This window comes from Rhyacophila brunnea, unplaced genomic scaffold (genome assembly GCF_057557595.1).
Source record: "Rhyacophila brunnea isolate RB1 unplaced genomic scaffold, BYU_Rbru_1.0 scaffold_2, whole genome shotgun sequence".
In the NCBI taxonomy this organism is placed as follows: Eukaryota; Metazoa; Arthropoda; class Insecta; order Trichoptera; family Rhyacophilidae; genus Rhyacophila; species Rhyacophila brunnea.
Window position 1 is genome coordinate 6376331 of NW_028232859.1, and position 280211 is coordinate 6656541.

General features: G+C 33.6%; 10 protein-coding genes and 2 long non-coding RNA genes across 20 annotated transcripts; 7 read left to right on the forward strand and 5 right to left on the reverse strand.

Annotated features, from left to right (window-relative positions):
- Positions 1 to 3109: 3109 nt before the first annotated feature.
- On the reverse strand, positions 3110 to 24832 carry LOC147071762 (RNA-binding protein RO60). 3 transcript variants are annotated; one of them, XM_085947099.1, is made up of 13 exons: positions 24698 to 24832; positions 24165 to 24338; positions 23269 to 23555; positions 21573 to 21750; positions 19881 to 20039; positions 18647 to 18861; positions 18225 to 18445; positions 16465 to 16601; positions 15263 to 15406; positions 14732 to 14851; positions 8301 to 8446; positions 7268 to 7464; positions 3110 to 4835 (listed from the first exon to the last, which is right to left on the reverse strand). In XM_085947099.1, the coding sequence occupies exons 2-13, from the start codon at positions 24178 to 24180 to the stop codon at positions 4691 to 4693; spliced, it is 1965 nt and encodes a 654-aa protein (XP_085803225.1). In that variant the 5' UTR covers positions 24181 to 24338; positions 24698 to 24832; the 3' UTR covers positions 3110 to 4690. The 3 variants fall into 3 exon arrangements, with proteins under 3 accessions (XP_085803225.1, XP_085803227.1, XP_085803226.1); XM_085947101.1 differs by lacking the exon at positions 24165 to 24338; XM_085947100.1 differs by lacking the exon at positions 24165 to 24338 and having other exon boundaries at positions 24682 to 24832.
- On the forward strand, positions 9856 to 10820 carry LOC147071763 (THAP domain-containing protein 2-like). Its single transcript, XM_085947106.1, has 2 exons — positions 9856 to 10069; positions 10542 to 10820. The coding sequence occupies exons 1-2, from the start codon at positions 10008 to 10010 to the stop codon at positions 10735 to 10737; spliced, it is 258 nt and encodes an 85-aa protein (XP_085803232.1). The 5' UTR covers positions 9856 to 10007; the 3' UTR covers positions 10738 to 10820.
- Positions 24833 to 25641: 809 nt separating the features above from the next.
- On the forward strand, positions 25642 to 59138 carry Nup54 (nuclear pore complex protein Nup54). Its single transcript, XM_085947821.1, has 13 exons — positions 25642 to 25821; positions 47782 to 47922; positions 48990 to 49115; positions 49279 to 49619; positions 50925 to 51048; positions 51656 to 51812; positions 54439 to 54547; positions 55830 to 56019; positions 56116 to 56204; positions 56591 to 56758; positions 56894 to 57013; positions 58458 to 58545; positions 58799 to 59138. Exons 1-13 carry the CDS (start codon positions 25758 to 25760, stop codon positions 58936 to 58938), a joined length of 1857 nt encoding a protein of 618 aa, XP_085803947.1. The 5' UTR covers positions 25642 to 25757; the 3' UTR covers positions 58939 to 59138.
- On the reverse strand, positions 30722 to 37230 carry LOC147071765 (uncharacterized). Its single transcript, XM_085946809.1, has 3 exons — positions 37100 to 37230; positions 33209 to 33806; positions 30722 to 31604 (listed from the first exon to the last, which is right to left on the reverse strand). The coding sequence occupies exons 2-3, from the start codon at positions 33795 to 33797 to the stop codon at positions 31219 to 31221; spliced, it is 975 nt and encodes a 324-aa protein (XP_085802935.1). The 5' UTR covers positions 33798 to 33806; positions 37100 to 37230; the 3' UTR covers positions 30722 to 31218.
- Positions 59139 to 68551: 9413 nt separating the features above from the next.
- LOC147071766 (40S small subunit processome assembly factor 1) lies at positions 68552 to 74417 on the forward strand. Of its 2 annotated transcripts, none has more exons than XR_015070599.1 (3): positions 68552 to 69109; positions 71120 to 72023; positions 72486 to 72870. XR_015070599.1 is itself a non-coding variant. In XM_085946679.1 (3 exons), exons 1-3 carry the CDS (start codon positions 68845 to 68847, stop codon positions 74363 to 74365), a joined length of 537 nt encoding a protein of 178 aa, XP_085802805.1. In that variant the 5' UTR covers positions 68552 to 68844; the 3' UTR covers positions 74366 to 74417. The 2 variants fall into 2 exon arrangements, 1 of the variants encoding a protein (XP_085802805.1); XM_085946679.1 differs by lacking the exon at positions 72486 to 72870 and adding an exon at positions 74306 to 74417 and having other exon boundaries at positions 71120 to 71331.
- Positions 74418 to 75130: 713 nt separating this feature from the next.
- Positions 75131 to 107985, reverse strand: LOC147071767 (uncharacterized). 2 transcript variants are annotated; one of them, XM_085946678.1, is made up of 5 exons: positions 107573 to 107985; positions 80557 to 80692; positions 78261 to 78637; positions 77332 to 77479; positions 75131 to 76690 (listed from the first exon to the last, which is right to left on the reverse strand). In XM_085946678.1, the coding sequence occupies exons 2-5, from the start codon at positions 80689 to 80691 to the stop codon at positions 75899 to 75901; spliced, it is 1452 nt and encodes a 483-aa protein (XP_085802804.1). In that variant the 5' UTR covers position 80692; positions 107573 to 107985; the 3' UTR covers positions 75131 to 75898. The 2 variants fall into 2 exon arrangements, with proteins under 2 accessions (XP_085802804.1, XP_085802803.1); XM_085946677.1 differs by lacking the exon at positions 107573 to 107985 and having other exon boundaries at positions 80557 to 80891.
- Positions 107986 to 118852: 10867 nt separating this feature from the next.
- Positions 118853 to 139744, reverse strand: LOC147071768 (ATP-binding cassette sub-family F member 1). Its single transcript, XM_085947113.1, has 18 exons — positions 139393 to 139744; positions 137202 to 137321; positions 135060 to 135155; positions 134533 to 134622; positions 133968 to 134108; positions 133515 to 133619; positions 132008 to 132156; positions 131224 to 131572; positions 130351 to 130638; positions 130162 to 130238; positions 129014 to 129162; positions 127360 to 127443; positions 126126 to 126363; positions 125796 to 125970; positions 125253 to 125431; positions 123379 to 123612; positions 122301 to 122459; positions 118853 to 120997 (listed from the first exon to the last, which is right to left on the reverse strand). Exons 1-18 carry the CDS (start codon positions 139655 to 139657, stop codon positions 120896 to 120898), a joined length of 3000 nt encoding a protein of 999 aa, XP_085803239.1. The 5' UTR covers positions 139658 to 139744; the 3' UTR covers positions 118853 to 120895.
- A 356-nt stretch (positions 139745 to 140100) lies between these two features.
- crb (cell polarity complex component crumbs) lies at positions 140101 to 240050 on the forward strand. Of its 2 annotated transcripts, XM_085947107.1 has the most exons (41): positions 140101 to 140240; positions 188266 to 188427; positions 193019 to 193227; positions 193879 to 194068; positions 194607 to 194703; positions 194823 to 194974; positions 197161 to 197280; positions 198893 to 199018; positions 199163 to 199308; positions 199812 to 200043; positions 200700 to 200837; positions 201548 to 201678; positions 203948 to 204101; positions 205975 to 206153; positions 208435 to 208606; positions 209410 to 209514; positions 209614 to 209736; positions 209906 to 210054; positions 210828 to 211023; positions 211578 to 211773; positions 212195 to 212377; positions 213686 to 213908; positions 215794 to 216036; positions 217071 to 217283; positions 218494 to 218746; positions 218993 to 219158; positions 219391 to 219535; positions 220377 to 220469; positions 221160 to 221414; positions 221618 to 221811; positions 223230 to 223520; positions 224336 to 224535; positions 230754 to 231088; positions 231214 to 231360; positions 232519 to 232892; positions 233572 to 233759; positions 234421 to 234548; positions 235022 to 235175; positions 236169 to 236271; positions 238695 to 239043; positions 239675 to 240050. In XM_085947107.1, exons 1-41 carry the CDS (start codon positions 140207 to 140209, stop codon positions 239903 to 239905), a joined length of 7479 nt encoding a protein of 2492 aa, XP_085803233.1. In that variant the 5' UTR covers positions 140101 to 140206; the 3' UTR covers positions 239906 to 240050. The 2 variants fall into 2 exon arrangements, with proteins under 2 accessions (XP_085803233.1, XP_085803234.1); XM_085947108.1 differs by lacking the exons at positions 201548 to 201678; positions 203948 to 204101.
- On the forward strand, positions 226209 to 228685 carry LOC147071770 (uncharacterized). Its single transcript, XR_015070637.1, has 3 exons — positions 226209 to 226346; positions 226933 to 227089; positions 227371 to 228685. It is a non-coding gene; the product is annotated as an uncharacterized LOC147071770 (long non-coding RNA).
- A 13101-nt stretch (positions 240051 to 253151) lies between the features above and the next one.
- On the reverse strand, positions 253152 to 257300 carry LOC147071771 (nitric oxide-associated protein 1). The gene is made up of 2 exons (XM_085947350.1): positions 256141 to 257300; positions 253152 to 255274 (listed from the first exon to the last, which is right to left on the reverse strand). Exons 1-2 carry the CDS (start codon positions 257125 to 257127, stop codon positions 254057 to 254059), a joined length of 2205 nt encoding a protein of 734 aa, XP_085803476.1. The 5' UTR covers positions 257128 to 257300; the 3' UTR covers positions 253152 to 254056.
- Positions 257301 to 257541: 241 nt separating this feature from the next.
- Positions 257542 to 259214, forward strand: LOC147071772 (uncharacterized). Of its 2 annotated transcripts, none has more exons than XR_015070635.1 (2): positions 257542 to 257582; positions 257820 to 259214. It is a non-coding gene; the product is annotated as an uncharacterized LOC147071772 (long non-coding RNA). The 2 variants fall into 2 exon arrangements; XR_015070636.1 differs by having other exon boundaries at positions 258362 to 259214.
- An 11934-nt stretch (positions 259215 to 271148) lies between these two features.
- On the forward strand, positions 271149 to 279507 carry LOC147071773 (tRNA N(3)-cytidine methyltransferase METTL6). 3 transcript variants are annotated; one of them, XM_085947622.1, is made up of 8 exons: positions 271149 to 272003; positions 272726 to 273422; positions 273787 to 274264; positions 274717 to 274770; positions 276727 to 276775; positions 276991 to 277043; positions 279024 to 279182; positions 279398 to 279507. In XM_085947622.1, the coding sequence occupies exons 1-2, from the start codon at positions 271324 to 271326 to the stop codon at positions 272892 to 272894; spliced, it is 849 nt and encodes a 282-aa protein (XP_085803748.1). In that variant the 5' UTR covers positions 271149 to 271323; the 3' UTR covers positions 272895 to 273422; positions 273787 to 274264; positions 274717 to 274770; positions 276727 to 276775; positions 276991 to 277043; positions 279024 to 279182; positions 279398 to 279507. The 3 variants fall into 3 exon arrangements, with proteins under 3 accessions (XP_085803748.1, XP_085803746.1, XP_085803747.1); XM_085947620.1 differs by having other exon boundaries at positions 272726 to 272928; positions 274170 to 274264; XM_085947621.1 differs by lacking the exon at positions 276727 to 276775 and having other exon boundaries at positions 272726 to 272928; positions 274170 to 274264.
- The last annotated feature ends 704 nt before the right edge of the window (positions 279508 to 280211 follow it).

Here is a 280211-nt window from a genome sequence, read left to right on the forward strand (position 1 = left end):
ATTGACCGAATTCTGATTTTTTTTTATTTACCAATACCTAATATATGTGTATCTCGAAAGTACTAGGTACTTTTCATTAAAATGTCTGATAAATATTACTTTTTTATAATTGTTAGTACCGGAGTTACGACTCTACAATGTAACAAAAAACAGAATGATTTCCTAATATGTAAGTACACATGTTAGTGATATGACACATTAAAATTTTAAATTTAGATATATAGAAATGAGTTAAGTCTTAAGATATGACATTATCTAATAGAAAGATGTTCGCACCGTGACACAAGTAGCAGGGAAAATATTGTTTTAATCCAAAATACGACTTCTATAACCGTCGTGTCGTATTCCGTTCCACAGTACAGGACATCAATGGACGTCCTGTCATATCACATCTCACAAAATATGACGATTATAGACGTCATGTCTAAAAATGTGTTAATTAGTTGAAACTAGAAGAGTCAAATTAGTTAAGTCTAATAATAATAGTACAAATAAAGAATTGAAAGATTGCAACAAAGATAGTTCAGTAACATTTCTTATAAATATAATTGATATCAAGATTATTTACCCTTTAATACTCCAAAACTTAGAAACAGTGGACGAGTTTGTATATTATCTGGGATCGACCATTAGTGGAAAAGATTGCGAAAAATGCCAATATGTCTACCACTATAATATGAAAGATCGGGAAATTTCAATTGTCACAAAAATTATTCTTGTGCAAACATTAATGTTCTCCATATTTTATATGGTGTGAGTCATGGACCCTGAAGGCAAGAGAACGGAAGGCAATCGATGCCTTTGAGATGTGGTGTTAGCGCTGAATGCTTCGGTCATCACGTTTTTATGTTGTTTTTTTTCAAATACTGAAATATTTTGCAGCTCCCTTCCAGGACCCCCCCTAGAGGCCCCCCTCTGTTTGAGAAGTACTGGCTAGTGAATTCAAAATGAACACTGCTAAAAACGGAACCAAAGATTATTATAATCTCCGATCAGCTCAACTGTGCAAACAATAATTAATAAATTAAGTGACAAAATGAGACAGTTACAACGAGAATGTGACATGGTGCTTCTATTTTTGCCTTACAAATAAAATATTATTATGTGATGTGTGTCAAATCTTACATTAACGTTATAAATGCAATTTTACGGCAAAACAACAATTAATTGATTGCTCACATCTATCTGAAAATAAACAGTTTTCATGACAAGCTAAATAATGTAGATACATTTTTCAATTGACTATTTTATTATCAACTTCAGTATCAAAGATTCATATTTAGATATCTTTTCCTTTGGATTGAAAAAAATCCAAACGTATTCTAATAATTTACCTAGACTAGGTTTACAGCCAAATAATCGAAAATCCTTTCATCTGTTAATTATAGCTTTGAGAGTATATTATGCCGCTAAAGAGATATCATTGATTTATGTGCAATGATTGAAGGAACCAATGGGATGCCGGATTATGTCACTCATGTAAAATATCTGCACCACAATATACTTATTTGAGTATGTAACAGCAGAATGTGGCTGGAGATGATGAATTTAAAATTTTAGAGGAAATCAAAATGTTCCATTTTGATAAAAGAAAGTCTGACACTGAGTTTCATCTTATAAATGTATGTAGTGTAGAGTGGATAGTGACGAGAGTATCTAGTATAATATACATATTTAATTAAAAATAAGTAAAACCTCGTTAATAAGAACACGGATAATTCGAAATTTTTGCGAAACAAAGTCCCTTGAACATTATTTTTGTGTGAAACCATACCTTTAATTGGAATTTCGTAATTCGAAATTATTATAATACAACAGTCCTTGCATATAAAATATTCAATAAATCGTAATAAAGTACACTATTTCATGAGCCAGTCATTGAAAATTGAGACAGACTATTCTTAAAACATAAATTACTTATTTTAAGGTAATAATAATAATCCTGACATTTTATGACCCATTAACACACGGAACCGGAAATTTGGTAGGCTCATCTTTTGGCGTAAACGATATTAATGAAAATCAAAAAAAAAAAAATTCTAAATTTTTATATTTTCCCCCCATACATTTCATAATTCGTAATTCCAATTTTTTTTCGATTTTCGGTCCCATGGAATTCATATTAACGAGGTTTAACTATAATAATATTTAGACACGAGAGATTGAATCATTAGTTATCTGTGACACTTGTGTTCCGTGTGGCCCCTAAAAAATTAGAAAATTAATAAATTGGCCATCCTGATGAAAAGATTGTGCATCACTGGGTTAGACCCTTTAAGGCACCCGTGTCAAAGGCTCGGAATATTGTCTGTAACTACTATTCGCGGGTGCAGAACTACAAGGTTTTAAGTATTTATTTTTGGTGACACAAAAGTAACAATGAAGCAGCTTAGAATACTACTTCATTTTGAAAAAAATATATATTCACCATTTCATTGCAGTAATGGGTCCATATTGCGGCTGGATCAAAATCACATATAGGTTTTTTTATGCATTTGGATCCAGAGCATTATTAAATGGATTAAGGAAATACCCAACCAGTTCTAAAAAAATTGATATAACCCCAATTTTTTAGAAACCTATATGTCTGCTGAAGTGCAAAAACTTCACTTTTTTCCTTTCATAACATTACAGGGCACAACACATGCGAACAATAATTCAAGATTTATTATGTCAACAAGACAAGACCATTATTATACAGAAAACACGTGCATACGTACCCCTCCCACTCCACCAACTTTCGATTGGAATGAACGAAATACGCTCTACAGAGAAGACATGTCGTCATTGAAACTAGAAAATTGTGTAACTCCAAAAACACTACTTTACAGGAGAGACAAAAAAACATAATGGTTTCCTATACAAATATATGGTTTTCGAGCTAAATCATCCATGATTTAACAATGTTACCATTTTTCTGGAATTACAAAATTTGCAAGATGGATACATAATATCAACGGCCACTAGATGGCATTCAAAGTCAATTTTCGATTAAAACGGAGTTACACAATTTTCTAGTTTCAACGACGATGTGCGCTATCTATCATGCATTGTAATAATTAATTAAAACTGAAAAACATACAGGGTTATCTTAAATACTTTATAAATAAAAGTTTTATGATTTATTTTATTGTGTTAACTGTCAAGTTACTATCTGTGACACTGATGAGTCCTCGAGAAACACTTGTTTAATATAATTACATATTAGGTACATTTTATCATAATAAAGAGCCAAAAAGATTCTTTGGATACATCGAGATATAATTCGAAATTCAAGCTAAACATGTCATCAAACCTATATATTATTATATAATATGTATTGTATATGATTTCAGGTGATACATTTCACCATTTCAAATTCAGGTTTCTTTATTAAAGGCACTATTTCATTGGAACACACTGAGTGAAATTCTGGAAGTTATTTTAAATTATTGGAGACACTCTTCAGACAATCTAGTTTTTTTAAGTTTTCCACAACACTAAGAAATACCCCGCTATCACAAAATCATAATACGTTTTCAATGCAATATAAAGCATTGCATTTTTAATACAATGAATGAATTTACCAAACATGTATCAAAAATTATAAATTCACCCTTTCATGAAAGAGAAAAAAAATTAAATAATAAACATTTTTAACATTGTTATCATTATCAATAAAATTGATAAAATATGTTTTCTTTTTTAATAAAATCATAAATGTCATTAATGAGTGTCATAAATAACAATATGATTTATTTAACATGGCTCCCTCTACGACAGGAGTCGGCAAACAGCAGTCCCTCGCTAGTTTTTAATCCGGCTTACATGGAAAAATAGTGTTCATAATATGTGAAACGTATTCTATCATAAAGTCATATCCCCTCCCCATTCCCAAAAAAATTTCTGAACTTAAACTACAGTTGTAACAGCGTTTTTCAGATCTTCATACGAGTGCAAAAGACATTTCCATATTTCAAAATCCATCTGGCTGTATAATTAAAGAGTTTCCGTCAGACCTTCATGGTTGAAGCTTGATGTTTAAAGAAATGGATCTAACGCAATTCTATAAATATGTTTCGGAAGATAAATATGGTCTATTAAAATCATATGCATGGGGATTTATATCTATATTTGGGAGTACTTGCCAATGTGATAGGATATTTTTGAAGATGAATTATGTAAAATCGCAATACAGATTGTTATTAACAGATGTCCATTCGCAAACAATTTTAATGATATGAAGTACTGACTTCGAACTTCAGTATGATGAAATATTATCTAAGAAAAACAATTACATTTATCGCATTAGTAAAAAAATTTAAACAGTCCTATAATACGGTTATTGATAAATGGAAATATTTTATTTGTTTTTAAATAAACATTATGAAAAATATCACTTACTGATAAAAAAAAATTGAACCTGTTTTTTTGTTGCTCTATGATTAAAATTACCCATGAAATACCTTCGAGTTTGCTACCTGGTCCACCGAGCCTAAAAATTTTACGAAGTGGCCCTTGTCAAAAAAATTTGCCGACCCCTGCAGTCTACAAGATTGATATAATAGCAATTGTCACATTTCATTCAGGAAATTACATGACTTCACTAACTTTATTCAATAAATCCAGCAGCTGAAGGAAGTAAATTCATAAGAAAACTCTACAGTAAGTATCAAAAGCTCTCATGCAACCAATAAAAAAACTGTAAAGCCTAAATCTTGTCCTTTGCTGTAGTGGCAAACATTGTTATAAGGTCAACAATATGTTCGTCCACACCAACTATGTCTAATATTCGGCGGCCGTCTTCTAGCTGCCGTGTAGCTCCCGTATGTCCACCGAGAGACACTGTCACCAATCTGAAATAAGAGTAGATATTGCTAATTATGAATATTATTCTATAATAAATACTTAAACATAGTGCATCTCTTTAAATTAGGTTGAATAACAAACAACTAAGCAATCCTCTATTCTCAGCTGTCTTAAATTAGCTATACCTTGTCTGAACAATATATTGGGTTTGCCACATTTATTAGTCAGTGTTGTGATTATGTGCAAGCAACCGAAAAGTTCCTCGCTTCAATTCTTCGCGACCCAAGAAACGAAACTACAGTACTTATATTGGTTTAAACTCATCAAATCGTGGTATCATATCGTCACTGTACAGGCCATGTAGCGTAACCCTCAAATATCAAATTGTTCAGGAAGTGAAAAAAACTGTGGGCATTGGATTTACTTATTATTTTATATATTTATTTATTATTTTATATACAGTCGAACTCGGTTATTACGATCACGGACATAGCGAGATCTCGGATGTAATGAGTAAACATTCGTTGACATTTTAGTTTACGATTTTCTCCATACATTTATTCACTTTACGAGCTACTTATCGGATATACCGAGCAAAAATATCGTCAAAATTTTCTTAAAACTGTTAATGTGCAAAAACATTTTCGACCCTAAGCAATAAAATCCGACCGCAGACCGATGCCGCCGGGATCGGATTACGTTTATGACACTAGTTAAGTGTCTAAACCCCTAATTGGTGTTTTCGCCGACAACGTATCCACGCATATGGTTGAAATTTCATGTAAAAAATCCAAGCTGAAGTCACTAGGTACCTACCAGCATTCATTGCAGTAAACAACTTCTTTTGTAGTTTGTGAATGCCATGCTTGTTTTGGGGAAAAATTCCAATTGTGTATCTTTGTTTGAATTGTGACTTTTTGTGTTATGTGACTGCTCATTTAAAAATACCTATTCTCTGATATAACGAGTAATGCTTATAACGAGCAAATTCAGTCGGTCCCATCTTCCTCGTAATAACCAAGTTCGACTGTATATTATTTTATTACAAATTGAGTGGCTTACTCTGTACCTACCCTGTGGCTTACGTTTAGAGAGGGTTACAGCATTTGGCTGGAATATTTTTTGTCAAGTTACAAATGGCTTTAAAAATAGTTTTGAATTATTTTGATATGAAATAATTTTTTGCGATTTACGTTACTTGGCCAGTTCGTGTAAGAGTATGCAATAAATCCATTACCATCAAAATGTCACTTTGGTGAAAAGTGAGGGTTACGGCATTTGGCCTGTACAGTGACGATATTAGATGGGTTGCACCTTAGGCCATCTTCAGGTTGCAGTCTGCTTTACAATTTGTGTTGTGACAGTGTCCCACTTAGCCCAGTAGCCTACCAACGTAATGATAACAGTGTAGTCGCTTCACAATACATACGCATTTGTGAATTCTGAATACTAAGAATTTGTTACTTTCGACACGCATTGGCTCGAAAGGTTTTTAAAATACATTTTTGTACATCTATAACGTATCATATAATATGTAGTACGTATATTTTCTCAAAAATATTGTTACAAATCATTAACTCATTCATTGCGGACCTGTTAATTACCTACTATTTAACACATTTGACTGCTGACTAGATAATTTTTAATTAATTACCACCATGGTCCCCACATCCTAAAACAGGCCCCCTATCCATCGCTAAGTTTAATAGCATGTGTGATGCACAACATAAGCGTTTTCAAAATTGTGTGAGGGCCTTTAGCTGTTTTTTGTAGTTTTAATACACTTGATTTATGGAGTTGTCGAGAATCAACACAAAACAATTCTTACAGCCTCATTTTTTAAATGTTAATAACCCCTTCGTTTTTTGCTATTAGAACAAATTTGTGATCTGTGTTTATCACACATATCTGATTGACCCGCCCTGAGACCGGGCCCCTAGACTAGAGCCTTGTCAGACCCCCCTTGTGGGGGCTATGATTACCACATTTAAATAGCAAGCTAATTATATCTAATGGCCACCTAATCCATACTTGCTTAGCGCGTCTTTAGCACTGAAAACTTAATTACCACATTTAACTAACATGCTAATAGTATCTAATGGCAACTTTGCGTTGGACGCACGGAATGAGTTAATTGAACGAGCATTTTCACAGAAGAACTAACTCCATAATAATGGTTTTGAAAAACTATTGATATTAGATGGTATGCAAACAATGGGGTGTCAAGCGGTTTTTATATGGTGGCCAACCCAAACTAAACTAAACGTGGACTGTACGGTTTTTATTTGTATGGACAAAGTAAAAAAAAATATTTAAACTTTATTTTTAAGAACACTTGCCTTAAATGCTTAAATAGAGTAGCGACAATAAAAATGTCCAGAAAAAGACACTGCAAAGTAGTGCAGTCTCAGATAATTAATACTTCAGTTCATAATAATTCATGACATGGACTTTCGTTATGAGAAGAAAACATATTTACCCAGCATCTCTGGATCCAACAGTTTGATGATAAGCTTTTAATGCATTGGCTGGTTGCACCGGTGATGTTTCTGGTTTACCTTTGAACCTTTGACGGCATATGCTATATATTACTGCCACAAACAGATCATATTTCTTCTCCTTTTCTTTTGCATCCAAAATCGGAGCTGATAAAGGAAGCTTCACTGACAGAGACATCTGCAATCGGTTCAATATTTTAGTGAAAGTTACTAAGGCTATAAATATCTAGGTCTAGGACGATTTGGCACCGCCATCTGAACGCTAGGACAATTAGACAATTCCCATCTTGATAGCAGTAAACAATAATGAAATGTATACATATATTAGTGGCGAAGGGTGGCGGTAGGCTGCGGATATCAGACATAAATATTGCACTTTTGTCAGTCATATTTATTTGTTTTCATTGTACTAATAATACAAGTTACGAAAGGTATTGGTTAATTTATTAAATCCAATTAAACCATGCCTATACCAAGACATTATAGTAGTGGTATGCTGTGGAGATCTGACAAAAATAACACACACTTTATCAGTCATACTTATTTGTTCTGATTGCACTAAGAATACAATTTGCATGTAGTTTTTTTAAAATTCGATTAAAACATGCCTAATTAAACCATAATAGATAAAAAATATTCGCATGGAATATGAGCATGTATAAGACAAAGAACCTGTATAACCTAGATAATATTGTTGAATTGTCATAGCTTTTCAAGTTTATGCACAGACATTCAATTTTGCTTCCATTCAACAATCGTCCAGTTGTCCTGGAGACAAGATGGCACAGCAGCCAGATGCGAAATTGATTTAATAATATATGTACGCCAAAGTCTATACTTATGTGGGTGAATTTTTATTAATCATTACCACATTAAATATTACGTAAGCTCATAGGTTTTTTTTTTGCTCCCAATGGAGCATAATTGGTGAAGAGACTTATGTATGAAGATTAAAATTATTAATATGTGACCAAAATAAAAATATATCAATTTACTAATAAATTATTTTCTTACATATTCTTCAACTTTCGCCAGCAGCTCTGTAAATGTGAGAAGAATGCCATTCTTTTTTAGCTCCAATTCCTGCAAACCATTTGCTGTCATTATGACAACAGTCACATCTTTAACTCGGCAACTGAGCTCTTGTGCCAGAAGTAAAGCTGCAGAAAAAATATTTTTGTTTCAATAAAAAAAAATTCCATGATCTATCTTAAAATACATAATTTGTAACAGCACTTAATAATCTACAATCAAAAAGGACTTTCTCTAGCATCATCATCATTGGCTTTACAATCCGGTGTGGGTGGTCTTGGCTGTCTCCAGGATATCTCTCCAATTTCTAGCATACATAGAAAAGGTAATGTATTGACGTAAATCCAAGGTGACAAGGCCCACAATACTAAGGCTGTGATATGAAACTGTTAAATATTGGCGCGAATTCAGTGGTTACAGGTTCAAGTCCCGTTGGACATCGTATTTTTTTCAAAAAAGATTTTTTCTAGTAGGTATATTATCTGAAGTGTTTTCAAATTATGTATATTTAATAATAACCACGCCGCATGTTTTTTTCACTCACTACATAAATTAGACACATAACTCAGTGGCGATTTTCTTTGACGCAGATGTCGCAATCGATACATCAGAAGATTTAAAAGGGGGGCTCAAAACATTTCAAGCCATTCAAGTCATTCAATGATTATTAAATTATATCAGGATCTTGAAAAGATGCATATTTCTCAAACACTGGGTATAAAAGCATAACAAAATCTCTGCAACTAACATCAAAGTACCCTATAACATAAACACTCGTATGCAAATACGCACATCTTGTACATTATAAAATAAACCATTTTTTAATATTATTGTGTGTCATCACTGTCATCTTTAATAATAATATTTTTTATTTACAACTGATTATAGGCAAGAGATGCACTGATATTTTACCACGTTTTTATTAGCTCGTATTCTCATTGTCCGGTAGGTACAGATTTTTTCTTGTGTGTCCAGTACAAATTATTTCTTGTTTGTCCAAGATTTGTATTGGACGATTGAAGATTTTTAACTAACTTCCCGACTACCTAGACATTTGAAACTTTTAGAATATATCAGAACACGACGACAATGCATTCTTTTAATACTTTTGGCCATCTTTAAGCAGAATTGAATTCATTTTCAGTTAATTGTGTTTTGTATGTTTCAGAAAAAATTCGTTAAAAGTAATATTTACTACTCACTATTATCGGTTGCTAAGGGGTCCTCGCAACTAAATTATTAATATATTATATACGTGCGTTACTATGGAAATCAATATGAAATGTCAAAATGACATTTCAGTATTCTATAATATTTATTCAGTATTTCTATAAAGCACAAAAAAAGTATTTATTAATACATAGAATTGTCAAGTTTATATGATTCAACAGAAAATTTAAAAACGTGGTATATAAAAAGTTCTTTTTATCTTGTAATTATTTAGTATGTAGGTTGGGAGTTGGAATTTATGGTTTTTATTCAAAGAGATTGGAAGACTGGGGAGAGGGAACACGCCATCATTTATGTACTAAAAAATACGAATCGGAGAAAGTCAGTTGGTAATGTTGGCATTCTGGAGCTAGTACCTACTTGTTCGTGTGGTAAAACAACATGGCGGATATAATATTGTTATTCTCTCCATGTTGAAAGAAGTAAGATATTTTCGTCGACATTTTAAGTAAAAAAACCATGGCCTGTTGCAGTGCAATAGGATGCAAAGCCAAGAGGAATGCCGGCGTATCTTTTCACAGGTATTTATAATAATAATATTACATTTTTCTCTACGTTTATTGACAAATAAGTGTTGTATTACTAAACGTTATTATTCGGTAAAAAAATGTTTATTAATGGAAGAATACAAATGAGTAACAGCATTTCGGAACAATATGCATACTATTAATTATTTATACATTGATAGTTTTTCCTAAAAGATCTTTTACAATAACAATTCCACTTTTACATCAAACGTCAAATGGTTGTTTATTGCGAAAAATCCAGGGCCGTATGCATAATATTATTTTGAACCCAAAATATACGATGTGTTTTTCAAAGTAAAAACTGTTAGTGCTAGTTAATGACATTCATTATTTACATAGATTTTATATTTCATTTCAGAGTTAAATATATTTTTAAGAATACCAAACAAAAAATTGTATTTATATGAAGTATGTAATGGAGTATATGTAGCAATTTTATAATGTTATATAAATTAAATTGTTTCAGATTTCCGAAAAATGAAGTTCTTCGGAAATTGTGGATTGATGCAGTCGGGCGGGAGAGCTGGGTGCCATCCAAATATTCACTACTGTGTGGGAAGCATTTCTCGGAAAGTGATTTCATCAGAGGCGGTCACATTATCCGGCTGAAAGAGTTTTCAATACCATCGATATTTTATATTAATGTACTTCAGGTGCGGTAAACACTTTGTGCATTTTACTATAGTTTAATGAAATGATATCTCTATAACAACTTGCCTAAAGTTCCTTTTGAAAATTTTGCAAATAAAATTCATGTATTTCTTTCAGTCAATGCCGAAGGTTCACAACCCGCCAACACTGGAAAAGATGGATGTTGACGTTACCTCTGATGATACATCGAAAAATCATTTGGTTCTTCATTTGGTTCTCCCTGTACACCCCGACGGTTTATGTTAAAGCGTAAAGTTTCTTTATTAAGATCAAAAGTAAAAAATCTTCGTCAAAAAAATCGTCGACAGGCATTAAAAATCACTAGTTTAGATAATATTATTCGAGAATTAGAAAAAAAGGGAAATATTCTAGGTGAAGGCATTGAATTGTTGTCTTCGATGAACGATCCCAACAAAGATTTTTTAATAAGATACTTAACCAAGTCTCAAGAAAATCCGGTTAACAAAAAGTATTCTGCGGAACTTCGGAAATTTGCCATTACATTACATTATTATTCGCCTGCAGCTTATAGATATGTACGGCAAATTTTCAACACGTGTTTGCCGCACGAAAAAACACTTTCGAAATGGTATAGACAAGTTAATTGCGATCCAGGATTTACACAGGAGTCGATCGAAGCTGTTATGCTCAAATCTGATAATAGCACTCATCCTCTTGTTTGTTCCCTGATAATGGATGAGATGAGTGTCAGAAAACAGTTAGAACGAGTTGGTGATAAAGAAATGGGATACGTTAACTTTGGTGCTAATTTTGAAGGAGATCAAATACCCCTTGCACGTGAGATACTAACTTTTATGGTTGTTTGTGTCAACGAGTCATGGAAACTTCCACTTGGATATTTTCCAATCGATGGGATTTCCGGGGAACAGAAGGGAGTTTTAGTAAAACAATGCCTTCAAATTTTAAAGGAATGCAATGTACATGTAATATCTTTAACGTTTGATGGTGCACCTGCTAATATTACAATGGCGAAACAGTTGGGTTGTTGTTTCGATGAAGAAAATTTTGTACCATATTTTGTTTTTGATAACCAAAAAATAGTTGTTATTTTAGATCCTTGTCACATGATTAAACTTATTCGAAATGCTTTGGGGGATAGAAAACTTATAATAGATTCAAATGGGGGACTTATTAGATGGGATTTAATTGTTAATTTACAAATATTACAAAGCAGTGAGGGGCTTCATCTAGCAAATAAATTTAAAAAAACGCACGTAGAATACACTAAACAAAAAATTAAAGTTCGATTGGCTGTTCAGTTGTTCAGCGATTCTGTAGCTGATGCTATAGAATTCTGTGCTTATCAACTAGAGCTACCAGAGTTTGCTAATTGTGAACCGACAGTAAAATTCATTAGACATATGAATAAACTTTTTGATATATTTAATTCCAGAAGTAATAATAATTGTTCGGGGAAGTGGAAAAAGCCTGTATGTTCTGAGAATTACCCTGCTATTTCTTCATTTCTCTCTGAAGTATATGTCTACATTGGAGGTCTTAAATTTAGAAATGGGAAAAGGGTCATTAATAGCAACAAAAAAACAGGTTTCTTAGGATTGCAATGTTGTATAAAAAGTTTAGAATTTTTATATCGTAATACAATAACTTCACAACTTTCTAATTTAACTTATTTAACTATGTATAAGTTTTCGCAGGATCACATAGAAATATTTTTTGGACAAATACGTGCGCAAGGTGGGTATAACAACAACCCAACAGTTCGTCAATTTAGATCAGCTTATAAAAAAATATTGATTAATGCCGAACTCAAGGCTTCTTTCACCAGTAATTGCATTCCTTTAGATCACATATCAATTCTAAATTGCTCTAGCAACCCCATCAGCATAATCAACTCTTCATCATCTAGGGCTAGAATATGCGATGATGGGGACATAAATTCCAGTTCCGGAGATATTGATTTTGACGATATTCTTGATTCAATTTATATAAGCAACTATGTCGGCGAAGTCGTAACATATATTGCCGGATTCGTTGTCAGGCATTTGCGGAAAATGTTAAAGTGTGAAAAGTGTCTGTCAGCGATCACAGGTGTCAGGGAGAATCTCATGGAGTCGTTGATCGTTGCAAAAGATAGAGGTGGCTTAGTGTACCCCTCAATGGATGTAATTTCCATTTGTACACGCAGTGAAAAAATCTTTAGAGAAGCCCTGCATCAAAGCGGAGGCATTCGTATGCATCCAAAATTTAATTTAGAATATTTAAATAATAAACTTTTAAAATATTTTGTTAATAGCAACTGTATTTTTAGAGAATTAGATAATCACATGTATGATACTTCGCCATTAACAAACCATGTCACAAATTTAATGAAACTAGTTTCAAAAAAATATTTAGAAATAAGATATCATTATTTAGCGAAAAATGCAGAGCAACCAATCAACCATATTAGACAATATTTTAATAGATTAATTATACTTAGGAATCAATAGTTTTTCAAACCATTTTCGTTTTAAATAATCGATTTTTTTGTATGAATTCTTATTATATATGCAGGGCTTCTCTGATAATAATATTATGTTAAATAGATAAAATATTGTAATTAACTATATAATCAAATTTTCAACATACCTACCTGTATTTTGTGTCTAATAGGTTTATATAACCAAGTAATTTTATACACAATATGTCAAAAACGAACCCATGTTATATTTTTATTTCATAAAATATTTTCAAAATACACATGTGTAAATAGGTAGGTAATATAATATACTTTTTTTTTGTTTGTAACTGTAATTATTTGTGTTTTTTATTTAACCGTTTTATCTAAACAAAAATGCTATGTTATTTTATATAGAACAATATGTAAAAACAAGACCATATTTCTTATTCCAATATTTAACCATTTGCTATTAACTAATTTGTGTATAATTTTTCATAATATTTTTGTGTTATTAAAAATAAAATACTTACATCCATTTGCATTATTTTTTCTTACCCTGAATCCTAATAAAGTTTTTATTGCGGGAACTTTTTATAATGAAAATACGTTTATCATAAATTGGTTGTAAGCTTGTGTTGATAAAAAAAAATACTCAGTGGGGCGTTTTTATGTCCGAGTATGGCCCATTTGCAGCAAAGTGTACCTAATTTCAGAGAAGTAACACTTTCTCTCACAAAACGAGTACACACTGACATTTGTGTGCTACCTCTGGGGGAGGAGTCCAATCTCTTTGTTTTTATTTAATTTTTTATGATAGGAGGCCTCAAAATTAGTCAGTGCCTTGGGTACCCACATCCCTAAACCCGTCACTGGTCTAACTTTTGAATTTATATATAATTATGCATTATGCTCCAAGTATAAATACCCCGTTTACACGTGCTTAGATTTACCACTGACAGTACGTATTACCACGGCCGTAACAAGAAAATGCACGTGTAAATATGTATTATCCCGCAAGTTGCAAGATTGCATGCATGCATCAAAAAAGTTCAGAAGCTTCTGAATTTTCATGTGACAGTTGGGATTTGTTCGATATCTGCTGTAGAACGAAAGTGGCGAACCTGCCGCAAAAAAACCAACTACACCGCGCAGATTCATTTTGAGGTTAACTGATTTTTACTACTGTCAAATAGTACCATAAAATGACAACATCGCGTCTCGCTCACTCTTGAAGAATGAAATTGGCAAGACAGTCAGCGCTTTTACGTGTAAACAGTTGTTATCGCGATAGTTTAAAATACACACTATTGGTGCAAGTAAATCCATGCACGTGTATATATATATAATAATAACGAATTTATATACACGATAAACAAATGTAAGAGCTAATAAAACATAAATAGAAAAACAACAGTTTTGACAATAAATCTTGAAATAGGCACTAAACTTGTTTTCATGATATTTTCACGTAACACGTTAATTTATAAGATCACATTCACATGGTCTGTTTGGTACAAGATCATAATTAATATTTCGATAATCTACTATTAAACTATCGCATAACACAATCTAAATATTCTTACCAACGTGTCCTGGCACCAAGTTCTTATTGTAGAAGCATTCAGCAGCGGAGTGTTTTTCTCGGATAGTTTTCGCGCTCCCTTTGACATTTGCCAATCTGTCGACTCTGCACTGCTGGTGACCTGTTAATAAACTGAATAATTAAAAATACCTGAAAAACATGACATACTCGTATGTGACATGTTAATAAGGGTGGATTGACCGACTGAAACACTGGAAAAATTCCCAGTAATGCCAAATACAATTATTTTGCAAATCATTTTTATTTTAAATCTACAATTAAACAAATCAATGAGTATGTCAGTCATTAAGACCGCGGAATCAAGGGATAGCCGGTGCACACAGACAAATTCTAGGGTTGTCCCTTGGTTCAGCTACTCATGTGAGCCATACACATTGCAATGCAGTCATTCAAAATTTAAGGCTTCATCAACCAAAGCACTAAGCCCTATAAAAAATTAATCATTATGATGAAAGAATTTTAAAATGATTAAAAAAACTTATGCTCAGTCATATTAAGTATATTTATTTACCTTTGAACATCACATCGCTCAAATCCAGCGCTACTAGAAAATGTGCATCAATTTTGTTTTGACTTTCGAATCCTTTGGTTATCGATCTGTCCACAAAATTCTGCAGTGTTTTTATTAAACCCAAATCAGCTGGTGTAACATTACCTGGAAGATTCAAACATAAAATATTTGGTTTTCTATTTAAATAAGATCATTTGAGTCGCTTAGAATCATAACTCACATATTGCAATTTTGTCGTTTTTTAGTTAAATATGCCAAGTGATTCTAAATGAATTAATCTATATACCGAAAAATAGTTGACTCATAGTATGCTGTATGTCTGCAACGTTAGGAGTATTAGGTATATATATTTTTAAAAAAAAAGTTACTCTCTCACTCATTAATATTCTAGGGAGTTCAATACTGTTCTTCTAATTACAAAAAATAGTGCTCTGTTGGTTTTTAGCGATTATCTCAAAACTTGATTTTTGGAATATGTGAGTTATGATTCTAAGCGACTCATTTTATTCAATACAGAATTTTTTCTTTGCTTCGCTGGTAAAGCACATCACCCGAAATGCAAACGATGCTGGTTCAAAGCTTGGTACAAATATTTTTTCTGTATGTAATTTTTTTTTATACTTTATTTATTTTATTTTCTTCCGCATCATTTATTCGCCCGTGTACCTGTGAGTCACTGTTCATGGAGAGGGAGTAAATGACAGAGAACATTGTTTGTGAATATGTATAAAGTCATTTACTGTATGAATGAATAAGGAATAGATGTAACTACTTATTTCAGATACTTTTTGGGAGACATGACAGCATATGAAACAGCACACATTGGCAAAGATCACTGCGGCATGAACCATTGCCAACTGTCTCATCTATATAAATTGCTTTATTTGAAAACAACTAGTCAAAAATGGCCATCTATATTTGGTGGTCCCAACCTATGGGGCGTGACTCCCAGAGATGTCGCGGAGTGTTTTCTAGGGGGTCGCTAACTAAATATCTAGTAAACTGAAAAAATATTGACTAGGATGCAAAGTTCCACAACAAAAATTACTTTTTAATCTTTTTTAATAATTATAGATCAACTTCGGAGGGAATTTCGTATGTACATAAGTATGATTGATGTATATGCATGTGTATTTAAGTAGCTCGGAAAATCGACATCCGTTTAACCAAACCAAACAAAAACAATCAAAAAACCAAATTACCTTTATGCCTATGATATTTCCAAACTTTGGCAAGACGGCTGTCTTTTTCACTTGGTCCACTTCCTATCTCAGACAGCACGCTTAACTTCTCTATACGTCTTAGTTTCAGATATGCTTGTTTCACATGAGTTCTACACCTGATTTTTAAAAAGAAGACAAATCAGAAGACAGGATTAAAGGCATTTTTACAATATTATCTGTAGCTGTTACTTTCAAAGTTGGCAGCGTCCATATTCCACCATTTTAAGATATACACAAAAAACAGTCAAGCACATTTTGGCCAAAGAAATGTATCTCAACTTTTCGCAAATTTAAGTTACAGTACCATACATACATAAAATAACATATAACATCAATAATTGACAAAGAGAAATACAGTAGAACTCGGTTATTACGATCACGGACATAGCGAGATCTCGGATGTAATGAGGAAACATTCGTTGACATTTTAGTTTATTATTTTCTCCGTACGTTCATTCACTTTTATAACGAGCTATTTATCGGATATACCGAGTAAAAATATCATCAAAAATTTTCTTAAAACTGTGTCGATTGTTTAAAATTATTTTCCACCCTAATCTTTCCCTAACCCCTAATAACCCTTTTCCACCCACATCACTAAAAAATATCCACGCATATGGTTAAAATTTCATGTAAAAATCCAAGCTGAAGTCAGTAGGTACCTACCAGCATTCATTACAATAAACAACTTCTTTTGTAGTTTATAATGCCATGCTTGTTTCGGGGAAAAATTCTAATTGTGTATTTTTGTTTGAATTGCGACTTTTTGTGTTATGTGACTGCTCATTTAAAAATACCTATTCTCTGATATAACGAGTAATGCTTATAACGAGCAAATTCAGTCGGTCCCATCTTCCTCGTAATAATCAAGTTCGACTGTATATAAGATAAAATATCAAATTTCTGTTTATTTTTGACAAAGTCTACATTTACCACTGTCATTTTCAGACACCTACACTAAATTTACTAAACTCGTATGATTAATAAATTGTAAGAAATTTAGAGAAAAACCGATAGAAAACTATTAAACTGACATTGACTACTTCACATCGGAAGATTTGATACCAAAGTGAGTACTGATTTGCGTTTAATATTTAAATGTAGGTACATACTTAATACTTTATTATTAGAGGTGTTTAAAAAAACATAACAGACAAAAGTCTAAATTTGTACACATACACTTCAACGAATCTTAATATGTACATAAAACCTGTGAAACATGGGAACACAAAAATAAAGGGAAGTGGGTTACATTCTGGGTGTGGCTATAAGAAGGTACTATTTAGTAGTATTTTCTGAGACCATTCCTTATTTTCAGCTAAGTATTGCTTTCTTCCATGGGTATTGTGAGTTTTACTGTACTGCATATTTTATTAAATTGATTGAATGCTCGTATTCTGTAATATAATAGATCAGGAGTAGGCCATACATAATATGCATATATTTTTAGTCATGCAGGTATAACTATGATCCGGCTTGTATACTAATTGCCTTGTGGATTTCCTTAACTAAACCAGAATCCATGTCCGTGCTCTATTCGGATGGGAAGTTTTTCAATGACTGTCATACAAATTTATATGGTATGAATTGCGAAGGTGAATGATAATTAATGAATATGAATGCATAGACTGAGTGAAGTTTTAAAAATTGGAAGCAGTGCAGTGCACTTGCATATTACAGCAGCCGTCACTGCCTACAACATAACCTTATAAGTTTCAGTATGGATAACTCTAACTTACTTTCCTTCTGCACTATAGTTCATCAGAGTTCTGTACGCTAGCAACGGAGATGTGGTGGAATTATTAAGATTTTCCGTCAGCCGTTGGGTGACCGTTCTGGGTAAAAGGTCTTTGGGGACAGTCGTGTCATTGAGATTCACGACCAGCAGCGACAGGTATAGTCTCTCCACATTGTGGGCAATATCTGTCGGTGACATTTTCAGAATAAGTACATCCCACACCTAAAAAAAAACCTATATTAAAAATTTATGTTCATAGACAATGAATTATGACAGGGATGGTGTACCCTTTTCAACACGTGACATATTGTATATGCCCATAACTTTTAAGAAAAAACTGCATGTCACACGATTACACAAAATTATCATAGTGATTCGCACGTCATTGGATAAACGCCACCCCTGAAAATTATAATCATTTACCTCTGGACTGCTAATCAAGTGGACAGGAACATTATCCAGCCCCAAGAATTGATGCTCTGCGAGGAGATTGGCCGCTGTGACGCCGTCCTCGGTGTGTCGCAGCTCCTCTGAGACTCTCAGGTGCATGAGAATGTTTTCACATTCTGGCAGAGAGCTGTATTTTTCGAGTGTCAGCTTTATACCATGCCATATATAGTAAAATATTACCGCAAGTGCTAGAAAATAAACATCATTGAGAAGAACAATATCATTGAAGTGCTGAGGATTAAAAGAACACAAGTCAAGAATTAAAAAAACTAGTGGTTTACAGGAGCAGTCTACACATCACTAGATACCAACTTATGCATCAAGCAAGATTCAAAAATATAACTAATTGTATGAAAAGTTACAAGAATTTTCAAAAAAAATTATTCAATACGTATGTTAATTTAAGAATGTTAGATTCTTATTTGTGAAGTACATAATTTTAAAAAATAGGCTTAGACTCAAAATTCACATCTTTCACTGTCCGGGTGAGTGCATTATCCTTTGAGCTATCGCCCCGGCTGCGCATTGCCAAATCATACTAAATAGCCAAATCATACTAAAAGCCAAGCAGCAGCAGTTACCGCGCCTACATCGATGTATCTTCTGGTGACCAAATTTCAATATCCCCCAAACAAACTACAGCTCCAAACCCTATTTATCAGTAGTCACCAAAAGCTACATCAATTTAGGTGCGAAAACTGCCTCTGCCTTGCTTTCTGATAAGTAGAGTTTGTCAATACACAGCCAGGCCCATCTATGACATGCAAATAAATTTAATATTTTCAAACTTCGCCAAAGTAAAGCTTCTGTTTTCTGAATTAGATATTCTTTCAATTTATTTCTTTTAAACAATTTACATATTCCGTTTTTTTACATTTTTTGTCAGTCCCTTCAAAAATAGGACTTCACTGTAAAATCAACATAAAAAAGTAACAAAAAAAATTATAAAATGGCCACCCAAGCTTGGCGGATTTGTGTAGATTTTGGGAGTTGTGGGATTTGTGTTTACACTGCAGTATGTATCCCATTGCTTTTTTCAAGAATAAAATGCCACAATACGAATGAAATAATAAAAAAAGGACATTGGTCAAGATAATGTCACAGAACCACATAATGATGATGAGTTGTGATAACTACAACAAATATTATTATTATAATCGACAGTTCGAATATAAAGGATGGCTGGACATTAAATATGTGTACATACATTTATTTTTCTCCTCTTCTTTGAAATGAAGTAATTTCAAAATATCCTTATGCTTCCAACCGTAGCGTGATTTTGCCCGGCTTACTTCTATCGCTAATTTTTCTACAGGCATTTTCTTATACCAATTTATGAGACAATTTTTCCATCCATTACCAACTCCTGTGAACAAAAAGAATATAAATTTACTTAGGGCCAAATGCAAAGATGTCAATGTTATGTAAAAGTATCTATTTATGAACCATAGGCATAATTGACAGTTTAGCAAAAAAATAAATAAAATGGCAACGTTGCTTTCACCAATCCAAAGTGTTACCATTTTAAAAATTATGGTTTTCCATAAATTTTAATTATAAATAAAACCAACGCATGGCATGAGACTCTTAACCCTATCCCTGCGTATGGCATGTAAACATGCCATAGACTTTATCTCGTATTTTTGACCAAACTAGAAGAGACACTTGTGGATAATATGCTTTAAAAATTAGTTCAAACCTTTAGGTAGACATATCAGGCAACAGATCATAAAAATGTCAAGTAAAACACAAGGAAATATATTTTTGAAAAGAACACTCGTTATTCAGTCGTTTGAATCGCGCGCCATTGCGAAGACGGGTGTACTAGATGCGTCACCAGGGTTATCAAAACAAAACATTGGTCATGCATCGAAAAGTGTGCATCGATAATATTTTTATTTACCTTTTAATTAATTATTATGATTACGTTAGTGTTATGTATTTTTTCTTAGTGATCTGTGATCTCGATAGAAACATTTTGAAGATTTGTTTTTAGTATTTTTTGTCATTATAAATATATGTGAAATAATTATTTCACCCGCCAAAATGTCACTACCACATAATATTATCGAAAAAATAATGCTGGAAAATATTTTATCGATGCACAGCTCTCCAGTAAACTTGTTTGGCTTTGTTCATTGTTCCATATTTGATATTTACATTATTATAATGGGTAATAATTTTTATTTTTATGTGCCACGAAACTGTGTTAGCTCTGTTCACATGCTCATATTATGCCTGGCGATTATTCGACAGGCCCTTTGTACAATGAAAAAGCCGACGGCGCCTCATAAATTATATCATAATAGTATTTTAGCAGTGCGGTAATTATTTTTAGTGTTTTATTCTCCAAAACATCCTAATGAATAAGTGGATGACATTATTTTATGGCAACGAAAATAAATATAGGTTCAGAATTTGAAATGGTAATAAAATTTGAGTTTACGACTTACTAAATGCGATAAGCGATAACCCACTGATTATTCCACAAGTGATTTAGTAATATATCTGTCATAGACCGTAATCAACTACGGCAGCATGTACTCAACACAGCCCTGTGTATAACGAATACAAACGCGGCGAATTGCTCGGTAGTATGTGTTGAAACTGTGTATGTGAAGACTGGACAGCCGCCATTTTGAACGCGCGGTCAAAGCTTGGATATTTTTTAGCATCTTCACTTTCTTCGATTTATTTTAGTGAGAATGTAACGAATATAGTTTATTTCTTGGTGCATTTGGAATAACTGATATATAGTTCATCTAGTAATCTATTTTTTAATTTTGGAATCGATCTGTTTTAGCTGTAGTGACCGTTTTAACAGATCACTTGACTGAAAATAAATTCCCGCGAAAATGGCTCGCAGCGAAAGGGTTAATAGAATTAGTTATTTGGTTACCTGTTTTCAATTGTGCCAAAGAGCACACAAAGAATAAAATTTCATCGCTTGTTGTCAGAATCGTACTGGCCGTGTTGTACAAAAGAGTCCTAATCGGATTGGCTGTTGAAACCTTTTCTGTAGAAGCAATGCCTAGCGCTAATGCAAATACACCCGGTTCCATGCGATGATGTCCTGCCTGAAAACACAATCAACAATAGATTATTTTGAAAAACCTCAGAAACACACTTTTTATTTCAGCCACTTGCTAACACCTATTAGGTCCATGCATGGAGTCCAAACACACATTGAAAAAAAAATTTGTGAATTTTCCAGACATTATAAGCCGGGACGTTACCGTCACTGTGTGCGTATCCAACAACAATCAAATAACCATAGGAACTAACAGATTGTCTGTAACAGACCTGGGAAAACTTTTTGGATGAAGGGCCTCTTCTTCTTGACTACGCTTCTAGGCGCTGTTGTCTACTAAATGGGAGGAGCTTGTTAGTTTATAATGAAAGTGCGGTTAAAAATGGGCAGAGCATGTTAGTTCACAGTTCTAACACGTAGCCAAGAAGATGTTGCTGATGAGTACATTATTTATCATCATAAAATTTCAACATAAAAAAATAAATGATTCTCTAATATCGGTGATGCTTAATCGTAGAGTTTTTATTGATATTCATAATTGAAAATGTTTGTTCACATAATATGTAGGTTGATCCAAAAATAACCTACATTTTTTGAGCAGAATCTTTAAGTTGTTCAAATTTCACGATTGTCATTTTGTCAATTGTCGATGATGCTCATTGATGTAACTAATTGATCGTTTACAGATGCAATTGATGCGATTGTCATTTGCGACTTTCTCAATTGACGGCAAATGATAAATGATGAGAATTTTGATTGACGATTTACAATTAACATTAACAATTTTATTTAACATCTCCGGGGGGGGGGGGCGCTTTATAATGTTTGCTATCGGTTTTTTGTATATTAAATGAAGGTAGGTAATTAAATGTCACGGATCATTGCTGATAATTTAACAAACTATTGCTTTTATTCAACGAATAATTCATAAGATTTGAGAATGTAACATTCTATATATTGGATATACAATAGGCACTCGGTAATCCAGCACCCATATTTTTTCACCTATGCAGGATTATTGGATTTCTATAGGAAATAATAAATAATCTGTCAAGGTCGGGAACCGAACTGCCGAGCTAACGACTCTCCGTTCTGTAATCCGGCAGTTTAATGTGAAACCTGCCGGATTATAGAGCAGGAGAGCTGAGTTGCAAAATGCCGGACTATTGGATGTGCCAGGATGGTGAATGCCGGATTACCGAGCGCCTACTGTACCTGCATAATTTGAAAACACCCATCATTAAAAATCTTTTTTAGAACAAAAAAAGTACAACACCCGATGGGACTTGAACCTGTAACCGCTGGATTCGCACGAGTATCTTATTTTTTTATTGTACTGTCCGACAAGAAGATCTAGGCAATAGCCGAAAGTTGCTGTCGTCGACTAAATAAGAGGAGCTTGTTAGTTCACAGTTTTAACACATGGACAACTCATCGCTAACCGGACGTCGTTATAATCGAAGTGCGGTTAAAAATGGGAGGAGCTTGTTAGTTCACAGTTTTAACACTCAGCCAAGAAGATCTAGTCGTACAGTAGTTGTAACCATATTTAATAAAAATTCACCTTCACATGCTTGATAGCCTCTACCATCAATTGTGCATTCTTCAAGTCTTTAACTAGTTTAGGAACGCATGTCGCTTTATCGGAAGTCCAATTTTTCTTCTCTGTATACCTTTTTGGAAAATATTTTGGACCGTATTCTGACCCTGTGTACAAATACCAGTAAAGAAGGAGTATCGGTGGTAAGTGGTCATTTTTTGTATTTGGTGGTTTCGGAGCAGGCGTCGCTAAGCCTGATAATAATTCATTCAATATTATGATCTCCAAGTTTTGGATATGTTCCGCCATTTCTGAAAAAGATATTCATTTCTTAGATTACGTAACAAAGAATAATCTTGAAGATCAAAACTGTAAAATGTTTCAAAATAAAGTTTTTTGTGTATATGAATTAGGTTTTTTAATTATTACCACCATGTTAATTAGCAAATTCTGACATATCATTATTTATTTAATTATCTAAAATTTGATGTTCCAATTATTATTCCAGGATAATTAAAAACCAGGGCAGAGATTACGTAATCACCAAATTGTGGCACAGGACCGCCCCTAAAATGAATTTCGCACCACTCGGGTCAAATTAATACCTATTTTTCGTAATAAAAGACACCAATAACCATATAGTACCAAATTTCAGCTTGGTACCTTCGATATGATTTATTGTTATTTTCTAAATATCTTTTTTTTATCATCACAATAAACATATAATACAGCGGCAAACACATTTTGAAAATAGCCGATATACTGGATTATTTGTTAGGTTAACCTAACCAAAACTAACCCAACCTAACAAATAATCCAGTATATTGGCTATTTTCAAAATGTGTTTGCCGCTGTATTCCCCATAATCGACTTGTACCAATATTAGAATTACCAAATATCAAGGAATATAAATGACATACCTGCATTGTCCAACATGCAAAATGTGAATGTAGTGAATGTCAAGTAGGTATTAATATTTTCAAAGGTTGGTGACTGGTGATAGTGGAAAATGTATGAAAATATTTGTTTTCATCAGAAATTACATGATTTATGAAGGACTTCTTAATTGCTCCTGGTACACAGGTTGAGAAGCACTGCCATACACATTCAAAATAATATACTTTATACATGAACTAATACTAATTTACAATGTAGTCTATTTTACTAATGCACATTCTTTTGTAGAGTTTTTAGTCATTTATAAATGTAGGCCACCCATAAAAGCCGAGATATCGTATTATTACTATATTATTAGACAGATTTCTGCTACAAAATAATAAGTGAGCCAAATTATTATTCTTTAATTTAATTCATAAACTCACATCCCTTCACCATAGGATTATCATTTGAGATGAGTACAGGCGTTATACTTTTTTTATTCATTGACACCTACGTACATATTAAAAATAAGGTTGACAAAATAAAAAGATAGCGAACCTGTCATTTCACTTACCGACTCAATGCTCGTTTAGTGTGCTAACAATTACAACATTGATAATAATGAATATCTTGTATATTATTTGCGAAATACAGCCGTGCGACAATAAAATTATTTAAACGTCACTAAAAGTATATTAGTCTATGACTCGTCACTTGTCTGTTGGTTGAGGCAGTCCAGTGTTACCATCTTTTTGTCCTGCGATATCAATGTTGCCATCTTTTCAAAGTGGAATTATAGTACAAACCCTCCAAAATTATACTACTACTAACTACTATACTACAAAATTAAACTACTAATGTACTATACCTGTTTTATATCTACATAGTCTTCTTCTTCTTGGTCGTGCACTCATGGCTGAGGATCGTGACCACATTTAAATTTCGCCATCCTTTGAGCGACCAAGACTTTCCATCCTTCTCGATCTTCCGCTTCTCTCAGGGCAGAATGGATGGTGCCCCCAGTCAGCTCTTCATGTACATACAGTACGCGGACCAAATTTATAGCACAAATACTATAATTATAGTATTTGTACTATAATTTTAGCCCGCGTACTATGTACGATATAAAACAAGTATAGTACGCCCAAAATACTATAATTTTGAAAATTCGGAAAAACAGATAAAAAATGGCAAAACAGATAAAAAACGAGACGTTAATCACATTCTATTTGAATTTTTGTCTAAAAAAAAGGAGACGTTAATCACCTTACATTTCATTTTTTGTCTAAAAAAACGAGATGTTAATCACCTTACAGTAGAATTTTTGTCTAAAAAAAAGGTGACGTTTATTACTTTACGCGAAATTTTTGGAAAATGCAGAAAAGTATTCGTCATTCAACGCGTACTATATTTTTTGCCGAAATACTATAATTTTGGAGGCTCGGTACTATAATTCCACTTTGAAAATATGGCAACACTGAGCATAATAGATAATTTTACCATAGACAAAAATAAATTATTCTCTTTTTTGACAAGTTCAGTCAGTGTAGTGTATAAATTTGTATGTTATTTTGTTAAATTTTAATAATTTTAAACTAGCATATGAGTGGCTTTGTTGATTCTGTTGACACACTATGACTTTTCCCTTTTCCGATACTACTGCTAATTCATCAATGGGCTTCGGAAATACTGCTAAACGTAAGTCGTAATGACATTTAACACATGTAGGTTATGTTGCTTGGCGCGCTCGTACGCACAATCCCCTTCGTTAGAAAATACAACCCATCTTACTAGAATATATTTAATATATAACTTTGTAACCCTACATTGACATCATTGTGCTAACGTAAAAAATTACGTAACAACAATAATGGACCTCAAAAAATGTACCGTATCAGTAGTAGCCTTTCCCAAAATTGTTTACTTTGCTTTATTAGCATGCCAGAATAGGGAGATAAATATAAATTCTCCCTTGGACCGCCTCGTAAAGGGACGTCCCGTGTGGCTAGCCAAATCATATATTCCTTACGCGCCAAATACAGCAAGGACAGTAAATAATACATCTTTCGACAGGAGGTTTAGTAGAGGATTTTTTTTCGTCTGCGTCGCTAATATTACGTACCTAATCGAAACGTGTTGCATTTGTATGTTAAATACGTAAACAATAAAATACAGTAGGTAATGATAATATATTGCTTAAATTTTTCAAGGTTGATTCTTATTATATTCAATTTTCATGCTATCACTGTTTATTCTTCCTCCTTTTTTCCTGGAGTAGGTAATGAATTTATACACCTACATTTACAGACAAAAGTGAAAGGGGTTTGAATGTATGGAGGTCATTTTGCTAATGGAATGTCACTGATTAATTTGAACGCTCTGTCATAAAAAAATGTAAGAACTTATGAAAGCTTGAATATAAAAACCAACTTATGGAGATCGGAAGTTCTATTTAAGTAGTACATAATATTGTGGAAAGGTTATCATAAATCCTTAATATTAAACATAAGAAAGTATTAGGTACTACAGTCGAACTTGGTTATTACGAGGAAGATGGGACTGACTGAATTTGCATGTTATAACCGTTACTCGTTATATCAGAGAATAGGTATTTTTAAATGAGCAGTCACATAACACAAAAAGTCACAATTCAAACAAAAATACACAATTAGAATTTTTTCCCTGAAACAAGCATGGCATTCATAAACTACAAAAGAAGTTGTTTATTGTAATGAACGCTGGTAGGTACCTACTTACTTCACAAACCTTGGATTTTTTTTCAACCATATGCGTGGATACTTTTTCAATCTTGTCGGCCGGTCGGATTTTATTGCTTAGGGTCGAAACGTTTTTAAACGATCCACACATTAACAGTTTTTAAAAAAAATTTGACAATATTTTAGCTCGGTATATCCGATACGTAGCTCGTTATAAAAGTGAATAAATGTATGGAGAAAATCATAAACTAAAATGTCAACGAATTTCCTCGTTACATCCGAGATCTCGCTATATCCGTGATCGTAATAACCGAGCTCGACTGTATATATTATAATTTTTATTCTCACTCTTTTCTAGTTCTTGATGGCATATTATAATTCATGGAACGGCATATTATTATAAATAAGAAACATACTTATAGTTATAATAAATTTATTAGTAGGTATATATTCCACAATCATTATATCTGAGACTGACTTAATTCTAATGGATATTTTCAATTATTGGTAATGATTTTGTAGTTAATTATCGCATAAGTGACGATTTTCTTTTAAATAATGCAGTCAATGCAAAGAGTTTCCAATAATGAAGATTTTTTTCAACGTCTTTGAGTGAATACAAGGTAAGATAATATTACGTAGACCTTTGTTGCATCCTTGTGTACAATATTTGCCCATCTCTTGCATTCAGCCGAATACCTACTGAAGTTCCTCGTGGACTCTGAAGACCTTTGGATTTCTAAAACGAAATGGTAGAAATGGAGTTTACAATGGGAACAATTTCACCAACTTTTTAGTCACTTTATAGACATTGTTTTTTTTATATTCTTTTAAGTTTATTTTTCAACTGACTACAATCCGAAGTGGTTTCATAACAGATTTTTTTAACGAAAAACGGATGTTAGCCACTTGCTCTACCTATTTGACAGTGGCAAACACTCCATACTAGGCGATTATTCAATGACTACCTTCTAAGAAAAATAGGTTAAAGACGTTATAAAATAAAAAATAAACTGAACCATCTGTCTTCAAGTTAGTATTGAACTCATATCAAATGTATAAAATATGCCAACAGTTCAACAACCTTTCTTCAACTATTTTATTTATGATTTACATACATAGACGTCATACTGTATACAAATCGTTTAACCAATGCATGCTAACGAAGGCTTGAAGTAATTCAGATTTTTTTGTATGCAGTTTTAATTCTATTTGCCGCCATTTTCTCAGTGCTGTCTGCTCAAATGCTCCGGCTTTAAAGACAACGCCTACCTCACTTTGCACGTAATATTATTGTCTATGACTGCAGTTTTGTCAAAAATAATCAAAAACAATAATTTCTATAGCATTCAATTACTTACATATAAATATAGATTATTTTAAAAAATAAAAATGAATTTTATCTCATAATTTATATTGTACAGCATTTCATCAGGTTCCTAATTCTTTTATTTGTTTGGGAAAATACATAATTTAAACCTATCTCTTAATTTTATATTGTCGGTAATCTATTGACATTTCATCAATTTAGTATGTCATTGTCAGTAGTATCGTATTAGTAGTAATCGTATTATCTTCTTATTTCCCGTAAGTATGGCTGACAAGTTTAGTGTGTACTTGTTTCTGATCTCCACAACCTACCTCTTTCCAAAAGTCACCCATCGCACTGCTGTTTAGTCCATACTCTGTGTTTGAACACAGAGTATGGACTAATACACCCGATCCTCTTTTTGCACGGTTTCGAAATAACACGGTTTAAAAAAAGTACCGATTATTTTTTATTTACACTGATTTTTTTGCTTTAACACGGCTTAAAAAAACTAAAAAGAATAAAAATACGTATGTATGTACATATTTATCAAAAAATTGCGTTGCAATGGACCGCACGCCACTGGTGCATACATATGTTGGCATACATATGCCCAGACATATACATGGACATACATGGCGCCACTAGTCACGTCACTTCGGTTTCGATACGAGAGATGCTCTGCGTGCTTCGGCGTCACCAGCGAAAAACAGCATTAAATGGGCACGTTTATTGTCAAGTAGCGACACTGAATGAATATATTTCTCTTGCTCAATTTAATTTTAATCGAAAATTATGTATTTTTATGTATAAATAATAAATAAATTCGATTTTTTGTGGGTTCAAGAATTTCGTATTTTGAGTTGATTTTAAGTAATGGAACCTATCTACCATTTTTGTATGGGCGCCTTATCTTTTTTTACACGGTTTTGTTTTGCACGGTAGTCTTTGGAACGTATCCCCCCGGCAAAAAGAGGATCGGGTGGGTGTACATTGAAAAACAAGATGTGACCCCACGACTTACCAAGCAGATATATTAGTACCTGGCCGTCACAAGCGCCTGTTTTAGCTTTATGGTCGCGTTAAATAGAGTAGTATAGTTTTAACATTAAGCCCGTGACTTGCTTCCTACTTAACAGAATATCAATGTTTTGTTTGTATTTATCTATTTTTAAATACACAAAATCGCCAATCAGTTTATTGCCAATTCTATACAAAGCTTTTACAAAAATACTCTCCAACCGCCTAGAAACTGTGCTAGAAGATAACCAACTGAGAGAGCAAGCCGGATTCAGAAGAGGAATCGATTATATACAGACGATCAGGGAAATTATAGAACGACATCAGAATATAGACTACCTCCCTACCTAGGTTTCATTGATTATGAAAAAGCATTAGATTCTATCAAAAAATCGTCAATTATAAACGCCTTGTTCAATCAAGGAATCTCTAGGCATTATATAAACATTCTGAATATCATAATATACATTATACAATGATGCAACCACCATTGTAAAGCTTCATAAGCCGACTTACAGGTTTCCTATTAGCAAGGGGGTCCAACAAGGCGACACAATCTCACCCAAATTATTCACCGCTACTCTAGAAGATATATTCAGGCGATTTGACTGGGAGAACAGTGGAATCTACATTAACGGCGATTACCTTAGTCACCTGCGTTTTGTAGACGACATTGTTGTCTTTTGGAATGACCCAGAAAACCTTCAGAACAGGATCCAAGAGTTTGCAAATAAAAGCCACAAGGCAGATTTAAAGATAAAAGTAATGATTGACTGCTTTGCTGAACTAAAAGCGATCCTCATTAATGGCACACAAATCGAAAGGTCAACAACTACGTCTATCTTGGACAATAAATGTCAATTGACGGTGCGCAGAAACAAACTGGCATGCAGTGCATTTGGGCACCTGAATAGTGTCTTCAAAAGTGACCTCCTGTTGTGTCTTCGTTGTGTCCACTGTAAAGTGTTCAACCAATGTGTGCTATCAACGCTCACGTATGCGTGTGAAACATAGACTCTTAATGTAAGAGAAATCCAAAAATTATGAATAGCGTAACGCTGCGTTGAAAGATACACGTTGGGCATGACGCGTAAAAATTAAAAAAAAAAAAACAATGTTCATTCATAAAACACATAGCTTATGGCCCGAACACATTAGATTTCACCACACCACATGGTGTCACGCTAAGATAGAGATAGAAACGTTCATACAGAGACAGTGTATAGTGCCCATAAATGTACAGCTGCACATGGTGTCGATGCGACATTATTCGTAGAAAAGACATCTGCTTGTCGCATGTAACAAATTTCACTCGACATGGGTCACAAATTACAAAATGTTGTATCACCGCATGTGCAGAAGCTGCTTTTTCATTCGTTTCGGCTTGCCAAGTGACATCACTGTCCCGGCATGGTTTCGCCTGTGCGTGCGGAGAGCGACATTGACGACGGCTTTGATTTATGACCATATGCCAGTCGAGACATTTTTTCTATGTGCGATCTACATTCGGTACCTAATAGGTTTGTGAATAATGGACGATTAAAACAAATTAAAGATGCACTGATGTTTTTTTATATAAATAATTTAATAATCAAATACACTAAACTACATAACATAATTATTAAATAGTATCAAAAAATATTCTCAAATTACATCTGGGTAATGCATCTAAGTATCTACTGTGGGTGTTTATGGGTTAAAAAATATTTTAAGGAGTATAGTGACAGATATTAGAATTTATTATAACATTATCACTATGCTGTGGCTCTAATTTGTGGTTTTATTTATAAAGTCAATTAAACATCTTTAAAAATTGAAAAAATGTTACTCAATTGGTTTCTTTTTAAATATATAATAACATTATGATTAGAATCGCAGAAAAGGCAAGTTAGTAGGTATCATTATAATGAACGAAAGTGATGTACCTACTGCTGTGAAACATTCATTGACAATAGGTTATTATTTTATACAGAACATATTAGAATATTTACAAAGAGAGTATAGGTGCGCTTATTTTAAAATAAATAGTTAAATTGTTAAAGAATCTTATTAATCCTTCATTCCTTTTATCGGAGTGTTATCGGTGTGTTTTAAGTGTCTCTCGTCGATTTGCGTGGAGGACGCCCCTTTCGAATGTTCTGCTTGCATCTGTGCCGACTTTTTCTCACTCTCCCCGAACTTACCAGGTTCGTATGCCTTACCGACAACGTTCACACCCGTCATCTGGTTGAAGCCGGAGTTTTGTCGTTTCTTATATAAATACACTCCCAGCGCAATAAGGGCCAACACAACCATCACCGCCAAAATGATGATGAGCGTGAGGTATTTCTTCTCGTCGTCGTGGCTGGGGGGGGCGTTATTATAATGGTACTCGAACTTCGATTCGATCTCTCCGTTGTCATGGTCGAAGAAATCTTTCACCGTCGTCGCTAGATCTGTAGAAAGATGTTTTATGAGGTTTTATTTTAATATACAATTATTTACATTAAGTATAATAAATATTGGTGTCCGAGATAGTAACGGTATCCCATTATTGTCCATGCCAGTGGTGAAGGGTGGAGGTAGACTGTTAAGATCCGCCATACATTAAACTTTGTTAGTCATACGTATTTGTTTTTATTGAACCAAGACTACTACAGATGGTGTTGGTTAGTTTTTAAAAATCAATTACACCCTACCTAAACCAAAACATAATAGTTTTGCTATATTTTGGACAATCGACAAAATTGTGCACACTTTTTCATTCATACTTACTTATTGGTTTTCGTTGAATTAGAAATAGGTACATATTACACATGTTGTTAGTTTTTTTTTTAATTAAGCCCTGCCTAAACCAAACTATAATAGATAAAAAATATTATTATAGGTAAAGTATCCAAAATTATGTATAATTTAATGGCATAATTTTAAATATTTTATAGATAGGCAAGTGTTTTTTGACTGTTATCTATTATGGTTTGGTTTCGCATGGTTTAATTAAATTTAAAAAACTAACCAACACCATCTGTAAACTGTAGTCTTAGTTCAATGAAAATAAATACGTATGACTGCCCATATATAGTAATTTTACATTTGCATATAGAGGCAGTATAATACGAGACAGTCCACCCTTACCCTGAGATCTTTGTTTTACGCATATTTTAAGATCCAACTTAGTGATCTTTGTTTTTTGAACTTTCATTGTATTAGTGATGTTATGTCGTCTATTATTTAAATTCACATCTTTAGGCAGTGCCCAGTGGTTTAATGCCAAACTTGTAAGTTAATTTCAATTTCCTTCGGTCAGTTAATCGACGCAAATGTGATGTGGTTGAGTTGGGCGAAGTTGTCAAATGAAAAATCCTCATAAATTACTTCATTGTTAGTTTTATCCCATAAAAATTCACCAATTATTTCACTCTCATAACGTTACGTGCGTAATTATTGTTCATGAAATATGTATATAATATATATTAATAAACATATAGCACAAAAAACAATACATGCATACAAAGCTATGTGAAGACATCTTCACATCCGCAATAAGACGCCGCAATTTTTTAAATGCAACAAAATTTGCCTTTTGGTGACAAGGTCGGTTGGTTTGATGGGCCCAACAGCTGAGTGAATCAACTTGAGCATCTCTTCCCTTTCGGACCACATTCTCGAACATTCCCAGAGGATGTGATTTGCATCCTGTAGGTCTCCGCCACATGGACATATTGGTAGGGTGGCAAATCCGACCTCAAAGAGCTTGGCACTGAATCCACAGTGGCCTATCAAGAAATGACTGGTGTAGTGGTCACTGGTCAGGAGTCAAACCGGTTATCTCCAATCGCCGTTGAACATTTGGAAATAACAAATATATGTGTATTCCCCTGTGCCAGAGGTATACTGGTACACACAAATATACACCCACAGTCGGTACCTACTTATATACTCACGTCAAGAGGCATTTGAACAAAATATGAGACCGACTCGCGTCACGCGCCAGACTTACTCTTCCGGCTAGATTTAAAAAATATACTTAAAAAAAAAACAATTTATCGGTTTCACTTACCAAAGTTAGAGTGTCCATCTTCCGTTACGATGTCAGCGACATCAGTCACGCTTTCGGCAACATCGGTCACCCTTTCGGTAATCTCCGTCACCAGCTCCTTGACGACATCCACATCAAGTCCCGTAGCTGTCCCGGTCGCATTGCCTGAAATAGCTCCCAACGCCTCGTCGATCGCCCCGCCCAGGTCGCCCCCGATCACCCCGGTCAGGTCGTCCCCTATTGCCGCAGCGGCTTCGGTGGTTGTGACAACCGCCTCGGTGATGATGTCCTCGATGTCGGCCACATTCACAGTGGTATCGACGCCGGGAAAGAGGACCGGGATTTTCGCAGTTGTCTCGAATCCATGGTGATGTCCAATGTCGGGGTGATTCCCAAAGTTGGGGTGATTGCCAAAGTTGGGGTGATTTCCAAAGTTGGGGTGATTGCCGTAGTCGTCTCCGCCGTAACCATGCTGGCCGGGGAAACTGTGCGGACTCTTGAAGGGGTGATGATTGTTGTACGACTGTTGCTGATAGTACTGCTCGTTCTGCTGCTGCTGGTCGAAATCTTGCTGTTGAAACTGTTCCACGAATTCGTTGTGCGGTGCCATTTTGATAATCTGTAAATACAATTTATACCAAAGATGTTGAAGAAAAACCTCTTTCTGTGCGGATGATACTTAACGAAATTAGCTGCAAATAATTTCGCGTTATTGCATATTTTATTAATTGTAGCAAACAGACACTCTTGCTTTCTTAAGATTTGTTTTCCGTAGTCGAACGAAGATAAGAAAGAACATCTCATATTGTGTTATAGCCTAAAAGTTTTTTTTATTTCAATGTTAAAATCATGGACCAATTAAATCAAATTATGGACCAGTAATTATGTACCTACGTCAACATTCTAATTTTACGAAAGAGTTACATACTAATTAAGGTTATGTTGGGCTGTTGTCTTGGGTTTTGTATGCATTCAACGATATTGAAAATGTTCTGGAATTATTATCATCATCGCCAATTTGTTGGAATGTTTCTCGAATAATTAATTCTAGTATCTACACGAATGATACAATAGTTGATGTTGATGACGTTTTGATATTATCAACGTATAATTATATATATCTTATAGTGTAGGTAACTATGTTTCGTTGGTAAAAAACGCAACTTATTTAAAACACATGCACCATTTGGTACTTGATTAATACTTTGAACGCTGAAGACGCACCTGGCACGTCATGACCAGGCGGCCGATCGATGTAATTAACGTGCATTTTAAAGGTGGTAATTAAAATTCATTATCTAGTCAGCAGCGAATGAGTTACAGCTTAACAACTGATAGGTATACATACCCACCAATATTAATAGGTAGCCATAGAAATGAATAGCAAATGAAAACTTCAACAGGAACTTATTTAAGGCCACAACTGAAAAGTCGTTTTCTTCCATAATGAATGTTCTACACTTTTGCACATTCGGGACCAGAAATTAATGTTCATTCAATTTGTGATAATCGAAGTGTTGCTATAACGATAGTGTCATTCTCGTGTTTTTAAATTATGATGGTTACTATTAAATTTATTACATTTATTGATAGGTACCTACAGAACAATTCATTTATATCAAATGACAGTTTTGAAAAATATTTTCAATAGTATGATACCTACCACAGAACAGATTAATAAGATATAAATGTGGACGCCGGTCGCCATGGACCAATGCTTTGAAATCATAAAAGGCAAAGCGCGCCGAGTGTCAAATATTACCAATATTGAACGCGCGTTTCGCTTACGTATCAAACTTAAATGCATATTATTAGGATACGCAAGTCTCTATTGAACTCTATCTGCCATATTATTTAACATGTGTTTAAATGTATCGTATATTTCTCCACACTAGAGATATCTTGTTGCAGCCCCACACAGAAGGCAACCCACTCCCTATTATTTTTGTGTTCCCTGTTACTTACCTACCATTCGGTAATTCTACTATGAAAACTTGAACCAGAATGAAACTTTCTTTTCGAAATGAGAATTTCGAAGATAATTTAAGAGGAACTGAGGATTAAAATGTTACAAGTGCATACATGCTACAAGTGCAGTCACAAAGTTGAGCAAATCGATTTCAAAGTTGAATATGCGATTGTAAGTTTTACACCTGTTTTCAACAGTTTCTTCCCAAATATCCCATTATTATTCAATGAAAAAATATTGGCGTTTCATTATATCTATTAGTGTTATCGGTGTTTGAATGTCAGACACAACATTCAAATTAGATACGTTGTTATGAAAATAATAACAATTAAAAAATTGTGCACTGGAATTAGTAAAGTATAATCTAATTTTAGTAATAAAATACTTTACTTTTCATTCGAAGCAATTACCTACCTATGTGCTTCAGTCCTTTTTCATCCATAAAATGTACTTATGTGGTAATGTAAAAAATGCCATTTTTAACATATGTCACCTGTATTGTATTCCTTTAATCCTCGACCCCTCAATTATTCTTAACTCAAAATTTTATAATTTGTTGCCGCGCATTCATAATAACAATCCATATATAAACCTACTTATCCAACGCAGTATCATACAATTTTCGCTTCGTTAATGTGGGATGTTACTATTTTGGTTTAAGAATTTTAGCCCAGTATCTAGGTATATTATGTACACTTTTAATTATATAAAACATCAAACGACTTATTGGAAAGGTTTTCTAAACTAATAACTTCTCCACTCGCAATTTTCCAACACATTCTCTTGGTAGGGGATGCTAATAGGGAAGCAGAAATGTATTAAGACACATAATATTGTATGACTTGAGTACCCCCAAGACATAAGAAAATATATGTTTTAGATTTTATAGTTAAACAAGTGCGCGATATTTCATATAAATTTCTAGCTGTTTTTAAATTACTAAGCAAAAGTATTAGGTATACATGTTTGCAGTTGTTCTTATTTGCAGTTGTTATAGGTAATTAGGATATGCCCAGTAGATATTTTTGAAACCAAATCACTATTTTAATATATTTAACACCCAAATCTCTTTTATACTTAATCGAATAGTTGCCAACTGGTGGCTCACGAAACTAACATTAAGCATTTATTTTTTCTTTTAAATATTATCACAGTAGTATATTATTAAGTTTATAATTTAAACAAATATAAAACATTGAGCCATTTCTAAAATGGATTGCTTGAATAAATGAATAAAACGAGACTACATACATGTGTCCTTCAAAATATGACATATTCTAAAATTTCCTTAGCCAGACACAAGTTATCAAAAACGATCGTAATGCCAATAAGGTTGTACCGTTGTTGCAATCATTATTTTGAGTAAAATTAGACAAACACCCGATAAACACAAATGCATAGAAACATTAACTATGTACCGCAACATTTATACTGTATTGAAAAAAATACGCAAATCTTCACCTTCGAACCAACGTTTTTAAACTGTAGGTTTTAATTGCAGCTTGCTTTTATTTTAGACTTTGGTTGGATATATTATTAGTATATACAATATTAATGATTATCTGTGGTATTTGATCAATTTATGATACGTACAAAACTGATATTTGTCATTAGAAGACTTTGAAACTTAATTTCTCTCTGCAAAACGAAAAAAGCAAACTTCAGTGTTAAATCATACTATCATTATTTCAATAGTTTTGGATTGACCGAATGAAAGACGTCACAAAGCTTAGTAAAACTGTACCTATACCGATCTCTGAATTACTACTTTTTCACTTATCCTAAATTTACAAAATATTACATATGTGTATAAATTTAAATCAAACCTTATTATCTCGATTTCACACAAAAAAATCGTTTAACTATAAGTGCAGTTGAAATGATATTACAAGCAAACTTTCTCTAGAGTTGTTTAAAATTCTTTAATTATTAAAATAATTTACCTAGATTTTTGATTATCCTTTCACTGATACAACTGGTAATCCAAGTGGGTGTAGGCACTGAACTGATATTAATAAATGACTAAAACTTCTGCAAATACTTCGACTTATTGCTGCTATCTATGATCGACTGTGACCGACTGTCGTCCGGTTGTGGTTATATAGTGAGGTTCATGAGACGTGGTGTCACATCCTGTCTGGTTTGCGATAGGTCTCCCCCGGGAAATGTCTTGGAAATATTATGTATAAACTTTTTCCGGTATAAACTGCGATAATATTCGCATCCAGTCGTTCGTTGCTTTCATTAATTTGTATTAGTCATTCAATCAGGGCAATATAGATATTGTTCCAGAACGTCTGTCTAATTCTGATGAAAAAATTACACCATAATAGGAACAAATCGGAAATATTTATATACAGTTTGCATTGTGGTAAAATAATAACGAAGTAAATAGTGTAATGACATATCTATTTTTTTTAATAACTATCTACTTTAATATCCTGTACTATTAAGTATCCCTACTATAAAATCTGTTAAGAGCGTACATAAGTGAAACGGCAAATATTTTTCAACTGCATGTGGAACGAAATTTCGGCCGCGTTGCCATTCGGAGAGCGATAGTCGACGTGTTTGCACGTCAATTTGTTCTGTGATGGCGTCGGGGGAATATATTCTTAAATCGTGTAAAGATGACTAAAAAACGTTCCGCATGTACGAAAAAGAAAACATGTCAATGAATATACTATTATTATTACGAATATAATAATAAACATAACATAAAAATGACGCATGTTGAATTTTTATGACAAATTATATTTCGTTCGGCTCGCGTCGTTTGCACAATCCGCGCATCGCCTAATCATGATCTTTTTAATACCATGCCTCAGCTGAGGTATAGCCTTAATACAAAACTCCACTCTGTGGAGGCCCATATGAGTTTATTATAATCGTACATGGTCGAAAAAAAAATAATATCCCAACATCACAATAGTTTTATAATAAATTTATTTCTGTAAGTAAGTAAGTGTAAGTCCGGGTTGAATGCGGACCTTGGATTAAACGAAAACTGTGAAGAGACTGAAGTTTGATTCGAGATGTAGACTCATCGTAGAAGAAGAAGATAGTAATGTTATCATAACAATATCTACCAGAACTGGATAAATAAATATTATAAAATAATCAATCTCATAAATAAAAAAAACGTATATCCACTTCGGCTATAGGAAGTAATTTTGATATATTCTAATAAAAGCTCTGTTTAATGAGTCAGGATATCTTCTTATTCTTCCTCTCGCTACAACTCTATATGAGTTTAGCATCCGTCTCCATCCAGGTATGTCAAAAGTCACGTGTCTCCAGTTTTGGACGATGAAGGTCTCTGAATCCAACTCGTTACTATCCCACCTATAAATTATTATGGTTCACCCCATGACATAGGTCCTATGTGGAAACTTTTTCGTGATTATGTATTCCCTCGCTCCTGGTTCACTGGATCGGGAGAGTCAGGAGGAAAGTGTGACTATTACAACCAGCCTTACCTTGGATATAAATTCGCAGAGGTGATGATTTCGTATTTGACGAACACGTGACAAGATAAGCAAGTCTAAATCGTGCGGTCATGTCATGCCTGTTTTGATTTCAGATATAGGTGCGGGAAGCTGTTGGTAAAATTGGACGTGCGTTATGTTTTATATGCGAATAACGTAAAAATACGTGTTAATTTTCTTCCAGTTTTATTTTTTCTTTCTCCTTTTCGTGCCGTATCCATTATACAGGAATCATAATACAATACCACCATTGGTACGACAAAGGTGATTCGGAGTTGACCCTGCGTTTAGTATAAAGCATCAGTATTTTTTATGACTGGGAATGTCTCGAGAACAGTTGCCAAAGACTTGGGTCGCCATGCAGTCAAGTGTGCTTTGACTGAATTTACATGGCATCTAGTTAAAAGTGCCCATGGGAGAGAAGAACATGTACAGGCAAAAAATGGTAATTAGCGAAAGCTTTTACCAAACTGCTAAAGAATTTAAGTAAAGAGATCTTTACGTTGGCAGTATGACACCTCAAATTTTCTAAATGCAACAAAATTGGCCTTTGTGGCGACCAGCTCAGACAGACCCGCATCTCTTCCCTTTCCGTACACATTTTACGATATTCCCAGAGGATGTTGTTTGTACTGGTGTTGTATTTTTTAGCATATTGTGTACTATATAACTATACAGACGTTTGTGCACATTTTAATAAGATTTTCTCGTATAAATTTGAATAGAAAAGTGCCATATTTTATCCCAATTACGCCACTGCAATGGAGTACTGTATCGATTAAAAAATGTATAGGAAATGTAATGGTATCGTAATTTTTGAAATCCCGCACGATGTATGCAAGTACATATTATAATAAATAAATATGATTAATACGCAATAATTCAACCATTGTCAATCAGAAGCATTATTAATTATTATAATCATTCTGTGGTTTTAAATGTCATTTTTTCGCGTTATTACCCATCCATTGGCAGGGGGAGAAATATTGATATAATTCCTCAATATTAACACACTAATCAGTGTATCACTATCTTATGTGTAATATTACTACGATTATCATACTAAATTGGAATTTAATTAATTTGTAATTGACAAGATATTGAATTAATGGTTAAGATCGCTTAGAGAGATCGCTAAAAAAGATCGCTAAGATCGCGCGGCACGGCGCTTTATTTCATACGACCGATATGTAACGGTAGCCGAAAAGCTCCAAAATAATAATATTATATTACACCAATAATTGTCAATATTGAAATTATTATCATGCATATCAAAAAAAATATTTCATCTTCAGAATGTTTCAATACATGTTTTAGTACACGAGGATATTATCATATATTTTAATTTGTATTTCTCTGTCACTGGCAACCTTGGATCATTATTGCGTGTTTTTACAATTTGAAAAACCCGTATTGGAAAAAAAATATATATCGGTAAGGGAATACAAATTCAATTATTTTTATATACATGGACGAACATCACAAATTACAAGTTCGTTGCAACTACAATATTGGGTATAATACGTAGGTATATACAGAAAAGAAGTAACCCAACGAAAACTGTGATATGTACCTTTTAACTACAAGTGGAATATATTGAAATCCAAAGTAGAGGTTGCAATCGATAAATAATCAAATCTCTGAAGAAATCTTGAGAAATCATCAACGAAATTGTCGAAAATTCGAGAACGGAATAGCTTGTTCGCGCTTAAAAAAATATTGTCCAAGAAAAGCTAATTCGGCGGTAAAAAAATGTGACCAAGAAAATCGAAAAAAAAAATTACTAAAAATTAAACTGGAACGGAATTTTCTATATTCGCTGGTGAACATTTTCTTTGGCAAGAAAGGCTAAAAATGTTTACGAATTTGATCTCAAGAAAAAAAAAATCATGAATTCGAGAATTCTTCCAATCTTGAGAAACGAAAAAAGTCTAGAAATTACAAGCTCTAATCCGATTCAATTAGGTTCTGCACCTTATGGTAATTACTCATTTCTCCCAATTTCTTAGTTAATTATCAGGGACACTAGCATTATTGACAAAATTCTTATTTCTACTAATTTTAAGTTTAAAATATATGCAGTTGCCAAATAAAAATATCTTGTAATAATATTGTAATAAAAACCACAAATAGTGTAACAAGTAGAGCTTGTGATTTCTCGATTTTTTTCATCTCTCGAAATTCTGAAAAACCTGTGTTTGAAAATTTAGCAAACCGCTATTTCGACCATCTTTGCTTAAACAGATGACTGTACAACTATTTTCGTTAACAATAATAATTTATTACAAATCAAAAGTAAAACATAGCCTATTTATTGGTTTAACTGAAAGGTGATATTGGCTTTTGTGATGAAACATAATAATTATTATTGTCTTCAATTATTATAAACCGCTAATAAATAAATTTACATGGGATATGCGACAAATATTATCCTAAACTGTAAAAATATGTATTTTTGTGTATGAAGTGTCTAAATATTGTAAATTTACAACATACCATTGTTTGAATTATTTACCAACTCAACATTCACAAAATTTATTTATTTATTGATATAGAATTTTACTCTATTATAAATAATACTTACATAAACATAGCCTCAAATCGCAATGAATAATCATAATAATAAATTGTGTTCCATCGGCTCACGCAACTTCCATCACATGTCAAAAATACACTCGCACAAAAATATGCACAAAAAAAAAATTATTGTAAGTTTATCTTTGACTTAAAATAAAAAAAATATTTTCTTTTTAATGTTTTCAGATACATATTTATTGATTAAGACAGTTGAAATTGTAAATTATCAAAAAAAATCTCAAATTGCAAGCTTCGTATTTTTCCGTTAGGTGCCTCTGGTAGGACTTCGCCTTCCTTAAAGGATAAATTTTTGAACAAGTATTTTTTGTTTGGAAGAACCTAAAGCATTCAATCCAGTAGAAAAATCAACTTCGAAATCGGTGTTAGTTACAAAAGTAACTTATTCCAATCGGCTTTTGCCAAAAATTTGTTAAAGTGGAATAAGTTCACTTTGAAAATACACGCCTCATATATCCTAAATTCAATACTTAGAAATGGATGGCTCTGTTGGTTTTTTTTTTTTACCTTTGAAGTGTATATTTGTAGGTTATTTGTATTTTTTAAGAAGGTAGACTTTAATTAAACGCGTAGTATGGAGGCTTCGTCATTGGGTGATTTATACTTTTCTATATCTTATAATATCTTCCTTTCAAGATATTCAGCTTCCTCCCAAATTTTTGAATATTCCAAGCCCCAGCCATCTAAGAAATCTTACTTGATCGTCTGCCATTTTTATTAAGGTTACCTGAAGTCATTCGATTACACTACTGAATTAAATTAGTTTATACATTATTTTCAGTCTATTTCTTATCAAAGTGACGTTAAATGACCCACTTCTATTTGTTGTGGTCAATTTTCTGCGATTATGAGTGATGATGAATACTTTTAGTGGTTTACTAATGAGTTTTAGTATCAAGTTTTTGTTTCAAGAAGTAAACTTCATTGTTATGGTGTCCCACACTGTTGAGAATCGTGACCACTTTTAAACGTCATAGTCATGGCCCCCACAAGAGTGGGGGCAGACAGGGCTCTAGCCTAGGGGCCCAGTCTCAGAGAGGGCGTGACGGATCGACCAGATAAATGAGATAAATACACATCTTAAATTGTCTCTAATAGCAAAAAAGTCGACTGTGGCGCTATTTTACTTTGGACTTATTACCATTTTAAAATATATGGTTGTTGTACTATTATACTCGACAACTCCACAATTCGATGTGTTAAAAAATTGCTAAATTACACTGAATTTTATTTGACCTCGAACACCATTTGAAAAACGACACTGGAGAACGTCAGACAGCCTTTAACCATAGTGATAGGTAGGGGGGCCCGCCCAAGATCCTGACCTGGGGGCCCGCTTCAAGATGTGGGGGCCATGGTCGTAGTTATATCTCTTCAGCGATCCCTGCACTTCGCCGTAGCTGATCCTAAAAATTTGCGGCATCATTCACTTCATCTGACTATCGAGTAGGCGACCACCTTTTCCCAGGTCGACTTTCAATATTTCTGCTAACGATGAGGCTTTCCAAATTACCGTTTTCCCTTCTGATTATATGTGACCAAATAACTAACAAATACTCTCTGGAGATATATATTAGAGAGCTGGTTCTACACCTATAATATCTTCTGGAACTTAAACAATACATTATGAAAAATATTTTATCAAATAATCTAATTATTCAAATTGTAAAAAATTGTAGAACCTATGCCGCAATAATCATTCATTAAATTATTTTTATGATGGTATGTACCCAATTCCGTGTTGTCATTAATTGAAAATATTGTGTACAACTTTACTGTCATGTCATGATGTGTACCTACCAATATTGACTCACACCAGAAATTGCTGTGTTCTTTATTCAAACTATCTACTTTTCATTATTCAATGGATAAACAAGTACAACATTTCATTGGATTGAATGTTTTAATAATACTTTCTTATATGGTAGGTAAAAATAGTGGTCAACGATTGCTTTTTCAGAATTAATTATCGTGTAATTTAGCATTCCATAAACTTCTTTTATTTTAACCAAGAAGATAAAAACGTTGAAAACGCGGCTGCCATGGATGCGTCGTACATGTTTTAATAATAATATTATGTAGGTACTAGAAATGCATAAGTAGATAAGAATGGAGGATTAGTAATATTCAACCTGGAATGGTTTTTTTCTTTTATAATAATTCTGTGGTCAGTCGTATATCCTGTTGTGGTAGAGTCTTAATGTAATAATAACGTTTATCGACAATTTTTTTGTCACCGCGTTTTCCTATTTTACTTTTTTTATAAATTTTAATGTTGAAGAATATAGAACGGCCGTATTTCGATTATTAATATTGACACATCGGCTTACTAAACACTAATACTCAATCAGTATCAAAATAATGATAATTGATGACTATGTATCGTATACAGATTTAAATATTGGCTAATAATTAAATAATGCCTAGTATGTGTATGTACCTCAGAGTTAGAGCTACAGATTTTGACAAATTTTGAGTCTATTCATAACAGAAACCCAAAATTATGAAGACTATAAACCCGTAAGTAACGTTCATTAAATGCAAAAGAAAAATCGTTATCCCGATTTTGATCATAAGATAAACTGCCTCTCGGGTACACTATGTTCGATCCTAAGACAATCACATTGGCTAGATTTTTGTTTTTACGAGGTACAGTTACCTATTTCAATTGTAATCTTAGAACGTAACGTAATAATGTATTCAATAAGTATTATGCTATTTATGCTCAGTATTGTGATCATATCGATGCGCGATTCGTTATAAATACAAATGGTTTCAAGTTAAACACATTTTTATTTACTAGAAAGATCAAGAGTTTTTTTAAATTAAATAAATGCATTAAAACTGAAAATAATTCAAAAATCTCATTGATTCTTTTGAAAGGACCTTGACACCATTAGGATCGATGCCACAAATTACCATTTAATAATACATTGTAAGTAATAAATTAGTACAATACTGACATGGCAGCCTTATTGCAGATTTTTTAAAATTGTTTTAAAAGTTAAATTTTTTGTGTTTTTTATAATTGCAAATTATATTAAATTGCATGCTTCGAATTCTGACGCTAGATGTTGCCCTAGTATGACTATTATAATACTCCCCCTTAACGTAAAATAAATCAAAAAATTAAGTGCAACGCAACGATTGCATGGAAAGTTATATGTTAAGCATAATGCCGAAGAAACATAAAATACACAAACTGATAAGAATGCAGACAGTATGTGATGTTATAGAGGTTGCCAAGCTGATGAAATGGCAATGGGCCGGAAAGCCGCTTGCCGAGTACCCAAATGGCACTAAATTAGTACAGGAAAGCAGCGAAAGTGTCAATGAGTATCTAGGACCAAGAAGAGTGGGGGAACCTAGAAAAGGCCAGCAGTGGATCGATCGACCCCGAATGCTAATGATATACCTACCTAGTGTAATCAGCCGTGGCAGTCGAGTGACAGAGTATTTCGAATCCAGCGTCTGGCAAATTCCCATGTTTTTTGAGCATGTTTTTAATCCAGAACATGAGCATTAATGGCTAACAAAATATATTTCTCTTAACAGATTTGTTAAGAAACCTCTCGGCGGCCAAGATCCACATCGGATATAGACCCAATAATGATGTGTCTATAAACTTAACCATTATAATATATATATATATTGGCTGTGAATGTCTGTGGCAATCTGCGGTATTACCAATCCCACGTTCGTTAACGTACATATTATGGCCCCCACTTTTCATTACATAATAGCGGTTTTAATAAAAAAAGCTTACTACGAATCAGTCATTGCTGATCTATACGTATACCTACAAAGTCTCCTAGTGTGCGATTTTTAATAACAACCATTTATTATAATAACGTTACCTTTTACATTTTTTTACAATTTATACTTTTAGTTTTGGTTGATAATTTTGATTCAATTCTTGGAATTTTAAGTTTTTCGTTACTTTTTGTTGATACGGATATCCTTTACAGACATTTTCCTGCTGACATTGAAAAAAACCTGCGCATCCAGAACATAAAAATGGGGAAATTATCAGTTATGATGTGTAAAATAATATTAATACCTAATTATTCCTAATATTCAATTATGGTGTATGCCCAATACTTATAACAAATCTAAAATAGGTATTATACCAGATTTGTTTGAAAATCAACATCCTGTTCATAACACATAGTATTATCTTATAAATCTCGTATATCCAAAATGAATTTACATGCATTAATTTTATGACCTTATGATTTTATTAGTAAAATACAAAATTCTTCTTCAATCTTTGTTCTTGTGAAAACAATGTTAATTATTAATTTACTATGATATATTTTTGAAATGCTAGCTTCTAGAAACTTTGAATTTTTTATAAAATCTAGCATTTTTTCTGCCATCTAACTTTTTTTCTCATCCTATCTGACATATTTTTGTGAATGACAGTTGGCAATAATGACAGGACCTCCTCCGTACATTTGACTCGACACGAGGGCAAACCAGTTTAAATGACACACATGAGACGCGGTTAAAATGCTAAAGATTAAGTATTATATTATAATAATAATTATATTGATCGAATCCCAAAATTAATATTTCAATTCGTTTATACAAACGACTCATTCGTGGGAATAAGTTTTAAATTGATACCTACTTAATTGGTTACTGGTGTTGTGAACCGGATTTTACGTGCGTGTAAAGCTGTAATTACGCTTGCAGATTCTTATGCGCCGGTCATCTGTCCCGTCGCCCTCCCGATCATGAAATCTCTTTTTCGGTCGTTCAAAAATAGAATAATTTCTCGGTAATTTTCACTCACGATTTAATTGAAGATCAATTGGGCAGACGATTACCGTGTGTTCTTGGTAATCATCGACCCAACTGTTGTTTTTCGTCGATTAAGTAATGCGCGAAAAATAGGATTTGTTCTATTTTGGTCACGACCTTAGGGAACGATCCATGATGAAATTTTACAATCGGGGCAGTTGATCGGTGTGATTTGATACCAGTGTAATTTGGCTGTAAAGCTGTAAGCGTTTTACTTACTGATTCACGTTTGATTTCCTGATCCCGTTTAAAAACTTTCGTATCCTGGTATTAATAATTTATATTTATTTTGTAGTAAATAAGTAGGTTCTAGACATGAAATGTTGAAATCTAGAGAAAATGCAATCTATATTCTTATAAATTAATTCAAATGATGTCTGACATAAAACATTGACTTTATAATAAAAAACATTCTTTCATCATATTTCACATATGCATAACATTTCTTAAACATTGTAGATAATCTATATATATAATTTTGAAGCCTTATTATCCTTTATATTTATTTTAAACATTTGAGACTGCATAAAGTATTTTTATTACATAAAATAGTATTCTTTTAAACCCTCTTGATCTAATGTTTTGGAATATAGTCATATTTTAGTACATCCATGTGCAGTGGTGGTTTTTAGAATTTTTTTAGGTTTATTAATTTTTAAACGCATTTATAAAACCATTAGTAAAATTGTTGTTAACATTATATAGTGAATTATTTACAACAAAAAATTATATTTATAATCTCAGTGATCCCGAATTTTACACGAATTAGGCATTTTATTATTCAAAAAATGGGCACAATTAACACATCTGAAGATAATTCTAAAGATACTGATTATAAGCTATGTCTTTGACCATTCAAATGTGATAAAACATACTATGAATAATGATTGTTTTATAATAAATATTGACCTAAGAATAAGGTAGTATTTTTTTGAAATACGCCATTGCTATTGGCATTTCCCAGTGGTTAAACTACAACATACGGTGGTAGCCATAAATTGACAAACGATAACTGAAGTAGGGAGTAAGATCATGTTAACGCGCGTGTTTGAACAAGGTACATGTATAGGCAAATAACAACTTTATTCTCTCAGTTTTTAATGCAGAAATAAATTTTCTTCTATGAAATATCCATTTAATATATTTACACATATTTTTATGAAAAATTGTTATGTTTCTTCAATCTATCACACTACAATTTCGACCGATCAGTCATATTGCCGAAGATACGAGAATACGTTGCAACTTTACTGAGAATCATTCCACAATATTACTGCAGTAAACACGAATCTTGACTTATGAGAAAGAACTTCAGTAAAATCATTTGTCGGAGTTCAGTATTCTGTGTACTTACAAACACGTAACTCAAGATACGAGTTTATAATATTTATAAAAGTCTTTTATTGAGATACGATTTTTTTGTCATTGCTTAAATCTATTATGTTATAAAGTATATTTTGAAATACGTTTTAGTGGAATATGTGCGTATTCAAATTCTGAATTCATTACATCAAACAACTCAAAATTGACAAAAATTGAGATACGTGTTTGTGGAAAATTAGCGACGACATATTGTGCCACAAATAGATACCTACTGAAGAAGAAAAATCAGGTAAAATTTCATGTGTTCCAATCCCAAAATCACTGGATAGAAATTTCTTTCAGATTGTAATCACTTCTCGAACAAAGATTTTTCATTAAATTATATGTTTAACATGTATTATTTTTTTTTCCAGCAACTTTTGGCACAAACACTTTTGCTTTTGGGTCTGGGGCTGCCACAACGTCAGCAGGCGGATTCGGCGGGGGCTTCGGCTCCGCCCCTGCCACTTCAAACAGCACATTCGGCTTCGGGACTACACCAGCATCCACCACCGGTCAGTAAACCACGCTGTACTCTCTGTTCCAGGATATAATATGTGCAAGACGAAGGCACTACAAATAATGTGTCCTACATTCCTTACTTTGCAGCAATTTCCATAAAACCCCAACATTGTTATAAATCAGTGGCGAAGCGCAGTGATAGATTGTAACTTAAATAGTGCACACTAAACTTTGTCAGTCATTCTTATATGTTTTCATTAAACTAAGAATACAGATTGCAGATGGCGTTGATTAGTTTTGAAGATTCAATTAACCCCTGCCTCTGCAATTTGTGTTCTCAGTTCAACGTAAACAACTAAGTATGTCTGACAAAGCTTAGTTTGCACTCTTTTTTTCGGATCTCGACAACCTACCTCCACTCTTCACCAATTATAATATATTTTTATAGGTAGGTTATAAAATAATGAATATTTATATAATTGATTTTTTATTCAAAACAATTAATTTTGCAACACAGTATGCTGATATAACAATATTAAGTATATTAAGACAGTAACAAAAAAATATAATTTAAAAATTCATAAAATTCGAATGTTTATCGAAATAATAAAAAGCAATCTTTGGAATAAAAAAGTTAATGTGACTTCTGCTGCTGGTTATTTGCTATAATAATTGATAACCGCGGCTTCAGCGCAGTTTCAGCAAAACGAAGCGAAGCCATGCATTCACATCGATACAGTTTCTTTGTTTTGTTTTGATTAGTGTCATTCTCACTTCAAATGTTGGGTTTCTATGTAAACCACGCGATGACTATATACAATAGTGTCATTCATTCCGGAAATGACTTGTAAATTCATTGTGAACCCTGTAGGTGCACGAGTTCTGAAAGATATTTATTACTTGGAATTTAATATAAGCTTTTAAAAATGGATTGGTACTAACTATTTTTGAACTGCAGTAAATTTCTGCGGCCCTCCCAAAAATCTTCGCGGACCACCGGTTAAGAAACTATGCTCTACAATACCATGAGTCTTTATGAAAATTATCATTGACAAAAGTCTCTATAGTTTTATTTATTATTCTAGAATTTATCTATAGTTGGTAATTTATTTGTATACAGGCAATACTGGCTTTGGTGCCTTCGGAACTGCTCCCATTTCTACTTCTTCAATGTTCAGCGGTTTTGGTGCACCGGCTGCAACAAGTACAGCATTTTCAGGATTCGGCACCAACACTGGAACCACAGGTGTGTAAATGTGGTATAATATATACATCTTCCATAAAATATTAATGCTAATGATATTAACTTTTACTCCAAGTGTAAATTTATGCTATTATTAACATAATTCAAATATGCCGTTGATGGAGATTGAAAATATTCTTACAACAAACACTTTTTGTGATTGTAGGATCAGCATTTGGCACTGCTGCAGCCGCACCTTTTGGTACTGCCGGCAGTGCATTCGGTACAGCAAACACGGCATTTGGCGCCGCCCCACCTCCTTTCGGCTCAACGGCACCCGCATTTGGATCGACTGTACCAGCATTCGGATCCACTGCACCCACATTTGGACAAACTGCCCCATCTTTCGGCTCTGCGTTCGGGATGGCCGGAGCGACTGGATTCAGCACTCAAGGTTTCGGAAGCGGGTTCGGGAACAAACCTCTGGGCACCACTGGCACAGGGTTCGGAGGATTCGGCACCAATCCAGGTGGAGCCTTTGGGCAGCAGCAGCAACCATTACAGCAGGTGATTATTTTAAGACTACTTTAGATTACTTTTCTATAATTAAGACTTTTTGTGGCATCGAATATAATTAATTTTATATCAGTTGCAAGTTAAATTGAACAAAATTAAGGTTCTTTCTACTATTAATTGATTCAACAGTGAATCATTCAAGTCAACAAGGACGTAACAACTTGTTTTGACTTACATGCGATTAGTCAATTATCGTGCGTCAAAGAGTGTTTTAGTTTTTTAATTTTAAGTATGGCATCTTCATCCAAAATAGTTTTGAAGTGGTCGAAATGATGTTAATAAACTAAAAAATTCACTTGACGCCATCATGATTAGGACTATCGGTTCAACTTAAATCGATATATGTGAGGGAACATTTCTATCGATTTGTTTTTCAACATTCAATATAAAGTTGAGCAACAAAAACGACATTTGAGAATGCGGCATTAAAAAATCTGACTATTGTTTCCTGCTCAATAAAATATTCAAACTTTCTGTTCAAAGTAAGTGCCAGAACTTTCAATAATATTTGCATAATGTTATGTAACATTTTTCGTGCCACGTTCTATTTGAGCATAGAACATAAAAAATCTGGAAACCATCGTAAAAATTCCCGAAACAAGCATGGCATTCATAAACTACAAAAGAAGTTGTTTATTGTAATGAAGTTCTGAGCCGCGGGCGCTGGTAGGTACCTACTGACTTCACAAAGTTTGGATTTTTTACATGCAATTTCAACCATATGCGTGGATACTTTTTCATATTGTCAGCGAAAACACCAATTAGGTACTTAGACATTTAACTAGTAATAAACGTAATCCGATCCCGGTGCCATCGGTCTAGTTAACTGCCCGGTCGGATTTTATTGCTTAGGGTCGAAAATGTTGTTTTTAAACGATAGACACATTAACAGTTTTGCTTGGTATACCCAAGAAGTAGCTCGTTATAGTGAATAAATGTATGGAGAAAATCATAAACTAAAATTTCAACGAATGTTTCCTCATTACATCCAAGATCTCGCTCAAGTTCGACTGTACGTTGAAAACTAATTATAATAGCTATCAATTTTGGTTTTCGGTTAGTGTTGGTAAAAGAGTTGTAGGCTGCGACAACTTTAATAAGAAATATGGCTGTGGCGCTAGTGCCGCAATGTTTTTATTGCCAGAGTAATACTAGCATTTTAATTCTGCAAACCGCCAGCCTTCTAGTTGAAGTTGTCACAGTTGAGTGCTCTCTTTATGGAAACAACATGTTACACTTTTCCAAAATGCTAAATAAGTACACCTTAATAAACCTATAATGTTAATTAAACTCCAGCCGCAGGCAGCAGCAAATCCGAATGAAGCTCTCGTCAATGCGGTGTTCAATTGCAACGTATTCGGTGACGAGAGAGACCAGATCTTAGCCAAATGGAATTTCCTACAAGCCAAATGGGGTTTTGGTAAGTATTCTATAATTTTATTTTACAAGTCATATTACTATCGACCGAGGATACTTGCTGGAATTTGAATTCAAATTCTAATGGATTTAAGTTTTTTACTATTCCATTTGAGTCGTTTTTTGCAACCCGGGATTCACTTTTCGGCATCTTCAGGCACAGCGCACTCACCAAGCGACAGGGATTCTTGGAGGCGCCGTGTGGTGTCCATATACTCCAACTGAAAGGCAAATGTGATTAAGGAAGAAGAAGTAGATAAAAAATCATATCCTAAGGGGTCTAATATAATATGATAATTTGTGAAGAAGGTAATGGGTTATTGGGATTGTAGAAAATGTAAATCACAAAACCAACCAAATTGAGAATTGAGTGGATATCGATCATTTTCAATGTAGTTTTTTTTTTCTCCAAATGGGGGAAGTTCAAAAATGTTTAAAGTATTTGTGACAAAGTAAAAGTTTTTGTGACAATGGGGGGAGGGAAAATAAAAAAACACTGAAAATCCTATGATATCTCTCATGAATGACTGTTTTTATAGATTTCTTATGATTTTTAATGTACATTCAAAGTACATAATGAAATGATTTATTTATATTGTTTTTATTTTCAGGCAAAGCATATTTCGCAAATAATCAGCCTCCATTAGAGCTGACGGAACAAAACCCCCTGTGCCGTTTCAAAGCGATCGGCTACATAAAAGTCCCAACAACCGATGATAAAGAGGGACTCGTTAAACTTGTCTTCAATAAATTAGAACAAGAAGTCAAGTAAGAACAATCCATTTTTTTTAATGTAGAAAGATTTTTCCTAATTATATATAATCGTTATTCTCAGTTTGCGAACTAATTAAAAAGTAACTGTAAAGGCATCTTTATATTGTGCAATGCAAAAATATACAGTAGGTACATTTCTATGATCAGTGTGTCATAAATACTAGATAAAATAATGCTGGAACCTCAAACTTTCCAATTATACAGACGGAGTCTGACTATCTAAAGCAGTGGTTTCCAAACTTTATGCTACTACGCCTCCCTTTTAAAAAAAATCTAATCTTGGCGCCTCCCTCCCTTTATTTCATTAAATAATACAGATACAATAGTCAAACATGCACTAATACAAAAAATGAAAAAACTTAATTATAAAAATAAACAAGGTTTTACTATATTCTATTAATTTAAAATTAATTTGTTTTTCTTTTCATTTGTTGATGTGCTTGTTTATTAGCAAAAAGTGCTCTTTTTTCTACTAAACGGGAACAATATTTGGATTTCATTGCAGCTAATGCAGAAAATCCCATTTCGCATAAATATGATGTTACGAATGGTAGTAGTACTTTATTTACAACTTGCATTGCTTTTCTTGACAAAGTGTTATAAATCATTCTTCACTTCGATTCAACCACAATTGAACTAGGGTTTTTGTTTCTATAAATTATCGCGTGATAATTCTATCAATTTTTCGTTTTCAATAGTAGTCAATCCAAATTCATCATCGTTCATTGACAAATGGATTCTATATCCACGCGAACTTGTAAAATCGAAATCTTATAAATACGTATTGTGAAAAGTCCATTAGTAAACTATCGATGTGAGTAAATAGATTTTTGTTTGCTTCAATATATCTGGCACAGAAATCATGTCAGTGACAAACCTGATCAGTGCCACGGACGAGTTAACTTGCGGGTTCTTGTAAACATCATAACTTCTGAATGAACTGTTTGTGTATATTTTCTAAACAATATTTATCATTTTAGTGTGAACTAACTAGATAACTTAGGTAAACTCGAGAAACATGTAGATTTGGTAAATTTTCACAAATATTTATCATTCTGTTCCTATTTCATATTTTTTAAGGGATGTATTTTATTCCAAAAATAGCTGGCCTACAAGTGTCCTAGTATAAATTGGCTGGCAGTAATAAGGTTAAAAGTGGAAACATGACAAACTTATTTTTTGTAATTTTGATTTCCACAGCTCCAATTATAAATGCATTCACTTTGTCTTTTTAAATCAGTGATTGCATTAGTGGTCCTTGCATCGATTTATTCACTCATTCTTTTTATAGTTTCAACCAAATAGACAAGTTTAACAACAAATTTATCATTCCTAAACAAATTTGCCTCAAATTTCAATATTATGATCTGACTCTTTTAATCATTTTTTCACGAGATAACCAGCGCGCTTCACAATAGTATGTGAGTATATTTTCAGACAGGTTTGCAAACAACCTTTAATAGGACTGTCTTTTTAAGTAGTTTATAACTAGCGGCCGTTTTATAAACTATGCACTTGCAAACTGCAAACGTGTGGCTACATTTGTGTTAAACTTTTTAAAATCGCTGATCTAAAGCAATGGTACTAAGGCTAATGATAAAATTAGCTGCAAAGCATTTCGCATTACAGATTTAAGTGTAGCAAATATCACACTTGTTTACTCTAATATGCATTTGCTGCATTGAAATGAAAATACCCAGCATTATTTGTATTACAAGTGTAAAAAAGTATTTGTTATAGCAAACTATTATTGTTTGAAATATTTATGTGAGCAATACACAAAATCACAAATAATGCCATGTCATAACAAGCCTCTAAAGATGGTGATTATAAGTCTATAGTCACCATCTTTCAATGAGCCAACATACAGAATAGGTATAATTTTTTCTTTGGATACCAACTCAACTAAGTACAATAAAAAAAACCTTGTGGAATCATCATCAAATGTTGTAAAACAAAAAGTTATTATGTTCCCCTCTAGTTAAATTTCAAACTCTTTAACCAGGATACTGTCTATTTTTGTTTCATGTTGAAAATAACAATGACTTAATTTTCTGTGTTCATGAGATATGAAATTCTGTATAAGTGATATTGTATGAAAAGTATTAGTGCAAAAACATAGTGGTCGGCGGGCGGCGACGTCTTCCGCAACTCAAACGCATAACCGTGTATGAAATATTCATAGACAGTGTCTTTTTTGGGGCATATCACACACGGTTATACGTTTAAGTTTCGCAAGACGCCGTTGCCCGCCCGTCACTGTGGCCAAGCGCTTAGAATACAAAAATAATGAAAATGCGTAATTCTCAAAGTGTACAGAAATATGGGATAAACTTAAACACGTGTTAAAGAATGTGTTATTGTCAATTGATGCGTATGTATCACAATAAAGTTTATCACATAAACGAATCGCACATTCAATATTGGTAACATTTGGTGACATTCCGGAGGCTTTGCATTTCTTGCTTAACCGTTAAGTCATAAACCACATCCAACTTCAAATTATTGGTATATGGCGACTGGTTTCAAATTTTTATTTTATTATCCTTTCTGTGTTTCCAATACAATACTGAATATTATCTGCTATACTAATCATTACCCATTTTTTGTCTTTATGTAGGACTCAGCAGGCTCAACTTCAATCCTCACTCACGGCACTTTTAGGCAACAAACCGAACCTGGTCATCACCATTGACTCGATCAAGGCGATATCGGAAACTAAAACCGAGGTAATCAAATTATGCCGCTTGCGGTTCAGTCTTATCACTTGCACAATACATAAACAATTCATATCAAAAGAGATTGTATTAGATAACTAACTACATTTCATACAAAAAAGGCACAGTCTTAACCACATTTTTAAACAAAACCTCAATTCAATTTCATTGTGTTTTCTTTTAAAAAAATACTGTTATTCACAAAGATGTTGAAAATCTCCTTCTATAGAGATTTAACCTTAATGTATGAAATTCAAGCAAAAAAAGGACCATTGGTCCACATACGAAATTGGCTACAAGTCACTGCACTGCTATTGCTAGCTTATTTCCAGAGAACTTCATACTGCTGCTATGACATTTATTTGCCAATTTCCAGGGCCTATAAAAAGACAATCCATCACGATGAGTATGAGAGATGAGATAAGCAGCTAATAATAGTACACTTCAGCATTATTATTTAGTTGAAAAATCATGTAAAATTTGTGTATAGCCGTTTATAGCTACACTCGAGTAAGTAATCACAGTGAACATAAAAAATGGCTGCTGTTGTGTATGTAAGAAGATCGGAATGGCAACTAGGCGATTTTAATATTTGTGGAGTTTACGAACTAACCATACTTCATGTGCTTGCCAAATAATTTCACACGTCATAACAGAAATAACATATACGACTCGTTCTATTCATAGTCTTAATTCTTTGGTTCTTTATAATATTGAAAGATTCATTCTATATTTTTTTTAAATATAGTGAAATCTTAAATCTTAAAAAAACATGAGTTTGATAGCATTTAAGAAATTTAGTGATGTGCACTATTAATTCAACTAATCTTGATTCTAATTCACTAGTACAACTTTTTTAATCACGCCTTTTCTCTGCCTCGTCTTAAAGGCAATAATGTGATTCATACAATACTTTGGAGCTTTTTGGTGGATACCCAACAATAAAAGACTTTGTAGTCATGACAATTGAACACAAACAATACCACAAATGTAATTCTGATATGCTTTGCATTTACTTCTTGATTTTTAAGATCTTTCACCAGCAATAATTATTATTGATTGCCTTTTCCAAATGTTTACAAAAAAATAATCATTATTGAATTTAGTCTGGCATCCAATCCACTTGAGTCATTTTTTAATACTATGTATCTGTGAATGTTTTTTTCATACTTAATTGAATCTCCTATAAAAAACAGAAAACCTATTTTCACGATTGCCATCAATATACATATAAGATCTTTTTCGGTGAGTCAATTATTGATCCTATAATAAGTAATTTTCTTATTTTCTAAAGGTGATAATATTTGTAATGGAGAAATCTGCAACAGGTGGGTCAGGCTCGAAGGTAGCCGGCCCGCTGCTGGTGCAAGTGTTGAATGCCGCAATGCAGCGTCAGATGAATAACTTGGGAGCCACTAATGTGACAACACATTCCAAACCGGACCTGAAACAGAAGCAAGAGTATTTAGAGACACCTCCTCCAGGTATGTCACCCTAAAATACATGGCTTAACTAAGTCTTCTCTGTAAGCTAAGCAGCCTTGTGCCACTAATTCCTGAATAATTGTTATCTTACTTCAGGTATCGATGTAAGGCTTTGGAAACAAGCTCAGGCAGACAATCCAGACCCAGAAAAATACATTCCCATGCCAATAATTGGATTCTCAGAGGTGATTATTTTTAATATTTTTAATTAGAATTAAGTTTCATACTTTTTTGTGGTAATGGGCCTTGTCCGCCTTAAATAAACTCCTCTATTCTCCTCAGTTTTCCACTCCCCTGCAGATACTGCTTTCCAATCTTCATTTGGCTCTCTGGATACCATTAAGCCATATACATTATTATGGTCCAATAAACGTAAGGTGTTTCTTTCATGCTTGATAATCCATATATTATATGTCCAACCAGCATATTGAGCAAGTGGTTAACATCCATTTCTTGAGAAACCTCTTCATGAGCCGATCAAGAACCATATTAGATTGTGTAGATAATGACAAAAAAAAAAACTGTGAACTATGAGGGAATCGCATATTAAATATAGTGTTTTATTATTCAGGTGAAATGGAGGATGCGTTGTCATGAAGAACAGACGAGGTTGCATGTAGCTTTCCTAACGCGCGCCGCAGAAGAGTTAGCAGAACTGAAAGGGAGGCACGCCTCAACGGATGCCGCTTTGCATGACCAGCGAAGAAGATACATGCACCTTCATCATAGATTACTGGCAGTATGTTTGTTTTTATCACATCCATGAATACAACTCAACAAATAACATAATTACAATTACATATAATGAAACTGTACAGATAAGAGTGTCAATATAATCATAATCAATCAATTCAGAATTAATCTTTTTTTATAGGTGGTAGTCCGTCAAGAAAGTGCACGGCGAGCAGGAGCGGCCATGACGCCTGAAGAAGAAGCTCTGAGAGGACGATTAGAAGCTCTCCACGCACAATTATCAGCACCTACACAATTTAATGTAAGTTAACTGAATAAGTCTACAATGTTACTGAAAATGTTTCATTTATTCTTTGTTTATCATGAAAGAAGTATAAATTTATCACGGGTCACCTGCTACATAATATCTCTCATCTTTGATACCGTAACCCTTTCACCGAAGAGCGAGACTACATTTGATGACTTTCAATCTCAACATTATAAACTGTGTCCAGGCGTAATTTAATTTCAAATGAAGCGATGATTTGAGAAAAAAAATATTTCATTGTTTCCTTTGCAAAATGAAATATCTGGGAAAGCTTCTAATCAAGCCTTTCAGGTATTTCAAAATAAAAATTGTATTCAAAATAACAATTTTTATTGAATACACAATATTTCTTCACTTATTTAATGTTACATAACCAACAGCTTCACTTTAAGCCAGTGGTCTCCAACCTTTATGTTACTACGCCTCCCTTTAAAAAAAATCTAATCTTGGCGCCTCCCCCCCTTTTTTCATTAAATAATACAGACACTTTTTTAACACACAAGTTTTTACTACTTACTTATATCAAATTCATTTTTTAATTAATTTTTTTTTCATGCGACGAATGAGCTTGTTTATTACCACAATCAATTTTAAAAGAAGTCAACCAAATTCATCATCGTTCATTGACAAAAATTAATGGATTCTATCATGAGCTCCACATAGTGAATAGGGCCCACAGGCCAGGATCTTTCACCCATATATTAAAAATATTTAATAGCCCTGAAACAAAGCAGCGCCGCAGGCGACTTTTTTTACTATTAATAAAATTATATGAAAAATGCATTAGCAAACTAACCAAGAATTCAGGAAATAGATTTTTGTTTGCTTCAATATATCTGGCGTAGAAATCATTTAAAAGTGGAGACATGTATTATTGTTATATTATATTAAAGAAATCACGTCAAAAACAATTTAAAAAAAAAATATCACACCCTGCCTACACGCTTCAGTTGACACTTTAGCTACGAGTGACATTTAAATTTGAGGTTATTGTTTTCATGCAACCAGCGGTCGTTTTGTGCATTACCGAAACAGAGCGTTTGCAAAAGCGCCATTTTTAAATTTCTCCGCTCCAAATATTTTTTTAATAGTATTTAAATATGTATTATATTTTAAAATAAACATTCATGCACTGAATTTTCACTGTTACGTTAAGATATGAACTTTTATTTATTTGTAGATATTATGGTATAAAAAATAATTTATTCAAAAATTTTGGCGCCTCCCCTGGCAATAGATCGCGCCTCCCCTGGGAGGCGCGCCTCCCAGGTTGGAAACCGCTGCTTTAAGCTATACATTATTATAACAATGTAACAACCTGGAAATGAATTTTGTATAATACTTATTTCATTTTGCAATGGAAACAGCAATTTATTATTTTGTCTATTTGTCATTTTCAAACACAATTTATAATGTGTTAATTTTCCTCTTTCGTCAGGGTCGTCTTAGCGAATTGCTCTCCCAAATGAGGATGCAAAGATGTCAGACTGCCTTACAAAGCTCTGAAAGATACTCAATGGATCAAGGTTTGTTTTTAAATTTTATAAGTACTCTGTTTTCTAAGTAAGCAATCAGTAAAGTTACTTTTCGATCATTTAAATCTTACTAAAAATAGAAATAAATATTGACGGATAGACATACATATTAACTGAAAGTTTTCAAAACAACAAATATACATATGTAGTATGCTGTGTCGAGTCACTCTCCATTAGTGAAATAAATTTAATATAGAACTGGTTTACGGTATTGATAAATTATCACTTTTATTTTAATACCCAGGTTCGCAAGATGACATCAGACAGTTGTTGACCATGCAACAAAAAGGCATGACTCATCTGATTGAAATAGTCCACAGAGACATGGCGCATCTCAAACTTATCCAAGAAGGAATGACCAGGATAGTTCACGGCGCTGAATGACAAAATACGTAATCGTCAATATGTATATTCTAACATTGTTTAGTAATAAATTACTCTCCCGTTAAATTAACTAATTATTATTATTTGCTACAATATCTGATTCTTTATCCAATAAAACAAAAATCTACATGGAATTTATATTGTAATTTCAATGTTGAAAATATTTTATAATAAGAAATAAAAGAGGAACTGATTTTTTAAAATACTTGTTTTATTTCATGCATCTTATATTGTATTAGTAGTTCTATGCAAATATATTAAACCGTTGTACTTATGGCACGCTTGCTAAAGCCTTGCGGGTCCATCTTGCCATGTAGCATAATATGCATACTATAACCATATGCAGACTGTATAATCTGGGCAATAAAATGTACAAAAAAAACATTTCGCTTATGTGAGAAACATTCGTGCTTATATATTATTATTATAAATTAACGATTTCATATTTTATTTTCTATAAAATACACGGTAATCGTCAGCCCAATTGTCACTGATCTTCTATTAATGAGCGAAAACTACCCAAGAATTATTCTATTTTCGTCATGACTACGGAACGATCCATAATGACATTTCACAAACGAGGCAAGATGATCGGCCTGAGAATCTACCAGTGTAATTTGAACTTTACACACGTAAAATCTGGGTTAAATTTAGAACAATTCCCTCGAATGAGTCGATTATATAAACGAATTGAAATATTAATTGTAGGATTTGATCAATTAACCCATTCGCTGCGGACCTTATAATTAATATTTAATTACCACATTTAAATAACATGCTAATTATATCTAATGGCCACTTGATGGGCAACGCACCAGTTGGGTTGGATGCAGCGAATAGGTTAAATATAAGATAATTGGGTGGATAAAATGTGGTATACATTTATAATGTTTCAGACTTTCACAGACACAATTATCTCCTATAACATAGGATAATAATATATAGGAGATAATAATATATTATATTATTATCTCCTATATATTATTATCCTAAGAGATTTTGGAAAACGCACCAATTTTTTTATTTAAATACCATTTTGTTGATTTTTAAACTATTTCACTTCATTTCTCTCGTATTTACTTCAATTTGAATCCGGCACAATCTGATAAAACTCGACACAATCACAGATACTATCATTTTTAAATCGCGTTTTATATCTATCACCATACATTTTCGCTACTTTACTGTCTATCTACCGCAAATTAATTATAATGTCGCTTAATACTTTCTATATAATCGATATTTCACAAATCACAATGATAATTCCACAAAACTATTCATATCTGTAAGAAGCACATTGGCATACTATGAGTTTTAACAAGAAATAAATGCATATTTCCTCACTAATTACTACAAAATTATAATCTAAGAACACGACACTGGAAATCATTTCAGCTGTCAAACTCCGAGTCTGATTGTCATTTGTTTTTTTCGCTTCTTAGTTGACGTGTCAGAATATTTTCAAATTTAGAATTTGTGAAAATACAATAAAACATCAAACAGTAATGTGACATTTCAAATAGCATAGACATTTATTGCAATATTATATGTATATTCATTGCTAATAATAATATGGAGAATTTTAATACTACTAGATAAAATAAATATCGAAGAATAATTTCAGATAACTATTCATACCTAATATAGGATATTAAAATAATATGTATTACGTACTACCATATAAAATATAAGGTTATCATACATCAGGATATTTTTTTCATTAGTGATAGTATTATTTTTACATTTAGGTAGGTAGGTAAATGAAATTCATGTAACGTTTATTACAAATAAGTAATTCGTGATGTTATTAATAATAATTAAATTGCAATATGTAATGTTTCTTCTTATTAATATTGTAAAAAATTACATTACGTATCATTTATTCTTTATCATCTGTAATATCACTTACATCTTATCGCTTATTGGCAAATGATATTATAATAGTCAATTATTACAATTTTACGATATAATTAGGTAGGTACTATAAGTAAGTAGCTACTACTTTTCCATTTTTGTACGTGATAAAAATAATATCATTTTTATTTCCTCACCCAGATAATTTGTTAAATAATAAATTAAGCATGGTTGAATTTATTCAGTAGTATTATTAAGAACCTACTAATTTTAAAATAAAATACAATCTTGATCCTAAGCAAAGCATATGGACACACCCCTTCAGAGTGGTAATTAATTATGAGTATCTTAAAATACTTATTACGAGAGATAGTTTTTACATTTTTTCAATCTAATGGGATCTTCCCCCATTGAATAAATAAAACGTATTCTAACGCAACAATCTAAATGTATGAAAAATTAGACTATCCTGCTGTGGCGATGGGTGGATCCACCATAGATAGTACAGACTAAGCTTTGTCAGTTATACGTATTTGTTTACATTCAACCAAGACTACAATTTACAGATGGTGTGGTTAGTTTTTAAAATTCAATTAACCCCTGGGAAAACCAAACCATAATACGCATGTCTATAAAAAATTATGTCATTAAATCATACATCATTTTGGATATTCAACTCATTCACCGCGGTATTTAATTACCACATTTAAATAAGATGCTAATTATATCTAATGCGGACACAACAGATGTGCTGTAAGGATTTTAATAGATGGAATAATATTGTTTACTACTGTTGTTTGGTTGAGGCAGGGTTTAATGAATTAAAAAAAACTAACCAACAACATGTGTAATATGTTTTCTTGGTTCAACGAAAACAAATAAGTATGGTATATTCTATAAAAATGTCAGTGGTAGCAATCGGCGATTGCCAGCTGTTCTGCTAGGCCTATCAGTCTGAAGTGGTGTCAGACGATATTGTGAAGGCCAGACTCCAGAATAGACTACGCATATGACCCCAAATTTATATTGGCAGTGACGACTTGCATGTCGTAAAACTGACAAATCAGCGAAATGTCAAACTGTTTGAGGTGAATGAAAATCCATCCCGAAGAGAAAACTATGGTCCCGTAGACTTCACAATTATATTTAAACCCAACACCGCCAAGCTGTCTGCAAGACCTAACAAGACAGACTGGCGACCGGCAGCTGGCTCTGCTAGTTATTAATTATTATTGTTAGTGGTTTTTTTAACCCTTCCTTCTGTAGAGATAAATAGTTATGACTCAATCATAATATCACGCTACTCCCACCAATTATTATGTACATACGTGATTGACTGGCACCCACGCGCGGGGCGGCCGATCCGTGCAGCAATTCAAAATAGGCTGCCATATTTCGATGCAGTCAAACACTTCCTTCCTCGAGGAATAATTTTTATGTAGTTACCAATTAAACTACGTTTCAAGGGTGTAATAACAACACCGACCTATTCATTATAGTGAAGTTCAATGTACATTATTAGGTTACATGTAAATTTTACGTATTACATTATTTCACCTTAGCACAGTTCGCCATGAGCTTTCTTATCGGAGAGAGATGAAAAATTACGCGTTCGTGGATGTTCCAATTATATTACTTGATTAACATTAATTTGATATTAATTGGTTTCAAATATGTGATAATAATGCTTAGTAAGTATATAGTATATTTTTCTATGATAATGCTATCATTATTTGAATTCAAGAATGAAAACCTAACCTAAGCTCTAACAAATAATCCAGTATATCGGCTATTTTCAAAATGTGTTTGTCGCTGGCTTCCTGTAAGGGTAAGGCCACATAGTTAGGTGCCTTGCTTGGTGTTTTGTGCTAGGTAACATATCCTAGCGAACGGACGCACACTATACTATCGCAATGGCCACACTGCACGCTTCGCGCCTTGCTACGTGATTATTAGTCACCTAGTGAGTCTCCTGGCGAACAGACGTGTCGGTTAATTTTATTGTGTCACCTAGTGATTTTGCAAGATGGCGAAAGTTTTAATAGGAGCAGTTTATAAAAGAGAGCCTTTGTGGACGTAGATTTTACTGCCGCCTTAAAAAATCAATGCTAAATTATTATGGATATTTTTAGAAATTAGCCACCCCTCATAACAAAACTTGTATGCGTGCCAGGTGGCGAATTTAAAATACTATCACTATTTATCAATTATATTCACCTATATTAAGGCTATACTTCAGATGAGGCATGGTATAAACTAAAACGATCGTGACTGCGCGACAATTTGTCATAAAAATTCAACATGCGTCTATTTAATGGTTTATTGTTATTTAAGTAATAATAATAATATATTCGTTGACGTGTTTTGTTTTTCGAGTAAATATGTAACGTTTTTTGGTCATCTTTACACGATTTAAGAATTAATTCCTCCGACGCCATCACAAAACAAATTGACGTGCTCACAGGTAGACTATCGCTCTCCGAATGGCAACGCGGACGAAATTACATCCCACCTATTGCTGAAAATTATTTGGCGTTTCACTGAAGTATGCTATTAATATAATTATGTCAAATGTGACAGCTAACCTGTCGAAATATTATTATTATATATAGGTACAATAAGGATGGAAAATATATTTAATACGCACATTTATACATATAATATAAAGGTATATATTATAATGCCAACATTTTATATCTGCTATTTCTGAATTCAATATAATGTGCACATTATGCATCCAACAAGTTCGAATTTGAGACTTAAATTCTCTGTGAGAAGTAGCTTTCTGTTTAGTTTAGAGCAGCGATACTCAACCTGCGGCCCGCGGGCCACATGCGGCCCTTTAAGCTTTTATGTGCGGCCCGAAAAACATTTATTATCAGGAATTTCGTATATCTTGAGATTCGTTTCGGCTTTGACGCACAGATAGTGACACCCGAAGAGGATTGTCATTATGGTCCACATCAGATCTGGTATAAGATTGTTGCTATTATTGTACACGATTAATTTAAAAAACACGCATAATTTTTAAAATCTCAAAAATGTTTCGTAAAAAAGGGGGGATTTCATGATTTTTTTCGTCACACCAGTAGTGATGCGGCCAGTGTTACTTTACAAATATATGTATTTGGCCCGAAGAAAAAAAAGGTTGAGTATCATTGGTTTAGAGAATGACATTGTTGTTGACTTGAGCGCTCCCAAATGTCAACTGAATTTGTACCTAAGCATGTAACGTGCAATGTGGCAGTAGTGTTTTTAGTAGACAAGCATAGCACTAAGCGAAGCACTTCGGTGTTTACACATATCGTAGTACTATACGACCGAAGGATATTGGACGGTCTTTTATATACGACCACATATTTTTTATGGAGAATACTGCTTCTGAATTTAAAGGATCCAAGGATCGTCTAACTCTTCTTCTCTCAACTCATTGAAGAAACTGACGGAGGTGATAGAGATGCCATGCGGGTTTGGTGGAAACAATTTAGTACGAGGGTGGGTCAATAAGTCCTTAGAAAAGCCGACAGGTGGCGCGACTAGTACTGTAAGCGGTTTGTTTTCATGCAGCGGCACTACCGATTCAGTATGCTGCGAAGTTTCAATCAGATTGGTCGGGTTGTTGTGTGTTTCTCGTACATTTAAAAAAAAAATTTGCTTGTTTACAAAAATGGAGAAAATTGAGTTTAGAGCTGTTATTAAACATTTTAATATAAAAGGGTTAACAGCAAAGGAAATAAAAAATGAGTTGGATTTAGTTCACGGCACATCTGCTCCTTCACTTGCAACTATTTATAACTGGTTAAATGAATTTAAACGTGGTCGTACATCAACAAAGGATGAACCACGCTCAGGACGTCCTGTAGAGGTGACTACACCAGAAATGATCAATAAAATCCACGATATGGTGTTAAGTGACTGAAGATTAAAGTTGAGTGAGATAATTGAGGTTACAGGGATCTCAAAAGGTAGCGTCATTTCTATTTTACATGACAAATTGGGCATGAAAAAAATTTCTGCAAGATGGGTGCCGCGTTTGCTCACAGTCGACAATAAACGCAAAGGGTGGTGGCCTCTAAAGCCCTGTTGTCGCTCATGCAACGCAATCCGGATGAATTTTTTCGTCGCTTTGTGACTGTAGATGAAACATGGATACACCACTATACTCCCGAGACGAAAGAACAGTCAAAGCAGTGGGTTGCGAAAGGCGAACCATGTCCAAAGAATGCGAAAACCGTAAAATCAGCTGGTAAGGTTATGGCTACTGTATTTTGGGATGCACGTGGAATTATTTTCGTTGACACTTGGAAAAAGGAAAAACAATAACAGGGGATTATTATGCATCTTTATTGGACCAGCTAAAAAACAAAATTGAAGAAAAACGGCCTCATTTAAACAGGAAAAAAATCCTCTTTCATCAGGACAATGCCCGTGTTCACACATGTTTACGATCAATGGCTAAAATTGAAGGATTGAAGTTCGAATTGGTCGACCACCCACCGTATTCGCCAGATTTAGCCCCCAGTGACTTTTTCCTTTTCCCAAACTTAAAAAAATGGCTAAGTGGACAACGTTTTTTTTCAAATGAAGAAGTCATCGATCGGACAAATGCTTATTTTGAGGACCTTCCGAAAACTTATTTTTCTGACGGTTTAAAAAAAATTGAGAAACGTCTAACCAAGTGTATTGAGCTCCAAGGAGATTATGTTGAGAAATAAAAAAATAAATAAAAAAAAAACTGTTTTAATGCTTTTTTCTAAGGAATTATTGACCCACCCTCGTATTATGAAAGCTATCAGAAACATCGCCGAAGTGTGGAATGAAGTCACCCAGTCGTGTATGAAGGGTGTTTGGAAAAAGTTGTTCAGTGAAATTGTTGAAGTTTACTGCTATTATGAAAATGATATTCAAAATATCACCCGTCGGGTATTTTTTTGCGGCCCACCTTCATTAATTGTACTTATGAATATGAATAACTTTTTTATATATTTTTTAAAAAATAAAAACATTAAAATTTGTTTAGCAATAGTACGCGATCCATTTTAAATAGATATTGATAGTGTACTGACAGAGCTACAACTTGAGATTATTGATCTGCAGTGTGACACTGATTTAAGAGAATTGCATCGTCGTGAAGAAATCTCCAAATTTTACAATACCCTTAATTCAGACAAATTCGACCAACTTAAAGATTATGCAAGAAAAATGTTCGTTATTTATGGATCAATCTATATATGTGAACAAACATTTTCGATCATGAACCTCAATAAAAATTCTTTACGATCAAATATCTCCTATGCCCATTTACAAGCAGTTTTAAGAATATCAACTACAAAATTAACACCTGAATTTAAAAAAATGTACAACAGTTTCATTCTTCTCAAAAAATTTTTTGTAATGTTTATTTTTCGTGATAATAAATAGTTTATATCTAAAAATGGTATTTTACTTGCGGCCCGCCGCTCATTTTGAATTCTTGAATTTGGCCCGCCATCCAAAAAGTTTTCCCCCCCCCCCCTGATATAGATGATATTATTCAGACTTGGTTAAAATCACATGGCGAACCTTAAATTATGAAGAACTGCAGGAAATGGACTGCCATACGTCCCTAGAAAATGACATCTGGAGTTGTTAGGAGAGAACGACGAAGATTACGAGTGAGTGAGTGCTGTAAAACATGGCTGCAATGCATTACTTGACAGTATGTAATCACAAATTTTGCACAATAAACGTAAAGAGGCCAAACAAAGGAATCCCTGTTGATCGTGAAATGTCGCTTATCGGGACCATTTCCAGAACGTATCCTCTGTGATAAACTGGGTTACCTGTACTATTATTTCTTACACAGTTTTGCCAACCGTACTATATAGTATTTTTTGTACTATAATTTTGGCCTGCATACTATGTACGACGATAATATGAGTCTGAAAATACTATAATTTTGAAATTTCGGAATAAATAGATGAACCATAGGAGTGAAGTTGCTTGAGAGAGCTAAAACGGAATTACTTGATTTTGCCGGTAAGAATTTTCTCGAAAAAAAAGCTCTCGTTAATCACCCCAGGTGTATTTTTTTGAAAAAGAAAAGTATCGGTCATCAAAGAGTAGGTACCTACTATTAAAAGTTGGAGTTTTAACATTGGGTATTCCAGATAAATGGACCTTAATATCTTCCACGGTATAATCTCGAAAACAGAAAAAGCAAGTGCACAAACTTAAGCCAATATTAGACAAATTGATGAAAAGTTTTAAAAGTTTGTTGGGTGGTTCTACTTAATGTTCATCAAATATTTCAAATCAAATATCTCACGCACTATATGAGAAAAAAAATAATAAAGTACCTATGCAGAAATGCGCACTAGCTATGCGACAAAAGATTTCACTAAAAAAAAATTTTTAAAACACGCAGTCAAGTTTTGCATAATATGTTACACCGAATGTGCGAAATTGACTATTACATGAAATGGGTAAAATTTTGGCTAATTCATGTAATAGTCAAGCCTGTTGCCTTATTCATGAATAAGGTAAATTTTCTGCTGAGTACATGAATTCGCCAGGGTATGGAATTCTTGAACTGTCAACATGACAGAAGAAAAAGTAAATTTAATACGAATGGTTTTATTAGTTATAATTGGACATAATATAATATTATTATTGTTAGGTTAGGTTAGGTTAGGTTTTGTAATTCTGAATTAAATTATTCAACTGAATGTCCATTTTGAGGTTAGCTATCAAGTGTCAACAAACTATCGCAAACATTCAATCGACCATTGCACGTTTGATACCCAAGCACGAATCAAATCGCGAATATACTTTTCAATAAAATTCTTCCGTTATCATATTGTAGTTCTAAATTTTTTTTGCGCATAGTAAAAGGATATGAACGTCATTGTAGTTATTGATTGGTATATTTTTATATTATAATCAATGACATTTGACACATTTGTTTAGTTTGATTAGTTGCAAAAAACACCACCGGAGCGCGATCATCTATTTTGACCATAGATAATATATGTACATTTTGACCAATGCATGAGCTTTTTTTTGATACATTTAGTTTAGTTGCAAAAAATACCACCGTAGCGCTACTATCTAATTTGTCCAATACATGAACTAGGCAGAAAAATTACTGCCGAATTCACGCACTCTCCAGATATTTTGTCTAATTCATGAATAAGGCGACGGGCTTGCATTTTTCATGATTTAGGCAAAATTTTGCCCATTTCATGTAATATTCAATTTCGCACATTCGGCGTAACACATACAAACTTAAAAATCAAATAGCGCGCTGAATATAAGTGAAAAGCAAAAAAATAATTGTCCACTAACGTTCACTACCGACGCACAAGTGCTTAAAATTTAAATTAAAAAAAAAAAACCCAAGTTTAGTGACACAAGTATCAAGCATTTAGCTGGGTCACCCAAATTAAAATTCGAATAACCCCCCCCCCCCCCCCCCCCACAAATGAAAAATAGCGTGCACAAACGTGCAGTACCTACCGATGCATAAACGATCGTACTCAAAAAAAGTTGAAATTATAACATTGGGTGACCCAACGTTTAGCTGGAACACCCAATTTGAAATTGGAATTTTTCGGTTCAAACGAAAAAATTCGTGCACAAACGAACGCACCCAAAAAAAGTTGGAGTTTTATTGTGTGTTGTAAATGGACCTGTGCGTACTGCGGTGACAAAAATATGGCGACACTGGTTTTACGGAGAAGTATTTTTTTGTATTGGCAGCACATTCTATAGTAGCGCCATATTTATTTACATTTCTGCTTAATTTTGACAGTTCAAATAGTTCACGTGGATTTAGAAATAAATGTTTTTTTTTTCTTCTATTTTTCTTACAAATATCGCATAAATGTTTCCCAGCCATTCTTTTGATAGTAATTTTCAAGTTAGATTTAGTATTTAAATACTCTTTCGGACTTTTCTAAAAAGCGCTTTTTACTAAAACAATATTTTAACCTCTATTTTGAATGGTTTTGCGAATGGTACATAATATATAGAACATTGATGAGTGATACTTCTTAATAAAATAATATAGCAATGACGGACCATTTTGTGCCGACAAAATGCGCCCAAATGAAGACAGATGCAGCCTCGGACTTCAAAGTGATCACTTATGAAAGTTACAAACGTAAACCGAAAACAACCTCTCTAGCTCAGCCGATCCGCGAAAACGTTGGCTTGAAAGACACTAGAAAGGGTATCGACATACAAAGAGCTAGGAGGGAAGTTATTAAATTCGGAGTCACAGGATTTAGTGCAGAAAAACAGCAAGAAGCTAAAATTGCCCATGCTATTAGTTTAGGTATGTCTCCTTTACCTAATTTTAATGCCTTACTTACACAATATTATATTCATTATATTGCAGCCCCTGTGAAGCCTTGCACTTGTTCGTGCACACTCATGGAACCATTTACCACTTACCTCACACTCAAGGAACGCACACTCAAGGAACCAATTACCAAGATAAATTTGATCGCAACATATTAGAGTTTGTCTTCTATAATTCTATAAGCTGCGTGCGATTCCCCCCCCCCCCCCCGCTTCAGCATTCAGCACTGCATTCCCTCTCGTTCCCTCCCATTGAAAACTTGCAACAGTTGAACGTGATGCACAAATTTGCACTGACTGGCATAGTCATTGGATACTATTGTTGCTAATTGTGGGGTTCTTTTCCATAACTGACTTTCATTTTTTCGGTAATCACGATTTTCGATTACAGACACTTAAAAATGAAATATTAAAAAAATATTAATGCATTATGATAGGGTACTATCAGTAAAAATTGGACTAGTCCATAGTATAGAACAGGATTGGCCACACTTTTTTTTCAAAGACTGACTAGTGTTCTTCGCATGACTGTATTTCTTGTTAATGATATGTCATTGGTTGAAGAGATTATTTCAGTTAAGTTTAATAGTACAATATATTATTATGTCCACGATCGACCAAAAATACCTTGGATCGACTGGTAGACACACTGGCCATCCCTGGCATAGAATATAGATCAGTATTTATTTAAGAAAAACTAAATTAAATTTTTTTGTTTTTTCCTGGGAAATGGTCAGTTTTGGAATATATGAATTTGTAAGCATAATTGAATTTTATTATTTGACAATGAAATGGTTATTGTTTTTGAAATACAGTACTCTCTCAGTAATCCGCCACCCCAAAAACCAGACAAGTGTCCAATTAGTGAAAGCGGCGGATTATAGTGCATACATACAAAATTATAGTAAAAATTAAAACAAATATTTCGCAAAAATACTTTTTTTTTACTAGCAAATTATGCTTTTATTTATAATAAAATCAAGTATTCACAAAATTATACATTGGTATTTATAAACTAAGTTTATTAACTCATTCGCTGCTGACTAGATAATAATTTTTTAATTACAACCTTTAAAATGCACGTTAATTAAATCGATCGGCCGCCTTGTCATTAAGCGCCAGGTGCGTCTTCAGCGTCCAAAGTATTAACTAAATATTAAACAGTAAATCACTTGACACAACCAGTTGTACAGTGAGGCAGATATTCTTGAATGGCTTAGGATTCCTGGCATACCTTATAACCAAAAGCTTCATTTTGTGTGTCCCGGTTGCTTTGGAGCACGGCATAATTATTGTGATGCGGTCCTTGGGTACTTTCCTCCATGGTACATTGCTTTCTTTGCAATTAACGTACGTTTTACGTAGGAGAAGTTTCCAAAATAACCTGTCTCATCTGCGTTGTATACTTGTACGCGGCGGACTACTGAATTTGACAATCAATTACCGGTGGATCATAGAGCTTGATTTTGTACTTTCAACTAGTAAAAATAACAGCGATTTATAGTAGTTGTCGGATAATCGAGCGGCGGATTACTGAGAGTGCACTGTAAATCTATTGTTTATGGAAATAGTACATTATGGAATAAATCGCATGCTCCAGTGTTCCGATTTAATGGAAATGGTCGATTTTGGAAAAAATTGCAATTTCTAACGCGGATTTCGATTGATTTGGTGTAAAATAAATATACCTACTGACCGATGCCTGACACAAAAAGCTTATAGTAAACTCATTTTCACCAATTTTTGAAATAGTTAGTTTTGGAAAAATACCCCACAATTATTTAAAAATACAACAGTAGGTTGAAACATGTGACCCGAAACTGGAGCAGTGCAAATTCTCGGAATTGGCTAAAATTCTATGCCAAACTATTATATTTAAGTTTATGCAGAATTATTTGCACACTAAACTATTTCCAGATATTAAATTATGTTGTTACATAATTTGCAAGGTTGATAATACAATATAATTATTATTAATTTGAAGGTGCGAGACCTCCAAAAAAGGAGTATAAAAACTACAAAGAACTAATGCAAGAAAAACAAAAACAGAAACTACTAGAAAAGAAATCTTTGGCTTTTCAACAAATAGGAAAAAATGCTGTTGGTGCTAGTACAGCCAAGAAAAAATTTATCTACAATAAAGCGCATGGCGGTGTTAAAAAACACAAAGGAGAATTCCTGGATATGTATGGAAAGGTAAACCTTTTAGAATTTTCTACAATAATTGCCTACTAAATTCGTCCCTAGTCCACTTTTTATAAACATAGATATTTTATTTTATTTCATGGTAGCTATCCTATTTTTACTACACAATAGAATCTTACTAATTTACCACCAGTGGTGTACTAAAGGAAGTAATGCTGGGTCAATGTTTTTTTCAAAATCACAATCACTACTTTTCATCTTTTCATAATATGAATATAATATATGAGGCGCCGAGTCGCTAAACTGGCTCCTGGCGATTTTTCGATAAAATGAGTTTTGAATGTACTTAGATGCTCTATCGATAGATCTATCGACTTTTCCAGTTGAGAGTTTCAAATTCCTCCCAATTTCATCAAAAAATCAAAATGAATATTGACGTGAGTCGCCAAGCGCGCTCTTTGAAAAAATATGGAGTCGCTAAATTGTCTCTTCTTAACCGACCAATCAGACGCCGCCATTCAAATACTGATTTCAAACGTACGGTAAAATCTCTATACAACCGCGTCAAACCGTTTGCGTCTGTGCAGTGAGAAAACCTTGATTTTGCTTCGTCTATTTGATTGTTTTTACTAATTAATAATGGTCGTTTCATTAGTAAGTGTAACGGAATCTCTACCAGGAGAATCAAGGAAGCGTTTAAGAAATCCAGCTGGCTGGAAATGTAACGTGTTACGCCAAGAAAGGTATTTAAAAATTGACATTCCTAACATTAATTTTTGCTATAGATGTTTCAATAATCCAGTGGTGTTTCATAATATTATTTTTTGTTTCGTACGCTTTTTTAAAATTATGCCGTAGATACATAATATTGTATATTTAGCGTGATGTAATTATTATGAGATCTCTAAGTACAGATTTTTAACATATTTTGCTTGTGTCAAAAAATAATATTGTTGGGACCTTTAATAATTGGACATTATTTTTTAATCACTTGATGACTTATAATAAATTGATTTAAGATAACCGCCATAAATTTCATAATATATATTTACATAATATCTAAGTAATATCTAAGTAATATCTAAGTAATATATTTACATAATATCTAAGTATTTTATACTTTTGTATATATATTTTATTAACCTCTGTCTTTACTTTTTATTTTCAAAGTTATTAATTATTGTATTTTTCATAATTTGTTACAGATATTCATCTAAAAAATTGCCCGAGTATCCTCAGTGTAATCATGACACTAAGAACTTCAAGTGCAGTTCATTAAATGAAACTGATATTAGACATTTCCATACTGCATTTTATGAAAAGGCAGTGAAACTTGCTCAAGATACATTTATAGTGAAGTATTGTAAAGGAGTTTCAGTGATGTCACACAGTGGGGCTGAAAGAAATAAATCTTTTTAATTTTATAGTGACCTACCTACTTTTGATTCCTCTCTCCATCTTGGAACAACTAGATCATCAATGATTATGCTTTCTATGTATGTGTTATTGGGACCATCACTTATTCACATATTTGTGTATACTGTGTAATTTCTTGCTCGCTTCTCATTAATAAACACGATTCTTTATTCTGAAAAAATGCTTTTTTCTATGTACATACATACATACCTACCGCTATAAATGCTAAAAAGATGCAATGTAAAAAAGGATTTACCGTGTAGTAGGTAAGTATGGTGAGAAAATATTTGTTTGGCAAAATAAATTCTAAAATATCTATATTAATTAATACAAAATATCTATATATAAGAAATAAATACGACCCGCTACTGAACAGTCATTTCCGGCCGACCTTATTCTATAAGTGCCAAATTCGACTCTATTGACATGTAACGTCAAAGTGTGAGTCACAAATTTGGCTCCTTGCGACAGCGAGTGATGCAAGTGTGCTCTCCGGACAATTAAAATGCATTTATTTTGAATATTGGCGCATATAAATTGAATTTGACGTTTTAATTTACTATTCCATATAAACCGGAAACTAGAAAATAACTTAAATTACACTTAAAGTTATCACACTGCCCATAACAGTTTTTCGTGATTTACTCAAAACTCAAAAAACCCCCAGGAGCCAGTTTAGCGACTCGGCGCCTCATATATAATATGAGTATATTATACTTAGCTCATATTTCATGGCCCCCACAAGGGGTGGGGGGGCTGACAGGGCTGTAGCGTGGGGTCCAGCATGGCTGGTTGACCAGTTGAGTGAGATATACATACATCACAAATTTTCTCCAATAATTAAAAAAGTCACCTGCGGCGCTATTCCACAGGCAGTATTTTATTTTATAATTATTTTTTAGTGTGTTTCTTAACTAATAAAAATGACTACTATTTATCCAATATGGTGAAAGATCGCATGTTACTTGGCTATCACAAAAGGGAGTCACAATCAGTGCTTCATAATACGATGCCGAGTATTAACAGCTCAATAATTCAAGTGGATTTATTTATAAATATAAAATATCACTAAAAATACCTTATGTTTAACTCGCGGAAGGAACTGCGGGATTAGTGATATTCTACAATTAATTATTGCACATAGGTATTACTTCATTGATGTGTAAAATCGGTTTTATTATTATAAAACATTTCAAGGATTCTTATTAAATTTTCTCTCACCTATCTGCAATCTTCGAAAAATCATGCATCAAAAATCAGTAAAGCAAAAAGGTCTGGGGCGGTGCTCCACCACATGAGAGAATTCGTTGAAGTTGTAAATTTTTTTAATACCATGTACAGGCATATACTTAATGCTTAAATTTACACATTTATTAGGGATTTAATAATTATCATAATCACCACTAAGAGCCTTTGATCTCCTACAGAAACTGTCTTCATCCCGCACAATCAAGTGACGAGACTTAATTATATCATGGAGTAATTCATCCGCCAACAGACTTTGCGTTCCCCAGTGTTGAGCTAGTGGAATTTTCGAGGGTACCCGTCTTCAATAATAAAATTCATACTTCATGTTAGATCATAAAAATAACAATGTTTTATTTTTCAGGCAACTCTGGATACAACAAAGAAAACACCTGCGAAGAAAATTCACAAAAGGAAAAGATGAATTGATAAAACAATACCATACAACAATAAATATCTTTATTAAATGAAACTCACATAGCATTTTTTTTAGTTTTACTTTACTACCATCCTACGCATAATTAAAAGAAATATAGTGACCATACATACACCAAAGAAGTTGCATACGGAAAAAGATTTTCTTCTACATTTGTGCCATAGATGATATTATTATTATCACCATTATATTGATCAAATTAAGTCTGTAGTATTTATAAAATAATTCATATTATGGCGACCGTTGGTTGGATTAAAAATATGATTGTCTCTAGTGCTCATAACTAACATTGTGCATTGTCTTAAAAATTATACATGAATTGATGGCCACATGTCTTCTTCCATATTTTCTTATTTCTACTATCACCGCCATCTATTGCAAATTATGTTTGAACAAGTACTTAATAAGTAATTAATAGTATTTACTGTAGTATTGTTTGTTCAAATAATGAATGATATCCAAGCGAATTCATGAAAACTGTGGCGGTAATTATTTTCGGATATTTTCAAGTGTAAAGCTTGCTTTGATTGAATTTACAATGCGAAATGACATGCAGCTAATTTTATCATTAGCCTTAGTGAGAATTGATCCAATCAGTTGAGGGCACAAAAGGTCCGACCTGGTCGGCACAAAAGCAAATTTAATTTTAGAAAATTTGTGTATCATGAAGGGGGGATGAAGATCTTTTCACCTAAATTATTCGGCAGTTTTTATATACTTACTACTATTTTTATCTTTTGCCTTTCTGTGTTCTTCTCTCTCCTTGTAATGTCTCCAATAAATATCAGATGCAGAAACATTAGATGAAATCTTTTTTATCTTCAGTTTATTACATTTTGGTTCCATCATCATAAAAGATATCAATATCTGGCAAGCATTCTTCATAATAATAAATTTTAGTATTTTTAAAGATTCATAAAAATATATATCATTTTGATTTAGTTTATGAGAAATAGATCATCTGCAGCATAATATACAAAGAACCTTCCTACGTTAGTTATATTATGCATATTGAAATTTAAATGTCAGCTTGAAGTTGAAGCAATGATCAAATTATTAGAATTTTCATGTATTTTTTTTCTGCTGAATTATATTTTTCATGGCGAATGGCTGCAATAATAATTTGGAACAAAGGATATAGATGGCAAATAAAAAATATTGCAGTATTCAATATATTTAATGAAGTATTATAAAAAATAACACTTATAATAATACTCTCACGAAAACAAACACAAAACAATATCACTCATAAATATTATGAATTCTCTTATTTTTCAATTCTTGTACCCTACCTAATCAAATAAACAAAAATTATGAGATCATTATCTGGCAAATTGGTCCATGGGACACATAATAATATTAAACTAATAACACAATACAAATTTGCTTCTCTTATTACAGAACAAACATTCTCGGTTTCACTAAAAAGAGATTAACTCTTTCAAAGTAAAACTGATTAATAAAATGAGGTTTCGTACATCGAAGACAGTCTCAAACGCAAAATTGGTAACAATCCAACAATCACAAAACATTTTTGTGGACACTCAAATCTAAAGGGGTATCAGAAAAAAATTGCTGGCTATAGTTATTCTCATCAGTCTTGACTCTTTTCTCCAAATTTAAAGCACCATTTTCATAAATTTCATCATCGTCAGTAGAGTGAGGTCTCTTCAGGTTGAGAGGCTCATTCAACAAGACTTCTTCAACACTCACTACATCAATTTCATTTTCAGCCATTTCTAGTCTCGAGGATAAGTTTGAATGCGCATAAGATGGTGTCTCATTTGATTGTTCACACTGTGCATAGTGACAGCAACTTGAAGCATCTTTACAAAAACAAGAGTTGCTTCTATCACTGACATTGTTAAAACTATCCATTGTGTGACTCCTGTATTCCATATAAACGTTTTCTGAGGTGACACGGTTATCATTTTCCGAATATGAATATTTTCTTTGTACAATTTTTTCACTAAATTCATAATTATTATTGGAGCTTTCCGAAAAGCTAACAGATGGCACCCTTACAGTGTTGCTATTATTAAATTTAGAATTGTAATATTGTATTGTTGAAACATCACGAGGGATACTTGAAGGTGCATTTTCATTGATATTTTGGGATGAACTGGAGTCGACTTCTGATTGAATTTGAGGCACGCTAATGTGTTTGTATGTTTTGACATGTTTTCTGAGACTTGAAGGATCGGTATAGCGTTTTTGGCAACCAACAATCTTGCAACAGTATGGTTTGTCGACAGAATGTGTTCTCGTATGCTTGAAACGGTCACTTGAATTTGAGTAAGCCTTGTTGCATCCCTGTAACAATAATAGACAATAATTGGTAAATTTTAAATTATACATATTGATTCGATTGCGAAGAATTGATATTTGGAATTTCGTGTTCTTATGTGATATCAATTTATCATGTAAACTTTTTAAATCAATAACATTTATTTTTCAGTACAGTTAAAACTGTCTAATTTTTGTTATACTTAAATGGAATTTGGAAATTTTTAAAATAACATGATATTCTTTGTATTGGAAGAGATTTGCAGTTATTTCATTGTATGAGCATGATTTAGAAACTGTTTGTAGATTGGTTTTTGAAATGATTGGAAGTGTTAAGGATTCAAGAATCTTTCACAGAGATCGACATACAATATTTATCTATCTAACTTGAATCCTAGATTGCAGTAAATAAAAGTCTACCTTAAATTTTCATTAAATTTTTTGATTGTGTCTTAAAATAATTTGAAAAATAGGATTTTGTAAAAAAAAAAAAATTGTTGAGATAATTTTAAATAATAAGTGTTACCTTTTATAATATCATATTATTTTAATTCTAACCATTGTCCGTGAAATATTTTTAAAACTGGTAGATTTCTCTTACTATTTTATTATTCTATACGTGAGAAAGAAAACTGAAAAATAAAGATAGGTAATATAATATTATTCACCTCAACTGGACAGACGTATGGTTTCTCTCCTGAATGTGATCGGGTGTGAATTTTCAAATTTTCCGCCCGCGAAAAGGATTTTTCACACTGGCCACACTTGTGAGGTTTTTCATTTGTGTGTGTGCGAACATGTACCAGCATTTTGTATCTGAAAATAAAATGAAAAATACTTCATTAATATTGAGAAGATAAAAATCTGCAAGGAAATATGATACTTTTTTCATTTAGCACCAGATTTTAAAAATAATGTCCAGTGGAATAGGTACAGAACACTAAACATTTAGGAGTCTTCTATATATGACGTCACGTCCTAATTTGAGGGATGTAATGATCTATATAAAGTGACGTTTTGTTACGAAGAGCACGGGGGGAGGGTTGTAGAAAGATGCCACAAAACTTGAGGTCGGACAGACCAACAAAACTCTTTCTAATAATAAAATACTCTGAGATGATATGGGTACTGAATCATTTTCAATAAATGAATTTTTAAGAAGTGACGTTAAAAAATATGACATAATTTTGACAGGGAGGTTTAAATATTCTGGGGTAAGGGCGTATTTACCATAGGGCTATAACCCAGGGACCACAAATTGATTGGGGCTGCGGAGCCTGAAAAATTCATGAAAAAAACCTTGAGACAGAAGAAGCACCCGCCTCTGTGCCAAGCCCAACAAAAGTAGGTAGGCATCTTTACCAGAAGAAATATTTACAATGCAATTATATCACGGCAGTCAAATATAAAATTTGTGGTCGAATCCCCCTCGGTCAAAAATAGACAAAAACTTCCAGTTGAGATAATCGTAAAACTTTCCGACCTTCAAAGGTTAGTCTCAAGAACACCAATGCACTATTTGCTTAAGTTAATTTTAATGTTAGAAAACAAATCAATGGACATAATATAATGCCTATATTATGTAGATAATATTCACCTTGCGTTAAATCCTTTATCTCCTCTGGTGCAGCCTTCCCAGCCGCAGTAGAAGAGACCTCTGTCAATGTCGGCGTGGTTTGAAGCCACATGAGTAGACAATGATTCCAACATGGCAAATGACTCCCTGCAACCTCGCCACCGGCAATCAAACGAAACACTCGTTCTTTTTTCTGCCGAGTCACCAATTCTGGTATCCAACAGCAATGGGCTCCAGATGCCTTTGGATGCTGCCTCAGACGGGACTACGTGGTCACTGACTGAGCTCGGTTGGATCCTGAATGTGGCGTAGTATGTAGCCGCGTCTGAGGCTCTCGGGCTGGTCACTGCAGATCGGTATTCGGAGAAGGCGCTCGAATGTGTTGAATCACTGTCGCTCTGTAACAAAAGAAACAAATATTATTATTAACATGCAATCGTTGATTATGTCTTATTTCAAATATATATATTATATAATAAAAACTTTATATATTAAAGTAAAAAATATCAATATTGATTAAGACTAAATCCCTGAACTGTTCACACCATAAACTAAAACATTGATTGAGCATGGTTATAAAATTCTAAATCCAAGAGGTAAAATTTTCAATTTCCCAGTATGATGAGGAAAAATCTTCTTTTATAGGTAAGTAGGCATTAATATACTATGTATTAATGTTTGTGTTTGTGTTAGTCCTACGGAGAAGTGTGAAGTGGTCCACTAAAGCTACCTTTTTACGGTTGACGTATTTTCTGGAATCGCAATAATTTCAATCTGTAAACGTCCAGTGAAATTGGGTTCGTAAGAATTTTATGATAATTATATGCAATAATTGATATTTTGGATGAATAGGAAAACCGGGATAATATATTTTCTCATCTATTTCGGTAAAATGCATTTAGGGAAATTACCGCAACTTCTCAAATTGGGAATAACCTTACAAGTAGGTCCCGTCATAGTATTATTTTATGTTATGAAATAATTGTTTGTAAGTTTTATAAATAATTGTGTCATAACCTACAATAATTTACTTCGTTTGAAGATTCGGGAAATATTTGAAAATCTCGATTCGATGTTGAGCATTCGAAGGCTCTAGGGTAGGTACGTAATTTTGAATTCTTAGTTAATCACATTAGGTACTGAAAATAATGAATTATCAGTAAGTAGTATCTTAAAATCGCAGACAACACGCAGGAAAAAATTAACGATTTGATGATATCGATCAAAGCGAGATAATGATTACCTATAATTATTATCAAATAAATACCATAATAGGTACCTATGCAATTGATATTGTAAATTGCAATGTCTGTTTTAAAGGATTCAGAATAAATATTGTTAGGTACAGATTTTTTCGATAGATAATAATAGATCTATAATATTATGAAATCGCATAAAACCAAAAATAATTTTCTCAGCTTAAATATGACCTTATTTAATTCAGGGACGTTACAAATTAAACATAAATTTACTTCCGATATGCAATGAAAGCTCGCTAGTTTATTGAATGGATATCCATCTACTAATGTGGATATTTGCATTCATGGCATTGTATAATAATTATCCCCGTACCCCATTCATATAAATGTAGGTATACCTATGCATATTACTCAGTGGCGAAGGGTGGAGGTAGGCTGTTAAGATCCGCCATAAACAGTGCACATTAAACTTTTTCACACATACATATTTGTTTTCATTGAAATAAGACTACAATTTACAGATAGTGTTGGTTAGTTTTTAAAATTCAATTAAACCCTGAGAAACCAAGCCATAATAGATATTAGTCAAAAAATACATGTCTATCTATAAAATATCTAAAATTATGCAATTAAATCATACATAACTTTGAATACTTTATAAATAGAATAATATTTTTTATTTATTATAGTTTGGTATAGGCAGGGCTTAATGAATTAAAAAAATTAACCAACAATATGTGTAATATGTATTTGTAATACAATGAAAACAAATAACTATGAATGAAAAAGTGTGCACAATTTTGTCGTATTGCCCAAATTAGATCAAAACTATTATGGTTTCGTTTAGGCCGGGTTTAATTGATTTTTAAAAACTAACTAACACCATCTGTAAATTGTAGTCTTAGTTCAATAAAAACAAATACATATGACTAAAAAAGTTTAGTGTGCATTATTTATAGCGAATCTTAACAGCCTACCTCCACCCTTCGCCACTGATTATTACTACTCAAGAGTGGTACTAAGGTAAAATTATTTTAAACCTATCTATAAATTGTAGGATAGATACTATAATAATGACTAGGACATTAGGGAAGGACAAAGAAAAATATATTAATTACCTGAGGGGAACTAGGGGGGATGCTGTGGATATCATCAATGATGTCCGTCATGGTTGGGTAGAGAGGGGCAAACCAGCGCGCCTGCGGAGGACCCCAACAGGGAGCCCTGCACGACTCTGCGATTGGACCCCCCATTCTCGAATCATAAAACATCAACATTTTCAAAAACTAATTGAAAAACAAAATACACAGTCAGACAATCCTTTGAATGGACGCGCGCAAATCCATACAGAAAACTTTTATTAATATTGATAATGTATTAATTATTAAATCATCAGTCAACCAATAACTTCACTTCCACTATTGTTCGGTGTAAGTATATTCACAAACTGAATGCTCTCGTATCATGTGTGTATGCTTTTATTTGTAAAAGACTCTGTGTAGACTTTGATATGTGATACAACTGATAAAACAAGAACCTCGTTTCCCCCCAACAAACAGACGATGCTCTGTCTCTCTCTGAAAATGTTATGACACCGGAAAATCTTTCATTCTGCTGCCATAAAACGATTATACGTAGAAAAATTATCACCTATCGAAAAATCTGGGACTCTGTAATGGATATACATGTGAAAATCACATTAAAACCCAGCAATATCAGCTATAAAATGACAATGCATTCGAACGAATCATTGTTGAAAATATACTTTTCCTTTTCTAGACGCATGATATATTACATGAATCCCCTGGATTGTGTGATTATTGTAAATATATCGGACAAAACGACAGATCAACTTGTATAAAGTCGACACAACAATAGCTACTGATTATCATTAAAATATATGGTAGAAAACTCGCTTTTCGCTCACAGCCGGGACGTGTGTTCGGACATTTTAGCTGATGGCAAGCGGCGGTTCTGTTATCAGCCCCGAGCGAAGATCCAGTCAATAAGTTCTGGTTTTGTCCGGTTGCGCATTTTTGGGATCACGGAGTCGTCTGATAAGTCAAGATATGATGACCCCCGTAACCGGTATAGCGTAATCTTTGAGCATTAGTAAGACATGTGTATCAGTTTCCATACGGCATATTATTTCTCATATTAGTGGCAAAAATAGCTTTATTTTTAACTAATTATAGAACTGCCCGTGTTTCTTGTCGACTTGTAGACAAATAGATACCGCTTTGTTTTATTTCTAGTTAATTAAACTTGTCTAGCTACGAGAGCCTTAATCAAAATAATTTACACACGGTTATTATTCTGATCTAGGTATGATGGTACCTTGCGTTATAAAATCGTACCTATAGTGAGTGATTATGGAGACTCGGACGGAACTATTGTTATTTGCACAATTTAGAACAACCTAAGATACATACATAGGTATATTATTATTATAAAAAATATGTAAGTACAGAATAATTGTACTTACTTAAATCTGCATTGCATTACGGTCGATTAGCTGTAGGTACCGACTGAGGGTTAAGAAGAGTTAAGACAAACAGTATCTACCTAATTTGAATGAAGCAAGACCATTTCAATTGGGTACATTTGAAATCAAGTAAGACTCACTATGCCGTGTGTCTTGGCCCATAGCACCGATGCCATTGCTAATCACGTAAAAAAATATTTGCTGTGCATTTGATGTGCCACCCTTTTCAAATACCATGAATGTTGACTATGGCCTTTTGTAATTTTAAATGAAATATATAAATAGGTACTAAACTTTGATTTCTAGACGGCGTCTGAATATTTCCAAATTTTAGTAATAGTATTGCATATTAATAGTTTTTAATTCAAATACCTTTTTATTCATTTAATAATATATTGTGTAATAAAACCTACATGGAATAAATTTCAATATCTAATGCCACTTAGAAATATGAACGGTATCTATCTACCTCCTACGTGGAAAAGTTTTCCGCTGAGAGAAAGCGCATTTCCCTACTGAAAATCGTATGCGTAATGTTGTAGTGCCCTTTTCAGGAGTCAGTACATTGTCAACCAAACAATGACACCTTGAAATACTGCCATTAAGCTCAACCAGTCCGACTCGTGGGTCCAGTAGCGCACCCAGGGGGGGGGCCAGGGGGCCTTGGCCCCCCCCAAAATATGAAAATCATCAGAATGATTTTACACATTGAAATCGAAAGCCAATAAACTATACCTTGGGCTTAGACAAACAACACGGCAAAAAATGATTTGTAATTCTCCAGCACCCTTTTTAGTAAAATTTCTTAGATTTTAATTTCTATCACAAAAATTTCGAAACACTAATGTCAGGTTTTTTTAGAAACCCGTTCCCTAATGAAATTCTCGGTGTCCACCCGAATTCCGGAGTGGTACCTATAGGTCATGGCTGGGGAGGGTTGACAGGGCTCTAACCTGGGGGCCTGGGCTGTGGGGGGCCTGGCGTGTCGGGTTGACCAGATAAGTGAGATAAACACACATCATAAATTAGCTATAATAGTAAAAAAGTCGCCTGCGGCGCTAATATACTTCATGACTATGAACATTTTAATTTATATAATTGTCCAATATATTTTCTGATTATTATGTGTCGATACTCGACAGCTCCATTATTAAAGTATATGTATTGAAAATCGCCAATAATTCTTTGTATAAGTACCCTCAATTTGAACTAAAACACAATTTGAAAAACGTTAATGTAGTATTTCACACTGCCTTTAATCTAAGCGGTGGATAGGGGGCCCGCCAAATACCCTAGCCCAGTGGTCGGCAAACTCATTAGTCAATAGAGCCAAATATCAACAGTATAATGATTGAGATTTCTTTTGAGAGCCTTAAACTTAAATTATATACGTAGGTAGTAAGTAGGTACACTGCTAATTTACTTAATAAACTTTAGTTAAAGTTTTAAGGCCTAATTAAATTATAGGTAGGTACACTGAATAAAACTGAATATCATACGTAATAATGATCTTATTTATTAATAAAAATTAAATTGTAAGTCAGGTAACCATAAAATAGAATCATGACAATGACTGACAAACTCAATGTGAATAATGGTCTTCAGGTAAGTCAGGTTCGTATGTTGTTGATTTAATTTTAAGCACGATTCCAGGTTCTCATCAATAAATCGATTTCTTAATTTACTCTTGATTTCCTCTCTTGGAAATCTTTTTACTAGCCACAAAACTTGCAATATTAACATTGTTGACAGATATTATTCAGTACCTAATTAAATACAGAACTTTATTTTTATTGACTCTTCTCCTCAGCTGCTTTCTTCCTTGCATCATCGACAGAATATTTAGCGCAAAATTACGAGTTTTTAGTTGTATCTTTCTAAATTTCAATGCGCCAATTTTTCCCGACACATAAATACAGGTCGGTAAGCCATTTAAGTTTTGAATAAACGCGAAGTCTAGGTCTATTCAACATTACATTTACGGTTATCCTCTTCCATTTTCTTTGTTTCTTCTTTGTAGCCATGTCAAATATGGCAGAGAGCATCTGTGGCAGAGCCGCACTCAAGGGGTCAAAGAGCCGCAGTTTTCCGACCACTGCCCTAGCCTGAGGGCCCGTTTCAGGATGTGGGGGCCATGGTGTAGGTACACCGAGCGCAATACACAAAATACCGATAAACGAGATATTAGGCTGTGTTGTATTGAGTAGGTTGTGTATAATTTAAATGCAATAATACTTTTTTGTCCATTTTCGATTAATATGTTGGAACTTCAATATTGAAAAACCAAAAATCTACGATAAACATTCGGCGAAAAGAACGACTACACCCACTACGGTGGTGGTGTAAATCAAAAGAACATTTTTTTCGGTGGAATTCGGCATAAATATTGTAGCTCTCTAGACCAGTATTCCCCAAACTTTCGACATCTGTGTACCCCTTCTATAATTTTCGTAACACTGAGTACTCCTCGTCAAAGAAAAATGCATATAAGTACTTTAATAACAATCAAAATATATTTATATATTCCTTTTGTAGTACATAAACAAAATAATAATAAACGAAAAATAAAATTCATTCATAATAAAATATAAATAAAAGTTATATTATAAAAAATAACATTAATTGGTTATTAATTTTAATCTGAGGTGCGGTTCCACACCCAAAAGGCTGTTCCTTTTTTTTACGTAATGTCTACAAATGCTGAAAAAGCAACTTCACATAGATATGAAGTTGGAAAAGGCAAGATGTATTTCAGGAATGTCTCTGTTAAAACTAGATACACATGTTGCATTTGCAACCTAAATGATGTTTAAGTACACTCCTTATATTTATTTTGCAAGAATCCGTCTGAAGCTAATAATTCCACCAATTGCTCTTCTTCCGCATGCGATATACCTTCTAGCATGGATATTGTATTAATGCTTGTTGCAGCAGGTGTAGCCATAACCCGGTGCAGCGCGTACCCCCACCAAACTCTTCCCGTACCCCAGGGGGTACGCGTACCACACTTTGGGAAACACTGCTCTAGACCAAGCGGGTAGCACAGCCGATATTATTTAAGTAATCTTTTAGCATACTAGGTACACATGTCCAGCATGGTCGCTGTTTACTTCCAATCCGCCAGTCGCTGATGACACGCTCAACGGTTACCGCCACTATGCCTCCAATTTAACAAAAACTAGGAGAATATGTAAAAATATTTATATGAAGAAGAAAAAGAGCCTATGGGACTAATTTACATTCTCCTCCTTGGGCCCCCCCCCCAATAATAAATCCTGGGTGCGCCACTGCGTGGGTCGGTACAATGATGAAAGCTGAAACCTACGAAAATATGCGGAAAACAGTGCAACATGTGTAGGTATTCTAATATAATGCGCGCACACAGAAAAATTGTTTTAGAACAGGCTCATTTCGGAAAAATATCAATAATAAAGGTGGCAGGCGGAGTTAAGAGCATACTTCAGTGAAACGGCAAATAATTTTCAGCAATAGGTGGGACGTAATTTTGCATGCGTTTGCCAGTCGGATAGCGATAGTTGACCTGTTTGTACGTCTATTTGTTTTGTGATGGCGTCGGAGGAATTATTTCTTAAATCGTGTAGAGATGACTAGAAAAATGTTACGTATTTACCTACTCTAAAAACAAAACATGTCAATGAATATATTATTATTATTACTTAAATAAAAATAAACAAAACATTAAATGTACGCATGTTGATTTTTTTTGACAAATTATGTTTTGTTCGTCCCGCGTCGTTTTCACAATCTGAGCGTCGCGTAGTCACGATCGTTTTAGACCGTGCCTCAGCTGAAGTATAGCCCTAAATCTAGTAGACTTTTACCCCGTACTGTTCCGGGTCGAATGACGCAAGAAGACTGACGAACGACAGGGATTCTTGGAGGCGCCGGAAATTGCATTCCCCATACACAGATAATCCGATTTTTGAGTCTAGCGATGAACACTTGGTTTGGAGCTATAACTACGACTTACTACGACCTGTCGAATATAAGTGTTTCGAATTCGCTGTCTTGTCTCACCGGTCACCGGATCAGAGTTGAGCGAATGGTATTTCTTGTCAAGTCATCTTCTATAGTAGATATAATATAATCGCCGTCTGAAGTGGAAATGACGGAAAATCTCAAATCGATTACGATGAATATAAGAAATGCTGGAGGAAACCATTTTCTGTTGGGATGGAGCCTAACTGAATGAAAGTTAAACTGAAAAGGGGCCGCTGGTTTACTAGCAATACAAACTATAAAAAAGGCATTCGATTCTCGTTGCATAGACAAATCCCACAAACTTCAACCCCCATCCGCTATTTTGATATGGCAACCACAGAAGGCTTCGTCTGGCATAAAAAGCGTCTCTTCAATATGTTTGATACACTTAAATATATCTCAACTATATTTAACCAAACTACTTTTTAAAAATATTTTTTTAGAAATGTCACCGGAAAGATGTTTTTACTTTATTACCTACCAATAAGATTTTTTTTCACCAAATTCGCGAGTTTTCGCGAAACGTCTGACACGGCTTGCGAAACCCGCTTGAGAATCAATCACTGACTGAATGATAGATAATATTCAGATAATATTCAAAATTGCGTAAAAAAATCTCATTAAAATCTGCCAATATGCATCAGCTGCAGTGATGTAGGTATTTAATTGTTCCTTGATTTTATGTTTTCAAAAATAAAATTATTGTTTACCAACTAATGACGTCAAAGATTATTTTTGTCTGAAAAAAATAAATGATGTGATTTACAAAAAAATGTTTTTCTTCGCGTGTGGTAAGATGTCGCGCTCTAAAATAATCATTTCTTAAGTCGTCAATTTTCAAAAATACGCATTAATGTGCAGACAATATTATTACTTTATTGATAGGTGCTATTTATAGTTACTTTTGTACCTAATGGCTGTTAAGAATGGCATTGCATGCATTCGACCGATGATTCTGATCCTTAAAAATTAAAATCCTTAAAATTATCAAAATTTTCGTATTTAATAAACACAGTAGGTACCTATCTATGTAGGTACCATACAATTTAAAGTAGAGCAGTTAGTAAAAAGGAAATATGCAAGTAAGACTGCAGACACACGGCATTGCAGTTGACGTGCATCGACGCAGGTGTTGAGTTCAGATTTGATTCCAATTACATCCGATTAGAATCACCAATTAGATAAAACAAATCCAACAGGTGATTCTAATCGGATGCGATTGGAATCAAATAAGACACTGTGTCGACGCACATCTACTGCAATGCCGTGTGTCTGCAGCCTAAGGAGGTTTTTCTAACTAGCAAGTTTCCAACTAACACGTTTCCGTTTTTTCTTGATCATAAAGAACACGGATAACGTATACCAATCGGGGAAATTCCGTATGTAAGGCGATTATCCATAAGAATTATTGGTAACTACAACTCAATAACATTTGACAATTCACGGTGAATTTAAAAAATCGCTACATCTCAATAATTCTCAGATGTACCTAAGTGCCATACTCGATCTCGCTCGAGCGGATATCCTAAAAAAAACATCACGTGTGACAGTTCATATACCGGGATAATTAATTAACTGTCTGAATATCGTCAGTGTTCTTGCAGAAGACACTAATTCGAAAAAATGACATTTTGAGTTAGTTATACCAAAATGTTCTTTATTTCAAACTTTACCGTCTGGAAACCTTTTTAATAAATAAACAGTCTTTATTTTAAAGTCATCCTTTTTACGATTACTTAATAAACTCACATAACTCACAAAACTCACATAAACTCACACTCACATCAACAACTTCAAGTCAAGTCAAATTACTCAAAACTAGTATTCTCCAGTTAGTGTGTTCTGCCAGAACAGAAACGATATGATATAACATATTTACCACTTTTTGTTGATTTTAGAATAGCCCCACATGTCTTCGTATTTAGTGAACTCAATATCAAGAAATGGGAGTTTAATGACTGCGCGGTCCCTCAATCGCGAGGATTCCGCCCTCGCCATGTTTAATAGGTCCTAAATTTGTTTAGCGAGCACCATTGCAGTATTCTCAGGTCGTGGGAAATTTCAAGAGTAGAAAATGGAAATAGTAAAAAAGACATTTTAATCTTGAAATTACCAAATTATGAAGTCAACGATCCTTCTTATGATTATTGATTATAAAAAAAAAATATTTTTCGAAATAAAATAGTTTGTTATAAATTTGATTAATATTTATCGATTGCTGAGCAATTTATGTTGAAAATTCACTGTTTTTCATTTAAGTATCTGCAAGTATTTGAAGAGTTGTACCCTTGTTTTTTACAGTTTTGCGGACCATAGACACTTTTTTAAAAGCATTTTTTTTAATAAGTATATTATTTAATATTTAATCAGTATATATCTATTATTTAAATAAATTCTATAATATTCATAAGTCGTACAAATGTGAAAAACTATAAGTTTTGTATTACGTAAGGGGCGCATTTTTTGTCACTGGCGCGGTCGCTAACGCACTTTGCTATACCGCTGGTAATTGATTTCAAATTTGGCCGAAAGAACCGGGATTCACGAATCCTAAAAGTCACAAGTAAGAATATGAATACTATCAACTAACGATACTCAATGGCGGGCTCAAGTACGTTGAGGCCCAAGGCACTGACAGGTTTGGATCACACATAGCGAAAAAAAGCCTATTCGATAATCAGTTATCGAGTGTTAGAAGTTCATCAATAAATATTATGTCGTCATGATTTTTTAACACTTCGATTGTTTGATTGATTTTTACATAAAATCAAATTGTGAAGAGTACCTACGCATCTTTTAAGATTGTCATAGGTACTTCCTGACGATGCGAATGCAGCGCTCGAAATGGACTGGAGCGCACTGGAGCACAGCCCTTGTTCGTGAAATCCCCGAGATTATATTCGTGAATTATTAAAAAGTAATATAATCATACAATTTAGTAATATAATCATAAAATTGTCTACGAACGTTATCGAAATCATTAAAATATAATGTTAATGACGTGACCTAAACCTCAACGTTCACCACCATCCCCAAATCTTGCATGCCACACGACTGTCCCATTTAACCGTATAATCTTGGCAGGTATATAACAATCTATTATAATAAACAATTTTTATATAATACTAATCTTATAATATAAGTACAATTATTGCCTACATAAATATGTTAATATTTAAGTAGAAAATGGAAATAGTAAAAAAGACATTTTAATCTTGAAATTACCAAATTATGAAGTCAACGATCCTTCTTATGATTATTGATTATAAAAAAAAAATATTTTTCGAAATAAAATAGTTTGTTATAAATTTGATTAATATTTATCGATTGCTGAGCAATTTATGTTGAAAATTCACTGTTTTTCATTTAAGTATCTGCAAGTATTTGAAGAGTTGTACCCTTGTTTTTTACAGTTTTGCGGACCATAGACACTTTTTTAAAAGCATTTTTTTTAATAAGTATATTATTTAATATTTAATCAGTATATATCTATTATTTAAATAAATTCTATAATATTCATAAGTCGTACAAATGTGAAAAACTATAAGTTTTGTATTACGTAAGGGGCGCATTTTTTGTCACTGGCGCGGTCGCTAACGCACTTTGCTATACCGCTGGTAATTGATTTCAAATTTGGCCGAAAGAACCGGGATTCACGAATCCTAAAAGTCACAAGTAAGAATATGAATACTATCAACTAACGATACTCAATGGCGGGCTCAAGTACGTTGAGGCCCAAGGCACTGACAGGTTTGGATCACACATAGCGAAAAAAAGCCTATTCGATAATCAGTTATCGAGTGTTAGAAGTTCATCAATAAATATTATGTCGTCATGATTTTTTAACACTTCGATTGTTTGATTGATTTTTACATAAAATCAAATTGTGAAGAGTACCTACGCATCTTTTAAGATTGTCATAGGTACTTCCTGACGATGCGAATGCAGCGCTCGAAATGGACTGGAGCGCACTGGAGCACAGCCCTTGTTCGTGAAATCCCCGAGATTATATTCGTGAATTATTAAAAAGTAATATAATCATACAATTTAGTAATATAATCATAAAATTGTCTACGAACGTTATCGAAATCATTAAAATATAATGTTAATGACGTGACCTAAACCTCAACGTTCACCACCATCCCCAAATCTTGCATGCCACACGACTGTCCCATTTAACCGTATAATCTTGGCAGGTATATAACAATCTATTATAATAAACAATTTTTATATAATACTAATCTTATAATATAAGTACAATTATTGCCTACATAAATATGTTAATATTTTCGGAAAATTATCGAGCGCTCCGGTTGGTAAAATTGTACATTTCGAACGCTGCATTTCCTTCATGGATAATCCCCACTGAATACAATAATTATTGTTATCTATATAGGTAGATAATAATATAATATATCAAATTACAGCTATCTAAGATGACAGTAGAATAAAATATACCAATTCTCGTAATTGATAAAATATTTTTCAAATAAACGACCCAGCAATAGGTTATCGAAAAAGAGTTCGAAGGCACCGCGCTATAATAATAATTAATGAACTTATTATAAAAATAATATATTATTTTCATCGTGAACTATCTGTATGGAAATATACTGTGTAAAGTGTAAATAAAATTATGTTAACAAGATATTTGAGTGTAAAGTCGAAGTAACCACAATATCTGAAATGAGACAGATGAAACCGTAGTGCGACTTTTAAAATATTTAGTAGGTACCTATATAAATTATTAGGTAACTATTATGGTGGCCGACTAGTCAGAGCGCTGTATTTAATGTGAAAGAACGCTAACGAGTGTGGTGAACAATGAACATAGATATTTACCTATGTGAAAATAGAGGTTTGATTCACCAATTGGTAGTGGTGATCAGGCTGATCACACAATACTGATTCAGTTTTTAAATTGATATTAAAAAAGTATTTTTTTAAGGATAGGTAAATCCATGGGCTCTGGTCTATGGGTCCGCACTTGGGGGGGCGGTGTGGCAAGTCAACCAGATAAACGAGATAAACACACATCTTAAATTTGCTCTCATAGTAAAAAAAGGTCGCCTGCGGCACTATTTTGCTTTGAGATTATTACCAATTCAAAATATATGATTCAATGCAATTTTTAGTTGTTATGTGTTGATTCCTCGACAACTCCATAATTGAAGTGTTAAAAAATCGCTAAAAATACAATGAATTTTATTTGACCACGAACACCATTTAGAAAACGCCACTATAGAGCAGGCTGCATTTGACCTTAGCGATAGGTAGAGGGGCGCCAAAAATTCTGGCCTGGGGGCCCGCTTTAGGATGTGAGGGGCATGCGTAAATTAATATAACTAAGATCGATTCAATTCACAACAAACATGGTATTTTACTATTCGAACTATGACTTGAAGGATTTGTGGGAACTTTTTGAACACTGTGTGTCAATTGCAAAACGTTTTTAGCCTAGTATAGGTTTGGTAAAAGAAACTTAAAGAAACCTAAGGAGAGCATATGGGTCTACAACAGACTTTTTTATGAAAATAGTTTGTTGGCTATTCGACCTTGCACTTGATCGAGATTAATACCGGTTAGGTAATAGATCACAGCCCACATGAAATAAAATTATTGATCATACTCGATCTATATAATGAATGTATTAATTATATAAATAAACTGGTTTTAATCTTGTAACACCCAATACTAGTTTTATCGCAGCCTGGTAATCTACGTAAAACAAGGTTTTCTTCACCTATTTTTTAACAACCTACTTACTTATATTTATTTTGTATATTATCATTAGCACATGCAATTCAGATTATCTAATGGCCATCCATTATCACATAACTAATAAGAGCAATAAGACTCAGACACACGACTAGCGTGCGCCGAGGCAGGTTTTACTTGATTCCAACTGCATCCGATTATGGATCTTCAATTTGATAAAAAGGTCCAATTGGTCCAATGTGTCTGAGCCTTAACGGATAATCTTTTAAATTAATCCATTGGTCAGTATTGCAATTTCTGTCACTGATAACATACTAATAATTTATTTTTACACAATTCTGATTTTCCGATTAAATGGAATATTTTCTTTTTCGTAAACAACATACCTCCCAACTGGACTCCAATCAGATTTAAATTGGATATTACTGGTTTGAATTTTACACTATCTATAAAATAATGTTATTTTTTATATAAAAATATATTTTACTTCAGCACGAAACACTAGACTACTGGCCTATATTTATCAAAACATAGTAAGTATTCGTTTTTGCGTTTTATGATTTCATTTTTTTTCTAGATATTTATACTTAGTTAATTGGTGGTAAGTCGTGATAATATATTTTATAATATTCTGGAAATAAACTAGGTATTTAATACGACACTTAATGGGTTCATGTGTCCACTTGATAAAGCGTACCTAACCGTTAAATTGACTACGTCCGTAAAAAATCGATAGATTCACAAGCTTAATAAAACAAACAATTATTAAGTTTATAAAATATTGATAATAAGTAATAACAATGCTAAACAAATAAAACAATAATTATTTGATACTAGAGTCGGTACCCAGTTCGCTTGAGTTTTTTTTTTGTTTATAAAGTTTTACTATTCCCATAATATTTTACGAAACACCAAATAATGAATTACGTCTTGTTGGTTCTCTATTCCAAAGTGTCTTCTGAAAAGACTTTATGGGTTCTAATTGTGCATTATTTGCTTTATCAGATTAAATTCTTCTGCCCAATGATACCTAATAATATTTATAGGGCTTTTCAATAAAACCCTGCCTAAACCAAGCCATGGTAGATAATAGTCAAAAAATATTCGTTTGTCTATAAAATATCTAAAATTATATCATTACACCAGCGATTTCCAAACTGGGAGGCGCGCCTCCCTGGGGAGACGCGGAGTGTTGCAAAGGGAGGCGCGAAAAGTTTAACACATTAATTAATGTAGCTACAGGTTAGCAGTTTTCAAATGCATAGTTTATAAAACAGCCGCGAGTTATAAACTACACAAAAAACAGTCCTATAAAAGGTTTGCAAACCTGTTTGAAAATATGGAGACTAATTTTATAATACCTCACTTCTACACTATTGTTAAGCGCGCTGGCTATCTCGTGAAAAAAATAAATAAAAGGGTCAAACTATAATGTTGAAATTTGATGCAAATTTGTTTAGGAACGATAATTTTGTTGTTAAACTATTTGGTTAAAATTTTAAAAAAATTGAGTGAATAAATCAATGCAAGGACTACTAATGCATTTGCTGATTTAAAAAGACAAAGTGAAGGGATTCATAAAAAATTGGAGCTTTGGAAATCAAAATTACAAAAAAAATAATTTCGCCATGTCTCCGCTTTTAAATGATTTATATGCCAGATAGGTATATTGAAGCAAACAAAAATCTATTTACCGAGTTCTTGGTTAGTTTGCTAATGCACTTTTGCACATTGTTTTATTAATAGTAAAAAAAGTCGCCTGCGGCGCGGCTTTGGTTCAGGTCTGTTAAATATTTTAAACACGTGGTTGAAAGATCCTGGCCTGGGGTCCGCTTCAGGATGTGGGGCCCATGATAGAATCCATTTGTCAATGAACGATGATGAATTTCGATTGACTACTATTGAAATTGATTATGCTAATAAATAAGCACATTCGTCGCAAGAAAAACAAATAAATTTAAAAATTAATATAATATAAGTAGTAAAACCTTGTTTATTTATATATTTTTTTCATTTTTGTATTAGTACATTGTTGACTATTGAAATAAAGGGGGGGAGGCACCAAGATTAGATTTTTTTAAAGGGAGGCGTAGTAACATAAAAATTGGAAACCACTGCATTACACCATATAAAATTTAGATATTTTATAGATCGAAGAATATTTTTTATCGATTATAAACCACGGCATAATGAATTAAACAAAAAACTATCTGTAATTCAACGAAAACAAATGAGCAAGTACCTCTGACTGAAAACGTGTGCACCATTTTTGTCGGATCGCCCATAGCATACCTAAATTATTATGGTTTCATTTAGGCAGGGTTTAATTGAATTTAATAACTAACTAGCACAATCTGCTTCTATTCTTAGTTCAATGAAAACAACATACTTCCAGTACTTCCACCCCTCGCCGCCGGTGTGTATATTATAATATATTAAATACATATATTATTACAAGTATTGTATAATAATCAATAATCATAGAGCACAATAAATTTTCATTTTCAGTTGTCCGTCACATTTCACTTCCCCGTTGGTGTGCGTGTGCTTGTCATATATTTCATAATAGGGGAGGGGGTTGGCATATAGATTATTGGTCAGTGGCGAAGGGTAGAGGTAGGCTGTTAAGATCCGCCATAAATAGTGCACATTAACCTTTTTTAGTCAAATGTATATGTTTTTATTGAAATAAGACTACAATTTACAGATGGTATTGGTTGGGTTTTAAAAATCAATTAAACCCTGTCTTACCAAACCATAATAGTATTGATATATTTTAGGCGATATGACAAAATTGTGCACATTTTTTCATTCTTACTTATTTGTTTTCGTTAGATTAAGAATACGTATTACACATATTGTTGGTACATTTTTTTAATTCGTCAAGCTATGCCTAAACCAAACTATAATAGATAAAAAAAATATTATTCTATCCATAAAATATCCAAATTTATGTATGATTTAATTGCATAATTTTAGATATTTTATAGATATACGAGTATTTTTTGACTATTATCTATTATGGCTTGGTTTCGCAGGGTTTAATTGAATTTTAAAAACTAACCAACACCATCTGTAAAATGTAGTCTTATTTCAATGAAAACAAGTATGTATGACTGACAAAGTTTGGTGTGCAATATTTATGGCGGATCTTAACAGCCTACCTCCACCCTTCGCCACTGTATATTGGTACCAAGGTATAGGTACCTAGCCACCTTAAAATTGCAACAAAGCTGACTAAATACCTAAAATAATAATTGTAGAGGTGCATTCATCTTTACTAGAGAGGTAGATAGCAACTAAAGAAAATGGTGTGCGTAGGTATTACTATTAACAGTATATATTAACTTCATACCAGTGGCAAGAGGTGGAGGTAGGCTGTTCAGATCCGACATAAATAGTGCACATTAAACGTTGTCAGTCATACGCACTTGTTTTTATTGAACTAAGACCACAATTTACAGGTGGAGTTGGTAAATTTAAAAAAAATCAATTAAACCCTGCCCAACCAAACCATAATAGTTTTGGTATACTTTGGGCGATCCGACAAAATGTACAGACTTTTTCATTCATACTTTTTATTTTCGTTGAATTTAGAATAGGTACGGTACATAATATTACACATGTTGTTGGTCAGGCCATAATAAATAAAAATATTATTCTATCTATAAAATATGTATGATTTAATGTCATAATTATAGATATTTTATGGATAGACGAGTATTTTTTGACTATTATCTATTATGGCTTGGTTTTCGCAAGGTTTAATTGAATTTTAATAACTAACCAACACCATCTTAATTAATAAATTATTGTAGGCTTAGTTCAATGAAAACAAATACATATAACTGACAAAGTTTAGTATGCACTATTTATGTCAGATGTTAACAGCCTACCTACACCTTTCGCCACTGCTTCATACAATTAAATTTAGTATGTACGCGTAATACATAATAATATATGAATTTGTACGTAACATATAAAAATGACTTAGTAACAACGAATGGATCCTGGTTCGCAGTCTACTCGTTTATTTGTATTTTAGTACATATTTGATTATTACTTCATTTTCTAATTTAGGTCGCCGCCGTACATATTATTTTGATTATGCGCGTCCATTTAATCAGAATAATCTGGTTATGACCGGTTATTGTTTCAGTTTTCCCGCGACAACAGCCTTATCAGCTCGAGAGACTTGAGACTTCTATCCTTATCACTAGGACCGTCTATACATACTGTACTGGCGTTCATTAAACTGCGGTTCGTGTGACACGGGAAATTAAAATAAACAGGAATTATGTTCCTGTCAGATATGACGGTACAGAGAGGTGTCTGATCCATGGGCCCCACAAAGGGGAGGCTGACAGGGTTCTAGCCTGGGGGCCCTAGCTCAGGCAGGGCCCGGCGTGGCGAGTCGATCAGTTAAGTGATATAAACACACATCAAAAATTCTCTCCAATAGTAAAAAAAAAAAACGGTGTGTGTTAGAAGTTATACTTCTTTGGCGTAACAAAACAAAATAAGCACGGGCGTTGACATGATCTTACTCCCTACTTCATATTTACCGTTTGTCAATTTATGGATACGGCCGTATGTTGTAGCTTAACCACTGGGAAATGCCAATATAAATGGCGTGTTTAAAAAAAATACTACCCTATTCTTAGGTCAACAATTATTATATACATAACAATCATTAATCCTAGGATGATTATCACATTTGAATGGCCAAAGACGTTGCTTATAATAAGTATCTTTAGAATTATCTTCAAATGTGTTAATCGTACCCATTTTTTGAATAATAAAATGCCTAATTCTTGTCAAATTTGGGATCACAGAGATTATAAAATATATTTTTTTATCGTTATAATGTTAACATTAAGTTTACTAATGGTTTTGTAAATGCGTTTAATAATTAATAAATCTAAAAAACTGCACATGGATGTACTGAAATATGACTATATTCTAAAACATTAGATCGAGAGGCTTAAAAGAATACTATTTTATGTAATAATAATACTTTATGCAGTCATCAAATGTTTAAAATAAATATATAGGATAATAAGGCTTCGAAATTATATAAATAGATTATCTTCAACGGTTCATTCGCTGCTGAGTAGATAATGATTATTTAATTGCCCCCTTTAAAATGCACGTTAATTACATCGATCGGCCGCCTGGTCATTACGCGCCGGGTGCGTCTTCCGCGTCCAAAATATTAAGGAATGTCCAGGGTTATTCTCTGAAAATACCATAAAAGCTCCATTTTGACCTACGTGGCGCACGTGGGTCGTTAGGAATATTTTTTTTACCCGCCAAATTGTTACAAGGGCAGCATTTTAAGTTACTCCACTGAGTCGGTGACTGCATTAAAATACATCTAGAACCACTGGTTTTGTCAACAATATGCGTGTTGCTAACTGTTGTTCGGTACTCTTATCATTTCAATGATATTAATACAGACAGAGCAATGAGTCCGCAGAACGTCATGGCTACGGGGGGTCGAAACTGGTATGCTATCTCAACATTCAGACAAACAAACGGTGACTCTCAAGTTTTTACTTGGAGCAGTTAAAACGTCTAAAAAAACAGCGTCTTCTTGAAGTTTACGCCATATTATAATAATATGACGTATTCCACTATAGTAGGTATTATACTAGTCCACTAAGACATATTTTCTAGGTGGCTTTGTTGATGTTTCTAATAATTTTCTAATATTTTTCTAATAGGCCATCCATGGACTGAAACCGTGTGCGGTTTAGATCCGTGTGCCCAATTGAATGACATTATCATTGCGTGTGCCATACTAAATTTATGATTTTTGTTCATGAAAATATATTTTCACTAAATTTGTAAGTGTAAGTAGAGTTGGGTTTCGGGAATTTTCGAATATTTCGAATCTCGAGAATTGAATTTTTTAACATTTCGGGAAATCCCGGATCACGAGAATCTTTTCTCGGGATTCGGGATTTATTATCAAATATTAATTTAAAAACGATTTTCTATATGAAAAAAGTGGACAGAAAACACAAAACGTTCAAGGACTGATCGGGGCATTTAACACAATTAAGCCAACGTCAACTCATAATGAGCGCAATTTTTGCAACATCAGGGAATTTTGTGTCTCAAAAGCGTACGCGATTGTCAGACGCAGCGATTGACAGTCTGTGTTTTTTGAAATTCTATTTTAATAAGTAATGTTTTGAATTATTTTTGTTTTCCTACTTCTATTTTGTTTCTCATTTTTTTTTTTGAATTTGTCTGTTTTACACTGATTTTAGGATTTTTACAGTTTTTTTTTAAATTTCCCGATTTCTCGAGAATTCTTTTCTGGAAATCCCGAATCTCGAGATTTCAAAATTTCATCATTTCGGAAAATCCCGAATCTCGAGATTGAGATTTTCTCGGGAAATACCCAACTCTTAAGTGTACGTGTATGGTATAAACGGATACGATGAGATGCTTATAATAATAGTTTGTGAAAATATAAGCTTAGTATGTCACACGGTTCTAAACCGCATTCGGTTTCAGTCCATCTATGGCCTAGAAGCTTAAGTTGCCGTGACGAAGAATGCCTGTTGGAGGAAGATAAACGATTCGCTACCGAAAATATCAGTATAAGTACATTTGGACAGTTGGAAATTATACCAACTTACGAAACAAATTACTCAATACTATTTCTTTAGTCGCCCGGCAGTCGATAAAATAATAATTATCGAATTTCAATTTTCCAAATAAATCCATGAATTCAAACTAGGAATATATTTTTTTATAAATCATGTTTTAATCGCATTTCATTTTTATTCGCGTAAACAAACTCCTTTCTTACAAATCATAATACACACATACCTACCAGTGGCGAAGGGTGGATGTAGGCTATGTAGAACTATGTCAGTCAAACTTATTTGTTTTTATTGAACTAATAATACAAATTGTAGATGGTGTTGGGTTAGTCTTTAAAATTCAATTAAACCCTACCTAAACAAAATCATATATTAGATAAATGACAATTATCGATAAAATATCATTTTGAATATTTTATAGATAGAAGAATATTATTTATCTATAATGGTTTGGTTAGGCAGGGGTTAATAATTAAACCTCGCGTCGGCTTATACTGTCGTGGGTCCTAGGGTCGAATCCTGGCTCTGGCAAATAAACATATTGTCTTTAGATTTGTGTTTGAATCAGAGTATGTACCTAATAAGTTGTTACATATTAGAATAAAGTAAACATCTGTTACCTAATACAAACCTCCAATCTGTGGAGGCCCATATGATCTTATTAGTATGTTTATCAGATCTTCTATAGCCTACCTCCACCGATCGCCACTGATACATACAGCCTACGATATTATAAATAAGCGGAGACTTTATCGCTCGGCCATAGTAGACGTAATAAGTCAAATATAGGTAGGTATATTATATCGTCACCGTTTTAGCAAAACCATCTATGTGTCACTTTTATCAAAAATGACTTTTAAATACCAAGTCATTCCTTATTTTTTTCTCTATAGGCCAGTAAAATGATCTATGTGTTGGGTAAACTCGCTCCGAAGATATTTCAAAAAATAAAAAACAGCTATGTGTAAGGTTCAAAAACCACGGTTCACAAAAACAACTATGTGTATATATAGTAACATATAGATGGTATTTTGATATCGAGAGTGTAATGTTTTTTTACAGTTTGGCTACACATTGTTTGTTTCTATGTTATATGCTATGCATTATGGTCTTGCACGACGGTTTGAAAGATGCTTTCTCAAAAAGAGAGACAGGAAATATTCAATAATTTCTGGAAGATGCCTACATGGTCAATAGGGTATAGGCGAGAATTAATTTAAAAGTTGGATAAACAACTACAAACGTCTCGATGACAGTGGTCAATTGAAAGCAACAATGACAAGTAATAAGAATCTGACTGAAGATAAATAATTGGTAGTGCAACCAAAAATCAAAACGGAGAGATTTGTGGAAAAATGTTACATTATGGTTGGATCTAATTCCAAAGTTCCCAGCCATTATTGCAGAGAAAATACCTCCAGGGTGTATGTGGAATTGTGTTTCCGATTCAAAATACAAATGCATGATGAATATAAAAAATGGTCTCTGGAAAATGGTCATAAAGCAGCAGAATATACTCCAGTATATTTACCACCAAAAAATCAGTATCCACCAACCACGTAAAGATCAGTGTGCCATCACTGCCATCTGCTGTAGTTATAAAATGAAGAATGTTTCAGAAATGGAATACAATAGCCACATTATTAAAAAAAAAAAAAAGATGCTAGAAGACCAAAAATGAAATGAAGGAGAGTACCAGAAGTATTACTGGACGGTTAGTAATCACAATGGATCTCCAAAGTGTGCTGCTATGTCCAAAACACAGGCACAAATGTATTATAAACAAAAGCTGCAACTACACAATTTCACCATATACATTCTTCATAATGTATCTTCTAATGAATTTGTCTCATCTCATCGAAAGCAGGACAATACAATGAAATAATTCTAATATCGGATGGGTGTGGATATCAAAACCGAAATAAATTATTCGCTACTGCTCTAAGTTATATCTTTAGAGAGAAAAAACATCGAGATTCAACAGCTTTTTCTGGAAAAAGGTCACACCATGATAGAGGCCGATAGTGCACATGCCACCTAAGAAAAGTATTTTAAGCCTCCAATATATTCACCGTCTGATTATATAGCACGTATGCGGCTAGCAAGAGCAAAACAACCTTATAAAATTAATGTCATTGATTTTTAATTTTTAAGAATTATGGATAAGATTAAATCTGGATTAAGTTCAATCAGACCAGGAAAACGAATCGGAGATCCTGTTGTATATGATATTAAAATGTTACAGTATCTACCAGATGGAACAATCTTTTACAAACTCAACTTTATCAGTGCAACCGACTGCCTTTGTAATATATAATATAATGAATCATTGCCAATATCACAGTCGAAATACATACATCTTCAGGAATTAAAAAGTGTAATAGAGAAAGATCACCACTATTTCTACGATAACCTAACATTTAAACCTGCTAATAGAAAGTAAACGAACTTATAAATATAATATCATCTCACTATTGCATTAATAATTAATAAAATGATATTGCAATTTATCACTAATGCACTATGTATATTTCAACTATTATTTATGTAACAGTTTTTCATGAATTTATTATTATTCACATTTTGATGAATAAATTAAACTATGTGTATTTACAAAACGGTCAAAACAACTTATGTGACATCACAAACTGTATTTTTATTATTTTTGTATTAAAAATAAAAGATTTTTGTTAACAAAATAATAATCTTAGACCATTTTCTGATTATAATAAAGCATTCTTCATAATTTTAATGTTTAAATGTAACATTATTTTTTTATTCAGTTTTATCCTTCTCCTGCACAATTTGAGAAAGTGCACATAGATGGTTTTGCTAAAACGGTGACGATATTATAAAATATTAGCGATTTTTTTCTTTCATATCTATACGGAACCAAATATATACTATTAGAAATTTCTATATTATTAATTTGCTGTCTATAAGCAACGCATAACCTGCCCACTCCTTCGGATCGTCTCTGATTTTTACATTGTTAAATGATAAATGAGCGGTTTTTTGTGATATCTAAATCGTTATTGTGAGAAATATGCATCTTTTTAAATTTTGATAATCCAACACAAACATTGAGGAAACATCGTATGGATGTTCTACGCGTGCGATTTGAACTCACAACCCACGGTTTCAGAAGAGACATTCTGCCATTCATTTCGTCCAATCGTCCACATATGGTGCTTATGCAGGCACCCATTGAAAAAATAAGGCAGGAATTGCGAATATTATAATATACCTAATTACATATTTGAAAATCCTCAAAATCGTCACTAAATGCCCTAATGCCATTTTACCTGTTCATACAACGCGTAAAATCACAGCCAAGATAAGCTCTAAAATAAGGCTGCAGTTTCTTCTAATTCTCATAGCCAATCATTGTTTATTGAATAGGTATAGGTGTACGTACATCATAATCTTCTCTGTAGTAATAATTTTTTTCAAAAGTCACCAGTGTTTGATCTTTGTCAATCTCATTACGCCAGGTCGCATAATTTATGAGTTAAATAATACATATTATCTATGAGGTATTGAGATGCAGTGATATTATATATTATATCACGCCTGTGTAAAATGATTTCTACGAACAAAATAATAATATGTGGTCGAATGCGCGTAAGCCTTTCTTTATTCTAGTCAACTCACTCTTTACTTCACAATAACAACAACTCTATTAATAATTGGTGAAACAAAATAGCCTTATCAATGTGTGCCGATGTCCTTTCGTAATTACGTGTGCACATTTTCCTACATTTTCTAGAATAACGCGTTTACATTTCATAACCAACGTTGCCATCTCTAGTCGACAAAAATATGCCATACGGGGTAAGAATATTCGACCATGTCCGATCCAGAGTGGAGGTTTGTATTAACAGATTTTGCTTTTACGATAAATGGATTTCAGCTACTTGCTCAACCTATGTCCGTAAGAAAATACGCTATGTTTACAGGAAACTACAAAATGTCTTGATAATAAACATAAAAAAATCAATTTTGAACATGGTATGACAAAGGAAAGTAAGTTTTAACTGGGAGGGGGGGGAGTGGTGAGTATCAGTCGGGTGAGCACTTGAGGCAGCGAATTAGCATGGTAATCCAAATAGGTGATGTTGCTTTTTTGGCTACACTAGATGGCGTAAAGGGGTTGGGCATGGCCCCACAGTGGGGCTGACCGGGATCTAGCCACTCTAGACACTCATCAAAAATTTGCTTTAATAATAAAAAAAAGTCACCTTTCTTTTTACCATTCTAAAATATGAGGTTGTGCGATGCAATTTTTGATTATTCTGTGTCGATATTCGATAACCCCATAATTCTAGTGGCCGTAGCCTTTAACCTTGGTGATAGGTAAGGGGGCCGCCAAAGATCATGGCCTGGGGGCCCGCTTCAGGATGTCCCTGTTGCGGGATTCGTAGGGTGTTTACTTTATTCGCAATATTTATGGTTTTATATACTCGTACTAAACAGATAAAACCATGAAATGAAAATTGTAAGAAGTTTTTATGTATTCTGGGGAACAGTGAAATTTCCTCTTATGATAAAGTATAATATTTGGATTCATTTTAGATTCTGCCTTATAAAAAATCTTCTTTTTAAACAAAATATTGTTATTAAGGTTATGTTTACGTGAAAATTCATAGATAAATTAAAAGAATACGGCATTTTATGAAAAACTTAGATTTAACATCACCGCAATACCTATATAGTTTTGTAATTCAGGTGAGTAGATAGGAATCATTGCTATTGTGGGTGGGCATCTATCTGCATAGCCCCCACATCCTGAAGCGGGCCCCTCAACCTATCACTAAGGTTAAGGGGAGTGTAATGTTCTATAGTAGTGTTTCCCAAATGATATTCCGCGGAACTCCGTATATTTTTTAATGTGAAAATGAAAATAAAGGGTTATTCCGTGTATTTTTTAGCGATTTTTGGTATTTTAAATAAATCAGCTTGAATTGTTGGCACTCAGGATCATATTATGGAGCACTGATCGCGACCCTTTTTTGTGACGACTTTTTTTTACTATTAGAGCTTATAAATTTACGGTGTGTTTATCTCACTTAATTGGTTAACCTGCTACTACGGGCCCCTCCTAAGCCCGGGCCCCCAGGCCAGAGCCCTGTCAGCCCCCCTTTGTGGGGGCCATGGGCATCTGTATAGAAAATTTACAATCTACCGCTTTGTAATTAGTTATAAAATGAACTTCTGCCTTGATAACAATAACCATTAAAAAAAATAGTGCTCCATTTAAGATTTTGAAGGTTCTTGAGGCCCCTGCAGGTAACAGTATTTCTGAAGTATTTTAAAAGTTCCGGAGCTTGGTCCCTTTTAACAAAAATCCCAGATTAGTGTGTACCTAAAAGTTTGTTTAAAAATGAATAGCAGCGGCGTTACTAGCGCCTGAAACACCAGTATGTCGGGATCTGAAGAAAATATATATTTATTTTCGTCTCTAAACGTTTTCTAATAACTAACGATTATATATAAAATTACTGTCGTAGAGATGCTACTTTTATTGTACATGCGTTAATTACAGCGCTCGGAATGGACAGGAACGCACCGGAGCGCCGTTGTGGTTCGTGGAATTCCAAAATATACCGTTCCGGCTCGTGGATTCATTTAAAATTGCGTTGCGGTTCGTTAGATTGAGATAATTATATATGAATGTATCTTTTAAAGTTTTTCTCAAAATTAAAAATTAACGAAGTTATGTTATGCCGGGCGTGCAAGGGTTAAAAATAAAAATTATGACATCCCTAAATTTCTTTCAACCTTCTTATTTTGTGTCGATATGTCCATGCCTAAATGCATTGTCTAAATAACAAGAAACAACCAGCTGCAAGCGTAAATTACTTTATTACCCAAAAAAATGTGCCTTGCTGACACTATTTGAAAACTCTTAAAAAATAAAGTATACATTGTTTAATAATTTCTAAAGGATGAAACATTTCAAATCTCAATACAATCTTGCCTTTGACTTACGCATTGTTAATTTACTTACCTACTAATTTATTATATTATTTTATTCGGAGTGACAAAAATTATTACTTCGCCATTTATTTTCGGGTGAATGAATTGTGTTTTCGATGGTTAAATTAGTACAAAAAAGTTTGATAATTTGACTCGTGCAATCCGCTATAATATTCCTATTAGTTGCCTTTTAAAATATTTTGTATTATTTAAGATATAAATACGTTTCTAAACAAAATTGTTTATATTATTAGTTTGGTGTTTTTTTGCTACATTCTAGTAAGTTTTGTGTTTTAATTTTAACTGTGTGTTTAACTTGATTTTTTAATAAAAAATTGTTCTAAAAGTTGGTCAAAAATGTCATCAGGCGAAACGTGTTAACCGAAACTATTGAAAAATATTTTGTCGCAGGTAACGTAACGCTGGCCACATACCTACACAATTTGATCATTTAAAAAATGATATTGAGTGGTTATTTATAAAAATAATGAAGGTATAATAAAGTAGTAGGTAATTCGTGTAAATCTGCTAAAACCACATTACATTACATTAGGAATTCACTCCAATAACCATTGAAGTGGCAACAGATGGTATTCATCTCAACAATTAACTTTTGTTAAAAAAAGCTTATGACGTGTCGTAAACCCCTCTTTTTACGATGCTTACATTTGTTTTGTAATTTACATTATTGTTGAATTGCGACTATAGTACAATAAATCTTGTGATATAACTACTACATTCATTCATTTATTTGCCATAGGTCATGATGAGTATACTTTTTTGTAAGTGAATTTTGTTGCTTCTGGTAAGTTTTGTGTTTTAATTTTAACTTTGTGTTGAACATATTTTTTAATAACAATTTGTTCTCTTAAAAGTTAGTTAAAATTCTCAGCAGGCGATACGAATACCTTTATATCGTCGGTGTATTGTAAAAATGGCGAATTAACCAAAATACTATTACAGGAGGAGAATTTTTAACCTTTGACATTTATTTATTAATTACCTGTGGATGAATACTTTCCTTATAATAGGCTTTATAATATAATATTTTAAAAAGTCTATTATGTTAAATTCGCTTTTTCTTCGTAACACTAAGTGGATAATCACCCTTACAATTATCGTTTTTAATAAGTACTTTCCTGTGGGATACAAATTCGCCATTTTTACATAATTATATTATTACATATATACCTATATACTATTGTCGCTGGTATCCAAACTGATTTAAGATAATTCTGGCCACACGCACAATTTGATAATTTTGTGGATATTTATAAAAATAATGAAGGCTTAATTACGTAGTAGGTACTTCGTGTAAATCTGCTAAAACATTAGGAATTCTTTCCGGTGGACAATACAGTGGCAACATCTGTTCTGTGATTCAATAATTATTATCATCTCAACAACTTGACTTGTGTTAAAAAAATATTTATGATAAGTCGTAAACCCCAATTTTCACAATGAATAATGAATGATTTTTTCTACAAAAATGTGTTTGGGCCATTGATGGTTTGGGCAGAAAATATTGAATAGCCTTCTGCAGAGTTTATTTATTTGGGACGTTCCTATTGTATTACAATTATTATTACATGCATTGTAGCTTGTGACTTTAAAAATAATAGAAATAATACATAGGTAGTGTGGAGAGAACTTTTACTTAATTTTTGTTTGTAAATTTGTTTAAAAAAAATATAGGAATATCCTTTAATAAAAATGTACGACTATCATAATATCTGTATTGTATGTAGGTACCTATTATCATTTCCATGGCAATAATAATGTGAGTAGGGAAGGACAAACAACATAGATTGAATCGTTTAGAATAAGTAGGTACTAACAAATTAGGTACCTATGTGTCCAGTGCGGACATCTAATTATCTTAGGTGGTGTTAGTCATAGATTATTAAATAAATACGGTGGTAGATGTATATTACAATAATGGTAACCAAAGCATCACCATTGTAACATAACATGCATACAATACAATATAAGTCCTTATAATGTTGAATATAGTAGGTACTAATTAATGACAATTTTATATTATTCTATAAGAATCGCGCTTAGCAACCTGAGTTTCACCTTCCGTCATGTTTTATCTTATATAAATGAAAATGACACACCATTGGTAATTTAATTACAAATAATGCTATGTTTAAGTTGTTTGGATGACTTGAAACTTTTATTAGATGTAGGTACGGCCTTATGCCCCTTATAGTGGATAAGGTTCAAAATAAATCTTTGAGAATCCTTTAAAGCTGTGTGGATAGTGGATACTATCCATGGTTTTATCCGATTGATTTCTCAAGACGTATGCTTACATACTGTATTCTGAAAGTTAAAAAGAGAGCTAGGTATTTAGGCTACGTACTTTTTCCAACTTATATCTACCCAGTACAAATGAGAACTCTGCCATTATTGGTACTTAGTATTGATTTTATTATATATTATTTTATAACTTTCTTGATAATCTAAGTTGTTTGTTCTGCCAAGGTGCAATAATTGCTAATGATAATTGGGCAGGAAATAACTATGTTCAACCAAATCGCTTCGGATAATCGTATAGTCCACCTGCGTGAGAACGAGTTTATGTGAACGCTATTTTATAAATTCTTGGTATACGTAGGCACTTACTGTTTTTTCTAATACTATTTCTTTATTTTTTAAACACTATTTTAATACTATTTCTTGATGTTTGATATTCTGTGCTCGTATTTAAATGGAATTTGTAAAATTTTCTATAAGTACGTAAATATTTTTTTAATTTGAATCTATAAGGTACTTATGTGGATATGTTGTTTGTTATGACTAATTAATTACAAACTTATCTATCCCAAATGAGACAGTAAGTTATAATCAGTGACGAGTGGTGGTAGAGGTATCATGCACTGGTTATAGTGGTAGATAAAGTAAAAATAAAGAATAATACAATTTTTGACGGTATACTTTGTTAAAACAAGATTATTTCGCCTGCGGCGCTGACAATCCTTACCAACCTGCCCAATATAGATCCACGTAAGAAGTTTAAAGTTTATTGTTGCATTTTTATATCAAAAGTACGTACGTACGCGTACGTAAAGAAAGGATTAGCATAAGTACTTAGTTTCGGAAAATTATACAGCGTTCCTGTTCGTGAAATTTTCCATTTCGAGCACTGGTTAATTATTATTGTGATCCAATATAACAGTAATGAGAATTACTCTTTATTTGACATAGCATTTTCGTTATTTTTCAGGAAATAGGCAATCGTCATAAGTTTAATTAAAGACAAATAAAATTCCACCATGCACTCTCAGCCGACTATATATTTTTTAATAATAAAAATGCACTTACCATTGACAGGGGTCCAAAATCATGACGCATTTATAATTCACACTTTATTAAAACTTATCACCCAAGTCTGAAAATATAATTGGTATTATGTACTGAAATTGTTTTTTATTTTGATGGGTTATCGTATTTTTCTGATTTTTAATATACAGGGAATATTTTAGTAAAGCCATCAATTTTTTCTAGTAGGTAGTTAAGATATTAATACAATTTTATGTGTGGTCATTTTAACACTACGAGCAGCTGCATATTATTGCAGTAATTGCTGTATATTTTTATACCAATTTCCTTGGTTTGGCAGATCACTGAAATTTCCGTGAATTGAAAATTAACATCACGATTTGAATATTAATTTTCCACTGTACCAAACAAGTGCAGCAAAACGTGTCCTCACAAACTAACCACAGTGTGTGACTAGTTTATTTTTATTGTTATTTTTCAAAAATGAATTTGTGTTGAAAGAATGGGATAAAAAAAACTCGTTTGGCGGGTTGGTGATTGGTCCGTGACAAGAGCCGCGATACAGAGGGGAGGGGGATCGGGCTCCGATGCTTTGCTGGGGGCATTTCGTACCTATATCCACACAATGGTTCAGTGTCTACCTTTAGAACGCATGGTCTGTCTTTCTTTGTATGGGGTCACTCGGGCCGACTTCTTTTTTGATCGCACGTGAAGACAGCCTCGCATTAAAAGGGTTAAAAATATACTTTTGCAATAATATTGTGAGCATCACAATTTATTTTGGGGGATTCAATTTTTAACTCTTGTTTGTAGCGTACGTATCTATCTGTTTTTCATAGAAATATTAATTAAATATATAGGTAGATACCTAAATATACTTCGATTTTTTACTTTGTGTACGTATGCACCTAACTAGGTACTGAAGTAGGGTTTAAGTCACTTTAAGTAAAAGGAAAATGATGACAACTACCTATCTATGATCAACAATGCACCAATTTCCATATAACATGAATTTTCGGTATCTATTTTAGAGATTAGGTTTGGATAGGTTAGGTACTCGTACTTCGAAAAAATAACTAATTTCGCTCAATTTAATAAAGTGTTGATGACAGATCAGACGCTAAATCAAATGATTTAAAAAGGGGAACGCGAAACAGTTGAAACCAGTCATAAAAATATTAAATTAAACACTTTTTTAAAATATGCATATTATTTCTTTCAAATTGAGTAAGCATACAATTATTATAACCCTAAGTGTAACAAAATCCCTGAAACTAACTTCAAAGGGGCTGTACCAAAACCACTCAAATATATGCGGGTACCTACCTACATACAAAAACAAATCACTAATAATTAGTTATTATTATGTGTCATCACGGTCGTCTTGAATAGGTAATAATTATTTTTAGTTACAGGATTTGTTTCTAGGAAAGAGATTCATTGATTAGTCGATGGAATTGATGGTTTTTATTTTATTTTTTATTTGGGGGGCTCAAAGTCAGTCAGTGCCTCGGGCCTCCGCGTCCTGAAACTGGGACCGAAACCCATTAAAAATTACGGGGTTCAAGAGGTTCTATTGATATATTATTTTTGCCAATTATTTAAAAAAATATATACCAATAATTAATATATTATTATCATGGATATTATTAACACAAAATTATTGGGAATCGGTTTACCCTACTGGGTGTGGTACAACAAGCTACTTGGCTACAGGCGCTTTGTTTTATGGCCTAACCGTCATAAAGTACCCTGCTTCAAAACCTTGGTCCATAGCGTTGGCTTTTACATTTCTGTCTTAACAATGTGTTTTGTGGTTTATACACATTTTTTGTTCAAAAGATTGGTTGAATATCTAAAAATTATAGCATTCATTTCATCTACCTAGTAAAAAAATCTTGAAAAATAGTTATAATAGACACCCATATTTTGTGTTTTGAAATTTAAAATAAAATATCCATAGTTTGTAGGTAGGTATATCGTTTTTGAAGAACTGGAACCGACCCTCCAACAGCTCTCTGACCAACCTGCGTTATATTTTTACTTTGGTTTGGTACCTATCTACATCAAAGCTCAAATTATTATTTTAAAATAAATAAACTATTTAAAAATGTAATAAAAAAGTAATGGCTTGTTTTTTTTAATTTTACACTAACAAAATAACATCTGATAGTGGTTAATTACGAAATTATTATTGCCTTATTTATACGTGGCTATTAAATTATACAGATACGACATAAATACTCATCAATATCATATAAATTGTGTTTTATTTATATTAATTTACTGATTTATTCATTTGATATGATATCGGTAGGTACGATTTTATTTGGCCAATTAATTTAATGGCTTTTGCTACAAATGGTGTTTGCTGACAACTAGCGTGCTTGAAAAAGCTCATCGTGAATCGAATTTACTAAAGCCTCAATTACATTGAGCTTCTTTACGAGCTGTTTATTGGCGAATTTAAAAGCGGGCGATTCAGCTACTGCGATTTGATGATTACACACAAAACTTTCCATTCGCTGAGAAGCCACAAGCCAGCGACTATTTTGACGGAACGTAGTTCGTTTTTTTACCGGGAGGTTGGTACTGCGCTCTACTGCGCAGACGCAGTAGGCCCACACGCCGGCGTGTAGCGTGTAAAGTTGACCGGCTTTCAACTTTTCTCGGTATAGTGTTTACAACCTGCTTATTAGCTTATTCGATGATTACACTTGGCGACTTTATAGGCAGATTGTAAATTCGCCAATAAACAGCTCGTAAAGAAGCTCAATGTAATTGAGGCTTAACATAAGGGTAAGGTGTCTGCTATAAATTAATAATACCTACATGATATTATGTTCAAATTTAAAAGCATAGTCTAGCTAGACTCTAGAGCCTAGAATCTAGATATACATATTATATAATACCCAAAATCTATATTATTATTATACACCTGTTGTGCTTCTTTTCACATTTGGGCCAAGCATCGCGAACGTTGACGTTAGAAACATCGACACGGCATCGAAGTACGGCCAACATTTGCCGGCGTTGGGCCACACAACGCGTATGTCGCTATCTCTATAAGTCTATACTATGGTGATTGTGTACATTTACCCAACTCCAAGGGGCAGATGAAATTAATGAAAAAACAGCAGCTGATATAATTACGTAAATAAAATAATCGACAATAACGCAGATATATATTATCTGATTCCGTGGTGATAATCATAGATAATATTTTTTTTATTAATTTTTAAGGCGGCCGGAGGGTCATTTCAGGACCTGTATCTGCTGGATTCGCGCCAACATGTTTTAGGTGTCGTATTTTTTTCTACAAAAACATTTTTTTCTAGTGAGCATATTTCTAGCTTGAGATGTTTTAAAATTATGTATATTCAGTATTTATATAGAATATTACATTCTGAAATCTTGTATCTTATTCGTTAAATAAAAAAATAGTTTATAAATTGGTCGTACATAACGGAACTTTACCTGTCTTATGATTGTTACCTGTATACATGTATACTTAACATTTAGATCTATATGGATTTAAATTACCTATTTGTTCAATTATTAATATCTAATAAGAATAATTGAATGTGTACATCTATTTAACGTGCCCCAGTTTGGTCACATTCCATGTAGGGGGTATAGGGAGAGAGACAGAAGTATTTTCAATCTGATTGAGTGTGAGCGAGAGAGACAAGGCGGCTAAAAAGGACCCATCCAGGAGGCGACCAATGGTGAGTTTTTTTCTTATTTATAGTCAGCCGCAGGTGGTTTGAAATGGGTGACCACAAAGTTCTACGTTGAAAATTTTAACCCCATTTTTTTGATATTTTCATAAACATCCAGATTATATTTTATATTTTCGATAATACGTACACGAGTTGGTCAATTTTACCTATATATGTACTAATAAACCTCCTTCTAGTAGCGGATAAGCGAGGGTCGCAATAGTGATGGGAAAAAAGGGGATGTGGTATAAGAGCTGCTAGAACCTACTATTTTTCCTCCGAGAGTTTTGATTCCCCTGAAAAAATAGAATGAGATTCATTCAGAATTTATATATTATGGTTAATTACTAATGAACATAGCATGTGCCTTTGTAAATGACCCTTTTCACAAACAACTTTACTAGGTTGATACACAAATCATCGTTTCGTTAACAGATAAGTACAAATAAATGTAGTAGAAATAATTACAAGATAAAAAGAACTTTTTATATACAACGTTTTTAAATTTTCTGTTGAATCATAATATAAACTTGAGTTGAATAGCTTAAACGATCAAAAAAATTTGTACTTGATAGAAATACTGAATAATAAAATGTCATTTCATATTGATTTTCATGGTAACGCACACATCTATGTAACGCACGTATATATTATTTAATAATTTAGTTGCTTGGACCAATAATGGTATCGAAATAACTTTTCATACAAAACAGAATTAACTGAAAATGAATTCAATTCTACTTAAAGATGGCTAAAAGATTGGCATCGTGTTCTGATATATTTTAAAAGTTTCAAATGTCTAGCTAGTCGGGAAGTAAGTTAAAAATCGATTGCAAGATTTGTATCGGACAAACAACCACCGGACGAATAAGAATACGACCTAAGAAAAACGTTGTAAAATGAACTCTATTCAGAGTTTCTCTCTTTATTTATATATATTATTGTCCTATTTCCATTATTTATTGTAGGTATAAACTCTATAGTCTACCTACATTCTACATTCTACAGTATGTATTTTACCTAAGGCGCCTACTAACGTGTCCAAGAGTAGACCAGATTATCGCGTTAAATGGTACGGTCAATGTCTGTCACAGAACAGATTAATAAATAGAATTCCGATGGGCTATATCCCAATACAGCACATTTTGACGCAGGGTTTTGAATGTGTGAGTATCCTACGAAAATTAACCACGCATTATGGAGTGCAATAGTGTGTGTTGCAACCTTCAATACACCAATATTAAATGAGCGTCAATGCATACACCGAGAGCAGTTGTCAGTATTCGATGTATGACGTATTCTTGACACGTGTTTAAGTTTATCCCATATTCTTCCACACTCAAGATCAGTTGCCTGCTTCTCCACACCCATTAGGTATTTCAGTTCACGAGTTCCCATTATTTCTGAGTTCGCTGATATCTGTATTACGTTTAGGAATAAACTTGTAGTTGGAGTTGCGCTAATGTGGGGGAATTCCCGTCGTTCACTAGCCCTAGCCGCTAAGGAGTAGCGGTACTCCGTGGACACTCAAACACCAATCAGCCGATTAGCGTTAGCTTTTGAATGAATTTTATCACCGCAGAACATAAATAGTATTATATTATTTCTAAGTTATCACTTATCATGCGCAGACAAAACTGTTCAGCCGATTGACTTAGCTACGGCGGTCTACAGGGCAAAACGCGGGCGGCGAAGTGCTTTCTGTCCCAAATGCATGAACACCCGGTAGTTTATTTATATTACGTTAATAATTTTTCTGAACCCTTTCTCAGATTCTCACTACAAACTCTTGCCATGCCTGTGATCTCTTCGCGGCTTCTTCGTATTACCATGGTAGTACCTAGTTAGTAGTTGGACGCCTTCTAATACCATTTCTCAAGAGAACGAGACGGTCCAACATAATAAAATCTTTTCAATTGATTTTGTGAGATAAAAAAAAACTCCCGACTTGATCGAACCTTTGTGAAGGCCCGACTGGTAATTTTATGTTTGATTTATGATGTAGTTTTTACACAATAAAAAGAATTCCATAGGTTTAGGTATCTTTTGAATGAATTGTTGTATTTTATTACTGCAATCGGTTGAGGAGGTTATAGGTACAACTAATGTGACGAGCCACCGCATTGTCGCGCCTCTAAAGCGGTTCTGGACGATCAAAATGACTACCTGCCTACCTACTGTTTAATGTTTAATTAAACACATAGGTAGTAGGTACCTACTTAAAACAACATTAAGCGTGCAATGTAGATCATATCTTCAGTGCTAGATAACACGGTAGCACGTTTCCGTTATTTTTATTGGTCCAGAATAAAACGGAGCAATTCCATAAACAAAGCGATTATCCACAATAATAAATTATTAACATACGGCACTGCATCTTACTTGATTCCAAATGCATCCGATTAGAATAGCGAATTGGACTTCTTGTTTATCCAATTGGATGAATTTTTAATCAATTAATGCGTGTCAACTGTATTACTCTACGACATTTGATTGATTTTTAAGTTAAGTGATAATAATGTTAGAATAGCCCTGCTAGATATCATAGGTATAGGTACCCATTTGCTAATTCAGCACCCATCATAAAATTTATGAATCTACCTAAGTAAAAACTTTTATCATATACCTATATTATATATTATTAAGTTCCTAACAATAATAATTGATTTAAGTAGTTACATATACTTTATGACGTTGACTAAGGCTGCAGACACACGGCATTGCAGTTGACGTGCGTCGACGCAGGTCTTATTTGATTCCAACAATTGTATACGATTATGATCACGAGTTAGATTTGTTTTATCTAATAATTAGTGATTCTAATCGGATGTAATTGGAATCAAATAAGAACTACATTGTCATGACGTGTCTGCAGCCTAACATTTTTATACGTGTCTGGCATCACGCTATAGCTCAGAACCCCCCAAATTTAATTGGTAGATGAACCCCAACGTTTTGGGGTTCGAAAAATAAATTGAAAAAAAATTTATTAAGATTGCCGAGCGACTGCTTCCTCAAAAGGCAATGAATTTGGTGCATCAGAATTATTCTCACAGTACCTATTCATAGTTGCAATTCATTGCCAAAACGAAAGATCACTTTCTATGTCATGAATTAACATTTTATTCACACAATACCATTGGTCAAAATCAATTAGGTTCACTAGTTTGACGTTGAAGATGTTTTTGCGGGATCCCAATATGTAGATATTAAACCTATAGTTACTTAGTCACTTTTTGTTTTTTTAATACCGACAACGGTTTTCAGCGTTTGTAGATTTTCATTGTTGACTTTATGAGCTATCGCTATTTACTATGTTATACCAATCAAAAACGAAATTTCAACATAGTTAGGTAATAACTCAATTAACCAAATTTGGACTTACCACAGTTTACCTCACGCATACAAATATTGAGATAGAAAATACCACACGTGACACAGTATAGCTTAATCGCCAGATATTCAGTGTCCTGAGCACGCCACTGAAGTATCGTTTTCATCTTACAAATCCGAAATGTATCTTTTTTAAAAGACTTTATTTTGACCACAAACCTTTTCTAATGAAATCAGTCTAAAAACGATTTTCTATTTGAAACCAAATAGTTTCATAGCAGCGTGTAGGTAGCTATGAAGTGGTAGATAGATAGATACCTAATTTTAAAATACGAATCAAATAAGACGCAAAAAAATGTAGATAATATTATTATTTTTAAACATATTTACTAAATACCAGGACTGTGAGTTGTTTTAGCGCCCGGGGCAGTTACAAAATTTTCGCAACTTATGTAATACAAACCTGTACCTATACTACATAAATACATATTACGAGTGTAGTCTCAGAAGTACAGGTTCGTTGCCATTAATAAATTTAAATAATACGAATAAAACTATTATACGACCCTCCGAATCTGAAGAAAAAAATGAAAAGCAGTGAATTTTCAACATACCTACTGTATAAACAACTTAATCCAGTGGTACACAACCTATTTAACAGAAGAGCCGATTTACTTTCTGTGGGTACCTAAGTGTTGAAAAATAATGCTATGTTTTTTTTTTTTTTTTTTTTATTGGGTGGGTGCATCACTGGAATAAATTAACGAGTTTTTTTTTTTTACTAAGCTCCATAGATACCCTTACAAACGAAAATCGTACGGACTCATTCTGTATAATATAACCTCATTGACTGAAAACCGCCCCATACTAACCAGGTGCCACGTTATTGGCTGCATACCGCCTAATATCAATAGACCAATCAATGAACCTGATTACCTTACGAACTATCAAAAATTGTGTGAATTTAACTAAAAGCATATCCTATATGGTAAATAAATGGCCTAAACCTAAACCATTGAAAAATCATATTGTTTATTACCAAATCGAATCAAATATTTTATCAAATAAAATCAAAGAATCGATTATTTAAATATAGGTATATTTTCTTTATAATATGCAGTGCCATACAAATAATATATTTTAATAAAAAAAAACCGTTAAATTAAATAAGTAACCATAATATGGTCCAAATCTTACAAAAATATGTTCACATTCTATGTGTTATGTCACAATAATTAAGGCCTCGAAATGGACCGGAGCGCCGTTCCTGTTCGAGAAATGGGTAAAATTATCGCTCCGTCTCGTAGAAAAAATAATTTGACCGTCTGAGCTAGATTGGCCATATAATAGAAAATCTAGCACACTTATTTTTATAAAATACACATAAAATTCGGTAGCTATGTAAATAACAGAAAGCAGACGAGCGTTCCGGTTCGTAAACTTTTCCACTTCGAGCGCTGCATATATTATGTAAAACGTTTAAAAACCAAACGATTTATGGAAACAAATTATATAAGGTGATATAAATAAAATTTAATGTTGACAGGTTCAATTTTATTTTTCATGGATTTCTTGCAAACAGGAGTTAATCAGATAATAGAAATATGCATATTCGTCTAGTTCGAAAATAATATTTAATATGAAAAAAACTAATGTTAAAACCAACCAGTCACGCTTGACGCACAAAAATGCAATTCTCACTAGTATTGAATTGTGTACTTATTGGTTTTTGTTATTAGACGCCTCAATTGAAAATTGAAGCCGAAGGCAGCTGTCCCTTTTGGCCCTACTTCCTTCTTGATAGAGCCAGGATACAGATAATTACTATAGCTAATGAGCAGGTCTTCATAATGTTTTACATATCTTCAAGAAACTGCTGTTAAAACAAATAATATACCACAAACAAAGATATTTAATATTGTGACTATTATTAATATCTATTACCAGTTATAGAATATAAAATACAGTAATATATCTTAGGACATTAATCAATAATACAGTTGGTTCCTTTTAATTCAATGCCATTAATACCATACAAATATCATTTAAAACTATTTTGCATAAAGGAACCAATAGTTGATTCTCTTTTAATATTCCATACTACTTGCAAAATTATAAACTATTTATTTATCATAATAATAAATAAATAATTCCATAGGTAAAGATATTGTACCCCAAATCGTAAAAAAACCTTGACCTCTTACCTTACCTTTCAATATATTTTTTAAAATTTATATATACACATCGGATTTTTTAACAAATGTAATAATTATTGTCTTCAACTAAGATAAATGTATTGTGTAACAGATTCATTTACATGGTTCTGTTAAAACATATTGTGGATCCTTAGGCTGCAGACACACGGCATTGCAGTAGATGTGCGTCAACACAGGGTCTTGTTTGATTCCAATTGCATCCGATTAGAATTACCAGTTAGATTTGTTTTATCTAATTAGTGATTTCTAATCGGATGTTATTGGATTCAAATAAGACCTGCGTCGACGCACGTCAACTGCAATGCCGTGTCTGCAGCCTTACATCACTCCTTATGCATAACAGATATTTTGTGGTTGGTTCCTTTTCGATAACAGAAATTTGTCCGTTAAGCAAAATAATGTAAATAAAATGGGAACTACACCGAATTTAACTTTGATCTCTTTAGCAAAATGATATATTTTGGACATGTTCCTATTCATGACTTAACCTTTTTACTGCCAGTAGGTGTATGTATGGCGGTACCTTGCACGCCGCGAATTTTATTGCAAAAATAAAAAATTAAAATCAATTTACGTTTCAAGTGGTAAAAACGAATTCTGTTTCAATTCTGAGTATGTGAGGATATTCCCAATATATGTCGTTGTGTGTTCAACATATTTGTATGTTTAAAATAATTGATTTACGTTAACATTTACGTAAAATCCCGTTTAAAGCGGGTCGTCCAAGACGTCATTGGCAGCCGTCCGGTTAAAATACCTAAAAATGTTAGTTAGGTCCTTTATGTTTTTCTCAACTCATTGATAGTGTGTACCAAAATGATTTAATAAAACAAATTTACTCCATTTCAATATCATTTATTATCATTCCTAATAACTTAACTCAGAACACAGTACATAATTATTGTTAAAATAAAATAAAAAAATTCAATAAATAAAACTTTGACGATAGTCGTGAATAATTGGATTTATGTGTTTAAGAAATGTTAAAAATGACATAAAACTTCATATAAAATGATGAGTACATAAAGTTCGACACTGGATTTTGCTTCTGGGAGTGATGGTGAAATTAAGATTATTTAAATTCAGTCATAGAGTCACTAAGTAATATAAGTCACTAGTAGGCACAGGGAGGAAAACTGATTATGCAATCTCGCAAAAATTCATTAATATACAGCAATTTGTGTGAAGAAAGGTAAACTTCGATATGATTAAAAAGTAGGCAGTGGTTCGGAGAACTAAAATACTCATAATACACCAGCAACACAAACATCACTGATGTCAATGCAGTCTTCTTGCCTCCATGCTCATCCTCGATGTCACATTCTAACCCCCGTTTTAGACGGGACAGTGGTGTCGCGCTCGTATATAATATAGTAGGCCTTTGTATTCGAATAAAGGGGCCTTTGTATTATGTTTATGAATGTCCCAGAGCTTATGAGTCAACGCATAATTTCGCATTATAAATTGGAACATAAAACTGGCTGCGGTAATAAAAACAAGAGTATCGGCGGCTTGAGAATGTAGCGGCCGACGGAAAAGTGTACCGGACGCGCGTTGATTCATTAGCTCTGGGGCGTTCATAAACATAATACAAAGGCCACTTTATTCGAATAGAAAGGCCTCCTTATTATATACGAGCGCGACACCAGTGTCCCGTCTGCAACGGGGGTAAGACACTCTTCGCACACAATTCAAAGGGTTGCAATTTCTGAAAAATGATTTTCGGAGAAATTTGAAGATCCTACGATTACTGGTGCTAAGTGCTCCTGCAGACTAGATTACCTGTCACTGTTTTTGGAGATACATATTATTATATTAATTGATAACAAAATACATTTTATTGTATGGAGTCTCCAGTGTCACACCTATTTACAAACATCAATATGAATGATGATATTGGAACATATTTCTTCATCAAAACGTGTGTGAAATAGAACTGAAAAATTATTATTAAATGTCAGTTTATACTATACAATCCGCGGTGAATATATTTTTACATTGTGCCAACATCCAAATATATAATTATTAAGTTATATTTTTTTCAATTTTTTCCATCATTTTTTAAAAAAAAAATTATGCAGAACAACCTTAGTTATTTTGAATACGATGATACATCAGATTTTTTGATTAGGTATTATATTAATTTTTGATCATATTATAAAATAAGTGCACAAAATTGCACCTCATCTGTCATGAGAGCGCAGAACATGAATATGACTTTTTAGTCATTTGTTATTCCATTTTTATAACTAAGCTTGCACATAACATAATAAATTACATACTAGAAATTTGTTTTTCTATCTAAGCTACACAACAATCTCATACCCCTCATAGTTCATCATTTGATAATAATTTAAACATCTATTAATTTATTGTGCCTTATAGTTCACTTTATTTTGTTAAACTCTCGACAGAATAAATATATATAACATATACATATCACAAAGAGACAGTAAATAATCGGTGTTACTTTAGATTTGAAACCAGTAACGTCCTGTGAGAGAAGGTATATCATGCGCTACTAGCGATGAGACAAATTAACACAATCACTGCTGACCTGCTAATTAATATTTAATTACCACATTTAAATATCATGTTAATTATATCTAATGGCCAGGTAACGCAAACGCGCCAGTCGCGTTGTCAGCACTAAATGAGTTAAGGAAGACAAATGAATGCTAACTTTTCCGAGTAGATTCTAGAATGTTCTCCTGGGCCCTAAAAAAATTTGCAAGCAGATATTTTTTAAATTTCATTTATGTATTTAAGATAACTGTGAATAAATAATAAATATGGTAAGCATTGAATTTATATAAAACTATTGATGGGAAATGGTAAGGGGTGACCTATTGAATCTGCTCACTGCCGCATTCTAATGTGGAGATTTTCGATGTTCAACTGTCTGTTGAATGTTGAACATGAAATCAAAATAAATGTTCCCACGTACAGATTTAAGTTGATCTGATAATTGATTGTAATTAAGATGGCGGTCAAGTGAAAGAAACAAGTTTGATGTGCCGATGCAATTTGTTATCACCATGGTTACTTGCCTAGGCGGCCAGTCCAATCGAATGTTGAACGACTTAAAGTAGAAAGGACTTCCAACTTTGTTCAATTCAACTAGCAAGTTGCCCTATTTTGCTGAATTTACACTGTTGAACGACAACAATCGCCACGCCAGAATGCGGCATAAGAGTGGTACTTTGCTGAGGAACGTCACTGCTTGAAGCATTATAAAATGTCATCGATTTAATTCACTGGAAATGACAAGATATTAAAATTACGATTCACAATCCTTAGTTTTGTTAGATCGGTATAAATTTCAAACTACAACATCGGCTACTAAAGCTTTGAAATGCCGAGAAAACAAACCGTGGTAATTTAATAAGAAACCCTGCGATTAGGGTAGTAGAAAGCAACAGTTTGTGTTTTCATTGTTTGTAAGTTCATAATATTTACTGAACACATTCAAACTATACAAATTTTATATAATGATATCACAATTTTAATAATTATTATTGTAAATATATTATGTTATGGTCCAAAAAAAATATTTAACGTTGGTTTTGATTGACTTTAATTACTGTATCAATGAGGCAATCATATTGATATTTCATTGATTTAATTATCACCTATAATAAACACAAAAGCATTTGTAGCAAAGATTTTTATCGTTCGTATACTCAAAAAACAAGGACACTAGAAAATATAGTAAGCAACGGAAATGAAATGCTATATCTGAGTATTAAAATTATCTGTGGAAAGGATACATTTTCGATTCTGTAAGTTCAGTATAATAGTATGGTTCCCGTAACTGAATGAATCAATTTACATCACCGATAAAACTATAGTACAAAATAATAATTACTAATTAAAACAGGCACAACTGCAAGAAGATAACATCATTGTATTATCAATTTTAAAAAAATAAAAAAAGAAGATTTAAGATTCACATAGACAAAATTATCAACAAACTAAGTCATCACTTTTCCAAGGTTCTTTCTCTCTACATACAATGTAAACGAATTGGGTTGAAATAGACATATTATGTAATAATACATTGATTGTTTCTGACGTTGAGCGTGGTTTTTGTTTTATTGCAGCACCGCCGCATTGGCAGCTATGGACGGAGAGTTGATCACTTCACCCAGGCTGTCCAACAATTCTTTTCTGTAGTCATCAAAGTCTCCATCAATCTACAAAACAGAAAAAATTAATTATTGAAACCAACTCCCATCTTCGATAGCGGAATATGAAAATAATCATTGATTTTTTTTTTAAATGTAATATGTAGACGTTTCCACCTACTGCATAATATTATATTACGGGACTTATACAAATAAGTTGAGTTACTACTTATAATAGAGGGAGTAATACGAAGTGGTAATATGTCAGCTGGGCCTGGAAAATTCAGGTTATTTTTCAAAATGTGTTCAGACCTAGAGCATGCGCTGAGTCTCTAATATTTCTTCGTAAGACGACCAAGATCCACATCGGATTCTAGAGCCAATGAGGAAAAAATACATAGAACAATGATAAACATTTTTAGTTTTGTGATTGAATTGGTAATAATGGAAAAATTATCTTTGGCGCATTTGTTTGCGATGTTCATTTAAATATATAATGATGGTTTGTATATAAAATATTAATGCCAATGTAAATCATTATATTTCCCTGGTAAATAAATATCAGAACATAAGCGTGAATTTTGCTATGAGTGACCTTTTTTTCAGCTTCGCTGTCATATATAAAGGCTGTATCTTCATAGATGAAGGTTTTTCTTCACCTTCATTGGATTGATACATACTTTCAATTTTTGATTGGTTACCTCGATCATAGAATAGATTAGTAAGATAGAAATGCAAGAGCCAATAGACCTAGACGATGAAGTGAGCTTTGGTATACGACTTAATGACGGTCATTCCATAAAATTCAAGAAATACAATGCGTTTGTTGTCAAATATTATCATTATATAATCACATTTGAGAATTATACCCTCGTACAGACATACCCAGAAGGAAGGTAGGTAAGAAATATTTGGAATTGCGAAACACAAAAAATGTGAAACTCCAAAATTAATGTAAAATTTTAAGGGCCCAGTTACGCTGTGGAGGATAACGGAATAAAAACAATTGGTATTAATTATTCTCGCTGTTTCCCGGAAGACATTTATATAGTCAACGTCACTCTACTCCAAGATGGAACACCCGAAACACAAAGCCACTACGTCTCCATTTGACCTCTTTATTATTTGGTGGAACAACAGCAGAAATTATGCAATTGTGCTGGTGTGTAGTGTGGCTATTTTGCAATACATGTTACTCCGGTAGTAACCGAGCTTTTGCGTTTCTGTTGTTTGATAATTCTGTAAATCCCACCTAGTGTAGCTGATAATCTACAGAAACGGTAAAGACGATGAGGTTAATCTCCGTCCTACACGGCACACTGTGTCCCAGACAAACTATTCTCTATGTAAAACAAGATGTAAAGTATGTTACCTCATTGATGGTCTGCTCTTCAATAACATAGAGTGTACATTCTGTTTCTCTGATGAGTCTCTCGTCGTGAGTGACAATGACCACACCACCTTTGTATGCGTTGATAGCCTCGGCGAGGGCGTCTATAGATTCAATGTCCAGGTTATTTGTAGGTTCATCCTGATAGAAATAAATAAAAACTTTATAATATTGAGATGATATACAAGAGACGTTCCGTTGACATTTATGCTCTGCTGCAAAATATTGGTAAATGGAAGTGCGGGGCACATAAAATAAAATCTCGCTTTGTTCCATTATTATAACAAGCTAGCGAGTTGAAACCGTCATTTTTGGTACTATGTTGACAGGATGTATTGAGTAGTTTGTTTTTTTACCAGGAGGTCGCTACCATCACTATACTGCGCAGACGCAGCAGTCCCACACGCCAGCGTGTAGCGTGTTAAGTTGATCGGCTTTCAACTTTTCTCGGTAGATTGTTTACAATCTGCTTGTTAGCTTGTTCGATGATGACACTGGGCGAGTTTACAAGCTGATTGTAAATTCGCCAGCAAGCAGCTTGTAAAGTAGCTCAATGTGTCATTGAGGCTTTACTCTTGAACTGACAATGTTTTTTTTTGCTGAGACATTATTTGAAAGGTGTAAACATTAGAATACAACAAAAAATTTATATAATCGAATTGTGTAACCTTGATCTGGGGCACTGCAGACATGTCTATAAATAGAAAATCACACATGTGTCTGGAATTCATTTCAATGATTGCTATGCATGCATTGAATAGAATGTGGTCAAATAAATTGAATTTGAATTTATTTTTGAATATTCCAGACTCTCAGCAACAAAGCAAATCTTGTAACTTTTTGTTAATTAGGTACAGATTTATCAATGTTGCCAATCAAAATATTTCTGACGTTCTCATTGAAAAAATCAGAAGTCACTTTACTGTTGAGATTCATCGATAAGACAGTTAGTTATACATAAGTAAATTGATATTTCAGTCCGGTTGCATATATTGTAGTACATACATACAGTATTTATTGTGGATGAACAAGAAAATATATTAAAGAATTTTATACATACAAGAATGACAACATCGGGGGCATTAAGGGTGAGTTCTGCAAGAGCGACTCTGGCCTTTTGTCCTCCGCTGAGATCCTTCATCTTAATGATGTGAGCATGGCTGACCAGCCCGAAGCTGCCCAGTGCCTTACGAGCTTTCTCATGCTGCAGTCCAAACAGTCTTTGAAGGTATTCAGCGGGAGTTTCTTCCGCAGTTAAATGTTCACCGGAATGTTGGTCAAATCTACCTATTCTCTGTAAATATTATTTCAAATTATGTATGAATATTTTATTGTTAATCAATTGAAATAACCTGAAACCGATCAGCAAATAAATTGTTTAATAGAACTTCTGAAAATTTCACGAGCCAATATATAGGTAAAATAGTAAGGAATCTGCTGCTGTATCTTTGCAAGTATAGTTGATAACCATGGCCTCAGTATTGTTTCGGAGAGATGAAGTACTGCATTGACAACCATATGGTTTCTCTGTTTCGATTTTATTACTGACATGGCCGAAAAGGTCTTTTTACATAATTAGGTAGTCGAAAATGTTTAAAAATTTAATGAATTTGTAACTAACAATATTGTATTTTATATCTGGATACAACATTGGCATCAAAAGACAACTCGTTTAGGTTTTCTAATTCTCGAGTATTAATTGCACATGGATTGACATCTTCAATAAACAGATTACTTTTGTTGAATGAGGATTTTCTTAGAAGTTTTGGTTTCATAAGAATAACAGTATTCATAAGCACAAGAAGTTTCCAGGAGATCACATGTAACGCCGAAATCAACCAAAATTGTAATAAAAATGCTATGTTATGACACTTTTAAAAAGGCATTAATTAGATAGCACTTAGGGCTGTCATTTATTATGACGTTAACGACAGTGCACATCGCAGGACCTCGCCCGAAGCTGACATGAAGCATCCAAATACATCCATAACAAGAAATAAAAATATAAATAATATTAAATTCTAAAGGTTTTTCAAAAAAGTTTTTGTCGATAGCTATTTCGGTTGTAACACCATTATCAAGAATATTCAGATAGACCGTTTTGCCTTTGCTTAAATACTATACGTATAGATAGACAGAATACATTTTCTTATTTATTATTATATTAATAAGAAAATGTATTCTGTCTCTATCTATGCGTATAGTATTTAAGCAATAGTCTGAATAGTCTTGATAATGGTGTTACAACCGAAATAGCTATCGACAAAAACTTTTTTAATAAAACCTGTAGAATTTAATATTATTCATATTTTCATTTCTTGTAAAATGGAATTCTACCAAGTAAATGCGAACTCAATTAATACATCCGTAACACATCGTATCTTGGATCTCAGAAATATAACAAAATAGTGTTATTGGATGTTATGGAGTTACATAGTTGGAATAGATCCGCGGGTATTGGAATATTATGTGTTTGAAAAAAACAATACATACTACATATTATGGTATTATTAAATAGGTAAAAGAAATAGGATCTACTTATATTATCCGTAAGTTATTCCATTAAATAGATTATGATAAAATTACAGGTATGAAGTGATCAAATAATCATTATTAACAATTGACAATGGAATAGTTTTGTAAAACTGGTATTCAGCTATCTGCTAATATAAACATGGACTCATGTTGTATAAGGATTTAAAGATATCAAGTATGTTTTCATTAATATAATGATTTATAATGAAGCTTCCTTAGTGCAGGAAAGTGTACAAAAGTTGTATTGATACAGATTTTTATAGAAATTACTGGTTTATAAGTACATAAAATGACTTAATGATTTAATAGCGTTGAGCAAACATTCATTATGGCGTTTCAAAAATAAAATAAAATTACAAGAACACTGCTTAACCGGTTCAATGCAATTTAGTAACTGACCAGTCGATGATTTCTGATGAGTTCTCCCTTGCCAGGCGTAAGTTCTCCAACGAGAAGTTTAAGGAAAGTAGATTTGCCCACTCCGTTAGGACCGACAATAGCGATTCGAGAGCTGAGATCGATACCAAATTCCGTGCCACGGAACAGAGGTTTTTGACCCTCGTAGCAGAAATCGACATCTAGAGGAGAAAGAGATCCAATTAGATATATACAATAATTGAAATGTAGATAAATCAAATTGAAAAGTAAAATTTGGAGATAATTTTAATTGACACATCATTACATGGGAAAAGCACTCCAGCATCAAGCCATTATCCAAGACCCACTGCTATTATCTGAGATGCTATCCAAGTAATTTAACATTGGAACAAAAAAGATTTACTCACGATAATTATTAAACAATCACGACTCTTGCTATTGATATTAACTAATTTATTGCTGACAACACGACTGGCGCATTTGCATTAGTTGGCCATTAGATATAATTAACATGATATTTAAATGTGGTAATTGATCCGGTCAGCAGTAAATGTGTTATCTTACTGTGAAGTCCAAGTATAGGTGGCTGCATTGCAGTTGGATCTGGGAAATTGAATTTGACGAGGTAGTCTTTAGGACGAGCCAACAACTCGCTTGGACCCGATTCGTCATCCTGTTTCGCCATCTTTGTTCGGTTCTTTTCTTGTTTTCTAGTGAGAGCCTCCTTCGTTTTCTTTTCCTATTTGTGATAGATGGAAAGGTTACAGAGCAATTATATCAAGTCTTATAACATTTTGGAAGAATACTTTTAAATTTAAATTATTACAAAAAATAAATCAATGCAATCTTTCAAAAAATACAAAATTGAGTTGTGTATATAGTTGAATTACTTACAGCAGCTTTTTTAGATGTTCCATGAGCCTTCAGTTCCTTTATCCTCTTCTCCTGTTTCTCGTATTCCTTAACTTGTTCTTTCCTCTTTTGCACAAACATCTTTTTGAACATACTGTAATTTCCTTTATAGTAATTAAGCTTGAGAGTGTCTAAGTGAATGATTTCGTTGCATACATTATCTAAGAAAGATTGGTCGTGAGAGACTATCAGCAGGGTTTTCTTCCAGCTTTGAAGATAACTAAAAAAATTAATGAAAATTGACAATAGGCCACTCTGGTGACTAAAATCATAACGTATAGTTGTTACAACCAAGAAAAGGAAAGGTCAAATGAAATCCAAAAAACTACACAATGAAAGAATGGCGAACGCTAAATAAATGTTTCTGAAACAGCATACATACATGCAAAAACATTAAATTTCTGTTGCATTTGTTATTAAAGACCAAAATTAGATTGATTAATCATTAGATTTATAACTGTATGTAATCAAATTCAGAAATTTAAGTAGTAACTGGTACTTTATTTCTATCACATTAAAAGTCAACATAATTATTAAACTATAACTTCGATAATTCATAGTGACAAAGGTTAACAACAAAACAGGAGTTTGAATTTCAGGCTTAAATCGCTTACAATCAGTAATTACTAAGACTAATCCACTTAAGTTAGGAGTAGCAGAGTTGTAATGCCTGAATGGACATCGTTCCGTGGGGCGGCAGCGGCGTGCGCAATACAAATGTATAAAGAAAAAAGAAAATATAACCATGTGTTAACACCCAAAAAAAGACATTGTCTACAAACATTTCACACATGGTTATACGTTCGAGTTGCGCATGCCGCTGCCGAAACCAGCCAATGTGTAGGGGAGTTTTATTTTGCCAACTTTACAGGAGGGACAAATTAGTGATTTTTTTCACAATTTAAAAATCTGGTAATTGTTAGTGAGAAAATTTAAAGTAGGTACCTACTTATATTTCTTTTCTAATATACATTTTTTGTTTTGTATTCTTTCTAGTTTAAAAATATATATTTTTAGTTTTCAACTTTTTCGACACCCAAAACGGACATACGTTTGTTTGCTTTTGTTTAGCAGAGCATGAAAAGTAAAAATGAATGGATCAACATAGTTGTAACTCAATTTCACCGAATTTGGACTGACTGACCAGAGTTTAACTTTTGCGTGTCATTAGTTTCAGCAATCACAATACACATATACATGTAGCAAAAAATCTTACTTATCTAGCCAGATAACAGCGTTAAGATCCAAATGATTTGTGGGTTCATCAAGTAAGAGAAGGGTCGGTTCCATGAACAGGGCTCTGCAAATAAACAACGAATTAAACCATAAAAAAATAGTCATCACAATATCACAAAATATTATTGTCATATTGATTATTGTTGGATAATTTTCAAACATAATACAGTAAAACCTCGTTAGTAAGAACACTGATAATTCGAAATTCGCCGTAATTCGAAATTTTACGGAAACAAAAAGTCCCTTGAACATTATTTTCATATAAAACCATACCTTTAATTCAAATTTCGTAATTCGAAATGATTTCAGAGTCCTGGCATATAAAAATATTCAATAAATCGTAATACATAAAGTACATTATTTCATGAGCCAATCATTGAAAATTGTGACCGACTTTTCTTAAAACATCAAAAATTACTTATTTTATGAAGTTAATAAAAATAATCCTGATATTTTATGACCCATTTCGGTAGGTACATCTACGATCGGAAACGAAATTAATGAAAATAAAAAAAATTTTAAAATTTTCATACTTTCCATACATTTCGTAATTCGAATTTTTTTTCGATTTTCGGTCCCGAAATTCGTATTAACGAGGTTTTACTGTAATAATGATACTACGGGGAAGGCTGGGTGCTGAGGATCTGATACTCTGGAGTCTTCATTTTATTATTTGTGTGAGTAAGAGAGGCACAATATGAGGATTTAATATGTCAGTATAAAGTGTAAAAAAACAGAACTCATAATTTGTTAACTCTGTACAGAGTAGGCTTTATTGTTATTAACAAGAATAATAACAATGGGAGTTTAATTTATAAAGATCGGACAATTGATTGGGAGAGATAAATGATTGTATAAAACACCTGAGATATTGTTATACAAAATCATGCGGTTTAGGTAGGGGTGCTTTGATTATTTCACTGACCACCACTTTATATTATGTATATAACTCTTATCGAAGGGTTGCAATTTTACACTCGTATTATTTGTGTTTATTTAGGTTATTATTAGACATATATTTTTAAACTTTATTAAGGGTATTCAGCGTGGGAATGTGACATTTGGTAGGGCCGCCGCAGTAGGCAACGTGACCCTCCAATTCAGGGATGATTGTTCAACTGATTTTTCCATTCAAAATATTCAAAGATCCAATATTTCTGCAGGTAGAAGCGAGAGAGGTAGTTTTCTTTTACATCTCTGTTTTTTTTTTCAAAGATTTTGGCGACATATATAAGGCCATGTCTTTTGACTTTCTAAACGTTTGAGGGAGGGTGGCTCAGGTATATATTTTTTTTAACGGATATCGCAACTTGATGCGTTAAAAATGCTTTTGTGATAATATTTTTGTTCATTAGACAGGGGTTGTAAACTTGTGGGATGTCGAGATAGAATATTGTGATTTGACATTGTATTGATTTTTGATGTTAACTTTTAGATTTCTAGATGGGGAATTGAGGCATTTTATAGGGCAAGTTAAATTTGGTGTTAATAAGTACTAACAAACAGTGGATTTTTAATCTATGGTTTCTGAAGGGACCGAGTAAACCAAATAATAAATATGAGACGAAGGTGAAAATTCTTTCGTTACTTTTTTAGGATATTGAGAATTAATTAATATACACATAGACTCATACCTGGCCAGCGACACTCTCATTCTCCATCCACCGGAGAAGTTCTTGGTGGCTCTATTTTGCATTTCTTTATTGAAGCCGAGACCGGCAAGAATTCGCCTAGCACGTGGCTCCGCTGAGTCTGCTCCTATCGCTTTCAATTCTGCATACACCTGATGAAACAGATCAATCAGTTCAACTATTTCATCGGCCATAATATGTTAACCAATATACTCTGTGAAGATATTTTAATCAATTTCTTTGTGCAATAAATGCAATTAATTTTTTTTTTTATGATAGAATAATTTTTGGATAAACCTTTATTTTATTTTCGGGTTTTAACCCCCTGGCCAATTTCACTCCTGACTTATTTAAAAATTAACGAATGTCAACTACTGAAAGTTCTAAATTTACATTCGCAATTGTATCAATGTTCTAATGCAGCGATACTCAACCTGCGGCCCTTTAAGCTTTTATGTGCGGCCTAAAACACATTTATTATCAGGAATTTCGTATATCTTGAGAATCGTTTTGACTTTGACGCACATATAGTGACACTCGAAGAGGATTGTCATTATGGTCCACATCAGATCTGGTATAAGAGTGTTGCTATTGCACACGATTAATTTAAAAAACACGCATAATTTTTAAAATCTCAAAAATGTTTTGTAAAAAAGGTGGGGTTTCATGATTTTTTTCATCACACCAGTAGTGATGCGGCCCGCGTTACTTTACAAACATATGTATTTGGCCCGAAGAAAAAAAAGGTTGAGTATCTTTGTTCTAATGGATTTATTTCATGCGATTTTTAGAAATTGACCTGTTTCAGGTAACGATGATTTTATTTTATTTCATTGATCTTCATGCTAATGATACACAAAATAAAATACTCAAAAAATATAAATTTGGCAATTTGAAAAATGAAATTGCCTCGGGCATATACCTCGTACTGTTGGACCGCAACGGTGTAATTAGTATGGGCATCTACGACATGCCTTTGAACCGATAAGAGTTATTAAATTAAATTGAAGCCCATTACATATTACAAAAATGGAGGCATTGTGACAACAGATTAGTTGATATGTTTTATGAATTTTCAATAAGAAATATTACTGTTCTAAAAACTCATTCTATCAAGTAAAATAATATCTCAGTTATGAAATAATATTTACCTCATTGAGCCTATCTTGTTTTGATAGCTTTCCCTTCACAACAGCTGCCTCCAAGTCTTTGCATTCCTTCAGCAGCTCTAGAAGAAATTTTAATATTACGTTTGTACAACTTATTTTTATAAGAAACCTTTGTGCAAATAAAGAAGATATATTATTGTAAACTTAAACTTGTCCATGAACAAAACTAACCTGTTCGTTTGACATCACTCTTCAAAACGCTCTCAACAGCTGTCAGATCATCTGCAACTACCTCCTGTTCGCAGAGTAATATGTCAATATTAGGCGGGATGGGGAATGCTCTTTGGGCCAGATGCCTTAAGAGCGTGGTTTTTCCATGACCGTTTGGCCCAACCAAGCCATAACGGCGGCCGGATGCAATAAGTAGATTTGCATTTACAAATAACTCATTTCCTTTTGCGCTTATTGTGAAATTTTCAACTTTGATGTCAACCGCATTTTCTAATGCAGCCATTTGACCTGAAATAAAATAGATACGACATTAAGGTTAGGTAGACACTAATATGACGGGTCAAAAAATTTCAGTTAACTTTATGGAATAAAATGGTTTAAGAAGTTAATCCAGCACTTATTTTTATAATGTTAAAAATGTGCTGCTAAATTCATAGCGTCACAAGACATACTGAGTCTGACAAACCAGTCAGTAGGTACTTATTGCATATCGAGTATGCTAGGCCAAAAGTGACAATTTCAATTTTACAGAGGAGCATTTTAAAATAAGATTTTATCGGTTTCATCATGTATTTTTCACCAGCTCTATAAAAGAATAGTCACATAATTGCTAAAACACTCTGGCGCTGATAATGACATTTTAAATAATCTAACTCCATAAATAACTCATTTTGATATGATCACGTCACTGTGCATGCGTCAATTCAGCCTCTCTTTAATTCAATTATAAGCATTTCAGAAGAAATCAGACAGTTTCACACAAACTCTACAGTGATCCATCCTTTGAATGAAATGCTGAATTTCATATCCACCAGATTAGATGCTTTTTTAAAAACATAACAGCTTACAACATTTTTAAATAATAATTATTACCGGCTGTTTTTTGCATCTGACTGATGGTGAAGTTGCTGTCAAGTTCACTGGCTCCCTGTCCACCCTTCTTTGTCATCAACTCCACCTGCTTGTCATAGTCCAGCTGTTTCTTTAGCTTCTTCTTGTCCTTGTGCGTCAGTTTCTTGTCACTCTCCGCTTCCGCTTCCTGTGCGCTCTTTTTAGGATCCTTCTCATCAGATTTCTCCTCCTCTCCAGAAGCGTCCACGTCTTTCTCTTCGTCTTCCCGGTTCTCATCATCCTCATCTTCATCTTCACTTGTCACAACTTTTTTCTTTGATTTCTTCATTTGATTTTTAGAGAGCTGCTTCGTTTTTGTTTTCGTTTGATCCTGAAAAGTTACAAATCAAAAAAGGTAATTTTTCTGCATAGTAAAATAGTTTCTACCTGGAAATTAATACTGTTGACTGACAGTACTACCATGGATTTTTTTCAAATTCAATTACAATTAATTAACTGAAAACTATCAGTTATGAACATAATGCCTGAGAGTGTCGGAAGGTGAAACCCAGGACACTGTGTATAACCATTAACACTTTATGGAAAACTAAAAAGTTTTGAATTATTTAATTTTTTTGGTTTCATTTTCTAATGATTTATCTTTTTGAACAGAATGATTTTTTTTTTTTTTTACTATTGCCATATTATGATTATTATATTACTACAAAGTTTCCATAAATTCCAACATTAACAAATGGGTTTAATAGATGGAAACCCGTGGTGGCAAACTGCAACTGCGACAGGGCTTTAGGAAGAGAAATTATACCTTTTTACTTTCTTTCTTATCTCCAGTGCTCTTTTCCTCAACTTTTGTTTCTTCGATCTTCATTTTGACTAGTTCCTTTTCAATTTCTTCTAAATCACTCTCCAAATCCTCTTCAGCATCAGATTCGGATTTCGCCTTCTTTTTCTTATCTATAATTTTAAAATTTGGTCGTTAGTAGCATGCGCTGTTGAAATAAGCTGAAAAATGCAGCTACCAATTTATTAACGTTCAGCTTTATTTTTGTCAGCAGCATTCTTAAATCACCCCAAATTGTTATTTGCAGTCAGTTTCTTTTTTCTTTTATAGATTTGTGACCATGTTGAAACGTCGTTCCACTAAAACTATGGTGCAGGAAATGAAATTAAAACGTGTGGAATTAAAAATTTTCTTCCGGTTTATATTTGCTTCCACCGCCCCCATATTTATAATCAACATCCCCCAAATTGTTTCCGAAGTTACTACTGATCCCCTTGATCGCTCCAGCGCTGGGAAACACAGATAACTGGGATTATAGATAATAATGACTTACTGTACTTATAAATAACTTGCAACACTAATGCAATACATTTTTATCGCAGTGCTTTTCTGGCAAATTAATCTCAGGCCACAAAAACGTATGTTTACTACAAATGAATATACAATGCGAAATATCTAGAGAAAATTTAATAATAATTAATTAGGCTTGGTAAGTAATCATTTTTTCAGTTTCACTTTCATATTATTTAGGATCTGGATATGGAACAAGGTTTACTTCAACTTCATTGCAATAATTTTATTTTACATATTATTTTATGTTGATAATTTTCTATATTTTATTGTATATTAAAACTAAATCTAGTGTGAGTTTAATACCCATCGATAAAGTTCTTATAGATTTGAAAAACAAAATTATTAGTTTAGGTCATGTGCATAAAAAAACTAAACATCATGATGCAATAATTTTATAGATATATAATATAATTATGAAAAAAAATTGGAAGGGTCCCAAAAAATAAATGATTGGCAAAGACAATGGGAAATGAATCCAAACATACTTGGCAATAATAAAATGAGATCATTACAAAGAGATTAAACTACGAAACAATGGGATTAAAACAAACTCTATATGTATGTATTAGAATCAGTATTACTATTTTTTTTGTTTACTGTTTATAGTACAAAGGTGTACTACATAACATATTTTGTGTATTTCACAATAATTTAAGCAGAATCAAAATTATAGTACTGTACTATAATCATAGTACAGTTGGCAACGGTGATTAGAACACTTGATACATGGTGATTCTGGAACTTACAATGGTTGAATTGTTAACCTATAGAAAACATTAAATTCTCTGCGCTGATAAAATTGAATGTAAAAAAAAATAGAATGAAAAAAAATGGACTGCCATTGCATTTCTACTGGTATTTGCTATTTTTCAAAAAGGTGTATTCTTTGGGTCTCAAAAATGTTGTTGTGTTATTATTGTTTAGTGATAATAATAAGAGTGCAAAATTCTTAACATACTTTTCTTTTTAGCAGCCGGCTTTGCAATGTGGACTTCTTCATCGAAATCTAGCTTCAGTTCTTTGTCGCTGTCATTATCAGACCAATCATCTTTCTTGCCTTTTCCTATTTAAAAATAATTAAGAATAATTAAATTTGTTAGTCCTATAAGTCAATATGTTTAAGCTCCCATTTTCACAATTAGTTTAAAAAACATGAAGTATACTAGAGCTACTATAAAAATATTGTTTGATAAAGTGCTTCAACTTACTCAAATGTAAGTACATATTAAAATAATAATACATCTAGACTCAGAAGACTACATATATCATTATCAGTGACACTTGTTACCTATGCAGCCCGTGAACAATTAAAAATGGATATTAAAATGCATTAATGATATTAAAAGGCATTAGTTTGAAGTCTAAGTATTATTGTTTGTAAAAAACATTAAAAAAAAGCTATGATTGATACCTTTAGTCTTCTTCTTAACTGGTTGTTTAGCAGGTTTCTTAGCCGGGTCGTTGACAGAACTGGCCATCGACCTTTTATCGTCGTCTGAATCAGCTCCTTCATCATCAGAAGAGTCTGGTGAAACCTTCTGTTTAGTTTTACCTTTAAAGGAAGGACACAACTTTACATAATTACGGTACACAATAAATATATGAACTAACCATTTATAGAACATAATTATCAATTGTTACATTTAACAATTTATAGAGTTGTTACATTTAACAATTATACATTTACATTTAACATTTAACAATTATAAAGATTTCCCTCATTTTGAGAATCATTAACATCAAACGAGGACTAATTATACACATTCCAATATCATGCAAACTACTTCAAACGAATTGTATACATAAACCGCTCAAAAGTTTCAGTTTTAAAAAAATATTAATATTGAAAATACACTTTGATTAAGAACTAAAAGCAAATGAAAGTAATTAAAAGCTTTTTAAAAGTTATAGACTGTACTGTAAAATATTCAATCAACATACAAAAGGTGTAAAAAAAACTCCAAATTCATGAATACCTTTTTTGCCTTTGGCTTTGGGCTCATCTTCAGATTCAATTTTGCTTTTTTTCTCATCCTCAGAATCATCATCATGACGTTTACCTTTCCCTAGATAAGTCAAAAAATAATTAAATCATTAATTATTTAAACATTATTTATTGATAAGCCCCAACTTATGTTCCAATTTGATCGGTCTGATATAATATAGTAATTTTAGTCTATGATCAGTCTGACAACATGCCTACGTGTGACCGGATATTATGTCAAATTCGCCCAACCGCCAGACCAAATTAGAGTGTTTGCATGGTATTTTTATTGATATTTCGCATATCTAAATGTTTATGAAAATATCACCAACAGGTAATTATATATTTGCTAGATCAAAGAGAAAACAAAATCGTCACAAAAATTCTCATTTAGACATCAGTTAAAATATTGAATATTTTAGTACACAATGTTAAAATTTCAAACTAAAATAATCTGGAGTGGTGAGCCAATAAAGTAAATTGTTATTTGTGTTTGTGAACGGCATCAAATTAATTTACCTTTTTTCTTTGCGGCAGTCTTCTTAGATTTAGATTCTTTTTCAGGTTTTTTATCATCTTCATCATCAGACCAATCATCATCTTTTTTGCTTTTTCCTGAAATAGATTGGTAACAAACTACATTAAAAACTGTGTGTATACTAAATTGTAACAAGATACATAATATGTATGTAAGACAATATTACCAAAATTGTTATTAATTAACATTATTTATTATGAATAAGTGAACTCAATTATGTAGTACATAATAATATGAATATGTGTATTAATTAAGGCGCTAAGTACCAAAATAATAAAAACTGACATTTTTATAGAAAAATGTTCTACACACCAACGCCAATAACTTCAACTATAGTCTAAGTGCCTCAAGCAAGTCAAAAAAATACAGCAAAATAATTAAACCTGTCGACGTTGTAAGTCCGTTGGCGTATTTTATTTATAATGGTGTAAGTAGCACTGCAGTGGTCAACGGCATTGAATATAAAATAGCTGACGATGGTGTGTTGACACTTGAGAGTTCTTAATCCCTAAAATTATAGAAGCTGCCGTGATTGCTTCACACTGTTTTACTACATTTTTCAAAAGGTTTGCTTCATGAAATTTTACTGCAATGACTCGGTATTTTGTAACTACAGGCAATACTACTTTTTGGTACTTAGAGCCTTATTTAATACACGTATTCATATGTACTATTGCAGTCACAAATATGTTACTTATCATCATTTTGTGACAGACAGTGGTAACATCCTAATTTTCCGACTACCGGTTTCCAGTTCAGAGTAATATTCCCCGAAGACTGGTAAACTTCTTGGTGATTAATCAAAGTATTAGGCACATTAAACCATAATTTACAGCATAGTTTCAAACTCTATTCTAGCCAAAAAAATACCTACTTTAGTTTTGTCTAATAAAAATTCTTTTTTCATCGAAGTGACGCAAATAGTGAACCAAGCAATGTTTTATATTTCCTATTGCAGTTAGTAAATTATCATTTTCATTCGTAAGCTGAACGAATATGCCTTCGCAGAGTTCAGGTTATATTAACGGACTTGCACAAGGAATGGTTAGCCATTCGCCCAACTCATTGGGTCCTTGCTCTGCAACCCGTTGGGTCATTACTCAACCGTGGGGCATATTATGTAATCATACAGTTGAACTTGGTTATTACGAGGAAGATGGGACCGACTGAATATGCTTGTTATAAACGTTACTCGTTATATCAGAGAATAGGTATTTTTAAATGAAAGGTCACATAACACAAAAAGTCAAAAATTAAAAATCTAAAAACCATCGTAAAAATCCCCGAAACAAGCACGGCATTCATAATCTACAAAAAAAGTTGTTTATTGTACCTACTAAATTCACAAACCTTGGATTTTTTACTTATTTAACAATTTTGTCGGTGAAAACACCAATTAGGTAGGTACTTAGACACTTAACTAGTGTCATAAACGTAATGCGATCCCGGCGGCATCCTGTCTGATCGGATTTTATTGCTTAGGGTCGAGATGTTTTTAAACGATTGACACATTAACAGGTTTAAGAAAATTTTTGACCATATTTTAACTCGGTATATCCGATAAGTTGCTCATTATAACAGTGAATAAATGTATTGAGAAAATCATAAACCAAAATGTCAACGAACGTTTCCTTGTTACATCCGAGATCTCGCTATATCCGTGATCATAATAAACGAGCTCGACTGTATATTATACAGGAATCTGTATTACTCACTGTCATGGTGGATAACATATTTCAAGGAAACAGAATGGGTTTTATATACTAAAAAAAAATAGAAATCGACAATGTCACTCATTAATATTCGTGGGAGATCTTTACTCTTTGGTAATTACAAAAAATAGTGCTCTAGTAGATTTTTGCAATTTTCTCAACACTTGATTTTTGGAAAATGTGAGTTACGACTCCAGGTTACACATATATTTTTGTGTATAGATAAACCCTTTATCAATTTTAATACTTAAACCCATGTTCTATCATATATAAATATCACTTTCTCTCGTTCTCTTCACCACCATAAAATTTTGTTTTATTCGTTTAGTCGTTTGGTGAAATAAAATTTTATTTGAAATTTTTGTGAAATAACTCTAGTTACTACCAAGGCGATGAAAAATCATTACAAACCTTTAGTTTTTTTCTTAACTACTTGCTTGCCTGACGGAGGTTTTCCGGAGACATTTTTCTTTTCATCATCAGAGTCGTCTCCATCCGATGAGTTATCGTTGCCTTTCTTTTTATCTTTACCTGTTAAAAAAATATTTTTTAAATTAACCACCGTGGGTAGCATGTAACAGACATTTATTATAATGTATTGAAAAAAAATATATAAAACAATCAAATTTCTGTGTCAAATATAAATTTAAAGGAAAATCATGAAAGTGTATTAAGTCATCGATGAAAACTTGCAATGCATTCTGTCCACTAGTTTCAAACAACTCTTTATATACCTAATTCTTAACTGGCTAATCTTGTACAAGATTCTAAGGGGTCATCTGTAGCACAGGAATGATATTTTGATTTAATAATTATATCAATATATATTCAAGTAGAGACAAAAACAATGTTAAATTTTGAGATTTTTTAAAAGAGTGGAAACACTATACTTAACAACATTATTACAAATGACTACTTTTTATTTTTAATTTAATATAAGTACTATGCTCTTAATGCACGCAAAGATGACTCCTGAATCGGTGTATTGGTGGTTCATACCGGTGGATTGTGATCAATGTTTTATCCAGGTCTGATATAATTTATGTGCGTCCATTAATTTATAGCACGGGTAGTCAACCTTTTTACACCTACCGCCCACTTTTGTATCTGTTAATAGTAAAATTGTCTAACCGCCCACCGGTTCCACAGTAATGGTGGTTTATAAAGTAGGGAAGTAACTTTACTTTATAAAATTTATAAAGCAGAGTTACAGCAAGTTAAGGCATATAATAATAATTTCTTACCAAATACTTTATGTCCGACTTTTGCAAAGTTTGGCAGAATAAATCTTTATAAAAGAACTTACTGTATTTAAATCTATCTTTTTATTTATACTTTACATACATAGAAGCATGAAATCTGATGAAATAACATTTAATAAATTAAATTATTAATAAGATCCTTGCGGCTGATGCTGCGAAACTAAATAATGGATATCTGGCTCAATTTTTGTGAGGAACAAACAAAGGTCTCCTCTTTCGGAAATATTCAGGCGGTTTCTTTCTTTGGTCATAATATGATTAACAGCACTAAAACCTGATTCCACAAGACATGAGGTAGGGAAAGGTATAATAAACTGAATATCATTTTCCACATATTTGGATATAAGACAGGCATTTTTTTATTGCCATAAGTTTTCATAAAGCATAATGAAAATGTTTTTAAAACCCCTACCACCCACCATGAAAGCTGGACCGCCCACTAGTGGGCGGTAGGGACCAGGATGACTACCCCTGATCTAGAGACACGATGGTAGTGAACAAACACTACATTTTCACAATATTAATTATTGAGTAACGTTTTCGTTTGGCAAGATTTGATACAAAATGATCTATGATTTATGCAATCAATTTTCGGGTCTTGTGACTGTTTCTCTGCCATCGTCCGCTGCCATCTGTCAGTGAGCGCAGTGTTGCCAACCAAACTATAATTATAGTACATTTTGGTCCGCGTACTATTAAAAAAGTATAGTACGTCAAAAATACCACAATTTTGAAAAATGGAATTAATTGAATTCGCCGATTAGCATTTTTCGGTCGTAAGAGGTCTTTAAATAAAGCAGGACATCGGAATTTCTCGAATTCTTCGTTTTGTTAATGTGACAAACAAAAAACTTACATTTTCAACACGTCCTATAATTTTTGCCAAAATACTATCATTTCTTGGACCGCGTACTATTATTCGATGACAAAAAGATAGCTGAATTCAACAATGGCGACTGACAGATAAAGACGGCGGAGGACCAAGCAAAAGCACCCAATTTTCACAAAGGTAATAATTTTTTGGACATTATATTTTAATAATTCAGCTATCATTCTGTGACAAACATCACTTCTAAATATGTATCTGGCCCCAAAGAATTTCAAAATACATTTGACATATTATAATTATTAGAAGCAAACTGATACATACAGGTTACCGATTGATAATTAGCAAAATTATAATATTTCATTAATTTAATAACCAAAATATTTTCAAGCATATATTATTATAGGTACATAACATTTCTCGATTATAATTTATGTTTGACGTTTCACCAAGTATACGTCACTATTTGGTATATTGAACAATATGACAGCACAAGAATTTTACAACGTCTCACCTTTCTTTTGTGACTTTTTAGCAGCCGATTTTGGCATATCCTCCTCGTCAGATTCAGCTGTGGGCTTTTTCGGCTTACTGTCCATCGATTCGTCATCGCTAAAATCATCCTTCTTGCCTTTTCCACCTTTCTTTTTGGTTGATTTGGCTGCTTTCGATTTCGAGGTTATCTCTTCATCTTTCGTACTGGTGGCCGCCACCTTAGGCTTTTCTTCGATGTCATCCTCGAAATCCTGATTTTTCTTAGTGGTCTTCTTTTTAGACATATTTGAGATAGTAACGTGTATACAATGGATAAATGTCAAAACATACACGATAACGTGGCCTCTAAAATTTGTCAATCCTCTATAGACAAATTGCGAATAGAAATGGATAAACGTCAGTCGAATTTTGAAAATGTTACCATGTCATTCAATACAACTTCCATGATAGTATTTTCCAAAAATCAACTTCTAAAATTCACTTCTATTATTTGTTTGGTGAACTAAATATATCGTACATATATCATTTTGACAAATTTGATACAACAAAAATCAATTATTCTCAAATCAATTGTGTATTTTCTCAAAGAGGTTGGACGGTGCTACCTATTTATTTCTGGTTTTAATACATGGTACCTATACTTGGTTGTCCAAAGTGATACATGATTATTTATGTTGTGGCAATACTAAATTCAACCTGTGATTTTTCGTAACTTTCTGCAAACTTCAGTTCAATCATGGCACCTAATTGAGGTGTCTGTTGTCAGTCTGTGTCGTGTTTGTGTTTTTTTTGTTATTTTTATTTCCATGAAGCTACCCGGGTGATTAAACAACATGGGATGTCTCGGCGTATTGGTAATAACATTAGGTAAGTCATAATTCATTAAAAACAGTCAGATATTTCACAAAATCAGCAAAAACATTGTCGAAAAGTGGGCGGTATTCTAGGAATTCCGTCCTCAGGTAAATCAAACCGAAGGTAGATCTAGTACAATAGAAGAAATTTTAATTATTTTCCGAGCAACGAATAACCTTGTTCGTTGTAGTTATAATTGTGAAACACTAGGCTAGTAAAAAGATTTTTACACTGCTTTATTTTATTTTCCCCGATCTAATTCTTAATTTTTGGCTGATAGATGAAAAAACGAACGTGGCCAATTATTGTATAGGTAGGTATATAACTATATACAAACGGTAGGGTCAGGTGAATGAATCATTCCATAGATATAACAATTTTTGTTACTGTAGCAGTAAACAATAGTGGTTTATAATAATAACAATGAGCTCCTTTGTAGTGTTCAATGCTGTGGGCACGATTTTTGTTAGGCTACAATAAATACTTTTTAATAGTTGAACTTTTATTTTTGTGATGAAAGATTTCCAGACTAAAAAACATATTGGCAGTCTGTATTAAAAATCTGTTAAAAAATCTAGTAAGAAGCTAGCCATGATTAAGTATGTACCTAGATGCTATGTTTCTGATATTTTCTTTAAAGACCTGTGATTGAAATTCTTTTGCAATCCTGCTATTACCGTGGATTTTCATAAATTTTCATTTTTTGAATGTAACGTTATACCTGGTATAAATATTTTTTTTATAGTATGTATTTCCTCTTGATTACGCTTCTCAAAAGGAAATAGACGTAACACGATCATTTTCTTATTTCACGACAGTTTCCCGCGGATGGTTTAATATTGTAACATAGGAATTTTAAAGTCCATAATATATTTGTTTACTTTATGGGTTCTGCATTATTCACAAATAGATAAATACGTAGATATCAGCGTCCACATTTAATTGATTGTGAATAGTGAAAAATAGGCCCACTAATTATAAATTGAAATAAAATACAATAAGTACCTAATATTATTATGTAGTACTTATTCCAAATAGTTTAATAATCAGAACCGGTTCCGTCCGCTCTAATAGAATATTGTCAATCTCCAACTCATATTATTAAACGCTCTTTGTGGTGATTCATAGAACCTAGTCAATACATAGTGCAATTTATTGTTTTGTAATTTTCTCCAATAATCACACTGAGTTAATAGTTTTTTAACAATCTTGTAAATATAAATCAATCCGCCCTTATTTACGATGAACTCTGGGCCGAATCTAATGGGGATATTATATCACTGGTCTACAAATCAGTTGGGACATCGGAACCGATTTGAAAATCCATAAAAAAGGGTTTTGCAGAGAAATATGCAAATGTGGCAACTTATAAGTTCTAGCTAGAAAATGGGAGCCAATTCTAAGTAGGTACATTTTCAAACATTCAAATATCAATAAATATTTTTTCACCGTACTTACATAATATATGTATACCTGCAACAAAATAGCTAATAAAAACGACCATTTTCCACACTGTCACGAATTAAAAAAATATGAAAGTAAGTACCAAAATTGATTAAGTCGACTTGCCCTCATATCAATAAAGTCTGGTGCGTTAAAAACAGAGATTCTGATGAAATGATAAGTGATTTTGCGAACGTAAAAACATATTATTTAAAAAACATCACATTTTTAAATTATATAGACTTATTGTTTTTGGGGTGCTCCAATATGTATTAGCTTAGAACCCCATCAAGCGCGAATCCGGCCCTGGAGGTGAATTAAATTGCAGGTACCTACTCTGTATCTACCTGTGTTTCACCGATAATAAAACAGACACACAAGTCAACGTCACGATTTACGAAATCACTACCTGGTAATTACGTACCTAGTATGAATAATTTACTGAAAATTTGCTTTCATTTCTACGGATTTTAGCCAGCCATTGATAATTTCTAATGATAACAATATTATCAGTCGCTTGGTAGTATCGCACTTGATGTTGAATAATAGGAACCTATACCTAGTAAAATATACAGATGCCCACTAAAGTAACGTTGTGATCATCAGAGAATCCTCTGTCTATCAGTACCATATTATTATGTAAGTAATTACTGCAGCACAGTGGTGCACAATCTACAACCCTCCATGCCATTCAATATGGACATTGTGAGTTCTGGACCATCGATTGCATAAAATGTGTCATAATAATTACCTAGAGTCTAGACAAGTGGTTCTCATGTGCGGCCACCAACCCTTTACAGAATAATATTTCAAAAATTTATTTATAAAATTATGAAATTGGTTTAATACACATGACTTGTCTTGAATTTCTTTCCACGCTCAAACGATCCATAATATGTTTTTGTGGTGAGATCGTGTGTAAATAGTCAGTTTCTGAGAACAAAGCCAATTCAAAGAATTGGCAACAATTGCTTTATTAATATTGCCGATTTTTCCTACCACTGTATACTGTGAAATATCGTTCAGTGTAATGCAATTCATAAAAAAACAAATATCGAAGCCAGTTAACAGATGTAAACTTTGAAGCAGCCATGCGGCTCGCATTGGAAAAAAGGAGTAGTGAGGAATTTCCATTTGCATTATTTTTAAATAAATAGATATGTATGTACTAAAATGTTCAAATGTCTTTTATTAAATGGACTTGTCTATAAATAAATTGATCCATTTTTTTAGTAAATCAAATTTAGCTTCAATTTTTTCAATCACAACAAAAGTGAAATTTGGTGTGGCCACCAGACGTTTCCATAGAACTGTCAATGTCAATTGAGCGGCCACAGTTAAATTTCACGTGAGAACCACTAGTCTAGACTATGTTTTCAGTGAAACATGGTAAAATACTTGCATTCATATTCATTAAGTAGGTATATCTTTTGAGTGAGACTTCCACAGTTGTTTGGTTATCGGATTAGATTTTTGAGTTCCTCCTTTTATCTCCACTTCCTCCCTTTCTCTTGAGAATGGCCTGTGCAACTAACCCGAGTCGTTGAGGAAAGAAGGACTAAAGAGGAAGAAGAAACGATGGCAACCCAAAAACTGAATACGATATCTTCAGATTAGTTTGCTGCAACAAATGTCGTTAATATACGGCTGTAATGTATCTACATAAAGCTTGGTGGATGGCACATACTATATTATAATATTCTAACGACCAATGTGTATCAAATTGTATGTTTAAAAATAAACAGTATTTACATACCGTCATGTATATGCAGTCACAATTTGTCCACGGCTGCCTTCCATGACGCTATAAACGTGTCAGAATGAAAAGATTTTAGTGCCACACTTCCTTGTCCCGAAACGAAGCTGCACGGGACCGGTGTAGCAACCATGCACCTTGGTGCTTAAAGAAAAGCTTTATACATAGCAATTAAAATAATAAAACTAGTCTAAAATTATCTCAATGTTTCTAATCTGTATTTTCCAAAAATATTGCATTTTCTTCAATGTGGAGTCTTCTCTGACTTCCGTATAAAACCGCTAAAGACAATTTCAGTTTGATGTAAGTGCCACTTTTGTATGCAGAAAAATTAAATACGGCTGTATCTTATTTTATTATCATAATATTTGCATGAAAATTGATGGTCCTTTTTGCTATCACTTTTATATCTTTAAGCTCCATCTGTATACAAGTTTTTTTTTTAAACATTTTTGGTGTTTTCTATCTATAATCTATATCTTTTTCGGTTTAGATGAAAATCTATAAGTTTAGTATAGATTGCTTCGCTGCTGAAGGTGAGATGGATCCTTCGCACAGGTATTTAGAATACCGTAACTCGATAATAAAATAACCTTGGAGAGGCCTTTACCGTATGGCTGCGATCGATTATCATCTTTCATTGTTTTTCACACAATATATCCGTTAATAATTCACTCTCGACCTGTAAAAAAAACCTTTTGTTATTATATAACGGCCAAATATCCAAGAATGTATACGTACTGTACATTTTAATAATATAACCCGTAATGTAGTTTGTTCCTATTACGCGGACTGAGTTTTTTCTGCGGTTTTTGTGGCAAGATTCACAGCAAAAAGACTTCGTGTGGGTATTGTGCAATATTATGTTGCCTATCGATCTACTGAGTACGTACTCACGGGTTAAAGTTCCTCCTATTGATTGTTACGTTCCCAATAAGAAACTTTTGACTCGAATACTAATTATTCTTTCATGATAGAATGTCTATTAGGGGTAGAGAGGTTGATTGATTTACAATATTTACATGATTCATGTCGCTCTTTTGTGACTGCTTGTTAGGGATGTTATTAAATCTTAATTGAACGCTTTGGTTTCACAATCTATATAGGTATCTACCTAATAATTAATTGAAAAATGTTCGTCAAACTTCACATAAGTGTAGTTACCTGCGATTTATGTACCGCATCTATTACAGTATTCATCACAATATAAACAAGATGCAACCCACAAAATATTATATTAAATGTATGTGAAAACATGGTTAAATTTCATAACTTACATTCATGACTTAGAATACTTAGATTATCTTATTTGAAATTGTCTAAAAAAACATTTGTTTTCATTCGCCAAAATCGGGCATTACCACTTTGTATTTCCATTGATTGCAGGGCTCGAAATGGACCGGAGCGCCGTTCCGGTTCATAAAATCTACAAAATTATCGCTTCGCTCTCGTGGAAATATTAATTTGACCGTCTGAGCTAGATATTTCAAATAATAAAAAAATAACACACTTATTTTTATAAATCACATTTACAATTAATGTAGTATAGTATAATATAGTTAATATTTTCTTAAAATTATCAAGCGCTCTGGTTCGTAAAATTTTCTATTTCGAGCGCTGATTGATTGTGAATTATGAAACCAGACTCCTTGATTACTCTGCAGATAGATGCCTTCGCAATTTAGAGCTGGAAAGATTGGAAAAGACGTTTTCTACCTTGGACAATACACCTAGGTTCTTGTCCACTCCAATCATCATTCACCATTCTCACCTAGGATACGGTCGACCGAAATATAAAATCCAAAATGATTCTTTCCTTGTCTGCCCGCATTCTCCGTGCATACAAAAGCACGGTTACAGGGATATACTATAATATTATATATTATATGACTAAAAAGTAACTAGGAGATAAGGGAACGGACCATGCAGCCTCTCGTCACATCGAAGGCGAAGATGCGTGCTACTGTATCTTGTTTCCTCAATAGGGTGTCAACCTGGCATGTCCTTTCTTCAAGCCAACCGAATTTTTTCGTCTTGGAAGGCCGTTAAATACTTACCATTTACATGGTGCATACAGCGGTGCTACTGGATGGTAGCATGTTCTGTAAAGACTCAAAAAGACGAAGACTGGCGAACGAAAGGGATTATTAAGGGCGCCGCGTGCTGTTCATATACTCTACCTAAGGACCTGATGAGGAATAAGATCTAATAAGATAGACCATAGAGAATGTTTTTTTTTTCAACGTATTTGATCCGCATATTACCTATTATATTATTTACCAATTTGTCTACTTATTTAATTAAACTTCGAAAATTTAAATTTAAAGGAATGATGCCGCGAATGGTAGGCATATGGGTTGAGGAACTTATATCTGTGGGTCTATTCTATGCTTATCGACCGCTAAAGTGATAAAGTGATAAATATTATCAAGCTTAGGGTAGGTTTGTATCAAAATATTAGCACTTATTGTAACAATTACACGAAGCTGGTTTTTATTGTTGCAATAAGTGCAATATTTTAACAGCAGCAAGATAGGTGCTGTTAAAATATAGCACTTATTGCAACAATAAAATCCAACTTCGTGTAATTGTTACAATAAGTGCTAATATTTTGATACAAACCTACCCTAAGTTTGATACTATTTATCAATTTAGTGTTCGATATGTATAGAATAGACCCACTGGTAGGACTCTCAGGCGGCCAACGCTCTCGTAAATATACACCGTAGCCAAACCGCATAAGCTGCGAACAATCCCGATTTTAGTTTTACCCGATTGCCCTGCGTCCTGTATGCCCGAGCTGATGAAAATTAACTGGCGTGGATTGATACTCCACTGTCTATATAGTGTTAACTATTTCTTGACACCGTGATTTTGTGTTGGTGACGGACCATACAAGGAAATTACTGAGGTGTCTAATTATAAAAACCGATAACCCTACAATTCAATATTAATGTTAAATTACGTTTTTGCGCGTCAAACGTAAACTGGTTTGTTTTTTTCTATCGTATTTTAGAAAATTTCAATTTCTAGCTGATAAACTGCTTTTCATAATAAATATATTAAACATATAATTAGACACGTCAACACATATTTATATTATGTTAAATTATTGGTTTCTCTAAATCTTTTTTAATTTTTTTTTTGTATGCTTTTGGCGCGTTTTAGAAGTCATGATATTATATTGTGAGAAATTGCACATAATATAATGTGTACTTACGTGAGTTTTCTATACCATATTATGTGTGACCTAATAATTGGTATTTATTGTTAGACGCCTCAATAAAACAATATGATATTAATACTATCGACCGATGGTACTTGATGGAATTTGAATTTAAATTCTAATGGATTCTAGTGGAATGGAATAATACAAAATGGATATGGATGGAATGGATACTCAAATGGAATAGTACAAAATATAAATCCATTGGAATTTAAAAACAATATTACGTTAAAAATGGATGATTGAACATTATATTTCATCGTTGTCTCATCTATAATTGACATTTGCGGCTTATTGATATGCAGAAAAGAATGAGTAATGATGTCCGATCGTATTAGCAGTTGCTCGCTAATATTAAAATCTTCCAGACTCATAATTATTTTTTTCGTATCGGCGAAGTGATTGTGCTAAAATCGGTGTCGAAAACAGAAAACAGGGTACCGACGCGTGAAGCGCTCGACCAACTCAAGAATGATGAATTTTACAAAAATGTATGTGCATATTGCAATACTGAGACCTAGATTAGATACTGCATCGGAGAATGGAGGTATATTACCAGCCCGGTTTTTATTGATTTTCATAAGACACAACATTATTGGTTAGACGCGATGCATGGCAGAGTTCTTTCGCGAATACCATCTGTAAGGGATCTTGGCATTACGTTTGACAGTAAGCTATCATTTAGCTATCATTTGTAAAAAGGCGCTACAAATGTTGGGCTTCGCCTTGCGTACTTCCCGGGTCTTTTCGGATGTTACTGTATTAAAAATTCTTTATAATTCCTTAGTGAGAAGCCGGCTTGAAAGTGGGTCGATTATTTGGGCCCCGCATCAGTTGAAATATGACCTTATGGTGGAGCAAGTTCAAAAGAATTTTTGAGACTCCTTTATTTGAGGTTATATGGATACTATCCGTGGCTTTATCCAACTGACTTTCTCTTAGGTATGCTTACATACTGTAGTTTAAGTGCTAGACGATATCAATATTTGGCCACGTATTTTTTTCGACTAATACGTGGTGTGAATGAGAACTCTGCCATTCTTGGTAATATTGACTTGTGTGTCCCTGATAACTATCTTAGAAATCGGGAGCATTAGTTGTTTGTTCTCCCGAGGAGCAGAACTAACCTGCCATTGGTGATGCCAATTGGGAGGGCAATAACTCTGTTCAACCAAATTGCTTCGGATGTTGATATATTCCATCTACGTGAGAATGAGTATAGGTGGATGTTATTTTATAAATTCTTAAAGTAGGGTCTGCTTAACTCATCCGGTGTACTTCCTTGTACCTATATACTTAAGGGGGGACATGCTCGTCGAAGGTCAAAATTGAGTTTTTATTGTATATTCAAACCATGATCCTGGACACTCCTTAAACGTTGTAGATGATCTATTTATATACTTTTGAAGCCTTATTATCCTTTATAGTTATTTAAAACATTTGATGACTGCATGAAGTATTTTTGTTACATAAAATAGTATTCTTTTAAACCTCTCGCTCTAATGTTTTAGAATATAGTCATATTTCGGTACATAACTGTGCAGTGGTGTTAAGATTTTTTACATTTATTAATTTTTAAACGCATTTATATAACCATTAGCATAATTTATTACGAGATAATTTTTGTAAAATATTCACGATAAAAAATTATATTGATAATCTCTGTGATCCCAAATTTGACAAGAATTAGGCATTTTATTATTCAAAAAATCGGCAAGATTAACACATTTTAAGATGATTCTAAAGATATTTATTATAAGCTATGTCTTTGACCATTCAAGTGTGATAAACATTTTATGAATAATGATTGCTTTATAATAATTATTGACATAAGAATAAGGTAGTGTTTTTTTGAAATACGCCATTTCTTTTGTCATTCCCCAGTGGTTAAGCTACAACATACGACCGTAGCCATAAATTGACAAACTATAATTGAAGTAAAGAATAAAATGATATTGACGCGCGTGTTTGAACATGTACCGTTTAAAAAAAAATAAAAAAAAATTCGGTTAGGTACATGTTCAAACACGCGCGTTAACATAATTTTACTCCCTACTTTAATTATAGTTTGTCATTTTATGGCTACGGCCGTATGTTGTAGCTTAACTACTAGGGAATGCAAAAGAAATGGCATATTTCAAAAAAACACTACCTTATTCTTAGATCAATAATTATTATAAAGCAATCATTATTCATAGGATTTTTATCACACTTGAATGGTCAAAGACATAGCTTATAATAAATGTCTTTAGAATCATCTTCAAATGTGTTAATCTTGCCGATTTTTTGAATAATAAAATGCCTAATTCTTGTCAAATTTGGGATCACAGAGATTATCAAAATAATTTTTTATCGTGAATATTTTACAAAAATTATCTCGTAATAAATTATACTAATGGTTTTATAAATGCGTTTAAAAATTAATAAATGTAAAAAATCTTAACACCACTGCACAGTTCTGTACCGAAATATGACTATATTCTAAAACATTAGAGCGAGAGGTTTAAAAGAATACTATTTTATGTAACAAAAATACTTCATGCAGTCATCAAATGTTTAAAATAACTATAAAGGATAATAAGGCTTCAAAATTATGTAAATAGATTATCTACAACGTTTAAGGAGTGTCCAGGATCATGGTTTGAAAATACAATAAAAACTCAATTTTGACCTTCGACGAGCATGTCCCCCCTTAATATTTTTTGTATTTACACATTTATACTGTAGAATAACTTAATATTGCATTATTACAGTATTACATAATACTGTTTTAATAATATTTCTTTGTTTCTAAATGTCATGTTGTGAACGTCTTAAACTTATAATTTGTAATGTCCACAATATGTAAAATAAATTAAAATTAAAATTGAAATTGTGAATAAGATCTTTACTAGACTAAATGTATGAAAATTAAGCTTGGATAGAGGGACCCATGGTCTACCTACCCGCTACCGTTTAAAGTAGCTGCATTTCATTTCGAATTAAGGATTCAATTGCGGATTATGGCGATACGCGGCAATGATAACTGAACTTGGGAAACAGACTATTCTGAAATGATTGGAGTAGCAATATGTATATGCATTTTTATGAACAATCACAAACCTTTCAAACGCGTGTCATTCGTATTGAAAAGCCGAGACAAATGCGACGGCTAGGTATAAATAATACACATATTGTTATGGTTTTGAAACAAAGTTACTTTTGTGAATTCTACTTAATTGAGTTATTTATATTATGTTGACAGCTGTTTCGGGCTATAAACCCATCTTCGGAACGATCGACTATAACCGAAACAGCTGTAAATTTAAATAGAATTAATAAAAATAACTTTGTTTCAAAACTATTATAATGGAAGTCTCCTCGTAAACACCATTTCAATTAATATATAGGTACAAATTGTTTTTTTTATGTATTAAATCATTAATTACTCAATTTTCATAAGACTCCCTCATATTAATGTCAAATGTCTTTATGTAGCACCTATGATGATGACATTTATCGGTTTGTGAATAATTGGCGACAGAGGGTGTCTACTATATCACTATATAAATCGGTGGTAAAGAGGTTGGTAGGATTTAAAATGCTTTTATTATGATATATTGGTATACAAAGCTATCAAAGAAAATATCAGTTTACATATTATTTTCTTCTCTTTTGTTTTTCTCGTCAAGGCGCGTCCGTGTGAATTTTCCTCTGGTAGTTAGTTATCGTTATGGTGGTCATTAGGGTCACCATGATGCAAGATATGATCTTCCGTGCCGTTTTAGTGAAAAGTGTAGGTGTTTTGGTAAATGCTATTGTAACAATAATTACAAGATCAGTTCTTTCTTTACTTAAATCTGGGAAACTGATTTTTTTGTGGATAGGAAGGTACTTGATTGACAGTGAACAACGTCAAAGTAACTATCAAATTTAGTTTAAATCTACAACGCAAGTTAGTCGAAATACATGACGAGTTAAAAAAAAAAACCTACCTAGGTAAAGTAAAAAGTAAACTACTATTTTTATGCTACTAACCAGAACACGTCATGTGCTTTCCAGAGTAGCAAGATTTTTTTTACGAGGAATAGATATTACTTACTAACTATTTGCCCAATCCATTGGATTCCACACATTAAAAAATCAACATGTATTTTTATATCCGCTAAATTGAACCCGCACCATGGCTTTAGGTTTAGAGACTAACTACACAACTGGGGAGGAGGGGATTATAATCACTTCATGGTGGAAAAAAGATTAAGTATATTAATTTATTACAATTATCAACATAATTGAATAACAATCAGTGGGTCTATTCTATGCTTATCGACCGCTAAAGTGATAAAGTGATAAATATTATCAAACTTAGGGTAGGTTTGTATCAAAATATTAGCACGTATTGTAACAATTACACGAAGTTGGTTTTTATTGTTGCAATAAGTGCTATATTTTAACAGCACCTATCTTGCTGCTGTTAAAATATCGCACTTATTGCAACAATAAAAACCAGCTTCGTGTAATTGTTACAATAAGTGCTAATATTTTGATACAAACCTACCCTAAGTTTGATACTATTTATCAAGTTAGTGTTCGATAGGTATAGAATAGACCCACATGACCGGTTTTCCCCACTTGGATATTTATACAATTGTGTAATAAAAACAAAAGGTACATAGTTAACATAGAAAATCTGAAATTAATAAAATCTATCTTACTGTCAATACAATCGGGAAAAAAACATAGCGACTAAAAAATAGATTTGTGAATTATTCTGTTATTAGTACCCACTCTTACAAGAAAACCTCAGATTATGGTCATCACCTATATTATGGAAGGCAAAAAAGACCTAGTCGGCCTTATACAAGATGTAAGGATAGTATAAAGTTGGATTTAAAGACCGTCGGCGTCCAAAACTGGAGGGAATCGGTTTTGGACAGACCTGAATAGAGGCTGATGCTAGAATAGGCCAAAACCCATATAATGTAGCACCAAGAAGAAGAGAAGAAGAAATTGAATTACTTCCGGGTCTTTCCCCACGTACGCAATACGACCGCGTGTATTAAACATAATAAACTATGGTGACACTTAATAGTTATTTGGATTGAATATCAAGTTCGTGTACACCAGGGGTAGTCAACATTTTTATGCCTACTGCCCCCTATTGTATCTCTGTTGGTGGTAAAATTTTCTAACCGCCCACCGGTTAAACAGTAATAGTTATTTATAAAGTAGGGAAGCAACTTTACTTTATAAAATTTATAAAGCAGAGTTACAGCAAGTTAAAGCATATAACAATAATTACTTACCAAATACTTTATGTCAGACTTCGCTAAGTTTAGCAGAATATTTGTAAAACAAGTTACTGCAGTTAAATCTATCTTTTTATTTATACTTTGCACACATATAAGCATGAAATCTGATGAAAATTACATTTATTTAATTAAATTTTTAATGATATCCCCGAGGCTGATGCTGCGAAACTAAATACTGGATATCTGGCTCAATTTTTGTGAGGAACAAACGAAGGTATCTTCTTTCGGAAAAATTCAGGCGGTTTCTTTCTTAGGTCATAATATGATTAACAGCATTAAAGCTTGATTCCACAAGATATGAGGCAGAGAAAGGTATCAATAAACTGAATATCATTTTCCACATATTTGGATATAAGACAGGCATTTTTTTATTATAAATAGTATATTTTCTGAAATTTAAATTGTCACGGGGAATTTTATGAAAACATAATGAAATAATGTTTTTAAAACCCCTACCGCCCACCATGAAAGCTGGAACGCCGTACTATAGGGTCATTTCAAACTATCCATCCGCTCCCCTGAGGAAATCTCTGTAGGTACGACAGTCTACTTCTACTAGATTATTTCTTGCATACGAAGATATTGTTATTCTAGACATTTGCTGAAAACACTTTATTGCTTGGATTTTTCTTTCACTGAAAATTATTATTTGTGCATTGTCGCTTAGGGTATGTCTCGCAGTTAACTTCGTGGCGCAGGTTCGCTTTAGTCTTTATCAAATCCGCACGATTTCCGGTTCGGTTCTTGCGTAATGAATAAAACTCAGAAGACTTAATTTGTTTTTTTTTTATATCGAGGCGACGAATGAATCTGCATTATATTTGTGACTTCCGCGTGAAATTTATGACTTGGAATAATCTTGAATGAGCGATGCGGTAGAACCGTAGTATCCGCTGTCATTTTTGACGGATAAAAAGAAAAATATAATAAGTAATATCGGATATGTAAGTACCCAGGTACCCACTTATGTACATAATGTCGGGCGAAAAATATTACAAAATTCTGTTGATCCAAGGAAGCACTAGGCGCTGGGTAGTTAATCCCGCTTGATTTGTTGGTCTCGAAATTCCAGTTACAGGTAAACAATTTAATAACGGCAAAATACTGTATGTAATGCATTTCGCCGTTCACTATTTTCTTCTGCCCTAATTTTTTGACATCAACTTGATATCTGCTACCACATCTCGCGGTCAACTGTGATACGGTCAACTGCGTACGTACAATTGTCCGGACAGTGGATACGATATAGTGAATGGCTTAAGAAGCGTGTTAGCTAAATGCATATACGTAACTAAGCGATTAAGTGCAACGCATGATATAGGGATGAAACGTGGGTGTTATATTTATGCGATCGCGCAACAATGACACAAACTCTCTCGCATGCAATTGTAAGTGCGTCAGAGAGACAACTGATGCGTTCCAGACAGACAGATAAAATATATTTAAAACAAATAAGTATATATTGTTTAGGTACCTTCTAAATCATAATAAAACCATTACACTAAACGTTATACCTATCTATATTTCTCTATGTTTTTATATGCAAAAGTTCGTAGTGATTGAAATTACAAATGTTTCAAACATCGAAAAGATGGGGAAAATGTAGGTATTTTGTTTCCATCAATCCCGGAATCCCTGACTGCGATAGAGAATATTATTCCCGGGATTTTAAATGCTGTCTGGTATATCAACCCTTACTGGGCTCACCTAATAATATAATATTGTGAATTACTTTCCGTTTTCGAATCGATTTAGTCGATAATTTATTGTAAGTTTGTTAACCTAGGATAGGAAACCGAATCAATGGAAATAGCGGAATACATTTGCGGTTAGATTTGAATCCTTGACAGTACTTCGAGAAGCATGTTTGTTACTACGTATCTATGTAGATATCCATCTACTCTTAGGTAGTATGAAAACTATGATCTCATACCTAGTGGTCGGCAATATTATTACCTACAACTATGTAGGTACAAAGTTTCCACTCCAAAACGAGGCGAGGCATATATACGTGATATACGTCTACACTACATATATACGTGATATACGTCTACACTACAGTTTGGAGACAATACTTTTTTTTATATAAAATTCTTCAGTTTAGCGGGGAACACAAACATATGGGGGGGGGGGGGTGTTACCTTCTGGGCGTGGCTCTAAGAATGTACGATTCAGAAATATGGGATAAACAGTGTTCAAGAATAATAATTATCTTATTTTCAATATATTTATCTATGCATTAAAGTTTATCACGTAAACTAAACGCGCATTCAGTATTGTTAATATTTGATGACATTCCGGAGGTTTTGAATTTCTGTCGTTTTATGGCATGTCGTGATTAGGTCATAAACCAAAACTTCATTCAATGTCTTGGTCTATCTATGGCCAATGTTAATCTGTTCTGTGGTTTTTAGACATACGTTCAGATTCCTTTAGTCCGTACCTTGCATCTGAATATAAAATAATATATTGATTGAAAATCGCTACTCGCGAATTGTATCAGGGCAGCGAAATTCTAACCCGAAACCCACCGAGCAGATGCACACCTCACCAATCCGGCTCCACGGTGGGAACAAAATTATGGTATCGTATACTTTATTGGCATAATCTGTAATTTGTCTTTGAGTGCCATTATTTATATTGTGTAGTCATCAAAGTGATGTCCACCTTTGTCGCCGCTTTCATCACTGTGTGATTGATTAGTTGCTGTTTTCCACTGCGTATCACGTGTCTAAAACATTTATATACTATCGGAAACTAAAATCTATTGGGTTGTATTAGATATTAGATTAAAAACATTATAACTTTATGACGAGCCCTTTAGTATTTTTAACCACGAATATGTCATTTCAATTTTCATCTGCCTCTCATATTAAATGGTCAAATCTACACCAACAGTGGCGAGCGTGGGAATGGTAAATATGTGTCACTTCGCACTACCAAAATATTTACCCAACCCTTTAGGTCTCTAGTTAAATGTATCATTTATTTTTGATATTTTTACGTTCGTATGTTGATTACGTATAATTTTGACGTAGAAAAAAATGGCTGATTCACGAATGGGTCGATCAGCAGGCGAGTTAAATTAAAACTATATATGTATTCACAGCATATTAACATTAATCATAAAAAAAGTTCATAGAACTACAACGACTGAATAGACCATATTTTAAGATTTTATAAAACAACGTCCGCCTGAGCCCTAAACTTACCCTCACGTACGTGAAATAACATCAATATCCAAAGCGATTTTGTTGAACACAGCTATTGCTCTCCCAATTGGCATTACCAATCAGTTTAAAAACTCATGATGTTACCGATATGTCGAAACATGTCAATACTACCTATATAACAACAGAGTTCACATTTATTACGCACGTAAGTCAGAAAAAATACGTAGCCAGATAAGTAAATATTTACCCACGCTAATTATTAACAGATATTAATTTAAATTTATTCAATTTTCTAATTTAATCCAATTATTGTAACATTATCGTTTTTATGTCTCGTCTCTTCGTCGAAGTGCTGACCATGAAAACTCCATTCGGCTTGAATGCTTTATGTCATTTGTGATGCGGCCTGATGGGTTTCGACCATTGATATACTACTGGATGAATCATATGCTTCTTAAAATGACGCCCGATTTTCAGCGAGTCGGCCTTTGTTAAAACTTACTGAGTAAGCCCGGTCTAGCTTGCATCTTACTCTAACTAATAGTCAGCGCATGACGACTTGCTCTGTCTGTTTGGCGTTGCAGACACCCTTAGGTTCACTATTCCAAGAACGCAAATTTAGTTTTACAGCCAGGGCAATACGGGTGAAATTCGGGAATCCATGTTAACGGTCTTAACGCATTATACCTACAAGGAAATATTATAAGACGATATTCGTTATATCTTTTGTGGTACATTTTTAAAATGACACTTGTATGGGAACTGCTCATCTAGTAGTATATCAATGGTTTCGACCGATTTTCAAAAATGATTATAGGTACCATCGCCAGTAAAGTTAGCCGCCCTGTGTGCTTCATGCATGCCCTTCTGTATACAGTAGTTGCTTCAAATTCGAGTCAAATGTCTCGATTCCCATCTACACCTTTCAGTATTGTCTCAGAGCCGATCCATCACTCATTACGGTGTGCCAACTACATGCTCGGCAATTAAAACTTCACGTCGAACAATGGAAAAGGAAACTCGCGATGGTTTTCTTTCTCCGTCACGTGAAAGCCGCCCGCGATTCGGCCGCGGCCTGTTGCTTCACATAATTTTATTTAATCTTATTATATTAGCTGAATTTATTGTTATCTCGGCATAGAGCACAGATTTTTTTGTTGCTGATCACAACACTGTTGGTAAATGTGAAAGGTTTTATTGAAGCGTGCCGTCTTATTTGATGGGTTTTATAATACAATGTAAATAGAATTCATTAACAATGCTTCACGTTCCCAGCTGTGCGAACAACTTGCTATTTAAATATTGTTAATTTGAATTAAAAATAATATTATCCAAAATGTATACCTACCACAAATTTAATGACAAGCACATCGTTAGGTATATTATATTATAAATATCACCATATTAGATACAAGTTCTTATTTTTATGTCATTGTTGTGATCAACCCAGCTATGCTTGATACCAGTGGCGAAGGGTGGAGGTTGGCTGTTAATATCCGCCATAAATAGTGCACACTAAACTTTGTCAAACACATGTATTTTTGTTTTCATTGAAATACAACTACAATTTACAGATGGTGTTAGTTAGTTTTTTAAATTCAATTAAACCCTACGAAACCAAGCCATAATAGATAATAGTGAAAAAATACTCATCTCACTATAAAAAATCTAAAATTATGCAATTAAATCATACATATCTTTGGACATTTTATAGATAGAATACTATTTTTTAACTATTTTAGTTGGGTTTAGGCAGGGCTTAGTGAATTTAAAAAAAATGAAACAACAATAATATGTGTAAGTAATATATTATATTCTTAATCCAACGAAAATTAATAAGTTTGAATGAAAAAGTAAGGACAATTTTGTCGTATCGCCCAAAGCATACCAAAACTATTATGGTTTGGTTAGGCAGGGCTTAATTGATTTTTAAAAACTAACCAACACCGTCTGTAAATTATAGTCTTAGTTCAATAAAACAAATACGTATGAATAACAAAGTTCAATGTGCACTATTTATGGCGGATCTTAACAGCCTACCTCCACCCTTCGCTACTGCTCGATACACTGCTGGACGAAGGCCTCCTTGTTGTCTCCATTCTTCTCTGTTCTTCGACTTTCTTTACCACATACAGAGCAGGTATCTCATCATCGATTATATTATATGGCCCTCGGTCGTCCTTCGGTCTTTTAATATTTTGCGGATACCGTTCACAGAACACCAACTGCTTTGTATTTCCTGGTACAATCGAATGATGCGATCTCTCCAGCGATGATCTTTACACATCGACGATAAATTTTATTTAGCTTTAACAATATTACATCATAATAAATTAATACTATGAGAGACTTGATTTCATCTATGTATTTTTGGTGAAACCTATTTTAATGTCAATGAGTTAAAAACCTGAAATAATATAATTATCATTATTGAATTAGTTATCCACTGTCCGTAAACTAAATGAATTCGTGACTAGCTTGAACGATAGATGGGTGGGTAGGTAGATATAATAAGCAATAAAAACGTTTATTTTTGTAGTCGTATAATTTATAAATGACATGAAATCTTATCCATAATAATTCGATGTAAATATTCGACCGTGTGTAGGAAAAATGGCGTAACGCTTACAGAACAAATTAGGAGAGGCAAAAAACGTTTTTTGAATGGTTCAATTCAAGTTCAGAATTTTGGTTCAATATTTAAAAAAAAAATAGGCACAGACATTGGGTGCAAGATGATTGATGATTTCGTCTCTGTTCTGGCAGAACACACTAACTGGAGAATACTAGTTTTGAGTAATTTGACTTTGAAGTTGTTAAAATGTTTGAAATGGTCTATCATGTGAGTTTATTAAGTAATCGTAAAAAGGATGACTTTAAAATAAAGACTGTTTATTTATTAAGAAGGTTTCCAGACGGTAAAGTTTGAAATAAGGAACATTTTGGTATAACTATCTCAATACGTCATTTTTTCGAATTAGTGTCTTCTGCCAGAATGAATAATGAATAATGATAATTAAATACATTATTACAAAATATCACTAAAATTGAGGGTACCTAAATGCTTTTTTCCCTAAATCAAAACTTAATTAAAACTCAATTAAAACCTGAATTTAGATAATAATTTGGCATTTGCGGCTTACTTCCTTTTTACAGAACATGAATTTAGTTACATACATTGTAAATATCTAATAAAAGCACTTTTCGAAAAATTGAGGGTTACGCCCTTTTTCCTAAACACAGTCGAATGTAACCGAGTCACTATTTTCGCTTTGCCCGTTTTATGATTTTATTTGGCTTCATATTGACGCGAACAATGTTGTGTAAAATAACGATTTAGGCGACATTTTACTTAGCTGAAGAGAGTAGGTTCTATCTTCTTTCTGTATTGTATTTTGCCAGACACCGTGTATATTGTATATAATAATGTATTATAATCTGACATCTTGACAATATTTATATTGATATGACAATATATTTGATTTCGCCTATAAAGTGGCCACTCTCCTAATTGCAGTACCTACTTATGTCATATGGACATAGTAGAATATACAACAATAGCTGAAATGCTGAGGATTGAACGAATGTATGTTCGGTAGTTTGACTTCAAAGTAAAATATGCAATCTTAAATTGTACACTGTGATTTTAACTTTCTGTAAATGAGTCCCCTTTTCACAAACACACTAAAAATGTATACTTATTGATATTTCTTTGTGTTTGTTAATAATGCTTTTTTAGTATTTGAAGGAGCATAACTTAGGCCAAAGCATTCAGATTAGATACATTGCTATCAAAATGTTTTGGTATAACTTTTCATAGAAAGCAATTACACACTGTTTGACGAACAGATAAATTGGTGTGTTGTTATATCGCTATGAAAACTTCTTCCATATATATTAAAGATAATATGTCGCCATTAATCATTTAATCCTCAGCACCTCAATTATAACAGCGTCTCTCTAGTCATAGCTTCCGCAGGGAGTGGTCCTCCGAATAGAATTAATACGCCACCCACCTGATGAAATACCCACATTGCAAGGCATACGAAGATATTTACTGAATGCTTAATTTAACCTCCAAATGGGTAAATGACTTCTTTTCCGGTGCTTTTAAATGCACATATAAATAGCACACTCGACATGAACCTCGATTAGATACAGCCTCACAGAACTGCCACCATTATATTATCAAATTTATTCTTGGTAAGATTGCATCAATTTCCGCGTGTACGTATTTTGTCATCTCTAATTATGTATGATTTAGGTATGCTGATTGATGTTACATGCTCACACTAATTCAATCTGAGCTCACAGTGAATGCTATTGGTAGATATTACTTCTTACAATTCTTACATGAACATTTTAGAGCCATTTCCGTTATTTTTTTTAAGTAAGTATCTACTAAGAAAATCGTTGTAAAAATGAATTTCTCGTGACATGCTTCCGCAGCTAAGTCCGCGGGATTGGGTCGTTTCTCACGGCTTTGTTTTCATTTTGAATGTGTCACTTTTAGCAAAATCCTCTCATTCATTGATTAAACTGACATTGGACTCTTGACTAGACATAATGTAAACGGTACAATTTAACGTAGTACATGCCTATCTAATATGTAATCACTTGTCGCAAATTTTCTTTTTTATAAATGTCTACATTTTCTCTTATTTTCTTTATTTGGTATATACATACCTACACTTTGACACTATCTTGATGTATATAATATATTATTTTCTATGAAATAATTTGTCAGTCTGTCTATTGTTTGATATTACCATTGAACATACTGTAAAAATTACTTGTTGAAACGGGTGGGGATACAGTTGATGTGCCTCCTCATACAAACTCGTCTCGACAGCAACATATTTGGTTGTAAGCCGGGTCGCACATCTAAACATACTGCAATACGTCGAATATGTTGGTGTGATTTTGTTGATTCACAAAACGCATGTAATTTAATGTACCTCCACATACAGATCGAATCTGGCACATGTGCAGGAGCTGCTTTTTAATTAATTTCGTCTAACCGCGTGACGTCACTGTCTCGGCATATCCTCACCTAAATGCACGGAAGAAAACTGCAACATTACACCCAGTTTTGATGTATGACTACATCCCAGTCGAGTCGATTTTCAGTGTGTGGCTGGACTTGGCTGGATACATTCGTATATTTCTAACTGGTAATGAATGTTCCCAATATTTCCGATAAATGCTAATCACTGCCTATTTGTCAGATGTACAATGATGTTTATCCGTTTTGACAGGAGGTCGTGTCGCATCACTGTGCGCGGGAAGTCTTGCAACATTACAGACGGTTATGATATTATATTGCTGTTGCTGACCATATTGCCCATATTAGTGTCGAGTTAAATTTCAATGTGCATTGCACCTAAATATTGTGCCTAACTGACCAAAGGAGTAAATTATGTCTCTAATTAGTCTGAGATGCATTTATAAATTTGTATGTTCACTCATAATTTATTATGCAGAGAATAATAATTATGGAGACGAAGTACCTAACTACATCCTAATAATATAAGAAGGAGAGAGGTTTACCATAACCACATTATGTTATCTAAGTTACCATGGGTTGACAAATTAATAAAAATATACCTTGCGTTGTCCAATAATATGGTGCTACGGCTGGAAGCATTATATCTCCCCCATGAACATTTTTTTTCTGTTTTTGCTTACGGCTGCCACTTGAGTTCGTAATGTGAATATGCTTTGTGTGACTGTGACTGACGGGACACGTGAAATTAACCAATCCCTAAATGTAACACATTGTAACACGCATCTACCCATATCGACCTGCAAGGGCCGTAAGTGCATACCGATCCTTGGTTTTCAGTGTTATTTGAACTTTTATTAAAATGGCATAATCATATTAAAAAATAAAACATAATTTGTAGTAAAAATTATTATTTCTGTTATTTATTATTTCAAATGCGCGATTGATATTCCTATTATTATAAAACATTCGTATTAGGTATTTGGTTTTTATTAATACCACCATTGTGATGAAAATCTTTGGATACTTACCTATGTCAACTGATTTATTAGTATTTTGTGATTGTGATCTTTGTCGTCACAATCACAAAATAAAAGGGTTTCTAAGTAGGATAAAAGTAGAGTTAAATAGCAAGGAGAGCATGAGACACAAGAGGAACAAGGGCCATGAGTTACCTGATCTCTTTCAAGCCGACCAATAATTACTTCTGCAACCTCGCAACTGACAACTGTAAAATTTAATTAGAATACAAGGGATTACACGGCTGAAGGCACGTGCAATCGATGGTTTAAGATGTACATAATAAAGTCCTGGGCGCCACACGATCTTGAGACCGTGAAAGATTATAAATATTTAACAGTGTGGAATAAAGTGGGATCAATAAATAAAAGAGCAATTTATATACTTGACAGAAACTATATTATCGTCAAAGCAAGAGATTAGAAATACATTTAAAGGTTATTAAGCGGCTCGATATTGAAATTTGGAAATACTAAAATAAATGCAAGCAGCTAAGTTTGTAAAGAAACATTGGACGAGTTGTGAATCAAATAATAGTTTTAAAATACCAAACTGGAACGACCAGAGGCTTCAAGCACTGCGGCTGCAATCGTGCTCCGTTAAGTGACGTCCATTATAAATGTTGGGTAAAACTCAAGCGGAGCACGACTATACTAGACGACAGTCAGAATCAAAAAGCCCAGTTACTTGTTCCACACCTCGCGACGTCCGTTGCGGCCGGAAATTCCATCAGCGGCATCTGTCAAATCGCGTACGCTCCATCGACGTGACCATAGATAATCGTCGGGGTTGCCAGCGGTATGAAAATTAGTTATGTTCATTTTGAACATTACACAACATAGAAAATATAAATGAAAATGCTTGGAAACAATTCATATCCTGATAGAATCTAACAGCCAGTTTAAATTGTAGAGTATTGCATATTGATAATAGGAAAATATTTATTTTTCCAAGTGGATGCGTTTAATGCTAAAAGCTACACAAACAAATGCGATGCACTCTTCATAAAACGCGTTTTGATTGTTTCGCGTTTTTAAACAGTTTTGGGCTTCGACATAAATACCTACCTACCAGAAGACTCCATCGTATAAACATAGTAAAGTGGATACGTTAGCATAATTGGTCAAAGATATTTTCGCATCTTAAAAAATACAATATGCGGACACCTGCAAAACGCGTTAGCACAATTCTGTAAATACATGAACGCAGATTTCCAATAATGACCGTGGTTATAGATGTAGTGTATGTATATTGTCTAATTTTGCAATAACATTCATCTGTTTACTTTTATATGACAGCAGGGCTATTCTAAATATGTAATACGGTTAACACGTTCTCGGGGTTTTTTATTGCTCCAAAATAACAAAAATATGTCACTCGTAGCAATTTCATAAACAATATGGTTATCTACAATAATTATTGTTAGTACAGTTAACACGTTATGGGATACATTTGGAATTAAGTAATTCGTGTTAACTGTGTTACTCAACTACATTTGACAGCTCGCGGTTAACACGGTCATGGGCGGCCGTATTAAAAACATATCACGAACAGCTAATTTCCCGGGATAATTAAGTGTCTGAATATTACGTTATGTCATATTTATCACTTTTTTATTGCTTTTGGAGTTAAATGTTACGTTAAAAAGCCCCGCTACCCAGATATCTATGAGGAGGTTCGTTTGCGAGTAGGTACCATTTTATTTTTACCAGATACGTATTCTCATGATAAAGTTTACACATAAATGGTAACCACGCTACGCGCTCCATAGTTTGAGAGGGAGCAGTTCCATTGTTAACAATATTAACATCCCCTTGCGTGTTCAAGTGGGGTGGCAAGTGTTTCCCCGATTATATTGATATAAAACACATGTGCAGTTTTATACCTGAAAATATTATCATACCGATGTAATCGAGCTCAGTGTTGATGTTAATAAATTATTTTATATATACATATAGGTAGGTAGCAACCATGAGAGTTGTACAACGAGCGTAGAACACTAAGAATTCCATAGAAATCCAATAGAATTGTCTTAGAGAAATTGGAATTAATTAATAACTAGGTACTCACAGATTGGCCAGTATAAGAAAATGTCTGGATTATTGTGACAGATTTACTTACTTATTTTTGAAAAAATACAGTTTCGAGACAATCGTGAAAACATTTAATTTTATGGTTCAGCAGCCACGAATTGCACAGTACTTACAGAGACAATATTATTTTAATGCAAATGTAATAAAGAAGCGCACCTAGTAAAAGCAGTAACTCACAGAAATATTATATTTAATAGATAATAGGTATTTTTTTCATGTTAACTGTCAATTTTATTCATTTTGGAAATGCATTGTATTAATAATTAAATAAAACATAATATTTAGTAAGTAAGTAGGTAAGTAGGTATATTCCATTTTTTTTAAATGTTCTATTGGATCAGTTCGTCTGCTTCAGAGGGACATTGTCAACTAGTAAAGAAATTCAATACTACAGATATTTCTTTATACCTACAGACAAATATTTTATTGAATTTTTGAATAGATAATACCTAATTAAATAAACTTCTAAGAAATCAACTGTACAAAATAAATCAAATGCATTTTCCCTAGCTTATCGGAAAAAAAACATTATCTTAATCGCATTTATGTATTTAAGCTGAACAAAGCGAACACCTAATGATATTTCCATAATGAATAGTTATTAGGAATTTAATAAGGAAATAATTGTTAACATAAAACAATATAATTCAAGATAGTTACAATAACTAGTAACTACTACTACACTTAATCTGTAAAATAAAATAAATTGTTTTTGTGTTCCTTGGTAAAATCTCTCAAGATGTAAAAATGAGGTAGCAAAATTATAATTTCGACCGCTACAACAATGCCCGTGTAGCGCTCGCTGACAAAGAACGTTATCATTGCTGTAAGACGATTTTTAGTTCCACCAATGATCTATATCGTATTTATGGAAGAAAACTCTTTTATTCCGCATGACATTCAAAAAATTAAATCAAGAGGCCGCTGTATTATATATAATTGTTATTCTTTATCCTTCTTAGACCTCGTGGTTGAAGAACATAACTTGAATGACTTAGCTGACGGTCAGTAGTGTTTTCCGGGGCTTGATACCACCCCCGCGTCATTCAGCGGCACTACGAGCCTTTTGTCGGTGATAAACCCACAGCACTCTTGATTTGGTCCGTTCATTAAGAGGCAGCTCTTCCTCGTTCTCTTCAAATTTCTACATTGCCAAATGCAATGAGCTGTTCGAAGTTTAAATCTTCTCTATGTCCGGAGAGTCCAGAAAAAGTCAGAGTCTGCTCCGAATTCCAAGCTCGCTACCAATGGCCTTGTTTGACTGCCCACTAGACCCTGCGCCCCATTTTAATTGCCAGTATTTCCCGTGCCCTCATCACCCATGTCGCAGAATTGGACATTTAAGACTTCATCTAATAACGATTCCAGAACGCGTTTCGCATGGGTAGGTACCTACTTACTTACCGAAATAAATAAATAATTGTGAGTATTATTAAATACTTAACTGCTGAACCGTGATATTGAATGTTTTTTGTACTATTAACTTCTTTAGATATTTTAGGGTACCTCGTAGCTAGTAAGACATAATAAACCCGATTTTTTTCCATTTCTCTCAGTCTCAGCCAATCTACGGTGACTGGCTTTGCGCCTCGCAGACACTAAAATACCCACGAGATGTTTATGGTCCATCACTAATAGTGAGATTCCCAAACTTATTACGCCCACTGCCCCCTTTTCAGAAAAAAATACTCCAATTTACCTTTTAAAGCGAACAAACCATTGACATATTATTATTATTATGTACTATTTGTAATAAACATATGACAGATGCTTTGACAAATTCGCGTTCTCTTAAGGGCGGACGTGCTCAGCGTGGGTCAAAATGGAGTTTTTTTTCTATTTTCAAAGCATGATACTGGACATACCTTAAACGTTCTATTTATATAATTTTGAAGCCTTGTTATCCTTTATATTTATTTTAAACATTTGATGACTGCATAAAGTATTTTTATTACATAAAATAGTATTCTTTTAAACCTCTCGCTCTAATGTAGAACAGCGTTTCCCAACCTTTTTTGGCTCGCGAACCACTTGGTAGTACCACTTCGTAAAAATGATTGTATTTCGAGAAATTTGTTATTCTATTTTCATTATAAATTTTATAGGGTGACTATATTTCCCAGAACTCAATTTATTTAAGTTAAAAAAAAAAAGTTGTAATTTTGTTTTTAAAGTATAATATTATGGTCCATAATCAGTTTTGTGTGTTTATTTGGAAAAATATACCTAGTAGGTAAATATGAATTTAACTGTATACTTATTACAAAATGCATTGAACATATTTATTACATATTCTATCCGCTTACGAACAGTTTTGAAAGCAATCTTCTGATTTATTTTCGCTTCCACCGAACCCTTATAACGCGCCCCAATTGTTTCTGAAATGACTGCCGCCGTCGTTAATTACATATGATGGGGCGGTATCGGCCACTTTGGGAAACACTGCTCGATCAGAATGAGGGGTTGTTTTGGTTACTTTATTATTGCAAATTACTACCTACATATTTTATTAAATACCTACATTTTTTATCCATACTGTATTCATATATTCAATATTAGGTGTACGGACAGACCAAACCGGTTTTAATTATTATGCCAGTAGGGGGGTTACCTACATAATGTCAGTAACGAAGAGTGGAGGTAGGCTGTTAAGATTCGACATAAATAGTCCACATTAAACTTGGTCAGTCATACGTATTTGTTTTTGAACTAAGACTACAATTTACAGATAGTATTGGTTAGTTTTTTTTAAATGAATTTAACCCTGCCTAAACCAAACCATAATAGTTTTGGTATACTTTGGGTGATACGATAATTGTGCATACTTTTGCAGTCATACGTAATTGTTTTCGTTGGATTAAGAATACATATTACACATCTTGTTGGTTCACTTTTTAAATTCATTAAACCCTGCCTAAAACCAAACTATATTGATAAAAAATATTTTTCTATCTATAAAGTATCCAACATTATGTATGATTTAATGGCATAATTTTAGGATAGACGAGTATTTTTTGACTATTATAAATTATGGCTGGGTTTCGCAGGGTTTAATTGAATTTTAAAAACTAACTAACACCATCTGTAAACTGTAGTCTTAGTTCAATGAAAACAAAAACGTATGACTGACTAAGTTTAGTGTACACTATTTATGTCAGATCTTAACAGCCTTCGCCACTGCATAATATACAATACACTATTTTTCTCAATATGGTAGTAGACCAGCGATGTTTTTAATTTGTTGTAACGAAGGCACCTGAATATGTAATCGATTGATTATACACCTATATGTCTTGGGTTATTTATCATAATCTGAGGTCTCGACGCAAACCACGTTTTGATCGTAAACGTGCGGTCTCTACGTAGATAACATAACTTAAACTTACGCGTACGTGATGTCAATTTTTGTACCCTCACCAGGCAGGTAAACCAATTAACGGCTTATACTGTTTTCCGTTTTACATTCGACTCAACGTAATGTCGTCATCTTTTGATATCTCTGTTCGTGATGTGATGATGTGGTGTTGGTGTTGATCTCTCGTCTGGAACTATGTACTTATGTATAACACATTCGTCACTCGCTTTTCTACCAAGAATGCACGTTTTCAAGAATTTACAATTCTTACATTATTAAAAATATAGACTTGTACCAACTTAATCTGAGCCTGTACTCAAGACATGCACTCGTCTTACTGTAAATTTATTAAATGGCTTCGTTTGACTTTTCTTAGTCAACTAATACTCACGCTATCAAACCAAAATTTATCTGGTACCTAATAATACTTACACATCGTAGAACTGCTGCTTCAGAAACAACTCTATTACAAAAGGTTACATATATATTGTAAGTATTACATTTCGCCGTACCATAGTTCACCGTAAGCTATCTTATCCGAAGCGATGCCCGTATTACATTGAGATAAAAAAAATAACGCGTTGTTCGTGGAGCATTCATTGCAGACGGTAATTTTCTAACTTTATTAGATTCAATAAGAACATTAATTTGATATTGATTAGTATTAAATATCTGACAATAACGCTGTCATTATTATCATATGTCTGATAATCCGGCTTGATACTTACGGGCACCTACCAGAAGTTTATATCATCAGCCGGGGTCAATCCACTGCTGGATGAAAGCCTCCCCGAGTTTTCTCCAACTCTATCGGTCCTGTGTCGTTCGCTGCCACGTATTTCCGCCCAACTTTATCAGTTCATCAATCCAGCGGCCTCTAGGGCGACTCTGTGGCCCCTTCGTGCCCCTTGGGTACCATTGGATGACGACATTTGTCCAGCGGCCGTCCTTTCGACGAGCAATGTGCCCCGCCCATCTCCATTTCAGCTGTTTGGCAACGTCTACTACATCGCGTACTCCTGTCTGCTTCCTGACCCATTCGTTTCTCTTACGGTCCCTTCGCGTGATACACAACATACACCTCTCCATGCCTCGCTGTGCGAGAGAAGTTTATATAAATAAATATAAATGATATGTAGTTATTTATAATATTTACCCATCGATATTCTTCTCTTTCCCTTATAGTCCGGTGGTTTTTATTACGTGTTTTATTTGTACTTACATGAATTTGATCTCAATACTATACGGGAATCGATTTCCTATACGGCATCTCACGGTAAACTGTGATACGGCCAACTGCATATTTACAAAAACACGAATCCCGCTGCCATCATGAGCGAATCCGTCTTAAACTATTTATTTTCCGGTAGGTATCGACTATTTTAATTGTAAAATTTAACCGATTTGCCGATAGTAGTCACTAGTCACTGTTATTAAGAGATCTACCTACCCTTTTCACTAAAACAAACGCACTGCATATATACTCACTATAATTAATATTAAAAGTTTACGTCCCTGTCATAGACTATTATAGATACTGATACAGGCTCAGGCAGGCTGTCGACTATGTTTGCAGTGCAGTACCTATTTAACTTGGAAAACTATAACCGGATTATGAATCACCAATCTTACAAGGTTAAATTGAGGAAAATACCTATGCATGTGGACTAATTATTTAATAAAATATCATGGAAAACTTACCGCAAGTTGTATTGTGTAATGCGCACTACCTACCTATGTCCGGTAGATCTCTCTATCAGTTATCATATGCGTGACAATGAAAGCGGCGGGGCATTTCGAGACAGCAACCATTCATCAGATGGTTTTTTTGTACAAAAATATATATGAAAAATACAATTTCACGGATTCGTAAGAAAGGGGCTTTTCAATAATTGTTATTTTGTCTGTTTTCTGGTAGGAATGCAATCCTTTCCTAAATGAGTTTTAAAAAGAAAAACTATAAATATATAGGTGTACGATTCAGTAATATTTAATCTAATCTGACATGCAATTTCGCCTTTGCCAAAATACACAGATTAAGAAAATACACCAATATAACCATTATCACAATAATCCCGGATATAATCCAATCGAGATTTGGAGAGGGATCAATCAATTTGCAGATGCAAATATGTTGCATTCTTTACGTATGATAGATACCTACCTACTATTAATTACTTCTAGCCGTGCAGGCCTGAGATCAGACAACGTCATAATATTAGGCGGCTCTCGTGGTGCAGTGGGTAAGGCGCATGCCTTCCACCTGAGAGTTCTGGGTTCGATTCCCGGTCATGACAAAAACATTTATGTGTTTTTCTCAAAGCCTGGGTGTTTGTGATTGTTCAAAATTACTAACAACCACCTTGTACGAAAAAGCAAGGACATGGTTATTAATAATTAAAAAAAAAAAAAAAACCTCATAATATTTTTTCTGTGCCGAGATGCACGTAGTCTGTTTATATTGTATTTAGTCATAGATTAAACATAACTATTTAGTATTAACTGGTTATGTAAAATGAACGTATTGTGTCCAATTTCATCAAGTGGGTTGCATTTCCTGCCATAACTATTTTGATATAGATTTCATAGGGACTTCATGAGCTTTACAACTGAAATAGCTATCGACAAAACCTTTTTTAAAAAACCTGTAGAATTTAATATTATTTATATTTTCATTTCTTGTAAAATGGAATTCTACCAAGTACCTAAATGCTAAATCAATTAATAAGTATGTATATACCTATACCCATTATAATACATATAACATTATCGCTATTCGTGAATCTGTCTGTGATTGTTCATCCAAATATTCTACTGAATCCGTGAATGATTACTGTGTAATTCCATATTGAAAACCCATTTGACGATTGATCTTTTAACCCAGTGATATTAAAACTGTGTGTCATAGCTCTATGAACAATACCCAGTGACTCCGAAGGCTGTATGCAAAATTTAATAATTTCTATGCACGATCACAATTTTATTATTGTTGCATCTGTTAGTGACTTACAATAGGTACTTCGTTTTAATATCTAAAATTGTTTTAGAAGAACCCTTTTCTTATCTTAGCAACTTATTTAAATACTAATACCTAAATGTGGATAAATGAGGATACCTACCTTACTCTGGTGATGTGTGGCTAGGAGGTGATGTGTAAGCCCAGGGACAGCAAATTAAGGAGGACACCCAAATTAGATTTCTTGGAGTCCTTTTTTGCCAATCAACGATCTTTGTTTATATCACAATTTACAAATATTTGCGGGTACCTAGCCATTTTAATTAAATAACGAAGTAATGTAGGAGAAGTAGATAACGACTTTAGGTATGTAGATACTTTACCTACATACCTAAGAGTTGAGTCTAAAATTATATGAAGCGCTATTTTGAGTCTACGGGCGGATTGGCTCTAAACGTGGAGAACACCGGGCTCATCCACCCCACTAATTAATTGGGCATTTTTAAGGGTGCCGCTATACGAAAAAATATTTAACCAATCGTTTCAGGATATCACATTTCCATCACCATCGGAATCATCATAGTATGACACGTAAAGTTAAACTACACGCATTGGGATTACAAATTATAAATAATAGTAATTTACGGAATTCACTACTTTATCGAATGTAAAATTTTGTTGAAATTTGGTCGATATGCTTGCGGTTTTTGACAGACGCGGGCGAAAATATTGAAGTTAGCTACAACATGTATTGCAGCTAATTGCAGATTTGTTAAGCTTTGCGTCTAGTAATGAAGAATGTCGTCAAATGTCTATAAATAAACACGAGCTTACTTCCATAGATTATTATGGTAAAGGCTTAGATTATAGAGAAATATAGATAGAGCTATTGCAAGTGTTTGTCCCTCAAAACATGACGAACTTTTTCACGCACTTGCCTCGCCCCCTTCACGCTTCCTCCGCGACCCTTTCCTGGGTTATTCGAAAATATGTGTGACTGTGTGCGTGTCGTAGTGTTGCCAGATATCGAATATTTATTCCAATGTTTTAATTTTACAAGCGATGTTTTTATAAATTATATTATGGCAACACTGGCGTGTTGGCTATGCACTTGGTAAAACATTACTCACTAAAATCGGCTCATGCGGAGGGCTTGGGTAAAGGGCTAGTGCCTGTTTTCTCTAAGTAGGTATAACCATCGTAAAAAGATACATATTTTTCGTAAAATGAGTGTACAAAATCAATCGAAGCGTAATACAATCAATGAAAGTGTAAAAAAAATCTGGAAAAATGACTATTGCTGTATTTGTAATATTCAATGGTTGTTTTTCGCATAGAAAAAATGATCGCAAAAAGGCCTCCATACAGGTCAGTATTTTGGGCCTCCGCGTACCGAAAACTGCCACCTGGTAAAGGCAATTGGGCAGATAACTTCAACACCCGTCAACAAAGATAAGAAAAACAGGGAACACAGAATACCTACGTTAGTATCTTAGATTTTTTTTTACTTAGTGCCTACCTACCTATTTTTAGTTTCTTTATATTATACTATCACGTGTATTATCAAAACTAACGCACGCATAAAAAACAATGTAAAAGATTATTATCACAGAATGGATACAGATATGAACATACATTTTAATTTGTATGTGATCTTTATCATGCGTCATATTGTCACGGTTAGGCAAGACGCGATGTTTTCGTCACAACCGCAGACTCGCTGACAACGACAACGGTGTGTTGACTGAAGATGTCAATACGCGTGACAAAGTGTAATAACCGCGACGCGTGACGTCACTGCGGGTTGATCACGAATTTGACCCCGTCCCCGAAGACTTCAACGATAGGTTAAATAATTTTTTCAAACCCGAAGTCTAATTTTCGAAAGTCGTGAATAATCAATCGAATGACGGTAACTAGGTACATACCTACAAGTCGTATGATTCAGTTTATAACTATGCCAACTAGTTTCCATTTCATTACTATGCATTCCAGCCAGCTCTAGGATGAAAATGATGTAAAAGATAGATATATTCTAAAAAAAAAATTTTTTACATATTTACTATGTACCTTAGTATTTTTTGAATACAGGTGAATATAATTATTTGATCTAAGTTTATGCGAGGTAATCCGGCAAAGAGGCGTATCAGTGTAGTAAACGTACAAAGTTGTAAAGCGTATATGTAGGTAGGGACCTACTCTTGAAATAATAAAAAAAAGTAGTTATCATGCTGTAACGCGAGAATTTTCTAAATGTGATAAGCACCTACATGTAAGCATTGGAAGCCAATTGCTACGAGTAGTTTGATCTGATTTGTTTGCTCCTGTTCGTAATAAAATAGCAACGCGTGAAACTAGCAACACCTTTACATACTATGAAATTATTGGGTCTATAATCGTTACTAATATATGTATGAAAATAGCGCCACAATTTGCGAGAAATAAGAAAGATCAGTTTATAGTTACATTTACAAAATATGTAGATACCTATACCTACCTATTTCTTTTTCAGCGCTACTTTACTCCACTCCGACTCCACTGACCCATGTCCTTCGCCAGTACCCACTAATTTCAGACTTTCCCATCATTTTCCAGTCCTATTTCGCACCCTCAATACACCACATTCTTGCTCTGTCTTTAGGTCCTCTTCTTGTACACACCCGGTTAGGATCAGGATCATTGGTTCCCTGCCAGGGAACTCAGAAATAATTTGTTGTGACCCAACACCACATAGGTAGTTTACCAATGGCTTGGTTTGTTGTTGATGGCTCATGTATTTTAAATTAAAATAAACTGAACACAGTAGGTATGCAACCTACCCATATAGAACACATACCTCTTCAGTTTCTTCTGATTGTTTGAATTAAAGCGGTTTAGATAAGTTCTTGCTGTAACTATTTAATATTAACATATTGAACAACGTCTAAGGTTATACCTAGGTATAGTTATTTAAACGTCAAAATATTGCTTACCTCCCTAACGTAGAGTGTTCGTCTCCTTCCTTAGCATGTTTGGTCTCGTCAAAGAGTTTAGTGATTAATTAATTAGTTAGATATTATCATCTTAAGTTGCCGGCCACGGTTAATTTATCATCGTGGTTCCTTTCCTGCAGCGACTTTTCAATCGACCACCGTTAGCAGGGATTGCCAGTGTAAAAAAACACACAAATTGGGCCGGTGAAAAACATCTGTTCGTTCTACAAATGCTATGTTCAATTATTCACGAATGTTTATTTCTAGCCATTATGCACGTAACTTATAACGGAATTATTTTATAGACACACGTAAGTTGGTTCAATATTTTTTAACAAATCCCTTACTACGAACCTACCTACATATTAGGACACTGAGTAAGTTTAGGTAGGTATGCCGCTCGATTTCTTGATTCCCGAATCTTTTTTTATGAATTCTTATCGAAATGCTCTGTAGAATATCGTGGATGCTATTCTCGAATTATTTTCTACTCTGACATGGTTAATGATTTGGTGAAAGCTTGAAGATTATCTTTTAGGTTTTCGAAATAGTTTTTAATCTGAAATTTCAGTTTAATTTTAAAAAAGTATCTCCTGCATGCGGAAGTATAAAAAATATCTACATAGATAAAAACTAGGGTTTTAGTCGAGCTATATTTACTGGTATTTATTATAGTCGTAATGATTGTTTTATTAAATGAAAACCTATCAATGTACGTAGTAGATACGTAGTTAGGTACCTAGGTGCTATATTTTTTTAGGTGTGTAGAATGAAATTCATTAATCACATACTTCTATGTAGTTTTCCTAAAAATCGACTAAATATACCTGGTCAATACCTAGACGGTATTGATAGGAACTTACGCTGTCCCTTTCGCTTTTATTACCGTCTCTCTAAAAGTAAACTAGATAGTTACCTATTTTTTAATTTATGTAAAAAATATACTCACAAATCTTTTAAAATTCAGTTGGTCTATTTTTATGGATATATTTTAAAACTCTAGATTCTAGATGGCGGTGGTTGTGTAAAATTGTGTCATTCTCTGCTATATCGAGCAATACTGACCGTACCTACAAGACAAGACAGTCATTAATAATTTGCCGCGGCCATTTATATTATTGCGTAGCATTGTAGGTATATTAAATTTAATGTCTTTGATTTAAATTTAGAAATGGGTAAAGTATCCAGTAACGGGGAATGATGTGAGAAATTATCTTGATGGCGTATTTTTTCGTTTCTGAGTTGTAATGCTTTTTGAATTGCTTTCGTAGACATTTCAAATAGACATCAACTGCGTCGTAAAAAATACCGAGTAAGTATTTCAATAGTGCCTACCTACCCATCTATGCAATTGCGATTAGAAATAAATTTATTACGGACGCTTACTTAGAAGGCGGGCAAATATTGGTTCAGGTTGGCGGTGCACCAATTAGCTATGCACAAATTAGAAAACAAATATTTTTTTAATGAAGCCAAGGTTAACGGTCTGGTACAATGAACTGGCTTTGCAAAAGAAGAACGCTTGACCTAGAAAGCCCTTAGTCAAAATATCACAAACAATTATTATTGTCATTTAGCATACTATTGAAATGCATATCACTCCATTTACGTTGCGATTTATTTCGAGGGAATCCAAATCCTGTATGTACCTACTTGCTCGAATCCAAATATGTAGGCACCTACATGTCGTTGGTGTTTTGTAAAAAGAGCGAATCAATCATTTTGTCGAAATCGAGATTTTTATGAAAAAACAATAATTATGTAGGTACTACCTACGTCATTAGCTTTGTTGTGTAAAAACGGCGAATTTGTATCTCCACAGGAAAGTAGATACCTAAAAACGATAATCGTAAGGGTGAATAACCACTTAGTAGTATGAATAAAAAGCGAATGTGACATATTAGGGCTTTTAAAATATGATATTATACCGAATGCCTATTATAAGGACAGTAGGTATTCTTTCTAAGCTTGATTAATGATTATAAACTTGTTAGACATGGTAATTAACGGCCCACGTGCTCGTCGTAGGTCAAAATTGAGTTTTTGTCATGATCCTGGACACTCATTAAACGTTTTAGATAATCTATTTATATAATTTTAAAGCCTTATTATCTATATAAATATAAATGCGTTTAAAAATTAATAAATGTAAAAAATCTTAACACCACTGCACAGTTATGTACCGAAATATGACTATATTCCAAAACATTAGAGCGAGAGGTTTAAAAGAATACTATTTTATGTAACAAAAATACTTTATGCAGTCATAAAATGTTTAAAATAACTATAAAGGATAATAAGTTAATAAGGCTTCAAAATTATATAAATAGATTATCTACAACGTTTAAGGAGTGTCCAGTATCATGGTTTGAAAATACAATAAAAACTCAATTTTGACCTTCGACGAGCATGTCCCCCCTTAATAAATAAATGTCAAAAGTTAAAAATCGCCCTTTTTACAAAACACCGACGACATTAGATATGATATTATTTTGAAATGTTCTAATATAAAGCAGATTATAAATTCTTGATATCTACATTTAATTAACCCGATATACCTATCAAAATAATATAACAGTGTACAATACATCGGTTTAATACATTTCTACAGAAAGCCCACGTTACATTTATTAGCTATTACCTACACGTCGTAGGTATAGGTATACTAATACTGTGATAACATTTTTTTAAAGTAACAAAGCAGATTAATATGATATAAATGTGAAAGCTAGTCGTCATATAACAATGATTTGAATGCGCGTTTCGTTGACATTGCAAACTTTAATGCATAAGGTGCATTGGGGTAATTCCGAATATGGGTATATTCCGAAAGTTCAAAAATTCTACCAATCGAAGCGATATTTTCCTATTGGCAACATTTAGTCTAGAAGCCATGTTCATTGTGATCGCCTCGTAAGTCGTCGCTAGTCGCTAGTGTCAACAATGCGTGCATACCATCATGTTTTTTCGGAGATGTGTTTTTCGCGCCATTTTTGCTGATTCGTAATTACCCCAACTTACATATCTCGGAATTCTGGTAAGTTATTTGAATAAGTGATTGCTTTTACGATAGATTATCGTTTTTTACGATTTTGTGAGAGGAGCACAACGTCCTAGCTGTGTTTTTAATTTTTTTTCGGAAATACCCCTTTGGGGTTATTCCGATATATATTCATTCCGCAATAGCCCACTTATCTTTTTCATAGTAATTGGCAGTGATTCTCAATCTGTAAAGAAACTAAAATTATATCTAATTTAGATGTACATAATATACTTAATTAAATTAATATTAAAGTAAGTAAATTTAGCGTCGTCCTAATAAGAAGCTATCGCACGCCCTATTATAATCTTGGGTAAGTGCGGTAACGCCACCGTTCACTTAACAGCATAACTAGTGTATCCGACATCATGAGCGAATATAGCAATGCTGATATTATAGATTATCTTGATTTTGAAGAATTGATGGATGAATACTCTGAAGATGATTGAAAAATATACAAGGAAGAACCAAGGTCACAAAAAAAACAAAAGACGTGAAATATGGTGAAAGCTTAACTGACGAAAAGATACTCGCCAACAACGATTCAAATTCTAACAAGAGTAAAGGTGTTGGCAAAAAAAGTAAAGGTAAAGAAAATCAAGCGGATAAAACAGACAAAAAAACGAAGAGAAAGGACACATTGAAAGAGATGACAAAGACAACGTTGATGTTTCTATAAAAGGAAAAAATATGACAACTAGAGAAGACTCAAAAAAAAAAAAGACAAAGATGAACAACTGCTACTAAAACTGAAAAATAAAGATATAGTACACAAAACTCAAGAAAAGGACCCTGCCATGAAGGAAAATTACAAATTAAATAATTCAGTGCTTGTCAGATATTCAATCAGAAAAAATGGAGGTACTATATTGGGTTCATAGAAGAAATAATAAAACATGAGGAAACATACTTCTCTATCAACTTCTTAAAAACTATGAGACCACAGCAGCAGCTAACCTTTATTACGACCAAAAGAAAAGATAGTGACAACGTTCCAGAGTCATTAATAGTGAAGAAGATAGATATACAAAAAAAAGTGCTGATGAAATAGAATATTACTTATGTAATGATAAAGATAGAATTTAATTTGACTGATTTCGTACCAAACCAATAGATCATTATTATGTATATGTGAGGCTTTCAGACCATGTCTTAAGCAATTCTGATATATTTTTTTATCAGTGTAGCCCGCATTTTAGTTTTAGGCTTGCTAGCAGGAATAAATTATAAGTTTAAGCCATAAAAGTAGATGAAAATGATTAAAAAGACAAGTTCCGACTTTGATTTAACATTTTTAATGTTGACTAATTTAATTGTATGGGTATGAAGAAAGTTTATTTTTTAAATGTTGAGATGAAATGTTGAGAACCACTATCTTTTTTTGGGGTAATTCCGAACTAATAGTATCAAAAGTTAGGGATTATGGATACTATTAACAAAATTAATGATATTTTGTGTTAGGAGTAATTACGGTCAAAAAAGAAAGGTAAACCTTAGCTCAAAGTGCAATAATATCAACTTTTGAATAATTTCGGAATTACCCCAAGATAGTTCGTAATTTCCCCAATGCAAAAAAAAATGACTCAATATTTCAAATTCTCAATTTAAAGAACCCAACTATTTATTCAAGAATCTAATAAATATTTATCATAGATCTTTTCTTTAAGTACACAGAGGTAAAACAATAATGGCAGTAAATATAAAACACTTTGAATAATTAACCGAAATATATAACCTCTAGTCATCTCATAGAAATTCCTGTCGGAATTACCCCAATGCACCTTACCTACTATGACAAAGATGTAAATCCACATCCAGAAAACAATTGTTATGTTCCATGAAAAAAAGAAGATGTTCCTTATTAGGATATAATGGCAATGCGGTGATGATATTCCTCCGTAACTGCGGCTATAATATATTCAATAGTCGACGGTATCAGTGTATCAGTTTTCTTCCACTATGTAATTCTAATTCTATAATGACAGCAATCGCCAAAAATAAACAAAGAAATCGGTGTGTAATCAACTAATCAAGGTAGTTTGGTATCGATATGGGTAAGTAGATATACATAAAAAATGTGTAATCGAATACAATCCTAAACGAAGACAAGTTACGTATCTACACCACAGAGGTTAAAAATAAAAGTGGGCTAATATTGTCGAATACATATATCATTATTACAATTCCATACATTATTTAGTTAGGTATTTAGTAGATATAAATATCTCAACCAATATCGTTGTAAATGTAAACTATTTAAATAGAGCTGAGGTTCGGAAAGTTTGAACCAACTTGACTTATCCAATTACATGGTATCGATTTGTTCGTAAATATTCGTTGACATTGACATCCATTGCATGTCTTGCGACAATATTGTTGACTTACTTTACTAAACTTGCAAACGTTACTTTTCCTTGTTTTGTATTGAATTAAAAACAATTAAACGCCGATTGCACACTATCGCTTTATTAAATTGCATTGAATGTTGCACTTACTCCAGTGGAGTGCTACGAATTGAAAAGATTTTTTTTTTAATCAATTCGATCAGTTAGTTGATTATGTTTCTGCCGTTAAAAGGCGCGAAGTATCTCCTTCATTTAGTAATTAGGTTATACAAGTAAAATGCAAAAAATAAGTTTTTTGGTTTCCATTTTCTAAGATAGGTATATTGTTATCTACCTGTCTTTCACTCTCGCGTTTTGTTAACAGCACCAGACATTTCCGCAGTAGTTTTTCTTGTGTTTTGTAAACCTTGGTTTTTCATAACGGAACTTTTGAAGTCGGTATTATAACCGTTTAGAATGTATTGCTTACTAATTAGAATAGATAATGCTTCATCAATATTCAATATAGGTATCGGAATCCAGTACATAGGTATTTACAATGTTCTGACATCCTTGCTAATTTTTACCATTATCAACATTTTATTGGCATCATTCAAAAACTTTGTCTATCCCGAACGATCCAGTGTCGACGTTTGTCTATTAATAAGTATCCTCAAGATCACCGATTCAACACAATCTACATATATTTTAAAAACATGTGTCAGGACTGTCCTCTCAATGATATCTAGCTTTTTCTCATCCCGTTTGCATAGTGCCCATAATTCTGAGAAATATATGGGTATCTACGTTAATACTGAACGCATGACAGTTTTATAGAGTTGTTTTGGTTTTATTGGCGCTATACTACCCTTTATGTAGGGACTGAACCTGAACGGAATCTCAAATAACGAATCCTCGTGAATTTTAACATAGGTTCTCCGTATAGCGGAAATGGTCATTTATTCTTTCCACTACTATATTATGTACTTTTGCATGAGCGGTAACTTACTAATTCCTGAACACACTAATTATTATGATATTTCCACTATTCTCATACCGTGGGTATTCTGCAAAAAAGCACTAAGTCAAAATTTTGCTGTTTTGACTTAATGATGAGGTAATCTTATTAAGAGTACGCTGTATAGTCTACAAAAACACACACAGTCATATCAAAAAGACATCATCAATTCAGAGAAAAGGCACTAAAACGACTTAGTGCATTTTGCTTCTCTTATTCTCAGGCTATATTCACAAAATTCTGCGTGCGAAACTGCACTAAGTCATACTCAAAGCAATATCGCAGAAAGGAATTTGCCTTTTATATATATAAAACAAGTTAAGACCGTCCAAACTTTCAAACTCGATTATCTCAAAACTAGTATTTTTGACTTAATGCTTATTCGCAGAATACCCACGATACGGTTGTTGCTTAAATTAACACCATTTACAGTAAGGCCAAAAAGTCGATTTTATGGTTGACGAGATGGCAAAGAACAAAGACGAGCAAAAATATTATACCTATATGTACATACAAACATTTTCTGCTCCCACTTTTTAACACGCTACTGAATTCGTGTGATGCATTACACGCGTCTTGTGGTATTTTCGTGCGTCACTGGCATTAATATTCAACACAGGTTGTGCAGTATGATAATATGTCATATTATTATCTCACCTGTGCAGTATCAATATCAGTAAAATGAATATAACATCCTCGCCGTACTCTACTATTACTCTACTATTACTATACTGATTTTGAAATAATGGCACTGAATGTTTTCCGCTTAAATGAATCACAGAGTTGTTTATTTTTACGCAGATTTCCTTCATTTCTATAGCTGCAACGGACTTCAATATTTATTATTATATCTAACGTATACATCTTATCAAAATAAACTTCAGCTTCAAATACTGACGGGCGTTGCGTCCACTTCTGAAAGATTACCTCTATTTTTAATGTTGTCCCTCTGGAAGCCGCGCGAGAATTTCAAGATTATCAAAGTGGTCAAAAAAAAATTTAGTTCAAAATCGTTTCTAATTCCAACTTATTTGGTCGTTTGAGGGCTTAATATTAAACCATTAGATTAGAGTAATGAAATAAAAATTGAACATCTGGACACGAAAAACCAAACATTTAAAAGTACCTGCCAAATATTGTATTTCACCAAATATGTCACCGTGTATTCTTTCTTCAACATTTCGTGACCGTTGTAGAGGCAATTCACTAGAGTGTGTACTATTATAATGATATTAGAATGCGAACTTTTAAGTCTATCGGAAATTTTTGAGTTAGTCAGACAGCGAACGCTGCTCAGAGTAAAAAGTTGATATTTGATTATGTTAATTGAATAAATCGACTTAACATTTCCAAACATAGCCCATCTTCCATATTGTTAGGATTCTGGTGTACGGCGTCCTAATCGCGAAAAATGATACGATAGGTAGGTACCCATTGATTATTCGTCGAGGTAAGAAGCGGAAGTAAGGTTACATAATGACAGCCTAACAAAACCAAGTCCTACAATAACAACTAAGCCAAATAATACATTATTATTCTCATTTAAATAATGAACTCATTTTCACTTACTTGAAAGATTTTTTAGTTATAAGTTATAATTAAAGGTGTTTTCATATTTTCGGATAGACTTACGAGTAGAATATTCGATGGGCATCTGCCGTATAGGAATGCTTGCGAAATCGAGAATCCCTTATTATAAGCTAATTCTAAATGTTAATCAAATCAATTTCCCTGTTTGTTGGCATACAGTTATTAAAATTTAGATTAGCTGCTGTATTAGTTGCGCTTAGTAATTAATCCGTATGATCGTGAATCGTAAAGTTTTAAATGTGAGATTAGCATTGCTATACATATTATACAATCAATCATGAAATAAACACTTTCGAATGCATTCGTTTTCGCAGATATGCTGTAGTTTCATTATTTATGGTGATAGATTGCTTTGCGAAAATGCAAAAGCTCCATTATTATCGCAACGCACGCCTCCTTTGTTTCTGGTCTAGTTGTGAAGTGTGCCTTGTTATAATAGGTGGCCATTTAACTTAAATTGCCTGACTTATGCAAAACTTACAATGATTAAAAATTCCCGATGCCCATTCGGCTGGGAGGTTTCGCATCAGCTGTGCCACGGCCAGTGACGCACACAATAAACTTTTAACAATATAAAACTATTCAATTCAATCCATCAATACGTATTTTTTGTTGAATGTCTTTAATAAAAAAAAGCATGCATATCGTTGGTAATTCCCAAATAATTTAGCCCATACCCTTAGTGTTTTCTATATTATCTTAAAGTACCTACAATTTATTAGTCTTCAGTGACTTTAATTAACGTTGAAATCCAAATATGTACAGCAATTTGTGTACATAGTTTATAACTCCTGGTAAAGAAGACTTCGGCCGACGTATGAAAGTATCGAACCTACCTATTGTAAATAGACCAAATCTACGCACATTTGAGATAACAATTATTGTATAGACGATCTTCCCCTACGATACAGTAGAAATGGCATGAAAAATTAACAACATTGGACAGTACCGACTTGTATATTTCATTACGTTGTCTGGCTTAAATATGATTTACTTATCCATTTGAAGGGAACGCTACTGAGGTTGTTGATTAGTGTACCTAGCTACCTATGCAGATTGTAAACATACTGACTAGGTGAGTGAAATTAGATTTAAAAAAAAAACGAAAATATATTAATAGATAATAGAAAATGCACTGGATTGACGATTATCGTGTAATCAATTTTATTGATGCATAACTAGTTAGCATTATTATTTTATTACCATCACTAATAATATTACTTACACACAAATGCTTTCGATTGTCTACTTTATGCGATATTTAATATGTATACCTATATTATAAACATGTTAGATGCGTTTATAACTGTTTGAGATATGACGAGACAACATGATTATAAAATATTAAGATTACGGCCATGCAATTGTCGCGAAATCATTTGAATTCATTTGAATTCATCCGCGGCGATCAAATCGACTGCCCTCAAATGCACGATATAATGTGATTTCTTAAATTTAATTTGAATGTAATAGTTTATAAATTATCGATATGTTTTCATTATTTTCATGCTAGAACATAGGGAGGCGCCAAGCGGGTGTGTTAGGGGTGCGAAACACCCATCATCATCATCATCAGGGGCGCGACAACCCGGTGTGGGTCCTGGCCTCCTCCAACAGCTCCCTCCACCTGTCCATATCCAGTTTGGCCGCTTTCCAATTTGGTACCCCCAGAATACGGCAGTCACTGGCAGCTCCATCTAACCAGCGAATCTTTGGCCTCCCTCTTCTTCTACGTCCTATTGGATTGCTGGACATCACTCTCTTTGCTGGTACATTGTCATTCATACGGTGCACATGACCTAGCCATCGCAGTCTCCCAGTCTTAATTGATTGAACTGCGCTGCTATCTTCGTACAGCCCGTAGAGCTCAGCATTATATCTTCTCCTCCAATTGGTGCCATCCCTGGTCGGTCCATATATACGGCGGAGAATTTTTCTTTCAAAGATGTTCAGGGCTCGTTCATTTCGCAGAGTTAATGTCCAGGTTTGCACTGGCTTTATAAGTGTATTTATAGTATATTATATTTATAAGTGCTTTTAGTTCGGCGAGATAGTAAGCGGGACTTAAAATGTCTTGACAGACCAAAGTAGCATTTATTCGCAGACATGATTCTCTTGTTGATTTCTTCTGTAATATCATTATGTCGAGTTACAAGAGATCCAAGAGGTCGTGAAGAGTGCGAAACACTCATGCGGCAGTTTTCAGGGGGCGCTGAGTCCGATTTTTATTTATTGATTTTATAATGACATATTTAAAGTATCGTGACGGCAGATCGAAGATTCAGAGTGAATTATATTTAAGAAAATAACAGTTACGTTATAAAGGTCCAACAATTTTTGAAGTAAATAAATTGTCTCATTAGTTGGACATTCAAATTTAAATGGACACTCAAAATTCGCTTCAAATGCGCAATTATGTTTTTGCGTGATATTAAATGTTCACTCACACTACCTACATAGGTATAGAAAGTTTCAAGTCGCTCCACGTTATTAGTTCGAAATGTTATATATTTAATAGGTGAAAATGCCATATATTTTTGTTATTCTATAATTATTTTTACACTTCGATATATTTCATATTTTCTCTAAAATTGTTTTTGTGAATGTACCTATGTATTATCGATATAATTGCGAAGTGAATGAAAAATAGCTATAACATCGTACCTAGGTATAAAACCAGAGGATTGTCGCTTTTATTTCTCGATATTTTGACAGCTAACTACAGGTTCATAATATTGAAGAACGTGGACATTTTATTTGTCCACAACTTCTAGAACTTTCTTATTTTTTTTGTTGAGGGTCTTACGCCCTTTGTAGTCTTGATAATAATACAAAGGTAGATCGACATAAAAATCTTTCCCAACAAATAATTTGATATCGAAAATGTATCTCGTACCATGTCTGACAAGCGTCACTCTATGCCACTAGTGTCATAATAGGTTCACGTTCACTACCTTAGCAGCATCAGCTAATGCAGTGTTTCCTAAACTAGGTATATTCCGCAGAATACATGTAATCCGTGTGGTGTCGGTAATCGAGTGTTATATAAAACGAAATATTACACCAAACATCTACACTTCTGTCACATTTTTCACATTTCAGCTTTTTTCATTTAATCTTTTGGTGGCGGAGTGGGTCCAGCGTTTCTCTCATCGATATTTTTAACCTCGAAATCGTTCGACAGTTGTAATTTCTTGTTGCATCAGTAAATACCTACAGGAGCACAACCTCAAGTTGGTCTTTGAGATTTGATCTCAAGTTGAGATTTCTCGTCTCAACATGTTTTGAGAAATATTGAAAGTTGATTATCGTTTTTTAAAGATTCAAATTTTGAAATTCTTATCTCGAGAATTCGAATATTTTAATTCACGAGATTCGGAAATCTGTATTGATTTAGACTGAATAATAGGAGAATAAAAACCGGTTTCGACTTTTTGACGAAATGCTTTAAAAGGATGTCCTTTTCAACGGCAAATATTAGATATAAAAATCTCTAGCACCCCAAAAAACAATGAACCAATGTCATGGAATCAACTTTGACTCTTATTTATACCTATCGAGAAATAATGGTGATTGGTAGAGCAAGAAAAGGTTTTGTATTATTCTACCGCTCCTTATCCAGACCGAGGTACACCGCGAATCAGTTCTATCCGAATATTTACCAGCATTTTTAATATATTGTTCTGATTAATATTATCATGTACTTGTATTTTTGTTTTTCGCCGTGTAGGTATTATTTTATGTCTGGATTATGCTTTACAGTTTACACGTTATAGCGACAGGTAAAACATCGCCACATTTTTTATATGTACATGGTTTCTACTACCAAATTACACGAAACCGTTTTTGGATTAGTTTTTTTTTTATCTTGTGAGACAAAACCTGTTCCGTATAAGAATTGCATTCTAGTGCTAAATTTTCAATCCTGATCCCGGCATCAAGTACCGCCTACCGGTAAAAACATAATGTCATGTTTGGTATGAAAGAAATTGTATGCTTCCCAATCCCACATTCGTTGTTACATATCCCAGAACGTTTGGGAATCGCCAAGGCGTAAGTCAATTTTATCGACAATAAATAATTCTAATTCTTTATATACTTACTTAATATTTATTATTGAATAGTATGAGGTAAGTAGATAAAATAAATTTTCTTGCGTATTTTCCCACCTGCACGCTCCAATCATGTGAAACGTCACAATATCATGGCATGTGAGGCTATACATAACTGACATAATACGTCACACTGGGAAATGAAATGATGAGCCTGTCGCAGAGAAATACAAAATACAATCGTAATATCGAGTTTCTAATATTTTTTGTCATTTATATTCCCACGACGCTCGAAACCGAGTGGTTAGTCAGATACTGGAATGATGGTTATTTTATTACTTGGTATAATTTCATTATTACACAAAAACTTCTATGGCTTGTATCGATGTTGCGTAGGTACCTATTGCGGATTAAACAAACAAACCCAATCGTGTTTCTGGAATTATAACATTTTTCGCTTGTGTTTGTTCATTTGTAGGCCAGCTTGCGACACAAATCTAATGTTATATTATTGATGAATGATCGCTTATTTTATTTTTAGTTGACATTCAATTTCAGCATTGAAAACTAGGGCAGTATATATTTTCGTGGTAATGAAATAATATTTGAATTTGGCATTTCTTATGAAATCATAACAACCTGCGAAAATCGTGAAAACTTTTTAACAATAACAAAAATATATAAAAATGAATACATACCATGGACTGCAATCTCGGACAGAATTTTCACGATTAGTAACTATTCCCTATCCAATACATTAAAAAATCTAGTAATCTAGATAGTTAATTTAAAAAATACTCACTTAAAATACACATTTTCCCTCGTTAATGAATGAGGAAGAATCATTTATACGAAAAAATAAATTAGGAAATACTATCGGTTTATTCAAGAAGTAAAACAATCTACAAGTTACAATTCCTATTAGGTACTTATATATTATTATGACAAAAGTAGCGAGGTCTCCTAAATTTCACAAATTGAGAAAAAAAAACTATTAATTTAATACTTAATTACAACTGGCTCGTAATCTTTGATTATATTTTAAAGTCAGTGGATATAGCGATGCCAATCTCTATATATATAAAAATCTCGTGTCACGATGTTTGTGGTCGAACTCCTCCGAAATGGCTCGACCGATTTTTATGAATTTTTTGATGTATATTTGTTAGGTATGAGAATAGGTCAACAAGTATATTTCATACCGCTAGGTGATTAGGGTATCTCTATCCAGAAAATTTTTCTTTTATTTTTTTGACAATTTTTTTTTGTATTTTTTTTATTATTTGGCATAAAAAAAATACTTATAACCTCAAATTTTCACTTTCCTACCCCTATCCTCCCATTTTTTAATCGCGATTTTATTATTTTTGTATGAACAAATATAACCGTCGTTCGTATTTCAAACAGAACGAAATTATTTATGTGGTTGAATAACAGATGGCACTACGTCCGAGAAGAATTCAAGAGAAGCGTCGCGTCATTTTGACATTTCATTCGGCAAATCACAACGCAGTGCGTGCAAAATTTTGTACGATTTATTTTAATTTATCTATTTTTAGGTGCGTGTATTACAGTGCACAATGCCAGCAAGACGCAAGGGGGGCCATTTGGGCCGTCGAACGAATAAAGCAACAAACATGCGAAATAGTAGAGTAGAAAGAACAGACGAACAAATCCAACAAGATAACAAAAACGTGCGTGTAAGCATGTCGCAATTGCGTGCATCTCAATCACAAGAGGCACGAGCTGAACGAAATCAACAACGACAATTGGAACGGAGCCAAGCGCGCCGGTTCGTAGTTAACACACGCAGAGCAAATGACCGACAACACCAACAAGTACATCGAACATTTACATCCGCTTCGTTCTTTCGTCTCGCATTCGAGTACGAGCCAGATATTGAATATTCCGCTCATCCGAAAGTGCTGATTGGTGCTATGGACAAAGAATGTCCCCATTGTCATGCGCTCAAATTCAAACATGAGTCAGCCGGGATGTGTTGCGCATCAGGAAAAGTGCAACTACCAGAAATTGAGAAACAACAGAACTATTGAACAGCTTGCTCATTGGCACGGTTCCAGATTCAAACCTGTTCCTGAAGTCCATTCGCACATTCAATTCATGCTTCCAAATGACTTCGTCCGGAGCAACAGAAATAGTTCACAATACTGCGGCAAATGGTCAACAATTCCATTCTACGTTCAAAATCAAAGGTCAAGTATACCACAAAGTAGGCTCATTGCTGCTAATGCCAAACGAACCACATACATTTTTAATCTTAAATTTAATTTCACATCAATCATGTGGATGCACGTTGCGGCTACAATAGCCTCAATTCGCCTAATGCCAGGCGCATCGTCGGCGAACTGGACGCCCTGTTGAATGAGCACAATGAATTATTGAAATTCTTCAAAGCACACATGCACGAATTGCAAAGTGACAATCACGCTATTGTCATCAATCCTGATAAAACACCAGCTGGAGAGTACGTACGTCGATTCAATGCGACTGTTGTTGACGACATTGCTGGAATCATGGTTGGCGACCGCACATCGACGCGAGAAATCGTGATTCGAAGAAGAAACAATAATCTGGAGTTCATCGCTGACACACACCGTTCATACGACGCTCTCCAATATCCGCTAATTTTCTGGAAGGGACAAGACGGATATTGCATAAACATTAAACAACGAGATCCTGTCACAGGTAATTCATTCATTATGAACATCATTACTCATTTTGAATTGAGAAAATGAATGGTTGATGTTTTTTTGTTTTTATCGGCGGTCATCGTCTACAGTGCTCTATTCCTCTTTCTGTCATAGATCCCATCCCCACACACTTACGATACATTTGTTACTTTTTATTTAACAACCAAAATATTCACTAGAAATAATTTATATGGCAGAACAACGTTTGCCTGGTCAGCTAGTCATACTATAATTATTTCAACTCTTTAAAATGTGTACATTTACATAATTATGTGTCGTTAGATTATTCGCGACCCATGATTGGCTTTCCTACATGTTTAGGTTTCATGTATATTATTGTAAAACGACGACATTATGAATAAAATTAGAAGGTAGTAAACACTATAAATAGTGGTAGTTATAAAATCAACTCCCATCAAGAACACTCGGTCGATAATATTAAATAAAAAAAAGTGAAACAAGTCGACAACGAAAAATAAACTACCAATACCGGTTCTTCGGAAAATTATAGAAAATCTCAACAGCTGAGACCCAAATTGGCGACTTGCGAGACCGAAAATATTTAACGTTTTTTCTTTGTATTTCATTTAATTTTGTGAATAATTTGTCGACGGAGTTAAGGCATGCAATTTTGGATAACCACGAAATACTTTTTAATCGAAATCTATAATCCAGAATTATACCAACAACTCTTGCCTCAGTTCATACTTTATACTTAAACATACTCACGAGGACTTTACGTCGTGATATCACTAGACTTCTGGAAGCAAAAGCAGAACCGAGTGGTGATTACCTATTACACCCATACATAGTTTAATTAAAGTATCGTGACTAATGCTCGACTTTTAATAATTTTTGTAATCTAACACAGTTTTGAGTGTGATTGAAATATTTCCAGCTAGCTTTCTTCAACCCATTAATTGTCGGAGCTGAATCTTTCGTAACTTTACACATCGATGTGTTTGATATAAAATATTGTCTTAATCCATAATTTTCTTGTTTCTTTCCACAGTTTGCCTATCGGGTGTAGCAAACCCTCTTCCGCGGGGTCAATCCGGTCCAGTCGGCCCGTCGGACACTCGCGAGGCGTACTTCAACGGATCCTCGTACCTGCGGATGCTCACCAACATCTCTCTCCGGTCGCATACTGGCCTCAGTTTCAGGTCCTGTGTCGGTAAGTCCACAATGTTATTATCTTAATTAATTTATATAAATATTATCACAATCATTGGCGCTACAATTCCGTGTAAACAGTTTTTTCTTTTTTCTAGAAATGGTTTTTCAAACCATTGAGTTTATATCGTTATGTGTCCTTATGGGTTCTTGTATTTATTAATTTGAAGATGCCGAGAAACGTAACCTGGGTTACATTCAGTGTAGTGTAAATTTGTATATAATTTTTTTTTTTAAATTAGCTTCTGTCATAAGAACAACTGTACAGTACCTAAATATGACTGAATAACAATATTGTTGATGTATGTAGCCACAGCTTTCTTCAACCTTTGTTATTTGGTAGAGCAGTGATTCCCAACCTCGTTTGCTTAGCGGAACCCATGAAGTATTTTTAAAATTTATGGAACCCCACCTGGTTGTCACATATTGAGGTCCAGAGGCACATATTATAAACAATGCCTTGATAGGTGACGAACCACAAAATACTTAATTGGGTCACATTAAACTTATTTTTACTCTATTGCTAAAAAGGTTTTAGGTAAGTTACACTTTTTCACAACCTCTTGTTAATTATCGCGGAACCTCTGACATAGCTCACGGAACCCCAAGGAGGAACATGGTTGGGAATCACTGGTAGAGAGTAAAGACTGTCCTTTTTGATTTTTTCATGTTTTTCATCATGACATTTGTATTAATTACAACACTTATTTAATTGTGTTCAGGACTGGTTTTACGTATTTGACTGAAAATTATCAAATAAATACAAATTAATAAACTGACTATATACGAGGGTGGGTCAATAAGTCCTTAGAAAAGCCGACAGGTGGCGCGACTAGTACTGTAAGCGGTTTGTTTTCATGCAGCGGCACTACCGATTCAGTATGCTGCGAAGTTTCAATCAGATTGGTCGGGTTGTTGTTTTTTTATTTTCGTACATTTAAAAAAAAAATTTGCTTGTTTACAAAAATGGAGAAAATTGAGTTTAGAGCTGTTATTAAACATTTTAATATAAAAAATTTGCTTGTTTACAAAAATGGAGAAAATTGAGTTTAGAGCTGTTATTAAACATTTTAATATAAAAGAGTTAACAGCAAAGGAAATAAAAAATGAGTTGGATTTAGTTCACGGCATATCTGCTCCTTCACTTGCAACTATTTATAACTGGTTAAATGAATTTAAACGTGGTCGTACATCAACAAAAGATGAACCACGCTCAGGACGTCCTGTAGAGGTGACTACACCAGAAATGATCAATAAAATCCACGATATGGTGTTAAGTGACCGAAGATTAAAGTTGAGTGAGATAATTGAGGTTACAGGGATCTCAAAAGGTAGCGTCATTTCTATTTTACATGACAAATTGGGCATGAAAAAAGTTTCTGCAAGATGGGTGCCGCGTTTGCTCACAGTCGACAATAAACGCAATAGAGTGGTGGCCTCTAAAGCCCTGTTGTCGCTCATGCAACGCAATCCGGATGAATTTTTTCGTCGCTTTGTGACTGTAGATGAAACATGGATACACCACTATACTCCCGAGACGAAAGAACAGTCAAAGCAGTGGATTGCGAAAGGCGAACCATGTCCAAAGAAGGCGAAAACCGTAAAATCAGCTGGTAAGGTTATGGCTACTGTATTTTGGGATGCACGTGGAATTGTTTTCGTTGACTATTTGGAAAAAGGAAAAACAATAACAGGGGATTATTATGCATTTTTATTGGACCAGCTAAAAAACGAAATTGAAGAAAAATGGCCTCATTTAAACAGGAAAAAAATCCTCTTTCATCAGGACAATGCCCGTGTTCAAACATGTTTACGATCAATGGCTAAAATTGAAGAATTGAAGTTCGAATTGGTCGACCACCCACCGTATTCGCCAGATTTAGCCCCCAGTGACTTTTTCCTTTCCTTTTCCCAAACTTAAAAAAATGGCTAAGTGGACAACGTTTTTTTTCAAATGAAGAAGTCATCGATCGGACAAATGCTTATTTTGAGGACCTTCCGAAAACTTATTTTTCTGACGGTTTAAAAAAAATTGAGAAACGTCTAACCACGTGTATTGAGCTCCAAGGAGTATATGTTGAGAAATAAAAAAAAAATACAAAAATAAAAACTGTTTTAATGCTTTTTTCTAATGAATTATTGACCCACCCTCGTACAATCAACACAAACACAATTTGAATTTTTGATTCCCAGCTGTGTTGACATTTTTGTGACTACAAATACCTATGTAATTTTGAAATACCTCAGAAATAAAATATATGACATGGTACAAGTACAAAATCCTAGAAAAAAATGTACCAAGTGGGCACCAGTGACGAAGGGTGGAGGTAGTCTGGATCCGACATAAATAGTGCACACTAAACTTTGTCAGTCAAACGTATTTGTTTTCATTGAACTAAGACTACAATGTGTAGATGGTGTTTGTTCGTTTTTAAAATACAACTAACCCCTCCCTAAACCAGTGGGCGCCACTCCAACTTACATCTTGTCAGGTGATGTTTCTTATTTATTAATAAGCGCATGAGTAAGAAAAAAACTCTCACTGTTACCTATGAATAATTTCTAATAACTACACTATGTGAGGTACCTATGTAAAATTGCAATTAATTACAAAGTTAAAACGTAGTCATTAGCGACTATTCGCAACAATAACAGTAGAATCAGTAGCTTAATGGATAAGAGGCATCACCCGGAAAGTGAAAGATGTGAGTTTGAATTCTACCGATTTTTTTAATATTTCGTTTCATAAATTTCCATTGTATTCGTACTTAACGACTTTACGTGCCCGGAATTCACATTTTCCCTAGTTTCTGTAGTCCTGTTTTATTTTAGTACATTTAATTCTCGGTTTCACATCTTATTTCCAGCAATTTATGTCTGAAATTATTATATTCAAAATTCAATTAAAATCTAAAATATTTTAACACATTTTATTTTATAAAAAGTTTATTGGTAAAGCGTCAATTACATTGAGCTTTTTTACGAGCTGATTATTGGCAAATTTATAATCTGTCTGTAAATTCGCCCAGTGTAATCATCGAATAAGCTAATAAGCAGGTTGTAAACACTCCACCGAGAAAAGTTGAAAGCCGGTCAACTTTTCACACTACACGCCGGCGTGTGGGCTTACTGCGTCTGCGCAGTAGAGCGATGGTGGTGGAAAAACGAACTACTCATTTTGAAATTTACCTTTTTGACGTTTAATGGAAACATTGTTATGGAGCGTAGCGACCTCCCGGTAAAAAAACGAACTACGTTCCGTCAAAATCGCTCGCTGGCTTGTGGCTTATCAGCGAATGGAAAGTTTTGTGTGTAATCATCAAATCGCAGTAGCTGAACCGCCCGCTTTTAAATTCGCCAATAAACAGCTCGTAAAAAAGCTCAATGTAATTGACGCTTAAGTACCTATATAAAGTTTTATTTCCCTCTTCTTGGTAACTCCCTCATGGCTGAGAATCATGACCACCTTGAAATTCAGTCAACTTCTGAGCAACCAAAACTATCCAACCTTCTCGGTCCGTTGCTTCTATCAGGGCAGAGTGATGAAATGATGAAGGCTACCCCTAGTAAGCTCCTTCACTTGCTCGCTTCAGCGCGCTGATGCTCTTCCTGCTTCGCCTTCCGCGAAGACTACCAAAAACCATCAGTCTCTCCAGTCCGTACTGAATAATATGTCCAAAAACTGCACAATGCATCTCAGGCATATTGTCGAGAGATATTCCTTTACCTGGAGTTTCTAGATGATTGACTGGTTCATCTTGTTGTCCACATTTCGAAGGTATTAATTGCCTTCCGCTCCCTTACACTTAGGGTCCACGACATGATACCATCAGCGCTCTAAATAGAAAAGTTTATGAATGGACAAATGCAATAAAAGTCTTTAGACATCTGATACAGAATGCTACTGAATATTTGGGTAGGTATCATTTTTTAGACGTGCGAAAAAAACTAATTTATAGGACAGCTGTCAAAAAGGATCTTCCTTTTTTCTATTTTTCTTTCTTTTATCAGTTGCATATAAGCAGTGCATGGTTTTTCTACCAACGCAGGACGCCACAGTTTTGTACTTTTTTTTTTTTTTTTAGAATTATTAATAACCATGTCCTTGCTTTTTCGTACAAGGTGGTTGTTAGTAATTTTGAACAATCACAAACACCCAGGCTTTGAGAAAAACACATAAATGTTTTTATCATGACCGGGAATCGAACCCAGGAACTCTCGGGTGGAAGGCGAGCGCCTTACCCACTGCACCACGAGAGCCGCCGTAAATAATGTATTTTTTTTTTCCGACCATGTCCGATCCTAATAGAATCACAGAGCCTCCATAGGGTGGAGGTTTGTATTAACAGATTTTGTTTTTACGAGAAATGGATGTCAGCCACTTGCTCATCCTGTTAGGTCCATACTCTGACTCATACACAAATTGAAAAACAAAAAATATCTTGTTAATGTTTTATATATTTATTTTTATTTATTTATCCATGTAGGCATATGTATTATGTTCCAGGACATTCATGATTTTCTAACATTTACTTTTTCCGATGATATCAAACCAAACTAATTCATGCATTGACAAAATATTTCTCTCGCAGGTGGTGAGCTTTTTTCTCAGCGCTACGATGGTTACTCGATCCAGCTGTCAGCGCTGGTGGACTATGTCCTTTTAACATTGAAGGCCCCCGGCAGGCCGAAGGTGGAGGCTCGATTGCCTCTACGGCCACTCGACAACAGATGGCACTACGTCGGACTACTTTATAAGCATCCGCAACTCACGCTCAGCGATGAGAGCGGACATTCTGTGGTTAGTAAACAATATTATATCAACCATACTCTTGAGTCTTGACTATAGTCATCAGTGACTTATACGAACAAGTCTGTATTAGATTATTTTTTTTAAGAAGCATACTGTTTTATGTTTTGGCAATAATTTTAATATTTAAATGTCCGCTTCTCAACTTCGTCATGTCCATTCACTCTTATTCTTTTTGTGCTATCTTCTGTCAAAAGTTGGCAAATTGTGGTTCATGCTTGCAACCATTATTTTTAATAAAAAGTGTTTTAATAAATTGTAGTGTATAAAATGATTATACACTAGTCACGAATTGATCTGTAATTCACCAGCGATTAATTTTAGCTTCTATTTCTTCTATATTTTGATATACGATATTTTGATTTTATATTTGCCATAGTATATAAAAGACTTGAAGATTGGATAAATAAACAAATGTAATATTATGTCAGTTTTACTCTGTCCATGCTGTCTCGGACCAGAAGTGGTAATAAGTATTCTTTTTTATTAATTGAACTGGGTATTGGAAATGGTATTGAAATATAGTTATTTTTGTTAATTCTGAATCATTACATCGACAATAAAGTAGAATTAACTAAAATAACTTTGTTTCAAAACCATTACACTTTTTTAAATAACTAAATATTAATGTTTATTTTACAGATAGTGGCAAATGCCACGTACAATGCGGACGTGCTGAACTTTCCCGAAGTGAAGGAAGACTCAACGGCGCTGGTGGTTGGTAACATGTTCAGCGGCTGCATGATGGAGGGACCCAGCATTGTCTTCAACGTTTCGCTACATCATCCACACAATGTTGTCTTCGGAAGGTGTCCACTAACTACTGACAAGTGTAAGACTCCCCTAATATTTCAAGCAGCAACGAAATATCTGATTCCAGTTGCACTATATCAATTAATGCAAAAATTAAAATTAAACGGTAACTAATATTGTTATCTTAATATGGTTTATGTTGATCAACGTTACATTCAATATGGCCAAATTATCTATATCCTGATGTGTTTCAGATAATGATATATTTTCTCCTGATTCTTGATGTATTATTTTATTCTCTTCTCTGCAGTATGAAGATATTTTATAATGGAACTCAGTGTCAGTGCTAGTGAGATAGGGAGTTGATACCGAAGCGGAAAGGAAAACAAAAACACTTATATTATGCCCTGTGCACTGAGCAATAGAGAGTACAGTATATGGCATAATATCAATGCGGTGTTATAATTATTAACAGATGAAAGTATTTCACCGTATTTTACTGAAAAACTAGTCTAGGAAAAATGTCATAATCATTTAGTCAGTGCGCAGCTAAGAATACTATGGCTGGTTATGCACCACGCATGTAGACCAATTTTAATATGTTGTTTTATTTGTAGGTGTGGATAAGAAGGATGTATTAACCACTCCGCCAGTAGATTATTGCTACAATGAACCGTGTATGAGGCACGGAGTATGCATATCCAGATTAGACAAGTAAGTTGACATTAGTGAAGTTCTACTTATATAATATAATAATCTCAATCTGATATTGTTCCATTGTAAATATAATTCTTCACTGACTTAACTGCTATTTTTTCTTTTATCCAATTCAGATACGAATGCCATTGTACGGAGCGGTATTCGGGGAACAACTGCCAAATAGAAAATGGATCTCCTTGCAAATCATCCCCTTGCTCCAATGGAGGTTTCTGTGAGGAGAATAAACAAGGAGACTATACATGTACCTGTGCTCCAGGATTCCATGGTACATTTTTATTTTAATAATAAATGTAGATAACGTGATGAGATCGTGTTGAAGAAAACCTTCTCTACTAATATGAAGCCATAATACAATAATATGAATCACCTGAAAACAATTACTTGTGGTCTACTATTTAAATTGGCTGTGTTTCATTTCGCATTGCGGATTTATTTGTAGCAAACTTCACTATTTTCAACTGCATCTCTTATATTAATAATTGTAAACGCATTTTCATATCGACTGTAAAAAGGAAAAAGGGCGTAATCCACACAAAGCAAATTTTACAGGAGGAGCAAAAAACGTTTTTTCAATGATTTTCTGTCAAAATCAAAATAAAAAATATACACAGACTTAAAGTGCATAATGATTAATAATTTGGTGTATTATTTTCCCAATCTGACATTAATTACGTAAGTTATTACAGGAAAACCGATAAAAATGATGGTAACATCCTTTTTCCTTACCAATTTCAAATGTCGTATTCATAAAATACAGTGGACTTACGCAGCAAATAGCCTTTTTTCACACTTATTTTTAATTAAATTCTTGGGAATGTATTTCTTTATAGTGTTTCACTAGGTGTTTATTTAATATTTTTTCATTTCCTATGGTTTAATTATATTAAGTTTAAAATTAGAACAATCATAATTTATTATTTTCAGAAAAAAAGTATTTTATTAAACCATAAATGACACATAATCATTACATAATAGTAATAATGATAATAGTAAATATAGCAAATATTTTATTATATATAGATAGACATAGTATATTAATTCAAGCTAATCTTAGTTATTTACAATACTTATAACAAATAACCAATATTTGCGGATGTATTTGGTTCTTGACAATCACTTGTCACTTTGATCAGTGGCTTCTGACAACAAATTAAAACAAAACGCATTTTACTCGAGATTTATGTTATTACTATAAATAATACGGTGCATAATTATAATTTTTGTCCATTACAATGATTTTAATCGTAAATATAAGCGTACATAAGACCAAGTTCAGTTTAGAATTGTGTTTGACATGTCACATAACCTCGGTGTTTGAAGTAAATATAGCAAATATTTTATTAATTTTATCATCTAATATGAACAAGAGATCATTAACCAATGATTAAGACACAATATAAGTTGTAACATAATGTTTTATAACAATTTACAGAGAATTAACGATGACGCTTCACTTGTGCGGCATAACAATTTCAAGGCGTAATTTTAAGGTCATACCATTTTTCTTTGTGTTGTTTATTCCATCCATGTTAACACCACACATTTTAAGAATATTTTAACTTCTTTCTATTGCCATTTTCACTGGATTAGTATACTTTAAATGAATTTTAATGGAGAGTGTCGAAAAACGTGTTGGACTGTCAAACGAGCGAGCGAAACTATTAGGTGGCTTAATCTTCATTATGGTTCATACCTGAGCCAGCCGGCCGTCAGCGTTTAGTAAAACTGCCATTATCCTCATACATTTACGGTTTAAGTTGCTTACCGCCCTTTTCCTTACCACAAAAGATTGCTTAAACGACTTATAATGTCATTGACGTGGTTTGAGCCCCTTTTCCTGGACGTAAAATTCACACGCCCTTCATTTCTAAAAACTAAAAGCTAAATTTTCATAATAATTCGTCATTTGCAGCTTAAATCCTTTGGGCATACCATGTATTGAGTTGAATACTTTGCTAATAACAAATAAAACCCACTTTGCAAAAACTGAGGCTTACGCCCCTTTTCCTTTCCACAGTCGATATCATTTTAAATTCACCAAAATGGTCATTTGGATAAAATATTATTGTTAGGACCAATTCATGAAGTCACCAAATCCGTGTTGTCGTGAGTGAACATAAGAATCAGACTATGTGCAATTGAATCGTATTTATTCACTGAAAATGTGCAGATGTTGCCGAGATATTTAGGTGAACAATCTCAAATATGTCATTAATATTGAAAAATGAAAACGACGATGGTGGCTGTAAACAAACTGCCATGTATCAAATTCCATTCTGCCAACTTACAAAATATCATATTGCTCTGGCTACCAATTCTACCACAATAAAAGCGTTTCATAAAATAATGACTCGTCTTGTGTTCAACCTCTTTGGATGAAACACATCTGTCTGAAACATTTTATCTTTTTACCTAACTATATTAAATGTAACAATACAATTCTTTCCATAGGTTTACGCTGTGATTTCGAAGTGAGCATACATCCATTATGCATACACAACCCGTGCCAAAATAATGGAACCTGTCGCGTTCCGCCCAATACTGACAATTATCTCTGTACATGCATGACAGGTGAGTTACTAATAGTTATATTTTATTTTTAACTACATTTATTACCCAGAATTTATTGTATTAACCTAAAATCTATACGGTCTGTTATGTGGTATAGGCACCGACAGTAGAGCATAGTTTACCTGTCTGTTCCTCTATACGATGAGTAATGAGCCTTCATACTGTGGAGAACTATATTTATTCAGCTCCATCTCGTAGCAGATTTGGTAAGGTGTAATGAGTGTATTTTTTACAACGTGTTTTTAACTTCGTATTACACCACAATATGTAGGAATTATTAAACGACACATAGTGTATAATATATATACAAATATATATATATATCGTCACTGTTCTGGCAGTAGACACTAATTCGAAAAAATGACATATTGAGTTAGTACCAAAATGTTCCTTATTTCAAACATTACCGTCTGGAAACCTTCTTAATAAATAAACAGTCTTTACTCTCTCTACGATTACTTAATAAACTCACATGATAGACCATTATTTCAAATTTTTTAACAACTTCAAAGTCAAATTACTCAAAACTAGTATTCTCCAGTTAGTGTGTTCTGCCAGAATAGAGACAATATATTATTTTTAATACTACTAATGACAGTAGTGTAGGTATTACATGAACACCCAGGTTTTGAGAAAATACATACATGTATTCTGACCCCACCGGGAATCATACCCCGAAGCCCCCAGGTGAGAAGTCAGTGATTTACGTAATAAACTACAATGGTCGCCAATTATGTAATAGTTATACATAGTGAGTCTATTTGCTATTATCACCGATAGTGTTATAGTGGCAGAATGTCTGCCTCTGAAGATATTTAGATTTTGAATACCATATCTGGCAAAATTCGCATTTTATATTTTCAATCACTGTTTGATTCTATACCTATATACAACAGTGGCGAAGGGTGGAGGTAGGCTGTTAAGATTCGCTATAAATGGTGCACACTAAGCTATGTTAGTCATATGTATTTGTTTTTATTGAATTAAGACTACAATTTACAGATGGTGTCAGTTAATTTTTAAAAATCAATCAAGCCCTGCCTAAACGAAACCATAATAGATTTGGTCTAATTTGGGCAATACGACATAATTGTGCACAATTTTTCAATCTTAGTTATTTGTTTTCGTTGGATTAAAACTACATGTTACACATATTGTTGGGTCATTTTTTTAATTCATTAAGCCCTGCGTAAACCAAACTATAATAAATAAAAAATATTATTGTATCTATAAAATACTCAAAGTTATGTATGATTTAATTGCATAATTTAAGATATTTTATAGATATACATGTATTTTTTGGCTATTATCTATTATGGCTTGGTTTCTCGGGGTTTAATTGAATTTTAAAATCTAACCAACATTATCTGTAAATTGTAGTCTTATTTCAATGAAAACAAATATGTATGTCTGAAAAAGTTTAATGTGCACTATTTATGGCGGATCTTAACAGCCTACCTCCACCCTTCGCCACTGATATACAATGGGTGGGGCAAATGGTTTCTCGTAAAAATGGTTTGTTAATATAACTTCACTGTTCGAAGGCTCAGATACTCCGCTTAGAAGCGAAAATGGTAGTTTACCTTTTACTTATTTGACATTTTTTGAATAGGTTTTATGGGATCAAACTGCGAGACAAATGTTGATGATTGCTTGAAAGCACCACAGCCTGCATGTCAAAATGGCGGTATATGCCAAGATGGCACCAACAACTATACCTGCATATGTACCAACACAGGTAAGTTTTATTAGCACTGTCAATGACTTACTGTCTAAATAATGCACTGCCGTCTTATGTGGTCTTTCCTTAACATGGTTTTCTTATTTAATTTCTTTTTTACATTTCAAATTTGTTTGAAGATGTTATCAAATTAAATTATAGGTTATGCGGGTGCCCGTTGTGAGTTAAACATCAATGAATGTGAGCTACAACCAGGACCGTGTCTCAACCGAGGATTCTGCTTCGATACCTATGGAGGATACGTATGTCAATGCCAGCCAGGGTATACCGGAAACAACTGTCAATTGGTAAGCAAGACAATCCCACTTCTATCAACAATTTGTAGGAAAAACATATATATGTCATTATGATACATTGTCTTCTCTCATCTTAGAAATTAATATTAGCCCGCAATGATACCCCAAATTCTTCATCTTCTACCTTCACACATCACTCTGAACCTTAGATACGCGCAATGAAATGAAGTTTTCCAACTCATACAGTCTCGTAATTTGGTGCCTTCATCAATACACTGCTGAAGATCTCTTCGAACTCATTCCATTCCTCTGAATTCTTTGCATTGTATTGCCACGTGCTTCTTCCATAGATCTTAATTTTTTTAATCGATCCTGTGACCTCTGTTCCTCTTGTGTACCACTGCATGAATCTGTGAGCAGTACAGTGTACCATGGAAAGGTTCATATGCTAGCCATATGCAAGGATAAAATAATGAAATAATTCTTTTTTTTTTCTTTATAAGGGAAAATCTGTACATGATCCTTTTATTATTATATTTCATTTTTCATTTTAGAATCAGAACGAATGTCTGTCAAATCCGTGTCAGAATGGAGGCACGTGCGAGGATCTCGTCGGTTCGTATCGATGCATCTGCCCGCGAGGTACCACAGGACCTAGATGTTCGTCTCCTGTTAATGGTAATAATTTACCACGTCGAGCTCCAAGATGTGCGCCGTGTCCACCGCATGCCTCCTGCGATGAAAGATCTTCACCACCTATCTGTGTCTGCGATCCCGGTTACCAAGGTACTTTTTCATTTCTACATCGTATTGGCTTTTTTGACTTTGAAGTGATCGGGCCTCCTCTTAAATGTCGTTATTACTTCCACCGTTCGCATAATTAATGGTATTGAGAGACCCATAGCATCCTTCACTTGATCGGATCATCAACTAGACGACCACCCCTTTCCGGGTCAACCCCTAATGTTTTAGCTGACGATGAGCCTTTAATTACTATTTTCCCTTCTGATTATGTGTCCAAAGAATTGCAGAATTCTCCAGAGACATTTTTCAAAGAGCCTGTTCTTCACTTTTATTTATTCCGAAACGGAGATATACAACCCGTTTGCCATTCATGAAATACTTAGCAAATGACCACAATATGTCAAAATCATCAATCTTGCATCTTACTTATTGGTTTATGGTTCAAATATCAAATGACTAGTGACTTTGGTCCATTTTGACATGGCACTACCTTTCCATATTTTCTTCAAGTCTGCCATTACTCCCTTTGTGATGTATAATTTTGAATATGGCAATTGTAAAGTATCACTTGGAATTTTCAATAGTTTAAATTAATTAAAATGGATTACAGGTATTTTCCCACCACAGGGTTAATTACTGTGGCTCTTGTATTATAATTATATTAATAAGCAAGCAAACTAAATTATAATTTTATTTAGGGTCACCTGGTCCATCACCAAACTGCACGCTGATTTTGGAATCGGAGTGCGAAACAAACCCTTGTGTCAACGGAGGAACGTGTTCGTATGACAATGTCCTCGATGTAATCAATTGCAGCTGCCCCCCCGGCTTCACTGGTAAGTCACGCATCATTGCATATACTATGTGTCTGCCTGTTTGTGGATTTGAATCCAAACCATTCTGTTTATTCTTAGATGGTGAAGTGTTGCTTTGTGTGTAAAACATGTCTGATTTTAAAAGTTTATATTTGTTTGCACAACTTTCAGTTGCAATGGCACCGTCACAGTCAATTTTATTCTTTTATTAATGACATTGAAACGATTAGTAACAATAATAAATTTAAATGGAAAATTTCACCTCCCAGTTGATTTTGACTCTGCCTGTAGAATGCTTCAGTCTTTGATTTTATTAAAAACAATGTCGTGGATTATGTTTTAAATGAAATCAATCGACTTATGTTTTTTAGGTTTGCAGTTGAATGTTGTTGATTTAGTGTTGGTAACATTGATGTGCTTCTGCATTATAAATTTTTGTTTTACATTAACTTGTTAAAGTGATACTTGAACCTGTTCTATTTTTCAGCTTTTATTAAGCATGCTGTTTCAATTTATTTTTTATAGAAATTCCTTATTATATTTTTTGATGTCGTGCTTCTAGTGTTATGAAAAAAGAATAACCATGGGTTGTGTTCCGAGTTCGTTTAAATATATAGAACAAGGAAAGAACAAATAAAATAGATCGTCTATTTAACTTACAAGAAAGATTTCCCTTCTCAGTATATGAAGTAAGGAATTCTTTTTGTAAAACTATAAGCGTTTGGTGCTAGGTATGTACTGCGAGCAGCCTACAATGTCGATGGCACTTTCTGAAGACATAGGCGGGCTTTCCCCGCGCAGTGGGGGCGTCACTCTATGCGCTGATCGACCTTGTCTACACGCTATTACCTGCGATGACTACGTGAGTTCTCATTACGTGACAACGAAATTCCGAATGAACGGTGATTGTATGACCTTGTATAAAATGGATCTGTTCGAATGATGACATAGTAAATGAAATTATTATTATTTTTAAATAATTAAACTGTATAAATTTAATGAGTGACGGATCCTATCCAGAGGCTTAAAAAATGCATTTATGTTGTTTCCAATGCGCGCTTGGTCCAGTGCAACGACTCAATGGATTGGGCGAATGACTAATAAATAACCATTCCTCGTACCCACATTGTAGGCCAATTTGCTCCGCTTTGGAGTGAACATGCCAACAACTTTTATTAAGGAAAAAGCTATATATTATATATAATGTTAAAATCTGTCATTAAAACAGAAATGTAATTCTACAAATTTTTAGTTTAGTTTTTGCAATAATTAGTTGGCGCTCAGTCATGAACTTCTGTTTGAATGTGATTGTTTTTTTTGTGTTGTGTGTGTTTGTTTCATTGTACCCGAAAACCCCATCCTACTTCTCTATAAGTGGTATTAATATAAAAGAGAGACCTTTATCCGCCCGGACTCAAGGGGGTATGATTCATGATACAATAATCCGGGCCAATAACAAATTATTGTTTACAGTCACTACCAACTGACTGCGGGTTCATGAATCTTTGTATATTGGCTACACATAGTTATGATGACTTGGAAAAAATAATTAAATAAAAGAGATTGAGGACAGTCTTTGTTCACCTTGGGAACATTATCGATACTCTATTTTCTTTAGAAGCAGAATGGGGTTTTCGAGATCAGTGGTGTGTTTATCTGCTTTATTATCGAAAAATATTCTAATAATAATATGTATACCTACTTCTATCGTTCCTATTATTTATCAAAATTTTAAACATTTCATTTCACCAAATCTAATTTATTCTTCAAATAATAAAATGGCCGGTTATGTAGGTGCACATATTATTACTGTGTATTTGTTGTGAATGTATTGTATGTGCATGGTCAACTTAAAACTATTATGGAGATTTTAAGAATCAAACCAATTTGTAAGTCACACTTTGATTTTACATGTGTAGGTATTTATAATTCTGTACATTGGAAGCAAACAGTTGTATGACCATGTAGCGTTTAACAGAAAAATATCCCTGAAGTCAATATTATCAATGCGGGTAAATTTCCATGCGTGAATTCTTCTCGGTGGTTATTTCCTCATAAATCCCAGAGTGGACCGTGTACTCCTACGCCTACCATGTACAAAATTAGTATTTCTATCTACAGTACTCTTTCAGTAATCCGCCACCCCACAAACCGGACAAGTGTCCAATTAGTGAAAGCGGCAGATTATAGTGCATACATACAAAATATGCTCAAAATTAAAACAGGTAAGTATTTCGTAAAAATAGTTTTTTTGAGAAATTTGTACTAGCAAATAACGGTTTTATTTGTAATCAAAATCAAGTACCTATATACTAAATTATACATATTTATAAATTAAGTTTATTAACTAAAATATTAAACAGAGACAAGATATTCTTGAATGGCTCAGGATTCGTGGCTTTCCCTATGACCAAAAGTTTCGGTTTGTTTGTCCCTGTTGCATTGGAGCACGGCATAATTATTGTGATGTGCTCCTTGGGCACTCTCCTCCCTGGTACATTACTTTCTTCGTGATGAACGTACTTTTTACAAAGGAGAAGTTTCCAAAATAAACCCGTCTCATCTGCATTGTTTACTTGTACGCGGCGGACTACTGAATTTGACAATTGAATACCGGCGAATTATAGAGCTTGATTTTATGCTTTCAACTAGTAAAAATAACAGCGAATTATAGTAGTTGTGGGATAATCGAGCGGCGGATTACTGAGAGTCTACTGTATCTGGTAATTTCTGAAGCAAAAAAAAATCAGAAACCTGTATGACAATATTTTACCATATAAGTATGAAATAATTATTCTAAAGTGTGATTTTGATTTCTTTTTCATGCACCGTTCAATCAAAAATGCTATGCAATGCAATTTTTTGTAACTTTTGAAAATGCACTAATCCAACATTATTTAATACAACAAAAAAAATCACTGGGTTTGATTTTTCCTGCACTATGTTATAAATTGTAAAATGTGCTAATACCTGAAACAAAATAATGAACACCGTGCTACAATACAACATATTTGAAAATGGACCAAAATTCAAAAATGGAATGTAATAATATTTCCCACCACTTGTCTGCGGTTTGTACATTTTTAAATAACGATTATGGCATTTGAATTACCATGGATGTGCTATAATAGCCGGAAGGATATTACTGCGATTGTGAGCCCGGATGGTCGGGGGTGAATTGTGAAAATGACGTCATTAAGTGTGCTTCAGAGCCGTGCCAAAATGGCGGAGAATGTACCCAGCTGATCAACAATTTCCACTGTCACTGCTCTCCTGGATTCACCGGTATGTACTATCCCACACAGACTGAAAATTATTTACCGGCCTTTTATCACAGCTTGGTTTTAAATTAATTGGTGTTACATACTAACAAATTTGTAATAATTTAATTTTGTTTTTAACATGTACCATTAAGAGTAAATTATAAGTTGCTTTGTAGAAATATATGAAAGTGTAGCTAAAAAGAAAGAGGACTCGTGGACTAATGTTTCGAATTGTGTATTTATTTATCGTAAACTGTTAAAAGCAACAGGCATTTCAACACAGTTTTAAATCAAATCATTAATTGTATAAATTATTAAATGCGCAGCTATTGCGAAGATACATCCTAATGCCTAGTCCAGACCAAGATACACCTATGCGTGAACAAATGAACAATGCATATACTTCAAATACCCATGTTTTTTTGTATTACATCGCGGATAGAAAACATTGTTCTCCTAGAAATATTCTTGGTCTGAACTAGGCATGAAATTTTCACTTATTACAAATGCATGTTACGTATTATTAACATGGCCCCCACAAGGGGGGGGGCTGACAGGACTCTAGCCTGGGGGCCCGGCGAGGCGAGTCGACCAGATAAGTGAGATAAACACACATCACAAATTTGCATTAATAGTAAAAAAAGTCGCCCGCGGCGCTATTTTCCTTCCAATAATATTATTATTTAAAATTGTGTGTTTGTACAGTACAACTCCTTAATTCAAATGGATATATTAAAATATACAAAAAAAAACACTAAATATGGGTACACATTAATTTTACCGCGTACCTACACGATTTGGAAAACGCTACTGTAGAGCGTCGCACTGCCTTTATCAATAGCGATGGGTCGGGGGGGCCGCCAAAGATCCTAGCCTGGGGGCCCACTTCAGGATGTGGGGGCCATGATTATTAATTACTATATTGACCATTTCGAATACAAAGCATATTTGACTTATATCAGAACTAAAGCATTCGTATCATAATACAATAATTAATGTAGCTTATAACTGCCTGTGTCAATTAGTTCACTTAGATAGGCAGGTAAATACACCATTAAAAATATTATTTAGAATACCTAAAAAAATCATATAATCCGCTGGCTAAAACAATCCTGCCATATTTCAAATGCACTGAGTTAGAAAATATTCATTTTTATGGGACTAAAATGCCATCATATTGTGTGCACTAAAATTTCATAAGGCACCTTCATATTATAACTCAAAGCTCTTTGCTAAAAATAATACCATAATGACGAATTTATAGCAAAAACGAGTTTGTAAGAAATTTTGTATTTTCAAATACAAAATTGATTTCAATAACATGTGTAACATCTCTAGAGACCAACGACTATAACTTGAGGTGTGGCGGTTTTGAGTGACTAGTGCCATGGTCACGCTTCAATTTATAATTCTGGGTCTATATCTGCTCTTGGTTTAGTGGAGCCAATTTAAACATGAAAAATAATCATAAATATCTCAATATTAAACTTTTACCTTTAATTAATAGTATTGTCTGAGTATATATGGAATTTGAATTCTAATTGATTTAAATTTGGTACTATTCCATCTGAATCATTTTAGTCCAATGAATTTGAAAAATGGTCATAGTAGCCATGATGGCCGAGCGTTAGTGTGTCAGCCTATAATGTCATGGATCCTGGCTTCGAATCCCGGTAAAATAAATTTTCAATGTGTATTTGGACCTAGTAAGTGGCTAACATCCATTTCTCGTAAAAACAAAAATCTTTTAGAACAACCTCCTCTTTGTGGGAGACCCATTTGATCTTCTTAGGATCAAGCATGGTAAAAAAAAAATAATTTGCAATAACTGAGTTTGATTAGGAAATCTTGTTCTCTTTTAAGATCTTGCTACGATTTTACTTACTTATTTACAGGTAAGATGTGCCAAACAGCAATGGACCCCTGCACTAACAGACCGTGTAAAAATAAAGGAGTGTGCATTCCGGGAATAAACGGTACTGACTTTTCATGCACTTGTCAGTTGGGTTTTGAGGGGGTGCTCTGCGAACACAACATTGATGACTGCTTCCACGTCACCTGCCCAGAATTTCAGGTAATTTTACATCTCATTATAATATCAATTTTCCCATTGTTTGGTTGGCAAAACTGGTAAAGGATTCCCCAGAATACACTGAAAATATACATACACCCGGCGATTCGTTGTCATCAATCGAAATCAGAAACAGTGTGCCCATAGCCTGAATAACACATGTTTTAACAATTACACGATGGAGTTCGCTCATTTTTCATGCGGACGTTAAAATTTTTTATCATTTGTGCTGGACCGCAGAAAAATATTGCGGATTTCTCATCACTGTTCTAGTATGTCCCAATATCTTCAGATGTATTGGGCTACAAATCATGGGAGATAAGACTTTCCAAAGAAAGATTTTTATCTGAGGAGGTCAATGCGATAATATTATGTGTGACGCATAAAATCTAAGGACCGACCTATGCGATTTAAATTAGACATAACTCTTATTATTGAAGAGTATCTGCCTGCTATTTTTTAAAAATGCGATCTGTCATTTATGCATGAATTTCGTCGTTTCCACTTGCACATTGATTGGTAAACAATCTTGGTAAAAATATTATGATAAATGAAAAATACGCATAACTATGTCGTCATTATTTTTTAATATTAAATAAGTAAGTAATAAATATTTATTTGTAAAACTTTTTTGTAAAAAAAAAATCATTTTTAAACTCACAATTTGACCCAAATAATTCATCATTATGCCCTGTGTACTGCGACATACCATGGGAATATAACCTTATATTACAGACGATTATTATCAATGATATTATCTGTTACAGTACAATTGACATTAAAAGTTTTAATTTACAGATGAAAACAATTTACACTATTTCACTGGAAACCTAGTACTTATGTAATTATTAAGGTATTCTAAAAAAAATTACACTATATTTGTAGGGTTTCCATGGAAATAAGCCGAACCGAATGGTTTATGACGGTCTCACCTTACACCGAAACCGTTTATTGCCGTAATAAAACTTGTCGAGTGTTCACCCACTTATCTTCGGATTTGTATATACGGGCACCGCCGTGTTCCATTATGCTCCATTCAAATAACGGTGTTTGTACATGCGCGTCTATTTGAAACAAGTATTCCTTATATTAAAACAGAAAAATATTTTTTCTCTATGGTCAGTTTTTGATGTCTATTGGCACTTAACTGTCAAATAAATGACAATTTCTCACATTTTGCCGCTAGATATCCCTAGTGGTCCATATATTTTGAACTTGCTATTACATTTACTTTCATATTATTTCTTTTATTTTTCGATTAATACTACATTATGGCCGGATAATCCGAATGCCGAATAAACGTTATTGAATAAATAATCATTACAATATAAACAAATGAAAGTAAATGGTTATCGTGATAGTATACCTACCTACCATATAATTATTATGCATAAATCGATTCCAGCATAATCATGTGAATTGAGTTGTTCAAAATATTATATTACTTGTATTTATTTGATTTCATGAATCTGCGTCTGATGTGTATTTACTAACGAGACTCTTAAATTTGAAAGCGTCGCCGCTTTTACGAAATTTGCGGCATTGTAGATTAGCTTTATCTACGAAAGCAAAGTTTACTACCTATAAATAAAGCATTCATGATTGAATAAAATGAAGCACCAATTATAGAATCAATTGTAAAATAGATAGTACTATTAGACAATAATCAAAATAATACACTGAATCATAATGAAATACGGAAGAAAACAAGTACCTATGACAATTATCAACAAACGCGGGCTGTCAGTTGCGATCTGTCAAAAATGGACTCTGCCGAATTTAGCAATCGGTTCGCTAAACTTATGGTAGAGGGGCATTAGGTGTTCGGGTTCGGCGAGATGCTTATGTACTAAATTTGGATGAACGCAATTATACGGGCGTATTATATATCTGGCGTAAAATCGCATTCGAAAATTTTGGATGAACACCCTATTGGTCTGTGGGTCACAATAAATCGCACAGAGGGTTGTGTACCACTAATATAAGAGAACATAATATCTGTAAAGGCTGCTACCGAGATGCAATGTTGTTCCTTATTCAGCTAAATTTAAATTTATTTACTTACTGTACAAAATACAAATTCAAGACGTTCATAATATTCACACATGCATCAGAAGTTTCAACTTGGCTTCATTCAAACTGAACTCCAGCATAATGATTATTGAAATCTAAAATTGGAAAAAAGTAAAAAGGTGCTTTGTGGTGTCTATATTATACCTCCCATGCAGGAATAGAATATGTTTGAAGGAAGGTTTCAATATCTGTGATTTGGTTTTTGTTTCAGGTATGCTATGATGGAGTAAACTCTCACACTTGTCGTTGCCCAGATGGTCTTTCGGGTGAAAATTGTACTCAGGCCACAGAGTTTTGCTTGTCATCACCGTGCACCAATGGAACATGCAGGGAAGGGGGCGAGCGCGGTGATTACACATGTACCTGCAATCGAGGATATACTGGTAATATATTATTTTCTGTTGAATTATCACATATAGCTTGTAAGAAGCAAGATACATATTTGGTATTATTAGGTGGAAAACCCACCCAAGTATGTCTGAAAAAATATCTGAATTATTTTTAATTACTAGAATCTTAATGCTGCCAGATATAATTTAGGAACATGCCTCATGTAAATTATAAATTTCCCATATAAAGTTGATACCTACCTAATTCCACTATCTTTCTTTTACCCCTACTAACGAAAATGTCTTGTGTATGTAAAAGAAGTATTACATCAATTATTCATGCTTTACAAAGCGTTCCCTATTATTTTAAGGAACCACCACAATACTTATATGGTATGCACATTTCATTAATAACTATTTTTCAATGTATAATACAAATGACTACAGCGCGGTTTTCGTTTATTTTGTTCATCTGTCACTAACTTTAAAAAAATGTTTTTATAATTGGAACTGTGCAGAAAATAATCCGATTTCAGCTTAATTTTTTGAAAAATGTAAAATTATAATATGTAAAACTAAATAATTCTTACTTTTTTCTTCATTTAAGAAAAACTATAAAAGTAAACTTGTGTTATACATAAAAAGACCATGTTTCATTGCAAACATCTTATAATATAAATTACATATATGAATCAGTGGCGTGCAGTGGCTTTTGATTGTAGCAATGCTTTGGAAAATAAAAAGACAAACATATTTCCTCGCATTCCTAGTGAGTAATATTAATTACTCACATTCAAATTTATGATATTCGACTCGATTGAATGTTTAAATGGATCACTGGTTTTTCTTATTTCTAGGACGGAACTGTGAAATGGACATTGATGAATGTAAAATGCCCGGTATTTGCAATCAAGGAATATGCATTAACAAACCTGGATCATACCAGTGCTACTGCAAGCCAGGTGAGAACGTTAAATTTAGGTCTTATTGATTCAAATTAATGTCGATATACTGCACGGTATAGTTATAACTCTTTTTGACATTATTATATTATATTCTAGGTTTCACCGGAGAACATTGTGACGTTGACTTTGATGAATGCTTATCGCGTCCCTGCCATAATAACGGGACATGCATTAACAAGATTAATAATTATGAATGCATCTGTACACCAGGATTTACAGGTGAAAACACAATTAATCTATTAATGTAAATAAGTTAGATATAGATCATTAATCAAATGTAATATTTCAAATGCCTCCTTTTTTGTATTAATAGTCACAATGTGTTTCTGTTATACATAGCTGGAATGTAAATAAACCCATCCACTGATTTTTAAATTATTTTTAACAGGAAAAGATTGTTCGATTGATATAAATGAGTGTGAGTCAAATCCTTGCATGAAAGGTTCTACATGTATTGATGGCATGGCTACTTTTACCTGTGTCTGCATGGAAGGACTCACGGGACCAACGTGCGAAGTCAACATTGATGATTGTGGGGTCAGTAAAATATTTATAGTTTGTATTCAACAACAACAATTCTTGCATTGTTTTCCATATTAAGGCACCATTACTCTTCCCAGAGTCGTCTGCACTTTGTTGACATACGCTGCAGGTCTATTCCAACATAACACTTAACTCCAAAACCAATAAAAATATTTTAAAACGGTAGACACGTTCCAACAGTTTACTATATCGAGGTACGAACTCTCAAAAATACACTTCTTAACAGTGGCCTCGGAGACCACACTAACTATATAGATGTCAGTAATTTTATTGTAACTTGAAATCCAACGATTTGGAAAATTAATGGTCGCATCATGACATTATTGCCACAAGTTATAGTTGTCGTCTTATACGCTAAGCTGTCAGATATCTTTAAAAACATGTGATATTATACTATAAACATGATAGTGTATACATAATTCAAGTTCAACAACTTTTTCAAATGTTAAAGTGACTAAATAACATTATGCCAGTGTCATTGCGTACGCGAATCACCGCTCTGACAAAATAATACGGTAATAGCTGAATATTTTTATTTGACAAGACAGTGTTAAGTTGCTGTTTGCATTGTAACAAAATTCATCTGGAACATTTTAGTGTCATCTCAAATTTGTGGACATATATTATGAGCTGTTGTGGTGGTTTAATCCGTTTCAAAATTTATTATATCGTCATTTTAGATATTTAGTGTTGATCAACACAATGATTTGATTAAGGTTTTTGATTTCTCCAAACATTAGAATTAATAATTATATTGTCATTTCCAGTCATCTCCTTGCCTTAACGGTGGAGCATGCGAGGACGGCTTGAACAGTTTCACCTGCAACTGTACTGACACCGGCCACACGGGCTCCCGATGCGAAAATAACATTGATGACTGTATCCCCGACCCATGTTTGCACGGTTCTCTCTGCGTTGATGGCGTTAAAGACTATGGTTGCCAATGTTACCCTGGATATACTGGTTAGTATTAAGTTTAAACCTTCTATTTATTAAATAATTGTATATTGAACAAGTTATTTAGTGTCATGGTATTAGAAAACTCGTGGATTATCTTAAATTTTTTTCATCAATATTTATTTGCTTGGATAGAGTAACTAAATAAAATGGAATCAGAACAATCATTCGATCAGATGTCAATTACATAGACCTAGGGTAGTAACTATCTGGGTGCCGTACTTGCAGTATCAATATTGGCGCCCTATTATATTTATACATAATATGTATGATTTATACAAAATTTAAAAATACCGATGGAAATGAAAAACTGCTTCATCGAAAAAGTTGCATGTGTTTAGAAATGCTAACATGGCGTATGCGGTTCGCAACGTTCATCTACTCTAGTATTTCACGTTAGCGAGAACAATATAATAATATTATATATTGTTAATATCTTTTGAAATTTTTGAATTTATGTCTTTGGCGCCACTGCGCCTACTACTAGAGAGTACAACCCCTGCATGTAACTATTTACAGTATTGTAATACAATTTGTTCGATGATTTTACATTTTTTCAGGAAAAAATTGTGAGGTAGATATCCAGGAGTGTGAATCCAGCCCATGTCAGTACCACGGCTTATGTTTAGAGAGAAGCAACATGTCGCTTTATCAAAATATCTCGTTTGATCCATCCAACCCGATCTATATCGAGGGACGTAATATGCTGCTACCTTTGCATTTCTATCAAGAGTTTAGTTATGCTAACGCCAGTGGGTAAGTGACAATCGGTTAAATCGTTAGGCCACTAATGTTTGCCATTATTAATTCTTATGTAAACCTTCTTGCAGAGTTGCCCAAATACTCAATTAGTTAATTAATATTCAACCGTTTTGTAGATACTATTCCATTTGAGTAATTTTTTGCAACCTGGACTTTGCCTTTCGGCATCTTCAGGTACCTACTCACTTATCGATCTTATCTTGTATGGCAAAATTGCACATGGCGTCCCTGGTGCTCTGTGTTTTGCTGTAACAGAACGCCACAGTGGCGGGAGTGGTAGGCAATTTTGTTCAACATCTTTGATGCCATCTCAATTGACAATCAAATATATCTTAGCCTGAACGCTGAAATAATACAACTGTGAAAGGTAAGGAAGTGAAATATTGTATTAAGTGATAAATCTTTGTCATTGCAGTTTTGAGTGCGTATGCATCAACGGAATTACGGGTCCATATTGTTCTGTGAATATAAACGAATGTGAATCATCCCCGTGCAGCCCGTGGGGAACTTGCGTGGATCGCGTTGGACGGTACGACTGCGAATGTGAAGACGGCTTCGAAGGGGATCACTGCCAGAGGGATATCGATGAATGTGCTAGGTACAGCTTTATCTTCATCTCCTCACCTTTCTGTACCCTTCGTTTTACGATGTTGTAGAAAATGTTACATCACAAACCGCGAACCTGGTGACACATCAGTGAGAGCGCAACACTATATCTTAAATATTCTTTAGAGCAGTGTTCCGTAATCTTTTCCTACCCACGGCACACCAAAGGCTTCCCAGAATTCCACGGCACACCAAGTTAAAAATTGTATACACCAAAATTACATCAATTTATGTTTTTTTTATTTGATAGTAATTAAATATACATCACATAGGAGGAAAAACTTAATTTACATATTTCCATGTATGTGTATCATCAATATAATATATATTTACTTATTTAATCAATATAACATAATTATTATACAATAATAAATAATTAATGTGATACCTAAGCTTATTTCAACGAACATAAAATTTTTATATTTGGCGTGATATTTGTAAGAGCAACCCGAAGTTCTTATCAATATCCTTCAAGCATAACCGTTTATCATTTTTAATTACAACTTGAGTTGAAAAACTTTGCTTACATAGATATGCCGTAGAAAATGGGAGTTGAACTGCAATAGTCTTGTCGTAAATTTGAGGATATTCTTTATTAATCGAAATCCAGAAAATCTTTTCTGATGTCCAATGGAACATCGGTGTTCAGTTCAGTTTTAGTGTCCCGGCATTCCACAATTCAACAAATTCCTCTTGAATTTGTAGGTAAAGCGCTTCTATAGAATTTTCGCCATCAGTTGCAAAAAAATGTCGAATCCAGTCGTATTACTCCATATTGATTGTATGAAAGTAATGATCAAATTTCTTTTGCAGCAGAGTTAATGTTTTTGAGCCAGATACAAAATTAATTGCTTGTTTTTAATCATAGTCTGGTAGGTCCTTCAATACGTTATTTGTAGAGATCTCCCAACATCAACTCCTTTTGCCAACGTTTGAGTTTATTTTAGAATCGGTCTAATTTATCGGAGCTATTACAAATAATACATACAGATTTGATACAAACTTATTTCCGTTTTTTCGGAAGAATGCACCGCGGCACACCTAATATCGTCTCGCGGCACACCGGTTGCGGAGCACTGCTTTAGAGGGTTATGAATAGGAAAATGTGACATAATTTAGACAGGGTAAATGATTTTGTAATAAAATTTGACAATTGGAAGGAAGGACTCAAACAATATCCAAAAAAGTCACGACATATGGGTTTTATGGACCGTCCCGTGGCAACGATATTACAAGAAAAAATTGTCAAATTTATAGTGATCTGTTCGCAATGTATTGATTTTTTTTTTTCAACTAACAGATACAAACCGTGCTTAAAAGGCATATGCCATGACAGACGAGCCAGCTACTTCTGCGAATGTGAGAACGGTTACGGAGGCAAGAACTGTTCGGTGGCATTGAGTGGATGCACCACAAATCGCTGCCTAAATGGAGGCGCTTGCAAACCTTGGCTGCAAAGTGAAACCGAGCATCGATTCAATTGCACCTGTATCGCAGGATACCATGGAAGCACTTGCGAAAAGGTACACCCTATCTTATTTATGTTACTTTTTGGTCACACTATTTGCTGTAATAAGACGAATGCCCCAAACGGATCTTAGAATAGGGGTGATCACACTTTTCTGCTGGCTCTGACTAGTCAATGAAATTATTAATGGCGGTCAATTGATACTGTTTGTATTCTAATGTCAACAGATGTTTATTTTATTTTCTATCTGTTAAAATATCTGCAATTTCTTTGTGTAGCGAGTTGTAAGACGTGCTTACCGCTATATGCAAGCATGCAATTAAATTATCATTTTGCCAATCAAGAGTGATGCTTTATTTTAATTGCATTCATTGAAAAGACTGACGATTCGCATATGTATAGAAACAAGTAAAGTATACTGCTACTTTCCAAATAATATATATTTATTTTCACAAAGTCGACTCCAAAAACTGACTCAGAATAGATTTAAACATCTGGTTTCAGGAGTATGACGCATTTCTCTAAAAGGGTCAATGTGCAAAAACCAAAATTTTATAGTAGGAGAGCACTTAACGCAAAATAAATAACTAGAATTTATGTTTATATTATTTACAACTTTAAAATCTTACCATAAACAGTTTCGCTGCCTAGTATATAATATAGAATTGACCCCATGTGCCAATTCCACGAAAACGTAAAAATTAGGTCAAGGTAGATGAAAACAAGTCATGACTATATTCATAATATTTTTTAAATAGATAAACATGTCAATATGGCAGTTAAATATAATATCACGGTCAGAGCCAGGGGCACTGCCCTTAAACTTGAACTGTATTTGTTATAAATAAGTTATGTTATAACAAGTCGTAAATTATAAAATTTTTCACAGTACTTAAGACATTGAAAACATTCAAGTGGTTTTGTGAATGAAGGCCCTTGTAAAATGCTCTCAAATATTATTATGTTATGAAATTTATTTTATGGTTTTTTTATGGCCTGAGATAATGAAATTTATCTGGTCCCTAATTGATTTTATGAGATTTGGTGTTCACCATGTTATGAAAAGTATCAAATTTCAAAGCAACCACTTAAGTAACACTAATATGAAGACCAATTAATATTTTCTTTGAACAGTGGCATGCTTGACTAAAAAACTTTTTATCTTTATAAAATCATACTGAAAAATATTCTAAATAACCTAATGCTGCCACTGCCGAACATGCGATAAGTGATAATGATAAGTGGTATGTAGGTAGGACCTTATAAAACACAGTGCCGAAAAATGTCTATAAAAAAACAAATTAAAAACCAACTAGCGAAAAATATCGGTAACGTATTCATCTACGATGCCAGCTAAGAAATAAATCACTCAATGGTAGTGCCAGTGAAATAATGACAATTTCGTGATTACTATACAGGCGGCTCCGATCGGATACGGCGGCACCGACTATGAGTGGTGACGCGGCTCCAATCGAAGCCGGAGGCAGCGATGCTGTTAAACACCGAAATCCTTGCTATTTCTTTTTCCTAGTATTTTCTTTTCTCCTGTAATATAATTTATATAATTTTCAAAATCTAGTACCAAATTTTTCAAAATCCAGTGCCAAATTTTTTTGATTTTATCAAATTAAATCAGTTTGAAACATAACTGGTACAATGTAGACCCGCAGTCGCAACTACAAATAAAAGTTAACAAACAACTCTGATATTGAATATTAATACTCCCAATAATGATAAGTTAGCTTATTAATTTTTAACTATGTATTCAATCCTTATTCAGAGGGTACTAGAAACATATTTAATCATTGAAGACAATAATTGACTTGATATTAATTAACTTAGCAATGATTTGAATCTAAATAAAAATATATCACACCTCAATAATGGACAGTAATTCTATCAGCATTGTTCAATGATATCCATAATAAATCACATTTCAGATAACAACAATGTCTCTGGGCGGTCACAGTTATGTCGTAGTAAACACAACCAGAGATGAAGGCTACGATATTCAGTTCCGCTTCAAAACTACTCTGGGTAATGGATTGTTGGCTATCGGAAAAGGATTGACCTTTTACATTTTGGAGCTGGTGAACGGACGACTGAACTTACATTCAAGTCTCTTGAACAAGTGGGAAGGAGTTTTCATCGGATCGGGTCTCAATGACAGCAACTGGCAGAAGGTAATAATAATAATTACATTGCTTCATTTTTATTCCCTAAATAAAATTACCAACAATTGTTAAAAATAAAATCACTGTTTTCCACTGTATTTGACAAATACCTAATTATTTAACATTTACCCAATTAATTACAAATGATTCACTGATAATAGATCAATATGAATTAATCACCTTGTCAACCAATGGCATTGAAAAAACCGTTCACTAAAAGTCGGAGCTTAAATATATGAATCTATAAAGTATAAAATAACCAAAATTATGCCATGCCAAATTATGATTTTAAATATTTTATAGATAGAAGAATATTTTTTGACAATCGTGGTTTGGTATAGGCAGGGTTTAATCGATTTTTTAAAACCATGTTCAATTTGTGTTCTTAGGTCAATAAAAACAAATAAGTATAACTGACAAAATTTTATGTGCACTATTTATTTTGGATTTCCACAGCCTACTTCCACCCTTCGCCACCGGCACTTTTATCATTAGTAGTTGAAGCATTAAACTAGTAAAAATAAAAAAAAATTACAAGAAATGGACGTTAGCCACTTGCTCAACCTATTAGGTCTATACTCTGGTTCCAAAAACACATTGAAAAACTACACGTGAATTTGCCAGACACAGGATTTGAACCCAGGACTCACGGCATTATAAGCCGCACATGTAACCGCTCGACCATCGTGGACGCCAACTTTTCACATTATAATATGAATGTTGAACCACTTGCGAATGATGGTGGCTATGCCATTTTTCAATGTACCAATGTACAGATTATTAATTTTTCTGTGGCTACCAATTCAACAGCACTGTAATCGATCGTAGCCCAAAGTCATTTTTTCAATCATAGTAGAGATAAGTGAAAATTGATAGAATTAGAACATCTTAGTGACTTGCTAAATTTTCTTTCTTTACAATCTTAAAAATCGTACAGTCATGGCTGATTCATCACATATCTCTTCCTTTATTTGTGTCCTGAGTACTTTTCCACATTCCACATTACCTTGAATGCAATTCTCTACTATTTGATTACTCACTAGGTCTTTGTTGCGATAAACTCTTCGCATCTGGTGTTGGCGGCCAATGAGGAACAAACAATATATCCGATAAACTTAAACGAAGGAAGCAACAGTTCGCACACGAGTTTTCCTACCACTTACTTGGGAGGGACGGTAAACACACTCAGCAGACTGACCCACGGTCCGGCTGCTTTTGTTGGATGTGTTCAAGACGTTACTATCAATGGAGAATGGGTAATTTTTTTATACACATTATTTTTCTTAACAGTAAAATTAATATGAAAGAGTCTACTAAGAAATAGTTTTCAAACTTTTTCATTTCACGGTGCGATTATTGTATAAAAATTCTTTCATAGTGCCCTAAGTTCTTTTTTAGCTTTTCCAAGCTGCCAATCGAAAGTACAAGAATCAGACATAAGAGATATTCTTTCTGTCAATCCAATCATAGTATTTTTAGGTTATATCTTTTTCATTTTCTAAAATTTCAACAAAACCAAAGTACCTAGGCAATTTGAAAATGAAGAATAAAAGTGGATTTTTTTTTAATGATAAATTTAAATGACAAATTTCAAAACTAATTTGGATTCGCGACACACCAAAATTGTTCAATTATAAAGTTTTGCTTGAAATAATAACACACTTGCACTTATTATAATTGTTGAGAGATAGCCGTCTAATAGAATAATATAACAATATAATTAAGTAATATAATTAATAATATAAGAATAAAGAAGTACGTGTCGAGACCTAGCACTCGCTGGGCCGATGCTAGATACCGTAAGAGTAAGTTTGTAAGAGGGAGACAGATTCTACTTCCCACTATTACGCCGCACCTGTGTGTGTCGGCGTGATACTAGTTAGTTCTCTTCAGCTATTTGTAACGCGCTCATATAAAATGTAGTCTTTCTGTATAATAATATTCATGCAGTTTAATATAAATAAAGTTAATCGTATATTAAAACTACGTTGCTTATTTACGATCCTCAAAACAATCCACTATTCCCAACAATAATATTCTAAAATTTTCACATAATCATTTCTAATAAAACACACTTGTTAAGAAACACCTCTCTAAAATAGAAGACGAATGGTCACGGTAGCGATAAGAGAAGAGCAGTGTACATGTTATTATCGGCTTATGCCCTATCCACACTCTAACCGAGGCGCACTCTGCCCTCCTCCTCTACTAAATAGTATCACGGAAAGTCTCACCAAGCCACTCTAATACGATATTAAAAAAAAGACACTGAAACATACCAATACATCATTGTCACATTATATTACATTATATTATAGTACAATGAAATTATAATTGTTGTGAATTCTATTTTTTTTTCCAAACCACCTGCGGTTACTCCAGGGTGTCACGGTGCGCACGAATACCACAAATATACTCAATTGTTTGTATACATTCAAGAATTAATAATAAAATATGTATTACTAGGTACTGCCTGACGATTCACCGATGCCCTCTGATCTACCGGACTCTACACCTCTTCCGATTAACATGAATTCTCCAATTTCCCTGTCATCACCTTCAGCATCATGGCTGTTGTATGGAGTGCAGACACGGTGTCCTCGGATCGCTCAGTGTGGACCGACCAATCCTTGTCACTCGGGAGGCCGCTGCACTGATCTATGGACATCATTCCATTGCACCTGTCAAAGACCCTATTTAGGACATACCTGTCAATATAGTAAGTATTGTTTTGCTACTTGATACTGTTGTCTTTAACAAGTGTTCGAAAGGATTTTTAATCAAATTAAAACATTTGGGATGAGAGTCATCTAGGTATTCTTTTAATACTTCTATCTAAGTATAATTTTTCCAATAATTTGATACTTCTCTTTCAATAGTATTGTGGATATGACAATTTAATGTGCCATTTATACTTTTTCGGAGTTTCCTCTGTAGCCATGTATAAATAATATGTTTTCTCCAGATGTAACGGCGGCTACATTTGGCTACGAGAACACCACCAATAGTCTGGTGACAGTTCAGGTACACGATACGGCGAGACGAGCAGTGAGATCTATCGTTGACATATCCATGTTCATCAAAACGAGGAAACCTTCAGGTCAGATATTCTACCTGGGATCCAAACCGAGGTAATATGATTCATTGACACAGATTCATTTTTGAATATTATGTCTTATTAAAATAATCAATACAATTTTGGAATAATGAAAAATCAAGATTATCAAACAAAAATCTTCACTATTCATCCCATGCTTTTTTCTTATGCTCTATTGAAACTGATGATAATAATGAAATCTGGATATTAGGATTTAAATCTTTACCAGGATCTAATATATGCATTGAAAATTATATTTTTTACAGGGGCGGATCATATTCTGAAGAGACATTTGTCGCAGCATCATTGGAAAATGGCGAGCTTCTTGTCCGCTTGCAATTCAATCAGACCTCCGAGGCCTACAATGTTGGTGGGAGTAGACTTGACAATGGCTACAACCACCTCATACAGGTAGGAAAATTATCAAATACTGTTGATTATTATGTTTTATTAGCGATTGTAGCTAATATATCAATAAATAAAGTGAAATCTCACGGGTACCATAATAAAACCCAAGGCTGTCTATAGCCAGGCCGTGGCAGTAAATTGCATGTTCCGATGGTAGTGCCAGTTATTGCTTAACTTCAAATGCAACGCAGTAACCCATGCGGTCCTTCCTCTGCATCTATTCTAATATTGTATATAGGTACCAATTTTCTACATATGAAACAATCATTATATTCTACAAACAGTTTACCATATTGGATTCGATATTATAAGCAATAACACTAGTATTACGATTGAAATTAACAGCTTCATGCTACAGCCTGACTATAGAGGATCTTGATAAAATCCACTGGTGCCAGGTTCCTAGACAAGTGGATAAAGCCGAATCAGCGCCATCTAGTCGGTAATGAGCCGAATACAAGAATTTTATATTGACATGTCAGGCATATCAACATAACCTACAATTTTATTAGTCATGTCATTGCGATTGCAGCACAACAGTCGGATCTTGCGTCTCAATTATTCTCAATATGTAAAATTGACATACTCTGTCTCGTTCTCAAAGTTTACACATCTAAGCGACGGGCTGTTAAAAGATATCACATTTTGACAGTTCAGACAGTTAACTTTTTTACATAATTAACGGGTAGAATATGTAAAGTGATAAATGTGATATATTTATCACTGTTAGCTCTTTTTTGATGTTAAGTATGTTAGAATAGGCCTGCTGAAGTGCCAGGTTATTGAGGTTCTACTGTACATGTATTAATTATAATATATATATTGTATCTTTTTTTAATTCCAGGTGGTGCGAAACTCAACATTGGTCCAAGTGAAACTGAATGGCAGTGAATATTTCAGGAAACCTATCTCGGCTACTGGGCAACTGGATGCTCAGGTAAATGCTTCATATTGTACTTCAATAATGCAAAGGCATACCTTTATCCAAATGAAAATATCTATGACCAACACATGGGTACCAATAGTAATAAACAAAACACAAGAACCAAAGGGTTTGTTTTCACACTTGTATTAATTAGGTAAATGTGTTTTGGAAAAAAGAGCCTCCATAAAATGTCATCTTGTTTCCGTCCTAAATCTTGGAAATTCTTTTAAAAGGTCATTATCTTTTCTTTCACATTTCTGTTAAATACCTACACTAAAAAGAGCAGTCCCAATTCTGAATAACCTTCTAAAAACTGTGTTTACTCAACAAAAATATAAATAAATACCTACTTATTCATAAAATTGTAACCAGATGTGAAACTTGCTTACATAAAACCTATATTGTTTCTATTCTTTAAAATTATGGCAGTTTCATTACAAAAAATATGTGTCCGTAAATTCCTTCTTGAGATTAATGTGGTCCTGATAGGAAACAGCAAATCTCATATTTCGCGTGACCTACATGTTTCAAAACCCGGAGCTCTTTGAATCGTACAGAATTGCCCCTTTGAAACACTAATTGTTTGCTCCATTCAGTCCTAACGGAAATAATTTAACTTGATTTACTGTCTTCGCAAACGTAGATGATTTATCTGGCACAGCGTCTCCGTCACCATAGTTAAATGGCTTCTTTGCTATATAGGTGCTGTATTTAGGTGGGCAGCCGCTTGCCTCAGCTCATAGAACTGCCCGCCAAGTGGACACTTCAGGCATGCAAATGCAGCAAAACGGGGTCATTGTGAACTCAAACGGAGCCGGCAACATGAACGGAATGATGACCTCATCAGTGGCGGGAACAAGCAATAACAACAATAATAATATGGCTAGAGGGGCAGAACCCTTGGCGGCGCCAGAACCTTCACTTGACCACTTCAAAGGAGTCATTCAGGACGTACAGGTGAGAATATCATTAACAAATAGGTACATATAATTGTATGCATCTATCTATACAGGTACTCACCGGCTTTCAATGTAACTTAATCATGAATTAAATTCAATATACATTATATAAACCACAAGTATGAAAGATTTTTGGGTCCGCCGCCGCCACCCGTGTCTTGGAAGATCTTCATAAAATTTAATCATTCAATATTCTTTCAGATTTCAAATGGTTCTCGCACGATGATAGTTGAGTTCTTCCCGCTGCTTGTGTCAGACCTTGAGATGCCATCTGAATTCGGCAATGTGTCGTTTGACCAAGGTACTATTTTGAAAGGTGTAGTTTCCGATGAATCCTGCTCCACTGGACCTTGTCTGCACAATGGAACATGTCACATTACATGGAATGACTTCAGGTATTATCTTAATTTAAAAAAGAAAAATTGCACATGATTTATATTTTTCAAATCAGAGCAGGCATGGGTCCCAGGTTCGAATCCCGTGTCTGGAAAATTCACATGTTGTTTTTTTCAATTTGTGTTCGGATCGAGCAAGTGGATAATATCTGTTTCTCACAAAAACAAAAATTTGTTAATACAACCTCTATCCTATGGAAACCCAAATGATCCCATTAGGGTAGAAAATGGTGATGTAATAATTGTAAAATGTATTTTGCTGAAAGTGTTCGAAGCCATGGCATTTCTGATCATAGCCCATTTGTCCCTATTAATATTATTAATTTCGATGGTGAAATAAGGGAAATAAGATATCTTTCTCACTTAGTAAAATCAACCATTATTACTAAGATCACTTACGGAGTTAATAAATTTACACAAAGGTGTGTTGCATAACCAGGGCTTTTTTTGTTACATAACATGGTAGAACGGTGTTCCGGCACCTTTTTTCTCGGTGTTTCAAAAGCATTTAGATGAAACAATTTTTACGCTTACATAATTACAATCTACAAATTTTTCATAATTACAATATAATTTGTCAAAATGATAAAATATGGTATTGTTATGAACCAAATGAAATGGATAGATTCGAAATTGGTGCTTTCATGTGGCTACAAGTGAGAAGTTTAAAAACTAAATATATCTTACAATTTCTTTTATTTCCTTAACTGTCAATTCATGGTGGAACTACATTGTATTGTTGTTTTTATTTAATAAAACGCAATTTTTTTAAAGTACTTATTCCACTTTTAATTAATATATTAGGACCGGTTTCGTCCGCCTCAGTGGGACATTTTCAACTGAATACATTTTTTTAAAAACAATATTTATCAAACAAAATTCAAAGCGATAGAAATAATATAACAATAGGTACATAATAATTATCCATCCAATAATACCTTCCCAATAACAGACTAATTTAATACTAATGAGGTTGGACATTAATATTTCATGCTACGTCAGGGGCATTAAACAAATTATTTAAAATATTAACAAACCACAAAATATGAAACAATCTACACTTACAATAACATTAATATCAACAAATAATTATGATTAGTCAAAATTTACAATAAAATTTTTATAAAAAATAAAATAAACAATATTATCAATTGTTTAACTTTAGATTTGACATGTCTAAAAAAATTGTTTAATTTTTTTATGCGTGGCATAGGAAAAGCTGCTTTAAATTTCATTGAAATGATATTTGAATAAAATATATAAAAGAATAAAAAAGCCCTGTATCTATTAGGAACATGAATAGGTCGTAAATTGTGGAATACCTGGAATAGCAAGTAACTGATAACTAACTGTATGAAAATATTATTTTCTTGGTACATACTAAATATGTTAAGTTAAAATAATCTCTTCTATTGCAGATGCGTTTGCACTCGGGGTTACAAAGGTAAAGCATGTCAAGAGATGGAATTCTGTCAACTTCAAGACTGTCCTACAGGATCAGTGTGCCGTAATCTAGATGACGGTTATGAATGTGTCACTAACGCAACATTCGACGGTAAAAGTCGTCCGCTGAGTTATATTTTAGAAAGCAGGCAAACTGTCAACAACAACAATGACTACGATGACACCATGGTAGGAGAACCATCCGGCCCTGAATCTAAAGAGGAAGATCAACTATTGATAGCCGATTCCATTGTTATAGTTTACAGGTATAAGATTCGTGTCTTTGTACAATATATTATTCAAACCACGGTCTCGAACCTCAGATCTTTTCTCCATCCAGGCGACTGAGAGCAGTCACCCAAACAAGGACTAGAGTCTCTTGAATTATCGGCCCGTCCATAACTCATGTAAATTAAGTCTCATATTTATGATCTCTAAGACGTATTCCAATCTTCAAAATAATAAGTTAATTATATCACTAACACAATCTGTAGAGCTAGGCATTAGCCTAATTTATTTATGACGTCTTTATACTTTTTATTCAATACTTGTGGACACATGATTTAAAAATATTAAACTATTCTTATTGAAAATACCTACAAAATAATACAAATACACAATTTTGAAATACCTCAGGAAACATACCTATGTACATACATATTGAAAAAACGTAGGCCGAGTGGGACTCGTACCTTACATCTTTTCACTGTTTAGGTGACTACTCTAATCTCTCCACCTATCAATCTGTTTGGTGGGTATGTAGCTATTGTAGTTATTTTATTATTTTTCTCAAAAACAAATTATGGGGCCAAAAAGTAATACCTTGCATGTGGCACATGAAAACCTAGTCGCGGCACTGGTTGTATGCAAAAGAAAATATTTTACTCTCTATTATTGTAGTTGAATCTTTATGTAAATCTAAGAGCGAAACCACATGGGCGCTGCGTACGAGCGGTGTCGCGATACCGCTGTAGAGAATGAGTACGAGAATGAGAACAGTTCCGCTCGCAGTCGGAATACAGCGGTCTCGCGACGCAGCGCCCGTGTGGCTTTGCTCTGAGCCGGTTATCATTTATTTCAGGTCTAAAACTGGTGGCACCCTGCTACATATAGAAGACCGTCAAGGAGAAATGATGTCAATATCGGTGTTCAAAGACCAAGTGACAGTAGAGTGGAGACTTGATCCGCATCAATTGGCTGAAGTGCATCGCTTCAGAAAGCACACTGCCGATTATCGCTGGTCACGCATACACATCCTCATTTCCGATAAAGTCATCAGGGGTAAGTTAATTAATATTCATTCAACTGTTTATATTAATTTGACACATATTATACTCATATAATGGATATCTCCCACATAGACGCCAATTCAATTAACCAAGTTGATGTGTTTTAATTTAGAATAACCACAAACCAGACCCCAACAATGTTGACTAATAATTATCATACATACTGTTCATTGTCTATAACTTATTAAGGTTATATAGTTGACCTTCCGATAGACTCTGATAAAAATCCTTGAGAAAACAAACCCAACAATGAAGTAATATTTTAAGCGGCCTCATTGTTACTTTTGTTTCATCAAGGATAAACACTTAGAACCTTGTAGTTCTCCATTCGCGAATAGTCGGCAAAGATACGGCCACATAAAGAGTTATCCAAACTCTAGTACGAATTTGTTTTTTTAAATAAAACACACATCGTTAACTTTTTGCGAATATATTTAATTCAATCGATAATTTGGTCTTTGCAATTACAAATAGAACACAATATCATTCATATGACCTCCCCGAGCCATCTGGCAAGTTTGAGCATATTGAGCATAATAATTCAACAGAAAATTTAAAAACGTATATAAAAAGTTCTTTTTATCTTGTAATTATTCTGTTTCAAATCTTTCTGTTATTTTTGCCTAGTATCAATTTCTCATCGGATCAATGATTTCTCAAGAAATCAGAATTCTTAAAATTTCTGAAATTTCATTTTTTGAGACTCGATATTGAACTTTTGTGTTTATTTCTCAATGATAACCTCTACCCAGAATACGTCTTAAGGTGATGTCTCTAGGTAAAGTTGTTATCGAAAAATAGCTAGAAAAGTTTATTAATCGGTAAATATATATTCAAAAGTAATGAGAAAAATAAAATAAAAAATTAAGAAGTATCATGGAGTTCTATATATCAAAAATACGTGTCAAATTCGGTACATTTCTATCGGGTGGTAAGAATGAATGACATAAGATTTATTATCAAAATTACGATAAAAATGTACGTAAATCTATTACCCAGGGAAACGCTAAACGAAAATTGGAATTTATTATATCCTTATATCTTGTTTTTCAAATTTAAAAAACATCGATTTAGAGGTTAGAAAGCACGCAATTAAAATCGAAAAACCTCGGCTTAGACGCAATTTATCGCGAAAAACGTTTAGCGTTTCTATTAAAAATATTATTTATTAATTTTTACGGCAGTAATTTGAATTTAATCTTGTATTTTTGTATATTAACGAATCGATAGAAATCGAAACCATAATAATTGCCCAAATTCAACCGATGTTTAGCTGTCCGGTGCTGCCACCGTGGAACTATTTCGAAACAATACACATATTCAAAATACACACACATGCAACAACATGACATTGAAAATGAAACTCACACATAGACAAGACAAAATATCATTTTTCTGCTTCATTTTGGCTAGGATCAGTTTGTGGTAAAACTTCGACGCGATATTGCCATATGAATAAAAATAACTTTATAATTAAAATTACAATATTTACTTAATATACGTAGGAACCTGCCTATATTCAAAATTTGAAACTGCGAATTATTTGCAATTAGTATTTGCTTAAATTACAACTGTTTTTTATCATTATTTATGATAAAAATAATCAACAAAATAAACAAATCTCGCATTTTAACATATGGTAGCATTCGTGCTCTCGATCGAATACATAGATAACAGACATCGAATATCGGGTTTATAACAATTCTTCTTTATTTTTTTGCCATTATTATATTGTTTGAAAACAGGAAGGAATCGACTCATCAGCATAGATAAGATACTTCTCATCAGTAACATTTTTGTCAAGTAAGTAAACTTTTCAGTGTATAATAAATAATATTATTATCGTACATCAAAATGACAAACTATGTCATGCAGTTTTGATTGTCAAACAAACATTCAAAAATTATTTAAAAGAGTTACATATACTGTATTTTCAATCACCATCATGCATTTATCATCAATATATATTATTTTAGGCGTATACTCATCGTTTTCGTAAAATTATAAATACTTTACGTCAGTTTGAGGTTATGTTTATGACAAATGTCATCGAGCCTATCTTGTACGTTTTGTAAATTATCTAATAGATAGTGAATTTCTTTCATTCGCATAATATGATTGTAGAACCGAATTTAATAAAATAAAATTTTAATTTCATTCAAAATTACTGAAACTTGTCTCGAAAATGTATCTCATAATCATCATTATAATTATTCACAATGCTGTACAATGTAACCATATTGATTATAATCAAATATTTTATGTGCTTTCAAACACGTGTCCGTGTTTTTAATACAACATAATCGTAAATTGAAAACGTTATCTACAGTGATAAGTTTAACACGAGTATATGAATATAATGAGGTTATGTTTTTTTGTTTACATATAGATAAATCTTTTAATACTGATGAACTCGACGAAATATTGGACGACAGTGACTGCGAAGTCGGCGACGGTTACGAGTCCGACAACAGCGACGACATTTACATTCGACATTTACAACCTTCGACATCACAATCCAGGGTTCTTCCCTGGCTCACAAAATGGTAGGTTTACAATTTTCTTAATAATATATTTATTGGTTTTATATACCATCCAGTCATACATTAGATTCATTTTCATTACATGCTTTGGCATAAAAACAAGAATTCATTACATCTTGTACACATGATGTAGCGATTGTCTCGAATGAGGAGTTGATGGTTTGAATAGTAAACTTCAATCAAAACATATTATTGCCCATCATTATTTGTATTTTTACTGCTAAATACTTGAATTAATGAGGAAATATGGATTATGTAATAATATTTTTTTCCTATTGTTTCAGTATGCCGAATGCTGGTCCGGAATTGGAGGAAGATTTGTTGGCGAGAGGGCATGTTGCTGACAATGTACTCAGCTCCTTTTTCGAATACTTCAACCTCGCTCTCTTCGAAAAAATAGCTGAGCAGACAAATTTATATTCAGCACAAAAAAGGGACTTGTGGTCGGTGAATACGAATTCGAAATTCGTATTCACCGTCATCCAAATTATGATGGGTACATTAAGGTTTCCGCAGACTCGAATGTACTGGTGTTTATGATCTAAGCATTCCAATCATTAATCAAGCAATGCCCAGAGACGGGTACTTCGAACTGCGGAATCACTTTCATTTTGCAGATAACACTGATAAACTTTGGAAGATTAGTCCCTTTTTAAGTGAGGTTCTAAAAAAATGCCATACTTTGCCCAGACCTGCTGATAACTCCATCGACGAGCAAATGATGCCGTTCACTGGCCGCTGTAGACACAGGCAATTTGTGCTTAACAAGCCAAATCCTGTAGGCCTTAAAAATTTTGTTCTCGCGGCCAGAGATGGATTAGTGATAGATTTTCACATATATGTAGGGAAGGGAACGGTATCAGATGGAGATATGAAGCAGTTCGGTCTGGGCGCAAGTGTGGTCAAGTTACTCTGCCGGACTCTCCCCAATCCTCCTGCATTGTCTATACTGATCGTTTTTCACTAGTTTGAAGCTCGCCGATTCGTTACTTCAAGACAAAATATTCTTAACTGGAACTGTCAGAAGTAATAGAATCGGCGATGTGATTAAGAAATTAAAAAAACGATAAGGCAATGCAGAGGGGAGATTGGGATGAGAAGGTTCGGTAGGATGACAAAGTCTGTGTAGTCAAGTGGAAAGATAATAAATCCGTGTTATTATTTTACACTGCTGTCGGCAGTACTCCTGTTGGTACTTGCATGCGATGATCGAAGGAAGTAAAGAGGAAGATCAGTGCCACTCAGCCGGCCATTGTAAAGCACTACAATATGTCGATGGGTGGCATTGATCTTTGCGATCGGATAATTGCTTATTACAGGACTGCGATGAAGACATGCAAATGGCCTGTGAGGGTTTTTAACCACTTTGTGGACTTGGCGGTAGTAAACTGTTGGCTAATGTATATGCGGAATTGTAAACTAGAAAATGTACCCCGAAAGGATATTATGGGACTGTTGTCGTACTGAATCAGATTAGCGAAAGCTATGATTCGGTATGAAGATCGGGTAGCCAACATTTTAACACTGCCAGCACGAGGTCGGCCAAGAAACATGTCGACATCGCAGGTAGACACAGAGCCACCAGCTCGCAGGAGAACGGTTTTCCCCCAACCGATCGCTGAGGTACGTTTGGACAGCGTTGGCCACCATTCAGCATCCGTGTGCAGATACCCTGGATGCAAGTCCCGCACCAGTTATATTTGCATAAAATGCAATATATACGTGTGCACAAAATTTTGCTTTGAGCTGTATCACACAGTATAGGATGCAGTGGCGAAGGGTGGAGGTAGGCTGTTAAGATCTGCCATAAACAGTGCACATTAAACTTTTTCAGACATACATATTTGTTTTCATTGAAATAAGACTACAATTTACAGATAGTGTTGGTTAGTTTTTAAAATTCAATTAAACCCTGAGAAACCAAGCCATAATAGATAATAGTCGAAAAATACGTGTCTATCTATAAAATATCTAAAATTATGCAATTAAATCATACATAACTTTGAATATTTTATAAATAGAACTATATTTTTTATTTATTATAGTTTGGTTTAGGCAGGGCTAAATGAATTTAGAAAAATTAACCAACAATATGTGTAATATGTATTTTTAATCCAACAAAAACAAATAACTATGAATGAAAAAGTGTGTACAATTTTGTCGTATTGCCCAAATTAGACCAAAACTATTATGGTTTCGTTTAGGCATGGTTTAATTGATTTTTAAAAACCAACTAACACCATCTGTAAATTGTAGTCTTAGTTCAATAAAAACAAATACATATGACTAAAAAAGTTTAGTGTGCACTATTTATAGCGAATCTTAACAGCCTACCTCCACCCTTCGCCACTGATAGGATGCAGCTCAAAGCAATTTTAAAGTAGATATTTAGGGTTTTATTTCATAATTTTAACTAATTTTAAGTGTAAATATATTTAATTATCCTATTTATAATGTTTTTGCATTGTTTTTATTGTGTAATGTTCTATTAAAATTGACCATTCCTATGACAAGTTGTTTTCTTTACCTTCCCTAAGTTTATAGAGTAGGTAATATTCATCTGCAGTGTGACCTGGTAGCATATATAGTACATTAGGATCGGACATGGTTGAAACGAAATGAATTGGGATGTCTATATAATATCGACATTGTCATAATTATAACTACAGTCGAACTCGGTTATTACAATCTCGGACATAGCGAGATCTCGGATGTAATGAGGAAACAGTCGTTGACATTTTGTATATGATTTTCTCCATACATTTTTATTCACTGTTATAACGAGATACTTATCGGATATACCGAGCTAAAATACTGGTAATGTGTTGATCGTTTAAAGACATTTCGACCCTAGCAATAAAATCCGATCGGACAGGATGCCGCCGGGGACAGATTACGTTTATGACACTAGTTAAGTGTCTAATTGTTGTTTTCGCCGACAATAAAAATACCTATTCTCTGATATAACGAGTACCGCTTATAACGAGCAAATTCAGCCGGTCCAACCTTCCTAGTAATAACCAAGTACAACTGTATATTCCTTATTTTGTTTAATAATAATTCGAATGGCATTTGTTTTGCTATTCATTTCATATCATTCTTTTATTCCACCTCTAGTAGAAATTCGATGTAATTGTCAATTGTACAAGATTAAACTCAATCTTATAAACATTACTACTATAAATGAATTTTACTGTAGAAAAATATTTATATTAATTCGTATTGACAACGTAAAAAAATCTGGTTCATTGACTGGACAGGATACCTTGTATTGCCACTGTAAAAAAAACTACGGTAAACAAAATGTAAAAATCATAAACACTTTAAATCAAATCAAATAGACATGTTAGAATTGTAAATATTTTATGGGGGTAATATTAATTGTAAATATTTTTACATAGGTAAGTAAATATATAATAAATTTAAATGCATTTTTAAAAAGCTTATGATTTTTAATATGTGGCGACACACAATATTTTATTTTATATTTTATTGCCATCTGGTTGCGATCGACGAAAGTTTTTAGTAACACATTTTTAGAAATTCATGGTAGATGCCTGTAGATGCCTTTAGATGGCGTTGAAGTCACATTTGATCGTAAATTGAGGCAAAGAATTCGCCTTAACCATTTCAAAAAGCTACATAATAAATAATATATACATTTCAGGTGGATTTGGCGACTGGCTGAAAGATGATTCCCCATCATTTGCGGCGGAATTTGACAGTGCTGCGTGGCTCCGACTTCTGTCCAATGCTCGTATACTTCTCGGTGGAGTTCGTCTACTGCCCGATACTGCCGAAGACAGGATCGGATCAGCTAACTCTACAGCGAATGGGTTACCATTCGAGTCTTCCACATTGTATTATAACGCTCTGAGGAACTCCAGTGTGGTGGATGGAAGAAGTTTAGGTTATGACGATGAACGGCGGCACGATCAGGATGGAGAATACATGATCGAGAGACCCCCATATGATGGAAATTCTGGAAGGATGGGATTGCAGGTAATTTACTTATTTCACATATCTATTACACTGTTGTTATTGTAATTGTCATGAAAATAATATTAATAAACAACCCGATTTGAAGTCAATTGAATTATTTGAGTTTCTAAATATATTTCTTCCAGAATAATGGGGGCATGCTGAACAGCAACACAGTTGACATAACCGGTATGAATTTGGGGTATTCCACGGAAGCGGGGATGTACACAGGAGATGAAGAAGGAATTGACTTTTTTAAGGGCAGCGAAGGCACTGTTGGAGAAAACTTCAAAGTAATAATATTTAGTGTTATAAAAATAATCTTATATATAATCTTTTTAATTTAATAATCTCATATAAATATAATCTTATACGTACAAATTTTCCAAAAAATTAAGCCTGAAATGAGCACACGTCATCTGCACAGTTACAATTTTCAAACATTCTTTTGATGTTGATTGCAGATGAACAAGTGTTGAAAATAGTGTTATCGTCATTCGCATCACGCACTTAGAAAATAGTTGATAATTAAATTATATGTACATGCATATTATTATGATGTAGGTATTTTGGTGGTTCCTTTAAATAATGGGAAACATTTTGCAAAACATGAAATGGATTTATTGGAAGATTTTAGAAGACATTTTGGCAATTTGGATGACTTCATAATCATTAATTCTGGAAATAATACTTTTACATATTCAAGGCAGTGGATTAGTTAACAACTTTACAGGGGTCATTTTCATCATTTTCTGTTTTACATGAGGCATACATATTCCTAAATTATAGATGATTTTGTAATACATCCTTGGATGATCAATCCGCCTAGTATTGTACATACATACAAGTAATGCAAAGCTATATTGAACTTCACCAAATTTTTGACAAAATTGAATTACCAATGAATACAAAAAATTATAGAAATTTTACACTTTTATGTTTTTATATTATTAAATCGACAGTTAGTTGGGGGTGAGTATGAAGTTACGGGTTCGATCCCACACTTGGTCAAAAAGCAACTTGTTCTTTTCTCAATAGATGTCTGATCCAGTGCAAGAACCTGGTAGGTTGGGTGAATGGCTGACAACCATTTATTTTAAAAAATCTGTCAATATAACTAAAAACAGTAATTTACTTGTTGTTTTTATTTAATAAAACGCAATTTTTTGTAGTACTTATTCCACTTTTAATCAATAGATTAGGACCGGTTTCGTCCGCCTCAGTGGGACATTTTCAACTCAGCTTTCAACAAGAGTTGTAAATGTCCCACTGAGGCGGACGAAACCGGTCCTAATCTATTGATTAAAAGTGGAATAAGTACTACAAAAAATTGCGTTTTATTAAATAAAAACAACAATACAATGCAGTTCCACCATGAATTGACAGTTAACAAAATAAAAGTAATTTACTTTACTTAACTTACATCATATATATTTTTTTAAATCTTTTAGGGTTGCCTAGGTGAAGTTCGTATTGGAAATTTACTGCTTCCATTCTACACAGTGAAAGAGATGTATCCAGGTGACGCGCTGGCGCGGCCCGGTGGCCATCGATTCGCACTCTCAACAAACAATAACATCCCATCTACGGTTATGACAGGCTGTTCTTTATGTTTCCTGTCCGATTGCCTCAACGGTGGTCAGTGTGAAAATCCGGCTTCCAGCTATGCGTGCCTGTGCAAGCTGGGCTACGCGGGTGACGACTGCGGAAGAGATGTGGATGAGTGCGCAGCCGGAGGGACGGAAAATTGTGGAAACGGAGCTACCTGTGTTGATGGCATTGGAAATTACACATGCCTTTGTCCACCCGGCTGGGATGGTTGGCTGTAAGTAGTTTTAATAATTAAATTAATTATTATTCTTAGTTGATGTAAGAAGTGTGCGTGATCATTCAATGATCACAGTACATATTCTGCTTTATTTATTTATTTGATTTCCCAGTGAATATCTATATAATTAGGGGGAAATAAATTGACTTCCGATTCCGATTTGATCAACCAACATAAAGCATATTTTAGTATATAGTTATTATCTCATGAAAACAGTGTTATTGCTTCCCGCAACTTCTTTCTATTTTTATCTAAAATCAAAAATTTTGGGATTGCACTAGCAGTGACGTTTGCCATGAAAGGAAAAGTGTGAGCAAAAAATATATCTTATAATACCTACCAACGGTACAGAAGTCTTGAGTGTTTTTTTAATGGGAATGCTTCACCCTACAACAACCGACACACGTACAGATCCTGATACCAATCAAATCTTAGTATCTGGAGAGCTTATAAATGAGCATTGGTTGGTTATCGTTATCTAAAAATAATATCCACAAATCGATTTTGAAAATAACTAAATGTTTAGGTAAATCACTAGAACCATTGACCAACTGCAATATTGTTCTAATTGGCTTCTTTTGATATCCCAATACTATATTAAAAAAATGCAACGAGAAAGGTTAGTAAATAATTTAACTTTTTACAAAATAATTAACATATTTTTTCTGCTTTATAGTTGTGATATTGACATAGACGAATGCGCTTCATCACCATGCGAGAACCGAGGCAAATGTATCGACCTGCCGGGCGGTTTCAACTGCACTTGTCCTGAAGAATTTACCGGTACCAGGTGCTCCACTCCAAGACAGCTGACTTGTGCTCATCAGCCTTGCAGGATGGGGGCTACTTGTCTTAATCAAAAAGGTGAATTCAGTTGTATTTATCATAATCAAAATCATGTTTCGATTGAACCTCTCTATAAAAGCAATCTATGTAAAACAGTGCCGAAGGGTGGAGGTAGGCTGTTAAGATCCGACACAAATAGTGCACACTAAACTTGTCAGTCATACATATTGTGTTTACATTAGACTTAGAATACAAATTGCAGATGGTGCAGGTTAGTTTTTAAAATTCATGCTACCCCTTCCCTGTCAAACCAAACTATAATAGATAAAAAATATTCTTCTATCTATAAAATATCCAAAATTACATATGATTTAATGGCATAATTTTAAATATTTTATAGATAGACAAATAGTTTTTGATCTATCATGGCTTGGTTAACACAGGGGATTGAATTTTAAAAACTAACCAAAAATATTTATCTGCAATTTATAGTCTTAGTTCAATGAAAAGACATACGTATGACTGTGTATGTGTATAACAAAGTTTAGTGTGCACTATTTATATTGGATCCTACCTCCACCCTTCGCCACTGATGCAATATGTACACATACAAATGGTACAGATATAGAATACTCGTAGCTTTGCAAATTTTAATTGTCATCCAAAATTTTCTACTGAATGTTTGCGATTAAATAAAGAAAAAAAGTGGAATATAACACTTAATGTTGATTTTTTCCAGATGTAATCACAGGCAATAACTTCACATGCGCGTGCATGCCTGGGATGGAAGGAGTATTCTGTGATATGCCCTACTGCCAAGTTCGACCTTGTGTCAACGGTGGAATGTGCGAGTTCATTGCGGAATTTGTAAGTACCTACCCCATATGTTTCTTAACATAGACATACCAATATATCTTTTGTCACATTGAAGCTTAAGAAGCGATATTGGACCTTGCTACAAATGCCTCGAGAGAGAGCCTCAACCTAGCCTGCCTTTTCTTCAAGCTTTCCGGATTTCGGTATCCTGAAGGCCGCTAAATACTATCCACAGGTCATATACGACAGAACTATGAGATGCTAGCTTTACCTGTAAAGACACAATAATAATGGCGAGCAACAGGGATTCAAAGGAGGCGCTGCATAGTATCCATATACTCTGACTAAGGAGCGGAGGAGAAGAGAAGAATATATCATAATTGTGACGTCTTTGCGGCGATCGACGAAACCGAAAATTCCCCAACTCTTTAACATACATAGTATCTATTATAATCACATACATAATTATACTATAATGAAACACATTAAATTTGGTTATAACTTACATAAGTGGTTTATTTCAGCCTCCTATTTGCAAATGCCCACCTGGTTTTAGTGGAAAGTTCTGCGGAGTGAACATAGACGACTGTCGAAATGCAGATGGATCATCTCCTTGCCTCAATGGGGGAAGGTGCTTAGACGGTATTGCCACATACAGTTGCGATTGCAGTCATACAGGTATATATTTAAGATTTAATTTAAACATATAGGTAACTACTTTTCAATTATATTCACGTTATAAAGATTATGAATCCTTCATTAGTCTTTTACCACTCAAAACATATAGGTACATTTTATTATGTGTAACTGAATAGCCCATAAATTTATTTACCTTCATATTTCAAAAACAAAGTAACAAGAGATTGGGTACCATAGGATCGAAGATAATAAACCATTTTTTAATAATAAACCTAATATATAAATGTAAAGAATCAAGATAGGTCATTAATAATGGAAAGACTCAATTAATTGCAAACATAACTGTACAACATATGAGAGATAAGATAACACAACTGATAAAGAAACACCTTTGATAAGGCGGCCAAAGTGAATCATTCAGCATTCTTCTTGCAGTAGCATTTCCTTATTATTATTATTTTAAAACATTCAATTAACAGGTGAAAAAATAGCATGTGTCTATTTTTGTGCAGCTTGAATTTTTCAGTACATACTTAATTTTCATTTTAAACAGTATAAAATGATTTCAAGAATTTATGTTCATAGTCGGTTTCAAGATTTTCACATAAGTTTCATTTTTAAAAAATCCACTTCTCTTGGTACCTTGTTTTTATTAGGAGTTTAGAGATAGAAGTGAGGGTTTTCCCGTGTTTAAAGTTATGTAATCAAAATGTACCTAATCCTTATCATCACTGTCTTGATTCACGGACGTGCTGTTTAATAATAACCAATATTACTATTTAACTAAGTTGACATGACAAGTGAAATTTTTATGTTTTGTGTGAAAACTAAAAGGATATGCCGGTAGAACAAATAAATAACACAGTATTAAAAGTAACAGTTTTATCACTCATGTGATATTTGTACTAATTGGTTTTCAAAATGATATAATAGTAATTGGAACGGAGAAAATGAATACTGGTCTTATCATCCATCGATTAAAATGGCAGCTGTCATTGACCGTGTTAATTGTTTTGTGTGCGGTGTTGCCAGGCTACGGAGGAATCAACTGCGAGGAAGACATAGATGAATGTGCCACCAGATTGGTCTCCTGCGGAGAAAATGGAACATGCATCAACACCAACGGATCCTATGTGTTAGTATTATGTTCCATTTATTTTTTATAGTTTTAACAAAAGATATGGCTACATGGATACCTAACAGCTGTCACAGTTTTGTGCCAACGACTTGTCTAAATGAAGCTTTGTTTAAGACAGACATTGAAAATGGTACTGAATTGCGAATTACGTTGGTAATCCTAGTTATCGACTGTCTTCGAATGCAATGCAGTAACTTACCATATCGCATAAAAAATATGGGCAATAACTAGCACTACAATCGAAGTTTGTAGTTTCATGTCACTGCCTGACTATAGTGGGCTTCGCTGCGGACCATATAAATGAATGCATAGATATTAGTTTGGGTGTAGGCTAAACTCACCTGCACCATAAGCACAACCACAACCATATTTTCGCCGTCAGTAACCTTAACCTTGGATATAGTCCGCATTATTCTATCTTAACATAAAAATGGCGTGTCATTTTGGATACTTGGAATCGGTGCAAAAAGCTGGGCTTCGAACTGTTATTTTTTTTCACTTCGGTTTTCGTTCCGGTTCAAGTAAAAAAATATATATCGGTTCGGTTCAGCTCCGAGTGATTAATTTTTAAATGTTTTTATTTGTATTAAATATTTATTTTCTACCATAATTTTGAAGATTTTATGGTACTTGTATGATATCCTGGCGCCACGCTCCGAAACCAATGATTATGCTGCATCGCTCGACCATAGCCATAATTTTTTTAAATAATAATGTTGTTATTTTAAAAAAAAAATATATTATTATTATTACAAAAATATAGTTTTAAACGATATTATCTTATACATTTTATTACATATTTAAAACCAAGTCCATAGTATATACATTACTGTACGACAACATTATTTAGGCAACAACAGGAAGTCGCTCTTATCGCGTATAGAATAATTCACAGTGTTGTCATTTTTTGAGAAAACATATCCCGCGAAATTAGGTTTTAAGTTTATATCAATTCTATTCTCAGTAAGTTTATAAGTACATTAATTTATAAGTCTAATTATTGTTCAATAAATATAAATAGAATTTTTTTTCAAATAATTTCACCTCTTAATTATTACTATTATATTAGGTTAATTATAACAGCGTAATTATTGAATTTGGAAGGAAATGTATCATTGAACCCACATTAACTGATAATATTGTTGCAGGTATTTATTAATTAAATAACTAGAACACAAATTATGAGTAAAAAAGTAGAAGTGAAAGATATAACATATTCAATATTATATTGATGACCCAATCACATGTTTTATAATTTACAAAATGATGTCTTTATATCGTATTTTTAGTAAAATTGTTGTAGAAACACATACTGTGAAAATAATTTTCTATAAATTAAATTATATCCACCTTACATAAATTTTAAAACAATATGTACCTACTTATTGGTTTAAAAATTAGGAAAAAATAGGACAATTCATTAACTAACTAATGATCATTTATACTTAATTATTATACGTCTAAAAATATTAATAAAATAGATTACGATACACATAACTTTATAATATACAAACATAATTTCCAGTATTTGGGGAAATATTTCTAGTATTACAACACTGAATTTTGACATACCTGACATGACAGGAACCCGTAAAATGGGCTTGTTGAAAGTATTGTATAGGCTCACCTTTTAAATACGACTCTTTTTCTTCTTCGCAATAAATCAAAAGTTTACTGATAATAATTCGAACATCATTTCGTATTGTGTTAGACATCTTTTGAATATAAAAAGCTTCAAATTACGTAAATTGATAGATGCGTCCAATACGAAGTGTCAAAAATGTAATGAAAAATTTGGGGGCGTTCCTAATTTGAAACCGGAAGTTCGATTAGCTGTACGTAGTTCACAGATTTGCCACGTAGCCAAGATGAAGTTGCCGGACAATAGATATAGACATTATACAATAGACACTTTAGAGCAGATAGTGCTGAAGTCCAATAATTTCCCAATTATGAATTAATTAATAAAAAAAAAAAGAATAACCTCGAATGGCCTTTACAATTTACAAATTTAGCAAAATAATAGAGGATATCTGAAAAGTTTCATTTGTAGAGACATTTGATTGGTATTGGTTAAAACTGCAAAATATCAAATTTATTATTATTGTTTTTTTTATGTTTTTTTTCCATCTGATGGTGGGTTATTCACTAATTAGTGGTTTGTTCCGTCTCCTATCGAAATGCTACATATACCATACCTTACAATAGTACCGCTCTGTATGTACTACATTCTGTATACTTTCTTTTTTTGTAATAATTTTTATTTTTTCATTCATCTTGGCACCCAGGTCTTTCTTTCAAGCCATCATCAAACACCGAAATAGATTCAGTGATATTCACATCGTTTCAAGACTAAACAATATGGAATTATATATATATAATGAGATAACTGCATGGTTTAATGTCTTCAAATTTTCCAGATGCCAATGCTCTCAAGGAATGTGCGGTATCAACTGCTCAATACCTGACCCATGCTTTGTGGTTCGTACCACCGCAGAACCGGCAATTGTGGAAACCAGTGACTACAGTGACGACGAACGTCCGTCGGTCTCTTCACCGCTGCTATCCGCCGGCAGCAACAGTCTGGGCGGCACCTCCCCTCACAATAATTACTCATCTAGTAAAAGTAGCGGCGTGTCATTCGCCGCCCTGCTCAGTGGACTGGGTCCGTGCGGGAATGGAGGGCAATGCGAAGCTCATTGCAGTGACGTACCCGATTACGAATGCCGATGTACGGACGGATGGGCAGGGAAAAATTGTACGGAGAAGGTTGGTATTGTATGCAATTCGAAATTGTACCATTAATATGAAATTACTAACACTGTTATGTCCAAATGACCTGTCTGTTACGGGTATTATCAAGAAAAACCAATTTGACTAGTTATAAAAAATAGTGATGAATACTTTTAATACTAAAGGCAGACTTATTTCACTACGAACCTAATAAATGAAGGTGTCCCTCGAAAAGAGGTCTATATGAAATAACCAAAATTTTACAGGAGGGAGGAAACACAAATAAATAAATAACAATAATTTCAATGATGTATGGTTTTATTTTTAATCATCGACATTACTTGCCTTAAAAATCATAGGTAGGTACTATAAATCGCTGAAATTCTTGTTGTTTATGTTGTTTTCTTTTATCCTGTAAGATGAATTATTGTTCAATCAATGAAACATCTATAAAACTACCAAATTCCTTCTTTCACTCTCCTTTCACTTATCTAGCAAAAACATTGTAATACTCACAAAGATGTCATAAGTCGTACTTTGAACCACGACTATATAACTTCAAATACATGTCTTTGTATGAATAATTCCTTTAATGGTATTTACTTTACAGTAACTTAAACAGACTGTGTTACCTGTGGTATAAGCGTACTACTTATGTATGTTACAGTTGGTAGCGGCTGCTACGGAAGAGGGCGCGCCTATCGGAATAATCGTCGGAGGCGTTGTGGGAGGGCTCTGCGCCTTAGGAGGATGCGCCCTCGCAGCGGCGTGTCTCCTCGCTCGAACAAAGCGGGCTACCAGAGGCACCTACAGTCCATCGGGACAGGAGTATAGGAATCCGAGGCTCGAAATGCTGGACAGTGTTCTTAAACCGCCACCAGAAGAAAGACTTATATAGTGACATTCGAATAATCCCTAATTGACATTGACTGTATATAGTGTGTACAAATATAGAGAGAAATATTACAACTCGTCATAATAAGCCAGGATATAGGCGTAAAATTTTAAACTCATAAATTATAAATTCATCACAGTGAGATTGTTTCGAATTTGTGTTAAAAATTCACCTGAAATCCAAGTGAAGTACCATTCTACAACTACAACCGATTATAATTGTGGTATGTGGTCTGACTCGGCCATCATTTTATGTGCTACCACGATTTTCAGCTAATCATTTAATTAATAACACGCAGTGCCTTTAAAAACATTTTTAACCCGGCGCCCGCTTCTGTCACGAAAGTAGTACGCGAAATTGCGCAAAACCACGGGGCTACAGCGCTTCTGTCGCCAATGTTGTACGCAAAAATGCGCCGGTCGATTATGTAGAATATACATGACGCATGATTTTGAAATCTCTACCATAATTTGCCTTATTTCATTACCAACGGTGACATATATATAATATTGTCAAATAAATTATGTTACAGTACTAAAACTTCGATGTTTGACATGCCTTCGACAGGCCGTCAATCTACGCTCATTTAATTTTGGCTTGAAACATCGCGCCACTTTACTGCGTTTGCGCAGTATGCGTAATATCACTGTTGTGAGAGGACTGTGCAAGGAATCGCTCTTGTCGTTTTTCCGTACAAAATATTACGTATTTTACGCGATCTATTGTATTGTGTGAATACTATTATAATATTTATAAATATTTTGTCTGTGTTATTGTTTATGTGTTTTTAACTATTCCATTCATGTGTATTAAACTGTTATAAGGTGTTTTGACTATATTTTTTTGGACTATTTTACCTTTGTTATCGTGTGAGTGTTTGGTTGAAAACTTTTTTCAAACTTCAATATGGCTGGTTTAAGTGAGGAATTGGACTCCGATTACGAAATATCTGAAGAAGAATTGGAACCATCTGACCTCAGTGATGTAGATATATCAGAAGAGCCAATTGAACACTTGAGAACATGGACATCCGGACCCCATGTCCCGATCGTGTATGAGTTTGATGATTTTCAATCCGGCATAGCAAACAGCGATTTGACTGAGACTTTGCCTGAGTGTCTTTTTTTTGAACATTTTTTAAACCGTGATATAATGTTGAAGGTAGTCCAACAAACAAACATTTTTTTTCACTATCAATATAATACTCAAGAACTTGGACCAAAATCACGTTCTCATAATTGGATCGATACAACTGTATCAGAATTATATGCATTTTTTGCGGTGTCAATGCTCATGACACGAAACAAACATTTGTCACTAGAAGAACACTGGAGTACGGATTGTTTTTTAAGTGCACCCATTTTCGGTCAGACAATGCCTAGAGACCGATATGAGTTATTGCTCCAAATGCTCCATTTTTCCGATCCAACAAGTGTTACCTCAGATAGACTAAATAAAATTAGGTTACTTTTAGAGCATACACGCAAAATTTTCAAAGACACGATGATTCCGCATCAAAATCTCTGTATCGATGAGAGCATTATTGTTTTTAAAGGGAGACTTATTTTTAAACAATTTATTCCATCGAAGCGTCATCGTTTCGGTATCAAAATGTTCGTGCTGTGTGACGTTATGACGGGTTATATTTTAGATTTTATTATTTATTGTGGTGACGGGACAGACATAGTGGATAGCCAAAATTTTGGAATTTCCGGAGCTGTTGTGACAACGCTGCTGACCGAGTATCTGGGCAAAGGGCATTCGTTGTGGTGCGATAACTGGTACACCGGTCCACAGTTATTCAAACACCTCCATGAAAATAAAACCAATGCTTGTGGGACTGTACGTAAGAATCGCAAAGAAATGCCATGCTTCAAAAAGCTGAAAAAGGGGGAGACAGAGGCAAAGTCAAAAAGCCCACTGTTGGCTCTCAAATGGTGTGACAGAAGAGATGTCCACATGCTTACAACCATGCACGATGACTCCTTCGGTCCAACCGGTAAAACTAATTTTAGAACCGGAGAACCCATTATGAAGCCAAAGTGCATCTTAGAGTATAATAAAAATATGGGGACTGTCGACAAGGCCGACATGATGCTCAGCAGCTTGTCGTGCATGAGGAAATCTGTGAAATGGTACAAAAAAGTAGCATTTCACATGATTGACCTCTATTTATTAAATTCATTCTATATGTATAAATCTGTTACTGGTAGTAAAAAAACTTTAGGAGAATTTCAGTTAGTCGTGATAAAACAATTAGTTGCTAAGTACGCTGTGAAAATCACGAAAACTCCACAACCCAGACCATCGACTAGTGAAAATCCATTGAGGTTGTTACCTAGAACTTTAACAGATCATTTGCCGGAACACATTCCGCCCACGGCAAATAATAAAAAGCCCAGAAGACGCTGTCATGTGTGCGGAAATTCAAAAATTAATAAAAAAAAAACATCTCTATCTAGATATATGTGTTGTATTTGCAATGTGGCTTTATGTCTCAGTCCGTGTTATAAAATCTACCACTCTTCAAAACAATTTTAAATGTGAAAAGTAAAAATAAATATGTAACTCAGTAATAATATTTAATAGCTGTTTAAGTGTCTGCCTAAAAGTTTGTTTAGTCTAAAATTATTGTGCTATATTTACGACCCTACTCAGGGAAAAAACATTATGTGTGATTTTATTACCATTTGTGAAGTGTTTCTATACTCGCGTCAAGCACGAGCGTGACGAATAACAAAATACAAGCCTTGCAGTGCTCCATATACATAAAACAAAATGGCGGAAATCTTCTAAATGGTGAGTCTTTGTATAGAATTAATTTCTTCGGATATTTTTGACATTATGACTGATTTATTACGGTTGTTTAATGTTGTAAAATAATCTGAACATGTCTAGGCGCCTAAAGAGCCATAAAACTCATTTTTTATTACCATTTTTATTATGAAACACAGAAGTTAAATTAAACAAAAACCGTCACCGCGGAGAGTGAATTCGTCATACTACAATAGCCCGCGAGTGCCAGGTTAATGAAGATTTTTCTATTCAAACAGCTTTGTCTTGTAGAATAAAATTAATATACCAAAGTATTCTACAAAACTTCTAATAATATCAATCATATCATGAATACTTATATTTTATAAGGCTGTTTTACTTTAATGATATGTACGTAATCATAATCAGTATTGATCGGTAAGCAAAATGTTATTGTACTTTTCCAGAAGAGTGAGACTATTTAAAGAAAACTTCTGGTATGCTACGAGTTACTGATTGTCTAAAAAGACAAAGACAATATTTAATATAGAAAACACTTACCTATTTAATATCATTATAAATATGTATTATATATAATATCTACATGCATAGTCATAGTCCCCACATTATCTAAAGGTGATTATTTTGTGATTGAATTTAATAGACCTGATTTTACCTAAAGTACTTATATAGATGAGGATCTCAACATTCCATGTGAAGCAAAATGATATAATATTCACATTGTAAATGGCAACACTTGCGCTTGCTCATGGTGTAAAGAAAATAATAATTGACGTTTTATAACATATTTCAGTATTTATTGCATTCTGTAATATTATTATTGTTAAGAGTAAACAGTAATTTAGGAGGAGTGTAGTGCTACTAGGGACATCTGGTGATGTATGATGCAATTCATACGATTTGCTGATGATTTACATTTTAAAGTATAACATAAAACATAAAAACGAAAAGTACCAAAATATTTTTTTAAATTTAAAGATCAACTTTCAATTAACTGAACAAAAACTGTTGAAAAAAAATGTGTGTTACATATTCTTACATTTTATTTTATGGTTATTTTTATCTTATAGTTGTAAGTTCTCTCGAATATATAAGAGATTTTTTAAGATTTCATAGTTTTAATCTATTTTTTATTTTCAAAACATCGACTTTTATATAAAATAAAAATCTGTTTAACTTGAAATGTCAGTGTATCTTTTAATTTAACCTTTCTAACGCGGCAACTGACTTTAGTCAGCCTATACGCGCGAGTCATCCGCGCGTCAGCTGACTAAAGTCATTTCGATTTTCGTTTGCCTAGTACTCCTTTCGGCCAGGCGCGAATAATTCGAACATTGATTTAATTTATTCAGAAATCATCCTTCTCTTGACATCTGTCAATGGATAGCCTAAACTTTTGTTCTATCTAATTTAAATAAATATTTTTCGGGAGCGTGTCTTGAATAAAAAAATATCAGTCATCGGGCCAATTCAAATTTGCCGCGTATATAGTGTCTTATCGCTTCTTAGTGCATGTGCGTCGAAGACATTTGACTGACGTGTTTGTAACGATACGAGTTTGCGATATAATAAGTTATATTGTTTTTTAATGATTGAAAAACTATTTGGTGCGTAAACTGTTAAATAGAATATTCGAAATTTACATTGATCAAAGTGAATTTACAAAATATTTTTACAAAAGGAATGCTTTTGGAGATTGCATTCATTCGCCTATCTGCTATTATATTATCCGCGAGTAAATAGTTTCGGAAAATAATTTGAACAAGGTGTCATTTAAATATACCTAGGAGTCCGCGATTCAATATGTCTCTTTGTTTATCATTGATTAACATTTTTAAATACTATTTTCTGGTTATAGAATTAGGTGAAACAGACAAAAATTATTTATTTACCCTAGTTATCAGCCATTTATAAAGAAAAGACACGAACAATCAGATGCCCGTTCCCGCATAAATGCGGAAATTGTCGTATTACGCTACACCAGGTCCCGCGCTACTGAATTTTTATACACTGCGCGGCAAATCATCGTCTGCTGGTGTGAGACAGACACTTGAGAATTATTTTTTTCGTAACACTATTCAAAAGGGTTTGATTCATGACTACTATTTTTTTTTATGGAGAATTCTTCTTATATTTATAGTCGAAAATAACTCGAGTTACTTACTATCATGTCATTATAATAAAATAAGAGATTACCTATTCTAGTACCAGTGGGTCTATTCTATACTTATCGACCGCTAAAGTGATAAAGTAATAAATATTATCATACTTAGGGTAGGTTTGTATCAAAATGTTAGCACTTATTGTAACAATTACACGAAGTTGGTTTTTATTGTTGCAATAAGTGCTATATTTTAACAGCACCTATCTTGCTGCTGTTGAAATATCGCACTTATTGCAACAATAAAAACCAACTTCGTGTAATTGTTACAATAAGTGCTAATATTTTGATACAAACCTACCCTAAGTTTGATACTATTTATCACTTTAGTGTTCGATAAGTATAGAATAGACCCACAGGTTATTGAAGTAATATAATAAAAAAAAAACAAATGAACTTGAAAATAAAATTGTGGTGACTATAAAGCATTTAGAAGTGCAAAAAGTGTTTGAAATTTAATATTTTACGAATTGTAATAGCCTAATAGGTATTCGAAAAATAAACCGTTTTGTTATAAACTATGTGTCATTCGATTCCATTCAGTTCGGGGTCAATGGTAGGTACAAACCAGGCACTGGTGGTAAGTACATTACTCTCAAATAGCCAGTAGTTCTCAAGGATGATTTATTTATACTCGACCTGCAGTGCTGCAATGTGTATGGGAGTTCAAATAAAAGTTACACAGTTTGAGATGTCCTGGATGCTATAAAAATGAGCTATTTATGACTGATATTTTTTTAACACACTCAACAAAAATGCTCATAAAAGTCATAAACCATATTATTATTCATTATGTGTATGACATATTTGTCGAAATCGTAGCCGTAGACTATAATACTGAACTGTTCTTACACTTGTTAATCTGTCATCGACGCATTAGTCCAGCACCATTTCGTAAGTGTCATGGCGCCGCTCGAGTAAGCCGGCATTTTTTCAATGAAGAAATCTTGTTCGTGATTTCTTATCAGTTTTAGGCGACGAATGTTTATTTTTAGAGTCACATAAAATATTAGGTTCTGTCATAATCATTTTTGAACTTGACTCCGATTTTTTACTACTCTATTTGTGTATGTTTGACTGACATTTATTACGATTTATTGATGCTTGAAATAACAACGCGCACTGTTGTACTAAGTCGGGATTCGTAACGCTTAGAAAGGGTTAAGAGAAGTATTTTTTTTAAATCAATTAAAACACATTAAAATGTAAATTATCAGTAAATTGTGTAAAAATGGTATTCTTCTTATTCTCTAGTAGAACTCCACTTCGCCTTAATGATAGTTATTAAAGATCGAACTGAAAATGACTTAAATTGTGTCTTCAGTGTGGCCTCAAAATTATTATACACGTGTACTTAATTAATGCTCATTCTATACAACCTGTGAATTTTATTTTTACTAATGAACTTTACCTGTCTCAGGTATACATTTAAATTTTAGCGTAGATGACCTTCAAATTAGTATTAGGTACCCGACGAGACACGGAAAGTCTTCATTATTCTTCATCATGTCCATTCCATTGGAAAAATTCGAACAAATGAAAAATTATACTTTCATTGCGGCTCCGGGGTATGCATGATCATTTTACCTCCGTTGGAATTTTTATCCCAAAATTGTAACAATTATATTTTAGTGTAGTCTGATTATAAATACTAACTATTTATAACAATACCTTTGAACTTATTAAGACTGTAATGTACTTACAATGTGCTGCTTATTTTTATTATATTGAATTATAGTTCAATATGTATCAACCGTGTACTTAATTACAATTAGAGAAAATATGTTCTTAGTTAATCAAAAATTCTATAGCAGTGTGCATTTCCATTTAGTAAAGAAATTGTATGCCTTACGTTTAAGATTTGTACTAAATATTTTATTATGCAAAACTCAGTTTTTCACCAACTAGGCATTGAAGCTTAAATGGACTATTATGATAAAGATATGAAAAAGTCGTTCGAAATGCAATACTGCGTTAGTGACCATTTTACTGGAATGTATGTTTTGATACCATTCGATTCTCAACATCTCCGCATATGTGCATTCATATAATGCTGGATATTTATGTAAATCAACGTTTCTATAGGCAATTTGTAATGCCTCATATGATTTTGCAAGGCAACACCGCGAATGTGTCACGACGGCCATCGTGTTTGTTCTTACAATATTTAATGTCAGATCTTACAGCTTACCTCTCCAACCTTTACCACTGCCATAAATAGATTATGTATTGTGTAATTTCCATTGAATATGGCTTTACATATACATTTTAAAAATTCAGCTTCGATTATTTATACTCCTGTCATGATTAACACTTCTTTTATGCCGTGTTGAAACAAAAGTTTTCTGTTTCTTACTCTTACAAGCGTATTTTCACTCTTCACTCCATGGTTTTTATTAAAATTTTGATTTTCAAAGATATATTATATTCCTGGCTATCACCTCTCGAGAGTTTTATTTTTTTATTTAATTTTTGGCTTGGGAACAAACGATAGGCTACAAACAACTATGTAAAACACAAACAGAATTTTATTGAACAAATTTAGCATATTGTATAGAGTTATATTATTGAATATTTTTTCTCAATCAAATTATTAAAAAAGAAGACATGATTTCTTTACAATATTTATACCTATTTTTAAGAACCCAAATAAATCATTGATAATATTTTATTTATTTTACAAGGACATTGGGTTAAGGAATTAAAATACATAGTTAACGTTTTAATAGATATGTACATGATATTATTATTAGTATATGAAAATGCATTTGTACAATACAAACACAGTTTTATAATAATTAGTACATTAAGAAATATTTATTTGTAATGACATTTGACTGGCCTCTCTTATGTAATTTGGACGATGTCCCATATTAATCAGTAGAAACATTGCTCAAAAAATGACACCTATATCTTACTACATAATATATGAACTAAATAAAACATTGTTTGCATATTTAATATGCATCCTGTAAAATTAAACTCTACTCAAAAAATAATCACATCAATTACTGTAATTCTCTTTGCATTTATATTAAAATAATTCCTTGTCAACTTCAAAATTTCACAAACTGAAAATTTAGATGGTATTTTCGAGCACATTATAATGTTAAATTATTTCCACAAATTCAATTCCACCTCACACTTACCGGTGGCGAAGACTAGATTGCAAATCGTTATTGTTAATGTTGACTTGTAAATAAATAATGTTATTACAACTATTTATTAATTGACTATGCAATATTTTATATCACAAAAAATGCAAATCTATTTATTACCTAGTTCCTATTTAAAGTAGGCATAGCGACAATCTATATAATTTCTATGGATTACTTAACTGTAATAGTGTGTACGTAATGTTTTTTTCGGTTACGTAAATTATTTACCTCCTTCCAATTGGCAGTCTTCGTCACAGCTTCTTGCTCATTTTTGTAAAATGTTATGTTTGGTTCGAGTGTTGCCAGTCAAGTGTTCAAACAGCTAATTTTAAGTGTAATTATAAATGATAAAAAAGAAAGCGTGAATATTCTAAATAACCAGAGTGTATAATAATTATGTCAGGGTGCCTTTGTATTAAAAAGTACATGTACCAGACCATTATCTACCCTTTAAATAATAATCACGTATCACCCCTGTATCATAAACACAAAATATTATACATAATATTATATTTGTTATACCGCAGAATTCAAAACGTGTAGACATGCACATAACCAAATCGTATCTTATAATATAGTTTAACATATTGCCGCATTGTTAATGTGGTTCCCTGCAATATTTAATTGTTTTAAATCCCATAATCAATAGTATGCATGCTTATATTGTAGAACATACTTTGTCTAAATAAATAATATACCTACATAAATAATGTGCAATTATGTAAATTACTTTAAATGTAAATCTTTTATTGTAATTTAAAAGCATCTGGATGTACTCAACAATGTAACATAAACGATGTAACAAGTATATTGCGTTTTTAAAGAGAACTATTTCAGTTTTAATTACTAGGCATCTAAAATTAAATAGGTACTCATTCTTTTGTAGAATCAGAACTTGTATAAATCATTTAATATAAACAGGCTACTTCTAATGTAATGCAATGTAACCATAAAGTTATTATGTATTGTATGACATCGCAGCGTGAGTGTAATACCAAGTCATCTGCAAAACATATTTTGGATATATTAGGGTTTGAAGTCTTCGTTTTGTTAGGAGAAATAGAGTTTCTAAAAAAAACCATAATATTTGGTTTATATCTACATTATATTGCATGTTCTTTCAGTTACTTCACTTTTACAAGATCAAGTTCACGACTTTTGCAGTTGTTTTGCATTTAATCTCGAAATTGAAAAATTTACAGATGCCTTGGTTTTACACTCACGGTGCGAGTCATGTTTACTTAATCAAATTTTACACTTAAAATTTATGTTGGTGTTCCGAATTCAATTCAAATAATAAAACCAAAAAAAAATATATTAATTTATTATGATTCCTACAGTTTATAATGTTATTTTCTGTGAAGAATTCACTAGTTATTGAATTTAATTTTAATACTATTGTAATCAATTCAATCTTTACGTTGTAATATATGCGATGGTTTGTATGTATACAGAGATTATTCATCCCAATATATAATTTTATCTCATTTTCATAATTTTGTTTGAAGGCTAGTAGTTACAATTGAAGTTTGATGTAAAGGTAGTCATTATAATCCCTTTTACATAATTCATCCCTGTTATATATATCCAGTATTCATTTGCTCGGCAGCTGTATTGTGTAATTGATCATCAATTGACTTCAATAAATTATATCATTGTCTACGTATAAGATGTGTAAATACAATAAAAATTATATACACGAAGCAATGTGACCGTCCATTTATGCTACAATAATATTTTAATGTATATTAATTATCATAAGCATTTTTACTGACAGTTATTTTAAATTTTAATACGGTAGAACTTAAATTATTTTATAAGTAGGTGATTTTTTTGTCAATCATAAGCTGTTCATTGACAGTAAACATTAAGTAATCATTCCAATAATATTGGCTTATTGTTTCAAATATCAGTGTACAAATACAAAACACGGAAAGATATTATTTGCATCTTTTCAATTTCGGGTTGAATCTAATCTGATTGTATATGGAACTCCTACGTAAAATTTGGAAAGAAAGTTATTGAAATATTATTTAAATTATCCACATTCATAATCAAAGTTTAATTATATAAGATTTACACCCGTGTTCATTTGAAAATCTATGTAGATTAAGGGAGTGAAAGAGAGACTTGTAAAATATCATTGAATAAACTATTCCTCACATTCCGACAGACTTTTATTTACTTTTTTTAATGAATGTATAGAAACTGAAGAGTGCATTTCTGTGTGCAAGATGAAAAGGTCTAAAATCACCAAATTGTCTGGAAAGTTAAATAAAATTGATTCTTGTACCAATTTGTTTGGGAACTCCAATGTTTATGTGTTAAATTTACTAATTCAGAGGCGTTATTTAAATTATCCATTTTATGGTTTATTTCACATATTCAACACAATTTTCAAACACTAATCACCCTTTTCCTTTCGCATACGGATTTATGTCACAGTTATGTTGTGATTCTCAACGTTTGCCATGAAATTAGTGTTTCCAAATTTCCAATAATGGTAAATCAAGTGGCATTATATAATCCCACAATATAAAATTGAAATCAATTTAGTGTCATTGAATGGTAACGAATAGAATAGACCCTGAGAAATTATAAGTCAATTAAAAAATCCAATGAAAAAATTTAATGAATATATTTATATTTCAATGTGTATGGATCCAATTGGTTTAGTGAATGGCTAACAACTGAGCTGTCAAAGTATTGATGCTGTCTTACGATAACAAAACTTATTTTGCAATATTTTGTAAAAAAAAAAAAGGTTATAATTATGTACTCTAATCGTAATGTGACTGTGTGACTCTTGTTTGATTACAGTGGAACCTCGATCTACCATTCTTGAATTAATCGTTTTCCCGCACAGATCGTTCATTTTTGAAAGTCCCACCAAACAAGAACAATGTTAAATAATCCCGCATTTACCGTTCCCCGATTTATCATTTTCCTCGATCTATCGTCTAAATATTATGGTCCTGTCACAAATATTATCCCGATTGACTGTTTTTGTTGAATATTTTTCATTTCGCTTTCGTAGAATTATTTATGATACATACTAATACAGACCTTTCAGTCGTGTCACTTTGTTTACACAGGTCAGTCGACGCGTATCATCTCGTATCATGAATTGTTCTAAGTCAGCTGAGAAAATTAAAATAATTCAAGATGTCGAAAAAATTCAGGAAAAATACGAGATCTTTTATTTTTTTTTTTTTTTGTATATCCTGCATTTATCGTTTTTTTCTAGGGTCCCTTGAAAATCGTAGAATCGTGGATTCACTGTACACCATTATCATCTTGACAGAATTAGACAATTATAACTTATGACACATGGAAAAAATAACAATATGTACCTACTTGGACATTGATTGGAGTGTAATAAATAACACACAGTAACACGTGGCAATTTGTTCTATTATATTTGGCTTAGTCATAATTCAAAATTTTTTAAATGAGATGAATAAGATCAGTCTTTTTTAAATATTATTTTCACGTTGAAGTTGATATTAATTATTTCTTCAAAGTGTGGCGCTGGTGACAAAATTATGTTGACACAAATATTAGTTACAAAATTGTACGAATAATTCCATAGTAGGTATTTAAAAGTGTTTCAACACTGTAACTTCATTGAATTACGGATGAAGTAGATCAATTCATAATTAAGTAATTGAAATTATTTTTATTAAGAGTAAATATTCAATAATGACCTAGTACTGAGTCTTCGCCACAGATATCTGCAATTAGCGATAAAGTATTACTGTATTGTTGTTTTAATTTAATAAAACGCAATTTTTTTTGTAGTACTTATTCCACTTTTAATCAATAGATTAGGACTGGTTTCGTCCGCCTCAGAGAGACATTTTCAACTGAGGCGGACGAAACCGGTCCTAATCTATTGATTAAAAGTGGAATAAATACTACAAAAAAAAATGCGTTTTATTAAATTAAAACAATACACTGCAGTTCCACCATGAATTGACTATTAACAAAATAAAAGAAATTAAAGTATTACTGCACACGGCTGTGAATAGGCAGGTGAGTCGTTCAATCAAAATCATCGTTCGATGAACAACGACCTATATCCTGGCTCAGCAGAGCCTGTGCTAACTGATACATAGTAACTCACCGCTAGTTTTATGTCAAACTGAAAACAGTAGAGAGAAAAATGAATCATGGTAGGTTACAATATAATAATTTAAAAAGCTGTAGCAATGCATACCATTTTATTTGTAAAAGACTAAATTATTTACATATGTGAGATATTCAAATTTATAAAAATGAAGGGCAGTTTCACATAAGTGTCAATTTTGTAGACAAAAAAAAATATGAGTAATCTTCATGTCGGAGATTGTATGACAAATAACTGCAGTATTCCAAGAGGTTCTTTCTGGCTCATTTTTATATGTTTAGGCACCATCTCTATAGAAGGTTTCCTTCAACACCTTAAGGGGGGACATGCTCGTCGTAGGTCAAAATTGAGTTTTTATTGTATTTTCAAACCATGATCCTGGACACTCCTTAAACGTTGTAGATAATCTATTTATATAATTTTGAAGCCATATTATCCTTTTTATTTATTTTACACATTTGATGACTGCATAAAGTATTTTTGTTACATAAAATAGTATTCTTTTAAACCTCTCGCTCTAATGTTTTAGAATATAGTCATATTTCGGTACATGAATGTGCAGTGGTGTTAAGATTTTTTACATTTATTAATTTTTAATCGCATTTATAAAACCATTAGTATAATTTATGACGAGATAATTTTAGTAAAATATTCACGATAAAAAATTATATTGATAATCTCTGTGATCCCAAATTTGACAAAAATTAGGCATTTTATTATTCAAAAAATCGGCAAGATTAACACATTTGAAGATAATTCTAATGATACTCATTATAAGCTATGTCTTTGACCATTCAAGTGTGATAAACATCCTACGAATAATGATTGCTTTATAATAATTATTGACCTAAGAATAAGGTAGTGTTTTTTTGAAATACGCCATTTCTTTTGGCATTCCCCAGTAGTTAAGCTACAACATACGGCTGTAGCCATAAATTGACAAACTATAATTAAAGTAGGGAGTAAAATTATGTTAACGCGCGTGTTTGAACATGTACCTAATGGAAATTTTTTTTATTTTTTTTTAAACGGTACATGTTCAAACACGCGCGTCAATATCATTTTACTTCTTCTTCGATGGCGCTACAGCTCAAGTCGAGCCCTGGCCTCCTCCACCGCTGTCCTCCAGCCGGAACGGTCCTCCGCACGTCTTTTCCAGTTCCTGATTTTTAGTATCTGGTTGGCATCTTTTGTAACATTTACTCCCTACTTCAATTATAGTTTGTCAATTTATGGCTACGGCCGTATGTTGTAGCTTAACCACTGGGGAATGACAAAAGATATGGCGTATTTCAAAAAAACACTACCTTATTCTTAGGTCAATAATTATTATAAAGCAATCATTATTCATAGGATGTTTATCACACTTGAATGGTCAAAGACATAGCTTATAATAAGTATGTTTAGAATCATCTTCAAATGTGTTAATCTTGCCGATTTTTTGAATAATGCCTAATTCTTGTCAAATTTGGGATCACAGAGATTATCAATATAATTTTTTATCGTAAATATTTTACTAAAATTATCTCGTCATAAATTATACTGATGGTTTTATAAATGGAATTAAAAATTAATAAAAGTAAAAAATCTTAACACCACTGCACATTCATGTACCGAAATATGACTATATTCTAAAACATTAGAGCGAGAGGTTTAAAAGAATACTATTTAATGTAACAAAAATACTTTATGCAGTCATCAAAATTTTGAAATAAATATAAAGGATAATAAGGCTTCAAAATTATATAAATAGATTATCTACAACGTTTAAGGAGTGTCCAGGATCATGGTTTGAAAATACAATAAAAACTCAATTTTGACCTACGACGAGCATGTGGGCCGTTAAGGGAAAATTTATTTCTAAAGTTGGTCATACCATATGGGTGGTATATTACTATAGTATGTAGTAGCTACGTCATCAAGTAATACAACTACGAATAGAAACGTTTCCCAATTCGGTAAGCAGGAGTACCACTGATTCTTGGGCCTTTCACTTTTACAGAGTGCTGAATGAGAGACGGCGTTCGGACATGAATGCCTCTGGCACCGGGTGTCCAAATATCAAAAACACACTTGTTATCGCATTTAGGAGTGATTGAAACCCAACCGGCTGAAGACAAAACTATGTCTGAACATGCAATCACAGTATTCTCGGCTAGACCAGTAAATGAGATTTTTTTCTTTCTCTTTGTAAGTCCAGGCCAATTTTTTAATCGTATTTCTCCTCCAAATGGCACAACGAAAAACTCTGTTCCCAATAACTCAGTGTAGATTTCATCAGCATCTACTGTTTCGCAAATAGTAACAGGCAAAAAAGTCGATGCGAAGACGGTAAGTAAACATGGTACATCGGAGTCGATGACATCTATCCTCCCTATACCGCCCAGGAATAATGTAGTAGCTTTTTTCATGAAATATGTCCTCGGCTTGATTATATATTTAGGTAATGTGAGCATTATCTCTTCCACTGTCAAAATAGAGAGAATCTGATCTGGATGCACAACACCAGGCGTATCGTAGCACCACTTGCTATGGGCGTACTTCTTATTTGCTTCACTTATACCGATAGGTTTACTAGATTCTCTGAATCCTGAGGTCATTTGATATGAAAAAGGATCGCCATCAAGATCTCGAATTTCTCTGAAGTTCAAGAAACTTCTACCAATATGGTCAAGAAGAACAGGCATTTTCTGCTTACCATATTTTCTCATTTGTATGTTTTTCAGTTCCATCTCAGCAACGGCAGAAGCTTCAGCTTCAAGCCGTTCTGATCGAAGAGCCAATCGCCATGAGGCAGGTTTTAAAATAGGAAATTTGAGGAGGTTTAAAGTGGTTCCCGGCCATTGACTCACTGTGGCGCGCTGCAGTAAGTCCACGGCCTCTACTTTGCAATAGTCGCTCTGTAATAATGCATTGAAAAGGGTGCTTTTTCCAACATTGGTACATCCTATAAGATATACGTCTCCATTATATTTCCATAATTTGTGGAGATGGCTAATTAGTCGTTCTACACCGTACCCTGTCTTGGCTGATATCAGAGCCACGTGTTGTACATTAGTTTTACACAGAGAACTCGACATTATAGTGTCAGAGAGGCATTTAGTTATGTGATCCAGATAGCCCGTACGGTCCTTCGGTAGAAGATCTACCTAAAAATGCAAAACAATATATTTTAAGCAAATTATTGGAAAAGAGAACCTTACAGTTTTATGTAATTAACCAAGAGCATTGAAAAAGCATCCACAAGCATTACCAAGGAGCAGACTGCACTTGACATACGATTTAAAAAAATTAACATGCAGTTTGCCAGAGTTTTCCCTATCTCAGATGCAGCTGTGACTACCTAAATAGGTGAGAGTCAGATTAGATTACCGCTGCATGTAATATGAAAAATGTACAGTGGAGCAGTCGCAGACTGGATGTTCATTGGCGACCTGGATATGGAGATTTGTTGTTGATTCCAGCAAAGAAATGTATTAATGGGGAATGTGCAGTGAAGTGGAACAGAATCAACATACTTCTCATACCTGTTCAACTGTTCAAGAACCGCTCGCACTCCGCAGTCTACAACACTTCCTGTCCCCCGCCAATTACCGTACTACACCTCCTTACTTCCACAGTCCGTCAGTCAGTCCAGTTTAACATTTTGAACAACTTCAAATAGTACTGTAGTAACTTGGTTGTCAACATGTTATAGAAATTTTTATTCTTCCATTTTAGAGTTTTAAAGGTAAAGAATTGATGACAATATTGAACTATAGGACATGATGATATAAGTACCTTTCACTATATAGTAATTTAGTTTTAACAACTACCTATACCATCATGACCACATTGTGGTGAACTCAATTTTAGAATTGAAGTAGAACGCTGATAATGGATACCTACTTACGTTAATTAATGACAATAGAATATTGGAATAATTAAATTCCATAACACAAAATAAACATTTTCATGTAACATAAATAAATTATGGAAAAATTGTTTATTAACTAATTCTAGAATAGGTACTTACTTTGTTGCCAACAACAACAACGGGTCTTTTCCCTCCAATTATTTCCGAAATTCCAGGCCATATAGAGCATGGGAAATCTAATAGATCTACCATGAGTATGACAAGAGCAGATTTTGGTTTAATGGTTTCCAAGAGTTTGGGATACTCTGCCGGGTCCACGTTTACATTCAGTGCCACGTTGTACTCCTTTAAAAAATGGCAACGCTGACATATCGTCGCTTTGAGGTCAGCTTTACTAAGCCCTGAGAATATTTCTTTGGGCAAAAATCCCGGTAAAGACGTCTCTTTGCAATGCAACAGAGCCCCGCAACCTCCGCAGGCAACATTGCTAATTTTAGCATTAGGATCTGATTCACCATAATTGTGCTTCCAAAGTTCGTCTATATATTCACCATCCTCTTCAAGTTCTCTTTGAACATCTCTTTTATATCGATGATTTTTGTGAACAGAAGTACTGTTTTCGTTCCTTGAATTGGATTTTTCTGTTTGCGGTATAGTCTTTGTTTTGTCTATTAGTGTCGCATCGTTAAAACTGTGGTAATCAGTCATCCAAGATTTGCCAATGTTCGTGTTCTCATCGTACGGTAAATGGAAAACTTCCTCAGATTGCTCACATATCTCGGGTTCTAAAACACTAACAACTTCCGGTTCATCGTCTGAATGAACGATGGGATTATCAGAATGATATTTCAAGCTTAAGGGGATAGGCCTTTTCATTTTTCTCATTTTTAATTCATGTTGTGCTTCGTATCGTTGATACCGATTTGCCATAACATTTATCCGTCTCCCATAATGTTCAAACTGACTTTCTAAATATGAACTGAATAATAATTTATCTTTCACTTCCTTTGTCACATCTTCTGCGCTTTTTTCACCGGTTTTATCTAACTTAGAGATGTTTTCTGAACTTTGTACAACTGTAGCGAATGTTATCCTCGAATTTGTATTGAAATATAACCTCAAAAATATTGATCCTTTTCTCAACATTTTACTAAAATTAATGTACAATCGATGAAAAGATCATAATTACCAAATAAGTATTTAAAATTAAGTATTTTTTATAGAATCGCAATGGTTACTTTAATATAATATTATTCGTAAATTTCGTTTAAACAAAATTTACTAAACATTGGCATTGTGCGACTATTGACACTTTTCAGCAGTGTAGCCAAGTCCAAATTTGAAATTTCCGTTGTGAAAAAATTCATAACCTCTTGCGTCCTGAGGTACACATATGTGGACGTTATTTTTAAATATTTTTTAGTAATGATTTGAATGGATACTTGAACCGCATTTGACTACAGTGGTATAGATAGTATATTTTTCTACCACTAGAGCAAAACACTAGCCTATGTAGTTTTAAAATAAATTGTTATTTTGACTTTGAAGTTATGGATATTTGCACAAGACAAAAATGGCAGCTAAAAAGTCAACTCTGACAAGTAAGTGCTTTTAATTAAATATTAATATTTATTTATATTAAAAACCAATGATGTATTTAGTTTCACAATGAATCATAGTAATATTCCGTATACTTTAAATTATCTTTACACTTTTGTAAAATATTATAATCATAGTTTCAAAATTCGGTACACACATGAGTAACTCAGGTCTAGAGTGATATATTTTGACATTAGTATATCTGATTTATTAAGGTTATGTTTTTTGTTTACATTTAGACGAATCCTTGAATAGCCAGCATATTGGTGATATTTTGAATGATAATGATGTCGAAGTTGGTGGAGGATATAACCCTGATGACAGTAATGATGTTCACATTCATCTCCTGGGCCCAGATGATGACTTTATTCTGGAGATCCAGTGAACTTTACTCACTGCTAGAAGCTGAGATACATCCTTCAAAATCACAATCCAGGATCCTATCCTGGCTTATGAAACAATTATCAAAAGGCTTATCAATGCTCATATTATATTACTTTATCATTTAGTCATAAATATCAAACTTATCATTTTATTAGGCAAGTGCATGCACTGCTAAAAAATCAATTAAGTAGGTACCAATTAAATTGATACAGTTTGTGATGAAAGGGCTTTGTGATCTCCATATTGAGGATTCGATGGACAGAATAATTAATATACTTAATATACCTAGTGATTAATACTATTGGCCATTAGTATTTATATTCCTGGTGTCGAATACTTAATAAATAGGAATAAATGTATCGATTAATTCATAGTATTGTATTTTCTATTGTTTCAGTACGCTGAGCCTAATAAGACGAATGATGCTGAGCTGAAGAGTTCAGTTCATGGCCATATATGGTTTATTGGGTGCTGGACTCCAATTGCTCTATAAATTATTCTCCATGTGGGGAAGTGAATCCTACCTATCTGATGAAGATACGATACAATCTCAATGCAACGCTGTGATGTTACTTTGGCTTCACAACAACTGCCCTTGTACGTCTACACATATGACTTTTTTACCAGCTTCAACCTCACCGATTCGTTATTTCAGGCCAATACGTGTTATGATTCAAAGAAGACGAAGAACGATATGCATCACTCAGTCAGCTGTTGTAAAATACTGATTACAAGTCGATGAGCCGCATTAATCTTCACAGTGGTGTGTTTGCCTTCACAGGACATCAAGCATGTAAACTGTGAGGATCTTTGACCACTGTGGACATGGACTTGTTGGACATGGACATGAAATTGTTTGCTCATTGTACATGCAAACTTATAGGAAAGAAAATATTCACTGTGATTGGAATACTTCATAGTCATGGAAAATCAGACTTGCAAACCCTACGATTTGGTATGAAAGTCACTTAGCCATCAGTATCATCATCGATACAAGGTCATCCAAGAAACTCTTCACCATTAGCTTCAATAACACACTGAGTAAACACAGATCTACTTCTACAGCAAAGAATGGTTGTCCCTAAACCTATTCCCTGAAGTGCGCTAATTAATGTGTAGTATTTTAGGGTTTTGACCGTTAATGTACTATATTTTTAATCTAAATAAATATAATTTTCCAATCACCATTATATTATTATGATTATTGTATTATTTTTCTAATAAAATTGTATCATTATATGGATATCACATTGTTTTTGTTTCATTTCATTGTTTGTACTGTATCCAATATTGTACTCTATTGTGACCTGAGATGCACTCACGTGCACGTAGTGGATTTTAGTTAATATATAGTAAAAAAAATATTTAAATTTTTTTTTTGTGATCTTAATAATATTTATTGAACAGTAAAATGCACAAATATTTTTTCTCATGACTGGTTCTATCTCGGGTCTCAAGAGGATAAGATTCGACAAAATATCAGTGGATTTTTGATTCTGAATAGTACTCGTTGTTTTTAGATAAAGGTTCCGTGGTGGGCCACAGTAGTTTGTTTTTTAAAACGAGAAATTCCGCAGTGGGCCGCAGGTTGGTCGTTTTTTCAAAGACTAGTTTTTTTAGGGAACATTCCACGGTGGGCCACACGCAGCTCGTTTTTTGGCAAACTTGTGAAAAAGCAAAAATGAAAGGAGTTTTACCTACGATTAAAACTCTTATTATTCTTGTTGACTCTGAAGTCCCTTGAGATGTTGATCGTATTTTTGCCTTGTGTTCTTCTGTGCTGGCCTCTTTTTACCCCTTTTTCTTCTCGATTATTTATCTCTCTGGTTGCTCATCTTGTTTAGCAGGCTGGCAGGACTGACGATTCTATCGAAAGCGTCCTTTGTCTCTGTTTATTCAATTTGATATGTCTCAAGGAAACCAGGTAGGTGTTCTCTGGACTTCAGAGTCAACAAGAATAATAAGAGTTTTAATGGTAGGTAAAACTCCTTTCATTATTCGCTATTGACTCTGAAGTCCCTTGCGATATCTGTTTGTTATCACCTGGTAAAGCAAAATAGATCCTGCAAGATAGGGTGGATGAACCTAACATGAGAATTAGGTATAATATCTCCTTGCTTTGTTGTTCTCCCGAATGTCCAACTATTTGTACCTGAATATCCAAGTCAATTTCGGTCGAAATAGATCTCTGGCTGAGTTTTTATTTCCCGAATATATTTGAAGAGATCATTCATAGCTGATACATCACCAGTTCGCCCTGAACTTACAGTAGAGTTATGGAAGTGAGTATTTTAACCTAAATAACTGCATTTTGTTTTGATAAATGACACAAAATCCCAACGGTTATATGGATTCTACAGTGTGACCCGACAACTACTATGACGTAAAAAATAATTATTATTTCAAATTATTATTAATCAAACATTGTTTGTCTTTATTTTACTTTTAATCTAGGTATTTCTATGAAAATAAAGGCGATGCTATTATTTATTTTTGAATGCGCTGATAGTTAATTTAATTTAATATGTGTGTTAGTAACTATTTATTTGGTGAATATTATATACTTAGGATATTGGTACCTACCTAATATTAGCAGCCAATGGTAATTAATTTATACATGCTATTATTTTGTGTTGTTATTCCTTACAATAGTAAATATATAATATTATTTGGTGGTTTGTAATAAGTTTAATTGTTAATTATAGAAATATATAGATATAATAATATACAGATATATTATACCTACATAGATATTTTTTTTGGAAAAAGTATTGATATAAAATTGTTAGCAAGTACGAGTAAGTACCATCATAAAATATTGGAGAAATCTGTGACGTCGGTTAGTAATCGAAGTTGTAGATACCTACTTTTATGTAATAAACAAAAACCGATCGCCGATACTCGCTTGATTTTGAAGAATGCTGAAGACCAGGTATTAAAAGGCTAATAGTTAAAGTTTGTCGTCTTAAGTATGTCACCTCGTAGCATAGTGGATAATTCGTGGACTGGGGCGTAAACCCAGGAGATGCAGGGTCGATTCCTGCCGGGTGTCTTACTTTTTTCAAAAAGATATTTTCTATTGGTTATAATATATTTTCTCAGAAGTGATTTTAAAAATTATGTATGTTCAATTATTAGAATGGTACATTCTTAAATTTTGTGAATTATTCGTTCAATATTACTTAATCCGAAAAAAATCGAAAAAGCGATTGCCGCATGTTATTATTACATACGAACTTGGGTAATTACGATCATTAAGTATTTAAATAGTAGAAGTAATTATTAACAATTATCGTGTTAATAAATATAACATTTGAGGCGCGTACTTTTTGACCACTCAGTAATCCGTGGGCCGTGCAGCAATACACTACGGTCTTAAATCCCGAACGTCCTTGTTTCGTCCCGAATATCCATTATTTTGAGAGAGCGCTAAAAATTTCCCGAATATCCACAGTGAGTACTTGTAAATAAAACGCATTTTCTGTGCATTTAATGATTTATACCAGTATATTATTCTTGGAATCTATTCTTAGATAGGGTTGCTATCATACAGTGTAGAAAGAATGTTTGATACGTCTACTGATATTTAAATATACGACAATGAAATTTGTTTTTCGTTTCCTGTAAAATTGACATTTGGTCTAATCGGGAAACAAATCCTATAGCGACGATATTAAATGGACAACTCACTTCATACCGGCGCGCACGAGAAATTGTGCATGAAAGTCATTCACAGATGTATAGGTAGATGTCACGTGACCATATGACGTATCCATTTCCATTATGCGATACAAGCTTCGAGAATTTATAGTAATATAACCTTTATTGTAATGGCGTATTAGTGTCATGACTCATTGCGTTAGACACAGATTCTCGGTTACTTACGACTTCTCGGAGATTAGACGCAAGTGAGCCCAGCGCATCACAGGCGACTGTCCAATGATATCTGTCATTCAATTGCATTGAATAAACATTCATCAATATCTTAAAATGGCATTTTAAAAATAATAAATAATACCTACTAACACATGACAAGTGATATCCCATCTTTCTTGGAGTGTTTAGTAGATTTTTTTTACAATTTTTAACTAGGCATATTGGCATTTTGTAACACAATAATAACGGTGGAGTCGAAACCTGACAGTCAGAAATTTTGTATGGGCAGACCCAGCGGTGACGCCAGACCGCTTGCAAACAGAATGTTCATTTGAGCGTAGGATACCGATATTAAAATATGAATTTCGCCATCCGGCAGACCCGACACAAAGTGAGTGTCATTTTATTTTCTAGATGCTTCGTCCATATTAATGTCATTGGTCGGCAAAGACTTAGTAGGGTTGCGGACTTTGTTCCCCCTTCGTTGTTGATGTAGGCCACCACTGTTTTGTTGTCGGTTTGTAGGAGTCATTCTGATCCCCTGAGCGTTTTCTCCCGTAGTTGTATGGCTGAGAGTACTGCATACAGCCCTTTTCGGTTGGAGATCTACGTGGATTGGCTTTGTGTCCATGTACCTGATAAGTGGTACTCGTCTAACTGGGCTCCCCAGCCTGAATCGGCTGCGTCTGTGGTGAGGAAGTGATTGTTGGTTGCCCTGTAAATCTTTCCTCAAGAGCCCACCGCTCGAATCCACCACATGATGTCCTCTCGAGCTTGTGGTGAAATCGATGTTGTTTGGTGAGGGTGGCTCCTTGATAATTGAGCGCTCGTACGTTGTAGACGTCGGCAATGCAACCTCCCCTGTGGAGTGACGAAGGTTGCAAAGTTGAGTCGCCCGAGGAGGCGTTGGGCCTGCATGAGCGACCAACTGCCTTTTTCGATCTGCAATTGCAGGTGGTGACGAAATGATGTGCACTTCTCTGTTGATAGATATTTCCGATTGTTGTGAGTATCCCACGTGATACCCAAGAACTCCCGCTGTTGGCTTGGAATCAGACAAGATTTTTTCTTGTTGATTATCCAGCCTAGTGCCTGCATGAAATCTATCATATTATAAGTCAGTTGCGACAGAAGAATCTCTCTGGACTGATTTGACATTAGAAAGTCGTCTAAGTAAGTGACGATTCTCATACCTTTTTCCCGGAGGTGTTCGGCCACCCAGTTTGTTAATGAGGCAAACAGTCTTGGTGCTGCCGACAGTCCGAACGGAAGGCACGTGAATTGAAGGAGTTCTAATTGGTAAACTAGCCGAATAAATCGGCGATGTTGTATAGCTATAGGTACATGTAGATACGCTTGGCTTAGGTCTATTTTTACTAACCAGTCTTCCCTTTGCAGGAATGTTGGGACCTTGAAATGTTGGAACAGTTTGAACGGCCTTGTTGTAGGAAACCGTTTAGGCGTTTTAGGTTGAAGACGGGTTATTGACTGCCGTCTTGCTTCCTTACTAAGAACAGGGTTGAGAGGAAGCTCGGAGATAGCTCTACCGATTCCAATACTCCCGATTTCTTCAGTTCCGCGATTTGTGAAGTGATCTCCGGCGATTGTCGCGTTTGGAAATCCTTCTGGAGTTGTACGGAAGGCAGTATTAGAGAGGGTTTCTTTATAAACGGAATACGGGTTCCCGTTATTATTTTTAATAATGGTGGTGGTGCACCTCTGGCCTGCCAGATTTCCTGGAAATGCTGGAGTCGTCCCTCTGTGAACGTGGTGAGGAAGACCCGGTCACCTGCGTCTAGGGCAAGTGCCCCTCGCACCACCTCGGTTATCTCTGGGAAAACCTCGGTTGGATGGGCGTGGGCCTCTCGACAAACCACCCCTAACCTGGTCTGGTATCCTCCTCGTGTATCCCTGCCTCCGAAAGGTGTCCTTGTGTCCACCTGACGATGTAACAAAGGAAAAACAATTAACTAATGAAATTGAATAAGCAGAGACAAAGGACGCTTCCGATAGAAGCGTCAGTCCTGCCAGCCTGATAAACAAGATGAGCAACCAAAGAGATAAATAATCGAGAAGAAAGGGGGGTAAAAAGGGGCCAGCACAGAAGAACACAAGGCAAAAAATACGATCAACATCTCAAGGGACTTCAGAGTCAATAGCGAATAATACCTAATTCACGCGGACTTCATAATCATCACCATACTTTCACTTTACTTACAAATTTTATGGAACGATGAAATTATATCAGTATATTTCATAAAAAATCATAAATTAAGTACCTAGCAAAAAGATTAGACCGTGCAACAGTGTTGCCAACCGTACTATAATTATAGTATTTGTACTATAATTTTCGTCTGCGTACTATGTACGATATAAAACAGGTATAGTACGCCCAAAATACTATAATTTTGAGAAATCGGAAAAAAGGTTGCCAATAGAAGAAAAACAACGCCAAAATAATCTGTGAGAAGCAAAAAAAAAATAATCCCCATGTCTAAAAAAGATGACGTTATTTACTTAAGACATCGATTTTCAAATTGGGAGGCGTGAAAAGTTTAACACAATTTATGTAGCCACAGGTTTGCAGTTTGCAAATGCATAGTTTATAAAACGGCTGCTAGTTATAAACTACACAAAAAAATAGTCCTATAAAAGGTTGTATGCAAACCTTAATGCAAATATGGAGACTAATTTTACAATCCCTCACTTTTATACTATTGTGCAGCGCAATGGGTATCTCGTAAAAAATGAAATAAAAGGGTCAAATTAATCAAAATGTTGAAATTTGAGGCAAATTTCTTTAAGAACGATAGTTTTGTTGTTAAACTTGTTTATTTGGTTGAAATAAAAAAAAAAATGAGTAAATAAATCAATCCAAAGACCACTAATGCATTCACTGATTTAAAACGACAAAGTGAAGGCATTCATAAAAAAAATTGGAGCTTAGGAAATCAAAATGATAAAAAAAAAATAGTTCGCCATGTCTCCTCTTTTAAATGATTTCTACGCCATATATATTGAAGCAAACAAAAATCTATTTACTGAGTTCTTGGCTAGTTTGCTAATGCAATTTTCACATCATTATTTTATTAATAGCAAAAAAAGTCGCCTACGGGGCTGCTTTGTTTCGGAGCTAATAAATATTTTAAAAAATCTGGTTGAAAAATCCTCACCCGGGGGGTCCGCTTCGGGATGTGGGGTCCATGATAGAATCCATTATTGTGAATGAACGAAGGTGCATTTGGATTGACTACTATTGAATTTGATTGTGCTAATAAACAAGCACATTCGTCAAAAATTAATGTAATATAAGTAGTAAAACCTTGTTTTTTTTTTCATTTAATTTTTGTATTCAGAAGTAGGTACATTGTTTATTTAAAAAGGTGTCTGTATTATTTAATGAAATAAAGGGAGGAGAGGCGCCTAGATTAGATTTTTTTAAAAGGGAGGCGTAGTAACATACATTTTGGAAACCACTGACTTAACATTTGAATTTTGTCTAAGAAAACAAGACGTTATTTACTTACCCCACGTTTAATTTATTCAAAATGCAGAAAATTATTGGTCACTCAACGCGTACTATATTTTTTGCCGAAATACTATAATTTTGAAGGCACTGTACTATAATTCCACTTTCAAAATATGGCAACACTGCCGTGCAATGTCTTTGGTACCTAGGTATATTGGCATAAAATATCAGTAAATATTTTAGATATTCTCAAGTCCTCTATCAGGTTCATTCCATTCGAAACAGAATAGCAGCCTGCACACACACAATCTTGTATGTGTGAAAGTCTCGTTTGCGCGATGTCGCACGGGAATAATCGTGTGTCTATGCGTCAATTACATTGAGCTACTTTACGACCTGCTTGTTGGCGAATTTACGATCTGCCTATAAAGTCGCCTAGTGTCATCATTGAACAAGCTAACAAGCAGATTGTAAGCAATATACCGAGAAAAGTTGAAAGCCCGTCAACTTTACACGCTACACGCCGGCGTGTGGGCCTACTCGCCTACTGCGTCTGCGCAGTAGATCGCAGTAGCAACCTCCTGGTAAAAAAAACGAACTACGTTCTGTCAAAATAGTCGCTGGCCTGTGGCTTCTCAGCGAATGGAAAGTTTTGTGTGTCATCATCACAATCGTAGTAGCTGAATCGCCCCATTTTTAATTCGCCAACGAACAGCTCGTAAAGTAGCCCACTGTAATTGACGCTTAAAGTCGCGTAGCGAAGAGTGGGGTTGGTCGCGTCCAATCTTTCACGCGTGCCGTGCGTCAAATTGTTTTACTACGTTCGTCACAAATGAACGTTCGCAATTTCTGTCGCCAATTTATTACGGACCTTATGGACATGTATAAAATATTCCCATGTTTGTGGAGGATCAAATCAGCGGCATATGAAAATAGAAATTTACGCGATGTGGCGTAGGTATGCAAAAATACTTAATTTCTTCAAAGAGAGAGGATTTCCCGAAGCTAATAGAGACTTTGTAGTGAAAAAAAAATCAAAGCCGTAGGGGTTCTTTTCGGAAAGAGTTAGAAAAACTATAGGAAAGTCGACGTAGCGGTAGTGGAAGGGATGAAGTAGGTATATGAGCCATCATTGTGGTATTGCAATCTGCTGCTCTTCACGAAGGACCAAGAGCTTCCAACGGCAAACATGTCAAATATGGATTAGGAGCAGTGACATCCTGTGGGGGTAGGCCAATGACATTATTAATGGACGACGCACTCAATACAGTAGCTAGCAAGTAAATTCGCGCATACGCATGTATAGGTAGACATCACGCAATTTCCATTATGCGATATCACGCATCGGGAATTTATAGCAATATGACCTTTACTGTAATGGCGTTAGAGCAGTGTTTCTAATGTTAATGTTCATTTGAGAGAACCCGTTCGGCAGAGTTTTCGAGAGGCAGACCCAACAAAAAGCATCAGGAATTTATAGCAATATCACCTTTATTGTAATGGCGTTAGAACAGATTATGCCATTCGGCAGACCCGACAATAAAGTGAGTGTCATTTTCTTTTCCAGATGATTCGTCCATATTAATGTCATTGGGGTAGGCAGATTGAGCTTCACTTGGGGCGGCAAATCGAAGAGAATCATTTGGTATACATAGGAATAGCTAGGTACTTAAACTTAGTAATAACTAAAATATCTTTCCATTAGAAGAAAAGCGACACGGATCCCCCTTAATTCCTCAATTACCTATTGCAAAAATTAAATGTAAGGAACTACTATATTAATAACATCAAAAATATCCCCACTTTTGGGGGAAAATATTTATAAATTTATTTTGTAAGTTTTAGTGGTAGGTAGGTATATATTTTGTTAGTAATGTACCCATACACCACATTTCTTAGATATTGGAAACATGAAAGGATGATAATACTGATGGGAATACTGTATCAAACGTGGGGCGGAATTTTGGCGGTGCCTAAGGCGACATTTTGTCTAGGGACGTCACTGATTGAGTCGGGGATATTGAAGATGAATCTATAATCAAAAATGATGAACTACCGTTCATTATTAAATATTGTTTTAAATCATTGGGATAGTTTTGACGTAATTCACGAATTAAGGGTAGGTGACCAATAGGTCTATAGTCTTTAACCCAGACTTTTTGTTTTTTGTTTTGACTTAAACTTATACTTGCGCCTGCACAAGCTCAGCTAGTATAATATTTCTTCTATGTATATCCATTTACAGTGTACAAATTAAGTGTGTACAGATACCCTCTTGTATAAAACTAAACTATGTTATTATCGTGCTCTAGGATCATAAGGGCGAAACTACAAAAATGGCTGTTTTCAGTTAAATATTGCACTGTCTTGCTAGAACGCAGTTCTATTATATGTACAAAGATGAAACTCGTACGTATAGCGGTTTCCAGATATTACTCGGCGTATCTACAAATCCGTATGGAATTTTAGTGTAATATAGGCGAATAGCCTCTTACGCCTTTGTGACTCTGACATTAATGCCGATTAATCAAGGACACTTCGGCGTAAGTGGCGTTTCGCCTTTATGTCACTGACACAAAGTTTAGTTTATGGAAATTTCGTAATTTTTAGTTTGGCGTAAGTTGTCAATTTGACTTAAGTAAACTCTTGCTATCGGTTCATATTTGCATATAAACAATGTTTTGAAGACGTAATCATTGTGGAGATGTTAAAACAGCACCAACGTAAAAGCATGCGAAGTAACTAATTATTTATGTATATTTATTACAGTACTGTGGCAATATTAAAGCTTTTTTAAGTTATGTTATTTCGACTCCTAACCGGTCAAATTGTTTTTAAATGTAATCTGATTAAATATTTACATACTTACAGCATCATTATAAATCATGTTTTTGCAGTTAAAAATACAAAATTGGAAGACGAAGAACTGAATGTTTTGAACTCAAATCATGCACCAGATAATACACCGACTAATGATTATAATTTCAAGGATAATAACTCTGATAAACAGTTAATCTTTGTTCAGATATGTAATAAATATCTATATATTATTATATATATTAGTAATATAATATTTCCGAGAGTTTCTCCCTGATACGTTACCAGGATGGCCAGCAAAATGACTAATGGAAAATAATGCAGAATATTCACTCATCATAAAAGACAGAATTGAACTCTATTAGGTATTATGTAATTAATATTTTATATTTTTTTTAGAAATCCGGACTCAAAATATCTGCCTTTTGTATTAAAAATACTATTTCTTTGCTTAGACGTGCACAACATCCCAGGATTTACTTCGTGATTGAATAGTGAAACAGAATCTTTCGAAGAGATTGTGCCTGAGCCATTACCAGTATATTCGGAACAATTATTATTGTCATTGGAAAATATAATAGAACCTGCGCATGAACATGATGGTATATACTTTATAATATTATGAAAACAGATAAAAGTGAGTTAATCCATCGACTTCCTGTAGAACAAACCTTTTACAGCATCTCAGGAATTACTACGTGTTTGAATAGCTCAACCGGGTTTCTTGAAGAATTTAATGGATCTCCAAAGGAAATTACAATAAGAAATAATGTCGGTGATGTCCGATAATGTTCAATTCAGAAATAAGATGGTGTTCTTGGTGAGTTGAATACGTATTGCAAAGCCCTAGGAATGGAAAAGAAATAAACATATAACTTATCGACAAAACGGAAAATCATATGTTTCAGTTACAGGTAAGCAAATTGAAGGAGGCTATTTAAAGAACAAAGACTGTTCTAAATGTCCCAAAAAGTGCAATGAGAATTTTACCGAAACAGTACAGCAGACAATGTTGAATTCATATTGGTCTTTAGGCGATATTGAAAAACAAAGACCGGATGGTGACACAAGATGTTCATTGTAAAATATAGTCATTCCCAAAAATTCCGATAGTTAATCAAAATGTTCTTTGAATCCGGGCACTCGCAAATGAAATGAGATTCCGTTCATGCGAGAATCGAAAACCAAAGCATTTGGATATATACCATCTATCCGCATGGTACTTTGCTGTTCAGATGGCACACAAAAAATACAATGTAACTGAGATGGATCAACCAGATTTTCTTGATTTTTCTGAATTACAAAAATGCATATTAAAGAATAAGAAGATTGATACAGATGGAGAAAGTGATAACGATTCATACGGATGGAGAAAATATGGATTTGACGAGCCATTCAAAATGCTCCAAGTCATACGAAGAGGAACCAGAATTAACCATTCATCTTTCCGACTCCAGCCTAAATATAATGCACCACTTTCCTCACTGCGATAAAGATATCAAAGGGCATTGTTCAGGAACAATATCATTATTTTTACAATTCTTTAAAGTTGTCAAATCTTTAAAATATTTAGGAAAACATGGATGAAGATGATGCAGAACAAAATTATGTATTTAGTTAGATTTGGGAATAGAATTTGATGAAACATATTTCACCTACTATGTTTTATATTGTCTATATTCTATATTGTATGAATAACAAATATTTACCAGTAACCTTATTTCAAAATATTTTGAGAGACAAAAGGGCGAATGTCTCCCATTAATAATTGTATTTTTACAGCTTTAATTTATTATTTTTACAGTGAGAAATTGTTTTTTTTTACAATAAAAACTATTTTACCAGTTATCTCAGTACAGTGTTTTTGTAGTTTCGCCCTTATGATCCTAGTACCCGATATTAATAAACTTGTTCACGCATTATATTTTGGTTATGTTGTGTGCGGAAGGATTAAATTTGATTGAATTGTTTTATCTCAAGAATGGTTTGTTTACGAAACTGTGTTTGAGCTAAATGTCAAAAGGCAGTGACAAAATAGCACACTCACACACAATCTTACTAAAACCATGCTAAAACCGTTGAATTGTTGTTCGTTCCACGATCACGCCGTAATGAACGCGCGATACAGTGCTGCTATATTTTTCTATGCTTATTATAGTTCAAAGGCGTAAAAATTATAGTTTTTTTGTAAAAAATATAGTACAGGAACATTTTTCGGCTCGAATCCTTTAAAATTATAGTATTTTGGCATATTCGGCGTAAAATTATAGTATTGTGCTATAATTATAGTATGGCTGGCAACACTGGCGCGATATGCCATTATGCCGGCGCTCCATTTGCACGCAAGTCAGACGATTTTTCGCGTGGAGCACCCCAGATCTGCAGACTTTTTAATCCGCAGACCAGGCTCGTTGGATTTCAAACATGTTTGGGAGGAGTCCAATCTCTTTGGTCTTCGGACTTTTTTTCGCGTGGAGCACCCTAGATCTGCGGACTTTTTTAATCCGCAGACCAGGCTCGTTGGATTTCAAACAGGTTTGATACGTTACTCTCCGAGTTGACAGACTTCGTCCGTCAATCACTATGCAAATTCTATTAGACTTTAATACGCGATCATTCGGACCGAAAAAAATCTGTAATTGTTTAACATTTATTTGCCGCTGAATATTATTATTATTTTATAAATACCTGCAAGATGTACGCCGATCAGAAAACAGGGCTGTCAAAATAATATTATGAATTAATATTTTTAAAATGTTAATTTCATCATAGTTTTTAATCAAACCTGTGCAAGTACGTACCTGATAACTTGGGTGGATTTTGTAGCAAACATACTATTGATATATATACGGGATATATATAAAATGTTCCTGTACTATATATTTTTTTTAAATACTATAATTTTTACGCCTTTGTACTATAATCAGCATAGAAAAAGATGGCAGCACTGCTATGGTGTCATTTGTGATTTGTGAATTGGTCATAGATAAGATAAAAGTATACTAGTCTATGGATAAGATTTGCATTGGTGTTGATAGTTCGCTCGTGATACGTATGTATCGATTTCTTATAAAAGTAATCTTATTTTTTTCATTCTAATCTCAATTCTAAATTTAAAAATATAATTACGACGTCAAGTATTCTTTCGGAATTTTCATTATAAATTGCGTATACTGTCTGGAAAATACGTAAATGCAATGATGTCTCTGGATTCCGAAGGACCGCCCGACTTTAACTTGGTTAGCTATTGCACGCAGTCGTTATCGTCTTTGGAATTATCGGCGTTGGAGGCCCAATCTTCTCGTCTTGTATCTGATCATCAAGCCAAAATGCTCGAGGTGAACGCGAAAAAGCATTGGGACCTCTTCTACAAAAGAAATCAAACCAAGTTCTTCAAGGACCGGCACTGGACTACCCGGGAATTTGAAGAGTTGACAAGGAACGATGTTGAAGCCGGCAATCGCGTTTTATTGGAAGTGGGATGTGGCGTTGGTAATTTGATTTTCCCTCTGATTAAGGAGGGTATATCTAACTTTTTCTTTTACGCGTGTGACTTTTCCCCACGTGCCATTGAATTGCTGAAGTCAAATGACCTATACGATGAAAACATTGTGAAGGCTTTTGTAGCCGATATCACATCAGAAACTGCTTGCTCTGAAGTGGAAAATGGTAGCGTCGATCTCGTCTCTATGGTTTTCGTTTTGTCTGCCGTGTTACCTTCGAAATGGAAAGCTTGCGCAGGACTTATGTGGTGCCTTATGAAACCAGGTGGTCTTTTGCTGTTCAGGGATTATGGACGCTATGATATGGCTCAACTTCGATTCAAAGCAGGACACAAAATTGCTGACAATTTATACATGCGGCAGGATGGAACTAGGTAAAATGTTTTGTTCTAAGTCAATTTTTCAGTCCGTGACTGCAAAAATCAGTAGTTCAGAATATAAATCTTGTTCCTCACTTTAAAATATTAAATAGTGTCAATTATGTATTTCGTAATTGTGCCGCGAGGTGGCCATGAGCTTTTATATTTTTTTTTTATGAAAAAAGTTTATTCCATGTAGACAATTATAATAAATACCTTTTTCTGTCGGCGCACCGGCTTTTTTGATCCAATAATTAAAAATTTGAAATTTTCATACATTTTGATGCACCATTATCATAAACTAAGATTATATGAGATAATTGGTTGGGGTAGGTTAGATTAGGTTTGGTTTGGTCTAAAAAGAATGTTTGGCCACCTGCAGCACATTTACCTAAAATATTAAATGGTGTCAATTATGTATTTTCCTGCCCAGTAGTTATTTAATGTCTTCTCTTCATTGTTGTTGTCATGGTCTTTTGAGACATAAAAAAAAACTAAAAAACACTAACACAAAAATAAGTACATGTGCTCTGCAAGCAAAAGAAATCCAAACCGACCCGAGACATCACCCAATTAACATGTGGGTTTCTCAGATTTTTCAAAATGTGTTTTTAATTATTTATTACACTATGGGTGGCTTATCTCCCAAATTGATTGCTTATATATAGCTTTGATAGTTATGCAGGAAATGATTACATACATTTCTAATAATTGTATTACAAATATTAATGTTGTAGGAGCTACTTTTTTGAACTGGATGAGCTGAAGGAGTTATTTCTCAGGACAGGTTTTGAAGTTATAAACATTAGCTACATTCAACGGAGGACTGTTAATGTCAAAGAAGGCATTGATGTACCCCGCACATTCCTACAAGCCAAGTTCATGAAACCAGAAGTACCAAAATAATGTATAACACTTACAATCACCAGAGAAAATTTTGGTATGTATATTGGCACATATTTTGGTACTGGTTAAAGCGGATACGGCGGAAAACGCATTTTGAAAATAGCCGATAAACTGGATTATTTGTTAGGTTAACTAAACCTAACCTAAACTAACAAATAATCCAGTTTATCGGCTATTTTCAAAATGCGTTTTCCGCTGTATCCGCTTTAACCGAACAGTACCCATATTTTCTTTTCTGTCCTTTCGTCATTTAAATTGTGTCGATAAACTCAAGGCTATACCTCAGCTGAGGCATGGTATGAAAAGATTGTAACTGTTAAAAATTCAACATGCGTCCATTTAGTGTTTATGTTTATTGTTTGTTATATTAGTAATAATATTATATTCATTGACATGTTTTCTTTTTCGAGTAACCCATAACGTTTTTAGTCATCATGATATAAAAATATATTCTTATGACGCCAGTTAAGAGTATACAATGCAAGCTGCCTTCACATTAATACGATTTGATCTCGATAATGTAGCATTGTGGCGAGCATAGACAATGGTTATTTACCATTTTAAACAATTAAGAGAATGATGCACAAACGTATGCAATTAAATAAAGTTGACTATTTGACAATATTAATAATTGTGATTGATAACAATTAGAATGGTAGCAAGTTATTATGAGTCAAATACAAAGCTGCTCATTACAATATTTTGTAATGTTAACCTTTAAAAATCACGTCTAAATATCTCCTAATGAATAATATGTAAATTAGGTTAGTTTATAAGTTGTCTATTGTCGATGTTAACAGTTCCGTGAAAATGTTCATACTTCAATCCTAGCAAATCGTATTAATGTGAAGGCACCTTGTATTGTATACTCTTAAAAAATGACGTGTGACAGTTAATGGCGGCGAGCGAGAGCGGAGAACCAGTCAGTAGTGGCGTTCTAGCCTATTATGTGTTCACGTGACATAATCTGCTTTACCAGCATTTGAAAAGATGATATCCACAATCCAGATATACCTATGACTGTCTATAAATAAGGCACAGTAATGATGATAATTGCTAACCGATGATATATGCGGGTCTTTCTAAATTATTTTTGGAAAAAACAATGCCGTTTATAAGAATATCAATAATCTATGAGACTGCCATGTGGTTTTCATAACGATAATTAAGAAAAATTCCCAAATGATTCAAACTAATATTTATCTGACCTGTCAAAAATTAAATGTCTTTTTTCAATCTAATGCATTTGACTAATACCTAGTCCTTTTATTTCAGATTATGATTCTTGGATACGATTAGTTTCTGCAATCGTTTGAACCCAACAAAGCAAATGATGTATTACTTGATATGATGATATGATATCTTTCTAGGTATGTACCTATGTCTGATTCCCTGTCTATTGGTTTATGTGAACGTCTAAACTTTTTAGAGTAAATTTCAATTTATATGAAAGGACTTGCTGGCCAAATCAAATTTTGAAATCCTTTGCATTCATAACGTAATATGAAGTAATTCCGTACCGGTATCAAAGAATGTTGACATGTTGAGTGTGATATATGACCAATTTTGTTGGTTCGGTTGGTTTAATGTTTTAATTACTACTGTATAAATAACCATTTCGACCAACTTCAAAATATTAATTATCTGTCGACCAATTCTACCATAATGAAAACAATTTAATGTACATGATGATATTTACCACCAAGATCTCCGAGGTTACATGAAGAGAACTTAACTATGTAAACTGATGTACATATTACAAGTCTAAGAACATGTCTGGTTAATCATTATTATTAATCGAGACATCAAATTTTTGTTGCAGTTGGAAGGCAATAAGGTGCCCCCCCATACTCTGGAGATGACCTTGTTTCCTAAGGTAACATTTTCTTTTCATTCAACTGTTTTTAAAATCGCTACCTTGCGTCTCATTTCAGATAATTTGTAGTTGTTTACTACGTTTAACATACATAATTTTGAAAACACTTCTGAGAAAATATATAACCAATAGAAAAAATACAACACCCAGCAGGATCGAGCCTGCGTCTCTCGGGATTCGCGCCCACGCACCACAATGCTATAGGCATCATATATAATTGCGACAATGTTCAATAAAAAGAATGTTACATTCTTAAATCTTTGTGAATTATTCATTCAATAAAAAAAATAGTTAATTTACTACGTTTAAGTTTTCATATGTTGATATGTTAGTGACAGAAGTGTTTTAATGGATGTTTATTGATAGACTCATAAGATTCGTCTGCTGATGACGATCTGATACAAGTGTGTTAGCAGTGACGAGTGCCTGGTATCGACTGAGTGTTGGTTATATTTTTTTGACGATAGATAGTACTACAAACTGACTCAAATTTGACTCCAATTGAAATGTTTATGATGATATTTACCACCAAGATCTCCGAAGTTACATGAAGAGATTTATAGAAAAACTGATGAAACATTTCAAACTCAATTTTGTCTGGTCTTGCTTTATTAATGTCACCGGCTGTTTGGAATCGTTACATTCCGCCGTCTGCATAGCTCTGAAGGTGTTGAGGTTCACTTAGTCTTAGTCGAACCGCCACTGATTATGAGCTTTTCTAAATTATTATTTTCCATTCTGGCTACATAGCCAAATAACCTTAATAACATATCGTCGTTAACACCGCGTAAGTCCCCATTTGGCGGTTTTGAGTTTTGAATAACATTCGGTAGGTAAAAAAATCCTACACCATGTTCCTTCTATGGAAAAATTCTTTTTGAATGAAAAAATGATTTTTTTTTAACTAAACAAAAAAAATAAGTTAAAAAGTATCAATTTTCAATTTTTTGAGACGTTTTTTGTTTTCCCTGAAAATTTTAATTAATTGACTTCCGCGGTGTTGTTTTTTAAGTGACGATATGCATGTAATTAAATATATACATAATATGTCATAGCAGTAGACAGTGGCATCTCTCAATCTAAAAATCTTTCCCATACATATCTGCCTCCACCGTTTACGGAAATTTGTACATTCACTGTGAAATGTATCAGAAATATATGGTCAAGACCATCCAACCTCTTTGGGTCGTATAGTACTGAGATAAAATTCAGGTCTAAATAAAACACGGTTCTCTTCAGTTTACAGGAAGCCAGCGGCAAACAAATTTTGAAAATAGCCGATATACTAGATTAATTTGTCAGGTTAGGGTAGGAACCTAACCGTCAGGTAAAGAAGGAAAATACTTTTTACTTTGGATTTTAAATTGTATAATATTTTTTATAAACCTACTAAATGACTTTTCTCATTCCCAATGACAATTTAAGGTCATTTTCAACAGTTAATGCTATTTTAGAGATTTATTTTCGATCCTATAATTTATTATTACAGTAAAACCTCCTTATGAATTCCATGGGACCGAAAATCGAAAAAAAAAATATTACGAAATATGAAATGTATTGGGGGAAAATATAAAATTTTGTTTTGATTTCTTTTAATTTCGTTTCCGATCATAGATGTGCCTACCGAATTGGGTCATAAAATGTCAGGATTATTTTTATTACCTTCATAAAATAAGTAATTTTTGATGTTTCAAGAAAAGTCTGTCACAGTTTTCAATGACTGGCTCATGAAATATTGTACATTATACGATTTATTGAATATTTTTATACGCAAGGACTCTGAAATCATTTCGAATTACGAAATTTGAATTAAAGGTATGGTTTTATATGAAATTAATGTTCAAGGGACTTTTTTTTCACGAAAATTTCGAATTACGGCTAATTTCGAATTATCAGTGTTCTTACTAACGAGGTTTTACTGTACCTAATAAAATATTTTGATTATTAAACTTGCAGAGCCAACCAACTACTACATGGAACAGAAAGGACATGGAATGTAAATTATGTAAGCAATTTGTGTTTTTAATATAATTAAATTACAATTAAATTTTAAAGTTTTTATGATGATATTTTACCACCAAGATCTCCGAGGTTACATGAAGAGAACTTTAAGTTATTTCTGATGAAAACATTGAATCAATTTATACCAACAGATTGTTTTTTGTACTCTAAAAATATCTGGGAATATTGCTAATTGTGCATTCTCTGGTCTTTATTTAGGAAGGTAGCTGATTGATGATGTGCAGGGGCTGAAATAGGGTCAAGATTTCAAGGTAATATGAAAAAAATTTATTCATTAGAAATCTTTTTTCTTGGGAGAAAATAAAATTTAGTTGTAAGCTCTCCGCTGACATAATCACTAGCTGTTGTGCACTCCTCTATACCCTGCGCAGGCGTACTCCGCCAGCTAGCGGTGAGAGCTGTTTATGAAATAGTTTTTGTAATTAATTATGTTGACGATATAATGTGCTAATTCTACATTAAAAGCTTGATTTGTAAATATAACAAATACAATGTTGAATGACTGCATTTTATTTTTGATTCTATACAAATTATTTTGTCTATTCACTGATTTATACATAGGTACAAGGGTGGGTCAATAATTCCTTAAAAAAAAGCATTAAAACAGTTTTTCTTTTTGTATTTTTTTTTTATTTCTCAACATAATCTCCTTGGAGCTCAATACACTTGGTTAGACGTTTCTCAATTTTTTTTAAACCGTCAGAAAAATAAGTTTTCGGAAGGTCCTCAAAATAAGCATTTGTCCGATCGATGACTTCTTCATTTGAAAAAAAACGTTGTCCACTTAGCCATTTTTTTAAGTTTGGGAAAAGGAAAAAGTCACTGGGGGCTAAATCTGGCGAATACGGTGGGTGGTCGACCAATTCGAACTCCAATTCTTCAATTTTAGCCATTGATCGTAAACATGTGTGAACACGGGCATTGTCCTGATGAAAGAGGATTTTTTTCCTGTTTAAATGAGGCCGTTTTTCTTCAATTTTGTTTTTTAGCTGGTCCAATAAAGATGCATAATAATCCCCTGTTATTGTTTTTCCTTTTTCCAAATAGTCAACGAAAATAATTCCACGTGCATCCCAAAATACAGTAGCCATAACCTTACCAGCTGATTTTACGGTTTTCGCCTTCTTTGGACATGGTTCGCCTTTCGCAATCCACTGCTTCGACTGTTCTTTCGTCTCGGGAGTATAGTGGTGTATCCATGTTTCATCTACAGTCACAAAGCGACGAAAAAATTCATCCGGATTGCGTTGCATGAGCGACAACAGGGCTTTAGAGGCCACCACCCTATTGCGTTTATTGTCGACTGTGAGCAAACGCGGCACCCATCTTGCAGAATTTTTTTTCATGCCCAATTTGTCATGTAAAATAGAAATGACGCTACCTTTTGAGATCCCTGTAACCTCAATTATCTCACTCAACTTTAATCTTCGGTCACTTAACACCTTATCGTGGATTTTATTGATCATTTCTGGTGTAGTCACCTCTACAGGACGTCCTGAGCGTGGTTCATCCTTTGTTGATGTACGACCACGTTTAAATTCATTTAACCAGTTATAAATAGTTGCAAGTGAAGGAGCAGATATGCCGTGAACTAAATCCAACTCATTTTTTATTTCCTTTGCTGTTAACCCTTTTATATTAAAATGTTTAATAACAGCTCTAAACTCAATTTTCTCCATTTTCCATTTTTCCATTTTCCCCAAGCAATTTTTTTTTTAAATGTACGAGAAACACACAACAACCCGACCAATCTGATTGAAACTTCGCAGCATACTGAATCGGTAGTGCCGCTGCATTAAAACAAACCGCTTACAGTACTAGTCGCGCCACCTGTCGGCTTTTCTAAGGACTTATTGACCCACCCTCGTACATATAAGTACAAATCACTGAGGAATTATTACACTAAACATCATAAATGCTGACTAATGTTTTAAATTAATGAAATAAATATTCCATCTCTAAATCAACAAAAATAAAAATCGGAGTCACATATTGATTCTAAACTAAATGAGACTTATCGGTTTATTATATTGACATTAAATAAAAGTGAGAGTGACAACGTTGCATTTTATTTTTGCACACTGACAATGATGACATAATACAAAATGAATTCTTCGTGAATTATAAACAATTTTAACATGTATTAGCTCTAACTGAATTGACCAATGTTATTTTCGATTGTTAATTTTTTATGAAAAAAGATTAGTCATACAAAATTACTTGTTTTACAGGTTACCTTATTCGACAAAATGAATTAGAAAGTAATCTGCCTAACACATTGCGGTTGGTTGCACAGCTTTCTCAATTTTGCTAAAAAGAAATAATTGTATGTTGCCTGGGGGAGAGTCATAGTCCTGCAACATAATATTTTGTTCATCCAAATGAAATCGGTAAGCTATAACAAATTAAGGGAAATCAAACTGAATTTTTTAAAGTTAGTCTAATATTAATTTTTTTGGATTATGATGAAACAGTTACATAATATGAATTCTTCATGAATTATAAAAACCAAATCATGTATTAGCTCTATCTGACATTAAATAGATTTCGGCTAATTAAAATTATAATAATCTCTTCAAAATAATATTATGAATGCTCTTTGCAGGTGGTTTCCGATGAATATTTTTGAGTCTGCTGATGAAGACGATGACTGCTTTATCATATGTGATGGATGACTGATGTAACAAAGAAAATAAATATTTCTTGTTTGAAACATTGTTGTGTTTTAATTACTGACATGGTCAAGTTTTATGCAAAAAGAATTCAGTGCACAAACAATATTACATTTTTTAGTGACAGCCTGGAAAGAAAACTATTATTACATGAAGTAGGCTAGGTACACATTGGAAGAATTGTTCATACAGCCAAAACATTATCGAAAGTTTTTCCAAAATGAAAATCCAACATGATTGTTTTTGACAAACTTGTACTTTTTACTCGGACTTATTAATTGCTAGAAACACAGTAAGCTCCGCGCCACTGCCACTCTCTTAGGACAAAAAATGCGCAATGTTGTTTTAAAATGACAAACGGATGCTCCCATCCAGCACATTTTCAGACAAAAACGAATAGTATCAAAATTGCCTCATGTATCAATTTTCTGGAAGTTTAAACGATTATGTTTGTGCTAAAATTTTCATATTCAGTGGCGGCAATAGCTAATAGGCTAATATTGAGGGTAATAATTTACAAACTAGGAACTGCATTATATAACTATTGGTAGAATTAATAATTGCTTATAAATTTACTAAAATATATATATTTATTTCCGCCCTGCTGACTAAAATGAAGTTAAATGCTATATTTGTTCTTACGCAAATATATGACACATATTGGCGAAACCTCAATTAAATGCGATGTTTGCACTTATACAAACAGAATATTTGACTGGTAAACACTTACTCATTAGAAGAACCGCA

Coding starts and splice junctions, on each gene's coding strand:
- LOC147071763 (XM_085947106.1), top strand. CDS start 10,008: ATGGCCTGTTGCAGTGCAATAGGATGCAAAGCCAAGAGGAATGCCGGC. Junction 10,070..10,541: donor GCCGGCGTATCTTTTCACAG/GTATTTATAATA, acceptor AAATTGTTTCAG/ATTTCCGAAAAATGAAGTTC.
- LOC147071762 (XM_085947099.1), bottom strand. Junction 18,862..19,880: donor AGAAGAGGAGAAAAATAAAT/GTATGTACACAT, acceptor TTTATTTTCTAG/CACTTGCGGTAATATTTTAC. Junction 7,465..8,300: donor TGGCGAAAGTTGAAGAATAT/GTAAGAAAATAA, acceptor AACCGATTGCAG/ATGTCTCTGTCAGTGAAGCT.
- Nup54 (XM_085947821.1), top strand. CDS start 25,758: ATGACTTTTCCCTTTTCCGATACTACTGCTAATTCATCAATGGGCTTC. Junction 25,822..47,781: donor CTTCGGAAATACTGCTAAAC/GTAAGTCGTAAT, acceptor TTTTTTTTCCAG/CAACTTTTGGCACAAACACT. Junction 56,205..56,590: donor CAATAATTGGATTCTCAGAG/GTGATTATTTTT, acceptor TTTATTATTCAG/GTGAAATGGAGGATGCGTTG.
- LOC147071765 (XM_085946809.1), bottom strand. CDS start 33,797: ATGGCACCGCACAACGAATTCGTGGAACAGTTTCAACAGCAAGATTTC. Junction 31,605..33,208: donor AGATGGACACTCTAACTTTG/GTAAGTGAAACC, acceptor ATCTTTCTACAG/ATCTAGCGACGACGGTGAAA.
- LOC147071766 (XM_085946679.1), top strand. CDS start 68,845: ATGACGGACCATTTTGTGCCGACAAAATGCGCCCAAATGAAGACAGAT. Junction 69,110..71,119: donor TGCCCATGCTATTAGTTTAG/GTATGTCTCCTT, acceptor ATTAATTTGAAG/GTGCGAGACCTCCAAAAAAG. Junction 71,332..74,305: donor TCCTGGATATGTATGGAAAG/GTAAACCTTTTA, acceptor TTTATTTTTCAG/GCAACTCTGGATACAACAAA.
- LOC147071767 (XM_085946677.1), bottom strand. CDS start 80,715: ATGTTGATGTTTTATGATTCGAGAATGGGGGGTCCAATCGCAGAGTCG. Junction 78,638..80,556: donor TCCCCCCTAGTTCCCCTCAG/GTAATTAATATA, acceptor CTTTTGTTACAG/AGCGACAGTGATTCAACACA. Junction 77,480..78,260: donor GATAAAGGATTTAACGCAAG/GTGAATATTATC, acceptor TTTTATTTTCAG/ATACAAAATGCTGGTACATG.
- LOC147071768 (XM_085947113.1), bottom strand. CDS start 139,657: ATGTCTAAAAAGAAGACCACTAAGAAAAATCAGGATTTCGAGGATGAC. Junction 125,432..125,795: donor ACCTATACTTGGACTTCACA/GTAAGATAACAC, acceptor TTTCTCCTCTAG/ATGTCGATTTCTGCTACGAG. Junction 120,998..122,300: donor AAGAGCAGACCATCAATGAG/GTAACATACTTT, acceptor TCTGTTTTGTAG/ATTGATGGAGACTTTGATGA.
- crb (XM_085947107.1), top strand. CDS start 140,207: ATGGGATGTCTCGGCGTATTGGTAATAACATTAG. Junction 206,154..208,434: donor TCACCTGCCCAGAATTTCAG/GTAATTTTACAT, acceptor TTTTTGTTTCAG/GTATGCTATGATGGAGTAAA. Junction 209,515..209,613: donor CCAGTGCTACTGCAAGCCAG/GTGAGAACGTTA, acceptor ATTATATTCTAG/GTTTCACCGGAGAACATTGT.
- LOC147071771 (XM_085947350.1), bottom strand. CDS start 257,127: ATGTTGAGAAAAGGATCAATATTTTTGAGGTTATATTTCAATACAAAT. Junction 255,275..256,140: donor TTGTTGTTGTTGGCAACAAA/GTAAGTACCTAT, acceptor TTGCATTTTTAG/GTAGATCTTCTACCGAAGGA.
- LOC147071773 (XM_085947622.1), top strand. CDS start 271,324: ATGATGTCTCTGGATTCCGAAGGACCGCCCGACTTTAACTTGGTTAGC. Junction 272,004..272,725: donor ATGCGGCAGGATGGAACTAG/GTAAAATGTTTT, acceptor TTAATGTTGTAG/GAGCTACTTTTTTGAACTGG.